General features: G+C 44.8%; 2 protein-coding genes across 3 annotated transcripts; one reads left to right on the top strand and one right to left on the bottom strand.

Annotated features, from left to right (window-relative positions):
• Positions 1 to 50,470: 50,470 nt before the first annotated feature.
• OLFML2A (olfactomedin like 2A) lies at positions 50,471 to 80,131 on the bottom strand. Of its 2 annotated transcripts, none has more exons than XM_074973881.1 (8): positions 80,049 to 80,131; positions 61,042 to 61,305; positions 59,304 to 59,411; positions 58,248 to 58,433; positions 57,425 to 57,689; positions 55,839 to 56,078; positions 55,132 to 55,317; positions 50,471 to 52,863 (listed from the first exon to the last, which is right to left on the bottom strand). In XM_074973881.1, the coding sequence occupies exons 1-8, from the start codon at positions 80,115 to 80,117 to the stop codon at positions 52,262 to 52,264; spliced, it is 1,920 nt and encodes a 639-aa protein (XP_074829982.1). In that variant the 5' UTR covers positions 80,118 to 80,131; the 3' UTR covers positions 50,471 to 52,261. The 2 variants fall into 2 exon arrangements, with proteins under 2 accessions (XP_074829982.1, XP_074829983.1); XM_074973882.1 differs by having other exon boundaries at positions 58,248 to 58,431; positions 59,344 to 59,411.
• Positions 80,132 to 128,164: 48,033 nt separating this feature from the next.
• On the top strand, positions 128,165 to 273,118 carry NR6A1 (nuclear receptor subfamily 6 group A member 1). The gene is made up of 11 exons (XM_074973687.1): positions 128,165 to 128,240; positions 131,048 to 131,089; positions 139,187 to 139,246; positions 244,438 to 244,668; positions 253,261 to 253,316; positions 259,290 to 259,447; positions 260,428 to 260,655; positions 261,378 to 261,632; positions 268,748 to 268,869; positions 271,717 to 271,869; positions 272,958 to 273,118. Exons 1-11 carry the CDS (start codon positions 128,165 to 128,167, stop codon positions 273,044 to 273,046), a joined length of 1,470 nt encoding a protein of 489 aa, XP_074829788.1. The 3' UTR covers positions 273,047 to 273,118.
• The last annotated feature ends 3,836 nt before the right edge of the window (positions 273,119 to 276,954 follow it).

Genomic DNA, 276,954 nt, shown 5'->3' with positions numbered 1-276,954 from the left:
GAATTGGTTAACAGGGAGACTACAGCGAGTCCTACTGAAAGGTGACCTGTCGGGCTGGAGGGAGGTTACCAGTGGAGTTCCTCAGGGATCAGTCTTGGGACCAATCTTATTTAAACTTTTTATTTCTGACCTTGGTACAAAAAGTGGGAGTGTGCTAATAAACTTTGAGGATGACACAAAGCTGGGAGGTATTGCCAATTCAGAGAAGGACCGGGATATCATATAGGAGGATCTGGATGACCTTGTAAACTGGAGTAATAGTAATAGGATGAAATTTAATAGAAGTGTAAGGTCATGCATTTAGGGATTAATAACAGGAATTTTATTTATAAGCTGGGGACGCATCAATTAGAAGTAACGGAGGAGGAGAAAGACCTTGGAGTATTGGTTGACCACAGGATGACTATGAGCCACCAGTGTGATATGGCCGTGAAAAAAGCTAATGCGGCCTTGGGATGCATCAGGTGAGGTATTTCCAGTAGAGATAAGGAGGAGTTAGTACCGTTCTACAAGGCACTGGTGAGCTCTCATCTGGAATACTGTGTGCAGTTCTCGTCTCTCATGTTTAAGAAGGATGAATTCAAACTGGAACAGGTACAGAGAAGGGCTACTAGGATGATCCGAGGAATGGAAAACATGTCTTATGAAGGGGGACTCAAGGAGCTTGGCTTGTTTAGCCTAACCAAAAGAAGGTTAAGGGGAGATATGATTGCTCTCTATAAATATATCAGAGGGATAAATACCAGAGAGGGAGAGGAATTATGTAAGCTCAGTACCAATGTGGACACAAGAACAAATGGATATAAACTGACCATCAGGAAGTTTAGACTTGAAATTAGACGAAGGTTTCTAACCATCAGAGGAGTGAAGTTCTGGAACAGCCTTCCAAGGGAAGCAGTGGGGGCAAAAGACCTATCTGGCTTCAGGATTAAACTCGATAAGTTTATGGAGGAGATGGTATGATGGGATAACATGATTTTGGCAATTAATTGATCTTTTAACTATTCATGGTAAATAGGACCAATGTTAGATGGGGTGGGATCTGAGTTACTACAGAGAATTCTTTCCTGGGTATCTGGCTGGTGAGTCTTGCCCATGTGCTCAGGGTTCAGCTGATCTCCATATTTGAGGTCGGGAAGGAATTTTCCTCCAGGGCAGATTGGAAGAGGCCCTGGGGGGTTTTTTGCCTTCCTCTGCAGCATGGGGCACAGGTCACTTGCTGGAGGAGTCTCTGCACCTTGAAGTCTTTAAACCATGATTTGAGGACTTCAGTAGCTCAGACATAAGTGAGAGGTTTATTGCAGGAGTGGTGGGTGAGATTCTGTGGCCTGCATTGTGCAGGAGGTCAGACTCAGTGATCATAATGGTCCCTTCTGACCTTAATGTCTATGAGATCTCACCTCTGAGATCTTGGGCTTCTTTAGCCATCCTTTTCCTCTCCCTTTCCGTATGCTGCTTAACCCTCTCCAGATGATAAGCTGAATTCCCTTGTTAACTGGCTAAGCACCCAGTCCTTAATCAACTAAGTCCCAGTTTAGCCCATGGGGGAAGTTTACAGAGTGGTGGGTCAGCCTTATGCTACTCCCACTCTGTCATAAGGGCTGATCCACCTCCTACTGAATTCAGGGAGAAGATTCTCCTCAATGCATGCTGCTCTCACTAGTTCTGAAGGATTCATAGGCTGGAATAAATTTTAACGAAAGTAAAGGCTTGTCTAGGATGTGCTAAAATCCATGCTAAAGTTACTACACTGTCCCCCAGCACTGCATTATGGTATCACCCTGTTAGGTGGATCCAGCTGCTCTATTCTTTAATATGGGAAGGAGACCTGCCATAATAGCTGCTAATCTCATATCTGAGCAGGGAGATGGGGGGTTTCATTTTGCCTTATTGTACTGTGCCTGGGCCAGGGTACTTGTTTTATAAAGCATCCTGCATGTGCACAATAAAATGTTAATGATAAACCATAACAGTAAAGTAATCTAGAGAGGAGTCTAGTAGCTCTTACCAGCATTCCTAATACAGCAAAGCAAACACAGGTAATGTTGCCCTGATGTCCTGCTAGGGGTTTGTCTTGATGTGTGTAGGCAAATTCCAGACTAATTGTATAATCCCTGGAACCAATTGCCTATCAATAAAAGAAAATATCACAAGTTCATGCTGGTATTGCAAATGAAAATCTAAACATTTCCGAACGCAGTGCAAGCCTCAGAATGGTGCACTTTTGGCAAAATGGCTTGGACATGAAGGTTGTCAGATCCTCTAGCAATGAGCACAGCATAAATGCCTGCCTGGATAGAATCTTCTATTGGAAGAGTCTCATCATGTTATAAATCACTAGCATCTCATTCACATATCAGTAGCTAGAAGATGATGACAGGAAATTGAGATCTAGTTACCAGATACTGAGCATTCAGCGAAAAGTCACAACTTTGGATATCATGCCCCCCGAAGAGCCTCGGGCCTAACTGGAGGGGAAAAAAAGTGAACAGCAGTAGGCTAGCTTCCCCTCCCCTGGGGGTTTTCTGGTCCTCGCAAATTCCTGCAGCTTTACAAGGAGTTAAATAGCACCTCATGCTACACTTTCAAAGATGTTCCTTATGCCTCTGGGAAACTGACATCAGAACAGGTCAGAGGATGCTCAGCAGGGCCTCTAGTGGGTCTTCTAGTCCAACCCTATACTTTGAGGGGATTTTGTTGCTGTGCAGAGGACTTACATTAGCTTTCAGTGCATTAAGCAGCCACTTAAATTAGCAGAAGAAACAATATTAATGCTCTGAATTGAAGGGGCAGGAAGATGCTGTTTTCCTTCCTTCCTTCACAGGAAAAAGTACTCACCACTACTTTAACACCATCTGCAAAGAATGAAGCATCTTACCTGGCTTTTGGGTGTTAAACATGCAAGAGTAAGCAGGAGCACTTGCTTCACCTGAGTGTCCCACAGAATAGCCATGTGGTCCCAGGCCCTGACAGAAGCTGCTTGGAATCAAGGCTGAAGCATACAGTCTCCTCCCTTGCAGTGACCTGGAAAATACCATGGGTAACAGAGTGTGAAATGTAACAAACCAGACAGTGTCACATTAATGAAGAGAAGGGGCTGTGAATGGCCCTAGCACAGAGATACAGTTGAGGCTGCTGACAGCTTTGTATTAGCTCAACAGTGTTGCGTTAATTAACCATGCTAGTACCATGTGAAATCTAAAGCCCTACAGTGTATGAGGCAGCTGTGTTCCCCCTTGCTGTCTAGTGATGGAGTGCATCTGAGCAGAGCCACTCCAGCTGCCCTAGGGCTTTGCTTTCCAGATCTCTGTCCTGACAAACGTGTGTGTTCACATGGATGGAAGGATTCCCCTGCCTGTCTGCTGCAACACTCCTCCCTTTCTTGGCTCTGCTAAGCCATCCCTAGCAGGGCTGGCATTCATTCCTGGCTCAGAGGGAATGCTAAAAATCCTCACGTTTTGTCTTTGGCTTTGAAAGTGTTTTCAAAACAGGTTTGCAGGGAGAAGCCCTCTTCCCATCTCCCTAGAAGAACTTTCCCCCTTCTTTGAATGCTTTGCTTCCCACACTCCCCGACCTACATCCATCACTGCAAAACATTCTGAGAGATTCCCCCACATCTTAGCCTGGGCTGGCAGGGCTGGCTGGTTTGGTGGGAGAGCCAGTTTTGCTCAGCTGTCAGTCTTTGCTGTCCCCCCAGCCTGCTCCCTGTGTTGGGGTGGGGCTCGCTGCTGTTTCTCAGCATACGCAGTAGCCTCTTTCAGGAGGCCCAGAGCTGATCTGGGGCAGCTCATGTTTGGAAATGGTTCTTGTTGCTGTGTACAGAGGCAGCCTGGCTGTCTCCGTAGTTACAGGGGAGCGAGTTTGCATTCCTCTACAAACTGGCTGGTAGATTAGCAACTCCAGGTTGCCTTCCCCTTTCATTTTAGAAAAACACCTTCAGGGTTTTGATTCCCAGGGAAAGCTACCAGTTAGAAAATGTCATACAGACAATTCCTGGTTGCACATTAGTCTGCACAAAACATAAATAGGTCTTCATTCTTGGAGCAGTTCTAACGGTTGTTTCCAGGATCGGGTGAATGTACATATTCAGAACGTCCATACTTCTGAGAGTGAATCAGTTCAATCACATTAATCCTTTGCAGTAGCGAATGGATGAAAGTCTGGCCCTGCTAAAGTTGATGGCAGAATTCCCATTACACCTACTGCTTGTAAAGCACTCAGATCCCTGGTTTGAAGGTGCATGGTTTGGTGGATTAAGTACAGCACCAGGAGACTGGCTTCACCAGGGACTTAGTGTGTAGCTGTGGGCAGGTAATTTTGCCTCATTGCTCCTCAACTTCCCTATGTGTAGGATGAGGCTAATGCTGGCTGCAGCAGGGAGCCATCTCTGGGCACCCCCTCATCGCCCTGCAGGCACCCTGCCCCCAGTTTTCTCAGGGCCTGGGAAAAAACTCACCTCCGGCCTAGAGCACTTTAAACCAAGCTTCCCCCTTCCCTGTACTTTTATGGGGTATAATTTATTCATGTTACAGCAAATCAATTTTCTCCTTTGCCCCTCAAGTCCAGCTCCCTGTTCACAGGGGTTCAGGGATCCTATAGCCCTCTTTCTAGAGTCTATGGAAAAGAATTCCCAGGGGCTTCTACCCCTTAGGCCAGGAGCCCCACAGCCCTCCTTGTGGGGTCTCTGCTTAAAATTCAGGTCAGCCACAACCCTCACTCAGCTTCTCCAGGTTGTCCCCTTTCAACCCAAAGAACTGCTCAGTGTAAGCTCAAAAGTGCCTCTCACCCCCCAAAGCTAGTCAAATAAAAGATGTGACCGTGACCGTGACCGTGACCGTGACCGTGACCACCACCACCACCACCTCCTCCTCCTCCTCCTCCTCCTCCTGACTCTCTATACAGCTAAGACCAACCCTTTCCACTCTGTTCTTCCCTTCCCCCCCTTTTGAGAGGCCTCCTTCTCTTTTATCTCCATGTTTGGATTGGTTTAACAACATGACTCCTCTGTCATGTGGCCATGCCAATTTTCCTCACCTGGGAGGAGGCCTGAACGAGTCACAGGTGGGGCTGGAGCCATTATCTCTTAAAAGGCCAGTCAGTAGGCAGCTGGGTTTGTTAGCGTGTAGTGCTTTGGTAAGATCATACTGCATGGGAATGCAGGGCTGTTATTCTGTTGCTTTCTAGACAAATAAGTATGCAGCAAAGCTGTCAGCTAGGGAGGGCCATAAGAAGATAGTGTCTGGTTAGGTAGTGATCTTGGAAGTTAAAGGGATTTGAGATGATACAGCTGACAGAGACACAGGCAGCTCATTCTAGGTATTTTGGGTTTTCTTCCTCTGATATTCTCCTGGGATCTCCATCCATCCTCAGATCCTTCCTTCTGCAGGTTCTATTCTCCCCACACCTCCTGTCTCCCTCTCCCCAGGGAAGCTCCTAGATTCCCTAGATACTAGGCATCCCAATAGTGCAGTCATGTGAAGAAGCACCAGTATCTCACTGCAAACCCAACTCACTTGCTTCACAGGTGTGATGGGCTGTGAGTGACCATGTAGTAAATCCCCTGGTCCTCCAAATAGCTCTGTAGAGAATTGCATCAGGAGCCTAATTAACTGCAGTTGAAGGAGAAGGCACTAGAGAGCATTACAGCCTCAAATATTCTGTAAGCTGCAACTGAAGCTAACTTGAGTTTTCCCCTTCTGGCTAGATCTAGCTCAGAATCTGGAGGTGTTAAGGGATGGGTCTCTACCTGGCTTCAGGTGAGATGTACAACACATCATTCCAAAAGCCTGTTTTTTCTGCTAAAAGCACTGCCTGGGAAAGGAATTTAGATCCTAGAAGTGGATTTTCTTTTCTCAGAATTTCAGTTACTAACCACAGGAACTTTGCTGAGAACCAAGGTCAAAACTCACGCACACAGTGTTTGAGCTGGTATTTTAGCAATATACTAACCATGTCAAGCTGTGCCGAGCATGTTACCTCTTCAACAGGAGGATCTCAAAATGCTTTACAAGCAGCATTGAATTCCCAATCCCCCAGTACTAGTCCTACTACACTGATAGGGAGTGTGACTTGTCAGGCAAAGCAGCAGGTCTCCAGGAAAGCAGGGGATAGAACCTAGGAGTCCTGACTCCGAGTTACAGGACCGGCTCTAGGCACCAGCAAAGCAAGCATGTGCTTGGGATGGCGCAATTCCAGGGGAGGCATTCTGGCCTTTTTTTTTTTTTTTTTTTTTGGCTTGGGCAGTTGCGCTCTCAGAGGTTGGGGCGGCAAAAAGCCTAGAGCTGGCCCTGCCTAGTTAGGTGCTGAGAGCATCTTTCTCTCTCCTAACAATGTTCACACTAGCCTGTAAGCTCTGAAGCCATGGAGTGATTGAGGACACACTGAGTATCTTTGTAGCCTGGGGCATTCTCACAAAAGTGATCAAGGATTGAGCCCTTGACCTGGGCAACCTTTACAAGCACCGCTCTAAGCATGAAACAGAGTTGTGCCATATCCTGGCTCCCACTTCCCCAGGGAGTCACCTAGCAGATTTCACTGCTGGGAAACTGCCAGAAACTCATCCTATGTTTGTCCCTTCCTCATTTTCATCCCATTGCTCCTAGTGACCTTTTACTAGAGCTCCCTGAATGTCCCCCCTTCCCCTTGGTGCCTACATGCTTCAGACACTTACAGATGACTGACATACCCAAATAACCATCTTACTAAAGGTAAATAAATGGGGATCTAACAGAAGCCTTTTCCCGCACGGGGTGAGTCTTTCTGTTCCAGGTGGGCAGATATTCAGAGATCTTCCTGATGTTGTTCACATGAGCAAATTGCTGATGGGACCCAGGATTTGCATGAAGGTTTTCCAAGCATGAAGCTGGTTATTTTATCGCTGTAACTGAAGACGTTCCATAGCATTAAAGCAGATTTCCTGGGGAATCACAACTTCAATAAATAAGCTATTTCCAGGGTGATCCGATTAGGAATCCAAAGAGAGGCGGGCTGACTGCCCCAGCTAGAGGCTGTCTGTGACTGTCACCACAATAGGGCTGTGATCGTAGGCCTTGCAATTGACTCTCTGCAAATGCAGGTTCTCCTCTGCACCCGCACACACCCAGGCTGTGCAGGAATGAACCTGTCTTCATTACAGCTTCTGCTTTACTTCTGCTCCACGCAGGGGAGTTTGCACTTGTTAAAGCAATGAACGGCAGCTCTTTGAACGTTTCCCACACTGTTATCCTTCGGGAATCCCTTGTTCTGGGCATTTGCCTCAGAGCAGGCTGGGTGTCTTCTCAGAATTTGATTTCTTCAGATCAAGAATAGCTCAGCTGAAGTCCCACCATATGAAATTGCCCTTCCTGACCCTGTGCAGGACCCAGTGAGTCCACACTTTCTAGAAGTGGGTGTGGTGTAGATTTGTCCCCATAAGCTTCACCCAGGGCCCCTCGGTGTCTCAGCATTAGCACTGAAGCTGGGGCAGGAAGTTAGAGAACAATGGGCCTCCACTCTCTCCTAGGAGAGAGGCCCTTTAATCTGGTATGGACTCTCCTGCCCTGTCCCCATCCTCAGTTCCTCAGTTGAGCTCTTTTCCAGACAGTCCCAGGGGCTAGGCCTGCTCTGGCCCACACCCTGCAGCTAGTCTGGGTGTAGAAGGGTATCAGGCCCAGTGCACTGGCCATCGCGAGGGAGAAGTGCAATGCGTGTGGGGAAGCTGGGTGCCACCCAGCACTGGGGGTGTGAGGATTAACTCCTTCCTGTGTGCACAGGACTGTTAGCAGGTGCAGTAGAAATAGCAAAAGCATTATTCCTAGTAACAAGTGGACATAAGCTGGAGCAGCAAACAGTAGCTGTGTTCTCTATGGTGAGCTCCGACCACACTGTGTCTGCAGACAGTCGTGTTCAGAACATTGCAACATCATGTGTGCTAATATTATCCCATTTTCTGTCAAAAAACAAAAAGTCTAAGGGTAATTCCCTGCATGGGAGAGGCTGGAGACACCCAGCCTGGCCGCCTGACCCCCAGCTGCATCTCTAAAGAGTAGCCAAATCCTCTGTGAGAGGCCAGATGGAAGCTCTTTCCTCCCACACATTTACAGGTCACCCTGAGAGGCTCCCACTGCTCTGCTGACAGCCTCGCTCTCCCCTCCACCCTTTGGGTTTCCCCATGGCCAGGCTGCCTGAGCCTGCCTTGCAGTGCTGATTGCTGACATATCTAGCAGCTTGGTGAAGGAAGAGCTTGAGTCCCACTGTTGCCTCCCTGTGCTCTCTGATGTCTGCTGGCACTTGGGCTGAATGCCCCAACAAGTAACAATGGAGTCTGGGGAAACACAACCTAAAACCACCTAAAACCACCCCATTTTCACCCCACATGGGGGCAGGAAGTTCTGGAGCAACGGTCCTCCAGCGTCTCCCAGGAGAGAGGCCCTTTAATCTGGTCTGTTACCCTCCTACCCATCCTGCACATAATGTAGGATTCACTGTACTCAGTTCCCCACCTCAGTGGTCTTCTAGCCGGCCTGATAATGCAGGAACCCAAGTGAGAAATCAGATCACTGCTACGTGTGAGTTACTCTCAGCCCTTATTGCTGACTGCACAAAATGTGGGCAAGGGAGAAAGCATCAGCACCTGAACGCATATAACTAGCATCTAATTTGCCTCCCAGATCAGCGTAGCTGACAACCAATCACTGTGTTGTTAATGTACACAGCGCTGCGAAGGGTAAATGTCACGTCTTGCTTGCCATGCAGCCATTGAGTCACAGATCTGCCAAGGGCAGCAGTCTGGTCACTTTCCTGAATGGCTCATTTTGTTCGAAGGGCTTGTAAAGCAGATTGTTGGGGGAGGATTTGTCCCGTGCAGCATTTGAGTCCTGCCGGTGCCATGAATACAATCCGTGTTCTGCCACGTACTTACTGCTCAGCCTGTGCTGTGGCTCCCGCCATCTATGCAGAGCATAGGCCTTCGGCTCCCGTTACACAAAGGCTGCTGAGTGATTTAGTTAATTCCCTGTCAGACTAGGAAGTGCTTAATGAAAAGCTGCACATCCAAGACGCTATGAAAAATCCTCTTTTTTAGGGCCAGGGGGTGAGTGTGGGGTCTAATGGTTAGAATGGGGGTAGGGAGGGAAGGGGCTGGAAGCATTCCCTCCCTGCCTTTGGCCTGTTATGAAACCCTAGGCAAGTCACTTAACTTTCCTCTGGCTCAGCTGCAGTAGGGATAACGCTATAGGTGTTCCATGGGGCTGGATGAATGTCTGCAAGATACTTTGAGATCCTTGGGTAAAGACAAGGGTGAAGTTATCTGAGGCCCTGATTTTTGCCTTTACTCTTCCATTCTACAGAGCCCTCTGTTGGAACCACCCCACTGAAGCTGGAAAGCAGTGCGGTTACCACTCCTGGCATGCCTTCGTGCACGCGTGCGCACACACACTCTCTCGCTACCTATCCAATTATATGAACAGCTGCCCCAGAGCTTCATACAGACCCACCCTCTCCTGCTGCTAGCAAGTGAATCTCACTAGTGAAACCAGCTTCTCCAGTCTGCGGCTCCCCTGCGCGGCTGCATGTGTGCTCTGTGTGGACTCAGGCTCTGACCCAGAGAGGCAAACCAGACACTAAACGCACTGGAGATAGAAGATGGAGTTAGCCGAGGGCCGTGCAGGCTTATTTCTTTCTAAATCCGGGTACAGAGTCACAGCTTAGGCTGGTGGCTTGATGTTACTGGCTCCATGGAGGCAGCAGAGTCTGGTACGGAAGGATTCAGGGCTCCAGCAGGGCGCAGGGCAGGAGTGAGAGGGCCAAGGAGTGACAGGACAGGACCTTGTGTGTGGGCTGCATCGCTCTGCCCAGCCTTTGAAAAAGTACCAGTGCTGTAGGCAGTGACCTGGCTCAAGGAAGGACTAGCCAGGGCCTGTAGTGTCCCGAAATGGTGGCAAGTCCTGCTGTGTCCATCCCGTGCCAGGCAATGCAACAGGCACTCTGTAGGAAGGAAGTTTGTGAGCAGCCCCCAGCAGCTTACCTAGTGCAGCTGCCCCTGGTTGGCTTGTGCCTGCTCCCTGCCACATTGATTTGAATGAGCAGTTTCTAGTCAGCTCAGGGCTTGGTGCTCAGCCCTCAGGATGCTTCTTGGCTGCAGACGCTGTCAGTGCTCCAGCTGCCAGGGAGTCATGGGGAAGCCAGCCCAAGGAATCACATGGATAATAGTAAAATCACAGCCTTCCTGCATGGATCCAGGGTCTCAATAGCACAGGGTGCCTGTTTGATGAATTAGGAGGAAAACAAGCCTGGAGTTCCTGGAGGCCAGTGTAGCAGCTCCTGGCAGCAGTGATGATCTTGGGCTGTGGAACCCTTCCTCCAGGCCCATGGAATGGATTCAGTGACGTGAGGGCAGCATCCGTCAACACCATGTGTTGCTAGCTGGGGCCGAGCCCAGGGGTCACTTAGAGTGGGAAGGTTCCAAATTTGGGTGGGTTTATTATTTACCAACTAACCTCAAAACCCCAGGCCCCTCTCAGCCCTTCTCTTCCAAGGAGTTTCCTTGCTAATGGATTTCTGGAAAACACCAGGCTTGGAAAAGGCAACCAGTTCCCAGGGGGAGAGAACCAAACTGCAGAGTGACTGCAGCCCTGCAAGCTGCAGGTAGCCTAGGCAGATCCTGTACCAGCAAAACATACCACATCCAGGGAGAGGAAACTGGAAGCACAGAGACAACCTGGGGAACCTACCTGAGTAGCCACGCCCATCCCCTCCTTAGTACTTTTCATAATGCAAAACTTTCGTGCCACCAAACTGTGGTGTTGCTCCAGGGAATGGATTGACCTTGACAAGCATGAACGAGAGCTGCAAGCTACTCACCTTAGAAGGAAAGACTTGCTGAAGCAGGGCATTTGTCTGCACCAAGAGCACTGCACAATGGCTCTGCTTAGGAGGGGAATGGACAGCTGCGTTCTCCAGCGGCAATGACATGCGTACTTTGGCTGGCCAGGAAGAGGTGGGTTAGACTAGAATTTGGCCTGGACACCACGGACAGTACCCCATTAAATGGCCACAGTCTCTGTTTTATGAGTCATCTGAAAGACAGCTCCTCCATCAGCATTCCACCGGGGCATCCCCCATCCCACTGCTAACCAGGCCTAAGTTTGTTCAGCTGAGAAGAGCTAATGAGCTCACAGCCAGAAGGGGCTTTAGACCCAAGGGGCCCGAGTGAATAAGCTTGCAGCTCCTCCACTTACTAAGGAACCCACGTGTACTACCAAACCCTGCCCAGTCTTTTCCGGGCCAGAGGATGACGCTTTCCCCTGTTGCCCCCTCCTCGCTGTGCCGTGACCCAGTCTGCTCCAGCGTAGCCAGGCTCTGAGTCATGTCCTTTCACAATGTAGAAACCAAACATTTTCAGTTTCTGTTTGGTGTCATGAATTGAAAAGTCCCCATGGCTTCTTTGCTGGCCCCTGCCCCTGCATGTGGCAATCCCAGCCCATCACAATTAATACGGTCACGTTTCAATGAGCAGAGCAGACAAAGCTCCCCCAGCCCTGCAGATACACCCGACATTCCAAGTGACATGAGTTTGCTGGTCTACATTTGTGGTGTAGTCATTTGTGGTGACTGGTTTCGCTTTGGCTTTGACGCTCCCGGCCTGGATTCCATCAGTGGGTCACTTTCCCAAGTATTCCGTTCACAGAACAGGAAACCATGTGGCCTGCTGAGTGCGGCGCTCTGTCCCCATGCTAGCGACGAGTAGGGCACATATAGAGGTTGCTGAGTCGTCTGAAGCCCTGGCTAACAGCTCAAGCCGGAGGAAGTTGTTTCTGAAATCAGCTGTCCCAGGTCCAATCCCTGCTGCCACCAACCTGTGCAGTGTAGCACGAACAAGCCTCGGGTACTTGTCTCCACCTCGTTATCCTCCCTGGCAGTGGGTGAGGCTGGATTCAGTGTGTCTGGTGCACCATGCTCCCTCAGGAGCAAGTCCCAACAGCTGGAAAAGTTTTGCGTCCCGTGGTGTTTTTTTAACTCTGGCCGATTTGTGTTTGAATTTCCTTGGCTGCGTAATGCAGGACAGACGCTGCCCTGTTGGGGGAAAGAGACACTTGTTGAGTTGTCACCATCGCTGCGAGGATCATGCTGCCTGGGCAGCACCCTGGCAAAGGAGTGAATGAGTGCCTCTCTCGGGCCAGGGTTTGAAAGAGGAGAGGGTCACCCGGCCTTTGAAAGTGCAGAGCATGGCCACCGTGTGGCATTCGCAGCCCCAGCTGCCTAACGCACTGACCAGGAACCCACCGCACAGCTCTTCTTGCTGAGGCTGCTAATCAAATCTCAGCTTCTGTTTCAAGACGAGCCCCTGCCAGGACCAGGAGGGCTCCTCCCAATGCTCATTGCCATGCGCAGTGGCAGGCAGTTGGCCAGGAGGATTCACCTTCCTCTGAAACCTCAGGTAATGGCTTCTACCCTCTCTGTGCCTCTGAGCCAGGGACAGGCTTGGCCTAGACCAGGGAGCATTACCTGGTCTGTTAATGTGTGAAGGGGTCTGGGCAGCACAGACCAGGACAAACAGTCCTCAGCATCGTCTCAGCGAAGGCAATCGCTAACGGTTGTGCTCAGGCACCGCAGAACTGCAGAGTAAAGCAGGCCTAGCCGAAAGGATCCTGCGAAGGAGCAGCACCAGGCTGGGGACAGAGAGATCCTGGGCGAGCAGCATCCTTCAGGAGTCCCTCTGTTTACATCGCTCCAGGAAAATAACACATCCTCATTCGCTCTCCGGAGACGCTCCTCAGACACCGTTAACCAGCGATGCGCTTTGTCATAGGTGTGGAGGAGGCAGAAGCTGAGCCAGTCCCCTGAGAAAGATCCTTCCTTTCCACGGGGCGTGGATGGGCTTAGGACACACTCCAGATCCCTTGGCATGGCCTCTTCCTCAGCTGGGCACTGTCTGGCTGGGCCCAGCCCTTCCCAGTGAGCCCGGAGAGAGAGGGCGCCTCTGTGTTCAGAGCAGAAAAGGGATGTTTCCCACAGGTGGGGTCACGGCAGCCCTGCACGGAGTGGGGGCTTGGCTGGCTGTTGCCCGGCACGTACCTGGCTGTTCCCACCAGCATGTGGGAGTTGAAAGCTGGGGAAATGGTGGTAGCAGCTGTTAACAGTTGGAGGCAGGAGAGATGCTGAGCACTTCATGTTTCTGATTGGCCTGGGTTAATGCCATTCGTTAGCTCAGCTGCAACCTCCATGGTTAATCCGAGGGCAACTTTCTTCCCTTCCTGGAGCCCTGCTATTCCCACCCCTTTGCCCACCCCATGCCAGGCCAGCTGCAGCTCCCTCCAGCCTGGAACCCACCAGGGCTGCCCTGAAGCTGGGCAGCGTGGTCATTGCAGGCCACCACCAGGTACCTCTCTCTTTAATGTTTTGCAATGCTCCTGTCAATCTCAGACAGGGGCTCCTTGGGGCAGTGGCCACATCTAGCTTTGTGTGCAAAGCACCCGGCCCCCTGTGTAGTGCAGGCTGCATCAGGGGCTACTGTGGGGAATGCCTGAGTGCTAGCAGCCGCTCCGCCAGGTCAGCGGCATGCTCTGTGACCATGGGCAAGCCCCTCTGTGCCTCCCTTCCGCCACCTGTATATGGATGATAAAACCCTCAGCTAGCTCCCAGGAGCTGAGAGGCTTGGGGAGACAGGGCTCCTTCAAGTGCTTTAAGCAGGAGCCCCATGACTGCTGTGCTGTGCATGGGAACATTGGGAGATCAAGAGCTGGAAAGGAGCCTCCCACTCCAAGGCAGCTGCTATATTCACAGCTCAGAGTGCCCGGGCTGCTTTGCTGATGGCAAAGGGGGGCAGAGCTGGCTGGGAAGATGCTCCTGCCAACAAGGAAAATGGAGGGCTCAGCTGTTTTATCCATAACATGGTCCTACGAGGTGCACGGCTCCCACTGCCCTTCCCAATGGAGGCAGGTGCCAAGGGACAGGCTGGACAGTACCTGGTACCGTGATTCCCAGAGAGACAAGCCTGAGGGCAGCAGGGGAGTCAGCACTGGCAAAGCTACATCCCCTTTGCTTCTCTGCTGCACTATGTAGATCTGGACTCTCCCCTGTTCGCGGTGGGAGGGGTGTCGGAGGGGAGGTTACGGCTTACACACTCTTCCTGGCAATAGTCCACTGTACAAGAGAGCTGGCCATGCTGAGGAGCTGGTGCTGGGGCCCAGGAACAGGATAGAGCTGATCACTGGCTCAGCTGTGTGAGCTGGGTTGGCAGAGACCATTTGTTGCCATCTGGTGCTACTCCTAGCCGGCGTGAAATGGCTTTGCTGGGGCTCCATCCAGGAATCACTGGCTGCCCCTTCACTGGCAGGCTCAGCTGCAGCCAAGGCTTGCATGGCCCTTGGTGCCCCCCTGGGGTGGGGTCCCTGGCCAGGCAGTGTGGGAGGTGGGTGCTGTTTGAGCACAGAGGGTTTGCGACTCCATGGCCGGCAAGCTGGCCGCTTTCCCCAGCACTACACTGGATGCTGGGGCACATGTCTGACAAGGAGCAGAGATGTCCTTGGGGGAGGCTTTTAATAACAATTGCAGCTGTACCCTGGGGAGCACTTTGCTGCTCTCTCAGACAGCCTACTCCCCTCCGTTTTGCATGACACGTCTCACACAGGCTGAGGTTTGCAGAAACCTTCATTAGCTCTCTCCCCCCCCCCCCCCCCCGTTAAACTGGTAACAAGAACAGAATATGGAGGGTCCGATATTTTCCAGATCCACTTTCAGCCACACTCAGAAGCAAAAAGTCAGGCAAGAGTTTGCGTTCCTTGCTGTGCTCTGAGCACTAAGTTAATCTTCCTGGGAAGATGGTTGCATGCGGGAGTGTCAGCAGCAGCCTCTTCATTTGCAGCCTGGTCTCTTCCTGCACAGTCAGAGAATGCAGGATCCCTGCCGTACGCTTCCTAGCACTCAAGTCTTATGGCTGGAGCCAGAGCAGATCTACCTTTGCTCTGAGTCTTGTCATAAGCAGCTCAGGGCAGAGACCAACATGGGGGGGAGCACCTTTTGTCGCTATCCCATCCCTTCCTGTATGTTGTTGGGATGGCCAATATGATCTAAAATATTGTCTGGGGAAGTGGGGAACAGCCGGCTGTCTTCAGCAGATGTGGGGACTCAGCCCACAGCACCCCCCACTCCCAGCACTGACTGGCTTTGCTTTTCCAAGGGAGGATCTGTTTCAAAGTGTGGGAAAGCGGCCGTGAAGCCCGGCTCTCCAGTCGGCAGTGCGGATGGCCTCTCAGCATGGCAGGCCCCTCCGAAAGGAAAACATTTAAGCAGGTGCTTTCCTGGGCTCCCTGCCCAACCTGGCACAGCAGGCTTCAGAGTCAGAGCCAAGCTGTCACTCACACAGGGAGCAAATGCTAATAACAGCTTCAGCTTGATCCTGGTTGTCATCTGAGTTGGGCTTCCAGAAACGAGATCTGGGGACTGGCCCACTGGTGGTTTTCTGGGCCATGGGCCTGGATTGCAACAGCTATAAAACAGGGTACAACAAGCCCTGAGGGACTCACCCAGTCGAACCCCTCCTGCTTTTCTCAGGGACCTCAGCTCACATGACATGACAGCACCAAGGCGTTTGGATTAACCCTTGGGGCACAGGCTGCAGTCACTGGGGGCTTGTGTGCATGGTTTGGCTGCAGCTTCCCAAAGGGTGAGGCCAGCACCGTCCTTGACTCACCGGATGGTGGGAGCCCTGGCCCTGCAGCTACGTCCCTCAGACTGAGAGCAGTGCATGGGGATAGAGCTCACCGAAGTGGGTTCCTCTTGCTGTCTGGAAACAAGAGGGGCCTCTCTGCCGGCTAGTGGAGTGGGGTTGGAGCAGCCAGTGCAGGGCTCTTGCAGGGCTGAATTCTCCACAGGCAGGGCATTGGCCCGGCAGTACTGCCGCTTCATGGCTATCAGTGGCAGTGACAGGCTCTGCCCTGGCATACACCTCAGCTAATCAGGAAACAGGTTAATGGGGCTGCTGGAAGCCACTGAGCTCCATTTGTCTTTCAAAACGGGCTTAAAACTGAGCTCCTGACCCCTGTGCTCCTTGCAGATCCTGAGGCATTTTCACAGGAAAGAGGCCACAAGCCCTACTGCAGGTAGCTCCGATCTGCCACCTGAGAGGTCCCTGCCTTGGGGCGTGGCTCAGAGTGGAATTCCTGGAACAGAACCAGATTAATACACCACTCAGGAGTTAACTATGGGCCCAATCCTGCCTTTTACTGGGCCCCTGCTGGGTCCTGTCAAGCATCTCAGGTCCTGTTGATGCCGGTGGAAGATGTGGGCACTTGGCGCTGTGCAGGTTGGGACCTGATAGCACCAAGCCAGGAAGAGATTTCTGACCCTGCTTCTGAATGGAATCATCTGAGGCACAGCCAGGGCCTGGCTGCTTCCAGACATTTGCCTTCAGCCACTCACAATCCCACGTCCGGCTCCCCACACACCCATTCCCTTTGCATAGTCCGCCTCTCTGGGACTGACTGTCTCTGGGAAGTTAGGGCCCAGCCTTCACCTCGGTGGAGAGCAGGAATGACCGATAGTAACAAATCCCAGTGCAATATTCCCGGAGTGACATGTGCGTGGATCGGGATGAGTTCTGAGTCCTCTGTAACACAGCATCCTGCCAGCCACGTCCAGTAAGGGTGTTGGCTCCACACTCCAGGGAGAGAGGATGGCGATTCTCTGTGGAAATCTGCAGTTGTGCGTCTTATGTCTGCCTCCCTTAGTTCTCTGGGGATGGCGACAGGCACCATCCCCTCCCGGCTCCCCCCAGAAAAATCCCAGCGAACAGGCTGACAAAGTCACCAGGACCTGAGACAGATTCGGAGGAAGGCCAAGTGCCCTGTTCTCTGGGACTCGGGACCCGGAGGCTTTGTCTGAGGGCTGGGGATGCCTCAGCTTCAGGCCACCGCTGGCAGCTCACTTTTGCTCGGCTGCCTTGAAGCGCGTCACCTGGGCAGGGCCAGGTGCAGACACGTGAGTAGTTGCAGCAATTAGCAAGCTGGGCAATGACTTGGTGCCCTCCCAGTCTCTCAGCTGGAACCCCCCCCAAATCCTCCTCCGCAGCCTAGCCGGCAGAGACCCAGGTGCGTTGCACAGAAGCTACTGACGAGCAGTGAGCAGGCTTTCAAAGGGTGTCCCTGCGCCAACCCCAGAGAGGCCCCCAGAGGAACGGTACGTCCAGCTCACGGGTCTTGGTCCCTGCTGACCCCTCTGTGCTGGACCCAGAGTGGCGTATGTAACACGAGCACAGTGATGGCTGCACTGATCAAACGTTTGCAACGTTCCCAAGGTCCTCAGGAGAAACTCAGACCAGCTGGCAGCAGCCCACCGACCCCAGTGCTACCAGTCAGCCGTCCTGAGACCGGGCCTGGGCCCGCCAGGCAGAGGCGCATGTGGTTTGCCAAGTTGTATTTTTCTGGAGTCAGCCAGCATTCATTTCCCGAAAGATGCCTCAGCCACTGATCCCAAGCGAAGGTCGCCCAGTTCCTGCCGGACCCCACGGGGGCGGGGATTAACTCTCGTTTAAGTATAATGTTTGGGCAGAGAACAATGGTGCCCTGTGTGTGACAGAGACAACAAGAAACCCCATCAGAGGGAGGTGTGGTGGCTGTGGCAGGCAAGAGAAACCCCAGGGAGGGAGCAGGGCTTCCAGCACATGGCAGAGTACAGCAATGTCCTGGGGCTCCCAGGCGAGGCTCGGCAGGGAGGGGAGGAGGAACAGCCTTTGTCCTGTAATACCGGGATCAGGCACGTCCTTCGGCCCTTCGTTGCCCTGTGTGTGCTGCATGCCGCGTGGAGGTGGTGCCGGCTCTCTGGCTAACACAGAGGGCAATGAAAGCCTTCACACAGCAGCTTCCTTCACTTGGATTTGCAGGAGCCCGTTTCCTTGCCTGCCTTGCTTCTGCCGGGCTGCGGGGAGATGGCACTGGCCGGGAGGAGGGGCTTGGGCCCCTCCCGCATGGGGAAAAGGCAGATGGTGCCGGAGAACTGGCCACAGGCTGGGCTTAGAGGAGACGGGACTGGAAGCCTGGATGGCAGCCCCAGGGCAGCAGCAGCAAGAGGCGTACCATGAGCCTGGTGAGGGATGCAGGCCTGGGGGGACTTTCGAAAACTCCAGCCTAAAACAATTGTCTGAGGTATTTTGGGTGTGAAGAACAGAGAGCCATGAGAGGCGTTGGCTTCATTCGGTGCCACGGCAGCCACATGTCAGGCTCTTGGGTAGGCTGTGGCAGAGATACGGTGAGGCCTGACGGTGTGACTGGCTGGGATGGCAGGCCGGGGAGGGGGCAGGGCTGTCACAGACTGGGCAGAGGCACTGTGGGGACGGCCAGCTGTGCTGGTGCACAGAAGGAGCGTGGGGAGAGATATTCTGGCCAGGACTCCTGCTGGAGAGAGCCGGGAGAGTGCTGCTCTGGGGCAGGAGGACGCTTGCCCTTGTTTATTCACAGCCATGGACGAGCCCAGCATGTTATAGCCACACACGCCATGGTCCTTGCCCTGAGGGACTTGCAAGCTGAGGGACGGTTTCTGTAGGACATTGAGCTGAGCCCATGAATAGTGCAGACATTGGGCAACATCTGTTCCTTCCCTGCCTCTCCCTGCAGCTTGCCAGGCTCCCCCGGCCTGTGACCCCATGGTCTGGGATACGGGAGAACGATTACCCTGTGCTCTGCTTGGCTGAGGTTGCTTTAGCTCCACTCAGGCATTTGTGGTTCGCCTCTAATCATGGGAGTAAATATAATTCTTCCTCCCTTACTTTTAACGGTGGGTCCCGGAATAAGAGGCTCCTAAGAAGGGTTATGCTGGTGCAGCAGATGGGGAGGAACAGCAGCAATAAGCAGGAAGGGCTGCTACTGGAACTATCCATGACACCAGCCAGCCTGGGAGGCACCCTAGGGTTTGAGGTGCCACCATCCGAGATGACTTGGAGAGTGCCCGGCTCGTAAACGACCTTGTGAACAGCCAAACCTCTCAAGGCAGATGGCCCAGTGATGGCAGCGGACGACACTGAGCCTGGCTGTAAGGCAAGTTCTTCCCTTGAAAGCGCAAGGCACCGTCCACGCCGCAGCCCGATGCCCGCCAACCTCCCCGCGCCTTGTCACTAGCTGGTTGTTTTGCAGCAGGCCCCTGACCCGAAGGAAACTCTGCGAATGGAGGGCTGGGAATGAGCGAGTCGCTCTCGTTGCCCTGCTGGCTGCACAACCGTAAGCCATTCCAGACGCTGGGACCCTCTGTGCGCCGCAGTTGGATTCCATTGCAATGATCCTTTCCGTCCCTTTATCACTGGGACTTGCCAAGCCGCCCTGAGTGGGGGGCGGGGGGAGCGCCCAACCCTGGGGTTATCACCTCTTCCCTGTACCTGTGCTCTGGGGAAGCCACCCCTGCCTGCTGGGTGTGTGGTGCTAGCAAATGCTGAGGTTCAGGGCTGCAGGGGGAGGTGTCCTAGCAGCCCCAGTCACCACCTGCACTCAGTCAGCCAGTGACCCAAGAACAGCACCAGCGGTTTCCTCCCCCTGGGCCCTGTGGCAAGGGGACCTGTGCGGAGACAGCATCAGAGCTGGGGGCAGGGCACAGGGGAACAAAAGAGCAAGGAGTCTGGTGGCTTCGCCCACACCTCAGAGCAGGTCACTCCCACACTGCGGAAGATGCACATAGAAGATAACAGCCTACTACGGAGGCAGCTGCGGTTACTGGCCACACCTTTCTATTAAGGGTACATTCATAAATAGTTTAACAGGGTTAATAAATGATTATTCGATGTTCAGTCAATTGTTATAGAATCCAACAGATGAAAAAATTGCTCCTAACCCATCAATAGCCCCGTCCACTGAGGGACTTACAGCCATCTAGCATGCACACCCTTTGTGTCTGTAATGGTATGTGCATGCTAGATTGTGCATGGTAATCATCTAGTAACCTTTATCAACTATGAATACATGTCCCCTTAATACAAAGCGTGGCCGTGTTACCCCTTCAGCTCTGTGCCTTCGTGCTGACGGTCCCAGATCCACCCTTGCTGATAGCCCCACAGTGACACATCCTCAGTGCAATAGAGCCACCCACCTGCAGAGGTGTTCACTCTAGGACTGTGCCTAAGGCCCCCAAACCTCAGAGGGGCCTTGGAAAGCAGACTCTCCCATGGCCATCTGACGGGCGATTGACCGACGGTTTGGCACCCCGGGGAAGTGGGTGCTGACGTCTTCAGAGTCCCAAAGCTGAGGGGCTAAAGAAATGCCTTTGTAGGAAGGAGGAAGAGCCTGGCCTTAGGCCGTAGCCAGTGCTTCCCCCTGCCCAGAACTCACCAGTCTCTTGTGTTCAGCACCCTGAATCCTAACTCAGAACCTCTGGGAAGAGGAGCGGAGCTTAGCAATGCAGAGAGGCTGAACGCGCTTGAAGTTCATGTCCCAGACTCTAATGAAGCCACTGCCTTCTTGGCAGGAGATTTCTAATTAGTGAGGATTTGGTATGCGGTGCAGGGAAAGAGAGTGCCCGGCCCCTGGGGCTGGGGCTTTCCTCCTTGAACTTGCTCTTTGGGCTCTATCTGCCTTGAATATTTGATACCATTCCAGAGGCAGAGTGTGCTTGTTTTGGAATTTACCCCTTGCAGGCTGATACCACAAGTCAAGGCTAATCTCAACCTCCTGCTGACACCCTCGCCTCTCTGTAAGCCATTAAAACACAGAGCAGCGCCACTCCCACTGAGTCCGACAGATGGTGAGCAGCAAACCCTGGCCAGGATAGGATTGTCCCGTTCGCTCTTTTCGTCACTCTCCCCCCAACCTTCTCCAAATCTTTTTCATATTTGTCCAAATTCAGAACACCCAGCCTGTCCAGTTCAGAGAGGGTTCTCCCAACAGAGGAGAGGGCAAAGATATGTGTCTGTCAACCCCTTTGCATAGCCGGAGTTAGTGCTAAGCTGCTTGGGACCTCAGTAAATACTTCTCCTCATTGGGACACTGCCCCCCAGCCCCATGATATGCTGCTATCAAATGCGCCAATATTAATTATTATTATTATTTATTTATTCTTTGTATTGTGATAGCATCTCAGAACTCCAGTTATGGGCCAGGACCCCACTGTGCTAGGGGCTGTGTGCTGCTTGCCATAGATCTCCTGCGGGCTGTGGATAATCTGCGTGTCAGATCACTCAGTGATGCCACCAAGAAAGAAAACACTGCCAGTGTTTGTTACGGTGGAGAGGGCTGGACTTATGGTTTGTGCAGCATCTTCAGAAGTTTCCTCACCCTCCAGGAACGATACTTACTCTAGGTGCATGTTGTATCCTTTGAGATGAACACAGAGCTGGTGAAAGACATCACAATACCAACCCTGGAGACTAAAACCTTCTGCTTAGCCCCAGAATGGGTGCAGCACGGGAAGCAGCAAGGCCAGCACCCTCCACACCACGGGTCTCACCCTTTTTCTTTCTGAGCCTCCCTCGCAACGTGCTATAAAAACTCCACAGACCAGCTGGGCCACAGCAACTGGTTTTCTGCATATAAAAGCCAGGGCTGGCATTAGGGGGAAGCAAGCCGGGCAATTGCTCGGGGCCCCACACCACCAAGGGCACCGCAAAGCTATGCTGCTCGAGCTTTGGCTTCAGCCCCAGGCGGCGGGGCTCAAGGCAGCGTGGGCTTTCTGCCCTGAGCCCAATGAGTCTAATTCCAGCCCTGCTTGGTGGACCCCCTGAAACCTGCTTACGGCCCCCCAGGGGGCCTCGGACCCCTAGTTGAAAACTATTGCTCCACACCACACCCTTCCTGTGTGCCCCTGTCCTGTCCCGGAAGGAAGACCTCTGGCAGGGGAGGCGGGGGATGGACAGTCCAGTCTCCATGGCCCATCCATTTGGCCTCTCTGCGTAGACTTCCAACAGGGTAGGACTTGGTCCTTATCTCCAAGGCACTCGCCGGCCTGGGCCTAGGTTACCTACAAGATCAGCTAAAGCTCCCAGATGAAGATGGTTCAGCTCAGCTCCTCAGGCCCAGTGGAGCTCTCTACACTAAGGGTAAAGCTTGTCTGTGCAGGAGGCAGGGCTATCTCTGGGGCCGGGCCCAGGCTGTGGGGTGGACTCCCCTGGGACTAAGTGATAAGGTCAGAGGAAGGCTGGGTCAGAGCAGGGGGGCTGAACCCAGGTTTCCAGTTCTCAGGGTCCAGACCACTGGTCCTCTCTCGTCTCGCATATATGCCTTTGCTATTTTCACAGATAGCTTTGGGGATGAGGCTCGTGACACTGGCAGGCCAGGTGCCAGCTCATACCAAGGTCCCCAAGTGCCAACTGGACCCTGATAGATACATAGCTGGAATCTCTCTGCCTTTGGCCCCCGCACTGGCTGCCTTGGGCCCTCCAGCCACCTGTGCTGAGGGGACCCCTCCCCACTCTCGGGAGGCCAGTGGCTGTTGGCATCTGGAGCTGTGGTGGGCACAGAGGAGGGAGCAGCCAGGCACTTCCTGCACATTCCCCTCGCTGCCGCGTTTCATGGGCTGCCAGCGCTGAGCCCGTTAGTCAGTTTCAATCCACTCGGGGGGAGTTGGCTGCCTCATGCAAATCTGGGGCCTGACCACAGGAACCTGTTCAAGGTCAGCAGATGAAAGAGGCCCCCGAGACGGCCTGCAGCACTGGGCCCCCTTGGAAACAGGCTCACGCACACAAGCAGATGACGAGGGGCTGCCGCTTCCCCGACGCCTTTCCTCCCCAGGTAGAGGGACACCTCCCGCCATCGCCTGGTGGGAAAACCTCCCCCGATCCCGGGAGAGCTTGGCCTGGGCGAGGGCTGCACAGCAGCACCCAGTCCCCCTCTGTGTGGGCAATGGTGGCTCTCCTAGGCCAGCATTTCGATCACTCCAGACAGGGAGCTCTGAGCAGCTGCAGGGCCCTGGGGACCATGGAACTACGTCCCACATTTGGTCTCCCCCGCCTCTGGCCATTAGCAGCGGCCTTGCGTGATCCTGCCTGCAGAGACAATGCACCGGCTGCTCGTCTCTGTCGCCATGGCTCCGGGAGGGTGAAGGGTCCCTTGGCAGTCTCTCTGGCTGCCCGGACAGCAGGACACACACTGAGCAGGAAGTGCCTGCTGCTCTCCTCTACCAGCAAGTGTTTTTGTTGGTCAGTTTTCGCATCCTGAGCCTCGCCCTGGGTTTTCAGTTGCTGCTTAATCAGCATTACAAAGAAATGTCTGTACTGCCGAAGAAAAACCTTGGCCCAGGTTTGCTGTCTCAGCACCTGAGAGCACCAGCGGGTGGGCGCAGGGAGCTGGGGGCAGGAATCGGCAGGCAGGCCTTTGTCATCTCTTTGAACCCAGTTCAGAGAGGCAGTGTCTGGGAGTCATTCCCTGTCCCCCCACCCATGCGAGAGCGCCCAGGGCCCCTGGCTGTGCAGTGAGTCCAGTGGGGCGCAGGCCAGGTCTTAGTGAGCACGAGCTCACATTGAAAAAGCCATTGGCAGTTGCTGCAGAGAGGCCAGGGGTGGAATGAGTCCTGGACAGGGGCCTCTCCCTGGGGAAGATACATCCAGGTCAGAGCGCAGGGATTCTGCCCGGGGCTGCGTGTATGTAGCTGGCATTCACACGGCCTGGGATGTACTGAACCCACCCTGTGAACAGAAGGGTCAGCCCCAGAGAGCCCGTCTCCGGTCAGTGCTGCTGCGATTGGCGGCTAGTGGGAGGGGCACAGCCAGGTGGCAGCCGTACCAGGAACAAGCAAAAGCAACACAATAACCAGAACAGTCCTGTCAAGGGACCCAGTTGCTTCTCAGGGTTATAATTCCAAGGGTAACTCACAACTGCAGTAAACGTTTCCTGAGCAGCGCTGCTCAAAGGCCGTGCTGCCGAGGACGCTTCGTTTGCTGATACTTACTTGCTTTTCAAAGAGCTTCGCCATGTTTGTCAAACCCACCAGCTGGCAGGAGCTTAATTAGAGTTAGTAGAGATTGGGAGAGTGCAAAGTAATGGAGCACAAAACTCGGAGATCCGTGGAGCTTATGGAAAGCTGCCCAGGTGTAAATCCAGCCCTGGGGCATAGGTGGGCTCTGCTAGGGGGAAGGCTGTGCCACACGGCAATTGCAGTGTAGGCACAAGACCAGCAGTGTCTGCATCAGGCCTGAGCTGAGATGCTCCCTTGGCATGTTAGAGTTGGGCAGGCTTGTGGGGGCTGGAGCATTTTCTCTTACCAACAATAGAAAGAGAGAAGCTGTCACAAAATCTCCTGGCTGGAGAAGTTTCCCCGGCCAGCTGTGTGAACATCCCTAAGAGCTGCAGGTAAGTCTCACCTTGCCCCAGCCAGTATCTTGCACTGTTGACTTTAGACAGTCCAGACTCCAGCTACTGGCAATTGCACAAAGACAAGGGAGTGGCTGGTTACACTCCCTGGAGCTGCCCCCAAGGGACAGGATGAGGCTGACCCAGCATTTCCCTGCTTAGAAGAAGGGACCAATTGTCTTGCTGGGAACAGGGAACATCGGATGGACTTTGCTTCTAGCAGCTTGTGCGCTGCATAGGGATTTACCAAACCTACTCCCAGTGGCAGCTGTTACATATTGGGACAGGGAGGAAGGAGTCCCAGCAAGGCTACTGCTGACCTCCAGACTTGGCACAGAGGGCGTGGGGCATAGATTCAAGTGGTGCCAACAAATAAAGGTCCAGGCAACCCATGTACTGAATAGCTTGTGAACCACATGGATCAGGGCAGACCTGCACATGCTCCATGATGACTAGCCTATACCCCTTCTAAGAGCCCTCTGTTAGGGCTTTGCATGGCTCTGATAGGCTATTGTCCTCAGGATACCAACTGACACGCTAGCTTTTCTCAAAATGTTGGCCTCAATTCTGGGAAGCGAGATAGGCGAGCCAGGAGCTTGAGTAGTAACAACTGCTGTCAGCGTGAGTGGCTGGCAGGCCGAGTTTAACCAGAAGGGAGCTGGCAGAGTAGATGGTGTGAGTCCTGCATATTTCAGGAGGCATCAGTACAGGCCCCCAAGAGAGGAGTAAATAAGGGACAAGAGAGAGAGAAAAATAGATCAACGTGATGGCTGATGCTGCAGGCTCTCACTTGGAAACATGTTCCCAGCACGGGTGAAATACCTGGTGCCCTGCCTGTTCCAGCAGGACACACAGACTGAGGGAACTTTTCCCATTCCCCACTTTTCCAGGTGGCGAGACCAAATCCACGCTTTGGCTACAAGCTAAGGGAGTGTCTGAGGCCCCAGTTAGTGACACAGTAACAAAGCAGAGCTTCTCCCTGGCTCCCAAATGACCCACTGTCTCACCCCGTTTCTTGTAGGCATGTTTGTTCTCCAAACTTAGTTCCAAACAGTGAAAACACAGGTCCACAACTCACCCAGGGACAGCTCCCAGGGTTTCCCCCCTTTAGTTCTCAGTTGCCTTTTGCCTCCTATCCCAGCAGGGGACCCAGGTAGTCCTAGCTCTCCAGGGGGGCTCCCTTTTCCCAGGGAGCAGGCCCTGAACGCCCCATAGCCACGTTCTCGGCCCTTTCCCATACCGGCTGTCAGCCTGACTCCCCCAAACACCTCCTCGCTGGGTCTCTCTTTGTCCCATTAATGCCCCAGGTGCAACCCCACCCCTTTCGTTAGCCCCTCTGGGAGTGTCTGTTATGTCACAGGGGTGCTGGACCTACCCCAGTCACAGGGGCAGGCAGAGGGGCTCCCCCACCACCCTGGGGGAGCTGTTCCATCCCTGGCGGCCAGAGGTTCTCCCCTGATATTCAGTCCCCATTTCCCTTTTCTCTTTCCAGCCCAGGATCCCTCGTTAGACCCCCTTGTATAAGCCAAAGCAATTGCTGGCTCTCTCCTTGCTGCTGAACCCGTCAGGACTCTGTCAGCTGGGAGCCTGCCCATCACGGCAAGGCTACCGGTGCCCAGATGGTTGTGTGCTCGTTTCAGAGGACTGACTCGCTCTCCCCACACTCACACTTCCCATGAAAAGCTGGGACTTAGGCTCCAGCTGTGCACAGAGACATGCTGGCAGTGAGCAGACCCAGTGCTGGATGCCTTGTTCCCTGCCATGTCAAAGGGGCTTCATCTGGCCCCCTCCCACCTCTCCCTGAAATCCGGCTGGGGATCTTGCCTTTGATCTGAGCCCCGGCTGCGCTGCCAGACTTGTGCAAATGAGCCCTGGCTGCACAGTCAGCGCAGCCGGTGTCCTGCTGACGCGAGACCCTCCCTGCCGCTCTCCTGGGAGATTTCTCTATCTGGAGGAGGGAGGGCAGGAAAAGCCTGTCGCTGTCACGGCCTAGTCTGGCTTCATCCCGTAACCTGGGAGGTGCTCACTAGCACTGCACACCCTGCCCTCAACACAGATCCTGCCTCTCACCAGCTCTCCTCAGGCCAGGCCCACTCGGATCAGAACTAAGCCTGGCATGCTGGGACGGTAGCCTGGGTCTGCCATGCTGAAGGTGAGGGCAGACGCAGGCATTCAGCCCAAACTCTGGCCTCACTCCGATCTGGATCCAAACACCCCCTTTACGAGAGATTCGACCCCTCACTGCAGGGCCAGGCTTGGCAAGTGCCTCTCGGCTGCACCCTCGCTACCAAGAGGATGTGAGAGTTTGTCTTGGCAGCTGCACCCCCTCTGTTGAGGAAAGCCAGGGCTGTGTTCATCAGGCAGGATGCGGCTAATCTCCTGTACAGCCTTTGCAGCTCTAGATACTTCTCAGTGTCCCAGGGCTGACAAGCCCTTCCCCCGAGAGCCAGCACTCCCAGACCTGGCCACGCTGGCTGAGCTGTGTTGGGCCTGGAGAGAGGCTTTTGCAAAACATTCACAAGCAGCCTCTCATCTTGGGTGCTTCCATTTTCAGGGGGGCCATATTTAAACCCTGGGGATGAGATCCTCAGCCCTTCACTGGCCCTTTCATGCTGGGTAAAAGAGCTGCAGTGGCATAAAGGGGCCATAAAACATCAGCTCTGTTGAGGGAGCATTTCCCTGGATCAGGGGCTGCAGAAGAAGGCAGCTGTAGGATGGCATTACAAGGACGCCTTTGCAAGCCCTGGTGTAGGGGCTGTGCTAGGAGTAGGAGGGCTGTGCTGGGGTGGGGGCACAGCCCAGCCCTATGGAGATTCCTGGCAATGATGAAGTCCACAGGTATCTGTGTTACTCCAGGGGCCTAAGCTGGAGCAACTCAGGGTCAGCTGGGTACAATGATGGCTTAAAGCCATGGTAGCCTCCTGCAGCACCTCTAATGCAGTCGCATCAGCAAAGATATCCTGTTGCTCTGGGACCAGTACTAAGATTCTTAGCACTAGGAGAGTAGCCAGTAGCTTTCACGCCCTCTGCTTACCAGGTGGTCTGTTTCTGTTTCCATGTCTCTAAGTGCTTTGTGAGGTATGTGAGGCTCAGGAACTCTTTGCATGATCTTTTCCCTTTGGAGCCCAAGAGTGGGAGTAGCAAAAAGAGAAGGGAGGTGTTATAACAAAACCATTGCACCAGCTCCTGCTGCTGCAGAGCAGAAACCAGGAATTCTCAGCAGGCACAGCTCTTCCCTTGCAAACTCAGTAACAAACCGTAGAACTCAGACTCCGCACCCTTAATCCGCAGAAGGGCTCTGGCTCCAATTTCACCCTGCTCCTGGCACAGGATCAGATGGCTTTGCTCTGTAGCTCATGACATGGAGGTCCTTCTTCCAGAGTCTGTACTGGTGATAAGCACAGAGCAGGCTGTAGCAATGGGATTCTGTGTCAGGAGAGACAATAGAGTCATTATAGCACTGAGCCCATGTAAAGAGCTTTTTCATCTTCAAAGCCCACAGTGTTCACTAATTAATCCTCATAAGATAGGCAGAAGTTATTACTAACTCCATGTTATAGATGGGGAAACTGAGGCAAAAGTCACCTGCTCAAGTTTATACTGCAAGTCAGTGCTGGGGCTAAAACCCAGGGGTTCCTGACTCCCAGCCCTCTGCTCAGACCACACCTCTCTGAACTGCAGCTCCCTGCAAACATAGGGGGAGATCAAAGGCCTCCGATGAGCAACTCTGCACTAGCCAAGCCTCATCCTGATACCCCTTCAGCTAGTAACAGAGCTGATGCTGGGAATTGGGATAGCATCCCTGGCAGAGCAGTGTTTGACACTTATGGCCCATCAATGGTTAAAGCAACCAGACTTTAGATCCAAATAAGTTGTGGAGCAAGAAACCAGAGCGTGATGATTGGGAGAATGGGCTGACAGCAATGGAGTGTGCCTTGCACCCGGTAAAGAATGTGAACCAGTCACTCCTTGATCTGCACAAGCTGGCAACTGACAAGAACGACCCTCATTTGTGTGACTTCATTGAGCCCCACTCCCTGCAGGGTCCCCACAGAGCTGCTGTTTCAATCCGTCAGCTCAGCGACCTGCAAACATTCTGCCCTCGTTAGCACGGAGCTGCACACGGGCTGGGGGCAGCACAGAGGATTTCAGAGTCACAGCGCTCCGTCGCAGCAGCCAAACCACAGCAGGCCTCTGCCGTCCCTGGAGCATCCTGCCGAGCTGGGCAGAGGGGCTGGGAGCTGCGTGCGTTCCACCAGTACCCAGTGGCTGCTCTGCTGCTCAGCACGGCAGGCCCAGGAGCCCGGCTTTTGTTCACATAATGGGATTGGACAAGACGCTTGAGCCCACCCCAGATCTCAGTGTAGCCCTCCGTTTTGGCAGGTTTAAGCAGTAACTCAGCAGCTGCAGAGTCTCACCCCGGACGCTGCCAGTGAGTGCACGAGGGGGCCCCATCCCAGTCCCAGCCCATGTAACGTGCCCATCCCCTGCACACGCCCTGGCACCCAGCACACTGACTAGATCCACATTCTCTGCCTGATGGGTTCAAAGAGCCCGTACGTCCCGCTCGCTGTGTTCGGGCTGCCCGGCACTTACCCATCCAGCTCTGCCACGCAATGCCTGCTGTCTCTCCCCAGGTACCTCCACACACTGCACTGAGCGCTGGGGCGGGGCTACACCTGACCCCGCTGCCTCAGTGGGGCCCTGTGAAAAACTCCCTTAGGATTTAATAGAGAACAAGATCTCCACTATCACACCCACTATCACACCCTTACGTTTCTACAGGGCACAGCTCAATTCCTGTCTGTCAGAGTGAAAGCAGCCCCCTGTGACTGGTTGTGCAGTGGGGAGACTCGGGGAGCCACTAACCCATGGATTAGCTGCCCTGGGATGCTGGGAAGCATGGCTTGCTGGGACCCTTGGACGAGTTATTTGGGAGTGGGAAGAGGCTGTGTAATTAGAGACCACAGAATTGCACAGGGCTGGGAGCTGGTGGCTGGGCATCCTGCTCCTTGTTTGTTTGCTGTCAGGCTTGGCCCAAGTCCTGGGGTCTCCTCTTGCTGCTAATTAGAATTAAGAGTCAAATATGATTCCTCAGTAATGAGAAAAAGAAAAGGAAACAATTAACGTTCTGCTTCTCCCAAGTGGGAGGGAGGCCGGTCTCCCCAAGGAGCCTTTTCCAGAGCATGGACTAAAACCTCTGCAAACAGACGTAAGGCCAAGGCCTGGCTTCCTGGGAGCTGTGTGTCTGGCAATCCCACCACACGGATCACTGTCAGAAAGGACCTCAGCTAAGGATTGACGTTTCACCTCCAGCTTGAATTGCCCAGGCTCTCGGCAGCAGCTGTTGGGTTTCACCACCATGTTCTGACACTATCTATAGCTCTCGCTGCATCCCAGTATCACTCGAATTGGGAGGCCATTCTTGTCTGTGTGCAGTGAGTTCTCTGGGTCACCGTCCAGTTCCCAGCGGCAGGCAGTCCACATCAGAAAACCCACCACACAGCTGCTCCTCATCTAGGAGGCAACAGATTGAATGGGCCATGGAGCTCAACGCAGGGGTGGGGCTTGGCTTAGGTTGCAGCTTGCCCTGCGGCTGCCAGAGCTGTCCCCACGTATGGATGAACAGAGGATACGCACACTCCAGGCCTCTCACTCCGGCACCTTTCACAGATGCTGAACTTCCAGTGACAAAAGCCTATTCCCCGGCTCTGGACTTGGGGGTTCCTGGTGGAGTTGCCAGGGTGCTGGGGGCACATCGCGTCTCTGCTGACATCACAGCAAGCACGGGCAGGTGGAGTACTCCACTTCTGTCTCCATGTCCGTGACTTGCTCTTTATGTCTGAGACATTTGATGGGGAGAAGCAGACTCGCTGATTGGGCCTGCCAGCTGAGAGCGGGGCAGGGGTCTGCTAGGCTAATTGCTGGGCTGGGATTCCATGGCAGGGCTCCTGGCTCCTGCAGAAAGCCTGTGTTATCGCCCCATTACTCTCCCCAGGGGCGGACGTCTCTCGTCTGGCCACGGAGGGCTGCATTGTTTGTACCAGGCAATGGGGGTCACGAGACAGGTGCCCCTCCTCCTTAGGGGCTGCTGCAGAGCAGTGGGAGGTGCTTCCCCCCGGCGGAGAACCCATCTCTCTAAGGCCCCCAAATGCTCCAGCAGACTTCGCTGCCCAGAGCTGGAGAGGCTGCAGCTGGGGAATGCCTGGCTTTTGTGAAGGAGCCGCTGCTCCTAAAATTACCTTTTAATTCTAACGCTTGATCCAGACCAGAGCATTGTCTGTGGTACAGGGACAGGGCCCAGGCAGGGATCATGCTGCCAACGATGGCACCTCCCACAGCATCCAGCCACCACCACACAGCCAGGGGAGACAAGGGCACACTGTCCGAACCTGCCGGACCAGCCTCGCAGCTCCTGGCCCAGCGAGATAACCACAGACAAATGCCACGGCCACAGGCAGTTGAGAGAAGCATATGGGGGAGGAGGAGACTGAAGTCTGGCAGCCCTGCCAGCTTTACTGCCTCACTGACAGACTAGCCTGGCCTGAAGCCAACGGGCCTGGGATCGGTCTCATTTCTCCCCTTTGTCAAAATGAGCGGAGGTTCCTTGCTGTGTGTGCTCTTCTCCCATGGCTCTCGGGGAACAGCCCGCCAGGGAGGCCCAGCCCCGCGGGCCGGCGGAACCGGCCTGGGCAGAAGGGAGGGTAGGACAATCCCCGAAGGGAGCCGGCAGGGGCAGGGACCCTGTCAGGGAGGCCTGGCCCACAGGGGAGAGCCTGCCGCAGCGGGACTCCTGGAGTGGGACAGCCGGGAGTGAGAGGAGCCTGCAGGGCTGGGGTGGCCCTTCTGGGCCCCTGTGAAGGCCTGGTTCCAGTCTGGCTTTTCCTGTGAGTGTAGGGAGTGCTCGGCTCCCACGTGGAAGTGGCCCTTTGCGTCAGGCGGGAGGTGCTGGGCTGACAGCCCAGGAAAGGGCAACTTTCCTCTGACTGGCCACAGGAGAGGCTCTGCAGCCCTGCTGCAACCCTCAGCTGGAGGGAGTGGGCTCGATCCCCAGCCTCTCTGCTGGGGGGCAGCGGTGCTAGCTGGGGGGTGCTTTTGTGACAGGGACCTTTCTCCCATTGGACTGAGACCAAACACTCCCCACTGGCCACTGGATGCTCGCCAGGCAGCCTGTGTGAAGCAGCTGTCTCAGTGGGGTGTTGCGTTCCCCTCCCCGCCCCACCTGCCTCCTCACAGCTGGGGAACTAGAGAGGTTTCCATTGTGACCAGAAGCCAGCAAACCTGGCCCGCAGGGGGAGCGAATTTGAGCCGTGGGCCCCTTGCTGAGATGCCCTGCCCCACTCCCCATCTGCTCCCATCTAGAGACAGCTCAAGTGTCCCAGCTGCCGGCAGCTGGCAGCTCAGAGCAGGAGGGGAGAGGCGTCTGTCCGAGCCAGGAGGGGTCTCTCCTCCTCCCCAGTGAGGGCGAGGGATACCTGGCTTCTCTCCCCTCTGGGGCAAGAGGCAGGGCATGCTCCGGCGGGGGTAGCGGGGGCTGCAGAGTGAGCAGAGCTTGGTGAACACCCAGCAGCCTGGGCTCGGGGCTGGCTCCGTTTGTTGCAGATTCACAGACCTTAGTGCTCTTTGCCTGTCGAGCCAGCGTGGGGGGAGGTGGAGTCATACTAGCCCTCAGAGGGCCCGGGGCACTGGAGGGTGGTGGTGGGAGCTGGGAAAGCTTCACAGCCCTGGAGCTGTCCCCCAAACCCACCCGCCATGGCCGAGGGCAGCTCCCTGAAAGCCTCCCACATCCCCGCCGTGGCCCCTTGTGCATCTGGCCACAGGAACAGCTCATGCACCCCGCTTCTCTGCTCCCATGGAGCTCCACTCAGCCAGCAAGAGCCCGGGTGTCCCAGCCCCAGCCAGCCACGGCATCATCCCTGCCCCAGGCATCATGCAGCCTCCTGGTGATGGGGGACCTGGGTTGAGGGGAGCAAAGCAACCATGGGAAACACAAAGAGGAAGGGAAAAATAAAAGGAAAAGAAGAACAGGAGGGAAGGGAGGTAACAGAGGGAGAAAGGGGAGATGGTAGCAACTGACGAGGCCAGGAATGAGTGTGGGGGGCAGGCAGTCACCCTTCTCAAGGCACTGCAGGGTGTCTGTGGGACACACGAGCAGGGCAGGGGCGGGGCTGCTCTGACACAGCCTGTGGCCCCTGGCCGGCTGTGCTAAGACATGCCTGAGAACATGCCACAGAAGGAGGCATGAGAAGAGCATTTGGGCGCCACAGCCCCCGGTGGGAAGAGAGGACGCAGACCCCAAAGGAGCCTCGCGTAATTGTCAGAGCTGCTACCTCAGTCCTCATGCAGCGTCCCGTCCTACATAGCTGTTTAACGCCTGGCGAGTCAGGCCAGGCCGCCCAGCACGGCCTATCACAGGAGCAGGGTCCACAAGGCAAGCTCAGAGTTAACTGCAGGGGAGCTCACACCCTGTCCAGCTGCTGTTCTGTTTCCCTCCAGGTTTTATGTTCCCGCTGCCCAGATTCGTCAGGACTGTGGCATCTGGTGTCTGTCAGTCCTGCAGACAACAGACCCGTGTCTCTGAATGCGGCGAATGACCACACGGAGAGTAACACTGCGGCAGGAGTTCCCACCCCACAGCTCTGGAGAAACCGAAACAAAAGGGAATGAGGGGGCAGAGGCAGCTCAGAGCCGGACCCCAGGGACTGCAAGTCGGATCCAGGTCCGTGGGTGGGGCGCATCAGAGCAGCCTTTTAAAGGCATTTCCCTGGATCCAATCGGTGGGGTGTAATTCCCTGACATATAATAGTGAAGAAAGGGGATCAGGATGACTTTAGGTTGGGAAAAAGCCCTGAAGTGGTGGGGGGTCTTGGAAGCTCAGAGGGCCCTACACAATAACCCAACTGGGAAACAAAAGCCCCTTTGTTTTTGGTTGCTGGTGGTGTTTTGTCAATCAGGAGCCAAAATTGCTGCTGCTGGGCATTCAGTGGTGTCTTAGTAGGCAAAAGAGAGGCAGCTAGTGAATAGGGCTGGTTTTACAATTCCCCACACCCTAAAGAAACCCTCTGCTGCCGCTGCTTTTTATTGTGGTCTCAGCAGCACGGCCCTGGCCCTGCAGAGACACCTCAGATAAAATGCAAGCTGCAGACAGCCTTGCACCCTAACCCCTGTGCAAAGTCAGCTCCATCCCACCCCCGTGCACACAGCACCCAGTTACTGTGACAACCTCCTACACACAACACGGAGAGGAGGCAACAAGATCCCCACGTGGGCAGGCTCCCAAAAGGACAGTGCTGTGCCTCTCTGAGCTGAGTTAAGGGGGCAGCTCAGGTACGGGAGGGAAAAATCCGACATTAGCAGGCCCATCCCCATCACTGGCCCATGGCCACAGACAGGGCAGGTCCTCTCAAGGGGCAGTGACTTTCCTCGGTACACCAGTGGGCCACTGGTCCCTAGTGTATGAGATCACTGGAGTAGTAGCAGGGGTGAATTTATCCCAGTTTGTGTGTCCTCCCTGTGTTACATTCTTAAGGGTAGGACCTCCCTTCTTGTTCAAACACGAGGCTCCTGCCTCCCGTGATCGGAGCTATGCACTGTTTGTAGCATGCAATGTCCATCAGGGCAGGCACAGGGCCTTGTTTAGTGTGTTGCTGTCAAATGACATCTTGGAGGATCACTGTGTTTAAGTGAAAAGCATTTTGATGTGTGCAAGAGCATCTGAATGTGGGACTCAGGACGGGAGAGCGTAATGCTGAGTGTCAGAGCTTCAGGTTTCATAGGCTCAGTAACATTTACACCTGGAAGGGATGCTGTCTCCTCTTCACCTCGCCAGCGCAGGAATGTTCCCTATGGGACATTCTCCCGGGTCTGTCGCCAGACTCCAGGATGAGTTTCTACCACTTAGAAATGTTCAAACATAAACAAGCTCTTGAATTTATCCTTGTAGACCAGCTTTGCTTGCCCAGGTTCCCAGGACGCAGTTCACTGGTACTCTGATTCCTTACGGAGCAAACCATCCCTGAACTCCTGGTGGGGGTACTGATGAAAATGCTATAGAAGAGCTGGTATTGTTACTGTCACTACTATTGTGTAATTGATTGCACTGTCAGGAAGTGTCTCCTGCTTCCCTTTCTTGATCTCAGCTCGCTGCTCCCCTGTGAGAATGTCTGGGGTGGATCTGAGTTCAGGGAAGTGCGGTAGGGAGTGGAGGAGCTGGTGATGGGAGAGAGGAAATGTAAAGTCAGAGAGGAAAGGTGTCTCTGTTTGAAAGCCAGGCAGAATGAGGAATGAGATGAGATGGCTAGCAAATGCATTCCCTGTAGCACAAGAGAGCCATCAGCAGCTGTCACTGGTTGTGGTTTCCCAGCAGTGCCGTGAGGAATGCTGAGTTTGATCTGAAAGAACCCCAAGAGGCAGGCACACAAAGCAGTTGTTTAGGCTATTTGCGGTTTTAATTGCATGTAGATTAACATGGAAAAAGCAGAAGATGGAAATAGATGTGGGAAGGGTCAGAGTTTGTTTGTTGTGAGATGTCTGGGACTGGAGTTTGGATCCAGCAGGTCTGCAGCTACTGTGCAGTGTTTTGCCTGCGGCTTGTGTTACACACAGTTTACGTATGAGGCTTGGTGGACATGATGCTGGATTAGCTCCCTCTAAATGGACCCGCAGCGCTGGGGAATCCCAAACCGTTCTCAGCCCAAATCTGCTAAAATAGTTCATGTGACTAATTTCAGAGTAGCAGCCGTGTTAGTCTGTATTCGCAGAAAGAAAAGGTTTCAGAGTAACAGCCGTGTTAGTCTGTATTTGCAGAAAGAAAAGGAGGACTTGTGGCACCTTAGAGACTCACTGAGCTGTAGCTCACGAAAGCTTATGCTCAAATAAATTAGTTAGTCTGTAAGGTGCCACAAGTCCTCCTTTTCTTCATGTGACTAAGTAGCTCCTAATGAAGGGTTCGCGTCCCCTCTGGCTCTGTCCACGGAGCCCTGGCTGTGTTAATGGTAGCCATGCTGTCCCACAGGAAGCTGTTCCACAGTCATAGTTAGGAGTTGCGTTATAGCCCTGTGCAACTTTTCTTTAATTCGTGTAATCCCATGACTCCCAGCTATGCTCCTTTCCTCCCCCGAAGTGGTTCCTTTCCCTCATTGGACTTAATGCTCTTCCAGAGGCTAGATATTTAGAGATGAAGAAACATCTTTTGTGAAAGTTTTAAAAAGAAAAACATGTCAGGCGCTTGGATCCATCCTCCAAAGCCCTGATGAGACTTGAGAGCGGAGAGAATCTTCTCCCTTTCCTTCTCAGTCCGTTGTGTACTTGGGGAGGATGTGATTGTTCAGTTCCCAGTACATGCCCAAGTTCCCAGCTGCCCGGCTATGTCCCCAGGGATGCTGAATTGGAAGTTTGCTCTTAGCTTTGCTAATAACAGTCTGTCTCAGAGATGGAAAATGATTTCATTTCAATTACACTCGCCTTTTATTTATTTTCTTTTCCTTTTCTCTCCCTCCTGGCCTGGAGCACTGGTTTTCATTTCCTCCATTTATTCTGAAATGGGATGTAATACCCAGACTTGCTGCGGGGCTGGGAACAAGGCTTGAGCTTTCCAGCGGGTGCTAACATTTCCCATGGAGAATGTTGTGTGAGCGACTCCTCCCGTGGCCTCCCTCCCGCACCAGCGTGAAGGAGATGTGCACACTGACATCTTACACTGTAGTAAGCCCCATCAGACAAGTAAAGTGGCACTTAACTGCGGAGCTGCATAAAGAAGGTTGAGATCCACAGGTGATGTTGGCACTCAGTTCCCAAACGCAGGACACAAAGACTCTCCTGGTATCACGGATCTGGCTATATCATGAGGCCACTAGCAAAGAGGAGGAGAATTGCTGGTTGTGCGATTCACAGGCACTTCAAGAAGATTTTATGTCTGATAACTACAGATGGGTCAGTTGTCCCAGTTCCCTACTCTGAACACCCCTGGACCTCTGGCTCTCTGTGCCCTTTCTAGGAGCAATGATAAGGGTCAGGCTGGTGGAGACAGTGCGAAGCTCCAGCCAAGGAATTTTCTCATGGCCTTTTGTGAATTCCCTACACAGTTTGCCCAGACCCTACCCACACAAGCACAAACAAAGATTTTCCTTTTCATTTATACCCAGAGTTTACAGTTTTCAACTTTTTTTCCCACTCTGCTCCCCAGATCCCGTGACTGAGTCATGAATCAACAGATCTGAGAGTAGAAGAATGGAATAATTATAAGCATGTCATGACTCTAACCTGCTGAAGGGAAATAAAATTCAACTGAAAACAAACTAGATGCTTCATTGGTTCTGCCTTCATCTCTAATTCCCCCAGTGCTTGATGGTGATGTGGTACCGTGCATTCAGGGCCTGCCGAAGTGGTTATGGCATTAATCCTGGCTGAGCGGTTCCCTGAGTTAAGGCTCAGGAAGGCTTTGAGTCCCTGGGTGGCTGGAATTCGTCACAGATCCTGCGTTGCTTAGAACGGAAGCATTCTCTGTGGGTAATGACTGGAGCCATCTCCCTTTTTCCAGCATGTTCCACAATTTACATGTGATTGTTTGAAGGGAAAGGAAGTGACTTTCCAGTTGTTTAGTCATTAAAAATGTTCTCAGATTATCAAGCAAGAGAAACAAAATCATCAGAGAAAAATGCTAGCTCCTGAGAAGTGCTGTGTGTGAAGCTTCTGTAGCAGAACCAGATGCCTGGCATAATTCACCAGGTTCTGGTGCAAATCACAAGCTTGGGACCAGGTCATAGAGCTAGCAGAGTTCCCGGAGAAAGGCCAAGGACCAAGCCACCCTGGGAGACTGAACTCCTCTCTTCCCCAGTTGCAAGACTGAGACACCTAGGTGGGGCAGCTGGTGGGAGAGTGGGATGAGACCCGCCACCAGTGTCCTGTCCGGTCAGCCTGACACCACCCAGCAGCACTGAATTTACACAGCAACCACAAGACAGGAAAGGACCAAACAACTGTGACAGTCATTTCCTGTGCTGCTGCCGAGGGCCATGTGTACAGGGAGCTAGTATAATTCCAAATCACCGGAGACCTGATGTGATGAGCAGCTCTCAGGTTATGTCTTACCTCCCCTCTAGGGCTCCTGGCTTTCACACGTTGTTCATCTTTGGACTTTCTGGCAATTAGCTTCAAAGCTTTCCTGGTTCTATGAGGTAAAGACAAATCAGAGAAATGGCCCAAGTGGAGGCCTGGCCAATCTGCGCTCGTGGGCAAGCTGCACAGACTCAGCCCAGATGACCGCTGCCTGGGCACATTTATTTGTTCACGGCTCAATGGTCCAAGTGTGTATGGGGTTTAAATCCTGGTTCTTGGCCTCACTCAGAAGTGCGAGTCTCCCTGGAGGTGACAAATATCCTATCTAAAGCGTGGAAAAGCCAAACAACGCCAGACCCGAAAGCCCACATGGGTACCTCTTTCCCAGGCATACGATCGTTTGCAACGGGAAAGCTGAAAAGCATTTCCAGGGAGGCTGTTGCCCTTAACATCATGGTAGTGGAGCTGCTCTATGGATGGGGAAGTCATGAAAAGAAAGCACATCAGCACTGCTGTGGAATCAGCCTGCCACCCTATCCAAGAGCTTCTGGGGAAGGGACAACACTTGACCCAGCTGTTGCTCTGTGCCGTGCCCTGGAGACAGCCACACTTGCTTGTGAAAAACCTGGAATCACCACAGCAAACTCCAGCCGTGTCTGATATTAAGGGGAAGGCACATGCCTGTTACTGGCTCCTTGGGGCAGGGACTGTCTTTGATCTGTGTCTGTACAGCACCTCTGGCCATGGGTCCTGGGCCCTGACTGGGACTCCTGGGCGTTACTGAAATACAGATAATAAATAATAATGTTCCTGCTTTGTCCCTTGCTCCACCCCAGCCTTGTTTCCCTCTTTCCATCCCTCCCTCTGTTGTCACTGGGAGCTGAGAGTCATTCTGGGCTCCCCTGAGTCCTTGAAACAGGTCGTGCAGCTGGAAGCCCCAGCACCACTGGCACAGAAGAGTGACAGGGAAGCCAGGAGAGAGCAGCAGGGCACAGCTGGGCTCCTGGAGACAGCTTTAATGTGGTCATGGTGCAGCGGCAGCAGCAGAATGCAGGTGGTTTTTCTCTCTCTGTGTGAAATGACCAAGTGCAGGGGCCCGGGAGCTGAGCAGGGCTGGGGCATGCTGGAGATTTCAGTCTGAGACAGACACCGAACATGTCTCTGGCTCAGGCTAGAGAAGGCTGAAGGTGAGCAGTGCCCATGACACTGGGGACAGGGGGCCCTAGAGAGGGCAGGTCCTGAGTCGGGGAGTGTCTGAAATGTTGCTGGAGTTGTGCGTTTTGTAGGGATCACCTGAGAACACATCATAGCCAGGAAAGCTGGAGAGGGCCTGACAGGTCCTCGCAGTCCAGACCCAGTTCAGATTGTTCCCTGGAGTATGTTTTACCCAGTGTAATTGTAAATGTCTTCTCTTCATGAGGCCTCTCTTATGGGGTGTGGGGCTTTTAAACACTGTATATACTGAAGTGCCCATGTGGTTCTGTGTTCAGACAGCGCCGAGCGCAATTGGGTCCTGGCCCTGACTGGGGATCCCAAATGCTATTGCAATGCAAACACATAAATAAGAATCAATAAGTGGCCCAGCATCAGTGTGCATGTTGGGGTAACCCCAGGCTGAGCTGGGGCCATGTTTCACTAAGAGAGTCCTTTTCTCCCATCCTTTCGGGATGTCACCCTTCTCTGTTAATCAGCAGGCAGCGTTTGATAGTCCGCGACCGGATTACCCACGAACACCTGTCTGAAGCAATCAGCACAGAGCAGAAGGAAGGGTGGGAGTTGTATGAGATCAGTGCTGATTCTGAGCACATTAAATGGAAGCTCAGCTGAACCAGTGATGGGCCTGTTTGGGAGGCCAGCTAATTTACACGGCTACAGAACATTTACAGAAACTTGTACCAAGCCAGCCCCTGCACGGTTCCTCACCGATCGCTGAGAGAGTGCATTTCTGGGGGAGTAGGTCTCCTGCCTTGGGAAAGCAAAGGGAATGGCCCATGAATACACACCATTCACTAGGGAAGGCCCAGTCCCCTGTCACATCTTTTCCATTGCATGGCCCGTACTCCCAGACAGTAACTGCTTTTATACAGATTGCTCTGTAGCTCTGGGGCTTTCTACAGACAAGTGACTTGTTGCTTTTGACGCACTCCCAGTGAAATCAGGGACCCATTAGCCCCTGGCACTAGAAACCCCCTGTTTTCAGGGGCATATAATTGAGCCATTGAATAATAATCTGCAGGAACCCATCCTCTGAGCTGTCAACATGTCATTGTGGAGCTCAACTCCTCATGCTATCTGAAGTCCACTCATTGCTTCCGGGGTGTGAAGTCATTTGTTGAAGGGATCCTGTCACACAGCTCAGCGTCCAAAATGATTTTTCAGCAGCTAACACTGAAACTGTGTCTTGATCATTTTAAAAGCATTTCCATAAAAATGTTTCATTTAATCTTTCACCCTGCAGTGTGGGAAGCCCAGGCCAAGGAGCCTGTGCTGGGGCGTGAGAACCAGAGCAGGAAAGGGACTGCAAACTGACCAGTCCCCTTTCACTGCTCTAGTGAGCAAATGGTGCAAAGCGCAGCCCTCCCGGTGAGACCTTCTGTCATGTCCGGGGATTACTAGGCACTCTAGGAAGGAAGGTGCTTTATAAATATCTGCATTTGGAACGGTGGCAGCACCTCTTGAAGCATTAATTGTTCTATTAACAGATTTTGGAATGAACCCCAGCCCCCTGTGGGTTTATGGGAAAGTTGCTGCACCCCTCCTTTCCTCTCTGATTTGATTCCCCCTCCTCCCAGTGGTCAGGGAAGGGCATGGAGCTGATGGAGCCAAGAGCCTGGGAACTGCTGACATAGCAGCAGCTCAGGGCCGGTAGGCGAAGAAATGGATTCGGTGGGATTACCTGGACAGGTGCTATTCACAGAGGTTATATGTGTACCGGTGGCTGCGCTGGAAAGCAGGCTAATTACTGATGCTGAAGGAGACTGCCTCAGCTACAGCCCAGTCTGTCGGAAGTTTACAATGTGAGAGCTGAGGAGGTTGGCATGATAGACCAGTCGGAACCGCGCGGGGGCTGTAACTTTGGAAATCACGTCCATTTAGAAATCACAATTTCTGGAGTCACCTAGAGAGCACACCAAAAATACTGCCCTTCTCCGTCCCCTTCCCGCTCTGTACCAAAGTGCTGGCACCTTTCATTCATTAATCTTACCACCACCCCTGGGATGTAAATCAGGGTTTTATCCCTAGATGAGGAAACTGAGGCACAGACAGGGCAAGCAATTTAACCAACATCATCTTGAATGAGCAACAGAGCAGTGCATAGAAGCCTGAGCCTGTCTTCTAGACCACGGTCTGGAGGTTTGTTGGAGATAAGCCCTTGCTTGTCCCAGTCCCCTTTGTTCTGCAAATGTCAGCAGAGCGGAGGCTCTTGCAAAATGTGTCATATTCCCCAGTTGTGACCTCAGGAACTCGGCACACATGGGCTTTTTGGATGTTTCTGGCTTTGAACGTTGACTCTGCTGTTCCGACTCCGAAGGGTGTCATCCCTTCGGGGCTTGCCCTGTGCTCAGGCTGCATGCGCTGGGAATGCATTAGTAATTTAATATGTCCGTGAGATTTATTTGGCAGGGCTGCTTCCAAACGAATATACTGTGAGCAAACAAATGCTGGCTAGAGAGCTGGAGCCTGCAGAGTGGTGCGTGGGGGAAGTTTGGAGAGCATTAGGCACCACGCTCCCGGAGAGCCAGTGAGTTGGAAAAGCGCTCTGAGCGACGGTTCTTTGGTGTGGGCGAGGTGAAGCTGTCTGCCTTCAGCCCGGGGGTCTCCAGTTGCTGGGGGATTTGCAGATCCCACAGATGGTACCAGGATTCAGACTTTACAAGCCATGAGTCTGCCTGCCTCCCGAGCAATGTTCTGCTGCACACTTCCCTCAGCCCCAGGCAATCGAACCTCTGACTGAGGGCCTCTGTGCCCTGTGCGTGCAATGCTGCATTGCGCACCTGCAGACTCTGCAGCGGGCACCTGGCGAGACACGCGGAGGTGGCAGGAGAATAGTGCCTCCAAGAAGCGAGAACATTGGGGCTGCTTGTTTCACCTTTCACTGCGGGTGCGAGTGGAGGGGCCGGGGCAGAGGCCTCTCAGGATCTGGGCACACTGGCTCAGCCAGCTGGAGCAAAGGCCCTGCCGGCATGGTGCTGCAGCTGCCTGTCCTCCCCCTGTCTGAGCGGCGCCGCACCCCGCAGTGGGAAGGCAGCGCTGTCCCAGCTGTGCTGCTCGCTCCTGGAGCTCAGGCATGGGCTGTGTGCTCAGCAGGGCACAGGGCAATGAGGAGAGATGGGGCCTGGCCTCACAGATCTCCCAGTCCGAGGTGAGAAACCCAGCCATGCACACGGGGCCCAATTCCCAGTTGACAGTGGAGTCCGGTCCACTGGGACATCTCCACTGAGCCTAACCTACCCAAGTGTGAAGGGGAAGTGAGTCAGGCCCCTGGTGAGCGCTGACACGTCTCTCCCAAGAGGCCAGGTGTACAGGCATCAGGGACAGAGAGCGTGTCAAGGGGTGATCTTCATTCACAGCTGTTTCTGTGGGATCACAGGAGAGAGATGCCCCATCCTCTCCAGGAGCCGGCGGCAGCCTCTGGGCTGGTGAGAAGGGATTCCTGGACAGGGCTCTCTAAGGGATTATTGTGTGCATGAGGCGCGGCAGGATATGTTGCTGCAAATGGTTTTCTTTTGAATGGTGCCATTCCCCCCGAGAGTGCTGTGTGCCATGCCACTGCACGACACTCAGGCAATGGGCTGGACCAGCTCATCTGCACCGCTCAGCATTTCCTCCCCTCGCCAGGCTGGTCCGGCTAGTCCCTCTGGAGGCTAATGGTGGCTCCTTCAGCCAGAGCTGCCCGTCTGGCTGTGTGTTTTGCTGGGCGGGCTGCACAGGACCCCACCATGGCAGGGCCTGGGGAATGCAAATAGAGACAGCAGGAGCTCAGCCGGGGCCTTACTTCATTTCCGATGTTTTTCTTTCCGAGAGAGGACTGCAGAATGTTCCTAACCCTAATTCTATGCCTGGATTCATCCCAGCAAGGCAGCGCAAAGCAAAACGCCAGCCCCTGCTGAAGAACAACAAAGCCCTGGAATTAGAGATGTGCTGGGAGTTTGTTTTAGTGCAAAAAAAAAAAAGTCAGAAATATGTATTGTTTAAACAGGGATTTGTTGGGGATATTTAGATAAAATCCTGGCACAGTCCCAGCCTGGGGAGAAACAAAGCAGTCCCCTTTCTTCTCCTGAAGGACCTGTGATAGGAGTCAAAGCTACAATTTTGCCTTAAAAAACAGGGAGAGGAAAGCGGATGGAGACAGTGGCAACGGTCTGTTTCTTGTGCCCATCACAAGTGTCGAAGCATCAGTGAATATTCTTCCCTGCATGGGGCCTCGTTGGGCAAATCCCTGCAGTGCTTTGTCCCTCACTGTCCTCATCCGACCTGCCTCCCAGGGCTGCCCTGAGGGGTACCTAGCGAATGCTTGTGAAGGGTCTGAACTGCTGAGACGGAAGGTGCCATAGGGCACTGTGATGGTACAACGCATGGCGCTTTAGCACCTGTCCTACCGAGCCTCACACGCACTTCCAGGGTCAAGGGAAGAGAGGCTTTCATGCAAGGTTTAGAAAGGGAAAATGTCTCCGCATTTTTCAGTCGTGTCAGCAGCTGCCATCTCCCCAGTGAGCTGACAGCGTTTCTGCGCTAAGTCTGGTGCAGATATGGAACAGCTCCAACAGGAAGTGATATTTCAAACCACACGTAAAGTCGGCTCTGCCTAGCTGGCTTTGGCGAGGCGATTCTCCGTCGTGGGGATATAGGCTTAATTAAGCCTTCAGCCGTCGGTGCTGATGAGCACGGACTAATAGAATGAATGTGGATATCAAACATATTTGCAAAACCGTATCGTTGGCGGTGCAGGGCTGATCGGCCGAGCAGTCTGCAGAGCAGCAGCCGCCAGCCTGAGCGGTATTGTTTAGCCTGGGTGTGCAGCTCTGGCCAGGGACCTCGGCGGCTTACCCACAAAGCAGCACAACGCACACGAAATGGCAATTTCTATTTTACGCTGGCTGCCAGTCCTCCAGCACGCCGGGTCTGGTATGTACATGGACACCAGCCTAGCGGTCAAGGCCTTTATCTGCAGAGACCCAGGCCTCTCGCGCTGGAGCTACAAGAGAACGTGCCTTGAAGCTGTCATTTGTACCCGGGCTGAGCGTCGCCTCCCACCCACCCAATGGTGAAGATGCCTGCCATGCTGTCCGGCAGGAACGGGGCGAGCACAGGGCCACCCAGGCACCAGGCTGACACATGGATCCAGAGCGGGGGGGATAAGGGCATTTGTCTTTCTGTGAGCGCTGCTTATTGTGCTGAAAACCAAATTGCTGGAGAAAGACTTTAAGCGCCCTCTGGACGTCCTGTCATGCTGGAGAATACAGGCCACTTCCTCCCCCAAGGACCAGTGCTTGGCGCCTGCCCACATGGCAGTGTTGGTGCCATTTTAGTCACGTTTCTAGCACTCAGGGTCACCTGCTGTGAGGAGAGCTTGGTAACAGGCTGGAACTAGGGGTGCAGGGGGAGGTGCCGCACCCCCTGGCTTGACGTGGTTTCCATCATACACAGGGTTTACAGTTTGGTTCAATGGCTCTCAGCCCCCCCACTGTACAAATTGTTCCAGCCCCCCTGCTTGGTCATAACCCAGCTCTCCTGACCTGGCCATTCCTGCCCAGAAGTTTGTGCTGATCGGGCAGCTCCTTCCCTTTGCTTATTATTGTTCCCCTTGTTTCACACGCTTGTAATTCTGCTTCCACTGCCTCCTGAGCTGAAGCAGGCGCGCACACGCACATACGTGCATGTGTGCACACACACACACACAGACATACGTGCATGCACGCACATACATACATGTAGGAGGGGGTCAGCCAGGACTCCGGTTTCTTTTCTTTTTCCAGATTAAAGGGAGATTAGATTTCCCCAGAAACGACGTTTTGGATCCCAGCTGTTACTCGTCATGTTGCAAATCAGATCTGGAAATGGCAAAACTCTTTTTTTTCAGGAACTCTGACAGAGGCGGCATGAATCCTGACTCCACAGAACCTCTGGCACCAGAGAAGTCATCTGCCTTATGGATTTTCCTGTACTATGGCGCATTTAGGAGATGTCAGGCCAGGACTGCAAACCGCTTTTCAGCCTTTCCAAGTCGCCAGCTGCTGGCTGAGCCTTGCGTGAGTGTATCAGGCAGGCTGAGGAGAAGGAGGCTGCTTACAATCTGAGTGGGCATTCCAGTTGAAACTGTTGAATTCAGTTGAATTCCAGTTGGCAACTGGCGACTAGAGACCCAAGGAACAGGTTTGTTTGGCTTGGTGGGTTCCCCAAATGAGGCCAGCAGAGTCCAGTTGATGGATTTAACGGAATCTGCTGTAGACAGGGACAAAGCTGCTGCCTACACACCAGTCCCTGGCAATCAGCAGCAAGGCCACACACGTTCGGTGTTCACCTATCTAGGTCCCACCTTTGTGCATGCTGAGCATTGTCCGGCTCGCCGTGTTGGCTCAGTGTTTACTGTGCGAAGGCTAGGCCAGTCCCTCATTCGCACACCTACACTAACCCCCCCCGGAGGAACAGGGCTCTTTACAAACGCTACCAGAGCTGGCACCGCTCCCATGCTGCAGCGAGCTGCTGCCTCGTCTCCCAGCAGGCACATGGGAGTTGCATTCCCCAGAGTACAGACCCTCTCCGATGGGGCGACAGCCACATCTGATGGGTCTCGTCTCATTTAGAAGGTTTGATTGTGCAGTGCACAAAGGAGACTCCCCCAGGCACCACGTGCTCTCCAGCAAAACCTTGCCTGTCTTCAGGCAAAACAACAACGGCTTTGCTGTGCACAACCACCCCAGAGTGTTACCACCATGGAACGGTTACACAACCCCTCTCCGTCTCTGAGTCTCGCCCTCTCTTTTCACTTCTCCCGCTAGTCGCACTGAGGCGCTGAGGTTTCTTTCATAAGATGATCTGGTGAAGCAATGAGGTCATGCGTGTCAGTGTTTCCTCTCAGTTTATGAGACCACGGCTTGAAAAGAAGTCCTCTGCACTGAGCTGCAGGCGGGCCCTGCTCTCAGTGGGTTGTAACTAGAACGGGGCTAGGGCACCAGGTTTGGATCTGGAGCCAAAGCTCCCCAGAGTTCAGGGTTGGGGCCAGGCAATGGACAAACGCTGCACATCCCACTAGGAGTGTGCTGGCCACAGTGTCCAAATGCTCCAAGGGCAAACTAGCTCCGGGGCCCCAGAGAGAATCTGTTGGTGTAACTTTCCCTTTCCCTGGGCAGGACAGAGTTTGACCCTGCATGAGCAGGGAATGGCTTGTCCTGCCTCAAGGAGAGGTCAGCCGTGTCATTTCCGCATGCACAGCCTGACCAAAGCATTTGAGCGTCTGAGCTGTCCGAACCTGGCCTGAATGGAAAGTGGATGTGACGGGACCTTTGCACTCACCAGGCCAAATACATGTGGCTACAAAGACCCGATCCTGCAAGGTGCTGAGTGCCTCCTCAGCCACACTGATGCCAGGGAGAGAGGAGGGTGTTCCACACCTCAGCACCTGACAGGATGAGGTCCGAAGGGAGGAAATGAGGGTGTTGCTGTCTCCTGGCCCAGTAGCCTCCTGGCCTTAGCCTTGGTGCTGAAATGGCTCCCGGCTGGCCCTGTGGTGGGGTCACTAGCCTGGAATCCCTGCTACAGGCTGGGCACAGGAAGGAAATGCCAGGGGGAGAGGAGCCGGACTAGCTGAGCTGTCTCACAGAGGCGTCAGCGAAGGGAGGCCTCTGCTCCTCGCAGGGCCAGCGGAGAGGGCCGGGAGCATGGGGGTGATTGTAAAGAGCCAGGGACTGTGAGGGTGCTGGTGGCGGGAACTCAAACAAATGGCACAGTGGACACATGACCAGCAGAGTCTGAGCCATTCTGGGGGGAAAAGAGGCAGGCGCGGCGCACGCACAGTTAACTTCCACTTCCAGCCATTGTTTGACCTTTTGCTGCTAAACTGAGGGGCCCAGTGTTAAATATCTGTAGCCTGTGTAGGTCCTTCTAAACTGTGATCATGTCACCCCTTCACCTTCTCTTTGTTACGCTAAATAGACTGAGCTCCTCGACTCTACCCCTGTAAGGCAGGTTTTCTAATCCGTCAGTCGCTCTCCTGGCTCTTCTCAGAACCCACCGTCCTGCTTGACGTGCGGGTGCCAGCACTGGACACAGGATTCCAGCAGAGGTTGCACCAGTGCCAAATACAGAGTAAAAGAATCTCTTGACGCCTCCTCGAGATTCCCCTGTTGAGGCATCTGCGGATCACATTAGCCCTTCTGGCCATGGTGCTGCCCTGGGAAGGCATGGTCAGCTGTTCACCCACCATGGCCTCCAGGTCTTTCTCCGAGTCACTGCGTCCAGGACAGTGGGACCCGTCCTGTAAGTATGGCCGGCATTCTTTTCTCCTGGACATGTACATTTACATTTAACCGTATTAAAAAGCATGTAGTTTGCTTGCCCCAAGCTTATCAAGGGGTCCAGATCGCTCTGCACCAGTGACCTCTCTTCCTCGGTATTTACCACTCCCCCATTGTGTCATTTGCAAACTTTGTCAGCAATGATGTTATGTTTCCTTCCAGGTCATTGATAAGCATGTTAAATAGTGTAGGACAAGGCTGGATCCCCACTGGAAACAGACTCACTCAGTGAAAATTCCCCATTTACTGTTACCTTTTGAGCCCTATCAGTCAGCCAGCTTTTAACCCACTGAATGTGTGCCAGGTTCACTTTATATCATTCTCGTTTTTTAATCAAAATGTCGTGCGGTACCAAGTCAGGTCCCTTACAGCAATCCAAGCGTATTATGTCATGACTATTACCGTTATCACCCAAACGCGCAGCCGCAGCAAAAACAGGTGTCAAGGGCTCTAGCTTCCTGTAGGACTCTGGGGAGGGCGTCTTAGAAACACGCTCCCCCCTCGTGAAGTGCAGGGGTGGCCGGCCCCTCCCATTGCAGGGTGAGAACGGGCACGTGCTGGGGAAGCCGGGGCTGGGGCCAGTGCGGAGGTTTGTGTTCCATGCTCGCGGCCGAGGGAATATATTTGTTTAGAATGATTTTACAATTCAATCAGCAGAGGGAGGCAGCCCAGGCTGGTGCAGGGATGCCCTGGGCATGGAGGGATTGTTTAAGCTCCGTGTGTTCTTTGGGAGGAGGTCCCAGTGGCAGGTGGGAATATGTCCGTGGGATCCAGTTCTCATGCGTTCACACCACAAGACTTTACTGTGTGTCTCCACGAGATGCTCAACCAAACCATTACGCTCGCCCTGGGCTCAAGCATTGTGCTGCTCATAATAGACAGCCTGCAGCACATGGATGGCTTTGTAGTCCCTCTCTTCTTCCATTGAGAGAACAGCCTGCATTCGCGGCCACCTACTACGGACAGGCCCCCGGGAGCAGGCAGCGCGAGCCCCTCTCCGTCGGAAAACAATATGGCAAGGCGCTTGCTGCTCGCCTGCAGCTGGAGCGTTCCCTGATTTATTAGGATCAAGTTTCCCGGTAACCACAGTGACTGGGCTGTGGCTGCACAGTGACCCCCTCCCCACCAAATGGGGAATGAATCAGGAAGATTGGGTGGGTCATACAGGAACGCCCTGTAAAGACCTTGTGTCCTAGTGGCAGCAGGATCTGGAGATTCACCCCAAGGGCTGATGGCCCAGTCTAGGAATGAGCACAAGGCGTATGAGCTAATTAGAAGCCCAAAGACAGGTGAATGTGTCTCTTTGGCTGCTGTGTTAAGCGGTGGGCGCTGCCTGGCGGGGAGGGCCATGTCTGTAGACATAGGCCTGCACAACTCTCCGGGGCAGAATGTAGCTGGGCCCCAGGGCTCCCCAGTGGATCAGAGTCTGGGCTCCAAGAACCCATGCCACTGCAGGGAGCTCTTAGCAACAGAATCTGACTCCTGTTGTTCAGCTGCAGAGCTTGTCTTTGGCAAGGCCAGGCCAGGCCAGCACTGACCAGGACATGCCAGTAGTGTGGTGGGTCCCCAGACCAGTGCTCCTGGTGAAATGACAGACAGAAATTGGGTTTTTCATCCTGTTATTTTTTATTATGGTTCACTTCTAAGAATGACTGGAAATCAAGCCAAGCACTCCCTGCTTCTAGCCACAGACCCCTCCCTCAACGGCTGGGAGCCTGTGAACGCAGCAAACGCCATCTGAACAACATACACGGCTTGCCATTTGCAGCCTTATTCCTTTTCCAGGCATCATTAATCTAAGCGGAGTTCACACCCAGCACTGCCAGCAATGGAGAGCCTTCATTTGCCAGGTGAGAGGGTTCTGGGTTGCTGCCCTGAGTGCACGTCAGTGGTAAGCTAAGGAGCTGCAGAAAGCAGAGATGGCTTCATCACATCTTCTAAACTAGCAGTTGATGGTTGCTACTTATGCTGGGGCTAAGTAATCCAAATAAACCCCTCTTGCCAGAGCGCTCTCAAACTCCTGCCCTTGGGGCATTAGCGTAAGGCCGATTTGCGGTACAGCAGCACCTGTAAGTGACATACTAAGGCATTTGTGTGCCTGGGCAGCTATGATATTCAAGGAAATGCATTTTGATGGTGGTCCCAATGGGGTTGCTGTGGGACTCCAGGAGCAGCCTGGCTGGAAGAGCTGCTGGAAAAACTCTTCCCATTGAGAGGTGCAAGGGGGTATTGGAAGGGGTGCTGCACACCCCGGAATGGTGGAGGTCACCTGCCTCTAGTGCTCAGCACAGGAGAGCTTAGGTGTGATTGCAGCCCTGAGCAGCCTCCCCATGCAACCAGCACCCCTGACATCTCTCTTCCTCCTCACGGCCTTCCCCAGCACTGCGGTGTGTGAGGCAAGAGCTGCTCTCCCCAGCCTCCACCTTCCCGCCTTCCTGGGGACAGAGCTGCTCAGGGACATCGGGGGGAAGCTTGTGGCTGACAAGAGCTGCCTGAGGCTCTTCTGCTGACTGACTCCAGCAGTGGGACCAGGAGACCTGGCAGCATCTCCGCCACTCAGATGTCCTGGGGACGCCCATAATGGGGGAGAGTTTAGCAGGGCTCGGGCAAAACCCTCAGAGATTGTCCGAGTGCCTGGTGACACTCCCACTCTGCTCAGCTGGAGTATCAGGCACAGGCTGTGAACTCAGGCTGTGCCAGGGAGAGCAGAGAGATTACAAACCACACTCCACTCTTTGCAATGGTGAGCAAAGGAAAACAGCCCATGCTCCATGCTGGGAAGCGCAGTGAACCTTCCCCTCGGGAAAGGTGTTGCTGTGCAAACCTCTGTGTTAGTAACGGGCCAGCCCCAGGCAAGATCAAAGCCATCTGTGTCATAGGCTAATAGTGCTTTAGGAGCTGGGAGTCAGTGCCAATGTCTGCCCTTCTTGCCTCAGCCAGCTTTGGCTTGATAACCTTCCCCTGAGCTAGAAAAAAAAATGTAGCACCCGACTCAGAATTTGAACATCTGTCTGGACCCTGCTGGTGAGCCTGGGCCTGGGTGTGGGAAATACCTGATGGTCCTGGGGCCCGGGCTGTGCTGGCCCCCTGGGCTTATGGCACAGAGTGGACCAGCCTCTCGTGCCTGCAAACTGCTGTCAAACACAGTAGCAATGTCTGCTTACTGCACTTTGTTGTGGGGAAGGCCACATCGGCACCAAGCTTATCCCATGGACACCCAGCCATGGGGGATCACAGAGACGGCCCAAAGCACACAGCACTTGCCGGGGCCGTGGGGGACTGGCTGGGCATGTGGTGCTGCTCCCTCCTTCTCGCTGAGTTATGTTACAAGGCAGATACACAGACCTAAAAATATTCTCTCAACCACTGTCCCTGGGGCGTGCATGGTGGTGCTGGGCAGGGGCACTCGGCGTGGGCTCCGGCAGAGGGGCAGGGAGCAGTGCTGTATGCAATACCCACGAAAGGCCAGTTTGGCAAAGCCAGCTCTTACACACTGTTAGCAAAGTGTTCTACCCTGGGCCGGTGACAGTGAGTTCTGAGGAGGGAATGCTGCCAGGAAGCTAAATTGGTTGTGGGCGCTGCCAGTCTGCTCGCTGGGTGAAGTGCTGGGACAGCTGATTTGAGCTAGTCTCTAGCTTTGAGAGATTCTTCCGCTCCTGTAGCTGAATTCATCTAGTTGTCTGCTGTGTCTTTCATTCCCCTTTGGGTCTCTACTGCAGGCAGCCATGTCACCAGGGGCTGACCACCAGCTATTGGTGGGCTCTGGAGTAGACCATGTATCTAGCCATTCTCAGACAGGATTGAGGGAAGGTAACCAAGACTTAGAACCTGTAAGGGGAAGGGAAACAGTGGGACCGCAGGGGATGTCCTGCTACAAAGAATGCTGATGTTGCAAATTTTGTGCACATGAAATATCTTGAACGTAGCAGACAGGCTCTGGGCAAAGTGGGCACTGTGTGGGCTCCATGGCAAGTTCTCTGGGCCTGGGGCATGATGCCCGCGTCACCAAGTCACTCTGAGACCCGGTGCCTGCATTTCTGCTTGGTGGGCTGTAGCAGGTGCTGGTCACCCTGTGAACGTAACAAAGTGACTGGCAGCAGAAAGGGGAATAAAGGAAAAGGATCCTAATTCCTGCTAGCAACCCAAGATGGTCAAACCCCTGGGGTGACGGCTGCAGTGCAGAGCCAGAGGAAACCCCTCCCTCCCGCTGGGCGCTCAGAAATAGCTCAGTCCCTTCCACATTTACATGCAGTGAGAGCTCTGCTCACCCCACACTGGCTTGGGCAGTGGACAGATGTGGAGAAGGGAGCAACAACACTCAAAAACCTGGCACTTGGCACCACAAGCTACAGCTTTGTACAGGAATACATGGGGGGTCACTATTTACAGGAGACAATGCAGAGTACAGATCAGCAGCTGGATGGCTGATACTTTAAATAAGACCTTGCCTTATGTGGACCAGCCTGGAAATTCATGGGCACCCAGTTCCCAGCAAAGTTCCTAGTCCCTGGTGTCAGCACCAGGACTTACAGAAAGAGATCTCCTGGCCATTTAGGTTTGGTTACATGAGACAAGCCATTTCAGCAAATGCCAAGATGGCTTTCAGGAATGAATCTAGGAGGCTCAAACACGCTGACCATTGAATGAAAAGGGCTTAAAGCCATCGGTTGGTGACGGAGGAGAATGGGTCCAATGCTTTGTGGGGACTGAGTGAATTAATACCACCAATGGCCGTGCTTCTGGTGGATGGCGTACGGGAAATTCTTCCCCCGCCTCCAAGCTAGGGCTGGAACGTGGAGAAATGACGTCCCTGTTACCTCCACCCACCATGTAAAATCTGCATGCACAATACTTTAGCACTGGACTTAGACAAGAAGGGTGGAAAGCTGAGCCCGAGATGCTGAGCAAATGGCTGGTGTTAGAAACCTAGGGAGAGATCCCATTTGCTCCTTCCCCCAGCTACCACCTGGCTCTGGAGGATCCAGGGAGAATGGCTAAGGCTGATCTTAGGAGGGGAATGGGATTTGGCTGGTTGGAGATAGGGTGACCAGACAGCAAGTATGAAAAATCAGGACAGAGTGTTGGGGGTAATAGGTACCCATATAAGAAAAGGCCCGAAAATCGGGACTGTCCCTATAAAATGAGGACATCTGGTCACCCTAGTTAGAGAGCTCTTTGGATTGGGTGCTGGGGCAGCACAGAGGTCTCCTCCTGCAAGGCACTGATCCTGGCCAAGGCCTGGCTGCACCAGGCCAGTTTGCCTGTTTTCCGGCAACGACTGACTCACAAAGGCAGTTAGAGGTCCGTGGCAGTGGGTGTGCAAGTGTGTGGATTTGTTTGCAGCCCAAGTGCAGAAGTGGTGTAAGGCACATGGAGGCGCCTTGCCCCTGGACACACAGCTAAAAGTGCTTGATGTTGTAGGACCAACCTACGCCGAGACACAGGGCCTGCTGCTCAGACCACAAAGTGCAGTCTGTAGGTCACCTGGTGGCCGTTGTCCCAGGCATAGAGGACCTTCTCCTTGGGGTTGTAGTCAATCTGCGTGGTGAAGGAGTACTCATTGAGGAAGGGCAGCTTGAGGTTGGCCTCAGTGCCCGTGTGGGTGTCGTAGGCATAGGCGATCTGCCCATCCTTCTGGCTGTACACATCCACAGCATACAGGATGCCACAGACGATGAAGCAGTTCCCATAGGAGTTGCGCTTGAGGCCTGTCTTCCAGGTGGTCTCCCTCTTCACGGAGAGGTCACTGGGGTCCAGCTTGCTCAGGACGATCACCTCCAGCTGGGAGTAGTCATAGTCCACTGCAGGGTAAATGACCCACAGCCCGCTCTCGTCGACTGCAAAGTCGATGTCCGAGTGGCCCCTCCACTTCCAGGGCGTGGTGTCCTCGTACATCACGTTGGGCAGCAGGGCCCAGGCAGCCACGAAGCGCTGCTTCAGGTCGTACTTGATGATGTTCTTGGTGAAGGCGCGGTTGTAGTAAAACGCTCCCTGGTAGACCACGTGGCCGGTCCCGATCCAGTTGTAAGGGAGCTTGTACAGGTTGCTCCAACGACCTGTGGTGAAAGTGAAAGTTCTTTAAGGAACAAAGACTAGGCACCTGAGCCAGGAATGGATCCTTACCTCCCACTGGCCACGTTCCCTCCCCCACATCCTCCTTCTGCACACTCATCTTCTGCACTGCCAGCTGACTGCTCCTACCAGAGGGGCCTGAGGTGCCCAGCTGCACTCACGTGTCTACATGCTTCTGTGAGCACCAGTCCTGCCTGGGTAGAGCCGGGAGGCAGAAATGGAAGCTGGGGCTGAGGACATGACTAGCTATTGTTGCTGAGCAGAGGGTGACTAGAAGAGGATTCTAGGAAGAGCAAACTACTTTCACCGAGGCAGTTCCAGACCCAGAGTATTCTCTAAACCAAAGCCCATAAACCCGCCGGCAAAGTTCCAGCACAAGTTCCAGCATGCCTAATGGGCACTAACCCTGGGGGGAATAAACCAGCTTCTGTTCAAGCCGGAAGAACCTCGTGTTCAGGGTTGTGAGCCGTGCAGCATTGATACGGGCGGTAAGTCCTGCTACAGGCAGACTCATCACTCGCTGCCTGGCGCGAAGGAGATACCTCCTGGGCAGATGGCCCAGGTGGCCCCTGCTCTGACCCAGGATGGCGATTCCCATGGTCCTAATGGGAGAGATTCCCTCTGGCTACTGACTCCGGCCCTGGGCAGGGTCGGAAAAGAGTCTGGGTCTGCTGGTGTTTCTCATCCTGGGCCACATCTGTGCTGGATGAACATGGACAGGCCTGGAGGCTGGGCTCAGAGAAGCCCCAGGACAGGTGGGGGATGGATAACAGGGACGGAAGGCTGGGGTTTCCTGAGGGTCACAAGGTGAGCTAAAGAGCCACAACCGTGAGTCTCTCCCTGAGTTGACCTGGGCTGATGAAAGCTCCAGATTCAGTTTGGGGCAGATGTGGGGCTCAGACTGAGTCCCATTTGTAGGGCTCCTACTGCAGCCCTGCAATGGGATGGGAGCTGCTTCTCACGTTCCAGCCCTGGGAAATCAGCCCCGTTTCTCTGCATGCCTGCAGCATCCAGGCCTCATTCCTGGGACGTTCTCCCCAGCCAAGTGAACTCGTGTAACCCGATGTGCAGGTGCCAGGACCTGCTTGATCACCCAGGCGCTGCTCCAGGCCCACAGGCGCTGTCCAAGCCCCGAACTTTTGAAAGCACCAGTCTCTCTTTTATCTTGTTTCAACATGTCGACCGTGTGTACGGCTCCCAGCAGCTCTGACCTTCCTGTGCCGCTAAGGGCGGTTGTGCTAGTCACCCTGCTCAGCTTCTCTAAGCTGGTTTCATCTGCTGCATGGGAAAAACATTTCGGTGTCTGCCTTGACATGCAAATGCAGCTCTGGGGACGCTGGGTCTGTCGAGTGGCAGCAATCCAGACGCCATCAGTGGGAAGAGGAATCCGATACACTGGGCACAATTAATGTTTCCAGATGCGCTCTCTGCTGCGTGAGTCTTATTGCTGAGCCCGACCACAGACCATTTGCAGTTTGGGAACAGCCAGGGTAAGTGAGGATAGCTCCCCTCTGCCCAGCAATGCCTGGCTCCCAGCGCACCCCCGACTTTCCCAGCCAACTCCTGCCCCTCCCGAGCAGGGGGTGAGGGAAGAGTGTCAGCCATTCTCCGATGGTCATTAGAGGTGCTCCATGAATTCACTGCAACCCAGCCCTGCCCCATTGTGTGTGCTCCCTGCAGCTGCCCTCACATGGGGGCTTTCAGGGGACTCCACATGCAAAGTCACCAGCCACCAGTCTCATGCCATTAGTAGTTATACTCATCCAATCAGGAGACAGAAACAGCACCATGTGACCTGTTGAGCAGCTGTGTCGAGTGGCTGGGGCATGGGTCTGGGAGCCAGGAGCTCTAGCCCCAGCCCGTCCCTGGCCTGCTGGATGACCTCGTGCAAGTCCCTTCCCCTCTCTGTAGCTCTGCCCGCCCTCACTCCCTTGTCTGTGAGGCTGTGAGCTCTTTGGGGTCAGCCTCTCACTCTGGTTTGTGCAGCACCTAACGCAGTGGGGCCCTGAACTCAGCTGGGGCCTCTGGGCGCTACCAGAATAAAACTGGAGTGACCGCCAGGCTCTAAGAACCAAGTGGGAATCCCGTAATCACAGCCTACCTCCAGAGGATATCCCCCACCCCCACAAAACAAACCAACCCCCAACTTGCTGAATAACTGGGGTGGCCAGGCTACCTGGGCACGTCATTCCCTGTGACTCTGGGGCGGAGTGTGGGGGAGCCCATGGCCGGCGCCCCCCAGAGCATCTCACCTTGCTTAAAGTTGTCGAGGCTCCTGAACTCCACCAGGTTGTTGCCATAATAGTAATTGGTGACGTAGATCCTGTCGTCTCTGGCCGCGGGGTCCTTCATCCACGCCCCCTCGTTACGCCCGTAGCTGTGGTGTTCCACGGGGGGCTCCACAGACTTGATGGTGCCCTCGCACTGCACTTCTTTCACTGCCGAGCCAACAAGAGGCGCTAACTGCCAGTCTCCGCGGGAGCAGGCCGTGCCCTGCTCCCCCAGCCTGCGCCCAGAGCAGCCAGTCAGGCCCACCCCGCAAGAAGGCCTTTCCCCACCCTGGGAGGGGCTCCCCCACCTTTATCCTGCCTGCCGGCTTGTTTCAAAGGCCCAGACAGAGTTTCAAAACATCTGCTTCTAGGAGCCCCCCCACCCCCGCAAGTCCAGAGATGCTGCCTTCTCCTCACCTTGTGCCTGGATTTCGTGCCGTCCGGCCACCCCAGGAACCGAGCCCCTCTAGCCACAGGACAGGTACAGCACAGGTGGCTTCCCTGCCCACCCCCTGCCTTCCCAGGGCCCCTCAGCCCCACCTCAGAGGGACCACAGCTCCAGCAGCGTCACCAGGGCCCACTCAGCTCCTTGCCAGTTGTGGCATGTCCACAGAGCAAGTCCCCCAGCTGCAGTTTGGGCCTGGCCCTACGTACCCACCTGAGGGACTTGTGAGGTGCCCCCAACCCACCTTGGTTAGGCGCTTCCAGCCCCTCGGTGCCTTCAGCATTGTCCCCCATGGAGAGGACGGTGACCGGTGGGCTCCGGGTAGTGGTGCTGGGGGCCCGGGTGGTGCTGGGGGCCCGGGTGGTGCGGGCAGAGGTGGTCTCCACCTGCTCGCCGACTCTCCCTTGGGCCTCCGCAGCAGCGTAGGACTCGGGGTTTCTCTCCTCCGGCCGGTCCATCCAAGGGCTCCCCTTCCCGGGGCTTTCTGAGGAAAGAAGCAGAGCCCTTACTGCCGTTCCCTTCCCTTGGCTTGGCGCTGTCTGGCAAGGAGTGCCAGGAGGGTGGGCCGGGAGCTGTGCTGAGGAACAGGCCAGGACTGCGGGGAGTCTGTCTCCCCCCTCCTCCACCCCACCCCCAGTCCCTACTCTTCTTCCTGTGCTGAGCATCTGACTCCCTCCCTTGCCCACCCCATCCCGCCCCCTCCAAGGGACCCCATGTCCCACCCCGCTGCGGAGCTGAGCGGAGGGAGTCCCGCCTCTCCCCTACATCTGCAGGGTGGCTGTTCCCGCCTGCGGCCCCCGCTGCCTTGCTTCCACAGCACACTGGGGGGCGGGGGTGCCGAGGCAAGGCAGGAGGGCAGGGGAACCCGGATGCAGGGCCTGGGCTCCCCAGGTTGGATTTCTGCAGCATTTAACCAAATGCTCCCTCTTTTCTACCTTCTTCGTTAAACTAAACCAGCTGCCCCAGCTCCAGGAAAACACTGTGCGGCTCAGAGAAGAGCTGGGCCCGCCCCGGGAGCTGTGTAAAAATGGGGACAGCTTCCCTCTGAAATCCCTCACTCGCACCACTGAGCGTGCAAACACGGTGTTTGAGAGAGGAGCAGGGAATGTAGCGCGGTCGGGGACAGGATCAGTGCCCAGGGAACGGATTTACCCAGAGCCTGGAGGCCAGGAAACTTCCCAGCAGCTGAATGTGGGATTCGCTTTTCAACCTTTTATGCCACTAAATGTAGGGTCGCTCCCACAGCTTTTCTGATGCATTTTGGTCTTGTTCTGCTGCCCCTGTTACCCCAACCCTGGGCTCCTCACACACGCACACACTGAGCTCCGCTGGTGCCCCTCAGTACAGACCCGCAGCCCCTGTTATCCCATCCCTGGGCCCCCCTTGAGAAGAGCCTATGCCAGTCTCGGTCGCTGAGGTGGTTTTGTGATGTGCCCAAATGCTGGAACTCACGTTCTCCTGTGCCCTAAGACCAGGCCTTGAAGCCAAGTCCCAAGAGATAAACGCTGAGCGCCTGGCCCCCTGCACTTCCCTGCCCCACAGGAGAGAGCTGGGAGCAGTATGCAGCTCAGGCCCAGCAGGGATGAGTGGGTGGGGGGCAGATGGGCCGGGTGCTCACAGGGGTGGGGGACCATGCAGGTGGCTCTGAAGGGGGGGTAACCTGGCGGAATGGTGGGGAAGGGTCTGAGGCTCCACAAGGATGGGCTGGCAGGGTGTCCCAGGCACACCCTCTGGCTTCCCCGGCCAGCGGACAGTCCTGTCCTCTCAACCACATGCCATGCTGGGCCTGTCGTGGTGCTTGTGCCCACTCCAAGGGGCCTGGGCACTTACCTCGGTTGCTGACCAGGCCCTCGGCCTCCTCCTGCTTGGCAGCCTTGTAGTAGGTGATGCCCCGGATCACTGTTTGCTGGTGGCCGGAGGGCCTGGGTTTGGTGGTGGGCTGCGATGCGCCCGGTCTGACCCTCAGGCTCTCCTTCTTGGGCTTCTCCGTTTTTGGTAGCTTTGCCTTGGGGACTCTCACAGCTGCCTTGTCCCCCAGGCTCTTGCGGGCACTGGGGTACTTGCTCGCCTCCTTGCCTTTGCCCCCGGCCGTGTCCTAGGAGACAGAGCCAGGTTCAGAGGCACCTCTGTGGGCAGCAGTGATGCCGTGTCTGGCCAGCCTCTTGCACCAAGCGGGGCCAATGGCTTGGGATCACAAAGTTCCTGCTGCAAAGAGAGGGGCTCCAGGCAGCGCAGCCAGCAGGAGCCCCACTCTGGACACTCTGTGCACCAAGCCAGGGGCTCAGAAACCATGGTGATGGGCACGGGATGAACTCTGAACAGAACAGAGGCCACCTGCAAGATGGCAGCACCAGGGCAGCTAAGACAGGATGGAAAGGAGACCAGAGTATGTAACAGGCCCACTGCACGCTGGGCTTGGCCCATATCCAGGCTTGGCGGGCCCTGACTGACTCTATCAATGGGCCAAAGGGAGTTAATCATTTAGCACAGGTTCCCGCTGTGGGCAGCCAGGCTGTCACTGCACGGCAACGCAGCACCTCCTCTCGGCCCGCACTCCGCCCAGCCTGCAGCCCCCTCAGCTCTGCGGGCCAGCGCCGAGGGGACCAGGCTGGTGCCTGCGAATGTGCGTGTGGTGAGGGGGGCAGGAAGGTACCTGGGCCCTGCTCTCAGGGACAGCGGCAGCGTCCTTCTGCAGCAGCTGGTAGCCCAGGTTGGAGATCTCTTTCTTGATGCTGATCATGATGTCAGAGTAGTTCTCATAGCGCTTCATCTGGTTGGTCAGGTGAACGACGCTCTCCTTCATGAAGTCATTCTCCCTGCTCAGGTTGGTCTTGATGGTCTGAGCAAGAGGCAGGAAGGAAACAGGGCATGAGTAGCTGAGACCTGATGGGGCGTCCATCGGTTCAGGCAAAAGGCTTCATGTTTCTCTACAAAGCAAGGGCATGAAGGAAGGAGGAAACCTATCCCGCTTCCAGGGGATGACAACATTGTCTACTGGCTGGGGCAGGTGGGGCTGGGAGCTACAACTCCTGGGTTGTATTCCCAGCTCTGGAAGGGGGCTGGGAACAGGCTGGACAGGGAAGTACTGTCCTGCTCAAGTCCCAGCGCCCAGAGCCCAACGCAAACAGCCTCTCAGCTGGGAGAGGGATCCAGCGCAGCTAACCCTCTCAGCGATGCATGGCGGTGACTTGGGAAGCATCACTTCTGCAGGCAGCTGAAGGATCTCTAGGTAGGAGATTCCTTTCTCCTACTCCCTGCTCATAGTCACTCCCACCCGACACCCATAATAGCCCCCAGCCTGTGCAATTGACCAGGCAGAGCACAACCTCCACCTGGATCCTTACCCTAGTGCCTCTCCCTTCCCCCGCCCTTGGCTGTGTTTGTGTCAGTTTCACTGTGAGCTCTGGGGCAGGACCCACATTTCCCCCTGTGTTTGTGCAGTGCCCCCCATGGGCCATAGTAGTGGGGGGGAGGTAAGGAACTGGCCCGAGGAGTGGTTCTCATGGCCTCAGTGGATGTTTCCATCCCCAGCCAGAAGACAGGAGGAAGGCAGTTATCAGAGCTCATTTCCTGCTAGCTTGCGGTCTCTGTATTCCATGGTAGAGTGGCGGCGGGGCAGCAGAAGCAGGTGCTGGCTTTTGTGTTTGCTCATCTGGCTGCATTCCTCTGGGATGGCTCAGAAACTGCAGTGCAAGGGGGCCACTCTTACCTCCTCCAGAGTATTCATCTGGGAGACCACCTTGTTGATGTATGAATGGACCTTCATCAAATCCATGCTGTACAGCGTTCCCTCCAGCAGGTCAACCATGGACTGCAGCTGTGAAGGAAAAACCTTGAAGCTGAATTCCAAGAGCAGCAGGTGACAATGGGGGCTGCAGTAAACAGGGACCCCAGAATGAAGGAAAATTCAGTGTGGCTTCCTGCAGACCAAAATCACACGAGTGGGCAGAGCAACCCGAACGACATAATGCAACAGGACTCAGTGTTGGGAGCACCATGGGACTGCTACGGTCCCAGCACACGATGCCACAGATGCAAAATAGATAGGCAGCAGCTCTGTGGGGCTGAGATGCAGTGTAGAATGTGAACCTGGTGCAGGAACCCATGCAGAGAGAATGATGCCCAGCTACGATATCCTCTGGGATTTCTCACTACCAATAATCCCAACCCTGATTTTAATTTCATGCCACTTTTCTGTCTCTCCCTGTGCCCCCACCCTGCCCACATACACACACTTCCAGGAAAGGGCCCCAGACTGTTACAGAACCGAGGCTTAAGGACTTAAGGAAGGGGAAACGTGATAGAGGGAGGGGACACCACAGGCGCTGCTCCTAAGAGGTCTTTGCTGTCTCTAACTCCGAAGAGTCTATAGTACCTCGGCCTGCTGGGAGCTGAGATCAGTCGTGTGCCCTGCAGTGCAGCTGCGTTGGAGCTGGAAGCATTGAAGGTGAAATGTATCCTTGGGTGGGGGTGAGCCCAGGCCTGGATACTGCGCAGGGTGACTCATACCCTCATTGAGTGATCCTCTTGTCACTGCTGGCAACAGATGCCTATAGCCTGGACCCACTTTGGCCTTGGTCTGTCAGACCTTGCCCATGGGGTGCAGGGCAGCCCATGCTCCTCCCTGGCCGTCCCTTCCCCAGCTCTGAGGGCCGACCCCTTCAACGTGGAGCCCGGCGCGCCGAGCCGGCAGCCTGCACAGCTGCGTGGAGGGAGTGAGCAGGGCACACACTGCCTATTGTTAGCTGGTGACATTTAGCCACCAGAAGCTCTCGACCCTGCTCCGTCTCTCACGCACAAGGGTCACTAGAGCCACGGCCTCCCGGGGAAGCCTGCAGGCCCCAGCACAGATCTGCTCTTGTCAGGGAGTCAGCGCTGCTGGGAGAACCTGCTGACTTGTCTCTGGGGAGCAGGGATTCCTGTGCCGTGGAGTCACTGCCAGCTGCCGGCGCTCCCTCCCTCACCCCAGACCTCACGGATGCCACAATGCCCAGCCCTTCCTGTCTGACATTTGCCTCAGTGGGTCTGGGCTGTGAAGGGCCCTTTGTGCCATGCTGCGGATGCGAACAGCCCATGATGGGTCTGGCTGGGACCGGGACTCGGTCTCTTTTCTTTCCAGCCCCCAGGATTCGGCCCTCTTAAGAAATGTCCGTTTCCCACCAGGGCACTGCATGAGCCTCAAGAGCAGGAGCCCTGGAACCAGACTCTGGTGCTGGGGTACTGAGGGTGAAACACGCCTGGTGCAAGGGAGGGGGCTGCAGCTCATGTGTCGCTGGGGGTTCCATGCACCCAGGGCCGACCGTAGCGTTCAGGGACCCAGGTCAGCGCGTGGGAGCGACCCGTGCTGCTCCTGCTGCCAGGGAGGTGGCGGGGGCGGAGGCCAGCCTGTCAGCTGGCAGCGGCTCCAGGCAGAGGCTGATGTGCAAGACCTGCCTAAGCCCAGGTACCTTGAAGAGCTCCGGTGCCTGCTTCTTCAGCTTCTCCATCTTCCACTCGTTCTCGCATGGGTTGAGCGAGGAGGGTGGGGCCGTGCAGGAGCACTTGCAGTCTGCCCCCGAGCTCACCGTCTCCACCGTGTAGAAATCCTCCACCCGCATGCTGCCATCCTTGATGCGGCTGCAGGCATCCTTGCTGAGAGGCCGCAGGATGCACTTGCAGCGGCAGTCAGAGCCCTCGGACGTCATCCGCACTTGGTCCATGTCACCAAACACCTGGGGAAAGGCAAGAAGCAGGCGTGTAAGGACAGGTGGGACTTGGCCTGTCCTGAGTCACATCTTAGGCTCTGGGGTGCATGTGGGGCACTGGGGGAGGGGTCAGGAAGGAATTCCTGCCGGCATCCCAAGCTCTTTGGGGTTCACCTTCCACCAAAGAGCCACTGGCCAGCCAGGTGCCCTGCATATCCCTTGTGACCCCAGCTGGGACTCCCCCAGGAAAGTCTCTGCTCACTGGTGCACCAACGTGGAGTCCTAAAGACCCCAACCACAAGCACAAACAAAGGGCCAAAGCCCCTGCTGGAATAGTTGCCATAACCACCCTCTCGGCCACTGCCGGGGACGGACCCTGGCTCATCTAGAGCCCAGGTACGATATCTACAGCCTGAGCTAACGGACTGGCCACCCCATGGATCCATTCCAGGGCCCAGGTTAGCCCTGGGGTAGAGAGCCTCCTTCCCCAGGTGGCTTCTCTGGGAGGCGGGTTTCATGGGAATGCTCACTCTGTTGCAGCGTGTTCCCGGGGTCAGGGAGCCTGTTCGTTACTCTCGCCGGCTCAGCTCAGCCCCTTTCCTTGTATTTGTTAAACGCCGATAGGTTGGGGGGCAGGGGAGCACAAAGGAGCTTGCACCTCTCCTTCCCCTGCTGACACCCTCCTGGGCCTTCCTCCTCTGACTGATACCAGGGCGCCTGGCTGGGCGTGAGGAACAGGGATTTTCAAAGTGGCCTAACTCCCAGTCTGGGCACAGCAGTCCCTTAGGCTCCAACAGAACCCCAGCCTTAGCCCTGAATGTTCACGAGCAGGGCCTAGGGAGGTGGCTGATGCCCGGTCAGTCAGCGACAGCCGCCTTGGGCAGGGCGGAGAGGACTCGTTCCTAGGCAGCTGCTCAGAGCTAAGGAGCGAGCTGGCATTATTCACTATTGCTGCTGAGCTCTGTGCAAGACACAAAGACCGAGTCCCTGCCTGGAGGCTCCAGCCTAGGAGACTGGCAAATAAGCCGCTGAGAGACTCTGAGCAACGAGTCAATGGTTACTTCCCCTCCCCCATCTCCTCTGCTGGGGGTGTTTCGAATGCCCCAAGCAGTGCCGGGACAACTGCTGGGCGAGCTCAGAAAGCTAGAAGAGGAGAGGAAGGCGCATAAGGCCAGAAGGGTCCCCAGCGGATCGTCTAATCTGCCCTCCTGCCCAGCACAGGTCACGGGTCTCCCTCCGCTCACGGCCGCCATTGGCAGCTGCTTGGTTTAATTTACGAGGGACTAATAGCAGGAGCAATTAATGTGTTTACAAAGCATCCCCTGCAAAAGCACTCGAGCCGCTGCCCAGCACCCCTAACCCAAGCCCCAGGAAGGAACCCACACGCAGCGGAAGCAGCTCATTTATACTGCTCAGAAAAGCCACCGAGAGGCTCATCGGGCCAGGACACTTGAGAAGCACTGCTCTAGGGCATGAAGGTCTTGTCATCTCCCAGGAAGGAGCCCCTTGTGCACCAGGCCAGCAGGAATGGGGGGCTCAGACTGGCACCCCGAGGGCTTCCCAGCAGTTCAAGTGCTCTACCTATTGGCATATAAATGTACGTCCCCTTCTGAATCAGAGGCCAATGCTCTCTCCCCAGAGCCTGCCTGTGTCTCTCAGCCATGGCTGAGCTGCGCTGCACAGCGGTGAACTCCTGCCTTTGGCAGCTTGTCCTTACCCTACAACCACAGCCCGTGGGTGGCCCTTGGCTGCATGTAGGGCTCTGAAGGCCTTGCTTTGGCCAACTCTGCTTCGCTAGCTGGGGGATGGGGCAAGGCTGCGGCCATGTTCCCCTCTCGTTCGTATGCCAGCGGACGTCATGTCTCGCAGCGTAATCCCAGGCACGTGTGCGGCTGTGGTAGAGACGATTCCCACACACCGTGATCTAAGGCAAGGACCTTTAATCTCCTTTGATGCCCTGGATCTCACAAGATGTGGCCCTCTGTCTGCCTAGCCTGGCTGACAACATGGCACATCATCTCTGACCCGGAGAGGGAAATCCACCTGCCCCCGTGTCCCAGTTCCACGGGTCACAGGCGTTAAAACCACACAGCACCACCCCTTGTGGCTATGTGTGCAGTTTATGGTTAGCATTTATTTGACCTACTTCTGTGAAGCTTTTGCTAGCCTACTCTAGGATTTAGCTAACTGGGCAGCATGTGCAGAAAGAGTCTGAATTCCCATACATAAGGATACTGATTTTCTGCTTCTATCGCACCTTTCATATCGAATGATTCCAAAGCCCTTGACAAACTTAAACCAATATAAACTATACACAGGAAACGGTTTATTTGCCACTAAAATGCAACCACCACTGGGATGGAAATCAGCTCCTGTTTGAGAGCAAACAGCTTCATGCTACCGTTTAAGGCAGGAAGTCGAAGATCATACTGCTTCCAGCCAAGGTCCTGACTGATTCTGTTCAGTGAAGATCTCAGGGTACTTTTTGGCCAGATTTCCAATTTGAATAACACACTGTCTCTCTGATTTCCCCCTGCTATTTCAATTGGAAACAATATTCCTCATCACTTCCTCTCCTAAACTATAGTGTCGTACTGTGCGCTGCTGAACAGCTGCTATGCTTCACCCCAGAAGTGGCTGCATTTCAGTGGTGGGCAAAGTGATTCCAGTTTGCAGTCTGCCATTCTATATGATTTGTAAAGCACTTGGGAGGTTTGGAGGTTAGCAGGTGCTTTAGAGATATTAGGGGATATTACTGCCCTTGGAGAGATCCAGTCAGACTCTCATTACTCCCAGGTCCCTGTCTGTAATTTGCTTTAGGAAATGGACGTTCAGTATTTGTCACCTGTTAATTATTAGCACTAAGCTGTGTGTCCTCCACATTCCTCACCCCCTTGCCACTTACATGAGAATGCAGATTCCAAAGGTTTCCAGTGTGGCACCTCTCTGAGGAGCATGCGGGGCCAACAGACCCTGTCAGATCCCTCTGCCCTTCCTCGGTCCCAGCCTTGCCTCCTTGGCTGAAAACCTGAGCTGGCTGCCAGTAATTGAGAGCAATGTGTGCACACACACGAATCACACAGGGCTTGGGGTTTGCGGCCTAATCAGCCACATTCAAGCTTCTTCCAATTACTGGCCTGGAAAAGCTCCTCACATGATCTGTAGGAGGTGGAAGAAACGGCTGCCCTCGCTGGCTAGCTGTGACACTGGCAGAGGATGTAGAGCGGGCGGTTTAGCTTGAAAGCATTCAGTGCAACAGGACCATGTTTAAAGTCTGGTTCTGCTCAAGCCAGTGATCCAGAAAACATGGCATGTCAGTGCCCCATGTTCATCCCCCATCAGCGGCCCCTCAGCTTCTGACAGGTGTTCCCAGCTGCCGGCTCAGCTCGAGTGGTGGAGCCTCGACTGACCTAACCCCTCTGCTGCACACCATGGGCCCAGCCGTACGGGTTCAGGAGGCAGCAGGGAGCTGGTACACCCGAGGCAGACAGAATCCAAGTGCCTTTTCCATTGCTAGGCCTGCAGGGCCGGCAGGAACAAAAACTATTGGCCATATTTTCAAAAGAGCTCAGCACCCAGCAGATCCCACTGGGGACCCTGGAGAACGCCTCCACCTCCAAACTGAGAACAATGGGAGTTTCTGGGGGCTGAGCGCTTGTGCACTGGAGAAAAGTCAGACCTGGCGCATTGAAATCAATGGAACTGCACTTGCCCCTACCCATTCATGCAGGGGCTCATTTTTCAGTGGTAACCCCATTGCAGGCCAGTGGCATTTCCGGCTCCAGCACTGTAGGGAGTAGGTATGATTGATAAAGGCCCATTTTCAGACTGCTGTGTAAGTCTCAAAGCCAGCTAAGCAGCCAGCCATGCCCAGCAAAGGGCACTGCACCTTTGAAAGGATTTGCTAGTCTCAGGAGATGCCAGGGTCCCAGGAGCAGAAGAGGGTGTGGAGGCTGCTGCTGCACATTGCATTCATTCCCGCGGCACAAGGCTGCCCTGCAGACGGCTGTTTATAGAGAATACTGTTCAGCGGCAAGAGATACTAGAGCGAAGGCTGCTAGAGAAACCTCACGGACCAGCGCAGGGGCAGGAGGGAGTCGGAATCTTTCTGCATTCCTCAACATCATCTCAATTCACACACAGCTCTGGGTTGGCACCCAGGTAATTTTCACAACGGTGAATGAGTAAATCCCAGCCGAGGACAGAGACCAGCCTCTTCACGTTGTGTTCTCGTGGCCTGGAGGGTCTCCCCAGCCATAAGCAGGTTCTCAGCTGGGGTGGGTGCAGCTCCAAGGAAGTCAATGGAGCTGGGCCCACTATGCAGCAGAGAATCTGGCCATATGTTTGAGGGGAGAGGAGTTCATGGGGTGTAAAAGTTTCCTTGCCCTCAACCTTCATTACTTTTCTTATCGCAATTATGGCCTAGTTACAAAAGGGTGCGTGACAGACTATTTCCCCGAGGGGAGCAGGGGTGTGTGCGTAGGTGTACATGCGTGTGTGTGCGTGCGTGTGTGCACGTGTGTGTTTTGTGGGGGTGAGGATTGGAATTCCTTTCCCTGTCAGTTTTGAAACTGCTGTGGGAATGCGGCACGAGAGCCGCTCCTCTGAATAAGGGATCTGGATCCATTACAGCTGCTCTTCCTGCAAACAGTCCACGCACAGTCAGAGAGTGTTTTCCCCAAATCCTTGTTAGGTTTCCCCAAGCCACTAACCACACTTCGTGCTACATAAAACTTGACATTTTTCATGAGTTATGTATGTAACAAGCCGCTTGGCTTGTGCTGTAATCAACAGCAAAATCATGCAGCAGCCAGAGTGAGATCCATCCCTTTAAAATAATAAAGAAGCGAGGCTCAGTAATTGGTAGGGTTGCTTACTGACCTTTGAAGAGCTCACTGGAACTTCCACCTCTTAATCCCCAAGTGACCTGCATTTCCCAAGACCCAGGCCTCACATGGCCTTTAAACAATGCTGCGTTTCCTGACACTTCCCCACCCCACTGAAGCTAACTGGCCAGACCTAAAAGGTACAAGTCTCCAGGAGTGCTGAGCTACAATGCTGAAATTATTCCAAGCTGCGGGCTTCACTGCTGATGTGCTTCAGCAGAGTAGCACTGCCAGGGGGTTGGAAACAGATGTGCACATCTTCTCTCCAGAGTCATGGGAAACCCAGGCCTGTCCAGAGACTGGAATTGCCTGGTGGACAGCAGGAACAGCAGTGACTGAGCTGCCCGAAGGGAATATCCCGAGAAGTGCCAAGAGACCACAAAAGAAAACAGGAATAGCCGTGTGGGACAGGCGAGTCTCCAAAGAGCGTCACTCAGAGTGACCCAGTGTAAGCCACTCCAGAGGAGAAAACGCAGACTTAGTAACTTGTAGCTCTATCCAGCACTTCCGGTGAAGGATCATGTGGAATGGGGGAACAGTGGGAAAAAGCCTCAGGCAAATAATTCTTAAGCATTCAACGCCCAGCTCGACTGGATGGCATTCGTGACCCTTTTGTATCTGCTTCCCACAAAGGAAGACTCAAGGAGCTTGGCTTGTTTAGCCTAACTAAAAGAAGGTAGAGGGGAGATATGATTGCTCTCTATAAATATATCAGAGGGATAAATACCTGGAGAGGGAGAGGAATTATTTAAGCTCAGTACCAATGTGGACACAAGAACAAATGGATATAAACTGGTCATTGGGAAGTTAAGACTTGAAATTAGATGAAAGTTTCTAACCATCAGAGGAGTGAAGTTTTGGAATAGCCTTCCAAGGGAAGCAGTGGGGGCAAAAGATCTATCTGGCTTTAAGATTAAACTTGATAAGTTTATGGAGGAGATGGTATGATGGGATAACATGATTTTGGTAATTAATTGATCTTTAAATATTCATGGTAAATAGGCCTAATGGCCTGTGATGGGATGTTAGATGGGGTGGGATCTGAGTTACCCAGGAAAGAATTTTCTGTAGTATCTGGCTGGTGAATCTTGCCCACATGTTCAGGGTTCAGCTGATCGCCATATCTGGGGTCGGGAAGGAATTTTCCTCCAGAGCAGATTGGAAGAGGCCCTGGAGGTTTTTCGCCTTCCTCTGTAGCATGGGTCACGGGTCACTTGCTGGAGGATTCTCTGCTCCTTGAAGTCTTTAAACCACGATTTGAGGACTTCAATAGCTCAGACATAGGTGAGGTTTTTCGCAGGAGTGGGTGGGTGAGATTCTGTGGCCTGCGTCATGCAGGAGGTCAGACTAGATGATCATAATGGTCCCTTCTGACCTTAGTATCTATGAATCTATGAAACAGAGGGGCTGTCAGGCACTGCAGCACAAAGGCTAAGGCTAAGATCAACTGCTCGGATATTCATGAAGGCTGCCTAGAGCCAGCACAAGATCTAGGGACTACCTATGTCCCACTACATCCCAAAGTGCCTAGGCCTGGTGGGATTTTAGCAGCGTCCCGGCTGTGATCTGTCCCCCGACCCAGCGGTGAATTCCACTCAAATTCTGAACTGCAGATTTGACTGTGACATTAGACCACTGACATTCGAGCTGCCCGGGTTAGCTGCACCACATCCAACATCCAAGTTCAAACTCCAAACACTGCCTCCAGCCCACTGGGGAGGGGGAGCGAGTCCCCAAATCATGAAGAGAATTTTCCTATCAGTTCATGGACGAAGGAAAAAGGAGGCGAATATTTTGCTCATCTCTGTCCTCCCAACTCCTGAGCAAGGCTAGTGCCAGAGCTGGGCTTGGGCTCAGCATTCCCTGGCTCCCTCAACAAACACAGGACAGAGTTTAAAGGCTGCTGCCAGCTGCAGCTTCCTCTGCGACAGATGTCTTTATACCAGAGGCTCATAGCATGTCCTTTGCCTGAGAGGTCACTCTCACTGGGCCAGGTTCAGCCACTGATCTCATATCATACATCAAGCAGCCTGTGAAGTGCAAGATGAAATTTAATGAAGAAAAGTATAAAGCACTTCGCTTTGGAAGGAAAATCAAATGTAAAAGTACAAGATGGGGACTAACTGGCTAGGTGACAGTACTGTGGAAAGAGTCTGGGGGTTAGAGTGGATCCCAAATGGAATAGGAGTCAGCAATGTCATGTGGTTGTGAAAAAGGCTAACATCATTCTAGGATGCAGTAACAGGAATGTCGTATGCACGACTCGGGCGGTAACTGTTCCGTTCTGCTCAGTGCTGGTGAGGTCTCAGCTGGAGCACTGTGTCCAAGCCTGGGCGCTGCACTTTAAGAAAGATGTGGACAAACTGGAGAGAGTCTAGAGGAGAGCAACAAAAATGATCAAAGGTTGAGAAAACCTGACCCATGAGGAAAGGTTAAAAAACTGGACATGCTTAGTCTTGAGGAAAAAAAACCTGAAAGGGGACCTGAAAACAGTCTTCAACTATGTAAAGGGTTGCAATAAAGAGGACCGTGGTCAGTTGTTCTCCATGTCCACTGAAGTTAGGACAAGAAGCAATGGGCTTAACCTGCAGCAAGGGAGAGAGAGGTTCGATATTAGGAAAAACTCTCTAACTCTAGGGGGAGTTCAGCTCTGGAACCGGCTTCCAAAGGCGGTTGTAGAATCCCCGTCATTGGAGGTTTTTAAGACCAGGCTGGACAAACTCCTGTCAGGGATCGTCTAGGTTTCCTTGGTCCTGCCACAGCACAGGGGGCTGGACTAGATGACTTCTCAAGGCCCCTTCCAGTCGGACATTTCTATGACTGTGAGGACTCTGTCCTGCTCACTCTGGCTCATCCCAGAGCAACATCTCTGGTTTGGTTAACCTTAGGGGAGAATCTCTCTCAGCTGACAGCAGGAACAGAGCTTAGAGCCTCCCACCAGGGCTGAGCAAGACTTGTACAAATGTCCCCTCCTTGGCCAAAGCATCCGAGTGCCCAGGCCTGGAGAGCTAGCTGTCCCCAGCACAGCCCACACGAGAGCCCAGGTGGCAGCAGCAGGCGCGTGCTGAGCTGTGGTAGACAGGAGAGGGAGGTCCCAGCTTCTAACTGGGCGCCAGGGTGAGGCCTGGCTCTGGATCTGAGGAGTTGTGGCTGCCCCGAGCAGCAGATCTACAATGAGCATCAGCATTATCAGTGCTGAGTAGAGATGGACCCGAACTTCCGGGGAATTTTGGTTCAGATTCAAATGTCACAGCTGGCCCAAGTCCACGGCCCTTTCTAGCAGAGAGATTAAGCACAGCAGAGTATTAAATGAGGAGCCACTTCCTGCCAAGTCTCGCAAACTAACTTTAAGTCTTGTCCTCAGAAGAGAGAGAAAACCCTCAGTAAACAGCTGGAATCTGCATGTAGCCCACTTGTCATCCAGTCTGATCATCATCTGCTGGACAAAGCTTGCTGAAGTGGTGCCATAGCAACAGCCCTTATGAACTGCGCTGCTCAGCATAAAGGAAATGCACTGACCTTTTATCTCAGTCTGCGGCATGCCGATCCCAAACCCGCCTTGGCCAGGAACAGACCAGTCTCCTAGCAGCTGTTGGGATTTTCATGCCCTTGCCATTCCACTGAATGTTATGGTGGAGGATCTTTAAGAACGATGTCAGAGTGTTTCAGGGAGGAGGGTAAACATTCCTCAGCTTTAAAAATGTATTTAATTTTTACAAAAGATAATGTGGAGAATTGATGGCATGTGTGGTGTGTGTGCACATGTGTGTGTGTTTCAGCGTGGGGAGGTTAATGTTGGTGTTTGAGTGAGGCCCTGTGTCTGTGGAGGCCTCAATCAGCAAGTACTGGTGTGTGTAGCTGAGAGTGTGTGCAGAACTGTGTATGTAGCTGGGAGTGTCTGTAGGGCAGTGTGTTGGAGGGGGGAATGTGTGTGCTCTGGAGGGAGGTTGATGCAGATATGCATGTGCAAACATGTTTTAAAAGCAGGATTCACGGAAAGGGGCTGAGCTGAGCTTGGCTGCGCAGACCCAACAGCCGGGGCCTTTCAAATCGACAGCGTCTGTGCACCGGGCTGCACTGCAGGGCACTCACCAGTGAGATGGGACCCAAGTGTGGAAAGGCAGAAATGCATCTGCTTGAAAATCTTACAAAGAGACTGGAGCCAAAGCAGTGCTCAGAAGAGTAAACAAGGGGCGGATCATGCAGAAGAGTCTGAGACCTGGGAAGGCAGGGATGGTGCCCAGGCTGGGGAAGTAATACTCTTTAAAACGTGGACATGAGAAGTGGACTGGCCTCCCAAATGCTGTAAACGGGTAACATCACCTGGGATGAGGAGGGGAGGGGACTTTGGGCTGGGAGACTGAGATAAGGAGCTATGGGTGGCAGCTAGGGAGACTGGGACTGGGATGAGGATCTGAGGCTGCTTGACTTTGAAACCTTTTAACGTAGTTTTTTGTACGCAATATATAATAACTTTACAAACAAGCAGATGGTAACCAATAAAGCTATCCCTATTGGGGCCAATCCATCCCCAGAGTAACTGCACAGAAGCCAGTGGAGTTAATCCAATGGCAAATCTAGCCGTACTCCACCTTCTTTGGTACCTGGCCATGGCTTTTTGGCCCCCTCTCCTCTGCTACACGCCATTGACAGCCATCCAGTTACCTGTTCTACTGAATTAAAAGAGCCAACCCACCCTTGTTTGGCTAGTGCACGGAGCGCCCAGTCCTGCATCCACACCTGGCCGAGCACCCCACGGCAGTGCTCTGGCAGTGGGATGATGGCTGGTGCAGGCCCCTGAGGGCAGCAGAGCAAAGCCGCAGCGTTCCACGGCTGCCCTTGAAATGAATGTACATTGCGCCCAGTGTCCGGCTCGTTCTGCTCCTCTTGCCGCTGGGCACCGGGTGTCAGAAGGTGACTGAAGTGATGTCTCCCTCGCTGGGCAGCACCCAAGGGCAAACAACGGCTGGATCATGGAGTGCCTGGGTGCTGAGCAAAGACACCTACCTGCACCTTCTCACTACGTGCGTGTGGCAGGAGCCAACCGCCAGCGGGATCGGTGCTGGAACAGATTGCCTGCCTCTGCCGTTGTTCCATTACCAGGGGACAGCCCAGCGAGGCTTTGCCACTGTTTCACACACCAGACCCGGAGGCATCACATCCGCCAGACAGCGCCAACGGGCTGCTTCCCTGTAATCTCACGTTATGTGAAACTGCTCTAGGGTGTGACTCCAAGCACTCTGTTTGCTTAAATGCTTTAAACTGCTAAGGCAGTAAAGCCAGGACATAGTGCTGGAGACAACACTGCGACAACAGGGTCACCATCTAATGCAGCTCCATTGTCCCTCATTACATGTGACTAAAACCTACAGACATTGTGTATCCAGCTTCCACCAGTGCCACGAGCCCTGACTATGGGAGAGAACATTTACAGGAACACTCGCATTAGGTCAGTGAGTGCATCGGGGACCAAACGACCCCAAACGGCGTGAGCTTTGTTAGGGGCTTTGCTCAGAAAGCCGCCTGACCTGAATCCTATGTAGCACAGACGGCAGTGCTGGCTGTTTGACCAGGGCATGGCTCCTTAGGGGAGCAAAATCACAACGCACCTATCTGGAGTTCTCCTCTAATGCCTGGCTGAGAAAACAGTGAAAGCCTGTACATCCGGCTGCTCTCACAGGTGCCGAGCAAAGGGAGGGTAGCTCACACTGGTAATAAGAACTGAACTCACCTGGGGGACAGGAGTTCTAAGGGGTGTGTGACTATAAGGTAATAAGAGCCCTTTCCAAGACACTGATTATCACTGGGGGAGTAGCCCCTAGAGGCCTCAGCCAAGCTCAGGGCCCCATTGTGTAAGGTATTGTACAGACACACAGGCCCTGCTCTGAAGAGCTGACAGTCTGCAGAGACTAGTGAGACAAAGGGTGGGGGGAAAGGTGCATTATTATCCCCATGCTACTGATGGGAAACTGAGGCACAGAGCAATTAAATGACTTGCCCAGGGTCTCACAGGGAGTCTGCAGCAAAGCTGGGAACAGACCTGGGGTCTTAAGTCCCAGTACAAGCCCTTCACCCCAAAATCCCCCTTCCATCAGACCCCTCCCTCCCTTGTGAACATCTGCAGACCAGGCGGGCAGGAGGTAGGTGTTTGGAAGTTCTCCAGATTTCTGGGCCCACCCGTAGCAGGTGATGTGACGTTGACAGAGGCAGATCCATGAACATACAAACCTCAGACTCACTGGAACTCTTTCAGCCTATCTCCAAGCAGGACTCATTAAAACAGCCAGAGTAGGGCTCAGATCCTAAGTAGCAGTGGCCTTATTGCTATGACTCATATGTAAAGCCCTTCCCTATTTCCATGCCAATCTCACCATGTTTACGCTATCACTGAGATCATCATGGCCAAGAAATTGTAACCCAGGGATTACTTTACTCTGCGTGGTTGGGTCTTCCAGTCCAGCACAGAAAACGTCTGCAAGATTCCCACAATCTCTAGTAAACAAACTGCAGTGCCAGGATCTTTCATTCATTAAACAGAGACAAAATGTTTCCTGTATTTTGCATTTCAAACAAGCCTCCCCCTTTTCATCTGGAAACCCCAGAAAAGAGAAGGACAGTGGGGGACATGTCACTGGATAGAATGAAACCATCGTGTTGACGGGACAACTGTAAATTTTAACAAGATCTAATAAGCCCCTTGCCAGGAGTGTAGCAGGAGGAGGACAATGGCAGGGGGGCAGAGATGGGATAACACAGCTGGTCAATGGGATTCTTTTACACAAACACAACTTCTCAAGGTTCCAATATTTTCCTTGTGCGTGGACCTCTGCCCTCCCCATGGCAATGGGGACTGTTTATACAAACAGCCATGACGATTCATAATCCCGCAGAGGGCTGTTTCATCCTTCCTGGCACAAACGGCCAGTGCTCCTTCCACTCTCTCAGAGGTTATTTATTTTTGCTTTAATGCATCATCAGCGTTGTCCATCATCTCACATGGGGGCTTGACTGATGTGGATCAGTTTGCATGTGCGATCCCACCGGAGGCCAGCTTCCCTTCCAGCGCTGCACACTCAGTGCCAATGGGATACGCTGGGAGCTCCCGTTTTTCCTGCTTAGAGCCCATTTCCAACACCAAACAGAGCTGAAACTAACGAATACCCCTGGAACATCTGGATCGGATCCCGCCCCTTGTCAGGATGGATGTGGTGCCTCAATTAACACCTCCAGAGAGGAACGACTCCAGCTTCCTGTACTAAACCCACCCACTCTCAGTGGAGGAATGGAGCAGCAGCTCTTGGCTCTCACTGCTGGGTTGGGCTGCCCTTGTTTGCTACTAGATCTCCTTGGCAGCTTTGTCTTTCTAGGGTGAAATTCATCCCCGAACGGAGAGCCAAACCAGCCATCACACTTCAGTGGGCCCTAAGTGGGGCACAGGCCTCCCACTGGCCCCCCGGCCCAGGAGCAAGTTTAATGAGTTATTACTTGCATTACAAGAGCACCAGAGGACCCAGCTGAGATCAGGGCCCCACCGCGCTAGAGACACTATGTAAGGGACAGCCCTGCCCAACAGAGCATTGCCAGCAGATGTCTGTAGTGTACAGCTGGCCACAGCCATCACCCCTAGTGCTTTTTAACCTGTATTTTAGCAAATTGCTCCCTGGATTGGGGACCCCAAGCTCTCTCCAGCTGAGAGACACAAGGGCCACTTGCCAGGTGCCCAAGGGCTGCACCAAATTTGCAGCAGCCCTTCCTACCATACCTCAGCACAGACAATGGACATTGTTCAGCTCACGTCAAGATGGAGTTCGGCAGACTGGGCCCTGTAGCTTCCGCTGGCCGCACCTCTGGCAAAGAGAAGGGGGACTGCAAGCGATGCCAAGGACCCTCATAGGCTGCCTCTGGCTGTGCTTTGGCCCCCTTTACTTTTGCTGTGTAAACTGCTTCTGGGTAGGGAACTGGGCATTCTGCTTTCCTTTACATAGAAACCAAGGCTTTGCCTTTTAAACAGCTTCCTTCAACAGGAACCATGTGTTCTATTTATACAACAAGGCCTCCCTATAAACAAGGAAGCCTTAAAAAAACCCAGCTCTCTGAAGTTTATTCCGCAAAGGTCACTCAGCTACAGTGCATTGCACCCACCCGGGAATCCATCTCTGAGCACAGCCCCCTCCTGGTCACATCGCCCGCTCAGAGGTGTCTGGAAGGCTGCAGTGGGCACTTGCAGAGGGGCTGAGCTCAGCTGATATCACTATAAACCCGAACCCTGTGTTCAGATGGTTGTATTAAAGGCCCCCCCTCTCCCCGATAACATACAGATAGGTCGTTAAACCATAAAGGCCCTGACATAAGCAGATGCCATTTCTGCTGAAGCTAGTGGGAGCCAAACCCAATTGCACAAATGAAAAATTTGGCCCAACTTTTTTCAACAACGAATGTTTGGGGAGTAAGCAGTGCCGCTGTTGGGCCCAAACCATTCCTTCTGAGAGCCAGCTGCGGACCCCTTATTTCCTATACAACCGGCACATATGACTGAAAAGAACTGAGCCAGGCAGCAAGTCTGAGAAGCCACAGATATGTGGAGTAGGATACTCTCCCATGCCACTTACTCCAAACGACTTGGGTGGTTAATGGGAAAAACTAAGGTGTCCTGCACGGGTGCAGGTGTTTTTAGCCAGCTGTCATCCCTGGTGGCAAGGGAATCCCAGGCTGGATTTATGTGCCCAGGAACAGAAAAAAACCGATACTCAGATTCACATTGAAACAGAAGGAGGGAGAGTGTGCGCCCTGGGCAGGGTTCCCTCGATGGGAAGGTGGAGCACTTGCAAAGTCAAGCTGTTCAAACTGACAGTGAAGAAAGAGAAGCAACTCAGGCTCTGTCCCTTACATGTTGCTCGTGTGGCTACTTGTATTATTTGCTGAGGAAAAGCCAGCAGACAATGTAGCTGTGTTGAAAGAAACCCTTCTGCAACGCCTCTCACTGCAAAGCCACAGAGAATGGGCAGTCGGAAAGGCCTCCTGGGTGTACAAGGGGTCTATAGACAGGACAGCGTCCAACTAATTTTAGTGAGAAGAAGTTCTCATCCTTTTTGATCCCTGCAATTCACTATCACACCATTCCCCTCCCCGCCCCATCTTTGTGGCTTGCTTATTCCTGAATAGAGATGCTCCAACAGTAACAGTGGTATCACATGAGACATGGGTAAGAGCTTGGGTAAGAACAATGCTTTGTCCTGTGTCCTCTAGACATGAGAATTTGGGGGCTTTCTGGTGGGTTTTTGTTACGTGAGATGTAAATTCTCCATCCTGTGTAAATGTCAGAGCAATACAGCTGGAAGTGGATCCAACTAATCGGTGCCCCCTCTTTACTGTGTGCCACTCATTGCTGCAGATACCTACAATGTTGCCTTCTTCAGCAGAAGACCAGGTGCCCCTCACTCTGGAGAAGTTACAGGTCGGGAGCTCCACTGGATTTAGGGTTCTCCCCTTTCTACTGCAGGGTTGGCTGGAGGACTCTAGTGAATCAGCCAAGTGGTGTTTAGGTTCTGCAGCCTTTTAGCATCAGTCCTCAGCATGGACATTTAAGAGACGCCATTACTTTGAGAGGCACCCTTAGCAATGAAATCTCCCCCAGCTTCTTTTATTCCACAGGCAGGGGACTGCCTGAAAGGAACAAACACTGTGTTGACACTTCTGTAGCATAAAGACAAGCAGTTATACTCCCATCCTGTGTATCTGTGGGCTGCTGGAAGGATGTACTCATGTGGCGGGAACCATGTCATTCTCCTCTTTCACTTCCACCTCCTACCCAGCATTCATACACAGGCTTGGCACAAACCGTTCAACGCCATGTCGCCATGGCCACCAGGGACTCGGAGAGAGACTAAGTGCACCAGAGGCATGCTCAATGACACCAGAAGAGGCAGCAGCACCGCCCTAGTTTGCATGGCATCCTCTGGCCGTTCCCCAGGGCTGCAGAGCGCAGGGAAAGCTCAGGCCTTTTCTCACCAGTCCACGTGGGGCAAGACCCTCCAGACTCACTCCATCTGCCTACCTTGGAGAAGAATCCTTCTTTTGTGCTGGGCATAAGGAAGCCGAATGTTACAGAGAAAGAGAATCTGCTAAGTGCAGCCAACTTTGAGTGCCTGGATTCCTTAAAGAGGAATCTGGAAAACTTCCCTGTTTATACACCTGCCATCTTTTGACTTATGCCTCAGAGGATGAGGTACCCAGGAAGGCAGCTTGGACAACTACATTTATTCCTGAAGCCTGGACTAAATCCTGGCTATCTGTGAAACATCTGTAAGTGACACATCTGGTTACCAGCTGGCTAGCCAGAAAAATACGGCACAAGCTGAAACACCTGAGTGCAAGACAGGCAAGGTAGTATGTGCACTGCTACACATCCGTGTGCAAAGCCTGCCACAGGCTAACACGCTCCTTGCATGAGGGGGGCATGCTGTTTCTTCTGAGATGCTGCGGGCACTTGAGGAAGGACAATATTTAAATCCGAACCCATCTCCCATGTGGATGGCCAATGACTGACTCCTATTAAAATCACATGAGAAGAATATTCTTATGGCTGCAGTTTTCAGCTTAATTAACTTCATATGAAAAGCAACTGAAGTCCTTAATAAACAGCAGGATGGGATCTTCAAAGGCACCTCTGGCAGCTAGGTGCACACTTCACCAGCATGTGGGTGGACTCTTTTGAAAAACTCATCCGAAGTCCCTATTCCCTCTGAAACAACCCCCGCAAGCCCATGCTAGCAATGTTCCAGTCACTTCAACAAGAACAGACACCAGCACGAGCTGCGCTTTAGCTTGATGACGATAATTGTTCTGGGAAGGTCTTTGGCTATTGTGATTCTCCTCAGCAGTGCCGGGATTTCTGTGAAGACTCTGCCGTGTCGCACAGCTTCTTGTGGCGTAGTTGTTATGTCCTGGGCAGTGGATTGGAGCAGTGTCCGTGTACAACAGCAGCTCCTTAAGAGTGACAGGCAGTGGGAAAGCCAGAGAACAGCGTGCCTGGTATTCACATCTGGCTCCTCTCCACACAGACCTTTCCCATCTCCAGTGCTCTCCCCGTCCCCCAAGAGGAAGTGTCTCAGGGTGCAGGCCATTCTATTTTGACATTAAAAGGGTCTAATAACAGAGCTTACAACTGCAGACCCCAACTATAAGGCAGTGGTTCTCATTGCACCGTGACCCCCTTCTGACAACAAAAATTACTACACGACCCCAGGGACCAAAGCCTGAGCCCACCCAAGGTGGGTGGCCTGGGTGGAGGGGCCAAAGCCTTACCCCACCACCGGGGGGGCTCAAAGCTGAAGCCCAAGGGCTTCAGCCCCAGGCAGGGGGCCTGTAACCTGAACCCCGCCACCCAGGGCTGAAGCCCTAAGCTTGGGCTTCAGCCCAGGGGGTGGAGCTCAGTCTTTGGCCCCAGCAAGTCTAAGCCAGGCCTGGCGACCCCATTAAAACAGGGTCGGGACCCACTCTGGGGTCCCGACCCACAGTTTGAGAACCGCTGTACTAAGGGATCCGGGTACTTTCCAACCCAACCAATGTCCCCATCTTAACATCTAAAGACTAGCTTCTCACTCTTTTTTTACATCTCTGCACATGCAAACTGGGTAGCCGCCATCTCCAGATAGACAAATACACACTTGGCAGACAAGCAGCCACTATGCTGATTCTAACTCTGTTTGGAATTTGGTCTCACACCAAACATTCAACTCCACACTCTGTCCTCTGTGGATGTCGGGATGTGCACACACTTGCACACACTCCTTTCATTCAAGCTTGTGCTGGTGGCAGTAAGATTAAATGTTTGCTAGGGCCAAATCACTGCAACAAAGAGTTCACCTCACAATTCTGCACAACCAGCAGCAGGCATGTTTTGATAGTGGGATTATTTTCTTGGAGTTCAATTCCAGGCACAGTTTGTTTAAGCAGCTTCCAACATTTCTGTTCCCCCCCACCACCCACACAAGAAAACCTTGTGTGAGCAGGGGGTGTTGTTTCACAATCAAAGAAAGCTCATTCCACCCTGCCTGGGCTTGCTGTGTAGGGGACTCGTGAGCTCTTCACACAGCCCCGGGATTTCACTTAAACTGAAGAAGAAGGTCTAGCCTCCACAATGTTATTTTTTCAGAGGAAGATGGGGGTTCTAGAGGCCAAGGTCAGGGGTCAGGGATACACTGTATTTCTCCGTGAATGACCTTGTGTGGGGCTTACGCTTCCAAGGACAGCTGGACAGCTTCAGAACTTCTATTGGTCACTCATGAGCCACAAAGAGGTCCCAAGATGTAATACAAGGTTTTCCTTCCCCACAAGGGGCTGAGCCTACCAGTTTTCCTTCAGAGCACAATTAAGGTCATCAAGCTAAAGCACAGCCAAGATTTGCTTTTGTTCTTTTTGAAGTGACTGGAACATCCTCACTCAGGGTTTCCCACATGCATTTAGGAGCCAACAGACCATGTGTGTGCAAATAGCTGCCTGTCCTGGGCTTACTCTGGACTCTCTTGCACTGGGCAGCCAGAAACCTGTACCCTGCACTCCCTGAGTGACTCCATACCACCCCTTAAGCGTCTGAACATCATCCCTCCAGCACCACAGCTGCTCTCTGAGCCGGGGCAGCAGGAGCTGCTGTGCAGATATAAAGGAAGAAGGTCTGCTGGGCTGGTGTGGGTCTCAGCACAAACCCAGGACAGAACGAATACAGAATGGCTCAAAGCGCAGCTTTGGCCAGTCATGCGAGCCCGATGCAATGCCATTCAGACAAGACAGCATCGAATGAATTCAGCCAAAGGCAGAATCTGATTCCCAGTGATAGGGCACGGGGCAAGTCATGCTTCACGTGAACATGCTCATGTTGGTGCCCAAGGTGGGATGAAAAGCAGTGGAATTGCCCTGATTCGGCTGCTTGGGAGAAGGCCGCATAGGGGCATTTTATGCCAGGGCTCAGGCTTTCCTGCAGCTCTTTCTGGGGCAGCGCAGGGAGTGGTGAGAGTGGGAACGCTGGGGCTACAAACTATGTGGTGCCATTAACCCAAACCACAGCCTCTTTCTCAAGCTTTGTGGGTGGGTGAGAAGCGTTTGGCTCACAGCTGTCTTTGGCAAGGCACCTACTAAATCCCGCTGGAATTCGCTGGTCCCAAATCTGCACTTCGATGATTCAGTCTGAACAGACTGAGAACTGAAAAGTGAAAATGGCCTGGCATGAACAGCGGGGCAGGCGGGGGCTCTCACGCAACCAGTGAAGGGGCTCTGGGGCTGAAGCTGGCCCTGGGTATATAAGGGACGTGATAACGTCACAGATTGTTCATTAGGGTCTCAGCTCATCTGGTTTAACCTGGAAAGCACAAAATACCCAGCCCAGAGGGATGAGAGAAGTAACGTCAGAGCTGTGATGGGACAGCAAGAAGAGCCTTTCTGGCACCTTCATGTGAGTTATAAACACATTTGTCTGTAAAGCACAGACACCCCGTGTTGACTGAGGGACCTGGGTGGTTCCCCCTCTTTGTCGGGGTGTTTGCACTGGTCTGTCCCTTGACCCGGAGCGAAGGCCTGGCCTCCATCCACCCAAACACAGCCAGGCTCGTCCGGCCCTGCGTCCGTCCCCCAACGCCCCTCGCTCCGAAGAGCAGCGCCAGCTTCCCGGGACCCAGGTCTCAGCCACCCCAGCTGCCCGCGGCCCGTGCCTGGCCCTGGGAGAACCCGGCCCCGCGCCCGCGGCTGGAAGCTGCAGCCGGGACACGCCCGGGTCCCTCCCTCGCCAGGGGCCGAGCCCCGTGCGGACCCCGCCGGCAGCGAGCGAGGCCCGCGGGCCGGCCCCGCCCGCCGCCCGCCCCGCGCGGAGGGAAGCAGCCGCGGCCCCGGTACCTGGCTGGCGGCCCGCGCCGCGGCGGCGAGCAGCGAGAGGCGCAGCACGGCCAGCCCCAGCGCCCCCATGGCCCGGCGGGGCCCCAGCGCGGCGGCCGCGGGAGCTGCGGGGCCGGCCCGGCGGCGCAGCCCGTCGCTCTCGGCCGCCTCGTGGGCTCTGCGCGGCCGCTCCCCGGCGGCTCCGTCGGGGCAGCGGGAGGAGGAGCCGCGAGTGACAGCCCAGGGCGCCGCCCCGCCCGCCGCCCGCCGCGCTCGGAGCCCGGCCTCTGCCCGGCCCCCTGGCCGGCGCCCCCGCGCCTTGTCCCCCTGCGTCCTCCGCGCCCCCCGTGTCCCCTCCGTGCCCCCCTGCCCCCTCCGTACCCCCTGTGCCCCCGCGTCCTCTGCGCCCCCCCGTCCCCTGTGCCCCCCTGTCCTCCGGCCCCCTGTCCCCCGTCCCCTCCGTACCCCCTGTGCCCCCCTGTCCTCCGGCCCCCTGTCCCCCGTCCCCTCCGTACCCCCTGTGCCCCCCTGTCCTCCGGCCCCCTGTGCCCTCCCTACCCCCTGTGCTCCCCTGTCCTCCGGCCCCCTGTGCCCTCCCTACCCACCCCCTATCCCCCCCGTCCCCTGTGCCCCCGCGTCCTCCACGCCCCCCCGTGTCCCCCGTGCCCCCCTGTCCTCCGGCCCCCTGTCCCCCCCTGTCCCCCGTGTCCTCCGTGCCCCCCCGTGTCCCCCGTGCCCCCCGTCCCCTGTGCCCCCCGTACCCCCTGTCCCCTCCATACCCCCTGTCCCCCGTGTTCCCTGTGCCCCCCGTGTCCTCCGTCCCCCCATGTCCCCTGTCCCCTCCGTACCCCCGTCTCCCCTGTCCCTTGTGCCCCCTGTCCCCTCCGTACTCCCTGTGCCCCCCGTGTCTCCTGTCCCCTCCATACCCCCGTCTCCCCCTGTCCCTTGTGCCCCCTCCCCTCCATACCCCCGTGTCCCCTGTGCCCCCCGTGTCCTCCATACCCCCGTCCCCTCCGTACCCCCTGTCCCCATGTGTCCTCCGTGTCCCCTGTGCCCCCAGCGCCTTGTGCCCCCGTGTCCTCCGTCCCCCCGTCCCCTCCTTACCCCCTGTGTCCCCTGTGCCCTCCATACCCCCTGTTCCCTGTACCCCCTGCACCTTGTGCCCCTGTGTCCTCTGTACCCCCTGTCCCCCCATGTCCTCCGTACCCCGTCTCCTGTCCCCCAGTGTCCTCCATACCCCATGTCCCTTGTGCCCCCAGTACCCCCTGCACCCTGTGTCCTCTGTACCCTTGTCCCCAGTACTCCCTGCACCTTGTGCCCCCTGCACCCTCTGTCCTCTGTACCCATGTCCCCAGTGCCCCCTGCACCTTGTGCCCCTGGTGCCCTGTGTCCTCTGTGCCCCCTGCACCTTGTGCCCCCTGCACTCTGTGTACCCCATGTTCCCAGTGCTCTCTGCAACTAGTGCCTCCTGTGTCCCCTGCACCCAGTGTGCCCTAAACCCAGGCCCCCTATGCCCCATGTCCCCTGCGCCCAGTGTCCAGCCAAGCACTCTGGGAACGGGCAGCTCTGGGCTTTGGACCAGAGATGCAGACACAGGGAGGCAGGCCCTACAGCTGATTGAGTGGGGGTGTCACCTCACCAACAGGACAGGACAGGATCGCCCCCAGGTCCAGCAGCTGTACCCCTTCCTGCTGCTTCTCTCAACCAGAGAAGCCCCCACCTCCGTGGGGCCAATGCTGGTATCACTTTTGGTTCCAGGAATAAGAGCTGAGACTCTCACTCCAGTCCCCACGGCAGTGGGTGGTTCTATACCTGCTACATTGGCTGCCTGTGTGTCTGTCGGACTAAGGGACCAGGCTTTTGACCACCCAAGCCAGAGGGATAATTTGTGAGGGGGCAGGCTCATAATAGGATGGCTTCCCAACACTGGCTGCAATTTGCCTGCCCCAAACTCTGATGTTGTTAAAATGCCCTTTGCTCTCTATGGAGCATACTAGCTCTGCGGGGAGGAGCCTTTCTCCTGGGGAGCTTGTAAACTCTGCAGGAGGAAGAACCTCTGGGTGGAAAAGTTCTTGCTAGGAAAGTTTTCTGCATTGAACCTTTCCTGTATAGCTCCAATAGAAATGTAGTGCCCCAGGGACAGTCCTAGTGGGAAGGGCTTTGGGTTTGGTACCCCAGGTAAACCCAATACATGAGCTTCACCCCATTATTGGCTTGATTGTTAGTGTATATATTAGGGTTAGAGGCTAACCAAGTCTTCTGCCAACAGGGGATGTGGCTGGAGATGCAGAGGATAAGTCTCAATTTTTCATCAGTTGGGGAAAGCTGTTCTGTGGACTCTCCCTTGGTCCCCCACGTGTCCCTGTCCCCATCCCTGGTGCCAAGCAGGGAGAGGGATGCATTGCTGCGGTGTTCCCATCGTCCCCTAATAGACGCTGCATTTCAAGCCAGATGTTATTACTAACATGCAGTGGAGAAAATGACGTTTGTAGCAACTGTATCTGGAAAGCCACAGAACATCAGCTAGGAGGTGGGAGACCAACCCGAGCATGGGGGAGAGGCAGCAGGGCACCAGTCTTATAAAAAGAATCTCTGGCAACGGTCACTGACGTAAATATAACTTCACTTCTATGGAGCAAGGGTTAAGAGGAGCCATCTGTAACTAGCTAGATGCTGATGGAGCCAGAGGCGGTTGGGACAAACTCATCAGGCCAGAGCAACTTGATTACAGAATTATGAAATCAGCAGTTCATGGGAATGTGGTGGATAGTGTCTCTCAGGTGTAAAAAGGCAGTGACACAATCTTGTCTGAGAACTGCATGCAGTGGTTCGGCAGTGACCCAGCTGAGCACTGTCACACGAAAGGAAAACTGACTCAAGGACCAGAAACAAAGGGTGACTGAAGCCCAACCTTGAATCTGGACCCATGGTTTCAGTGCAGCTTTCGCGGATTCTTGCACGACCAGAGCCATAGGTTGTATGTCACAGCCATGTAGCAATAGGCTTTTTCACACCAGCTGGGCTATTTCTGAACAAGGCTCTGCCAGGAATGGTCACAAATGTGGCTTTTTGCAAGTCCAGGTATTTTAAAAAATAGTTTATGTCCCTGATTCAGTCGGGTACTTAACGCAGGTGCCTAACTTCAAACCTGACTACACGTACGCTCTAAGTTAGACACCTGTTTAAGTACCATGCTGAACTGGGGCCTGAAACTATCAATTGACTGGTACTGGATGATTTTAGGCAATTTTGTTTCATGACAAACAACTTACTGTTTATTGCACTATATTGTGCCATGCTTCTTTGTTTAGCTAACTTTGGGACTTTTGCATTTTTGCCATGATGCCTCAAACATTTCCCTTTTTTCTCCCTGCAGACAACCAGCCTTGATAGTGCTAAACAGCAATGTACAGAAGAAGAATAGACTAATAATACTTTGCATGTATCTACCGCTTCATCCACAGGGTGCTGTAATGATTGGCAGTAGGTCTAGTTTTATTAACATGCTCATTAATGACATGGTAGAGGGGGCAAATGGCACTTTAATTAATTTATAGTCAACGTTGCTCATGACAAGTAACTTGTGGTTTTAGGTGCAATCAGGAAATGAATATTCTAAAAGATTTAGACTGCCATCTAGTGACTCCTTCACTTATTTGTACTTTGTCATTGTAATTTTTTGCTCTGGCCAACAATTTTTGATATTTTTTGGAGTGTAGGGGTCAGAAAACTGACCATTTTTCAAAACTGGAATTTTTGGGGGAGAGGAATTAAAAATGTTTTGGTTTTCAATGAAACCCCAAAATGAAAAATATTTTAATTTTTTAATTTTTTCCCCTATCCTCCCATTATCCTATCTCCCTTCTTCAGGGGCAAAATAGAAAATGAAAAGAAGGGAAGAAGGGGAAAATGGAAAAACAAAAAGCCATTTTTGAAACTGCAAATTTTCAATACACATTTTGAATGAATGACAAAGCGCTCCTTTTTGAAACCTGCAAGATTTAAAAAAAAACCTATTTATTTTGCAAAAACTCCTGTTTTTTGACCAGCTCCAGTAATGTTGCACATACATTTTTCCTGTTCCAGAATGGTTTGTGGGTCTCACTAAGAACCCACTGGTTCTGCCTTTTAAAATGTGCGGAGTTCAGGAATTGGGGAGTTAGAGATATGATGGTGAAACTCAGGCTTAAATTAAAATGAGGCTTCCGTATGCATTTTGCTGCACCTTCCTCTAGTCTGACCTCCAGAGACGACATTGATGTTGCATTATGAACCAAACATTTTAACTGAGTGCAGCCAATCCATCTGCTTCCCAGAATGGGAAGGGGCGCATTTGCCACACATGCTTCACTTGGCAATTAGAAGTATTCATCTAACTATTAAAAATGTGTGCGGCTAAAATGTAAAAGAGAGAAGTCATTGATTTTTTAACTCTAAAAATGCCATTTGAGACCTTCACATGCAATGCTAATGCAAAGTCATTTGATTTTATTGTATGTTAAGTGGCTTGCTTTGGGAAGTAGCTATATTGGAAGTATCTCACTAAAATCACCAGTTGGCCCTGTTCTAATTTAACTATTTATTGTCTGGGTTCTTGGAGGCTGGCTGCAGCTGGCCCTGTTCATTTCAGCCTGCTTTACATGTTAGCCAAGAAAATACCATCAGAGAATGAGTTCTCCCTGTATTTGTTGTAAAAGCAAAAGCGGAATTTCCACCAGATTTTATAGCACAATAGAATATGAAGTGCTGAGTGCAAGAAACAACCCCCTCCTGCTTTTTACAATCAAATGCATTTGGGGAGGATTTTTTTTCTTACATTATTCTGCAGAAAAATAAAAGTCATGTCAGACTTCAGGGCTTCCCAGGGATCCTTCCCCTTCTTCCCTGCAGAGGGGTTTATCTCCTCGTAACGTTGCTTTGCGACTTTTAAAAACAGATGTAGTGTTCCACACCAGTGATTCCTGCCTTATGTAGCATGTGAAATCCTTTGGGATGAAAAGTGCTTTACAAATGTAAGATTTGTTTATGTATTTATTTAGGAGACCTCCTTAAGGAATGGGATGAGCAATCCCCTTCTCAGAGAAGTAAAGGACACCTGATCAGCAATGGGGGCACCTGGTAATCTAATACCCAGAGGAGGTAACATCCAAGCGACATTGTGAACGCCACAAGTATAACTGGGCTCAAAAAGGAATTAGATAAATTCCTGGAAAATAGGTCCATCAATGGCTATTAGCCAAGCTGGTCAGGGACGTAAGACCATGCTCTGGGTGTCCCTAAACCTTTGACTGGCAGGAGCTGGGACTGGCTGACAGGGAATGGATCACTAGAAATTACCCTGCTCTGCTCATTCCCTCTGAAATGTCTGGCGCTGGCCACTTTCAGAAGACAAGAGCTGTCATACTGGATCAGTATCCTGTGTTCTTTACTGGAAGAACTGGAAGTGACAGTGGACTATGGAGGATCTTGTGCCTAAGGAAGGGAGTGCTTCATCCAGTTACAGCTCTTTATTTGCTTCTCTAGTCCTACCAGAGTTTACAGTGTTTTGGGACCTGACAATACCAGATCGGTTCTGTTCCAATTGGGAGTGTGCCATCTAGTGGCTTTTGTGCAGAACAGTCAAAGAACAGAAAAATCAAATGACAGAACCACAGAAATAAGGAATAAAAGGACACTAAGGTCATCTAGCTAATCCCCTTCAACCACTGCAGGATTGTTCCCTACTGTATGTTATTCAGTCCAGAATTTAATCACTGAGCAGTGGGGCACTACTGTGGTGTAGTACTGAGTAGTGGGCCACTACTCCCTTTGGAAAACCACTCCACAGCCTAATAAATTTTGCTGTTAAGAAATGGGTCCTGGTATTTAGTGGACGGTGTTCTGTAGTTATTTGCCACTCCAGCCCACCTTATTCACTGTTTGCAAAGTTATACATATTTGTTCCTTTTAATTTTTCCTTATCAGTCACTCCCTCGCTCCTTGAATCATTTGTTCTCCTTTTTCTGAATTCTGTCCAATTTCTGGTATTAAAGTGCCCAGCAGTGAATGACTCATTTACCTTCAGCCTCACTCAGGGCCGGCCCTAGATCACATGGCGCCCCATGTGAGGAGTGTCTTTGGCGCCCTCCCATTTGTTAAATGTCTGACTACCTTACTTTTTATTACATTTGTAGCCCATTCCACAACTTTGATGCACAGTTTGCATGTATGATTTATCCCTGCCATCAGGGATTCCCCCTCCCCAGTTTTGTGAACTAGTTACATGCAGTGTTGCCTGTTCAGTGACTGTTTGGAAATTTGAATTGAAATTGAAACATTAATACACACTTTAAAAGCATATACAGAGTATGATAAAATGTGTATCTGAAAAAGTATCATAGATTTGAAAAGTATAAACATAGACTAGCTTTCTTATACAGCTGTTGTTTTTTATGACCATGTCAGTGCATTCATTTTGGTGATGTTGGCCAACTTAATAATTTCAAATGATGATTTGTAAGCAAAGTCTAAATGAGCTCTCCCGGACAGCTAGTGATGAGCTGGGGGTAAAGGCTTCAGGACCAGATTGTATTTACATTCACACCTAATCTACCTAGGTATCCAGCAGACAGAACTGCCTTGCCCAAGTGATAGATTTTGGCTGGGGTTGGGTTACAAATCACTTGAATGCACACGGGGAGGGTGGTGGTGGGGGTGGTGGTTAATGAAATGTTGTTGTTCTTATTATAAGACTAAAGGGCAGTAGAACTGTACTTAGCCTCTGCTGATTGAGGGATTCAAGAGAGAGGGTGGGGACAGGTGTTTTGCTTGTTGGTCTGCCTGACTCACAAGTACTATTTGACCTGCCCCTCTCCACTGTTTAAAGACAGAGCTGATTAGGCTCCATAGAGAGTCTTTTGTTTTGTTATTTGACCACTACTGCTGAAATCAGGTCTAAGTGCTTAGACCTGCTGTGGGACAGTATTTCTGTGGAAGAGACGGCCCAGTCTGCACCAGCAGTGAGGTTCCCCCACTGAGAGCTCAGCTGAAATCACTGAGAGCTGGTGGAACCTCAAGAGACCAACTCGCAGAGGTCACAGTGGCAGGTGGCAGCAGAAGGTGACAGTGCAGGGCCATTGGCAACAGAGCAATGGAGTGAACAGTGGCACAACGAACAACAGTGGCCAGAGCGAACAGTGAGCAGCTGGAGGAACGAGCAAGGTGCCTTCTTGCTCCCCACCTGGGAGGTGAACTCATGTGAAAGCAGCTCTGAACTCTGAGTCTCCACTGACCAAGGACAACACCGGTGAGTGTTAATGAGGCTGTTAAGAATGCTGGAGACACAACACAGTTCATGCGAATAAACATGGCTGTGGCATCCTACTTTCTATTTAAGCAAGAGATACCACACACTGCAAACTGTTGGACAATGTTAAGTGCATTGACACTTTTTCATCCTGAAGTTGAACACTGGTTCTGAACAAGACCAGCAAATGCTCACTGTCTTTCTGCAAGAAACTCAACTGACTGGCTAGAAGCATGTGGTACAACAGTGAAAGACTCAACAGTTGAAAAAGTGAAGAACTCTCTCACCACAAACAAAATTTGCATACATGGCTGATGAATGCACCAATACAAATAGGCATCAAGTATTAAGTCATTGTGTACGTTATCTTGATGTCAGGGGTAGGCCAGTAGATGCATTTCTAGATGTTCAAGTTATAGAAGACACATCAGTTGCATCTGTGACAACCCACATCTTAGAAGAGTTAAATGCTTGTCAATTGGACCCCAAACAGATGCCTGCTTGTGCATTTGATGGAGCTGCAAACTTCTCAAGAAGACATGGTGGAGCACAAGCTTTGCTCAGAGAAAAGTGTAACCCTAATCTCTCCTGTACACACTGCAGAGGCCATCTATTCCAACTAGTGCTAGGACGAACTGCAGGCTCTTCAAAAGACATTTTAAAAGCTATACATTTAATGTCTTAATTATATTCTTTTATCAGCAAAGTCCAAAAAGACTGAATATCTTGGAAAATATAGAAGATACACTGCGACTGAAGTTCAAATTAGTCCAGCCTGGGAAAACCCTCTGGCTTTCTCATGAGCGATCCTTGGCTGTTGTCTTAAAATTACTCCAGCCATTATTACTGGCTTTGGAAAGTATCTACCAAGATGGGATGGATCTAGGTAGTGAGGCTGGTGGATTACTTTTGCTACTACATTCAGAGAAGACTATTGCTATTCTCTCCCTTGTAAGTCTACTGTTGAAACCCATTAAACAATGCCATCCAGGCATCTGCTACAACAGTAGTAGATCTTTGTCCAGCAATAGAAGCTACATTTGGATCAATCAGAGCGCTATCCATTGAAAAAGTACTGAAAGAAGCAAAGACTTCAGCCCAGAAGTTGAGTAATGAAGGCATTTATATTGAATCCTTAAGTGAAGAGGACAAGAAGTGTTTGTTAAGACAACTGAAAAAGTACACAGACTTGATTCTTAAAAATCTACAACAGCAACTTATAGATTCTACTCAACTTCTACGTAGCTTTTACAGATCCCTGTCCTATAAAACACTGACAGCTGAGTGGAGTGAGGCACGACCAGCTACGGGGCTGCCATGTGCTCAGGACAGAAATAGACAATTTGAACACAGAGTGGAATATCATACAATGAATGAATGAAGATTTGACTTCAACTTCTTTTTTATCATCACTAGTGGCTTGACCGAATCTTTGTGCTCTGTTTCCTGGGATGAAAGAAGTCGGAATTCATCTCTTGCTACTCCCAGTCACAACAGCTGCAGTTGAGCGTTCTTTTGCCTCATTGAATAGAATTTTGTGTTCTGAAAGAAGTCGCCTTCTGCCTGATCATGTGAATGATCTAATGACCATGTCAATTGAAGGAATGGAAGTACTGGACACACGAGAAGCCACCGAAGATGAACGCATTGCATTCAAGAAGTTCATTAACAGAGTTGTGCAAAATTATAAGAAGAAACCAAGAAGGATGAAGATGTAGTGCTTCATAGAAGGCTTGAGTTGCCAACTTTAATTTTTGTGATGATTTTAAAACATGAGTTAAATCTAATTAAATGGTCATGAAACATTTTTCAGTTTTTACTATGATGCCATAGAGCCACCTTCACCCTCATCGGACTTGCCCTCCCCCCCGCCCCCCCCGTAAATTCGAACACCCCCCCAATTTCAATTCCTGGGGGAAACACTGCCTGTCATATAAGACTATAAATTTGCCTGCTAGGAATTGTAAATCTGTATTTATTCATGTCATATATAAGCAAATAAAAATTGTTTCCTCTAAGCTTATAGAAGCTTTTTAATTTTGAGAGTAACTGAAACGTATTAACATTGTGAAATTGGCCAGTATTAATAGTGCTTCCTATACTGAGCCCCTGAAGGCTTCTTTGGGGGCATCTTTTATTTTCTATGGGGGAAAACAGACAGTATTAGGGAGAGCAAAATCTATGTTCCGTAGTCTTAGAAAGTCATCAAACATTGTGTTAATCATGGCAAAAGAAGTAACAGTATTTATTTTATATTGTTTGGGGTTTGATAGATATCTATGGCATCTCATTAAATATGTCCTTTATTAGTCGCTAGTTACACTCTTCATGTCTTAAAACACAAGTACACTTTCACAATTACACAATAAAACAAGGTACACAATATCGCAGCTGGGCTCTCACTTCACTTCAGTTTGTTTTTATATCTCACTGACTGGCTGGTGACGCCCTGACCCTTGTATACCCATAAGACATGGTATATAACATGGCATGGCTGACAACATTCTAGAAGCTTTGAGGAAAAGGTTGTTCTCAGAAAGTCTGGAAGGTTCCACGAGATTCTACAAAGATCCAGAACAAAACCTAATACCATGGTGATAGGTGTTATGTAAAAATCTAAAATAGATTGTGAGATGTACTCGGTTTCAGCTAATTTTGAGTCCATGTGACGGTCTTCTGTCTCCTTTACCACCCCCCCGCAAAAAAGACTGCCATGAATTCTTTCGTCTGACTGTGATTTCTCATGTTTAGACATGTAGCAAGACAGCAATCTATACCCATCAGCACACACGCCCTAATGGATCGCTTTACACATCCAGTTAGTTACCAGCGGAAGTTGCCAATAGGAATAGTAGAGGGGTTCTGCTTCCTCAATGAAAGCTTCAGCAAAGAGGTAACAGAGCAGGTTAATCTGAGTTTATCCTTGAGCTGCCGTGCTGAGAATATGTGAACTTCAATGTAAAAGGCTCTGCCTCTTTCTATTTCCAGATCCCATTGCAGAATGCTGTAGTTTGGTATAGTGGCTTTAATACAAGAATATCCTAGACATCTCGCAGCCTATTACAGTCTAACTAACGTGAAAAGGCAACTAAGGTATAATGGAGAATGACTCTATTTGCAGAGTATCAGAGGGGTAGCCGTGTTAGTCTGGATCTGTAAAAGTGGCAAAGAGTCCTGTGGCACCTTATAGACTAACAGACATATTGGAGCATAAGCTTTTGTGGGTGAACACCCACTTCACTGGATGCATGTAGTGGAAATTTCCAGAGGCAGGTATAAATATGTCCATTTGGTATGATGTCCATCTGTTTGCATTTGGAAAGGAAGATGATATCTGTCTGGCAATCTGTGTAGATTAGGGTGAAGGTGAAATGGGTTATGATGGCCAAGTTTCAAGATGAATGATTAATCACAGGAACAAGGCTTGATCATTTTATTAGAGAAGGTGGAACCAAGCACAAGGAGAAATAAGATCTGTCAAGAGTCAGTGAGATAAGGATGCTAGACCAGGTAATGGGTGCAGGATGGAAGAAGGATCATGGACTGTATGGGTGGCACAAAATGAAAGAAAGAGGTCCCACGGTTGGACTGCAGCATGCATCATTCTGCCCTATAACTGCACTAGCTTCATAGTCCCATAATCCATGGAATCCAGCCCTTTGACTAGGCCAATGTGCTGGGACAGGGAGGCAACTGGGAGCAGCTAGAACTGCGGGATAGATAGATTATACTGATGTGTATGTTTGGTTGTATTGGCATTACTACTAAATTCCAAATCCCCAAATCCCAGGGATGGGTAAATGTAGATTGTACAAAGAGGCCCTGATTCTGGCCTGTCCTGTGGAGCCTGTACACTGGTTCTGTGGGTGCAAAGGTATAATTTCTTGTGACAGGGTCTGTTTTTTTTTATTATGGGTACAATGACTAGCACAGTGGGGCCATTAGATATGACTGCTATGACAATAATAAAAAACAATATTTAATAAATAATAATACGTGTGCTAAAAGATTAAGGCCTGGTCTACACTAGAAAATTAAATTGGATTAACTACATCACTCAGGGGTAAGAAAAATCCCCTGGTGCAGACAGTGCTAGAAAGAATTCTTCCATTGACCTAACTACCATCTCTCAAGGAGATGGATTACCTATACTGATGGGAGAACCCCTCCCGCCGGCATAGGTAGCATCTGCACTGAAGCACTCTAGTAGTGCAGATGCAGTGGTGAGGCTGTAGCATTTCAAGTGTAGACAAGCTCTTATTCTCTTAACTGGCAGAGGCAAGGACTTTGATTCTCCGATGTGGATCAGCCACTAGAGGGAGGACAACGATCCGTATTCTAGCGTGGGTTAAAGAAAATGTCTTGCACACATATTATCTCTATGGGAGTGAGATCTGTTATTTTCAAAGCTAGCTCCCAATGATCCTTTTGACCCGAATCAGGCCCTTCTCATGTAAAAACATGAATGACACGGGGACTGAGTCTGCAACAATCATGCACCAGAACTCCAGGGCCATCTTGCTATGTGCCATTTCTGTGAGATGGGCCTGTGTTCAGACCTCCTGGCTGAGGGCCTCCTGTGGCCTAGACCCCACCGGAAGGGGGCAGTGTCCTGGGTTGTGGGTTGGGAAGGCTGACCAAATTGTGCTATAGTATTGTTCAAGGTTAGTTATTGACGTTAAGACCATCAATCCCCACACTCTTTGCTTGTGCAAAGTTCCACTGAAATCAATGGAAGCCTTGCCTGGGTAAAGTATGCAGGATTGGGCCCATTAATTGAAAGGTCAGTTTTAAAATCCTATAGTGTGAATAATGAAACTTCTTTCACTCATGTTACTTAGTAATAACACCTTTGATCTTCAGAGGTAACAAAACAGCCACTTCCCTTGTAGTTGTTATGCTGTTTGTTTACCTTTGTCACTACTCAAGTTACGAAAATGTAACATCAACTAAGTATGTTTCAATTTTGTTTTATAATCCATTTCACTTTCCAGGTCTCTGCTGTACTATCTGTGTTTAAACAATGCAGAAGCATGTTCATTTTTTTACAAGCAACTGTTTTCAGAATCTTAAACAAGTATGGAAACACTTCTATTGCCCTTCATCTTATAAAAACAAAAAATTTCTATCACACATTAACCTATGGGCCAAGCTGTAGTTAATTTAACTATTCAACTTTGCCGTGTTTGTGGGGAAGGTCCCTTCTCTTTGGGATGTGCCATGATGATGATGCAGTTAATTGTCTAATATACATGTTTATATTATTACTTAAAACTGACTACAAGGCAAGCATGCAAAGAAAAAGTGCAATAAGGGTCAGCAATACTGCCTTTGTGGTAAATAAACACATTCATCCATATTAGATTAATGAATTAATTTAGCTAATTAATATGGCTTCACGCCAGGAAGGTTGATAATAGATGCACTGAGGCAGCTAGTGGACAAATTTAGAGAAAAAAGGAAAAAATATTCACATGGTGTTCATTGATCTGTAAAAGGCCCTGACTGAGTTCCAACAGAAGTCACCTGGTGGTGTATGGGGGAGAAAATGGTACCAGAGGTTTGTGTGTGGCTTGTTCAACCCATGTACATAGGTGCAATGTCAATAGTCAGAACTTCTAGTGGTGAAACGGAAACTGTCAGTAGAGGTAGGAGTGTATCAGAGATCAGTACTGAGCCCTTTCTTGTATATCTTCATCCTGGATACCCTCACAAGGAAGATATAGAAGGAGGCACCTTGGGCATGCTGTTTGCAGACGATACCATTCCATGCACTGGAGAGAAAGATAGTCTAGAAGAAGATCTTGATAAGGGGAGAGATGTGCTGCAGGGACATGGGTTCAAAATGAGCAGAGGAAAAACAATGTTTATGGTATGCAACTTCAATAATGCAAAATTCAATAATGAATCTAGATGGGCTGACAATACTGACAATACAAAGTTTAAAGGTTCTGAGTTCCAGAATCCAGGAAAATGGGGAAATGGAGAACAAAATTAGAGCTAGGATAAATACTTGGCTCAAATGGCGAGAGATAAGTGGTGTAGTATGTGACAGGAAGATTACCAGGAAAAGGCTATAAAATAGTGGTCTATCCAGTTTTAATGTGTGGCACTGTATGTTAGTGGCAACAAAGAAGAAACATGAACAAATGATCTATTTCACAGAAATGAGAATGTTGAGATGGATTAGTGGTATAAACAAGAAAGAACACAGAAGGGATAAGCACATGAGAGATATGCTCAAAGTAACACCCATAACAAGAAAATGAGGGAGTGCAGGCTCAGATGATTTGGTCACATAAAATGCAGTCCTGACAACTGCGTGGGTCAGAGAGTTCAACAAATTAAGAGTGAAGGAAAAAGACAGAGAGCGAGCCAAGAAGAAGTGGTGGGATGTTGTAAACGAAGACATTAGCATGTGGTGTAAAGAATGATATGGCATTGAACAGAGGAGTCCGTTGGAGGGAGAGGTCTCATAGAGGGGATCCCATTCCATGGGATTAACACAAGGACAAAGAATTTATTTAGTTAATTCACAAAATTCCGTCTGGCAACTCTCAGGAGGATGATGGGAGATAGTCCTTGGCCTCTCACTTCTCGCGCCCACCTCCCACCAAAACTGACACAGTGTCATAGAATCATAGAACTGTAGGACTGGAAGGTATCTCAGTAGGTTTTCTAGTCTAGTCTCCTGCACTCTTGGCAAGACTAAGTATTATGGAGACCACCCCTGACAGGTATTTGTCTAACCTGCTCTTAAAAATTTTCAATGATGGAATTCCACAACCTCCCAAGGCAATTTATTCCAGTTCTTAACCAGCCTGAGTTAGGAAGTTTTTCCTAATGTCCAACCTAAACCGCCCTTGCTGTAATTTAAGCCCTCCTGTCCCATTCTCAGAGGTTAGAGAGAACAACTTTTCTCCTTCCTCCTTGTAACTTCCTCTTATGTATGGTCCGATACTGGATCAATGCAGCAATAAAATATGCTGTAGACATGCTAAATGCCCAGTGAAGATGACTCTGGGCATCAGCCCCATTGCACAGTCACCAGCTGGTTGTGCATATTCATAAACTCTGTTGCATATTTATAAGCCACTAGCTGTGTCTATGGGCACTTGGGTCCCCAGGTTCTGCCCTTGAAGCAGGGCATCCTGAACAGTCCATTGCGCTCCAAGCATGGGGGGTGTCCCTGAGGCTCAGAATCACAAAAGAGGCTTTTTGGTGTCTCTCATGGGGTGGCCCTGCGGCCCTTTGGGATAAAGGCTGCCTCTTGAGTCCCATCATGGCCCATGCTTGGCTGGCGCATAAGCAGGGTTTGGGGGCAGGGGGGGCTGGTCTTTCTCTTCCCCCTATCCCCAGATCCCAGGTGGTGCCTCCCCGCCAGGCCTGGGGACTACACGTCCCGGCATGCCGCGGGGCAGAGGGGCTGTGCGTGCTGGGGGCGGGGCTCCGCCGCCGGGCTCCCCAGTCAGCGCTGCCTGCTGCTGCCGGGCTGGCTGACAGGAGCGCCCCGGAGGGAGCGATGGGGGAGCGCGGCCGCCGGGGCCCCTGAGACCCCGCCGCGCCCCAGCCCCGGCCTCCACCATGGAGCTGGAGCAGCCCGGGGAGCACCCGGAGCCGCGCGCCGCCGCCGGGGGCAAGCGGTCGCCCCGCAACGGTGGGTGTCGCCGAGCCCCCCTGCCGGGGTCCCGGGGCTGCCGCTCCGCGGGCCCGGCCAGGGGCGGGTGGGCCGGGCAGGCTGCGAGCGGGGCCCCCAGCCCGGGGGGCGGGCAAGGGCGGGGCCCGCGGGGCGAGCTCGGGCCGGGGCGCCCGCGCGCGGGGGGGGGGGGGTTCTGGCTCCGCGGCCTTTGTGGGGGGGGGGCGGGGGTTGAACTTTTGAACTTGACGGGGGGGGCGCTGGGGCGGGACAGAGCCCCCCCGCCCCCCCAGCTTCTGCCTGGGAGCAGTAGTGGGGGCGAGGCGCGGGGGGGGGTTGCCTGGCCGGGGGGGGTCCCCGGCTCCCGGTGACTTTCCCAGGTGTTCAGGGGAGCGGGGGTCCGGCGCCGCCCCGCAGAGCCGGGCTTGTTATGTCAGTTACACTCGCCTTGCTCTGCCTTTGTAGCCGTCATTCAGCGCTGGGTTTTAAAGAGCACTAATCATGGTGATTTTGACTCCGGACCACATTCCCAGTTCTCTTTTGAATGCTTCCTTCTGCTACTTCCTCCCCTGGCCAGAACCAGCTTGAGATGTCAGTGATCAATCTCATGTGTAAATAGTATTTGAATATTTTATAACTGTAGAGTTCAGTGGTGTTCCCTCTTGCTCAACCGTGAATCAATAAACTCTATACAAATGCAACCTGATATTGTTATGTGAAACCTGACAAAGGAACCTGTAGTAACAAATGCGAAAATCATGGGCTCTTTCTGCACGTGTGCTCAATTCTTGCATGGCAAAATTCCTTGTGGCTTATTTTGCAACAAGTTTCCTTTTATACAGAGGTCTGTTATCGCTGTCAGGTTGTAATACAACTCAAACTGCAGTTTAACAAGAGATACTAATCTTGGTGACCTTTTTAAAGATAATTGGGTGAGGTAACTCAAATCAGTAAAGTTCATGGAACATAGTAAGTGCTTGAGGTAAAGAGAGTGTGACTTGTACAAATGTGGGTGAAGTTTACTGACTTTCTTCTCTGATGAAGAAGAATGTCTAAATATTAATTCCCTCCAAAAATAAATCAGTTGGTTTTATGTAACTGTTTCTAAACCATACTGAAGGGGTAGGAGTGTAATGTATATTAACTAAAAATGCAAAAGAGGAAATAATTTTATAAACGCTGGAATGTTTCACAATTTCACTTTGGGCAAAGCTCTCTGATTGATTGTTTGTTTTTATCCCTCTTGAAGTATTTTTTTTGTTTTTGTTAACCTTATCTTCCACTGTACCTCTGTATATCCTATAGCTGGCCTGGTACAAAATTTTCTCTGACATTTCTGAATTTTTAGGCTGCACCGAATTGTTCTTTTTATCATGTTGGATGCCTTTTCTTCCTGGCTGTGCTGTTCATCTTTTGACTTTCAAAGGCACAGTTTTGGACATTGTTCAATTTCCAACATTCATTTTTTGAGGAAAGACTTGTTAGAAATATTCTTTCTACATCAACTTTAAATCTGTTCAGTTTAAAAAACAGTTAAAAGTAGCAGTTACCAAACCTGCATCTGAATTCCCCTACCAATTTTTGTGGTTTGCAATCAAATACTTTTTTTTTTTCTTTTTTTTAAAGTATATCTTCCCTGTGTCTGTGAAGGATCCACACAAATAAGAGAAGCTGACTATACAGAGGAAACAGTTGATACTAACCAGACACAGAATGCAGTAAAATGCATAAAGAAAATAATTTAAAAAAGAGAGTTTTCTCTTATTTTTATAATAGTAATGTAGGTGTTATTTATAACAGTTTTTAAAACAGTGCAGTGGGATTTTAAATAGAGTACCCCTTCTTAAAGCTGCTAAAAACAAATCTTCCTCTTAAGGAAATACTGGATTGTGTCAAATATACATTACACCTTTAATACTTTCCCTTTTCTCTAAAAGAAAAGGAGTACTTGTGGCACCTTAGAGACTAACCAATTTATTTGAAGTGAGCTGTAGCTCACGAAAGCTCATGCTCAAATAAATTGGTTAGTCTCTAAGGTGCCACAAGTACTCCTTTTCTTTTTGCGAATACAGACTAACACGGCTGTTACTCTGAAACCTTTTCTCTAAATTAGAGTTAACTTTTTGATTCTGTTTTGGGAAATGTCTATTGCTGTATGTGTGCATCCTCAGTAGCACAACAATGTTCAAAATGTTTTTCCCATGAACAAATTTTTGCCATTAAGCAATGCACATTTTGAATAACTTGGTTTATTACAGACCACTAAAATAGTTTAATTGTTTTATCTAAGGATCAGAATTGCTTATTTAAGTGTAGTAGTCTTCTTAACTGCAGCTACAGCTAGTGAGCTTACCATATTAGAAGTGTTTTGAATGGATGATATAACAATCTATTACATTTTTTCTTGCAATAAAATGTGAAATGCTGGCATAGTATTGAGACATTGCTTGACCTTCAGTCTTTCTAAATCCCACAGCAGGAGTGGGAGGAGGAGGAGATTGACTTGTCACTTTGTAAACTGAAAAATATCAGTAAACAATATTGAAAATATTGAGAATCTGAGTATTTTATTTCCTAATAAAGATTGATATCACTTAGCTTGATTAATTCCTTGAGGTATAATATTTTTATTGTTTTCATTGCATTTTCTACAAAAACAGAATAAAGAAAGTGACAATTGTTTTTGAATATTTCATACTGGGTGAAATACTAAGAATATTTAAATAGGATTGCATTACTGGTGGCTTTGGCATGTTTAGAGGAAATAACAAACTACATAAAGAGCTTACTGTGGTAACCTATTAAAAACTTGCATCATTTAATTAACATTTTTAATGAGTAAAGCCTTGTTAGCATATGGATGTGCAGTTGTATAACTTGAGTTAAGCAATTAAAGTTACAACTCTTGAAAGAGTATTTTGCATATTTCAAAACTTAAGACAGATGGTGGGTTTTTTTTTCTTACCATTTAGAGAACATGTTCTTGGCATTGTAAAACTGAGTGGAGAAACATAGGTAAAATTCGCTTATCTTCGCAATTTGTTTAAGTGCCAGAACATGAACTGTATAAGAGAACTTAACAGCCATACAGGGCTTTGACCAGTACCTTTATGATTACAATTGATTATTTTAGAAAATTGGTTTAAGAGGTTATATTGTGGCATGCATTCCTTCTGAACTAATTAAAAAAAGGCTGTTGAAAAACCACTTCTAAATAACATTTTTAAAAGATTACTTCAGCTTAGCATTGTTTGCCACTCAGTGAAGACCGTGTATAATATAGTTAAACCAGTTTGTGACAACCATTATGTCCTGCCTGTACTAATGACAAAATGTGCTAGCTGAAATTGATTTTAAAACTGTTAGTGTTCAGAAACCATTTAAAAAACAATCAGTTGTACTGTGGATAAGATCTCGAAAGACCTTTACTTCTTGTTTATAGTTCTAAAACAGATGTATTTATATATTAGAAAACTGTCAAATTTTGAATAAAACAAAAATTCAAGGAATTTGTTGACAAACAGATAAATAAACTTCTTACTTGAATGAAGCTTAGAGCGGGGAGAAAGGAGACGAATGAAAATTTATTTTTTAGTTCCATAGCTTTCCTGGAAACTTCGTTACATATACACCAAGACATTCTTTCTGCAAATTCTCAGCTATTGACTATTCTGCATCTGAGAGAAAGCACTCTATAAACAAAGACAAATTTGTTGAGATGTAAAGATCTTAATTTACTTGCTCTACAACTTTTCTTTGAAGTTTAAAAAAAATGAAGCTGGTGAGTTGTACAGTGGCAATGCTATCTTCAATGTCGGAATAAACAAAAGTTACTATGTTTTAAACAGATGAGATTTTCTTTTTGAATGTGGGTGGCTCTCTTTTGAGAAAGCAGACCCAATAACAGAACACTAGAGTGAAAGCTGGGAATGGTATGAGAAACACATAAGTTATTACTAGTCATTAGAAAATATTTAACGCTCATATAATTTGATTTGAGGTTATAAAAATGGACAGTATTTCCCTGAGCAATTAAGTTGAACTTCCTGATTATTTTTTTTTGTTTAATACAGTATTCAAGAAAATGATTATTAGGTGTCTTCTATGAATGAATATACCAATAAATGAAGGCAGCAGTGTACATTCAGCCGAGGTACAATGTCAGCAATAGCTGAAATTGAAACTGTATAGTTTGAAAAACCTTGTATTGCTGATATCCTATGAAGTGCTCCAGAGTTGCAAGGTGATGAGAAAATGAGGGAAAACTTTCAGTTATAATGCTTCCTTAATGATAGGGAAGTAACTTAATCTTCAAAATGCATTTATGGATTGTCTTAAAATGATATTTTGTGTGGATGCACAATGTAAATTTCTGAATTGTTAAATGCCTTAACCACATGAGTGTGTTTGTCGTCATGATGTAAACCAGAAACTCCTTTATAACAGCATTCCCCAAGAATGTGAACAGAGTTTATTCTGTTGATAAACTGATTATTTAAATAAAGCCTTTAGCAGTGTAATCTGGTAATTCTAATTAAGGGGCATTTACATAAAAGCCTGGCTCAGGGTTTCATCAGATGGTTGCTGGTGAGCCAAAATGCATTCTTTTCCTCCAGCTGTATTAAACTAGCCTTTTGATCCTTCTTTTGAGCCCTTAAGCTATAGTGGTTATCACTTTGGAAAGTTAATTGAGGAGAGAAATTAGTTGGGCGGGGGGGGGAACCCTGTCAGGTTGGTCTTCAGTCTTAATATTTTCAGTTATCCAAATGGAAGAGTTTCAGAGGGTTGTAATGAAGAAATGACTGCCAGCGTTGCCTTTACAAGAAATGTGTGCTGCTGACTGGTTAGGTAGAATCAAGAGCTTTGATTCCCCCACTCTATAAATAACTACTGTGCCTTGCTTGATATGAGAACAATATTTGGTTGACATTAGAGCTGTCTTGGAAATAAGCTTAAATTTCAGAATCTCCAAAAAGTTAGTCTGGGATTCGAAGAAGTGGAATGCCCGAGTTCTGTTGCAATTCAATGGAAGCTAAACACCTAAGTCCCTTAGACACCTTTGAAAATCAACTATTTATTTCTATAGAAATGGTGAACTGATAGTTGCTTAAGTGATACGTTTCTAGTTAATGCTTTGTATCAATATTCATTTTGTAGAGCGATGGGCACCTTAGGTTGACTATTTAGACCCTTTTCCTCATTAAGCATGCTGAAAAACAAGTCAATTTTCTTATGTCAGACTGAGGATGAGTTGCTGTGGTGCCCTTTTCTTGGTAAGCTTATCTTGTAGAGTGTACATGGAGTATTTTAAAATATCTTGTAACTATATCCTGGAATTGCCCAGCCCTTGGGACCTAATCACAACCAACTCTCCTGTTATGTTGAATCACTGAAGCTGTTCAAGCAGAAACCGCAGATGGCAGTAGTAGTATATATTTCTGTCTTAGAGACTGAGATTGTATTCAGTTTAATGTGAGGCATTCCTTATGCACTGTTGATTGATCAGCTGGCAGGTGCAATATCTCCAAAATTGAAAAAATGCTCAGCATCGTGGTTTTTTTTTAATTGTGGACGTTCTTGCTAAGTCGCATTGAGTTTACATTTAGTGTTTCAAGTGACAGTGGTTCCTGAGTTCACAACTTTATTGTAATTCTTCTGATAATTGTGTTTGTGGGGTTTTTTTTTTTTTTTTTTAAAGCTGCCACTCCTGGAGCTAAGTGATTACATGAGGCTCTAAACTTTAAAAACATGATTTTTTAAAATATTTTGGGTTGGCAGTGCTGAGTAACAATCTTACTAATTTTGTTGTCCAAAATTGCATCTTCACATTTGAATTAGTTGGTTGACTTGAATAATATTGCAGAAAGTTAAAAGTAGTTAAAAGCATTAAATGCAGAGCCTAATTCTCTGAAATGCATGAGTTAGAGCTTCCAAGTAGGGACTCGTTTTGTCCATGGGTAGCTTCACTTGATGTAATATCAAATGACTTCTACAAAAAGTAATGCAGTATCCTTGATTTAATTTATCTGTAAGAAGTGTAGTGATTTAACTCCAGTTTTTGTGTATTACTGATTGGTAACAGAACATTTTGTTGAAAATTATAAGGATATTTTTTTCATTTACAGGGCTAAGGAATTAGGTGCAAACGTAGACTGAGAATAACCCTCCTTTGGTTCCTGAATCCTTAATTTCCTGCTAGGGTTTGATCTTGCAAACTCACTTCTTATTATACCTTATTCAGCTGGTATTGCTGCAGACTGAATTGGGGCTACTTGTATAGCTAAGTTTGCAGGCTCTGTACATTGATTACATAAATTAAAGCTAGGGCTGTCGATTAATCGCAGTTAACTCTCACAATTAACTCAAAAAAATTGTGATTAATCGCACTGTTAAACAATAGAATACCAGTTTGTTTATTAAAGATTTTGGATGGTTTTTTACATTTTCATATACATTGTAGTTGAAATCAAAGTATATATATTTTTATTACAAATATTTGCAGTGTAAAAATGATAAATAGTACTTTTCAGTTCACCTCACACAAGTACTATAGTTCAATCTCTGTTGTGAAAGTGCAATTTACAAATGTGGATTTATTTTTGTTATATAACTGTACTCAAAAACAAAACAATGTAAAACTTCAGAGCCTACAAGTCCACTCAGTCCTACTTCTTGTTCACCCAATCGCTCAGACAAATAAGGTTGCTTACATTTACAGGAGATAATGCTGCCCCCTTCTTATTTACAGTGTCATCAGAAAGTGAGAACAGGCATTTGCATGGCACTTTTGTAGCCAGCATTGCAAGGTATTTACATGCCAGTTATGCGAAGCATTCCTGTGCCCCTTCATGCTTCGGCCACCATTCCAGAGGACATGCTTCCATGCGGATGACGCTTGTTCAAAAAATAATGCGTTGATTAAATTTGTGGCTGAACTCCTTGGGGGAGAGTTGTATGTCTCCTGCTCTGTGTTACCCACATTCTGCCATATATTTCATGTTATAGCATTCTTGGATGATGACCCAACACATGTTGTTCATTTTAAGAATACTTTCACTGCATATTTCACAAACACAAAGAAGGCACCAATGTGAGATTTCTAAAGATAGCTACTGCATTTGACCGAAGGTTTAAGAATCTGAAATGCCTTCCAAAATCTGAGTGGGATGAGGTATGGAGGAGCATTCTTTCAGAAGTCTTAAAAGGGCAACACTCTGATGCAGAAACTACCGAGCCACCAAAAAAGAAAATCAACCTTCAGCTGGTGGCATCTGATTCAGATAATGAAAATGAACATGGGTCAGTCCGCACTGCTTTGGATTGTTATCGAGCAGAACCCGTAATCAGCATGGGTGCCTGTCCCTTGGAATGGTGGTTGAAGCTTGGAGGGACATATGAATCTTTAGCGCATCTGGCATGTAAATATCTTGCAACTCTGGCTACAACAGTGCCACGAGAATGCCTCTTCTCACTTCCAGGTGATCTTGTGAACAAGAAGTGGGCAGCATTATCTCCTGTAAATGTAAACAAACTCATTTATCTGAGCGATTGGCTGGACAAGAAGTAGGACTGACTAGACTTGCATTTATAAGTTCAACTTTCATGATAAAGAGATTGCACTACAGTACTTGTATTAGGTGAACTGAAAAATACTGTTTTTTTTACAGTGCAAATACTTGTTATCAAAAATAAATATAAAGCGAGCATTGTGCACTTTGTATTCTGTTGTAATTGAAATCAATAAATTTGGAAATGTAGAAAACATCCTGTTTAACAGTGTGATTAATCTCTCAATTGAGACTAATTTTTTATCACTTGAGAGCCCTAATTGAAACACATGAATTTTTATTTTAAAACAAGCCTTCTATTATCAAAATATATACTTTATCTAATTCAGTCATTATATGAACCCTTATTTCCCCCTTGAAATATTAAACCAAGCCCCCAATCATTTGCAGCTCTTAGAAATACAGTGGTGACTTCCAGAAATGTGGAAGTGCTAACTCCAGGGTCCAGGTTGATTTCAATTTGAGTAATAGGATTCTGTCTCCCTGAATTGTTGAATCGGTTGGATAATATACTCTTCAGTAGTTACCTTAGGAAATTATGTAGTATTGCTTTCAGATGTTCCAAGGGCTTTTGTGTTGCACTCCAGAAGCCATTGTTTTGAGATTTTGTAAATCTGTAAAAATGCTAAAAAATTAATAGTTTTAGAATGGTTTCAGAGTAACAGCTGTGTTAGTCTGTATTCGCAAAAAGAAAAGGAGTACTTGTGATCACTCTCCTTACTTTTACTCTAGAGTGATCACTTTAGATAAGCTATTAGCAGCAGGAGAGTGGGGTGGGAGGAGGTATTTTTTCATGCTTTGTGTGTATATAAAAAGATCTTCTACACTTTCCACAGTATGCATCCGATGAAGTGAGCTGTAGCTCACGAAAGCTTATGCTCAAATTGGTTAGTCTCTAAGGTGCCACAAGTACTCCTTTAGTTTTAGAATGTTTCCCCTCTTACAATTTACCCATATTTATCAATAGTTTTAGCTTTTAATTATATTTGCTAAATAATCCGGCAGGTTGTACTAAAGGTAATTATTTCCTTTACTAGATTAATCTTGATTTACTGGCTGACCCCTTGGCCATCCTGCTTCCCTTTCACAAGTTAAAATTGGAAGCGACTCTCAAGTGGTGTGAATGGCAATTCTCAGGCCTAAGATTGTTAGCAAAGATAAAAAGAGATGCATCAGCTAGCAGAAGCTATACTCTAAGTTACCTTCTGTACTCTTTTTGTCATGTCATTTAAATACCAGAAGCAGTTTAGTCTTTGTAGTAGAAAGGGTGGTTGCACAGGTTTGGGCTGGAGAAATCTGACTTTTGAGTAACGAAATAACTGCAAGAAAGATACTTATGACCTGTTCCTCATTTTTAACTGCATATTTGGGTGAGAACAGTTGAATCTGTGTTTTTGTTGTTGCAGAGGTTTACTGAGAACAAATTTAAATGTGCAACACTTCTTAATTACATATTCCTCTGCCCCAGTGTTGAACAGTGTTAAACATCATAGATGCCCTTTAACCCAGAATTAACCCAGGGCATCTATGATGGTTAACACTGTTCAATTCCCTGTCACAGAAAACTTCATTATGTACTTCAAATGTGATAATTCTCAGTTGTAACAACACCTGTTCACATGAAGGATAAAGTTACAATGGGGGAAGAATGAGCCTTTGAAAATCAAGCAAACTTTCTGTATTAAATATAAATTTTTTCATTCTAACTTTAGGAGAAACTGTTAGCTTTTGTTTTACGTTAGGTAGTGAATATATTTCCATCCTGTCTTTCTCTCATAGTGGATGTACCTTAATTTTCACATATATAACATAGAAGATTAGTATTTTTAATAACTCAGTTATTTTAAAATAAGTAACTTCTCATTATGACTTCAGTTATAAAATATTCATATTTTCCAGTGGAAGTAATATAAAGCATGCAGACTGCACTGAAAATACATTAGTTTACCATTTCTGAGAATAAATTTTTTTTGTAGTGAGAATAAGGTGTTAAGTACAAGTCAATTACTCTGCTGTTAAGGAGTTAGTTTGTTCTATACAATAGTTGCTAGGTAGAAGTCCATTCCACAGTAAAGTAGCTAACTGATCTAATGTCACCTAATCTAAATAACAATGAACAGTTACAAGATCAGTCTAAAACTCTGGTATGTGGTGAAAAGGGAACAGTTTCTTAACAAAGTTTGCTTATAGAGTCCCTGGCATCAGTGTTAACATTTGAGTTCCTTTTATAGATCATCAAAATAGTACCTTTTTGTGTATATACTTTCTGAGAATAGGCTAATTACCAAAAACCACCTGGATCTTTGGTGTTCAGATTCTCTTTCAGGTATAAAAAGAGAAGAACCAAGTTTATTTTTGCTTGTTACCATTTTTTCTTTTCCTTTTTTCTGAGGTAAGAGGAGGGCCCTTTTTTTCTTCTGTACGTCATCACTAGGCCATAAAGCTTGAATTTTCCCTTAACACACCTGTCTCTGACAGGACAGGTAGCACTGATGGAAAACCTTAGTACCCTAATGCCGGGGTTCTTAACCTTTTTCTTTCTGAAGCATGTCTTTCTCCCCCCCCCCCCCCAACATGCTACAAAAACTCGATGGTCCACCTGTGCCACAATAACTGATTTTTTGCATATAAAAAATAGGGCCAGTCTTAGGGGGTAGGACACAGGACAATTACCTGACCCCGCATATCATAGGGGCCCACACAAGGCTACATTGCTCAGGCTTTGGCTTCAGCCCCCAGTGGCAGGGCTCAGGGCCATGGGCTTCAGTCCCATGCAGTGGGGCCTCATCTTTCTACACTGGGCCCCAGTGAGTCTAATGCTGGTCCTGCTTGATGGACCCACCAGAAACATGCTCGCAGCCCCCCAAGGGGTCCTGGACTCTTAGTTGAGAAGCACTGACCTAAGGTGTAAATATAATATATTTAATAAATAATAAGGTGTAAATATAATAATGCTTTAGGCTTCTCTACACAGACAGCAACTAAGACCTAGAAACAGTGATGAACAATTCTTCCCTGTCTTGAGGATGAACTAGTTAACCTAGGTATCAGATGGTAGAGACCTATGATTGTTTCTATAAGTAATGCACCCATTTATTGAAAGACCTAATTTTGCCTATTTTCCTAAAGTCAGTTTTTCTGCCTTTGGACAAGAAGTGGTTGAAACTTTTCTGGGATCCCTTGAAAGTTAATATTATGTGATAAAAAGGAAAAGGAGTACTTGTGGCACCTTAGAGACTAGCAAATTTATTTGAGCGTAAGCTTTTGTGAGAAGCTTATGCTCAAATAAATTTGTTAGTCTCTAAGGTGCCACAAGTACTCCTTTTTCTTTTTGCGGATACAGACTAACACAGCTGCTACTCTGAAACCTGTTATGTGATAGCAGCATAATACTTAGAGGCTCTGAGATTCATTTAAACAGGGACCTTTCCATGAAAGAGTTTGGGGAGTGAGTGAGCTGATGTCTGTAGCAAATTCACAAAACTCTTTGACAGGCCTATGCTGATGACACTGATTCTGTATATAAACAAGGAAGTCATCTTACAGAGGCACAGTATAGTAACTCCTTTGCCCTTAGGAACGCAGAACTAATTCAGTGCTTATCAAATGGAAAATAACCTCAGCAACAAAGGGAATGTTACTCGGGAGTCTACTTCACAATAAATGTTTAATGTGTGTGTAATTTAGATAGTCCTATAAAACGCCAGTGGCCAACATCATGACAGTGTTTCATAGAGCTGGGGAAAAAAATCCAGGGCGGTAAATTAGGAGACTTCTATTTGGCAAAACTGGAATATTGTAAAATTTAAGTGAACTATTGGGAAGCTAGTAAACAGAATCAGCATAAAGTCTCTTGTGTTGTCTTTTATAAAGAACATTTTACATAAAATGAGATGTTTTGAAATTAAGTACAAATGTTAAATTGCAATCTGGGGTTGAAATTATTGGACTTTGCCTTGCAGTTATAGTTTGAGCACTGAATGTAATCTCAGCCCTGTATCTGTACACATGGAGATGTGACTGCTGCCTTAAGGATCTTTGTAATCACACTTTGTACCTCACTGTTGCTCGATGACTTATGAAGTTTTAAGTCCATTTTCATTTTCTTAAAAAGAAAAGGAGTACTTGTGGCACCTTAGAGACTAACCAATTTATTTGAGCATAAGCTTTCGTGAGCTACAGCTCACTTCATCGGATGGATGAATCCGATGAAGTGAACTGTAGCTCATGAAAGCTTATGCTCAAATAAATTGGTTAGTCGCTAAGGTGCCACAAGTACTCCTTTTCTTTTTGCGAATACAGACTAACACGGCTGTTACTCTGAAACCTTTCATTTTCTTGCTTATCTGGTATCTACCGTATTAGTTTGTCACCATCTTTGGCTTGGTTTTAGGATTCTCTGCTCATTTTGATTTGTGCGGAGGCTTTATATGTTTAGCTTTCCATATCCTAAGGAGATGATAACCTTTAAGATTTCAAATGCACAGCTTGTAAAGTCAAAACTCTGCATGTATTAAAGAAAACTGCTTAACAGAAAAAACTTTCAGGTCTGTTTGCTGGCAAGTAAAAGGGAAAACCCAGCAGGAAGAGGGGGCCCACATCTTGAAATATTCATCAATCATTTTCCTGGCACCAGGAAACGAATCAGCCTTTTAGTGGGTAGAACATGATCAATCACGTAATGTGGGAAATTACAGTAATTTGCCCTACCCAAGATGATGTCGTCATGCTGATAGTGAGTCAGAAAGGTAGCTGTCTTGGTGCTTATTGAGAACTAAAGACTTGCATAAAGCTCTTGGTGTAAAGGATTTTTAATGAATAAAATTATTTAGCATTCCATATATAAAACTTGCGTTAAGTTAAGAACTTTGACATCTTTAGAACAGGTTTTAGTCTGATCCAGAGTTTATTCTCCCTGTAGCTTTCTGTTGCGGATATGTGTTGTATTTGCATTTTCCTGCAATATAAAATGTTTGGATTTTTTTGGTTTTGTTTTTCTCCCTTGTTGTGTGTGTGGTTCCCCCCCCCCCCCAACTTTCAATATACATGTGCCTTTTTGGCATAAGAAAATGGAGGATTCTACTCCTGTTTCAACATCATGCAGTGGGGGTTCTTATGATTTATGAATAATTTATTTATAGCTCAATATATATTGGTAACAATAGGGCAGAATTGCACCCACTGACACTTGTTTAGAGCTAGAATATAGTCTATAAAATCTTGATTTTTTTTTAAAAAAAGTTTTGTATCTAGAATGCACAATTAGAACTAGTCAGTCACTGTCCATATGTGCAGTATGTTATATTGTTCAAGATATTGCTACAAGCAAGTAAGAGGTTATTGGAAAAGAGTTCAGATAAGATGCTGCAAGTTTTAATGAGCGGGTGGCTTATAATTTTGTCCTCCTACACAAATGTCTACAATAAAAACTGACTGACAGGAATGTGACACTAGTATTTACTACTAGAAATAACTGCCTAGTCAATTACTGGAATTCATTGGTTGGAAAAATGAGTTCCTGGGGTCTCTGCATGGAGTGGTGTTCAGTGAGGTTTGTTTGCAAGGAAACTTTGAGGCTACTGGGCCTTATTCAGACATGTTTATGGAGTTACAGCTGTTCATGCTGGGTCTGAATTTGGCCTAGTGAGTTTAAACGGTGGCAGAGAGAAGGGCTTCAGTTGATCGTTTGCTTGTAGAGATGAGGGTTTTCTTGGTGTTTAGCCTATAGTAAGGATTCGGTGGTGGTCTCTGCTTGCAGGTGTATTTAGTTTGAATATTGGTACTACACTAAGTGAACAGTTTGGCTACTCAGAATGATGGTACCCTTTATTAAAACTCGTTTTCCTCCCACTACATCACTCTCGAGTACTTTCTTTAAAATAAAAATAAAAATAGTAGCTACTTTGAGAGAACCTCTGCCCAGGACTGGGCACTAAATGGTCAGGAAAATGACAGATTTTTCATCTGCTGGTGGGCAGCCTGGTGAGGAGAAAAAAATAGTCTAAGACTACATATGTAGGTGCCTTTTGTTCCTCTTCCTCCCCCCCCCACCCCCCCGTCCACCACCACCACTCCCACCCTTGCGATAGTGGCCAGCAGAGCCTTACCTCCAGCTGGGAAAGCAGAACACATGGGCTGCTCAGAGGTTGCTCTTTCTCTCTCTGTGTAGTGTCAAATGGATGGTAAGGACAAGAGTGTGTTTTTGTTTTGTTTTTTTTTGTCTGGCAGCCTGGAGAACAGAAGACCTCAAGCTTATTTATTGGCAGATAGCTGCTGCTGCTGAGCTTGCAAAAAACCACTGTGCAGCTTTCGTGTAAAAGATGAGCATAGTTTTCCTTTTTTGGCAACTGAAGTCTGACATTAAATGGATTAAATACAATATGCTGGGTTCACTTCTGTTCACTACCTTAAAACACCCAAGGGCATAATCATAGTAGAAAATACTCCATATTAGTTGGGGAGGAATGTATTTTTGTAATAAAGACATATTAGAAGCTCTCACAGGGTATTTTCTAAACAGAACTTTATTAAAAAGTTAGCAATGCACAATTGTAAGAGGAAAGCTTAATTAAAAAATACAGGATGTTAATAGACTACATTCCAGAACTCTGGCAGATCTTCAGACCGCAGTCTAAGACAAAGTTTTACACCTGTAGATGTGTCTAATCAATAATCCTAAACTACAGTGTGTCTCACATGTAATTGACAATATTTTAGTCAAATATGTAAAAAGGAACAAGTTAAAAGCTGTAACTTTTGTTTCCTATTAAAAATGACTGTCCTTGGATGTTGCCAGTGCAGATGTTAAACATATTTAAGTGAGCAAGCCAGCTGTTTTTTCTTTCAAAATACTGAGAGCAAAATCCCAAATCCTGGTTAGTAATTAGAAGCCTTGAAATGACCTTGAATCCAACCAAACTATAAAAGCTGTCCTGAAGTAAATTTATGGTTTTTGTTCATTGCAGAAGCGGTTAGGTAGAATGATGTACAACACTGTTTGCTAAAATATTAAGTGATAGCCTTGGGTCAACACTGAAGATGAGAAATAATTAATAAGAAATGCCATTAAAGCACAAAAGAGCAGCACAGAATGATTGCAAGCCATTTGTTCTAAAATGACTGGAAAAGTGGAATAGTTTGTGTGGAATTCAGAACCAAAGGTTGTAAAATTGCTTGTTCCAGTCTTACCTGACGGGAAGTAAATTCTCTCTTAAAAACTTACATTTAAAAATGAGAAATAGTAAGTTTGCATTCATGGAGGGACCAATCAGTTTTAATAGCTCTCTATTTTAAAAAGTCTAACTCCTTTTTTTTCTAGGCAACAAAATTACTGTGATAGTTATGAATATTTCAATAGCATTTGTATGTATAAAAACTGCCAGGGCTTGTCTAAGCTTGAAATGCTATAGCGTCACAGTTGCATTGCTTCAGTGTAAATACTACCTGTGCTGAAGGGAGGGGTTCTCCTGTCATGTAAGTAATTCACCTCCCTGAGAGGCAGTAGCTAGGTCTTCCGTCAACCTAGTGCTGTCTTTGCTGCGGGTTAGGTCGGCTTAACTACACCACTCAAGGGTCTGAATTTTTCACACCCTTGAGTGACGTAGATAAGACGACTTAATTTTCTAGCATAGACAGTGTTCCTAGACCTGATATGTTACTCTGAAAATAAACTCTCCCAGTTCTGTGGCTTTCTTCTATACTTTGGAATGTTCATTTGCCGAAACTGTTCTCTGCCCCCCCACCCCCGGTTTAAAATCACTTCTGTTTTTTACTAAAGGAAGCAAATAGGTAAAGAGCATTACTCCTGTTAATGTTCATATTGGATCGCACACTTCATTGTTCAGGTTGAGCCTTGAACTATTATCTTATTGATGATTAGGAGTCTTGAAATTGTCTCTGTAAGAACTAGGCTCGTCTGTCAATAGAGGAGATAACCCTTGTCCCACAGCATCATAAAGATGATAAATTGCTGAAGGATGAGCTAGAAAGCACATAGTGTAATACATGTATATGTTAAATACATATATGGCTAGATCAGCTGTTAAAATGGATTCTAAGTATACAGAATTCGAATATTCTTGGCATATGTGCACATACAGGAACACTAGTTCTAACTGCATTCTCGTGACACATTACTCAATTATGAAAGGATGGACAGGACCTAGACGATTGCCCTTGTATTTCAAGATTAATTAACTGTGGAAATGAATCTTTTTGAAAACAAAAATAATTGGCAGGGCATTACCTAGTGTCCTGGTTAGCATTTCCCTTCAATAAAACTCTAGGGAAGATTTTCAAAACTGCCTAAGGGATTTTGGAGCACAAGTCCCTTAATTAAGTGGGATTTGTGCTTGGAAATCCCTTAGGTATGTATTGCAAATCTTTCCTCTAATATGTGTGTTAGTGGTTGAGCATGCATTTTTTTTCTTGCTTTTACCTGCATTCCATATGTAGTTAGCAAACTCTTGCTTTATTAAGTATTGGGGACAATTTGAGACAGTAGGGAGCAATATGTCAAACTCCTTTCTCTTCCATCAACCTAATGCCATGTTAACACTCAGTCTAAAAAAAAAAAAACAACAACTATTTTTTTTCTCCTGATCTTTATTTTTGCAATTTGAGCATATAATTGGTCATAGCAAAGGCCACCAAGTAAGCAGCAGTCTGGCTAACTTTTTTGCTGTTTCCTATATTGCAGAATGATATATTTAGGTTAAGTAACTTGAGTGTTTTATGTTTCAAAGGTCCCAATTTTTAGAGTTACTAGCTTTAAAATAGGGGAGACTCCATTTTTGATGGTGCTGTGAAGAGTCAAGTGTCTTAGGCCTTGTCTTTGCTACGAATTTACTTTGGTATAGCTACACCACTGGCAATCATAGCTATACTGACCTACCCCCACTGTAAATTCTTCTGTCCACCTAGCTGCCACCTCTTGAGGAGGTGCGTTGCTGACATCGATGGGAGAAGCCCGCCAATGGGCAGAGATGGTGTCTACGCTGAAGCGCTACAGTGGCACGGCTGCAGTGGTGCAGCTGTGCCACTGCGGCGTTTTAAGTGCAGACCTATCCTAACTCCTGTAATCATGAGCGGTCCATTTTGTCCAAAGACTGAATTATTTTCTCTGCTTGGTAAGCTATGCTTCGTGTCCTATGTGACTTTTGCCACAAGATGTGGTTTCCGGTCAGGGCTGTCCCTGCCCATACGCAAAGTATACAGCTGTGTAGGGCACCAGGAAATTAAGGGGAACCGACTTTCCTGGTGCCTAACGCATCTGTGTGCTGCCCCAGCCCTGCCTCTTCCAGCCCCTGCCCCATCCCCGTCCCCACAACCGTGAGGACTGCAGCAGGGGTCGGGCTTGCACTCTCTGATGGCGGGAAGTGCAGTGACCTGGCCCCAGCCGCACCACTGGTGAGTGCTGGGGTGTGGTTCCCCCCTGCTCCCCCCGCGGGGGCCTGGGGCCAGCTCCCCCCGCGGGGGCCTGGGGCCAGCTCCCCCCGCGGGGGCCCAGAATGGCTAGGGACGACACTGTTTCCAGTGAAGAGAAACTCAGTTCATTTCCAACTGTTGTGTTTCAGCTAGTAGACCTGATGCCTACAACTGAGTTCTAGTTGCAGAGAACAGCCTAACTGGTTAAGTCCATGCTAGCAAATGACTACAGGTTGTTAAATACAACACAACATGCCATGCAAAGGTGAGTTTGAAGGGATTGTTTCTTTTGATGCTGGCTTTCTTGGTTTTGTTACGGAGTGTATTGGACTTAATTCCTTGTGGTCAGTTTGCGAAGTAGCAGCAGGTCTGAAGGATGCTACTTGCCTGGTTCTTCTGTCCACAAAGCAAGTAATCAAGTTGGCTGAATAAATTGGCTCAGAAGAGAAATCAGGAAGGTAGAGGAACTGTCCTTACTGTTGAGGCATTCTGTGTGTGAAACGTAGAACTGGCCCTGGATGATTAGAGGGTGGAAAAATTCATGAAATCTAAAATATATGAATAAAGAGCTGAGGAAAATAATGGGGTTTTAACGGCATGAAATTGATGGGCTTACTTTGCTACATGGTACTTCGCATTGGTGAAGTGCTTCATAAACATGAAGGTTAAATTTTTCAATCTTGGCCGCTAGGTTTGGGAGCCCAACTTGGGACACCATTGGCCTGATGAGTAGAAGTAGAGAGCACCCACAATTCTAGTTGAATAGGCACTGAGTGGGTGACACTGCTGAAACTCAAGCCCAAAATGTCTCAGATGGCGCCCTTTATAAATGGAGGCATCCATGATAAAACAGTCACTTCTGAAAACTTGACTGAAATATACAGATGGAGGTCTTGGTTTTAAAAAAAGGAAAGTGAAGTTCTGAGACTAATTTATCTAGGGTATAAATCTGTGGGTTGGCTGGGAATAAAAATTGGGAGTCTTGACTCCCAGTTTGTAGCTCTACCACTATGCAAATATTTTAAAGCAATATGTTACAGAGATGGTCTCAGCCAGGTAAAACATGCAGCAGAAAGATTAGTCTTGCCATTGAACACTAGGAAGTCATTGGGCCTGTAAATACTTTGCAGAAGTTATTACTTCAGCAGATTATTAAATCTTGGCTCTTACTGCTTCGTTAATTAATAAAACACACCTAGTATGAGGGTTAGAGCAAGGGAAGCTGATATCTGATTTTTGTTTCTGGCTTTATTGTACTCTGTGATCTTGACTAAACCACTTAATCTCTGTGGCTCAATTTACCCAACTGTAGAATGGTGGTGATCTTCCCCACGGAAAGTGTTGAAACTCAATTCCTTTTTTATAAACTGACTTCCCTCTGTTAAGGATAAAGTTCAAGCCCTGCACCCCTATTTTCAGTGCACTGAAGAGCTCTGCTGTCACTTCACCTTCTTGTTTCGCTTCTTCCTATGTATCTTCTCTAACTGCTACTTTGGTTTTCTCCCACTTTACACCACCTTTCATGCACTACCTATACTGAGAACAGTTTCCCATTTCCATGAATCAAGTTCCTTCCTTTGTTTCCTGCAAATTACTTCCCCACTTCCTTTATGAAGTTCTAAATGCATCTGAATATTTTCTGTATTGTGTTGGTCTGTTAGTGTAAACTCCTCTGGACCAAAGACCCAATCTTTTCTACATGTTTAGTAAGGTGCTGTGTACACTAAAAAAATCTATATCAAGTGATTTCAGTAATTGGATGGAAGGTTCTTTTTATGCAATCCAGTGCGTGGTGGACTTGTTACATGTACATCCTGTTTGTAAATTTTTGTTGTTAAACAGTGTAAAAGGCAGTTTTAAATTTAAGTGAGTTGGAATAGTATAGTATGCTTCTAAATCCCTCATCTCCTTATTACCTGGAGATAATATTTGTGCAGTTGAATCTTGATGAGGATTAGCAGATGTTAGCAGTGTGGTGGCTACATGGGGCAGCCCATCATTAATGAATACTAGTGACTTGCTCCTTGTGCCTAACATTCTCTGGTGTTATCCTTTTACTCTTTAATAGTAATTGCCTCTAACTCCCTATGATATTGTGGCATTTGTTTTGTATTCTCCCATCCCACCCCCAAGAGGGGTGTGTGTGTGTATTGATTTTAATGCATCAGTTGTCTTGTCTATGGCTTTTTCAGTGTTTTGACTTCTGTAGCCAGTTTGTAGAATTTCAGGACAACTAATTTAGTTTTTTTTTCCTAGTCTTGCAGAAGTTCCTCAATCTAAGCTTTGAATTAATGTGTATTAGAGCTGAATATTAACTTGCCAATTAACATAGCTTCTGTTTGCAACACATAATAGCTGTGTATATGTAGGAAGAATATGTTGTCATATGACTGAGATCGACTTTAAGGTGCAGAGCTACACTTTGCTGGGAGTCTTGAGTTAGGCTCATTGACTGATAGATTATAAATTTTGATCTAATCCCTGGAATCATTTTCTAGCAATAGTTTCACTTGCTGATCATCTCCTGTAATTTGAAACTATCTCATCCCAATCTGCTCAACTTTTTTTCTTTTAAGATGCTGTTTAAGATGGGTGGGCTTCAATGTATCTAATTTTTCTTCATTTTTGTGAGAAAAGGAGATTCAAGGAAAAAACAGGAATAAAAATTCTTCAGAGATCAGGATTGTCTAAAATAGATAAACCCCATTCTTAATGCAAAGCTAGTTAGTTCTAAATATCTTGTCTACTCTGCCACTGAGTCAGAATGTAGCCTGGGGTATCAAAACAGCAAGATAGTACCCTTTGTCTATTATTGACATGTGTCCATCAAGGTTATCTCATAGTAATACTGCTCCTTACTGTATAGAAAGGAAAGGTATGAGGTAGTATTTGATTCATGCTGCCTTAATCTTTCTAGTGCAACGTCTCCCTTTCTGTCCAAAAACTGAACCATGCCATCCTGCTTCCTTTCTCTTTAACTGGGACAATTTTTAACCTAATGTAATAGCCACTTTGAGTCCTTATGAGTCTTTTCACACGGAAGACCAGCATAATGTTGAAATTATACAGTTAATTTTGCTTGCAATGGGCCAATTTCAAAAATAATATATTATATTGTCAGGTTTCAGAGTAACAGCCGTGTTAGTCTGTATTCGCAAAAAGAAAAGGAGTACTTGTGGCACCTTAGAGACTAACCAATTTATTTGAGCATAAGCTTTCATGAACTACAGCTCACTTCATCGGATGCATACTGTGGAAAGTGTAGACCTTTTTATACACACAAAGCATGAAAAAATGGGTGTTTACCACTACAAAAGGTTTTCTCTCCCCCCACCCCACTCTCCTGCTGGTAATAGCTTATCTAAAGTGATCACTCTCCTTACAATGTGTATGATAATCAAGGTGGGCCATTTCCAGCACAAATCCAGGATTTAACAAGAACGTTTGGGGGGGGGGGGTGTAGGAAAAAACAAGGGGAAATAGGTTACCTTGCATAATGACTTAGCCACTCCCAGTCTCTATTCAAGCCTAAGTTAATTGTATCCAATTTGCAAATGAATTCCAATTCAACAGTCTCTCACTGGAGTCTGGTTTTGAAGTTTTTTTGTTGTAATATCGCAACTTTCATGTCTGTAATCGCGTGACCAGAGAGATTGAAGTGTTCTCTGACTGGTTTATGAATGTTACAATTCTTGACATCTGATTTGTGTCCATTTATTCTTTTACGTAGAGACTGTCCAGTTTGACCAATGTACATGGCAGAGGGGCATTGCTGGCACATGATGGCATATATCACATTGGTGGATGTGCAGGTGAACGAGCCTCTGATAGTGTGGCTGATGTGATTAGGCCCTGTGATGGTGTCCCCTGAATAGATATGTGGACACAGTTGGCAACGGGCTTTGTTGCAAGGATAGGTTCCTGGGTTAGTGGTTCTGTTGTGTGGTATGTGGTTGCTGGTGAGTATTCGCTTCAGGTTGGGGGGCTGTCTGTAGGCAAGGACTGGCCTGTCTCCAAGATTTGTGAGAGTGTTGGGTCATCCTTCAGGATAGGTTGTAGATCCTTAATAATGCGTTGGAGGGGTTTTAGTTGGGGGCTGAAAGTGACGGCTAGTGGCGTTCTGTTATTTTCTTTGTTAGGCCTGTCCTGTAGTAGGTGACTTCTGGGAACTCTCCTGGCTCTATCAATCTGTTTCTTCACTTCCGCAGGTGAGTATTGTAGTTGTAAGAATGCTTGATAGAGATCTTGTAGGTGTTTGTCTCTGTCTGAGGGGTTGGAGCAAATGCGGTTGTATCGCAGAGCTTGGCTGTAGACAAAGGATCGTGTGGTGTGGTCAGGGTGAAAGCTGGAGGTGTGTAGGTAGGAATAGCGGTCAGTAGGTTTCCGGTATAGGGTGGTGGTTATGTGACCATCGTTTATTAGCACTATAGTGTCCAGGAAGTGGATCTCTTGTGTGGACTGGACCAGGCTGAGGTTGATGGTGGGATGGAAATTGTTGAAATCATGGTGGAATTCCTCAAGGGCTGCTTTTCCATGGGTCCAGATGATGAAGATGTCATCAATATAGCGCAAGTAGAGTAGGGGCGTTAGGGGACGAGAGCTGAGGAAGCGTTGTTCTAAGTCAGCCATAAAAATGTTGGCATACTGTGGGGCCATGCGGGTACCCATAGCAGTGCTGCTGATCTGAAGGTATACGTTGTCCCCAAATGTAAAATAGTTATGGGTAAGGACAAAGTCACAAAGTTCAGCCACCAGGTTAGCCGTGACATTATCGGGGATAGTGTTCTTGACGGCTTGTAGTCCATCTTTGTGTGGAATGTTGGTGTAGAGGGCTTCTACATCCATAGTGGCCAGGATGGTGTTATCAGGAAGATCACCGATGGACTGTAGTTTCCTCAGGAAGTCAGTAGTGTCTCGAAGGTAGCTGGGAGTGCTGGTAGCGTAGGGCCTGAGGAGGGAGTCTACATAGCCAGACAATCCGGGTGCCAATGCCTGAGATGATGGGGCTTCCAGGAGAGACTGTTGAATTGGAATTCATTTGCAAATTGGATACAATTAACTTAGGCTTGAATAGAGACTGGGAGTGGCTAAGTCATTATGCAAGGTAACCTGTTCTCTTCCCCCCCCCCCCCCCCCCGACGTTCTTGTTAAACCCTGAATTTGTGCTGGAAATGGCCCACCTTGATTATCATACACATTGTAAGGAGAGTGATCACTTTAGATAAGCTATTACCAGCAGGAGAGTGGGGTGGGGGGAGAGAGAACCTTTTGTAATGGTAAACACCCATTTTTTTCATGCTTTGTGTGTATAAAAAGATCTTCTACACTTTCCACAGTATGCATCCGATGAAGTGAGCTGTAGTTCACGAAAGCTTATGCTCAAATAAATTGGTTAGTCTCTAAGGTGCCACAAGTACTCCTTTTCTTTTTATATTATATTGTAACTGTCTTAATTGTTCCTGTTTTTATCAGTAAATTTACTAGAAAAAGGCTACCAGGTAGGCTAACGCGCAAATGGCAGATTAACTTTTGTACGTACTTTACAAGAACCACAATGCTTCAAAGTTAAATGATACAAATCAGTGGTCAGTACAGAGTGTAAATTAAACAGTGATGTAAAGACACAGTGAAGAAACATACGTTGTGCCTGAATCTTCTAATATGGAAGATGAGAAATGAAGATACTTATAAAAGAGATCCCCTTAAGATTTAAAATTATTTCATGGACTGCAAGGAAAGCCCCTTTTAAAGAGTTGAATTGAGACTGCCTTCTGTGCTAATGTCCTTTGCGAGAAGCCTTTTTGTTTTAGAAATGTAGGTGAGAAGAAAGAAGCCTTGAAAAATACCTTTTGGCAAAAGTCTGTTTTTTCTTTCCTTCTCTGGCTTAGAACCTGTGCAAGCCACATGGAGTTGTAAATTGCAAGGAAATAACTTGTTAGCCCTGCATTGGTGAGCCTTGGCAATAGAAAAGTCAGTCTCTTTTAACGAAGAGCGCTGTGAAGCTCGCAAGTTTGTACCTTCCACCTGCAGAAGCTGGCCCAATCCAATATATTACTTGTATTCCCCTCCCCATAGTCTCTTTTAATGACTTTCTCTGAAGCGTTCTTGTATACCAGTTTACGTTTTATGTTGATTGCTAAAAAGGGATTTTGGCCTATCTCATTGATTTGAGATTAGTTGAATGGTGAATTTTGAATGAACTAACATTGGGTCAAAAAACTGCATCAGAGATTCTTCTGCAAAGACAGTTCATGGTAATATGATAACATATCAAACCTACAAGTAAAGCAAAACTGTTACAGATATCCTGAAGCTTGCTTTGTAACAAATTCATTGCGGCTACGTAGTAGTAATGCCATCATGCAGGAGCTCATTCTTAAAATACTTACCTTGATGCAGCAAACTTCACATGTTGGTCTCTACTGTATTACACTGTAGAGGGGAAACTTGTATGCAGTCCTCAGTCTGAGTAGGTAAATGATCAGCTTTCTGACTGCTCTGCTCTAGCCTAAGGAAAGAGCAGTCAATCTATCGCAGTGGGGTGTTCCTTCTAGAGTGCAAGAGCTATGTAACCATGCTAAGGTGAGCAACATATGAGTCTGTATGGTGGGACAAGATGCATACTGTAGCACTGTGAAAAGGGTAAAGTAGTGAATTGGAGTTGTGGGGTCTTCAGAGTGGGTCAGACTTTGTCTAACTTGCACATATTTTTATTAAAGATTGGTTTTATAAAATTCTTATGTCTGTGTGCTGATTCTGTAGTGTTATCTACAAAAGTTTGGCAAACAAAATTCATCTGCCAAAATTAGCACTCATTGAGAGAGAGGCAGAAGATGTGTGTGGTGGTGGGGTTAAGTCTCACACACAAATTGATTAAAACTCTGTGCCAGCTACACTTCACCTACTGTTTTGTTTGCTCTTGTGTGATGATTTGTGAAAGTGCTGACTCCCACAGGATACATGATTGACAACTAACTTGGTTTCCAAAATAAACATAACTTAAATGCTACAGCTGCTGAAAGATGAGTGGTATGTGAAAACAGGAGATGTTGTTTGGGGGGACACTGGAAGAGGTATTAGTGAAAAAACAAAGTGAAAAGAAAATTACATTAATGCTGATAGTAGATCAGTGAAAGCATAAACTCCTGGTTTCTTCTTTTAGGCAATTCTGATCTGAGTTGGAAAACTAAGGGCAAAGCCTCCATCATCTTGGCAGAGGGATAAGTTTTCGATTGATATTTGAATCAGTTTTTGAAGACATTGAGTTGTAAAATGAGTGGCTTTTTAAAAAAAGGCATGATTACTTGACTAAAGAACATTGTGTTTTGGGAGAACATTACAGGAAGCTTTGTCACAACTGAAGGCTAAGTCAATCTAATGATGACACTTAATGTCAATATCAACCATTTCACTGCTGATCATTTTAGCAGAAGCCTCAGGCTAATATGCTTATCCACTATTGGATATAGATGTAAATAGATACCAACCAACATTGCTTCCATCTTGCTCAAATTGAGCCAACTGCTTTCCATCCCTATCCAACTTGTACATGCTTCTGCATTAGATCAGAAGTCACAGTGCTGGGTGTCAGTGGTATGCTGATAGGTGCTCATCTTCCTTAATGGACTCATGTTTAACAAAAGGTGACCAGAAATTGGAATGAAACCATCGATTCACTTCATGTAGACTGCTGAACAGCCATCAGTTGCTGCTGACCTGAGGCTGGGATGGAGGCAACCTATTCTGAGAGAGAGGACTCCCATTTCTAATTCCTTAAAGCATTCAGTCCCTTGGCTAAAAGCATGTTAAACTTGAATCAACTCTTGTTGAGAAGGAACTTCTTGCTGTTCCTGGTTTTACCAAAAGGGGTAGATGCAGTGTGTGTTTAATGTTACCAGGGGGATTTGAGTGCAGAATAACAGATGGAGGACCAGCAGTAATGGAAAGGGCAAGACCACACCCAGTAAAAGGGTTCTAGGCCATGGAATAGAAAAACCCTTTCATTCTGTTTATGTAGGTTACTTAGGCCTAGCCACACAAACAATTGTACCAGTCTGACTAATGTTGTAAAATGGAACAACTGTGTGTGGACTGTGATACTGGATTAGCTTGCACTGGTAAACTTACAGACACAAGGCAAATCCAATAAGACTCATGTTAATGAGAGTTCATGCATGCGCGTGCACACACATTATACCTGTTTAGTTATTCACTTTTGTTAACTGGTGCAATGTCTGTGTGTAAACAAGCTCTTGGATCAGAACCATCTTTTTGTCATATGTATGTACAGTGCCTAGCACAATGAGGCCCTGGTCCATGCTTGAAGTCCCTATGTGCAATTACAGTGCACATAATGAAGTATTTTGAATGAACCTATCACTATAATTAGTATCTAATGGAAGAATAGTAGTGGAGGGAATATAAATTCCATAAAATATTGTAACGGAGCCAGCCTCCTACCAAAAGCACTGAGCCAAGTGACAGCAGGAGGCTTGAACAGACAGTGGGGCAGAATGTGCCCTTTGTGTTGCATTCAGCACTACTTGTGGAGACGAGTATGAGGAGGGCACAACAGGATAATTGCTATTGTCATTATGTGAGTTCACATTTTGAAGGTTCTTTGCTGCCAGAAGCACTCTGTTTAAATTTTGTATTCTGCAAAATCTGAATATGTCATGGGGTGCCAGGTTTAGCCGATGGGCTGGATAGCACCTTTACTTTAAATTTTAAAAGACATAAATATCACTTCCTGTCAACAATAAGGAGATTTGTTTGTCTCAAAAGCAGTCATATTTTTCAGGATTCTGTGTTGAGGATCCAGATCAAAACAGTATCTTGGATATGAAGGCAAACAAATGTTCTTTTTTAAAGTTTTTTTTCTCAACTAGCAGGCAGTTAAGTTTAAAACACTGTCTAGACTTAATGGTACTGTAACATACTAGATGGGGACATACGTTAAATGTACATCTCTAATGTTAGTATTGAGCACCTTACTACACTGTAGATATCCTATAATTGACTCAAACTAAGAACAGCCTGTCATATCCATATAATAGGTACAGAAACATTAAATATCCAGCAAGCACATCCTCACTTTACAGCTGTCCTTCAAAGTAGATGGTCCTAATGTATATTTTTTTCCATGTTGCTTTCTAAAAATTGTCAAATTACCCCTCATAAATCTATAACTATTCCCAGATAAAAACATTAAATAGTAGTTTAAAGTTGAGTATGGATCAGTAACTTAAGGATAAAAACATTGCATGGATGTTATGTCTTAACAAGCCTTACAAACACAGGAAATTCAGATTTAAGATTAAAGACAAACCTAGTCAAAGTATGGAAATACAGTTAAGAGACCTCAACATTAAACTTAACTCTGTAGTGATGTCATGCAATAACTTGTACAACTCTGATTCGTGCATAAGTGTTTAACCCCATTTTAGATTAAAATAACTTTTGAGGAGTCTGGTGGCACCTTAAAAACTAACAGATTTATTTGGGCATAAGCTTTCGTGGGTAAAAAAACCCACTTCAGATGCATGGAGTGAAAATTACAGATGTGGGTTTTTTACCCAGGTATCTGTAATTTTCACTCCATATATCTGAAGAAGTGGGTTTTTACCAACAAAAGCTTATGCCCAAATCTGTTAGTCTTTAAGGTGCCACCGGACTCCTCATTGTTTTTGTTGATACAGACTAACATTGCTACCCCTCTGATATTAAAATAATTTTGAGACACATTAGATTTTTCATTTCTCCACTCCCACCCCCCAGTGGTATCACATGACTGCATCTTCCCTAAGTGGGTTTTGGCTTCACCCTTATTGCGAGTAATGAAAAGTGGTGGCTTGTTTGAAAGAGGGAATCCTGCATTTGTAGCATCAATTCTATTGAGAATGAGAGAAAATGGCAGCCATTTTGAAAGAAGGCAGTTGCTTATGAAGAAAATTTAATTTATGAAGACTAGCAACCAAAAGATGACCATTGATTCTTAAACAAGTCTCAACTTCAGATATAGCCAATGCATGATATTTCGGTGAGTTTTATCTATAATGAGTTTTACTTGTAAATTCCCAGAAAAGTCATTTTGTATTCTAAGAGCTGTAATTTTGGGGAGGGTACTCTGTAGTCTTCATACATAAAGTGGTTGAATCCCATCTTAGGTGCAAATCTCATCTTACCTCTAACTATTGAACTGTAACCGGTGCTCCCATGAAAACGTGCTGTTTCACTTGTAAGCTTTAAACTAGACTGTTTCCTTACTAAACACTTTCTTCCATGCATAGTTGCTATAGGATAGCTCCTAGGTTGCCCTGCTGAAACAAGGATTGAACGAGTTCAGGTTTTGTACTTAAACTTTAACATCCTCCTGCCTTAATGTAGCAGTTTTCAGATGAGCTTTGTTTTAAGAAATCCCAGCAAGGTTTCTTCTTCTTTGGTTCCCAGCACTTATTAAAATGCTTTAAATCATGTGTCTAATGTGCTGAATAGGGTTGCTGCACATACCTACCCGTACAGCATTTCTGTTGGAATAATTGTAAGTGCATCATAAACCTTCCTGTGGCTCTTGATTAGATTATATTGTAAATGTTAGATTGTCTTCCTGCTTGAGTAATTTCTGAAATCGATGTTACCTTGAGTGTAAAGTCAGTTTGATTTTTTTTATGATCTTTGATTCATTTTTTTAGTCACTAACAGATTAAATTAGTATTCTATGCTATTGTATTGTATTCACTACTGTTAAGGGACAATGGAAATATATATTGATACAACACAAAATGTGGATGGTTATTTAAAGAGGAATATTTCCACCAACATTTTCCATGTGAAAGGCTTACCAGCCTAATTTTAGATTTCAGTTTATATTGCATTTACTGTTTTTGATGGTTCTTAAAAGTGAAGTACCTCCAACAATTCATTAGAATAAACAGCAAGGAAAAAATCTGGCAAGCTTTTGAATAACACAAATGGTTAGATTTAAAACTGATTGTGTAGTCAGTTATGAGATGTTACCATCCAGCATCAATAAATTTCTAACTGAAAATGTTTTTTTCTTCTGGGATAGAGCCCAAGTGTGTGCATACATTCCAAAAGATGGCAAATTTTAAAACTCTCACTTGGGAGTTGGAGCTTTTTTTCCTATAGCTTCTTTATGGGATATACTGAATAGTAAAGAGCAACAGTTGCTCCTTGGAGTTTAGCTCTTCATAATAAATATTTAAAGTGAATAAGAATGTGAGTGTTTTGCTACAAAGTTACTATTCTGACTTTTACTAGCTAGAACGTCTGACTAGCAATGTTTTTACGTAGGACATAACTTTCTACATAAAGGCATATAGATGGTATTTTGGACTATAAATGTTAAGAACTTTTCCATACTCAGTACTATGAAATAAGGCTTGAAAGGAATATATTAAACCTGTTGGTTTTGCAAAATAACTGATTTATCTGTTCTTACAGGGCCACCCTTCTCTTCAAAAGGGTTGTAGTTGTCCTCTCCTTTATATAGAATGGTGGCCTTTGCAACATTACATATTAACCTGTTTTCCCTCTCCCCACCATGGGATTGGTCAGAGGACAGTCTAGAACTTGATGGGCTGTTTCTTCACACACTGTACTTTGTTCTCTGTCTTGAGTAACTCCAATTCTAGATCCTGCCCTTAGATGATTCGAGGAATAAAATTACAGTGAATGAAACAAGTTGTGCAATGTGAGTCTAGGGCTTGAATTGATGGACTTGAGGGCCAGATATGGCTGACTTGCTCTGTTAAAGAGGAGAATTATGTTGGATACATATTTTGACTAGGTGGGGGAATAGACTGACCGAATGGAAGGCGTGTTCCTTTGTGAAATGTTTACAAAGTAAAGTTCATAAAAACTATAAGCTAAACAAGTAAAATATAACCCAGGCTAATACACCTGCATTTCATTTTGAATCAGTTATGAAGTTGTCTCATAGCCAAGAGTCATTTAAATAATGGCATGTATGTTTCAAAAGACTGTCTTTGTTCTTTTGTCTCAATACTTTCTCATTTTTCTGTTAAGGCTCATTCTTTGACATTGCCCACCTCTTTCATAGCACAAAGTTAGTTTTTCCTTACTCAGGCCAATAAATGAGAAATCACAGCAGGATTAACAGTATGTGGTGGGTTTTTGTTTTTTTTTTGGTAAGTGAAGAAAGATGTCTTAGGTTTGGACACGATTTGTGGTCAGAGCAGTCCCTCAGAGGAGGGGCAGTTGGGCCTATGGTCAGATGACAAGCCTTGGAACTACATTGTTGGCCAAGCGGAACGCAGGCCATCTGTGAAATGTGACAGTGATGAAGAGTGAAGGAGTGAGTGGTTCAGTGGGAAGAAAGTCTTCTCATTTTGTTCTTATAGAGTGATTAATCTGACTCCTCTTAAGGAACAAATTAGGACAGGAAATTGCATGTGAGCGTGTGATTCCATCCTTGAATTGTAAGGTAGAAGGCTCCGAAGCATTTGAGTTGATTATCAGGGGAAAAAATCAGAACAAATGTGGACTGTGGAATAACCCTCTCCCTCTCCTCCTACAATGCTGAGTGCAGAGAATAAACACAAAGACAAGATTACCCATTGTTGTTCCATAGCATTTTACAAGATAAAGTAAACAAAACGATTGAAAAAACCACTGCTTGAAACTGACTAAGATCTCTTGAAATTATCCATCACTTTTGGGTTATGAAGCCAATTTTGGCCTTTCAGATATGACAAATGTATGGACTTGATCCAGAGTCATTGACTTCAGTGGGAGTGTTTCCACTGACTGTAATTGGCTAAGCTAAGAGTGCTTCATTCCTAACCAGAAGTATAATATTTGAATGTGTATTCTGGGTATAAGTAGCAGTTAATGAACATGCCTATGTCCATTTACTTCGATTGCTGTCTGGTTTCAAGACTGAAAGATTGACCTTTAGGTCAGTTTTCAAATGAATGCTACAGCTTCATAAAGAGGAAATACCTTAATGGTAGTACTGAGTGATGACTAGATAAGGGTTTCTGCACCGTGTGTGTGCAGGAAGTGTAAAGGGAACAATCAAAGCAGCAGCGATAGCAGCTCAAGATATTTCCATTAGTAAGAATTAAAATATATATAAAACTTACGAGGAAGGATTTATTGTGTTAGAAATGACAGCATTAGTAGTTACTTTAAATTCTTGCCACATGCACGTGTGTGTGTGTGTGTGTGTGTGTGTTTAAAAATAGAACCTTAAGTATTTGAGATTCAGTACACACTGGGATCCCAATATTTGAAAGAGTCCTTAAAATTAAAATCATGTCTGTGTTCCATGATGGAGTATAAAATTATATGAAGTTTGAGTGAGATTTCTTTTCCAGTTGTCAAGACCATCATTGCTCTGGGCTTAGTTATTAATGTGAGGGTTTGTTCTATGTACTTAGGGAAAGGATTTTGCATTTGATTTTGGAGTCTAGTTCCTCTTTTTTTTTTTTTTTTTCCTTCCCAAATGGGAAGGAAGATTGTCTTGTGAGTATAGCACATGAGTGGTAATCAGAAGATGTGAGCTCTGTTTCAAGTTCTGTTAGACTGGCTGTGTGACCATAGATGAATCTCCATGCCTCAGTTTCTCTTTAAAATGGGGATAATTTACCCGACTGCGGTGTTTGAGCCTTAATTCATTAATGTGATAAAGTGCTTTGAGATCACGTAGTGGAAGTTTCTATATTCAGTAAATACAAAATATTTCATAGATGACTCTATATTTCGCATTTAGATCCTCACTCCTTTTTCAGGTGAAGAGTAATGCTGTCTGATAAGTCTATAATATACGCTCAGGATGTTGACCTACAAACAGACTGGCTTCTGTTTACCAGCAGAGGCAAATTTGCTGCTGCTGTTTACTTCTGATATGAACATATATAGTTTGTGATTTTCAGGATAAATAAAAGCTGAAATATAACAGATCATTTTTTTTTTAAAGTAAGTTTAAGTGTGTTTGGTTGCTGCCCTAGTACTACTTGCCAGATTTTTATAATCTTTAAAACAAAACAATAGAAATCTCCCCTGGGATTATTTCATATGTATGATTAAGTTATTCAGTTTCTGACTTGAAAGCCTGTGGGGTGAAAGGTTAAACATGTGGTATGTCTTTGTTGCCATACAATGCACTTCCTTAGCCTGAAACAAGGAGATGGGTACAGTGCTGTAGGCATTAATGACTAATCAGGAAATTGGAAGGATTAGTGTGCATACATTTATTTCTAATAACCCAATTAATCCAGCGAGCATCTTGCATTCAAAATGGATGCAGCTGAAGTATAAACTTATTTGATTTAAAAAAACAAAATTACAGGGTTTTCAGTTCATACTTCAACATCTGTTGTTTTTTACATGCAGTGCCTAAACATAGAACAAAGTAAGTAGCCGTTCAGGGTGGCTACGTGAGGGTTAACCCATTGATACTTAGAGGGGAGCCCATTGATAAGGTACGAGAACAGCAGGAGGAGAGAAACTGATCCCATTGTCTTGTTTCTCTGCTAATGAGTTTCCAAAGCGCTGGGGCTCCCCTTCTACAGCAATCTGTCTGTTTGAGGTAATAGTGAGTAGTGGCTCTTTATCAATTATGGGTGAAGTTCTTTCTTTGTCTTTGAAAATTTGTCACTAGATCTGTAAGAATCTCTGGCTTCTCCTTGCTACAGAGTAGCTTGTGATATTACACAGGGTGATAGTACTGTACCTGGTGCTGAGGGGTGTAACAGGCAATTGTCGAAGATAGTCTGATGCTCAGTGCCCTCCATCAAAAGGGGCTTTTACTTTTATAATTTTTTTAAAAAAAAAATCTGGGTAGGTCAAGGGAATCTGTAATGCCCATCAAGTGCAAGCTGTGCCACTTGCAGTGGGTCAGGAGTATGATTCAGGGGTGGTTAAGTCCTATAACTGAATCCCTTTATAACTTATTAGGCCTGGTTACTTGAGAGTTCCTCCAGTTTTGCTTAGTAGTTAGGTGCTTGGCTCAGTCAGGATATTTCTGCATTGCAGGTGGGAGCAAGCCTCGCAGCACAGGTAGACAGATTAGCTCAAGCCCTGCTAGTGCAAGTGTGCTAAAAATAGTGTAGCTGTGGCTCAGGTGGCAGCTTGGGCTCTCAAGCTTGCTGACCAACTCTATGTGCCTGAGCTTCGATGGCTAAACCTGACTTGCAGCCAGAGTCTCAACATCCACACTACTATTTTTAGCGCCCTAGCTTGAGCCCTGCTAGAGTCTAAATGGGCCGGGGGTTGCTCCCATCTGAAGTGTAGACAATACCCTCAGTTCTCTCTGGTATCTCCAGGTCCAGTAAGGGCTGACCTGGGGTCAAGACTCCTTCCATACAGAGACCTGGAGGTGCACCAGAGTTCTTTGTTTAGTGCATGCTGGAGGTCATTTTTATTTTAGCTAGATTACTTCTGACCACTTTATCTAGGGGGAGGAGGGAGGATTTTTTTGTTTAGTTTACATCTCTTATTCCTTTTTTTGATTCTTGGTACCAGTGAGAGTGTGACCACTTGTTGATGGGTGGCTCTGCTGGATTAGTTTGAAACTGTCTGTGTATTTAGACTGGTTGGCTCTTCTCTATATTTTTAATCAGATGTCGTATAGTTTTGTGCAGCATTTAGATGCTTTGCAAACAAGCATCTTACAGACTTAATTGCTGGAAGCTTTGAATGTATCCCTGAATGATAAGATACTTTTTTTTTTTTTTCCTCTTATCGTATGCCCAGGTATTATGCCAGTCTCAATTGCCCACCATGAATAATACAAATAAATATTCCCTGCTTCTTGTTAAACTGCCTCCTTTTCTTTGAGTACACTGCCATTCTGTAATACCTCTTGTTTCAAGCTATCAGTAGGACTTAGCTTCTCAGGATACTTGGGCCATCTCCCATCACAAACAGTAAATAAAAAAAACTTCTAGGCTTAATGACCATCCATTTTTATGTGGGCCTTTGTCCAAGAGTGTCCTCGGATTCTGGCTATTCACAGACTTCCCTTTATAAGCATATGTTCTTGTTCGCTGGTGTGTAATGGTTGAATGGTAGCTGTTGTTTGGCGTGTGCTGGGTCAGAATTGCTCCAGATGTCAGGGTGGAGTTCGGGGAGATGGTTGGGGCATCAGTGCTCAACTCAATGAATAACAGTTAAATTGAATTTGCCAGAATATAAAGGTGTAGGAGCTCCCAAGGCAGACTTAGAGAATTATAGTATGGTCAGTGCAGAACTAATAGGGCCCCTTTTAACCTTTGGAGTTCACTGGATTCTATGGATGTCTTTCACAAGAAATAAGTGACAGAATTTTATGTAAGCATCTTTTCTGTCAGTGTTGATGGGAAAAATATATTGTAAACGTGGGGTTTATATTATGATTTTTCTTTAGTCATATGTTTCAGTTCATTACTCAAAGTAGATGTCTCTTGAAATGGACTGTACCCATGTCATACTATACCAGGGTACAAAAGGGGGTCTATTTTCATTGGTGCACTTAATCCTCTTTTACACTTGTGGGAGCTAGGCAAGTATACAGACCTATAAGCCTCTTGGACTGCCTTTCATCTGTTGTGATGCATCCGTCAAGCTACAATATGCAAGAATTGAATTTTTAGTCTTGCTCTAAAAACATGTTTAAAAGTCAGCTTTTCTATATGTATTCAAACATCTCCATGTCTTCCTTATAGGTAATTCAGCTACAGTGAGATGAATTATGGAAAGATTTATTTTAGCAACACTTGATGTAACAATCACTTCAGTATTATAAAATTTTAATTTTTTTTTTTTTAGAAAAACAAACCCAAGCTTGAAAACTAAGTTTAAAAAAAACATCTTTTTAAACTTGCTGTCTGAATTTGATAAAGAAATCACTGAGGAAAAACATAGATCACTATGCTATTTTTTAAATAAAGTCATGGTTCTGAATAGAACTGCAGTTACAATAACAGATTTTTCTCTATTTGGAGCAGCAGTGTGTACTAAATTTACTATGAAGTTCTTTTCCCAAGTTTTTTAAAGTGGAGGTTTTTAAAAAAAAAAGTATTTGGAAATTTAGATTCAATTAGTGTGGGGGGGAAAATGATTAACAAGTACAACTAGAAAAGTTACTTTAAAACATGCTTTTACTTCTGCTTTGAGTGATTTCAAGTGTTTTGTCATCAAAAGACGGTTTTTAGAATGGTGTCACCATATCTAAAATGAAAGCTAATGACAGAGATGGCATCCTACAAACATGAGATAATAGCAGAAGGCAGATGTGGATGGAATGAGCCACAAAGATAAAGTGCTTTTGGAATTGCACACGGCAGGAGCTAATACCATTTGTAAACATGGTGGAAAGTAGGCAGGGAGGTAGGTGATGACAACAATTGGATTTCCCTTGACACTTCTCCTTGTCTATCACACAATCCCCATACCAGGGTAGCTGAACTCGTTAATGTAAGCTTCTCCCTTTAACAATAGAAGCCTGAAAGACTTGTGTTGGGAAGACCAACAATAAAGTAGGAAGGGTTCCAGTGATACTGGAAAGCTGTAGAAGACTCTGTATATAAGGCTTGCCTCAGGGAGTCCATTTAACAGATAATTGTGTCACTGATTTGCAATAAACTATTTAGGTAGCTGTGAGGATGCTGGGAATGTTTTAGCACCATTGAGATATTTTGGTTGCAGAATATTGAATTTTTATCCCAGTTTGTTTAGTGTTTTTCAGTGGAGCATGGCTTTTTAGCACTTTCTGACTGGCTTGTTTGAAACTTTGTAAAGTACTAGAATTTTTGAAAAAGCAAACTATTAACATCTAAATGCCACTATGAAAGAACTAGGTCTAGCTACATGTTAGAGTGGAGACTAAATTGTGTTCTATCTTATTGTAAGCTTTTCATTGTGGAGTATGTGCCTTGTTATATTTAAATATAGTGGTTTTGGATAGGAGATTAAAAAATGGATTATGGAAATTGCATGAGATCCTTACGACTTCCCACATGATTTAAACAAGACTTAGCAGCACTGGTCTTTTTCTTTTTGACATGTTGTTGCTTGACGACACTAGTGTTTAAGTTTTAGGGCATGAGTTAGGAGGTGGTTAAGATGAGATCTACAAAAAATAGCCGCATTACATTATTTAATCATCTGTAGAGAAAATTCACAGAAGAAAAAACATGTTTGTAACCATGTAGAGTTGTACTCTTCAAAACTTCCTCCCCCCCCTTCCCCCCCCCAATATTATATTTATTGACTGACTGGGAGTGGAGATAAATAGTAACTTTGAATTTGTAAATTATTCCCCATCTGCGTTTCAAGATGTGGCAATTTAATCAAAGAAGAAATTTCATGGGGAGACTTACCTTAAGTAGGTGGAAATGTTTTGGATTCCATATTTGGCAATATATATATGGTGTGAAATACAATATCTCAATGCAGTAGCATCCATCTCACTCCTTATCTTTCTGAAAAATAATTGAGAAGGGTTGCGTAATCCCTGATCTGTACTCTTGTGGGACTACAGACATGCAGGCTTTAACAGGCCTGTGTTTAGATATATAACAGCAGTTCTTACAAGATGTGTAGTTCTCTATGTGCCAGACACACAATCTGAGCTTCCCAGTGCCCGTCACTGGACTATGACTATGGGAAACAGATTAAATTGTCACGTACTCACTTGAATCAGCAGAGGAAACCTTGTGGCCCCCTCAGTTATGATGCATCAGTGCAAGTTTACAAGATATATATTCCCAATAAATAGTATTTCACTGTGTTTAATATGAAGAATGGCTGTGTCTAAATGGATAACTGATATGTAGCCTAAATATGGTGTAATAAGTTCTCTAAGCATCACTATTTGATACTTGATGTTATTTCAGCAGCTGGATCTTAATGTATAAAGTTGAGTTACAGCAACATTGTCTATCTGGTTTCTAGAAGGTGTAATGCTTTTGCAACTATTACTTAAATCCGGTTTAATGTTGTATATGCAAAATTGTTCAAACTGTTAAAAGCTGAGGTGAATTGCTCAGCCTTTTCATGGTGGCAGTAAGTAAGATATATCAATTTAAAAAGACAAAACAAAACATTCGGTGCTGATACTTATTTTTTCCCTTTGTAGGATTTTGTCGAGAGTCTTCCACAGAACATGATCCACCTCCTAGTAAGTACGAGATGTAAATGTTCTTCTTTCTAGAAAAGGATTAGTGCAGGAGCAGTACTCTAGTAGGTGTCAATGGGATATAGATTATATTAGAAGCCTTAAACTTTGTGAAATGTCTGCTCTCTCTCCTTTGACAGTAGATGCCTTTTGCTTGATTATTTTGGGATCAGGAGAGGAAGGTCTTCCAGAGCTCCTTGCATGGCTAATGGCTTCCTTCCCCCTGCTTGATGATGTCTCCTACCATAGCTTGTCACTGCCATTTCATACAGTGGCTTTAGGGTGCTGTTGAATCAGAGGGGCACTTGATCCCCACAGAGGTGGAGTGTGCTAGCTCCATTAATGCTCCTAAGGGCTGGATATGCTCTTTATTATGCTTGCTTGATTATGCTTAGTCTTGCTGTCCTGTCATAGAATCATAGAATTGTAGGACTGGAAGGGACCTCGAGGTTTTCTAGTCCAGTCCCCTGCCTTCAAGGCAGGTGGGAATGCTGGGCTTACTTGTGATCTGAACTACTTGTATGTTCTGCATGGCATCATGTTGTACTATTGCTAGATTACCAAAGAGGCCTTAGCTTGGATTTGCACACGTTTCTTGAATAGCTAACTGTGACTTTTCACAAAGAGCATAAGCCTGTTTAGTGTGGTGATAGAAGTAGGTGTTCTACAAACGAGTATTTTTGTAATGGTTGCAAAGCTAATTGCTTTCCAAGATTTTATGGTATTTTCCCAAATCTTTTAAAGCCAGTGTTCCCAATGTGGGGTGTTTGAAACTACCCTCCCTTTCAATATAGTTAGAAGGGAGTGGCTGGAAGTTAAAGCCACACAAAATCAGATTAGAAACAAGGCACAATTTAACAGTGAGGTTGATGAACCATTGGAACAAACTACAAAGAGAAGCAGTGGTTTCTCCATTTCTTGATGTCTTCAGATCAAGACTGGGTGCCTTACAGGAAGATACGCTGTAGCCAAACACAAATTATTGAGCTCAATAGAAGGGTAACTGGGTGAAATTGAATAGCCTGTGACGTATAGGAGGTAAGACAAGATCTAATGGTCCTTTTTTTGCCTTAAATTCTATGAATGTATGAAGAGACTGAAGCCTACATCTATATTTCTTGGCATGTGACACTTCACTATATTTAAGTCCACATGTGCATGATCAATGGATACAAAAATCAAACTGTTGAAGCATTTCCTTGCCATGACATATTTAAGTAACTGACTGACTTCTACAGGAAGTCATCTGGTAAGACTTGCTATTAAGATAACATAATAGTAGTAATCACTTAGTGGGCCATGAATACAAATATTTCTGAGAAATCTGGGGAAGTGCTTTACATTTCTGAATATTACCTGCCATAAGCAACGTCATTTAGTTGCATTCATCTCTGAGGAAGATGCGTGGTATTGCCTCCCATTTATAGAGGAAGAAAATTAGTGGGTGTTTATGCTAAAATGATCAGCAGTGAAATATTTAACTATTTAGATTTGAATTATCCTCATTGGGTTTCAGAGATCTCATTCCATATAGCTGAATGCCCAGGGCACATCTCAGAGTGACTATTTCACATTGTCTGTGGTGATAAATGACTGAATTTGCATTGATATACACTGAGGATACAGTTGAAAGTTCTTGTGGCAACCAGGGGCTGGTGGCTTAATTTTTTAAATGAAATCTTTTGATTCTAGAAAACAAATGTAGCACGTTCTGTAGAATTGTGGACTACAAAAGTCCCTAAATAGAGGGCACTTGGATATAGTATTACTACTTTAACTCAAACCCAAAGCAGCTCTGTTTTTGCTTTGCTATATCAAGTGATGACTGACTCATAACACAGGGCATTTGCACGTGTGGGCCAGACTTTCAAAAGAACTCACTTCCCAGCTACTCCCACTTAAGTAGCAAAGTGGTCACAACATCAAAAGTGCTAAGGACCCAAAATGTTCTCAGTGACGTACTGCACACTTCAGAAAGTCTGATCCATAGCTTCTGTACTAAGCTCCAGTAAAGCCAGTAGCACTGTGGCTTTTATCTCCTTTGCATTCCAGTGCAACACATAATTTCAAGAACAAAGTGTAGATATGTACTTCTACACCCATTGTGGGTGTGTCAAACTGTTATGGATCTTTTTTTCAAAGTAGCAGCCGTGTTAGTCTGTATCCGCCAAAAGAACAGGCGGAATTGTGGCACCTTAGAGACTAACCAATTTATTTGAGCATAAGCTTTCGTGAGCTACAGCTCACTTCATCGGAATCCATTGTGTTCATAAATGGAAAGTAAGCCTGGCACTGAGGTATCCTGTACTGGTGAATGGTAATGCAAAAAGCTTATGTAGTGAAAAATAACCCGAATTATCACTTGTCTTTATATTCATCAGGCGAGACTAGATGTCCCACCATGGTGTAGGGTGTGTGTGTGTGCGCGTGTGCCCCTCAACTTCAGCTCCTTGAGATATCCTTGGGCTGCTACACTGTTGCATATTTCCACTTCAGCAGTGTGTAAGGTTGGAATGTTTCTATTTAAACGTTTGTTTACGTTCTATATTCCAGAAGGGTTGGCATCTTAACTGCCTTCCTGCTGCTATCAATACTTAGGATTCCTGTGTTGCTTCCTGGTGTGTGGGAGTCTTTGCCAAGCCACAGATGCTTAATACAGATGTAGATATGAGATCCTTGTAAATTTTCAATGTTCTTGGCAACTGTTTGTGAGAGGGGGACAGTGTAACTTGCATGCTGTTCTGCCTGCTGATGTAGAAATACCCAACATCTGCTCAGAGTGCTATGTCCTAACTACCATAGCCTCTCTACACTTAGAAAGATTACGACCTTATGTAGCATTACTCAGACACTCAGAGCTGAGATCTTCAAAGTCCAATGCTATGTCACAGGTTCAGGCTAAGTTCATTTCTATGAGTAGCCTCTATATATCCCTTCGATTAGCATAAGTGGGGACAAGGGCAATCAAAGGTCAAGAGAAGTTCAAAACAGCATAACTTTTTCTTGTTGGCCCAAATCCTGCAATGCTCACCAAGCTTTTCTTCATCATCGTGTTTACTATACAGCTGTAAAACTTGAAGAACAAGGCCTGGCCTAATACAAGGGAAGCTGGAAATCTAACAGTTTAAGAATAGATGGTATTGCTGCTTAAAACAGGAGAAATAATTGATTTATGTTATGGTACCCAATTAGGCTGTAAAATGAGAAATGCTTAAAGCAACCCTGTGGCTTAAAGGCAGCTCTTCGCTCTGATTTCTGTTCAGCAAATAGGAGGCACCGTAATAAAGGTCATCAGCTCCATGAGCTAAATTATTAATTCCTTTCATGCCACTTGGGCTTGTAAACAGTATATAATACAACAAAACAATCGGCACTGTTCGCTTATTGGCTAGAGAAAAGGTCATGGGGTAAGTAGTTGGACTGGGAACAGCTGTTCTTCTTAATCAAGCACATATTTTGTCCTTTTCATCATCTTTTAGAACAAACCGGTTTCCAAAATTTTAACTGTCTATAAATCCATATCTTCTCCACTTCACCCCCTCTTAGCTAAGCCGTTCTTAAAAGTTAAACATGTTGCATGTAACGAATTACAGGAGTACAAAGGTGGGGAGGAAGAACCAGCAATCTTGTATATTTAGGAGCTTTCTGTTGAAAATGGAGTTTTGTGAGTTTTTTGTTAGCTTAGTATAAATGATACGTGCTTAAAATCCAACACTCCTTGAGAAAGTGGAGTAAAATTTGTGCTTGTAAACAGCAGAGGAGAGTAAAACATTATTGAAATTAAAACTTTAAAGTGCATAGTTTATTATGATTTAAAAGCAATATCAGGAATTTGTTTTGCTCTGAACATCACTATGCTAATGGTACAAGAATAGAAATTTTGCTCTAAATGTTAAACATTTTAGTTTTTGATATGTTGTACAGAAAACCTGCAGATTTTCTGTATATATAAGTTCGGCATGTAGTCCACTGGCTGAGCAGGACTAATTTTTTCACTGTTTGTTGTACTACTATTTGTAAAATATCTGCAGCAATAATGTAATTGCTGCACATCTTTAAACTTGTTAGATGGAACAAAAGTGCACAACAGTACCTTAGCCTTAGTGTTCAAGGAAATCTACCACAAACCATAATTATCATTGTAACAAACTATTTAATGTTATATTTGAAGGTTATGAGAGCAATGTCATTGTGGCATTAAACTGAATAACCGGTAAAACTTGTTGACTTGAAAATCTAAAACCAAGATCCTTAAAGAAATGCATACCTCACTGCATTTGTCTTGTAAGAGGGGTAGTTTTAATCAAGTAAGCTTTCATATTGTAGAATGAAACTCTGTAAATTATTACAGATGTTTGCAGGTGTAGCTTACTGCTTTAAGTGAGGCAGTTATTCAGATGTCATTTCCCTTGTGTTGCTGACCACTTCTAACTGAGCCTGTTCTCTGCCATCTGACTGACTCAGAAGGCAGCTGACCCCTCCTCCTGCAAACAGCAGCAGGTAACTTACAGATGGCCATCTGTTGACCTATTACTTTAGCCTTTTTGAAAGCTAAAGGAGTTGTCCCCATGCCAATTTAAATATTAGTGTGCACTTACCCCTCCAACATCTTCAGCAAATTGTGCTTAGGTTTTCATGTTACAATTCAGCAGTATATGAAGATACACCACCAACTGTAACAGGAGATGGTCTTAGATGAAACTCTTCCCAGTCATCTAACATAAATCTATGTATTAAATTAGTTTATAGGTAACAAGAAGGTAAGGTATGGTTAGTGCACTTTCAAAGGGCCAACACTTCAGTCACTGAGAGGAGATGGGGACACACAAGGTAGAAAAAAACATAAGTTGAATATAAACTATCTAGAAAACTTGGAAAACTGTTGCATAACATGAGCATGTGATCATTGAAACTGAAAGTGTAGTATCACCAAGCAGTGTTCCAAAAGATTGGTGTCAGAAATGCCAGGAAGAATAAACTCAGATATAAATGAATACTCAGCAGATCTGGGCAGTAAAATGTCTCTCCTGTCCCCCACTGGAGTGTAGCAGGACGCCTTTGAGAACCCTAAGCTCCCACTAATAGTCTTCATCTTAACATTCTTTTGTCCATGACTGCTGCTTCATATAGTATGTTATCACTATTCTCATTCCATGTACTAAGACAAAGTAGGGGTATAAGCCAAACATTCTTGAGAAGTGAAGCTAGAGTTAAGTAGGGAATGAGGGACAGTGTAACTACAGTGCTCTGCCCACAGTGCACATCTGCTGTTTCCTACAAGAATGGTCTGTTCTAAACGCTTAAACATTTGTAGCTGTAGTGTACCTCATTACTGTAGCATTTGGACACATTTCACATTACAAACAGATGTATAAACACCCACCAGGAGCAGCAATACTGTCTGTCTTCAATCGTTTTAGTTCACCAGCGAATAAATTGGAAACATAGGAAGATAAAATGCAGGAAAGACTTCGCCAAATACAGACCCTTGTATTGTGTTATGAAGGTATGCTGCCAGGAGTGAGTTCTAATGGTTTAGGAATGTAGTGTTGTATATTGCTGCATTGCGTTTGGTTTTACGGATAGATATGGGACATAATCTACCAGCAAGAAAACGGATAATCTTGAGATTCTCCTGCTTGCTGGTCTTAGGAGATCATGGGGATGTGAAGAAGAGACAAATTCAAATGATAACTCTATAAAAGCAGAGTCACAAACCTGTATATCCAGACCGTAAAATATAGGAAGTATTACTGGGGGGCGGGAAGAAATATGATACAATGCCTGGGAATCCTGGACTTGCTTTTCAAAAACAAATCCCTGTTGACAGTGATTTCTAAAGTGAGGCTAGAAGGCTTTAGCTGATCTATGATCACAACTGAACCTATTTCTGGTAGATGGGTCCTTCCCAGATGTGAACTTCTCCAAAGTTAGGGCTCCTGTCTGGAGTTAGACCCATCTCTAACCTTGGAGCCTCTTTCCTATCATAGGGTAAGAAATGAGTCTAGCTTCCTCTCCCAGCTGTGTAATATTCTTCTATATCTGATACAAGCTCAGGGCTTCCTTGTACTGGAGGGAAACTACTTCTCGTTAAGCTGCTGATCAAATGTTGGGAGAGGGCCCCTGCATTATGCAGTGTTTTGAAGGGCATCTCTTTTCTGATAAGAATCCTTTTGAAGGGGCTCCAGATCTTGTTTGGATCTCATCTTCTTGACCCTTTCTGCCATTTCTAGTACTGACCCATTTCAGAGGTTAATATGTAGAATTTAAAGCTGATGGAGCCTAGAATTTAGGAATTCTTTGCAAACTGATGAAAACATAGTTGTTTTCAGAGACAGTTACAAATGCCTGTTATCTGATTAGAGAAATGAATGCTTTAACAAGCAGGTCTGGAAACAATAGCACATGTGAGTATGGAAGATAGAAATCTCTTAAAGGGGATGGAAGGTAAAATAATATTGCTTAAATAAAAATCCTAACTGGAGTGCTAGTGTCTCTTGGTACATTGGTGAGATATTAATAAAATGACATGAAGAAATACAGTAAAGGTAACTTTCTGCTGTAGGATAAACATTTAAAAATACATGACATTGACAAACTAAATATAAGGTGTATTTGTGCTTGTATGTTTGTTATCGGGAGAGTGGCATTGGCTGCTACAGCACTTACAGTTGTGTAACTGTTTTCACCCAACCTGTTTCCAGAGGCTTATGACTTGCTGAAATTTTCCAGTCTTGGTCTCGGCCCAAAGGCAGGGTTGGTGGTGTGGTGTGTAGTTTTTGTTTTTTTGTTTTTGGTCTTTTTGTGTGTGCAAACTTGGAGTAAAACTGGTTCAGTTGTTTAAGTTATTAGTAAAGAGTGAAATACTTTCTCCATGTGAAAGAATTGTTGAGCTTCCTTTGACTACTTTTAGCCCAGCACTTCCTACTGCAGAAAGTTAAACTTGCATTGAAATAGCCACAATTGATTTTTCTGGAAACATTTGGTTTGCATAAGATAAAGCTATGACCCTCTCACAGGATGTGTAGTAAGTCCATTTTGATACTTTTAGTAAGGTCAAAGAGTACAGTTAAGTTAAGACACTGCATGCATGTGTGGCATACTGATGGGGTGAAATGGTTAGGGTGGGCTGCTACATTTTGTAAGGTTTAAGATGGCTTTGTACAACTCAGGTTTTCAGAAGGGCAAACTTAACTCCTAAGGCGTTCCACAGTTTCGACATTTCTCAGATTTTTGTGCAAGTCTTGTAATACTTACTGTTTTTTATTCAAACCCCAGCGCCTGAAGTCATGTGATGCTCCCTTTTCAAATGAAAGTGACTAAATTTCTAGGTATTTAAATAGAGAAGCTTGAAAACATGAATCAGGCACAACTGAGCATTGCAGTGATGTCTGCTTGAGTCTGCATTCTGGGGTTAGTAGGGTAAGTGCAGTCTTCCTTCCAGCTACTTTAGTGGCTTCCCTCCAAAGTCTCTCAAAACCAGGCATATAAAAATCCCACAAATACATTATTTTTAATATAATTTTTAAGCCAATGTCATGACTTTTGGGGTGTGACTGATAAAAATTTAAGATTGCAATGCGCTTTCACTGGTGGTAAACTATATATAGTTGAGATTATGGAATTTAGCTGCTTGTTGTAAATTGGCAACATTGCAGAGTAAAGGTACTTTTCGTATCTTTTTTTTTTTAAAAAACTGAGAATCTAGAAAATTCCATCCAAAAAGCTACATTTACAAGAATGTTCAGGTTGCATAAATAAGCATTCAAGTGTCGAAATACCAAAGTTAATGTTACAATATTTTAAATATTCTATGCCCATGCATACATATACAACATGGCAGCATACATGTGTGTAATGTCTCAATTTGGAGATCTGTCAATTTTAGGGGGATTTAGGGAGGAAAAAATTAATACTCAAATTTGTTTTCTCAGATATAACAATTTAAATTAGCCTTTATATGCAACTGTCTAATACGATGAAAAGGGGGGATGGACAGATGGACATATGAGTGTAAACATACATTTAACTTTCAAAATTAAATACGGCAATTTCTATTTTAAAGAAATGCAAGTGCCTAAACAATTTTTTTCTTATTAGCTACAGATGTCGAACAGATGAGTTTCTCATCACCTGTGCTTCCCATGAACTCTGTGGGCAGTAAGTACCTTTCTTTCTCACATGACCAGGTTGCATTTCTTTTTCATTGACAGCTTTGTTTGTTTTGAGGTTGCCAGTGAATTGAAATAGTACTTCAGTGTAGAAGTTTTGAAGAGCAATGCAGTAAAAAAAAATGTTCACTTAAGGAGCATGGCATTCCACTTTCAGGAAGAATTCTCCCCCTTCCCCGACAAAAGTGCCCTCGACCTGGTCTGTACTGAGTGTTGCCATCATAGCTATGTCAGTTATGTGCATGGATTTTTTTTTTTACACCTGATATAGCTATGCTGGAAAAAACCTTAGTGTAGATTCACTTGATCTGGTACAACACTTCTATACCAATATAACTGCATCCACCCTATAGAGTTTGCTGGCTTAACTAGCAGTACTCTTCCCATGTAGATGTGGTCTTATCTGCAGACGTTCTCCTAGTCATGCAGACCAGGATTTTCAAAGGAGATGAAGGGAGCTGGTGCCCAGGCTTAAGTGATAGTGGATTTGGGGCATTTTTGAGAATCTTAGCTTCAGGACTTTCAGAATCCAGTTACTTCACTAGTAATGGCTTATTTTTCGTCTCCATCTAGTGGTAATTAGTATATCTGAAGACTAAATGTAAGTAATCCACTAGGTGGCAATAAGTCCTTATCAGAGACCAGAGTTTATTGGTGTAAATTCTAAATATCTAATTCTAAACAGAGGCAGCAATTCAGTGCAGAGTTCTCCTGCTTAAAGACAATGTATTTAATTGTTGGAAACTCCCTGGGGCATTCTCAAAATAGGTAAACAATTAACTGGCAGTTCATTTAGAAGATAATGTTCAAATAAGTTTCAGGGGCAACCACGTAAACCCAGAGGTTCAAAGTCCAGAGATGCTTTGTCTCCTTGACCTCATTGTGCTGGGGGATTGCACCTGCTTGCACCCTAGAAACCATTTAAATCTTTGAAGAAGCTTTCACATAGTGATGTAGTTTTTGGAGAGTATTTTAGCTATAATTATTTTTGGTGGCTTGAGCATTTAACATATGCTCCTACGGCCTGAGTTTCAAAAGCATATGTGCAATTTCTTGCTTACTTGGTCTATATAATTAGTGATTGCCTGGACAAATCAGATTTTTGTGTGCAAGTGGTAAGGTCTGCATCTTGATGATGGTTTGCAAATACAAATTGACCGTTCTACACATGTAGTTGTAGTAACTGCATGTGCAAATTAGGTGCACAAACTGAATGTGCATATTTTTGAAAATCGGCTATGATGATTTTAACAAAATAGTTTAACATTAAATCTTTGTTGCCCAGCATTACTTAGATTTATAGGTGTCACATCTCCTTAAGGCACAAAGTGTATTAAGGTAAATGTTACTTTGTATAATGTCCTAGCATCTGGATATATTTGCTGAATGCTCAAGGTAAGGCTGCCTAATAGCAAGAATTGAACTATGGCTTTCACATTTTTTGCATCGTGGTATTATGGCGATGTGCTTGTCAACACTTGATAGTCATCTGTTTTTCTTAGTTGATGAAATGGAGAAGGCTTCCTTCTTTGCTGCTTCTTTATGAAATCCTTTCAGGACTTTCAGAATTACATGAATGCAGAAGAAAACTCCAAGTTCCCAGATACTTGTTTATGTATCCAATACTTTTATTTAAGGTCTGCAGAGCACGCACTTTATCCTTGGCTTTTTGCAGCTTATTGTGCCAGTCGGCCATCATTTTGCTGTGACTCTCCTGGCTTATTAGGCATTTGCTTCAGATTTTTGTTTTACTCAGTGTCACTGACTAAATTATTTTTACTAATGCATCTTTGCAGCTGAGATGAACATGCTTTGTGTTGGGATTGCATCTCTTCTGCTCTACCTCAACGGGCATACAGAACTGTCACTGTACACTGACCATAATTTCCTTATGGAAAGCATTAGTGTGTGTGCTGTCTTCATTTCATTGTAGGTCAACATTGTTTACAACATCACTGACAATGTCTGAAGGGAACAGCTGTATTTTGAATGAAGATCCTCCAAATTTTCTACAGAAAGCTGTTCAAAATTGCACAAGTGCAAAAACTGTATCGAAAACCAGGAATCTTCTGGTTTTTTTGACCTTCTTGAATTTTTAAATATGTGAAAACATGCCTACTCTCCAGCTGAGACCTTGCAGGCTGCTTTTTGTAAAATCATGCTGAAGTATTTATACCACTATAAATCCTTGAAAATAGGGTATTTCACGGGAGCTGTACTGAGGTGGTGGTGTCAAAATGGAGGTGGTTACATTAAGTGAGCAGGGCCTTTCAGTGTCTGAGGCTTGGGGAAAGAAGATCCTTTAAAACTCCAATTCTGCAGAATTCCATCTATGCTTATCTTTACACCTGAGCAGTCCCATTGGGTTCAATGAGGATATTCATGTGTGTAAAATTAATCACATGCATTAGCTCTGACCCTTCAAAGAATTAAGATTCCAAATACTGTTAGAAGCATTTGAAAAGAATTTGTGAAAACAATCCAGCAGTACTTTCTAGTTTCCTGTACCCTTGGGACGTATTCTGCTTCAGAGAAATTCCAGCCAAAGGGAAATACAGTCTGTGCCTTTAAAAAGAGCAGTGCCTTCCATTCTGCTGCCGGAGAAACAGGCCCTTTCAAGGATCTTAAACCTTTAAAAGAAAACAGTGTGTGGTTTTTTGTGGGTGTGGTAGAGGAGTGTGTTTTGACTCATGTTTGAGATATGAAAGGACAAAATGGTCAGAATTCTTTTGTGGGGTGCGGAGGGGATTGTGAAAGTCTGCTCATCTGTGTTTAGACAAATGATTCTATAAGATTGCAGGACCTTCAGGTTCAGGCAATTTAACAGATTACAGATAAGACAAGTGCTGCGTCCTTTACTAATGTGTTACCAGGTGACTAGATTTCACCTAGTTCTAAGTAAACTAGCTATCCTTGATATAAAATTCTAGAAAAGTAAGCACAACAGGAACTCCAGTCTAATATGAACAACTACAGTGTATTATGCTCTGTTTTCACTGGCTAGTTGGTAAAGCCTTTGACCATGTGTCACTTCCCCAGAAAAGCCAGGCTGGGAGTGGCCACACCTGTGAACACCTCGCCATATCAGTCTGTCACCAGCAGCTGCAAGAAGGTTTGAGACCTGCTGCTCAGATGAACAAGAAAACAATACAAATAATCCCCTTTTGGTTTTAATATTTGGCTGATTGGATTCTAAGAGTTACTGGGCTGTTACTTAGCTTTAGGAGCTCTGCGGCAAGCTTCTTGTAGACATCCCTTCTAATAAGGTAGCTGGCTCCAGCTTTGTGGGAAGGTTTCTCTGCTTGGAGCACCTCAGAAACAACCAGAGGAGTAGAGAAGCAGGCAGAAGGGTGCAAAAATGCCTAGGCTACCTGGGGGTGAGCTGTGTCCCTCCGTTTTATTGCTTTCTTCTGAACAGCCAGCTCTGGAGGGACAAAAGGGAGAGCCTTTCAGACAGTTAGTAGGTGGTAAGGGCCTTTTGGTCTATTATTTCTGAACGCTTTCCCACTCTCCCTTAAGGTGTGAGTCAGCCCTTATGTGACTGTCTTGTTGACTGTGGTCATGTGGTTGCATATGTAACATTGCCTTGCTCATTATGGTATTCAGTGGAACAACAGGTATGCTCCACGTGAAGGCTTCCCTTATCTTTTCCTTGAGCAGGGGCTTAGGAAACCTCTATAAAGTTCAAGGCGCTCACTTAGAGATCATCTCAAGAGTGAACCTTTCAAATATTACTTATTTCTATAGCATAGCAGCTTGTGTTTCCCTTCAGATTTCTCTTCAGTGATATCTCAGGACACAAGCCATTCTCCTTCTGTCTTATGCAGAACGGGGAGGGAACCCTGTAAGGGCAGGGTACACACAGTGTTGAAGGCCTGAGATTTAACAACCTTTATTAGCACAGAACCACTACCCCTTGAAATTCCAGCCCATGCAGGGAACCATTTCATTCAAGTGTACTGGAAGAACAGACCTCCAACACAGTATCAACTGATCATGGTCAGAGTGCAATCAGTTATGTCCTAAGAGCTAACTTCATCTCTGATAAGCCAAGATGTACCTGTGAAAGTGTTGCAAGATATCAGTGGCCTTGATCAACAAGAAAAGGTACCAGATCCTCAACCATGCTATCATCAAGTACGCAGAGTCTACTGAGGACAGTTGCATCAGCCAGAATTACCATGCTTGGTGGTGTCACTCCAGGCATCGTGTACTGAAGTGCCCAGATCTGGTTCAATCCTGTGAATTCACAAATCTCTGGGGCAGCCCCATGGGTGGTGCCAGGTGGGGTCAGGGCATCCACCCCTTTGCTCCTTGATGGAGAGCTTGAGAGCACAGTGTGCTCAGATATTTTTGTCCATTCTGGAGACAGGGCTGAAGCACACAATGCTGTTTCTAAATGTCATGAGCAGTTGAAGGAAGACCAGATCTCTGTGACATTGACTTTTCTCATAGTCAAGCCACTTCATCCTCAGGATCTGGTGCTGACCGCACATATGGAATGCCTCTAGCCACTCCAAGTCTGACTGTAAGAGGTTTTAGGTTTCTGACCCATATAGCAATACAAGTACTATAGTATGCAGGGTTGATAGACCCTGAACTTTGTCTCAGCACAAACATGTTTTTGCATCCATTAGCAAGCCTTGGACTTCATGTAGAAGGTGGCAAGCCCTGTTTGTCGAATGTCCAGTTTGCTGCAACTGCTGAACTCTGCTTCATCAACACTTTCCATGGTACATGACCCCCTGTCGATTCTGGTGGCCCAGCTCCAAGGGTTCTGGAGCTTGGTCTTCTGCCCTGAGATGTTCAACCCCATGGTATAGGCAATGTCTTGGGGGTGGGCCTTAAATTCTGTGAAACCATACTCTGGGTGTCTAATATTCTCTTTTCCTGGATGAAGGATAGAAGGGAAGGGAGAACTTTCTGTATTCTCAAGCATTAAAAATAAGTAGGTAATAAGCTTTGTCGCAGGTGGTTAAGCAGGCAAAGGATAGTGTAGTGTATATCCCAAATTCTTCAAGTGGTGGTTCAGGCTGTGTCTTGTTCATCTGTCATCGCTCTCTCCCGGAGGAGGACCTGTTTTCAGCAAAAGTCTTTTCCCAAATGGAGATTAATAGGCGGTAGCTACAGCCTGTTCTCCCATGGCCAAAAGAATGACTGGTTTTTTTCTGTTCATAATGTTCTCCAGGATAATTAAATAAAAAGTAAACGGCAGAAATAAGCTGGAGTGTCCCTGCATTGTCCAGAGATCCTGGTTCTCTTGTATCCAATTCAGGAGGCAACCACCACTAAGTTCGACCTAGCCCACAAGAAGGCTCTGTTCTCAGGGGTTAAATTCCCCATGCAAACCCAGAGTAATTAATCTAGCTACAAGATATTTAAGAGGTATCAATTTAAATAGGATATTCAGCTGTTTTTATCTTCATTCCTGAGAAAGTATTCTATAAACAGAGCATCTTCAAGGGCCAGGTCTGTAAATGAGGAATAGTGCTAAGTCATTGGTATGGATGAATCTAATCAAGACAGGGAACATGTCTTGTTTGGAGTTCTTTTATAATAAAGTCTTAGTATGGGCCAAAACCTCAGATGCTCTAAAATCAAAGTGGTAGACATTTCTAGCTCGCTAGAGATGGCAGGAGTGTCTTCTTAACCAGACACGGTATTTCCTAGAGCTCTCTTGCTTTTCAATGCTACACCAATGAGATCTTCCTCTTGGGACCTAAATCTTGTATTAAATGCCCTGTCTAAAGCATCCTTTTGATTTCTTGTCAAAAATGCACTTAGATTTTTTTTATCTTTAAATGTTGTCATCCTAGTTTGAATATCTTTGGCAGAGTGTTTTCGGAGGGTAAGATCTTATTGTGGAACAGCAGTCCCACAACTCTCATGATAGCAAAGTTGTGCTAGGATTTGACAGTCCTGATTCCCCAAACAAACCTAATTAAAAGAAATTTTGTCTTCCATACTTTTCTGCCCACATGCAAAAGACCATTAAAATAAATTAAATCCTAATCAGTGGAACAAAAATAAAAAAACTGCCCCACCTATGGCGTACTCTTGCTGTCAAGAGAGCTCCAAAAATCAATATTTTAATGCTAAGTACCCACTTCAGAAAAATCTCTAGCTCTGTTGGCCTGCAATATCTATCATAAATAAATGGGGGGGGAGGGGAGAGAAGCTGCCAAGTGGCACACTTCAGAAGCATTCAAAGGTAGAAACTGCATTCCCCTTGAACATTTGGGCTCATTCATTCAGAGCCATGGAAGCCTCCTGGCCTGAATGATCATTTAAAACATAGAGATGTGTGGGGTGGCCAAATGGTCATGTTTACATACCTTCAGGAAGTTTTAAAAATTAAGGGTATAGTCCCTGCTGTGGGAGGGAGGGCTCTGCATCCTATGCTTACTCAGTACATTGATACATGTTTTTAAAAAGTCTAGCCCATTCATCCTTTGTTTCTCGCCCTGGTGACATGCTGCTGTTCGACATCCCATTGTGATGGATCTGTAAAATAGGGAAATTTAACTGAAAATTTCCTTTCTTCTGGTAGGAAGTCTGCTGATCCAACATACCTGGCACAAAGATTATAGTTCTGAGGAAGGCTTAAACTGTCAGTCTCCTCAATCTACTGTACAGGCTCTAATCTATGTATATAAATAAAATGTCTTTCACTGGGATGAAATTTGAACTTCCTCTGCAGTTGGAAGTGGATTGAGTTTTTGTTCGTTACCAGGCCGACAGCTCTGTTAGGTGACAATTGGGGGAGTATCTTGCTGTGAAGAGCCCTTAGCTGCTGGAGTTCACAGTACATTCACCAGCAATTCCATGGAGTCTCATTGGGATGGAGAAAGTGTTACTGCAACTCAATTTATGGGAGAGAAAATATATTTTTGGGGAGTGGTGCTACAAAACATTTGTGTGACTACAAGCAGCCACTTGTATTCTTGTCTGGAACCCTAATATCGTTTTTGTAGGGCTTTTATAAATGGTTTTAATTATTAAAAATTAAAACTGTTGGATTTTCTCATTACTGCATCTCCTAAAAAAAACCCAAAAACCTGTTGCTGTTCACTTGCCGTGAAGTGGAATCTTGTCTTGAGTCTGTCTGGCATTCTTTCTTGGTGTGGTAGATGAAAACCTCTCAACACTTCTTTAGATGCGAGATTCATAGGTAACATTTCAAAACTAGTTGTGATGTTTGGAAAAATATTCTAGTGTGGCATTTCACACTAAAAAGTTAATCAATTTATCATTCTTACACTTCACTTTTCTGTCAATATGCTTTACACAGGTCTCATTTCTCTTCAAAAACACCTTTCTTAATGCACAGCAGCATACATATAGTGCAAGATGTACAGTACTTTAATGCTGTGTGTCAGTGAGAAATCCAGACCTATACAGAACTGTATGAGCAACAGTTTATTTTGGTCATATCCCATACTTTGTGTTTCATATGTATGGTGTGGGGTATTCCCCTCGTACTTCTCTTGAAGCAGCATGTTGCTTGAAGATAGCTGATTGGGAGAACTGCTTCAGTTCAGTCTACTTGTGAAAAGGATCCTGAGAGAAGTGTCTGCCTTTGTGTGCAGGCTGAAGTCTGGAATCTGGCATGTTGAGGGCTGAAGGATTCCATTTACACTGCATCAAAAAGTATGAAAGGAGCCTCTTGCTTTCAGTGTTACATGAGAATTTGTCTGAAGGGTTTTAAACAAAATAGTTCATACTTTCAAATAAACATACCTATGTTCAGTTATGGGGTCTGCTCTCTGCAAGGGTTACAATGGCTCTTTTCATCGAAAAATTGCTGTTTATAAATATTAAACCTTACAACCTCCTTGGCAGCTAGTTGGTAAATTTCATGCAGAGAGACAGATGGAGCTTAAGTGACTTACCTTGATGTTCCTCAGTGAGCCAGTGGTAGAACCGGGAGTCCTGATCCATCCTGTGCTGTTACCACTAGACACAGCTTTAAAAATACAGTAATCCAAACTGTAGCCCTTATTGAACAGAAAATATGAGCCATCTTTTCTTGGCTTGAACACTTGCATGCATTTGCAGTCTCTTAGATATCTGGTCCGCAGTTTGCATTCATTGATCAGTGAGTTGATACAAACTAAAACCCACCGACAGCAATGAATGTTGATTGCAGCCATTAGATGCTTAAGCTGTGCAGTAGTATTTCTTCAGATACAGTCCAGTCCCCCCTCCATTTTTGCATGGAGTAATTCATAAAACATCAACACTGTCCCAACTTGTATTTAGCTCAGTCACTGGTTACCATCCCAAGACCTGAAGAGGAGCTCTGTGAAGCTTGAAAGCTTGTCCCTTCCACCAAAAGATATTGGTCCAATAAAAGATATAACTTCACTTGTCTCTTCAGTCTTCCAGGACACACACATATTATTCCAATAAAGGTCTTATTACCTTGGTACAGTGTGTAAAGTACACATAGATGGAGAAAATAGACGGACAATTAACTAGTTCTAAAGTCTATGCAAAATGGAGTAATTTACCCTTGTGTGGATAATAAAAAAAAATAATAAAATTTTGCACAACCGTTTTATTTTTGTGCCACAGATCGTTCAGGCATCTACTTACCTGCATTGTCTGAATTCTCCTAAGGCTTGAAAATTAGATAAATTCTCTTAATGTTTGCTCTGTTGCATTTAAGAACATAGGGTGGCACTTTCAAATACACCTGAAGAATTCAGGTGCCTAAATCCCGTTGACTTTAAATGAGATGTGTGCTCATAAGGAATTTAAAGCGTTTTTTGTTTAAATCCCACCCATTGTGTCTCCACTTTTTGGCTACTAAAAAATCTTGGATGATCACAGCTGCATTTATAAATGCCAACTACTCTCTAAGTTCAGTTTATCCTTTCAGACTAGCCATTTCAGAAGGCCAGTCTGGCCAGGTAAAGATTCTTATAGGACTGATCTGTACTAGAAATGCTTGCTAGTATAGCTATTCTGCAAACTGTCCTGATGCAGATACACCTTTATCCTGGCAAAAGTGCTTCTGTTGGTTATTCCAGTTCCCCAGAGTTATAATAGCAAAAGCACTTCTTTTGCTGATATAACTGTCTACACTAGGGCTTTTGCAAATGTAGAAATATAAAAAAAAATCACACCCCATCTGACACTAATACACTGGCAAAAGCTTTGTCTGTAGATCTGGCCTTAATTGACAGCTATAGGTCAGTTGACCCCTTTTTTAAAACAAAATAAAGGGGAATGGCTAATATGCTTTTGGAAAAGGGTCTGACAATGACGCTTAACTTAATCATGGAAGTATTGTGATGCATACTTGGGAAAGGCACACACTGCTTTTGATGAAAAATTTGCTCTTCTGTCGTCTTTACCAGAAGTTTGGAGTAAAACACATTTTTCTGAGACTTCATACCTTAAAGGTATAAAGAATATGGATGTCTTATCACCATGATAGCCTAAAACTCCTTTGGTGCCAAGAATAAGTGTTCGTTTTTTTTGTGAGGATGCTGCATAGCCGCAAAGACACACATCCTCCAGAATTTGCTCCATAATTCCTAGCCTGTTTCAGTTTTAAAACATAGTTTTGCTTTAAAAAGGGGGGAGGGGCAGTAAAAGATTGAGTTTAATTTTTGTTGGATCTTCAGTTGCAAAGTTCTGTAAGGCACAGCCTGCAATGCTAGACAGAGTGCATTAATGTTAAGATTGTTAGGTTAAAAACTAGATTTATACCAAAGTAATCTCTTTATTGGCTTCCATAATTCTTGCAAAAATAACCCTTTCCCTCCCACCCAGCCACCCACCCTCTGTCTCTTATTTTAAAGCATTTTGTGGGCACAGTGCTATATATGACATTCCAAGCCGGGTGGACAGGGTGCCCTGTGTCTGGTTATGTTTGCTGAGATGATTTTACGTTTAACTATCCCATGAAAGGAGCTGAACTTTCTTCCCTATACAGTTGTCCTGTCACAGGACAAGATGGAGGGACAGCTGGGTTTAGTAATATGGAATTCAGTATTCTTGGTTAATACTTCCGGTGAGCAGTTGGTGAGGATTAGGGGAAGCAGGTTCACAAGAGCAAATTAAATGACATTCCAAAGCTTTTCCAGCGAAGCTCAAATTGCCAGCCGAAATGGGAAGTAGGTTTCCATTCTGAACTAGCTTGCATCACATTTCTTTTAGAACAACATTCTCAAATTTCGTTTCCAAATTTTACTGTTCAGTTGTAGACATGTTATTGCTTCTGTATAGCTGTGTGCAAAGCTTCCCATTACTTTCACTCAGACTTTCTTTTGTTGAAATCCTGCTTAATGTGTTTAAAAAAAACAAAACAAAAATGTAACAGTTGAATGTTTAAAACCGAAGACATCCTTTTAAAAAAATACATAAATACTTGTAAGGGCGGCGGAGGGTTAAGGGATCTCAACTAGTCTTTGTTCACCATGTCACAATGTAAAATGTATAAATCATGGCCTGTTAATAGCAACCAAATGTGATATATGAATGTTCAAGTTTTCCATTTAGCAGTGTGTCTGTGATAAACCTCAAGGTACAGTCAACGGTCGATGGTTTTTTCTAATTCTCAAACTCACCGACAGCGTTGAATGTTCACTGAAGCTATCTGAAGGCTGCTACGTGCATACATACACTCTACATAGTTTCCATGCATCTGTTTTCCCTGGACCAGCAATGGAAACACTGCTGAGGGCTCTGCATTCTTTATTGCAAGGTCTTAAAATACTTATAGCAGTATTTTAATTATGAAAGGGAACTGTGTAGCTGAGGGCTAATGAATTGCAGGCATGTAAGACTGCAGTTCTTTATACAAAGATGACTTGGGCTACTGCTTAGAATGGCTCTGGATGTTCCAATTTGTCACTGTACAGTAAACAAATGTCCTTTCTTATGCAATTAAGAAGCCTAAATATTTAAATAGGGAAGTACTTAATGTATTTTGGGCTTCTTTTTAAAGTTCATTTATATTTTAAAAAAAATAATCTATAAACCAAACTCAGGATGGGGGGAAAAAACCCAGCTCTTTTCTTTATTTTCATTGAAGGATACATACACATCTGACTCAGTTCTTTGGCGAACTTTTTGTTCTGTTCCTTTTAAAACACATTCTATCTTTAGTGGCTGTGGAGGACTGAATTGAGAGCTCTTCAGCACACATCAATATCAATTTGTTTGTCTACGTGCTCTACTACAAATAACATGAAATGGGGGAGGGAAGGGAGAGACTGATCACTGCCTTAGCAGTTGCTTAATGGTGAGAAGCAGAATTTTACCCTGAAATAGTTCCTATTGGCTCCAGTTAAAGGAACACTGTCAACTAGAATTTCTTACATTCTTTAAAAATGTGTACTTCTGCTCCCCTGTTGATGTTTGGAAATGTCTTTTGGGCACATGTGAGATCAAAACATTGCTAGCCTATCCCTCCCTTCTTCTCTGTGTTTGCCTGGTACCTCTTGGGTTTGTTTTGTTGGTTCTGTTACTGATTAAATACCTTCTTGTAGGACCTGAGGAAGTGGGCAGGTGAACTTCTAGACTCCACATGAGTGTTGTAGCCATGCTAGCATGAGAGAGGAAAAGCAACTAGCCATTAATGAAACAGTGAGATTGACTTACACAGGGTGGGATTTCCAAAAATGCACCATATTGGACTTTGACTTCAATGAAAGCAAGAATTAATGGATGTCTTACCATTGACTCCAGTGGGAGCAGAGTTTTAGGCCAAAACTGAAAGCTTTTGGAAACCCCACCCAAAGTGAACAACCTGAAAAGAAGAAGAATTTAAGGTCTTGGGTATTGCTGGTTAAAAAAACAAAAAAAACCAACAAAACTTTCAGAGGGAAGTGTGATTTCCCCCCCCCCCCCCCCCCCCCGCTCCCTCCCCAACTTGTTGGTATCCCTTGAAGTTTTAGGTTGAACATGTGAAAACTTCTGCCTAGAAAGTTCCTGATTTAGATTAATTTAATTACATACTTTTTTTATTCAGCTTTTAGCTGCAAAAGGATTTGTTTAAATTCTCCCTAAATTGCCACATTCCTCCATCTGTCTAATTATCCTAACTCTTTCAAACTATGCAACCCAGCTGGAAGTGATCTCGGCCAGTTGCTTAAATTGTTGTATGCAGTGTTGTAGCTGTGCTGGTCCCAGGATTTTAGAGAGACGGGGGGTTGGGTTCAAAAGAAATCAGTTGCTTTACCTGCACGCACTGTGGTGCGACTAGAAAGTGGGTGCGTGCACTCACGCACGCACACACCTTAATAGTTAAATAAGGATATTATGAATTTAAAACTTTTTCTGCTTTTATTTTTAGTGGAGCACATTTACTGTAGCCCCGATGACTCTTTGTTTTTAAAAAATTTTTTACCTGGATAACCAGTGAACGTAGGCATAATCTGGAAAGTTAGATTTACTTAATGAGTATTTTGGCTAACAAGATATTTTAAGCCTTTTTCATTTTCCTGTGTACATGGTGATTGAATAAGGTCTGCCTTTCGAAACTGTAATGAGGGCCTTGTTTCCAGAGTACGGTTTGGAGTATTCTAGAATTACACATTGTAAGTTTCAGCATTTTGCAGGCAACATTTACACCAAATTTCAACTGAGATACAGAAACGGTCTGAAAATGTGACACTAAACAATTCTCACTGTTCAGGACACATTTGTAGCTGTTGTCTGGAATGGGGACTCTGGTGGAAAGAGAGCAAACAATTTGGGTTAATAGCAACCAACACAAGAAATTTGAAGTGTTAATGAAGCTGGTGCTACAGAACCAGTTATGTGGAGCCCTTAACCATTTGCTATATATGATAGGTGCTATGGGCAGCATGAACTAGGGGAGCAAAGCTCAAATAAGAAAAACTCAACATGCAATTTCAACCTTAATGTGCAATTTTTGATTGGTTAAACTATATTTTTAAGTTAACTCTTCTCCTTTGTCCTGTCTCCTGTATGGCAGCTCTTCTGGCTGATGCCATCTGCTTCTGGTCACTGTCACATCTCCCCACCTCTCTTCCTGTAAGTTTGATGGTCTGAATTCCAGTGGTACTTACTGTACACTCTAACAACCTACATTTCGTTCCTTTGCTCTGGACACTGCACTGGCTCCATGTTTCTCATATGATAAAATTCAGAGTCCTCTCTGAGCTGGACTTAAGTTTCGACAAATATAGTTGCAGATCAAAACCCATCACAAAAAGTTCACTCATTGGAAACAATGGGACTGTCAGTGACAAAGATAAGGTTCATAGTAATCTTCAACTATCCTATGGTTGTGGATCTTTATTCAGAACAAAATGTAAAATCTTTTTTTCCCAGACCCCCACATTTAGAAAAAGCCAGAAACAACCAAAATCCTGTTAAATTTTCGGGGGTGGAGTGGGACAGGGAGGAGAACATGAAGCTGCTGTGCTACTTTATCTAATCTCTAGGGGTACTTGGATGCTACTGAGATGAGCATGTTATAAACCTCTAGATAGAATTCCTTTATCTTGTGTTGTCTTTGACACCCTTTTCCTCTTCCTGTTCTGACAGTGGCTCCCAAACTCTTTAGTACTCTTAACTCCATATTGTTTCACACCACTGCCTTAGCAGAGAGATGTCCTCTTTTCCATTTGTTTTTTTATCTCTTGTCTGCCTTTTGTTCTGTTCCCCCTCCCACTTTCTGCTTTGTATTCCATTCATGGCTTGCCTTCCCTATATTCCTTGGACAGGACAACTGCTGCCTGAGCCTTCTATGTGAGCATCTTTGGCCATCTGCATTAGTAGCCAGCACAGGAGAATGGAGGAAAGTGAAAGTTAGATGGTAACAGTGGGTGGTGGTGGAGGACTGGATCCAGGGTTGTATAACTTCATAGATTAGGGACACCCTCTATGGTTGGGAGATATTGTCTGCATTGAACTCTGAGGGTGCATAGTGTGCTTGCTTCCCTTGTATCCTGTTACAGAATCTCTCCTATTTAATGCATTAAAACCAACCAATGCTGGCAATCTGCTGGCTCAGTTGATACGTAACTGGCTACATTTTTGTGTGGCCTTTACTGCTTGCATTTAGTAAACATTTATTTCCATTTTTTTCCCTAACTTTTTTGAAAGGTAATACAATATAATAGGAAGGAAGAATGAAAGGTAATTATTAAGGGAATACTGTTGAAGCAGAACCCTTATCTGACTTAAGGCACAGTGGGAATTTTGGCAGGGTGGTCTCTCAATGCAATAGCATCTATAGAGAGGTGGGGTTAATTAAAAATATACTCCCTTCCCAAAATACATACACATGCCTGGGAAACATTGGTTGGTCATTTAAGATAGAGAATGTGGAACTCTGGGTAAAAGGAGAGGAAAAGGGAAATGTAAGACCTTTTTATCCATTTTATGCGCATTTCTAACAGTATATCATTTATCTATGATGGAGCCATTCATGTTGGTTTTTGCTCTGATTCAGTTATCCTGGTACCTTTTCTCACAACAAGCAACCCCTTATTTATACTAGAGGAACAATCCTGATGAGGGTGCTGTGATGTGTCAATTCAGAATAATCAAGTGATAGTCGGGCAGTTCTGTTCCTACTTTAAGAAAGTCAGAAACTACTTGTGTGAATAAAATGTATTCTATATAGACTCTGAGAAAATATTGCTTGTCTAAAAGTGGAGTATTCTCTTATTGGTACCATTCTGGATAAATGGCTCTCGAGCTCAGAACAGATTTGTGTGGTTCAACCAATCAGCAAATTACTTTCCTTCTTTTACAGCTGCATCCATCAGCAAAATGACTTAAACATACTCTATATCAGACATTGTCTAATTAAAATAGCCATCACAATAAAACAGTGTTATTGCTAGCTTTGAAAATTGTTTTCCTCTGGCAGCAGGTTATCCTGTGACCTTACCTGCATACAGTGTAAGATGCTAAGCTATTCCTGATTGCAGAAGCTTAGATTGCAAGGTGTTACATCTATTTATAGACACTAGCTATCAGGCAGCAACTCTGTGCTATTAGTTATTGATTCCGAATGGTCATTGCAGGTGAAGATATTTTACAAAATTCTAATAAATTTACTGTATTTGGCAGTCAGATTTCTTGCATGTCTGCCAAGGCAACTTGCTTTTTTTGGCTATGTGCCTAGCACAAAGGCAACCAATGCCTGATGATTTTTATTTATATAAAATTCTGTTTTAGGGAGGCATTTAATTACCAAATAGAAATAAAAGTAAGCTTACCAAAAAGTAAGCTTACTGTAGGAAAAAGCATGTGTCAAGGAAATAGCTTAGTTTCATGTTGGATTTTAAATGCATCTTCCATGCATCTTGAGTGAATTTTTTTATATAAAGTTGAGAGCGCTAGAAGTTGCAGATCACATTTATATATAAAAATTTAGTTAGTGACAATCTTCAAACTTAACAATTTGCTATCTGGGAACTGTTTTTAAGAAATGAAACTTTTTTGGGGGGGAGGGGAGGAATACACTAATTTCAATGTGAAGAGCATCTTTAAAAATGTTTTGCAAGCTGTACTAAAGATAACGTATTTGAAATCATATTTGTAACTTCTAGGAACACTGAGCAGCTCACTTTCCTCATCACTTGCACAATGGTTTTCAGGAGTCTAAGGATTGTCTTTTTGGAGTTCATTTGTGAATCCAAGTGAAACACAGTATATATTACATTCTGTATCTCCTTGAAGCAAATGGACCTAAGCCACCCAGGCAGGTGGTGGTTTTTTATTAATCTGAGCTCTTCAACAGGAAAGGTTTTTGGACTAATCTGTTTATACTTTTAAATTACTATTTAATGTGTTCTCATCTATGTATATATGATCTTTACAGTAAGCAACTATAGAGGAACACAGCTTTTAAGATTCCATTGTATTAAGCTTCCGTTTTTAAATAAAAATTGATTCCTGGAAAATCATGTAATCTCTGGGACTGTAGATTTTTCTAAAGTGTGTAAGCTTAGATTGTGTTAAACTTAATTACATTGTTTTAAGATTAATAAATTTCATCTTTGCTTTTGTAGGATTAGAATTGGCCAGTGTGTATTGTAGCACTGTGACACAGTTATGGTTCAGAAGACATGTGCATTGTAAGTCATTCTTTTCAGGCAATGAGTAGAAAAAATGCCCCTTTAGACAAGTTTATTTGCTCATTCTCAACCTGAAGATGAATATTTTTGTGATGTTTGATTCAAAAATAGCCAAAGGGAATTGTCATAGCAGTAAAAAAACAAACATTTTTTGTTTGGTTTTCCAATCCGTTAAATTTTTTTTTTAAACTGTAAAATTCTTTGGAATTTTTTTTTAAAGGTTGAATAACAAATTTGCTTTTCATGCTTCTGACAAGTCTGAAGAAATTAACATTGCAAAAAAGTACATGCTATACTTTGTTTCCCACTAATTTTTTGTAATGCACGGAAGTTCCATATACAATTTGTATGGACATTAGTAAACTTTGGCATATACTTACTTACTTTGAAAGAAGTGTCTCAGCTATAAGGCAAATAGGTAAAAATATATATATACACTAGGTGCTACAAGTATGCTAAAAGTAACATAGACATGTTTTAAAGACATTTATTGGCACTAAATGAATTTGTCTTGTAAAGCTAGATCCAATTACAGGATCACACCTATTGTGTGAGGCACATTCACTTGCTACCTGGGATTGTTTTGCTCTAACTGTTAAAATGACTGAAATTTTTTATGCAGATTAAGCAGTACACATCAGATATACACTCTTTCTTAGAGATCAAGAGGAAGATACCAGTAGCTGTTGGATTTGTGAATGCTTCTTACAGTGCAATAAGAATTTAGGAGACTTATCTGCAGATGAGAGGCGTACAGCATAACAGAGAATTTTCAAAACCTGAAAGCCCAGCTTACACTTGAAACAATTATTGTCAAAACTATGCTTTCCTAGTGATTTTCTGCCGATGTGCCAAATCTTAGAGAAGTTGCCACTTTTTAAATATTCTGTTCCTTCACCATCTGAAGCTGGCCCAGTGATTGTAACAGACCTTACCCTCCACACATGCCTTGCCATTTCTGGCTGCTTCAAAAAGTAGTGTCTTGAATCATTTTTCCTCCCTCATTCTCGTCCTGCTCCTTCCCATTGAAGTTACTCTGATAAAAACTAGGGCATTTATGTACTAAGCATGAAGCTACCTATGCAAACTTGCTGGATAGCCAAAGCACATTGCTATTCAGCAGGATGCTTAGTAAAAGACTGACTGTGCCAGAGCCTACTGGTTACGCTTCTGCTTTAGTGATACTGGCATAATTCCATGAAAGTGTAAGATATGTTTGAGAAAATGCTCTGCTTACTTAGGTGCCAAAAAGTGTTTGTCAAAACACTTAACTTCTGAACAGCTTTCTTTAAAGTACCTTGGACTAAAACTTCATGCTAAGCAGATGGTTTGCTGGAAGAATGTTACAGGATGGCAGTTGACTTGGGACCTACTAATCTTCCTAGTTAAGATGTATGGTCAGGAGAAGTATGAGGATTTCTCTGGAAAGTGTGTGCGTGCGTGGGGGGGGGGGGGAGGGGCAGGTTGTGGTTGTTTTTTTGGTTTTTTGGACATGCATGAATAACCTGGCCTTAGCCTTTTTCTGTGGAGTAATATAACTAGGCCCATTTATCACCATCCCAGAATGTAGCCAAAGTATTAACAGACTCACTACTACCCTGCTATTCAGATGAGCATAAACTTTTTTTTGTTTGGTTTCCCAGTCTGTCTATATATTTAAAAAAAAAAAATTCCAAAAAACACAGTAGGCACAAAGTTTGTGATTTGTCACAATGTCACCCAGTGAATCAATGTTAAGAGAAAACATGGATTTCCTGATTCCCAGTTCTGAGCTTTAAACAGTCGTCATGTTTATCCTTTCGGTGAGGTGAAGAGTGTAAGGGGAGGCTATCCTTTTAGCCATACAAGAGAGACTAATTTGTCTGAAATTCCAGGTCTCTTCTCAACTGCTGATCTCGTATAACAAAGGAAATGGTGGGTCCACTTTCTGGGTACTTTCCTTCATTATGAAAATGAGACATTAATGCACAGGTCCTCAAACATATTTAAGCACCAATCTCCCAATAATTTCAGTATTAGGCACCTAAATACCATTGAGCATCTGGGCCTCTCTGATTGCTCTGTGGAGTCTCTTATGAAAAGTGGCTATTTTAAGACTATATGGTACAATGATGTGTTTTATGCATAGAAGATGGCCTGGCAGGAAGGCTGAAAAGTGTGGGTTAGACAAGTACTTGTGAAAATGGTCAGTCTATGTATTTTTGCCTGTGGTCTGTGGAGCAAAAACACAACTTGCACCTGTCTGCAGAAAAAGGCTCATGGAGTGTCTTTAATGGGTGTGAGCAAGCAGCAAGTAATGTGACAGGAGTGGAGATTACATGAAGGGATTTTGAAGTTATTCAGAAACTGACAGGTGGTAGAAATGAACATACTAACAAGGGCATAAGTAATCAGTTGTATTTTTCTTAAATGAGTATATGCGAGTTAGAAATATATTCAAATTGACAAGCTTCATGCCTAATTCAAGAAACAGTTGTGCATTTTCCCTTTTAATTTAAGACTAAAATGAATTCCCATTTCCTTTCCTCTTCCTTTTGTAAAGGCAGCCTGTATCTTCTGCTTCTTTGCATTTGAGAGATGTATAATCCAAACATGTGGAAATCAGCTCGGAGACTAGTGTGTGCATCTCGTAGGAGCCAAGTTTATCTGTTATGGAAATGCCATATGAAAGTGAATGTTTATCCTGTTTGAGACTTTGACCTACAAATAACTTTAATTGTGCTATCTCTAAAGATGTCTTTTCTGTGCCAACTATAATGAACAAAGTGTTTATCCTAGGCATTGCCCATGCATGTACATGGAGTGCATCAATAAATACTTCTGGTTTTGTTTTTGGCAAAACAAGATGTCATATTATATGATATTTTCCACTCCAAAAGTAACTCAGGAGGATATTAAACAGCGGCTACTAATGTTAAGATATGTCTGTATTGCAGTCTTGGTGTGCTTGCAGCTTGCGTAGATACACCTGAGCTAGCTTTAATCTAGCTCGGGTACTGGAGTAGTAGATCTATGGCAGTGTGCACTTTGGCATGGGCTGTACAAACCCATCCAGAACTCAGGGTAATTACTCATGGGGCTAGCCTACACTGAAGCACCCACTGCTGAGACCCAGGCTCGCTTGTACAGATAAATTGCATCCAAGAGTTTTAAAAGCTGGTTGAGGAGTTCTCTGGACTATTAATTCTGATCAATTCTGATCAGTCTTGAAACAATGGGAAAGTTTCAAAGGGATCTAAGAAAGCTAATGTGCCAATATTTTAAAAAGGTAAATTAGATGACCTAGGGTAATCATAAGCCTGTCGGTCTGACATCAATCCAAGGCAAAATAATGCAGTGACTAATATGGGACTTTATTAGTAAAGAATTAAAAGAGGGTAATTAATGCTAGTCAACATGGGTTCATGGAAAATAAATTACAAATTTGTTTGATAAAAATAATGTTGATGTAATGTGCTTAGCTTTCTGTAATGCATTTGACTTGGAAATTCAAAACGTCTTGATTAAGAAAATAGAACAATACAAAAACAATGGTACACATTCAATGGATTTAAAAACTGGCTAACTGATAATTCTCAATGTAACTGTAAATAGAGAATCATTGAGTGTGTGTTTCTACTGGGGTTGTTTCTTGACCCTTTTGCAATTTAACACTTTTATCAATTACCTGGAAGATAATTTAAAATTATTACTGATGAAGTTGGCTGACCCAAAGACTTGGAGAGCAGTAAATAATGAGGAGGACTGGGCACAGATTCAGAACAATCTGTATCACTTGGTAAACTGGATGCAAGTAGACAATGTTTCAAAGTGGCCAAACAGTTCTAAATCTAAGAACAAAGAATGAAGATGATACTTACAGGCTGGGAAACTCCATCCTGGGAAGCAGTGTCTCTGAAGACTTGGGGAGCAATGGTAGATAAATTAACTGAACATAAGCTCCCAGAGGAATTTTGGGACCAAAAGGGCTAATCAGATCCTTGTGTATATATAAATGGGAATACGGAGTGGGAGTAAAGATATTTGCACTCGTGCAACCACTATTAGAATATTGTATTCAGTTCTAATGTCTACAAGTCCAGAAGGATGTTGAAAAATTGGGGAGGGTTCAGAGAAGAGCCACCAGAATGATTATGGTTTGGAAAACATGCCTTATGTTGAAAGATTCAATGAGTCCAATGTATTTAGCTTAACAAAGAGAAGATTAAAGGGTGGCTTGATCCATCTGTAAGTACCCATAAGGGGAAAGATTATCAGGTAGATTAGTCCTCTAACAAAGAAGGCATAAGACAATCCAATGACTGGAAGATGAAGCTAAACAAATGGAAATTATTCAGTGAGTGTAATTAACCACTGGAACAAGTTACTAAGGATTGTAGTGGATTTTCCAACACTAGAAATTTTAGGATCAAGATAGGTTCTAATTCAAACAAATTAACTGGTAATTCAGGGATGTCCTATGGCCTGTTAAGCAGGAAGTCAGACTAGATGATCACACTGGTCCCTTCTGGCCTTATAACCTATGAATCTGGATTCCATGCATCTCCTAAGAGGAGAAATACATTCACAAGGATCTGGCAAAAAATACACACATTTGAAACTGATACTGTACTTTTGTTATTTGACAAGAGAGAGGTAAATAGTCCTTCAACTGCTTTGCAATTGACTTTTTTATATTTTTAAAAAAACCAAAACAAATTCCAAACCCTAAAATCACAAATGGATAACAGAGCGCATATGTGAAGTCTTCAGGATTACAAGCAAATATATTTTGAAATCAAATAGCTATTCTATTCACGTAGAACTTTTGACCCTTAGCAGCTTTTCTCCCTCTTAATTGGTGACCTTGCTAAAGTGCTGTAAAGAATACAGCACTTCTGTCTTGCTGTTAATGTCATTCACTCCTGCTGCAGAAACAAACCTTGAACTTGGGTCTTGGCAGGTAAAATGTTTTGATTCACCACCAACTAACTTTAATATGTAAAGGTTTGTTCCAGTAGCATGAGGAAAATGTGAAGTTGATCTGAATACAGGGAGATGACAACCTAATCAGACACTAAAACTATTCATATAGTTTCTATATAGCAGCATTGCTTAGTTTTGGTAGCAACTGTACACTTGAACTATACTGATGTATATCCTATCAAGTGTCAAATTATTAATGTTCCTTCGTGGGAATGAGGCTAAGTGGATTTTCAGCCTTCAGTTTTCAAAAGTTGTTATCCATTAAGCAAACTGTATACATCAAATGTGCCATAAAAATTGCTTTTTTTCCTCTATAGGACAATATTTTTCAAAAAAGCATACTTAATCTTTCAAGGAATTCTTAGACTTTGCAGAATAGGCCTTTTTAACTTTTCATAGTGTTAATTTAAGGTTAATAAATGGGAGTATGATATACTTTTTGCGCAAAATGGGAAGTGGAATGAGCAGCAGTCCTTATTTCCCCACTCCGTAGAGTGAGACTGCTTTTTAAGGTGACCAGAAAACAAGAAAATCCCTAACCACGCCATACAGGCCACATGCCAACTCTGTACAGGGTTCCCACCAGAGTAATGATGTGAGAACTTATAAGAGTGCATAGCGCAGCTGCCAAGGTTCCACAGTGTTTAATTTCAGCACCATCTGTCTGCCAGAGCCTACGGTTTAACATTTTCCCTCCTTTAAGTACCATATTACAATTGCATATTTTTATGCAGTTGGGTTGGGACCTGGGAGAAATAAAAAGATTATTGTAAGAATAATTTATTTTAATTAAATCTGAAACGGAATGACTTGCCTTGTGCACACTTATAAGCTCGGTAATGGTTTATTTTCCCTAGTGATGTGTATTAGACAACTGGGCATCAGCTGAAGGACACATCTGATAGTCATAAAGGACAGTACTGCTGAGGCTGAACACGGGCATGGGCAGCTCCGGTCACATACACAGGGCTTGTTCCTTGAGCTACCTCACATCTTTTGAGACAAGTCATTCACAGGAAAGATGCATTGAATCCTAGATTTATTTTATAGTTCTGAGAAGACCTGTAGACCCTTGACCTCTTGGTAACAATACAGTCGTATGATTGATCGTGCCGTAGCATGCTATGACATCCCAAGGAACTATTAATGGCAAAACACCATCTAGAGAAGTGGTTTCAGGAGACATAGGGAGCCTTATCAGCCTGCAAGATTTTCCCATCAATAGGTCTCCAGTTCTAATCCCTCAATCTCTACTTTCCAAAAACTGATTTTCTACAAGCTGGAGAAAACATAACTAGTATTCCTATTCTAAATCTCTGCATTGTGCCTGTTCTAAGTCTCTGCTGCAAGAGGAATCAATGTAATTAGTGGCATTGGTTGTACCTTTTCTTACAAAAAAACCCCCAAAACACACTTTGGCAACTGTATCATAACAATTGAGGGAAGAAGATATACGAAGTCTACTTCTCAATTCAGCGTCTTTCCAGTTGCCCACCAATAAGTTTTAAAGCCTTCTAAAAGATTTAATGGATGCTCTTTTCTACATCAATGTAAGTAAAACTAAACCTATGCTTTAGGAGGAGGAGCACACTGCAGTCTGGTATTTTTACTACTCATGAAATTTTAAATTTTTATGCTGGGAGCTGTGTATTCTTCTATAGTGTGTCAAGCATGCTGGTAGCACGTGGTCAATTAAAGCAATGATCCATCCTTTTTTATTTTTATTTATTTTTTTTTGAGTAAGTGAACACAATACAAATCAGAAATTAACAATGGTATACCTGAGATAAATGCTTCCTAGGAGTGCAGTTCTTATGCCTCTATGGCCACGCTGGAGTTCTTGTCTTGACTTCTTCAATACAGACATCACCTGTGGCCTTACGTGAATCACTTATCTTTTTTGCCTCAGTTTCTCTATTTATAGAAGTGGGGAGGTGATCATGTCTACCTGCCTCTGATTGTTGTGAAGACTAAATTATTTTCCTCCACCATAGTGTTTTGAAGTTTGATGTATGCCAAGCAACCTGGTTCATCTAGGAGGCCTCTACTTGGAAATGGTAGTTCCCACATTGTGCAAACCTGGCAGAAAAGAATGATCAGTTTTAGACTACAGTGTCCCCCTGAGAAGGAAGGAATCTTCCCTCTATTCTCATGTTCCAATCCAATAGCTGGATTGACTGGAATCACTTCCCATCAGTCCCAGGATTTGAACTCAGGACTTTTATAGGGGAGGAGGGGAAGAGATCAGAGCAGTCTGAGCAGGTAGCTCCCAGTCTCTGGAATTCACTTCTCTATTGTTGACCTCCAGGGTATGTTTCAAACCCTTTTTATTTAGGCTTTTCCTGAATAAGATGCCTGCCTTAGGCTGCACTTTTTATGGAGTGGAGTTTGATTTGTTTTTTTTAAGTTACTGTAAATATATACCTAGAAACTCCATAAATTTAGAAAAAAGAAAGGAGAACTTTTGGCACCTTTAGAGATTAACGAATTTGAGCATAAGTTTTCGTGAGCTACAGCTCATATCATCGGATGCATTCAGTGGTATTTTCCACTGAATGCATCCGATGAAGTGAACTGTAGCTCACAAAAGCTTATGCTCAAATAAATTTGTTAGTCTCTTAAGGTGCCAGAAGTCCTTTTCTTTTTGTGGATACAGACTAACACGGCTGCTACTCTGAAACCTGTCATAAATTTAGAGAAATTATTTGCAAAGCAATCACATGAGAAATGCTAAATATTTGTTTTGGTTCTGAAATACAATTCCAAACAAGTTATACCAGCTAGAGAAGGAAGCTTAGCTGTCTTATAAAAGAACTATTTTTCTTGTTACAGGGTATCTCAGCAGGGTTGGGCTTACAGGTGTGTATTTAGTTTACTCACTGTTGCAGTACATTTGTATCCTTGTCTGAATACTCTAGGGTAACACTATTGGACTGGCAGATTATCACACCCTAGCTGGGATTTTCAAAAGTGCCTGTCTCTTTTGAAAATCCCAATCACTAGCACCAGAGAAGTAAACCTAAGAGTGTTCATCATACATTCCCTGTGAAGCCTCATCTGACCAGCTCTCATTAACTTGAGATATCCGTGGTCCCAGCTGACTCAGATTAAATTTTGCTTCCTTGGTGACATAAGAATGTTCACTGAGGGACCACTTTAAGGATTTGCTCCTGATAGTCTTGATAGTGACTCCTGTGATTTTGTCATAAGGTTTATTCTCTGAAGATAATGCAACTTCAGTATTCTTGAACCACAGTCTTGTAACCCTAATTTCAGAGATTTCCAAATTTTAAAACCTCAGTTCTCCTGACTAGGAATACATCTAAACTTGGACTTGTAGATCACAGAGGGAGGATTCAAGTACACAAGGAGAATAACACATCAGGTGTATTACCATCTAATAGGATTCTATTTCAGGATGTAGTTAAATACAATAAAGACCTGCCCTCCAATAGATCATTCAGGCAAAAAATCAAACTACAGTTTAACCCCAACAAGCTGAAAGAAGAAAGGGAAAACCCCCTTTTCAGGCAGCTATCGAGATTTTTGCAATTTGGCAGTGTCCAGCTGGAATTCCCAGGCTCAGCTGAATTATCTTGCTAGGACAGACTTCTCCTTCATTGACCCTGACACTCCTGGCTGTATTCTGTGAAGTTTTCCCCTCTGGAAATGGGGAGGGGGGAAACTAATACTCCTTGAGTGGAGGAAGTGGGGTATCCACAATGGATACCTTTGTTAAAGTTTGTGATAAAGATAAATGGCTTCTCTGAATAGAAGAGGGGAAAGCACATTGGGAAACCACCCTGTCTTATATGACTGTTCTCTTTTTGGTAGCTTTAGGTTAGTGCCAACAGATCTGTAGTTGCAGTGTGCAGTTTTCCATATGCTTTCAAATATAATCACCTGCCGCATGACTGGGTCTCCCAGTGTGACAACCCTCCCCTCTGCATTTCACTTCCTTGTTTCCACATAAGATTTATCTAGGCCAGTTCTTGTATTCGCTGAAGTAACCTCATCTGGGGGACACTCACTTCTTAATTTCCCATATTAACTTTATTTCTAATAATTTGCATAACCTTTTTATCGTTAGGCATTTTTTTTGTACTAGATACACTTTAACACTAGAGGTGATTAAAAGCTTGTATTATGAGTGGTGTTTCACCTGAGTGACCAGCTCATCCTCTCTTCATGCTGTTGGTGTAGGATGTCTGATTCTGGAATATAGCTGTGCTTACACCAGTAAGTTAATGTTTCATAGGTCTGGTATATCTATTTTTAATAGTGCTGTAAAAAAAATCTTTCTAAACTATGGCTAAAATAAATGTATGCAGTCTATGCCCTCCCTTCTGTGGTAAGATTATTCTTAAAGAATAAGTACAAAATTCAACAATCAGAATGGTTTTCACGAATATGAGAGAAATATGGAGGGAACCTTCTAGTTTAATAGTCTCCTCTAGTCAGGGGTCATAGAGGAATACATTATTTTAAAAAAATTAGTTACACAAGGTCTTTGGGGAGAGTATTTCTGGATACACACTGATCTTCTCCCACACAGTTGATTTACTCTAATGCTTCACTTAGCACCTAGGTTGAAAATAAACTTGATGGTCAAGCTTAGTTAAGAGTTTTGTATAGTTCCCCTGATGCCATGTGCTAGAAGCCTTGCAACCAGAAGTGCTTGCATGGATAACATGAGCTTTAGAGAACTTTTTCTAGTACATACGATGGCCCATTCTCTACTGTTAAAATGGTGTTTGACTATTTTAAAAAAGCTCTGATATCAATGCATTTTTCATGTAAAAATGTTAGTAGAGCATGAAGTAGTCTTGGGAAGATGAGAAAAACCAAGATGACGCTCAGTATTCATGCACTGCTCCCAATTACCTAATGGGGCATTAATGTGTGTATTGTAGTAAAAGTCTGCATTCTCTGCACTGAAACTGCAATATCATGTTTAATTTTAGAGCACCTTTTCATTACAAGATCTATCTGCATAGAGCAGAACATGCATGGATCCTGAAATAAAAAGTAGGGGAAGGAAATTAAGTGCAAAATGCTCAAAAGAAAAAAATTAATTTGTCCTATTACCAATGGATAGAAAAACAAGAGTAAAGGATCAAGATACAAAAATTTTAAAGCTTATCTTTAAATTTGATAAGAACATGCAAGTGATTTTGTAACACTTCTCTGAGGCAGAGAACATTATTTCCTGGGAGGTGTGTATGTGTAAAATAATGGTTACTTATTATAGCAGGTGGGTGCTGCTAAATTCTTCTATCCTATTTATGAAACCAAAGTGTTTAAACAAAGTGGGTGTGGGAGGCTGGGGGAGAAATTCTAGCTAAGTTAGAAGCAACCTTTGTAATATTTAAAATGCTAGGGAAAACTTTAATTCTCTAGGAGCAGCTATTGGATGTGCTATATGATTGGATGGATTATTTGTAGATTCATGTCTTCATTTAGGGAAAACAGTTTGCTTGAGCCATATTTTAATTGAATGTGTTGTATTTACATAAAAATGGGACAAAGGAAGAAAAGCAAAATCTCTATTGTATCTTCATATGAAGCCACCGAATTTTGTTTCAATGAACAATGCTAGATGTTGCAGATTCTGGTATCCTGACTCTTGGTCACTAACAAATCATTGGTCATATAAACTACAGTATTTCTTCTCAATTAATATAGTACAGTCTCTCATGAAGTTACTAAGAGGTAAATGCATAACTGGTTGAAAGACTGTTCTCAGAGTAGTTATCAATGGCTTGCTGTTAAACTGGGCAGGCATATCAAGTGGGGTTTCACAGGGGTCAGTCCTGTGTCTGGTACTAGTCAATATTTTCATTAATGACTTGGATAATGGAGTGGAGAGTGCTTATAAAATTTGGAGCTAAAATCAAGCTGGGAAGTATTGCAAGTATTTTGGGAGACAAGATTAGAATTCAAAATGACCTTGACAAGTTGAAGAATTGGTCTGAATTCAACAAGATGAAATTCAATGAAGATAAGCGCAAAGTACTGCACTTAGAATGGAAAAGTCAAATGTACAACTATAAAATGAGGAATAACTGGGCAGGAGGTAGTAATGCTGAAAAGGATCTGGGGTCACAGTAGCAACAATATGATGCAGCTGCAAAAAAAGGCTAATATAATTCTGGGGCATAGTAACAGGAATGTCGTATGTAAGACACAGGAGGTAACTGTCCTGCTGTACTCAGCACTGGTGAGGTCTCAGCTGGAGTACTGTGGCCAGTTTTAGGCACCACATTTTAGGAAAGATGGGGACAAACAGGAGAAATTCCAGAGGAGAGCAACAAAAATGATCGGTTTAGACCAGGGGTTCTCAAACTGTGGGTCGGACCCCTCGGGGGTTGCGAGGTTATTACGTGGGGGGTCGCAAGCTGTCAGCCTCCACCCCAAATCCTGCTTTTCCTCCAGCATTTATAATGGTGTTAAATATATAAAAAAATGTTTAATTTATAAGGGGGCTCACACTCAGAGGCTTGCTATGTGAAAGCGGCAGAGTCCTGCCGCTTTTACAGATCCAGACTAACATGGCTACCCCTCTGATATGTGAAAGGGGTCACCAGTACAAAAGTTTGAGAACCAGTGGTTTAGACAGCCTGACCTATTAGGAAAGGTTAAAACCTGGATGTCTTTAGTTTTGTGAAAAGAAAACTAAGGAAGGACGAGACAAGAGTCTTCAAATATGTTAAGGGCTGTCACAAAGAGGATGTGGATCCCTTGTTCTCCATGTCCACTGAAGATATTACGGGAAGTAATGGGGCTTAATCTGCAGCAAGGGAGGTTTAGGTTAGATATTAGGAAAAACTTTTTAATTGTTAGGATAGTTAAGCTCTGGAATAGGATTCCAAGGGAGGTTGTGGCATCTTCATCATTGGAGGTTTTTAAGAACAGGTTGGACTTGTCAGGGAATGGTCTAGGTTGCTTGGTCCCACCTTAGCTCAGGGGGCTGGACTTGATGTCTTCTTGAGATCCCGTACGTTTCCGTGATTTTCAGCTATCAAGCTGTGGTAATATCCCTTTTGGGGAAAAGAGTTTAGTAGAAGGCCTTTGTGAGAGATGTATTCCTTATTATAAACTTCTTGTATGCAAAGAGTTTAGACCAGATAAAATCTGCTGAACAAAAGAATGGGAAAGAAGCTGGGGAAAGAATTAACTTTTTAAATCACTTTTGCACTTTAATGTTCTCAGCCCTGCTGAGGCTTGTCCAGCCCCAACACAATTTAATCATCAGAACTAGTCTTAAGCACCGTTAACTGCAACAGCCTCCAAGAGGCAGTTTTTACAGTCAAGAATATCCAGAATGCAGTAGCACTTTGACCACGTCCCCAGGGATGTCCACTACAATGAGAGTTGTAAAGGGGGCTGATGTAGAGGCTTTGTCAGCTCTTTGCTGTCTGCCACCTTGTGCTGGATGCATTCCCTGGTGACTGATTCTGTCTCTGGAGTAGCATAAAGGGGTGGCAGTGTTACGAAACTGGGGTCTCTTTCTTTAAAGAGTCTGTAAATACAAGGCTGTAACAGGTGTTACATAGTTTTCAATCATTGCTAATACTTATGGTACCAAGTGTACAGCATTTCAGAGTATTCAAAATTATTTGGATTCCCAGATATCTGGCTTCCCTATTAACAATAAAGATATATTATGCAAAATTATAGAAGAAAAATTAAGATGAAAAAAAAAGTGTAATTGTGAAGTGAATCATTTGTGCTGTCTAAATATTTAGATTGCCAGAAAATCCTTTGGTGAATTTCGTGTAGCGGATAGTCTTGCAGTCTAAAATATGTTTGGTTTTTTTTGTCTTCCGGTTTTTCATGATTCTTGCATAATTTATGCAGAATATATATTCTGAGTCAGGAGATCCTTTTTTATCATGCATAAGTGAACACGTTTTTTATTTATGCACTCCAAGGTATCTGCAGTTCCAAACATACAGGGGGAAAAGAGGAGGAAAGAAAGTGTATATATGACAGCATTACCAGAGCTGCAGTAGCAAATACATCACTTAAGCCTTACATATGCTGTTATGTGGTGTGTTGGATGTAGACATCGGCAGGCAGATATTACTGTGGCATTTCTGACTAAATACATTGAAAATGTGGTATTTCTATGGTAATTTTTTTCCACATGACTCAAACACCACTTAGCTACTAAACATCTGTACTTCTGTGAATATTTCTGTGCTGTTAAAATTTTTGTGAAGGAAAAACATCTTCAAAACATCTTGTTGCCATTAAACAAGATTTTGAGAAAATAAAGCAGTACAAATTACATCTGGTGGCAATGATTATCAGCAGTTATTCTGTGAGAAGCAAGAGGTGTTCGCTTGTAAATATTTGATTTCCACTTCTAAATGTGTGCTTATGTAAATATTGGCTGCATATTAGTATGAAGCCCATGTAAGCAGAATGCTTTTCTCTGCTGAATTATACATTAAATCGGTGTAGGTTAGCATGGCAAGAAAAGATATACACACTGGGTGGGTGGGTGGGTGTGTGTATGTATAAAGGTCTTGAGTCCAGCTATTTTATCCAAATACTTCTGGTTTTCTGTTTTTGCTTTCCTTGCAATTATGAAATAATGTTGATGGACTAACTGCACAGAAAGGTTTGCAAATGAAAGTAGCATAAAATTCACATAATTTGAATGAATGAATTTTAGAATTTTATAAGAATTGGGAATGGTTCATTAAACTTCAGATTATTGATCAGTCTTTGTTTTTTTTTTTAAACAGTAACATAGAGGGGATATTAACATGGGAATCCTCTTTTGGCATTATTTTATTTCACAGCTCAGTGGTTTGTTCTGCAATAGCATGACTCTCTTGCTTTTACGCACTTTCATGTTCTGCTGTATGGTCAGCATGTCAAAGCAGAACTATTTTAGATGCATTTTGAGCCCTGGTTATTCCACCACAATGTACTTTCTCTACAGCAATTGCAGATAGTAATTTTTATACTGGGTTTTAAAATGTTTTAAATAGTAAGTGAGCATGTTGCTGCTGCTAATTCTGAATTGATTCAACACCTTTTCCTTCTCCATGCAGAGTTACTCAGTTGATTTAGTCTTTTATTGAAAAAGATTGGCTTTGTTAGAAAACCTTTCTACATATTTAGTCACTTTTTTTTCTGAAATACTTGTGGCACGGACTTTTGAGTATATAGGGTCTATATGGAATTGCCTGCTGTGAACTGCCAGCAAATTCAGTAATTTTCCAGTTAAAAAAGGGGAATCTTACTTCTCATTAAACTCCTCTTCCAAATTCTTGTGGCTCCAAAATGGCAGCCCACTAATCACAGGTGAATATGCTTCTTTATCTGCATCAAGATGCATTGAGCAAAAAATTCGCAAGTCAGACAAGGCCATCTGTCTTAATTTGTAATAAAATTGAAACATAATGGAACAGGACTGATGGCCAGTGTTCTTTTCAGCAGACCTGTACTGTTCTCTGGTCAAGCTCTCCCTTCAGCATGTCTGCTGGGATGTTTGACGGTTCCCACAAAATGATGCACATGTAAGACTGGAAGCTAGACTTTTTTTCTTAAATTTCTTCCAACCATTTTGTTTGCTAAGTACAGTTGCAAATATAATGTGTCCATTAATTGGATTTACCAGAAGACATGTATTAAACAGGGAAAATAAAGCAGCTGTTAAGCTATTATGTATTTCAGGGCGTATTGCTCTTGGCATATGGAGCAAATTTTTTACATTATAATGCATAAATCTTTGGAACCTAAAGTTATTTTAAAATTAAATGGATGACAAGCACAAGACTGTCTACCTGAACCTGCTTTATATGTTTTTAAGAAGTAAGTGTGGTCTTTAAATAACCAAACAAAGCCATGTTTTCTTAATAGAATGGGAGAAGTTTGCTAAGGGAAACCTGAACTGAGTACAGTATTTTCAATAACACAAATTGAACAGATTCTACAGAAATCTAGGTCACAGTAACAGATGACCTATACATGGTCCTAATTTTTGATGCAACTGTCTAATCTGCTCTGAGTGTACTAGCCAGACATCATTCCTAATTGACCTTGATATCCAGTGAACAGAAAAAGCTAAAGCCACATGGTAGTTAACTTTTTACCAGAAAAAAGAATCTGTGGAAAACTCTTTATCAGATTCTATAACTAGAATCTAGATTTCTCTGGGATGAATCTTGCCTACAAATCTATTAACAGGCTGCCATATTAAAGATCTGTATTTCAGACTCCTTTCAAAGAGCCATAAATCTGAAACTTTGGGTTAAATAGAAAATAGCTTGTCAAAAACTCAGCTGCTGTAACTACCCATTATTATACATACATACATACATACACGTGCACACTGTAATTGCGTCATGAGGTATTGATATGTCAGACTCTAAACAGAAGTGCCTTGCATGGAAAAAGTAGAATTTGTCTGTAAAGTTAGGCAAGATTTCAGTTCAGCCTGGCTGACCAGAGACTGAATACTTCTGCAGAGCCAGAGGTGTAGGGTAGGTCTACCCTGTACACAAGCCCGGGCACTGACTCATGTTTGAGCACAAGCTCCTCCTTCCATCCAGACACACACATCAGTCTGACTTGGGTCAGCAAGCTATTCAGGACCCTGGTGGGGCCTGGGTCAGAGCCTGAACCCTGCTGTGACTCAGGTCAAGACACAGATGTGAGTTGGAAGGTCTACACAGTGCAGTATGGACATGTTAGCATGGATGTTTGACCCAGGTCCAGCAATTGTAAACACAGGTTTACAATGTAGTGTGAATGCTCAAGCATGGGCTTGGAAACACCGGGTATGTCTATGCTGCATTTTAAAACCCACAGCAGCAAGTAAATGTGTGGCTTGTCTTCACTGAAGCTAGAAGAAATTAAATAATGTGGGAAAATGTGGCAAGATACCTGTTCTGAGGAATCTTAGATTTGTGGTTCCAACTTTACAGTATCAAGAATTGGTGGGTGGCGAAAAGGAAAACTTCAGATTGTAATCCATTGGGGTTTTTAGCTGACATACAATACCTCACTCACTCTGCCTTAATGTCTTTACAAAATGAACAAGCTAGTCATTTTTGATGTTCATCATGGTTAAGGGTTGTAATCAAAGGACATAGCTGATGTCCTGCAGTTTATAACAACTAGTCATTGAGCCATGATGTGGAGGAGCCTGTCATATGTAGGCTCTCTAATAGCAAATAAGGGGGCATGTTAGTGCAGTGTGTGCAGCTCCATGCCCATTCTTCTAATCACAACACCTACTGAACACTGTTATCCTTAATCCATGTTTTGGCATCTTATCTCAAAGATGGTGTGGAGTTTGTGTGTAAAATTGTGGTTAACCATAGATCTGAACAATGTGGTGTTGCAAAACCAAATTGTACACAATTTTAACACACGCAGTTTTCTTAATGGCAGGTCACCTTAACTGCCAACTCATTAAGATTTTGTAACTAATTATATTTCTATTCTCAGAACAAGTTTAGCATAATACTAAGCATGTAATTTATATTTTTGGGTGTGAAGATGGTACAGTTAACTGTTTCCCAGAGGAAAGGTATAGGGCATCTTCCTCTTAACACTAAGACACAACAGTTCCAGTTCACTCGAAACTTGCACTTTTTACAGTCATTCATGATTATTGAACAGAAACATATTACATTTATCTGTTGTATTTGTTTAAGGTCCAGGACAGCTGCTGATAGTAAGCCAGCACATTAGACAGGAAGACCAGCCAAAATTTGCTTCAAAACTTTCTATCAAATCCATACCTCAGTACTGCATCATAGGGCAGAACATGCCATTATGTTCTTTTTAGTAGACCAATAGCTGATTGCTATTTTGGAAAGTGTTCTTAATGTTTGAAACACTTGAATTATATAATAGCCAATATTCTTAATGTGTGTTTGGAAGGTTTACACATCAATTGATTGCTGCTGAGATAAATAAGTCTTAAGTAAAAGTCACACTTACATTTTGATCATTTAAAAAAAAGACTGTATCAAATACAAAACCATCAAACAGCATTCTGTATTTCAAAGAAACAGATCTTGCCCTTTTGATATTATGCAGCTGCTTCATTTTCAAAGTCTAATAACTGCTGATAGTTTTCTTGTTATGTTCGTTTGTGGCTCTGGATGCCTTTATATACTTTTATCCTACAACAGACATTATTTTGACTTAGTGTTTTTTTGCTCAGCTGACTTTTTTTTAAATTATCTAGAAGAAATTTCTATATGTATTATTTTTTTTAAAAAGCTGCCTTACGCATGCTTTCCCCATGTGCATAGTACATAGGGTTGTTTTCAGCTCCAGGATGAGTACACCAGTATCTTCACAGAAGGGAGAATCTTGCCTGGACAGTCCTTTTATGGCTTTTTAGTCTATAAGGAAGGAGAACTCCCTTTTGCTAGCCTGCAGGAGTCTGTCTTCTAGTCAGTCGTTTGCTTAACTTGTATTCCAGTTTATTGAAATATGAATTAGTGGCACAGGCAAAGAAAGTAAAGATGTACTTCCCAGAATACACTTTTTTTTTAAAAAAAAAAAAGTAGTGATTGACATTAAAGCCAGTCTCTTAGGAGTACTAAAAATTGGTACCAACCACAGATGATGATAGAGGCTGTTGCTGTTTAAGAATCTCGTTGCATCTAGTATTCTGACTGATGATCTTCAGGGATAGGGTAGCGGGGAGAAAACCATCAAATTATTTTTTGTTTTGTTTAAAAATTAAGTCTCTAATCGTGCCACATATGGCTGAGTTTTTTATATCCTTTTGGTTTTGTGCTTAAAAAAACTTCCTATATGAACCTCAGCAAAATATAAATAAAAAATCAGTCGGCTGTAATCTAACCTAATTTATATAGCCTTAAATTTACTGATAAGTAATGCACACAATCCATTGTGCCATATTATTAATACAACTTCTTTTTAAAATCTCTCCTTTTTGTAGGATTCAACATACGCGTGTGTGTGTGTGTGTGTGTGTGTGTGTGTGTGTGTAAAAAGTATTCATATATCTGCATTAAAATAGCAGCTGTAATGGACATGATCTATACCTCACCTTTAGGAATGTTTTGCTCTAAAACCTAGCAATACCACTTTAAAAATTAGTGATTTACTTTCTGTATTAAAGATAATTTTGTGTGGCGCTTTTTTTGCCATCCATTTGCAGTGGAGCTCTGGAAATAAGTACAGTGTTCACTTGGCATGTAGGTGCCATGCATGCCCACACAAATATCCAGGAGATGATTTTGATCAGGAGGAGGAGGAGGAGGATGAGGATGATGATTCTTATTTTTTTGGAAGAGCAGTCAAATGGGCCTAGTGTGCCCAATTTTAAATTTGCTCCCTGATCATATTGGTGGTCGCTACAGTATGTAGATTGATAAATGTGGGAGACTCTCTAGTGTTGTATGTTAAAAATAGTAATACACCATGTCTTTAGTACAGTTCATGACTACAGTGTAAGTTTCACTTCCACAGCATGCTATAGTTCATGAGTGTTTTAAATAGTTGTTCTCTTGACCTGGGTATGTTAACTGCTTTCCATGCTGTATTTGAAGGGATAGGCTTTTCTACACATGTTCATGTGTGTGAACAACCTTATCTGTGCTGTACCAGCATGCCAGTTAATGTACTCTTTTTGACTTTTTTATATTCAAGTTGAGGATTAATTCCATCTAATGTCAAGTGGCTGAAACAGTTATAGTGACTTTTTCAGAGGGGCTGGATTAGAAAGTCATAAACATTTTCTATTCCACTTCAGAGCCTCCAACCTTCCTTTGTCATAGAGGTAAAGATTGGAATTGCTTCTGGTGCTCAGCTGATGTGACAGCTGGGGGCAGGCTTTTAATATAATAAGGCCTGCTGGTCTTTATACTCCGTTCATTGGTTCAGACTTGTTCACCCTTCCTTTGAGGAGCTGCTTTGAAAGGGTTTGGGGGTAGGGGACAGTAGGACCTGATGATCCCTTTCCCAAGTCTAAGGTTTGGCTTTTGGCTTGTTTATTTTGGTAATCACCAAGCTGAAATAACTCATAGTTTCCTTTAAAAAATTGACACAGAAGAATTTATTACATTTATTGTCTCTAACTTTGTGAAAGCTTAACTGCCTAGCCAATTCAGATACTGATGAAATCAGATCTGTTGTAACAAGAGCCTTCTAAGAAAACTGTTCCTAATAGACACCAGCCAGACCAGTGGAGAATTCATGATGGTATAAATGCTTTTTTAGTTTGTGTGTCTTTTAAAATCTCTCTAACCTCTTTTGGGGTTAATTAAAATCCCCAACTATATCTTGCTTTTCCAGTTGCTCTCCACTTGTCCACTGGGAAGTTTTCATAGTTGGAAAGTGACCATATGGACTTCATGATTTTACGTACTGTGACTATAAAGCTTTTATGATATTCTAGTGGTTAAAAATGGCAGCAGTAGCTCTTAAACATGGCATAGTTATGTTGCTTTTTTGTAACAGCAGACCTGCCTATAATGCATCAAAAGCAGTAATTTCCTGTTCACTGAAGCCCCCTATCTCTCTGCTGCTTTAAGCTTTGTGTCCTATAGCTTGTGCCTGTGTGCTAACAAATCTCTATTGTCCAGTGGGTCGAATAGTGGCTGGAACTAAAGAATTGCTGTCTGGTTTCTATTCAAATCCAGGTAGTCAGATATATGAATGGACTTTCTCGAACAGCCATGTGAATAACCTCTACTCGGCATGAAGGCTACAAACCAGGCTATCAAAGCTTAACTAACTCGCAGGTTCACAGCTGCAGTCTTTAGATGCAGAAGGTGGAAATGTTTTAAGTACGCTTTTAGTACTCCTCTTGACCTTTTAAACATGTTGATCATTTTTAATATGTAGTTTTAGATTTCTGGCCAGAAGAAGGGGATGAAATCCTATTTCTTAAATTGGTTAAAATAATACTAGTTAAATAAACAAAAACAAACCCTGATTTCAGTCTTTAAGAGACTGATATGAAAATGTTGAGAAAACAGTGAGTTCACAGTACAAATTAAATCTACAGATACCTTAATTGAGAATTTTCTAATACAAGTAATCAATTAAAAAGTCATAATTAAAAACTGCAGTTACTTGCACAAGTATACTAAAAATAAGCTAAAGACCATTTCAGCAAACATTTCATGATCTAGTGAAAACTGCAAGCAGAGCTTCACTTGATGTGTTCATCTTACAGTAAGTCATGTATATCGTGGTTTCTACGAGTATTACAAAAAACAATAAAAGTAACTCAATTAATCTGAGCAGTTCAACCAAAACAAACCCCCCCTACAAATAAATGAATGGTTATATGAGCATAGTCAAACAGTGACCGAAATCTTGTAGGTTCCTCTTGCATTTTTGCCGCTTGTTCAGAAAAATATTTCCGAAATAAAATTCATAACAACTGTTGCTAAGAGATTATTGAACACTTTATCTTTTCGGCAAGCAAAAGGGAAAGCCTGGAGGTTAGTACCCATTAGAGTGACGGCGCTGTGTACGCCCCTGCTGTATCACAGGTAGTATGAAAGAGGGCTCTTTTTTATATTTCTTTTTGTCTTAAACTCAGACAGCTTTGTAAGCAGTAGTGTGGGGATTACGAGAGTTAGACAAAAGCAGGCGCGACTGGAAAGGGGGGGAAGGCTTGGGGCATTTCCTGTCACTCAACACATTCCATCTCACTAAAATTCTCCACACCCTTTCCCCCCTGTTTTTCTAATTGCTGTTGTTTAAAATTCATTTTGCTCTGGCAGAGGGTTGGTTTTTAGTGTTGCATTCCTTCAGATTGCACAAAGCACAGCTGGGGAAAATGGCTGGCATTTTGAGAAGCAAGTCACGATTGCACGCATGAGCACCTCACACATCCATTTTTTTCTGCACAGCAGCTGGCTGACCTGTCTCGTCCACTGCTGGCCTATTGAGCGACCTGGACTGTCTGGTTTTGGCTCATGCCTTTGTCCATGTCTGGCTCAGTTCCTCTCTGTCTATATTTGCCTCCACTAACCCTCCAGGCTACAGAAGTGTTTGGTTACATAAAACTAAAGATTTAAGCAGAATAAAAACTTTCAACTTTACAGAATTCTTTAAGTTTCTTCTTTTTTGAATTTCCCCATTGCAGTTTTTTTTAAAGCAGACCGTGTCAGGAAAACCTTTGTGTGTTCATCGTGCACTCACTGGTTTCATAACTATCTCCAGCTGTGTTATATTATGAGATGAATATAAAAAGCTTCTGTTCCGAGAACAAAGGAACACGTGCAGAAACGAGACTGGAAAAAATTCACTTGACTATTTCAATACACAAGCTATTCACGAGTTCTCCGCAATATCTCTAACAGGTATAGTCTAAAAGAATATTTAAACAATTTAAAAATCTTACCTAGTGAAAGAAACTGAGTAGTCCCAAATTGTTAGGTTAAAGACTTTTGTAGTTGGATCTTTGTCCAAAAAAAAGTTGTATCTGGTGCAGGCAGGAGAGCAAGTTCTCTTTAGCTCAAATACATTTTTAGTGTAGAAATAGCGCTCCCAGCTAGCATCGCATTCTGTTCTGAGAAAGAAATGTAGCCATGAGTTTGTCACTAAATATGAGAGGCACAAAAGCAGGCTAGACGAGGTATTGAACTGCTCCAGATTTCCTTGCAGCCCTGTCTGTTCTACTTGAATTGAACTATATATGACCCAGATGATGGACAGAAGCAAATTTAGTCATGTGCAGGGCTGGGACACAGCCTATTTGCTGATCCCTGGCAGTGCAGGGGTTTGTCTCCTGATTGGGCCGTACCCTGATCATTGAAATGTGAAGCCCCTACCATTCAAAGGCTGCAATTCAGGAATGGCTGTTTGGGTGTCTAGTTGCCTTCACTTATAGTGAAGTGCTTTAAAGTTGTCTGTTCTATTTGGTATTGCCTCTCGTATCTGAGACCAAACACCTGTCTTCCTCCCACACTGTATGTAGAGTTCTGTTGCAATGACATTAACTAGTAGCCTTATAAGAATACTGAACTGTTTGTCGTCTATGCGTTTGTCCAAGATGCTCCTTTGAAACCAAATGAATTAAAGTAACAGTTACCACAGGGATATATTCTTGTATTTTCATCATGGTGTAAAAGTGTGAGTAAAATATCCTGAATTTCCTCTTGGCATGAGAAAACACATTGTAGCATTTTAACATGTTGGTTCAGTGAGAATGAATTTGATGATCTGGCAGCATCTTCATTTATGCTCAGCATTTTTTTAAAGTCTTGAAACCCCTGTTTTGTCTTTTTTTTCCTTTTGTGGGGTTGTCACCCTTATTTTGGTATCAAGTCACGTAGAGCAATGCCACAAGGGTGCCTTGGAAAGCTCAGTCCCCAGTGAGCTGTGACAGCCTTTAATCATGCAAGACAGTCAGGGTTTGCTCTCATCATCTTGTCTAAACTAGTGGACCCAGGATTTATTTCAAGTGTTTCTGGGCCACTGGGAAACTAGGTCATGATACGGCAGTGTCGGTTGTGACATTTTTGTTTAGCGCATTAAAGTAGCCTCATTTATTTAATGAGTTGATTTCATATTTATATTTAATGTCATAAGAGTTCCAACACATAAATAAATCTTTCTCCAGACTGCTGAAAAATCAGGGATTGTGTCCATTTTTTGTTGGAGTAATCCCACTCTATTGTTTCAATAAAATGTTTCTTGGAAGGATATTTAGTATCCAGGCAACTTTTCCATTTCCTCCCTTAAGAGTCCCTGTTAGAAATGCCACCTGTATCAGAATACAAGAAGGGGAGGTGAATGCCTTCTTTCTCACAAATCAGAGATAAAGTGCTTCTAAGCATGGTTTCAAATGAGCCCACCCAATGGATGGGTAAATTCCAGTAATAAATTATTCCCAATCCATGTCCCTTCAAATTAATAAAACTGAAAGCTGCTGCCACCTCAATTTTCTCCAAACTCTATCTTGTCTGTCTTCTGAATGTTTGTTTGTTTCTTGGGACAGGAGAACTGAAGATCCTATTCTATGCTGTGTGCAGTGTATCACTGCAGAATGAGCACTTCCCAAACCAGATCTGAATTTTTCCAATGTGAATGCAAGACTCGAGGGCTAGCAGGGAGGGAAGACTGTGACTCAGTGAATTGTTCCCCTTTTTCCATTCTTTACTCTGGTAAAGAGGTGAGGAACGTGAACATAAGTCGGACATGAGACATGCAAATATTGCAGCCTGACCACTTATTCCCTTCTCTCTCTCGCGCCCCCCCCCCCAAAAAAAAGACGACAAAACAACCCCACACAATTAGGTCAGTCTCCCTTGGGCACAATGCTATGCCTTCAAGACCTTTAAGTCAGAAAAGTCATTCCTTCTCTGAAAAGCAATTGAGTGGTACTCAATCTGTTGATTTTGAAGGAAACAAGCAGATGTTTACATGGCTCCAGGTGGAGGATCGTGGGGAAACCAGTCATGTTTAACCTCTTTCTGGTCTACTAGCCATTTTCATTTTGATAGTATTTTACTGAAGTGGTTTTAAAACGTCACCTACAATAGCAACAATGACACTAACAGGAGCACTGATTTTCAAGATGGCTGTAAAAGGTTTTATCCTGGTTCCTCCAGGTCTCGTCTTCAATCTCACCTTCCCATGAATTTTCTGGTAAAAGAGGTGACCCTCTGAGCAACTCATGTCACTTATATTCCATATTTCAAGCCAGAGAGTGAATCACGTTTCAAAATGGTTGGTTGGATGATACTGGCTCCCCATTTTCCAGTTTGGGTATTGAATAGAAATTTAGGCACTGCACTCGCATACCAGCTCCCGACATATAAAGCCAATAGAGCCTCATGAAAAATGTGCACCAGCTTTTTATGAACCTATACTATGTTTAAAATTCAACCCCTTAAAGTTCCTGTTCTTGCTGCTTAGAACTAGTGCTTTCTTTACTATCCTGTGCAGTGATATTTTTGGCAAGCTGTATGAATTGACATTAGTGCCAAGTATATACAATAATAATTTGTTTACATACCTGTTCATCTCTGGATCTCAAAGCACATTATGAATATTACTTTGCCTCCAGGTGACTCAGTTTACTTATCTATAAAATAGGATAAATCTGGTCTCTCTGATGGAGGCTGAGAGTTTTAAGTGACTTTCATCTGTGCCATTAACTTTGTGTGAACTTAGAAATCCTTGGTCCCAGTCTTGTGCTTTAACCAATAAATGAAGAACAAGTCTGTGCTCTTCCTGTTTTAATATCTAGGTCAGCTGCCTTCAGCGATGATGACATGTCGGGATCTAGCAGTGAAAAATTGAGTGTTGGGAGGCTGTATTGTCTTCAAACTGTGGTTGAAACCCATTTCTCCCTCTGAGCCATTTGCACAGTTCTCGGTATAGATGGCAACTGGATGAGGACAAGCTTGTTGCGACTTGATCTAAGAGAGACTGAAAGGTTACTTATCTGGAGGAAGCAGCTGAAATAGCAGTGTTTTTTTTCTGCTCTCTTGACGAAGTGGGAATGCCCATTATTTGCTACTGTGGGTCACAACTTGGGATCTCTTGGATTCCCTGTTGCATCTGTTAATCCTTTTATATTACAATGTCTGTAATGTCTCTTAGTGGTGTACCTGCTGGGGTATTGAAGTCTTTCCCGTTTCAAGCTTGGGTTATTTCAGTGCACTGTACCTGGTGCTACACCTAACGAAAATTTGGAAATTGGAGGGGTTGCAGTGTTGCTGTTTGCTTTAAGCAGTTTCATTTCTGCTCTGGAATCTGCATTACCTGCTGCTTGATGTCAACATGGAGGCTCGTGGGTTTTGCTAACCTATAAAGCCATATGTGATTTGGGTCCATCTCTCCTGTCACGTGGTTCTGCTGTCATCAGCTGAGACAACGGACTTAGAGCCCTCTGGTTTAAATTATGGGGATGGTGGCAGTGAGGAGGCCTTTGATTCTGGACCCCATTCTTTCTTTTTTGCAGACCACTCTTTATTTTTAGTCTAGGAGAACTTGGATTTGTTGGTCTTCAGGACATATGGCAAAGCTTGTTTTCCTAGGCTTTTCTGGGGAATGGAGTTCATTTTAGTGACTGGGGAAGTCCTTTATCATTTTGATGACACTGATGAATGTAAGTAGAATTATTCTGCCCTTACTGCACTGGATATTCATTTTTATATATACAAATGAATAACCACTAAACTTTCACCAGAAGCAGGGAGATCTGAACTACTCATTTAACCTTTGTTCATATAGTGATCCATACCCATATCAAATAGTCACACAGCTGTTGTTGATGTGGATGAAAGATGGTCCCCTTCATTTTCACAGGAGTAAAGGTGGCACTCACTTTTGCATAGCCCCTAATCACCCAGTGTCCTAAGATGTTCAGGTTTTGCTCACAATAAGCACACTGCTTATACTTTCTCCCCACTCTAAGTCCTGCTCCATCTCCTGTTTTGCATATAATCTCAGGTATTCAGTTGCCTGAAAATCACGTTCTAAACACAGCTAGCCAATATGTAGATCTAGAAAGTGACTCTGCTGCATCTTGCGATGGATTCATTCTGGTCCTGGAACTTGCTGATACGCGGTACACGCGAGACATGCTGACTAGGTAATGTGTTTGGCTGCTGTCCGTCACGCTCCTTGGTCAGAGTCATCATATCTGTATTCAAAGAGCTATTCTGGCTTTGTAACGGAAAAATTAGTTGTGTGCGGGCTGTCTAGCTCGGTCGGAACAATTCCTCAATTGCTTGTGGGTCTTAATTTCTGCAAAATCCTATAGTTGGCCTTATAGATCCACTGTACTTTTCCACACGCCGTATATACTTTCCAAGCAATGAAGTCTCTTAATGAAAAGTACCCCGTGCCAATTTCATTCATGCTTTGTTCTTGTGACTTGTATTGAAAATAGGGAAATAGGGTCAATTTAATTGAAAACCCTAGTGTTGAGGAAAAGTTCCTGCTACTTGCTTCATAAATTCTATAGACTTTATAATACCAAACATTGGACCAGAATTCAGCTGCTACAGTTCGGCATCTCTGAAATTTTGTACATCAGAAAGCCCACGTTAGCTTCCTGCCTCAAACAATTTTTGTTCTGCTAAACAATCTGACATTTTAATCTTTTGGAACACAAAGTCCTCTGGGGACTTCACAACTGAACCAACTTTCAGATTTGGAGAAAGGAAAAAAACCAGCCCTTGGACAACTAGAATCAGGATCCAGAAAAGACATTCCCCCCCCCCCCACCCCCAGTTGGTGATTTCCCTCGTACTTATACTGCCCCCATGCCCATACCATCAGAGCATCTTCAGTTTTAAAAGACACATTTAAAGGTATTAAGTAAATTTATTGCTCTAGACTAGTAATAAAAGCCAGACTAAATTGGGGAACACTTCACTGTTCTCTGATGTGAGCTAAACTTCAGCTATGACGGAATGGTCAGACAGTGAGTTCCATAGGCAAAGTCCCTTCAGTTGAAAATCTTCTGCTTCTGGAAAGTTCAGCTGTGGGAATCAATATCTTGGGCCATAGAGGATCTTAACACTAGTGACGGGGTATTGGGGGTGGGGGGAGGTTTTTCTCAGATAGCCAGATCCAGGTCCTCAACCTTTCAGCCACTGTTAAAGATCCTACACTTTGTACTGAAATCCCATCCCTGTCACCTTCCTGCACAGACTATGGAAAAAGATTACCCCGGATCAAAAAGACAGCTAAATGATTGGTGTGGCCTTGGTGGGTTACCCAGAGGGAAGGCCTTCCATCTTCTCAAGACTGAAGACACTATCACTGCTTCCAGTCCTGATGAGCTGTAGAAGACATAAAGGGGTGGAGAGTATTTCAGTAAGTTTTTGGTGTAGGTCATGTGTAAGTAGCAGAGATGGACCCACGTGACTGACTGACGTCTGAATCACCAAAGCTCAGCAGGTAGAGTGGGATTTAGATAAAACTCTTATTTGTCTACTTATTGTGAAGGCTTTGCTTAGTGTAACATTTAGCTACAGAGATGCAGAGAGATCTTACTGACAGTGTTAATCAGAACAGGACATACTCATGTCAACACAGGAAGCGCCTTCATTCTTGTACATACCTTAGTTTACCGGCTGCTTGGCTGACAAACTTCTGCTGCCCCCTGGTGATGCTTGAATGTCAGCAGAAAAGGGGCAAGACAAGCTCTGGTATTCAAGCAGCTTGGCATTAGCATTACTGATGGGTGAAATGTGCATGAGGAACTCTATGGTATCTAGGATTTGAGTGAATATAAAAAGAGCCTCATACTTAGGACACAGCATCATACCTAATATTGACAATAGTGACTTAAAAGGGTGATGCACTGATATAGGTGCTCTCAGAGAAGGCCCCACATGACATCCCAATGTACAGCCTGTCCAGGTATCATTCAGACCACATGAAACTCTTTCTTTAAAAAGAATAAACTGCAGTGTTCAGGCCAACATTTCCTCATCTAAAATGTTTTCTGATATGAGGCTATCCCTTGCATGAATACAGAATGGAAGCTTCTCTGTCCAGACTTTGATGCTGGTATTTGGCCATTCTGATCCTTGACCTGTGTTTCTGAAGAGCGAGGATTAGGACCTGTAAAGGAGACAATACGGTGAAATGGCTAGGGCACTGAACTGGAAGTCTGGAGATGTAGGTTGTATTCCCAGCTCTGCCACTGACTTGCTGTGTGACCTTTGACTAGTCATGGTGTCTGTTTCCATTCCCACTCTGTCTACATACTCTGGAGCTGTCTCCTATTTGTGTGTACAGTGCCAAGCATAATGGGGTTTTGCTGGGGACCTCTAGGCACTGTCTCAGTACCAATAACCATGAAAAGAAAGTTCGTCATGGAAGGAATTATTCTGGAGCAAACAGGAGTAACAGCTATTTAATAACTTTTGGGGAAACTGTTTGCCCTGACACTTGTGCCTGCTAGAAAGTGTGTCAAAGAAAACATGAAGGTAAATCTATACAAGAACTCTCCTTTACTAGGTGACATCCACAATCTTAAGTGACCTTCCCAAATGTATTTAGTACAATTCTTCAGAAAACGCACCTTGGTTAAGCAATTGATTTATCAGTCCTTTATATTTATTTACATAGTGGCTTACAATTTTTAAATGCTGTGAACGTTAATCTGTATCATACTGTGAGGAAGGTAAGAGTTCCATTTGACAGAGGTGTGATGAAATAGAAGTTCATTGACTTGGCCAGTGGCATGCTAAAGGCCATGCTGTAAGTAAGTGACTGAATGAGATTAAATTCTGGAGTTCTTGGTGCTCAGTCCAGTGAACTATGTTGTCTGCCTTCCCCACTCTTGTGACCTAATTTAAAGAGCTAACTTTGTATTGCTTTGGGATACATTAGAAAGGAGCTAATTCATTTCTCTTCACATAGGCCACCAGAAACTGAGTGAGTTCTAAATTGGGTGATATACCCCAACCCCAAAATCCCAGCACCTTTAAAATAAAGAACAATAAATGGCATACTCCCCAGCAACCTGCATGCATAGCTCCCCTCTTGGCTGATGGCAGTAGCACATATGTATTTGGGAGGAAATGGAACCATGAGTGTTTTAAGTTAAACTTTCATTGGAAAGTAGTTGACTCCAGGATTTTTGAGTTAACTGTGGAGTTTGCATGTAGTGATGAGTAACACACATTGGTGGATCATTTTTGCTTTGCTTTCTGAACGTGTTTTACAGTCTTCTGTGAACCCTCAGTCTTTGCAAGTGGAATTACATTGACTCCTTCCTGAGTCTTCCAAGTTATTTCTTAAATACAGAACTAGTGATAATACTTAACATTTATATAGTGTTTTATATGTTCAAAACACTGCATGGACGTTAATGGTGGGTTAGCTTTTTTTAACCTGTTACAGATAGGAAAACCTAAGACACAGTGAAGTAACTTGCCCAAGGCCACATAGCATGTCAGTGGAAAAGCAAGAATTGGAAGTCAGAACTTCCTGATCCAAGCCCTGTACTCATTCCTCTAGACTATCCTGCCTTTATTAGTAGCAATGAATTGGCTCCCTTTCCACAGTTCAGCTGTGGAAGACTCTTGTCCATGTTTCTGTAATCAGGAAAAAATTTCTGCCCCAAAGGGAGGAAAACTGCAGTTTAGCACTCTGCTGACTTCACACGGATTGTCTTTGTTTCAGTGGCTGTCATCTTCTGTAGTCATCAGGTGGATAAAGAATCCTAATGTTTCAAGAGTGAAGCACAGTCTTAAAGGACATAAAATCTGGGCTCTCAAGTACACATTTACACATTGCTTATAGTGTTTAACATTACCAAAATTAAAATTTAATTTGGTTAACTGTTTTCCATTTCTGCTATTGGTCTCCTTATTACAGAACCAAAAGAGGGAAGACGCACTTAGTTCGTACATATTTTTGCTCTGTCCTGATTATTTCTAAGTGATTGGAATTGCAGAGACTAAAATGAACATATTATAAAGAGCTGCTGACTCTTTGCTTGCAGACAGCATTCTAAAACCTTCCATTTAGAGATCATTCTCATATCTTGGTGCTTTTTTCCTTTATTTTTTTTTACTACTAAGGAAATTTGCATGAAAATAGAATAATTGTTTCTGAAGAGTTCCATCTGCTCCTGCTGATTATTCTTCAGCTGTGATTATAATCCTCTGTTTGTGAAATTTCCCACTGAAGAGATTTTCACCCTTTTTAACAGTTTCAGCACAATTTCAGAAAGTGGAAAAGTAGATGTTTCACCAAAACTATTACTTTAGGCAGGTAGTCAGAACTACCCTACAAATCCACAGTTGTCATTGTCCCTCTACAGGAATAGAATGAATAGCAAATAGACAGTAAATGTGCACTAGATTTTAAGTGGGAAGGCACAGGTTCGTCCTCATGAAATGCCTGTAGCTACAGAACTGATTGATAAAGGAATAATCATTTATGGACAAATTGAATGAAACTCTGTACATAGGTACCAGATAGATTAAATATTTATTGGGTGCATTAGAAATGCCCAAGATAGATGGGGAAAGAGAGAATCAAAATTCCTTAAAGGAGCCTTAACCAAAAATAAACTCCCAGATTTTTCTCAGTAGTTACTAAGGATTCATAGCATGCATCATTTAATAGCTTTCAAAGCACTCTAACTAAATCATGAGTGTACCCTACAAATGACAGTAAGAAAATAAATCCTGCAATTCCTTATGTTCTTGGGATTTGAGAATCTCTCACACTCAATCTGCATATATTGTGTGGGGGGCTAAACATGTTACTTCCAGTTGAGCCAGAAGGAAATGGAAAACCCTGTGTGCTGCGAAGTTATATTTGTATTTCTGCATAGTGACAGAGGTCCTAGTAGGACAATGCAAAAGTGGGTCACAGAACTAAGCACTGCTTCCTGAGCAACCAAGCCAGTGCAAATTTAACTTAAAGGGAAACATCCCTGACAACGTGATTAGAATGGAAGGTCACAAGGCCCTACACATGGATAAGCCTTCTTTTTCAAATATAATTCTAGGGGAATTAAAGACCCCAATTTACATCCTACTTTAAGAGATTGCTCTCTGCATCATGTGAGGAATTTATTAAACTACATGTACAGATCAGGTTGAGTCTCTAAGTAACACGTAGTTCTTATTAAAAACAAACAAAATTTCCCCCGTGACCGCAGAGTGTCTTTTTCTTGATTCGTTTTAATTGCAGTAAAAATATATTAAAAAGTGCATGTGCTCAGGAATCTCTGTCTTCAGCGCTTCCATGTCTTTTCTTGCCCAAAGGATTTATGCTTTTGATCCTCTCCATCATGGGCTGCATTCTCACCATATTTCCATCTCTTTTTCTGAGCTGTACCTGGCACCCTCACCATTCCATCTCCCTAATGAACCATATTTAATTGTTTTTGAAAATTACGTGATGCCTCAAATGAAAGTAACATTAGCCCCTTTAACTGGATTGTAAGTAAGAAAATGACTTAGGCCTTTTAAATACTCTTTTAAGGTTTGCTTTGTTTGGGCTCCCTCTGCATAGTGCTTGAAGAAAGGTGCATATCTGAGGTCTCCCTGATGGCAGGTATGCTGATGCTTCTATGCATAAAGAAATGAGCTAAGCATTGCTTTACAGGTAGCCGAACCACTTCTCCAGTTGTCCTCAGAATTGGATTTGAGAACTGGCATAAATTTGTTTCATCTGTTAGAATCGCACATTGTATGTGATTTGAAAGGAAGGTGTCATGGTGACTGTCTGCATGTAATGTCCCCAGATTTTTTTCTTAAAAATAAATAAATTAGAATTCAATCTCCGTATCTGGGGCATGCTTTTTGTATGAGCAAAGCCACGATAAGGCATCAGAGGTACAAATTCAGCACTCTGCGGTTTAGTTACAAAGGAGACCAAAAATTACATGCAGCTTTCTGATTTAATTTTCTGTGACATATTGAGTCTATGTTTTAGCCTACAGAACTCCACAGCTGTGCCCTAATTCTTTTTCTTGTGATCTCAACATCACTGCCTTTTAAGGCATCGCTATTCTTGGATCTCAGCAGGACACCATGTTAGACTGTCACTGTATACTCCATGGCATTGCCATTGTGAAAAGCAGCAGCTCATTGGTCTTTGAAATAATATATGCAAGAAAAAGTTCCTGGCAATTTAGTAAGTAGATAACAATGCTATATATGCAAAGTACTCTGAGCTATATTTTATCTGGTGGTACATATTAAAGTGTAGGAAAAGGGAAAACTGCTCTTTCCTGTTAGAGCAGAAGGAAAGCTTTACTTCTATGATACAGTGATGTGTAATATGTATAGGCAAGATTTATACCTGAGGTGACAGTTCAAGCACAAGGATGTCCTTCTTTTAGTCAGATAATTAAGGTCACTGCCCCAAGGATCTTTATAATTTGTTTCATAAAGTGACATGTACACTCACAATACTATATAAATAATCTGACTTTTGCTGTAACACAATTCTGTATATGTAGATGCGTTTTAATGCTGGTGCTACCTTTTATCTAGTGGCTCCATTGCAATGCAGAATTGTTTGAGGTTCGATTTATTCATCTGAGTGTAGGGCAAGCATAATTTAGTGAAGCTGGAGTAGAACTGGAAGCGTTGCTAATGGCTAACATTCTATCGTGGCATTTTCCCCTTCTCACACCCCTACTTAGCAGAGCTGAGTGGATCTAAAGATTTAGAAAATCTGTGCATAATACAATATTCATTGGGGGGAAATGTTGCTGTTGATTTACTGTAATCTGCATGCTGTAAAATCACCAGAGCACTGCATAAATGGAATCCAAATGAAGTTACAGAGAAATCTATTTTCTGCTGACGAGACATACTTTCTCATATATGGATCTCTTATTTGTTTTGTTTTCAAGATGTGTAATAGTAAACTATTAGTGCAAGACTGCAAGATTTTGACTGATGACATAATACAAGTTTATTAATTAAAAAATTACCAACATTGAAACATCTGGGCACGTATGTAGTTGGCATTTCACAATTTAACTCTGAAATCCCAAGGAGTTGGGACTTGATCACTTTTGTTTCAAATCTAATTCTTACCTTTCTTTTTTTAAGATCTTACATTTTCTTTAGCATCTCTCATTCTGAAGGATCCTTTCAGGGTAAGCCATAGCACATTGCACTGAAGGATTGCCCATGGAAGGGTACTTCGGTACATTTGCTGTGCTGAAGCTGAGACAGTACAAACCATCATGTTTCACCCTGTGAGGTTCATCAGTGTTGTGCAGCTGTGCCTCAGATACCAAGACCCCCTCGGCCTCCAGAGAAAAACTGGCAGAGCTGTTTATTCCAGACAACAAGCTGCCATTTTCACATACCCAACAAAACTAGAACTAATCAAACAAGAATTGTAGCAGTGTGTCTGCTTTAATGGATTTGATGAATTTTTAATGTAGCTATTGATTTGGCAGTGTGGACAAAAGGAAGTGCAGTAATTCTTCTAGGATGCAATTTAGGACAAGTTTAATGGTTAGGATAGGGGATCAAAAGTCAGAATTCCTGGGTTCTCCGTATAGTTCTACCACTGATTCTTCTTGGGTCTGCCTACCTTTCTGCCCTAGGGGATGATGATACTTGCCTGTCTCTCAGTGGTTATATGAATATTTTGGCTGGGTATTGCAGTACTTGGACATCTGTGTTTAAACAGTTTCCCATCTTGGAACTTGAAAATCCACTCTCATCTTCTCTTGAGCTGCTTCAGACCAACATGCATGTCTTTGCTTTAACCAAAATATTTTGTTAGGGCACTTGCGAAGATGCAGTCCCACAGCTTGGAGGGAACACCAAAATAATGGTTCTTTTGCCCCTTACCTGTTTTCCTCCCGTTGCCATAGGGCATGGCTACACTGCATCTGGCAGTGTGCTTCTCAGCCTGGGTAGACAGCCTCACGTTCGTTCTGCTCAAGCTCGCCTGCGAAGAGGAGTAGTGTGGCCATAAGCAGTAGGGCAGCAGCTCCAGCTGGCTGCCCAGATCCAAGCCTGGAAAACTCCCAGGTTTGAGTTTGGCTGGCTAGTCCAAGCTGCTGCCTCTGCCACGACTTCCACGCTGTTGTTTTTAGTGCGCTAGCCGGAGCGAAGCTAGCGCAAGGCTGTGTACCTTGGTTGGGTGGTACGATCCTAATTCCAGCACAGATCTACCCATGCTGTCTGAACACCATCCATTTCAATTACAATGGCAAAGCAAGGCCTCTAGTAACTGAAGTTTCTTACTATTTGCCACTTCTGCCACCCCTCCCCCTCACTTTCCTTAACTAATGAAAATAAGACAAGTAAAAAACAATATTGCAGATCTGCCAGCCCTTTTTTGTAAAGGAAACCCTGTTGTACCATATAGGCAGCTTCCTGGTGAGACTGCCTCATTAGAGCCTTGTCAGAGATTTGCATTGCAGTTCTAACCATCAGTGATGTACAGAAGCAGAAAAGGGAAGCCATTGGGAAATGTATTAAATATTGTAAATAGGCTGGCTTTGTATTAGTGTAAGAGACAAAATGGATCCTACCTTGTCTATCTTTAGGCTGAATATTTGGAATCTCTGCCAAGTTAGTTGTGCATTCCTCCAGTTGCCTTATAGTTTTTCACCCTAAAAGTGTGCCTGGTATCTTTCCCATCCATTTTATTTGGGATATCTGAGATAATGTGCTGTATATTTATTTTTCTTTTGTTTATCTAGGATTAGACAAAGTGTAATAAAAATGCACCCAGTTCAGTGCTTGGGGCACCTTGACATAGCCACAACAGAAATAACTGGAGTTAATTGAACCCACACACAATTCCTGGAGTCCTACAAACAGCTTTAAACAACATTCCTGCTGATAAAGTGTGGCTTTTGAATCTCTGGCTGGCTGGGTAGGAAGGGAAAGTCGCTTGGAAAGGTTTCGCTTCCTGCAGACTGTGCTGCTGCTGCTTGGGAGCATGCTGGGGCCATGGAGTTCAGATGGTTCCTTGTCTCGGGCGTCAGCATGTGCCATCTTACAGGTGTTCAAAAAATGTAGATAAGTGTTACTTACCTCTCGGGAGCTTTTGTAACCCCCAGTGGATGGGCCCCCTACCTCCATTTTTAAGTGCTAATTCTGTGGATCTTTTTACCCAAACTGTTTTGCCCTGACTTTGAGTTTGTTTCTGGCTATAACCTCAGTTAGAGGATATGGGAGAGATTAGGGTTAATTTGGTCCATGTATCCATGAAATAGCTCTCTGAAATGCTGATTTCCATAGGTCTGTTGTCTTACACAAATATTGGTAAATTTTCCTGAGTTGTTGAGGCCAGAGAGATTTAAAATTAGAATACGAAAAGATGCATAACAAAAAATTGGTCTAAATAGCGCATAGTGTATCATACAACCAGCATGATCTTGTGGCTAGGACACTATATAGTGTTTCCAGCTCTGTCACTGACCTGCTGTGTGACCCCGGGCAGGTCACTTCACATCTCTGGGCCTTTGATTCTTCCCACCCTTTCTCTGTCTTGTCTCTTAGAATGTAAGCTCTTTGGGCCAGGGGTTCGCTTACTGTGCAGTGTAAGAAGTTCTGGAAATACCTTGAAGTCCCCTTACTGTATGAAATTTGCAGAGGAAAGTTAGAACAAGTAATTTTTTCTTGTGTAAAGCACCTCACCCTGACTGGGGCAGTTGGAGTATTTCATACAGTTCAATTTGAAGGTACTTACTGGGTGCCTATCAAACCTTTACGGTTTCCTCACTGTTAGCTATGGACAGAGAGTTCTTTTGAGAAAGCAGCTTAATTTCTCTCATCAGTGCTGTTCTACAGGATAATAGTTGCAATTTATGCTAATCACTGCTATTCTTTGAAACACACCTGCCTTAATGTCCATGTGTTGCCCCCTTGTCCACTATTTATACTGTAGCTATTTATGCATTTTCAGGCAGGGATTTAGTTTTGTTTTTTGACTTGCATGCTTTAACTACTCGAAAGTTTGTGTAGTGTTATGGTACTACATAAATCACAACAGAAAGTCCATAAGTAGCTTGCAATGTCATAAAACTCATCTTTATCTTTTTTTAAACTTAGTTGCTTTATTACAAAGCAGACCTTAGGCTTATAAAAATGGTTAGCTTTCTATTGTCATAAGTCAAATTACTTCAGTCTTAGAGTACGTAATCACCTACACTACAGTTGTGTTCTGGGAACGTTGTCCAAAACGCTTGATAACTTAAGTTGCTGACTAACTTTTTAGTTTCTTTCATCTAGCATGTGTTTAATGCATATCTCCATCATTATAATTGTGTAATCTCTAAAATGAGGTCGTCACAGATTGAGAAACAAGTTATTGTCCGTAGGCCTGCATTTGGGTTTTTAAAGAGTAAATTAAAAGGTTGTGGAATGGCTATTTGATTCTAAAGGGGTTATAATGCAGTAAGTTTATAAGGTATTAATGAGTAACATGGTGGGCAACCTTGTTGGGTGGACAGCTGGTTTCATTAATGGTGCTTACTTTTATTATGAAGCTTCAAGAGTGATAAATTCCCGGAATATAAATTGAAAAAATACAAATAAACTGAAGTTAACTAGTAATTGGAGCCAATGAAAAGCAAGTGTCCAGACTTCATGACTTGAGGCATATGTCTTGTTTGCTAGCATTTTTATCTCTAAGGTTCAGCACACAAGATCAAGAATTTGGATCATCTTGTAAAATCTTGAATCCACTGGCTATGAAGAAATTACTGTCACAGAAGCACCTCATTCAAAATCTCTGAATATATGTGCATTGTGAAGACTTTCATAGCTTCCAGGAATTTTATCATTGGAATATGTTTATTGGAGAGTTGACCTTTTTTCTAGGGGAGTTACTATTTTGAGGGGCCAAGGATTTTGGCACCATATTACTGTGTTTGCTAACTGGTGACTTGGAAAGTCCTGCTTGTTATCAGATGTAAAAGAAAGCAGCTGTGATTAGCTGTAATAATAAATGACATACCATGTTGACACTATTTTTTCTGGACCATAGGGACTCTACTTACTAGCACCACTTCCAATGCCCACTTCAGAATGTATTGACGAACACTCCCCTTTTCCTTCCTAGCCATTGGTGAAAGTGACTGCTATCCTTCCCCCCCCTCCCTCCTTCCCCTTCACTTTGATAAACCAGTCCAGGATTAGGATTCTCTTGTGATCCTTTGAAGTCCTGAATTGCTGATTTATGATGACATGCAGCTGTTAAACCTTGGGCTGTATTCCACTCAGATTTCACCATAAACTAGGCAGTGTCAGGATGGCTCAGGAGGAGCGACTTCGAAGGAACCTTCTGGTGCAGCAAAAAGTGGTGTTGGTCATTCAGTAGGTGGCACTCTTCGCTCTGGTTCAGCTCTGAATAGGTGCCTCAGCCTGGTTTCATGGCCCACTATGCTGCTGCTTGGTGCCATCTTTTAGGTTGAAAACGACAACCAATGTCCTGATTCTTTGTGGTGGTTAACATTTCTTAGCACTTTCTGTAAGAATAAGAGTGGCAAGCCTGATGTCCTGGCTAAAATTCCAGATTGTAACAAATTACCTCTGCCTTAATCATAGCTCACTGAAAATGCAGACATGGGATTCTTTTTCAATTCCTATGCTAAATTGTTGAGCAGTATTGCTGTGCCCTATGGAACAGTCTTGTTCCATCCCCAGAAGGAGGCTGCTTTTTCAGTGGCGGATGGTGTGACCCCCGTGTATCTCTTTACCTAACACGGGTGTTATGAGGCTTAATAAGTGTGTTTAAACTATTTAAAATGAAAGACAGATGAAAGACACTATTGATAAGTGTATAGAAATAAGGAAGAATTTATTACTTTCTGACTTCTTGCTAAAGGATTGGTGCACGTACACATTTGCAACTCAATAATTACACTATAAAATCAGAATGTGAATGACTTCAGATGAGCTGTCCATGTCTTGGCTCATATTTTCAGTGTGACATTACTGAGTTCTGCATCTGTGTTGCCGAGGCCCATGGTAGGGAAAGCGGTGCTAAAATATGCAAATACTCATTATATTGCATTGTTTGGTCTCATTAATTGAAAATTATTAAATCAAAATGTCTGTAGGAATATTTAAATAGAGCTGCCTTGAGAGAGACATGAACATCTAAAGTCCTTTGTTCTGTGAATTTTTTGAGTTTCACGTTAGGTATGTTGACTTGATCCCTGTATGGTTTCCAATATTCAGGCTGATGTTGGGCTGATGGAATTATCATCTGTTGCCAGAGTTGGAGATTGACTTCACGTAAGCGTACGTTAGCAACTGAGGTAGCAATGGTATAAGTGGAATAATGTGGAGAATCAGAGCAGAACTGAAGTTGGCACTAGCCATAGCTTAAACAGGTGTGGAAGGATCATAATAGTCAGAGATGAGGACCTATTGGATTAGAGACCCTCCCACTTCAAAGGCATGGGTTGACTCCCTTGCTAAAGGATGCATTTTGTGTTGTATGGATGTTCATATGTTCCTATCTAAGAAGAAAGAAAGTCTATTAAGACAAGGCAGCGATAGGAAAAGTGATAATTCGTGTGGAGACAAACTTAATGGTGAATCTTACATTATTGACTCTCCATTATCAGTCCTGGATGTGTTATCTTTTTCATTCTAATCACGTGCTAATTTGATAAATGCAATATGTATGGAAAAATGTATATCTACAATGTAGACATTCTTTGCAGCACTTACTAAAAACAAAGTTGCATGACATTTTACATGCACATGGATTTTTGGTATGAGCTAAAATGCATTTTGAATTTATCCTTTATATCTGATTAACTTTTTAAACCCACTGTGTAAACTTCTTGGGGCAGAGACTGTCTCTCAGATTTTTTTCTGTGAAGTGTAAATGGGGTCCTAAAAAACCAACACTTGCCATTTGTCATTGCCACTAAATTCACATTAGATACAATTTTACATCATATACTTTGCTAGTGCATCTGTGCCCTGTGCCAAACTTTCATTTTGAACCATGATTTACTAGAACTGAATTTGCTTTTCTGTGGATTGTAAACTCTGATAAGCACCATATAAGGAGAGAATGGGGTTTATCAACAATTTGCATATAGTGTAAATTGCTATCAGTCCAGGAATGCAAATCCACATTATTGCTCACTAAGTACTGCAAAGCAGGGATCTGGGCTGAGATAGAGCAGAGGGAGAACATGAACAGTTGACTGTGCCTCAGACTGGATAAGGCACAAGTGCTGCTTGTTGACAGGAGAAAGCACTTGGAGGAATGGGTGGAGGTAATTTCTGCACCTTCAATTGATAGTGCATACCTGCCTTTTGTCAAAATTATTCAGGGCCTTGGAGTCCTATTGGATCTGGTGCTGCTCCTGAATTCTCAGCAGTGCTAGCCTAAAGCAGTGGTTCTCAATCTTTTGTACTGACCCCTTTCACAGAGCAAGCTTCTGAGTGCAACCCACCCCTTATAAATTAAAAACACTTCTTAATATAGTTAATGCCATTATAAATGCTGGGGGCAAAGCGGGGTTTGGGGTGGAGGCTGACTACTCACGTGCCCTACCCCCACGTAATAACCTCGTGATCCCCTGAGGAGTCACAACCCCCAGTTTGAGAACCCCTGGCTTAAAGTGTCTTTCTATCACCAGGAAGAATCTGCACACCCCTTTGGAATATGGACATAGTAAACCTCACCCCCACCTTCTTCCTGTAGATTAGACCACCTGAATTTTGCCCCAAAAGGCAGCTAGTACAGAGCACAGCTACCTGTCTGATCATATCACACATCTGAATCTTTGCCTTGTCTTCCTGTTCACTTCCATATGCAATTCAAGGTGCTGATTAGTTTTAAAACATTTAATGGTATGGAACCTAGTTACTTGAGGGCCTGCCTCACTCTGTGATCTGTTCCTTTTTTAAGTTAATAGGAAAACTCCCATTAGCTTCAGCAGAATAAAATCTGCAACCCACTGCCTTTTTGTGGAGATTTCAGCTGGAGGTTCTTGTTTTGGTTAATGGAGTTTAGCACTCCAAGACTGGTTGCAAGAGTTTCACAGATGAGGACTACTGACTCTAGAATTTTACACTTGGTGATCTGTCAGATCTGGCTCCACTGAGATTCAGGTACCAATGGAAGTCATTTATCTGGTTCAACTTGAAATGCTCTGATCTGATCTGGAATGCCACAGCTCTCCTGCATGACATGCTCAAGACCCACCTCTGCTATGATGCCCATAAGAAATCAGCTTATTAATGATGGCTAGGTTAAGTAGCATTTGCAAGATAATGGTCTGTAATTAAACAAATATTTGTGTATAAAAATTGTATATTCTCCCCCATATTTGAAATCTCAAATTGTAAGCTCCTTGGGAGAGCGGATTATCTCAACCATGGGTTTGTGCAACATCTAACATGAAAGCATCCTGATGAAGGCCTGTGGGCATGACTGAAATACAAATGTTAAATAAAAATGGTTATCACCACTTCTGGGGATGAACCTTAAAGCTTTTTAATGTGAAACAGGAAGTGCAGAACACTACAGTAGTGGGGAGTTCAGGAAAGCAGGATGCAATATATAAAATATGCTTAGGAGGAGTTTCTGAATTGCTTTATGCTGACCCTGCATTCACGGTGCTCCTAAAACAGCTGTGGTGGTTTTGCAAGGAAATTTACAGGCCAAGATGATCCCAACTCATGGTGACAAGCCCTGTAAGCACCAAACCATTTGGTTTTATTTACTGCCAGCACTGAACTTCAGAACAGGACCAATGATGGATCTTATGGAGATTGCAGAAGATTAGTGTATAGATGTACTTTTAGCCATGAGGATTATTTTATGCTTAAATTACTTTTTACCCCAACTGTAATTAACACAATAAACTGTTTTCCCTATAAAAATTATTAAATGGGTCAATTCTATTAATTGCAGATGACTTCTGTCTAAAGAATCAGCATTGGAACAATGCTTTGACAATGGAAGTGTTGTCATTTCAATGAGGTATAAAATTGAAGTCTGACTACCTTATGGATATCAAAGAGCAGTACTCTTTTTGAAAGAGTGGGTGCTAATCCTGGTTTCCTCAGCAAATTCAGGTGTGGATAATTGTCATCCCAGAGCCTCTAAAAATTCAGGTTTATAATGAAAAGTCACTAAAAATATTTGCCCTCCTTCTGTGATTTTTATATATAGAACAAGCAATAAATAATTTTACAGTCCAAATAGTGATTTCAGCAAAGGATAAATTTTGGAACCTAGCAAAGGTAGTGCATTTATCGTTACTGATCTCCTGGAGTAAATCCACCCTCTTCCTCTCCCCCACCATCACATCATCATCTGGTACATAAAACCCCAGCTGTCCATTCTGCTCCACTCAGCATCTTACTGTCAACTCAGCTGTATTTTAAACTGCGCTACAAACAGGGATTCAAGAGCTTTTGGGAAGTGCGCTTTAAAAGTAAACCAGTTGCAGATGGGTTTGTTCTTCTCCTGCTGCCTGCCCAAAGGTGCATTCTGGCTTCAGATATCATTGCAAGTCTGAGTCTATCATGTCTGGTGGAGTGGAGCAGCAGGACTGCTGTGATCCCAAAAGATGGGGGAGGTTAAAAATCTGCTTTGGTGGTGAAATATGTAGAGGCTAGGAGGTTGGGAACAGGAGGTCACTTCTAGAATATTGATGGTTAGGGGCCTACCAAATTCACGGCAGTGAAAAACACTTCACTGAGCGTGAAATCTGGTCTTTTGTATATACCCTATGCTATACAGATTTCATGGGGGAGACAAATGTTTTTCAAATGGGGGGGGGAAGGGGGGTCCTGACCCTAAAGGTGGCTGTGGGGGGTGTTGCAGGGTCACTGTAGGGGGATCACGGTATTGCCACCCTTACTTCTGCATTGCCTTCAGAGCTGGGTGATCAGAGAGCGGTAGCTGCTAGCCAAGGGCCCAGCTCTGAAGGCAGCAGAACAGAAGTAAGGGTGGCAATACTATGACCCCCCCCCTTACAATAACCTTGCGACCCCCACCCCCACGGCCCCCTTTTGGGTAAGGACCCCTATAGTTACAATACCATGACATTTACAGTTTTTAAAATCCTACGACTGTGAAATTGACCAAAATGGACCAAGAATTTCGTAGGGCCCTATTGATATAAGTTCATTAAGATTTTCCTGAGACAGAACAAATTAAAAACATCCAAAAGAAAAACTCTTGGAAAGCTGTGAACTAAAGTCATAGCTATGTTAAATTTAGGGTCGCTCTTCGTGTATTTTAATTTACTTTGTTTTTGTCCCCCTCAGTTTTACAGTGCTTTCATTGAAAAGTAAAGTAAAATATGGAACCATTCTTTTCAAAGACAGAAGCAAGGGGTGTACTCTTAGAATTGTGCATATACCTGTTGAAACTATAAAACCTATATTTCTGTGCACAGATGGGGTCATTGTCCCTGAAAATGGGGCGGTTTAAGAGTACAAATGTAGGATTTACAGATATTCCCATTGTGTCTTTTGATAATGTGAGGGCCTGTTTTGGTAATCTCAAGCACTTGTGTAATTCTGTACCAAAAAACAAAGCTACCTGGAGGAAATACAAAAGCTGCCCCAATGGGAAAAAAGGTCAGGAAATGCTCAAGTTAAGGCTGTTTTCACATCTTGAACTCAACTCTCCCCTTTCTGAGTATGCACTGAAATACAGTCTTCAGTTACATGATCATATGTCCCACAAGATCCCTTGCCTCATTCAGTGCACAAGTTAGGTAGTATTCAGTAAATAAGACAGCTACTTCGTATTTATTTTATATTTATTGTGGGGATGGATGGTACAATACTGAATGAAGCCTGGGGTCTGTGATATCCAACCCTTGTTCACTACATAATTATTATTACTCCTGGGGAAATTCTGCACTTGTGCATAATTGTGCTGTGCATATTTCTATTTTTTTGCACAGAAAGCTTCTGCTGAAAAGTTGCTGCAATTCTACCTTTTCCCCACCAGAGGGTGCTGTGGCAATAGAATACAGCAGCCACTCCCAGCCAGCTAGGGAAGACAGAGAGCCTGCCTTCTCCGCAGCACCTGTCAGGCCAGGTCAGGTGATGGGCTATGGAGAGATACAGCATGGGGTACTTGGGGGGTCAGACAAGTGCTCACAAGGGCTAGTGGGGGAGGACAGACTGGGGCAAGGGCTGAATGGGAGTGGAAGCACAGGGCCACCAGGGGGAGGGAGGTGGAGGGCCACATGGTGATGGGGAAAGGCGCGCAGAGCTACATAGGGACAGAGGGTGGCTGAGTGCAGGCACAGAGACATGGGGATGGTGGCTGAGGGGGAGCACAAACACATGGGGGTGGGGGAGTGTAGGGACATATAGGGATGGGGTGGCTGAGTGGGGGCACAGACACATGGGGTAATGGGTAGAGGGACACGTGGATGGGGGTGCAAGGACACATGGGGATGGGGTAGATGTGCCTGATTGAATAGGAGAGGCTAGGGGTCAGCCAGGGTCTGTATGGGGGAAGCGCCTCAAAAATCCCTCCCTGCCCCTCAAAAAACCTGTTCCATATTTTTCCCACCCAACCCAACAACCCTCCAAGTTAACACCCAGGCTCCTTCCCAGCAATTTACTTCCCTCTCCCTCACTGCTTCTGAGGGGTGCAGGATATACACTTCTGTATTGTAGTTTAAATGAATTATTACTCAGTTCTGTATTAATGTGCCTAGTAAGGAATCTCTTTGTCAAACATTTCCTGAATCTTTTTTGTCTGTATTGTTAGACATACTTGCTGACAGGTATTTTGAAATAAATGGCCAAAAATAATTGAAACTGTTGTGATTATATTGCATTATTTTCACAAATAAAATATGCAGAATTTTAAAATATGTGCAGAATTTTTTACTTTCTGATGCGGAATTCCCCCAGAGTAATAAGTCTTTTTTCCAATCACTATCCAATTTACTTGCTTAATGAGGCAAAGACCCTGTTGAAAAAATGGTAGGTTAACATGTAGATTGTATCATAATGCATACAAACAAGAAAGCAAAATTAAGATTGCTTGTGTGACCGGTCTTTTCCATATGCGTGAGTTCTCATAATGTTTTTGTGTAGTTTTTATATGTAATTTACTAACCTAGAAAAAAAAATGAAAAAACAAATGGTCATGTGTAACTATTTGCTAGACAGCAGTAATATTTTCTGTATAATACTATGTGTATCTGAGTAGAACCCCGCCTCTTTCCATATGCACCATCATGGATTATATTTTACATGCTCTTGCATATTAAATGAAACTGCACTGACTTTTCATGTGCACGTATGGACAAATCCAAGAGAACCCCTATTCAATGGAAACGTCCATTCTGTGTCTATATGCATGCAAGTGCAGTGCCCGTAGAACAAACTAATGATATGCCATTATCGTATAACACATAAGCCCCTTCGTTTTCAGTTAAAACTGGTTTTTACCGAAAAATTCCCGGGTTTTACAAAAAGTATTCAGTTTTTTCTGATTTTAGTCCTACTTTTGTATCATTCAAATGTATAAAAAATAACATTGCATGAGATGTATTACAATAATACGTTGTCTGTATATGCAAAGCTGAATGCTGAAGTAAGGCTAGGTATTAGTCTAGAAGATACACACAATAAATAAAGGCATGGACGCAAGCTCTGAACTGTGCACATCTGAATGTACTGATGAATCTCATGTCCACATATACATTTCAAGCTGCTAGCAATAAAGGTTTAAAGATTTGATGCGCTAAAATGGGAAGAAAATGAAAATCTGTATCAGAATACTTCACAGAATACAAGGAAGCATTTGAAAGTTTAAAAAAAAATATGCAAATGGTGTGGCCCAATATTAAATGTAAATATTATAGGCTAATAGTTCTAAGCCTACAACAGTAAACTGTTTTTTCAAATGAAAAGTTTTATTTTGGGATTTGAGATATACTGTTTTCTTAAACTCGGAGGTGGCAGTACGTGTTGAGTTTGTTTTAGTTCTGCAGCAAACCTCATTGAACGGAATTGAAAGCATTAATCTACAGCAGGGGTCGGCAACCTTTCAGAAGTGGTGTGCCGAGTCTTCATTTATTCACTCTAATTTAATGTTTCACATGCCAGTAATACATACTAACGTTTTCAGAAGGTCTCTTCTATAAGTCTATAACCTATAACTAAACTGTTGTACGTAAAGTAAGTAAGGTTTTTAAAATGTTTAAGAAGTTTCATTTAAAATTAAATTAAAATGCAGAGGCCCCCCCCCCGCCCCCCGGACCGGTGGCCAGGACCTGGGCAGTGTGAGTGCCACTGAAAATCCACACACGTGCCATAGGTTGCCTACCCCGATCTACAGAATACTTTCCCCGGTCTTTCAGTCCACCAAAAAAATCAGATATTTATCTAGAAAACAATTGATTTTCATCTGCTTTTTTTGTTGTGGTAATAAATACTGATGAAATTTCTGGGAAGAATTAAATAAAATAAAAACTGAAAATGAAGGGCCCTACACATAAGATACAATTAAAAGGTCATACATTGTGGAACAAAAAAAGTTGGTCACATTTATGAGTTTCCTGAACACGTTTATAAGTGTGTTAAGTATCACAATGCCCTCATTGATTTAGGATCCTAAATCTCATTTGGAAAATGGATCTAGGCATTTGAGTGTAAATGTGATCACTTGTTGATAGGATTAAAACTTAAGGGCCTAGGTCCCTTTTGAAAATGGGATTTAGGCTCCTAAATCAGTAAGGCAGTACGCACATTAATGCCTAAATAATTTATAAATCTGCGTCTTAGACTCCCTGTGCCTCAGTTTCCCATCTATAAAATTGGGATAATAGCACTTTCCTACCTCACAGTGGTGGTGTGAGGATAAATACATCAAAAGATGGAGATGTTGTATGTTATGTTAATGGGAGCTGTATAATATGTTAAATAAAAGCTTGACTCCTTCTTCCCATTAAGAGATCCTGTTTTCAGGTCTTTACGTGTTGCCAAACTTTAACCATTTGGGCTGACATCCTTTCTCCCCCTTCCCCCCACCCAGGTGCTAGGGTTGTCAGGTGACCAGTCAAAAAGGGACCCTGGCAGCTCTGGTAAAAGTCTGGTTGGCGGTGCTGCGGGGTTAAGGCAGGCTCCTTGCGGCTTTTGGAAGCAGCGGCATATACCCTCTCTGGCTCCTACGTGTAGGGGCAGTCGGGGCTACATACCCTGCCCCGGTGCGGCTCTGCAGTTCCCATTGGCCAGGAACTGCAGCCAATGGGAGCTGCAGGGGAGGTGCCTGTGGACAGGGCAGCATGCAGAGCTGCCTGGCTCCGCCTCCATGTAGGAGCTGGAGGGGAGACATGCTGCTGTTTCCAGGAGCTGCCTGAGATAAGGACTGCCTGGAGCCTGCATCCTTGGCTCCCACATGCACCCCAATCCCCTGCCCCAGCCCTGATCTCCCCCCCAAACTCCTTGTTCCCAGCCTGGAGTACCCTCTTACACCCTAAACTCTTCATCCCCAGCCCTACCCTAGAGCCCGCTCCCACACCCTGAACCCCTCAATCCCAGCCAGGGGCTCCCTCCTGCACCCATAGCCAGAGCCCACATCCCCTCTGCACACCAACCCCCTGCCCCAGCCCTGATCCACCTCCTGCCCTCTGAACCCCTTGATCCCAGCCCGGAGCCCCCTCCTGCACCCAACATCCTTCATCTCTGGCCCCACATCAGAGCCCACACCCCCACCCCATGTCCTCCAACCCCCTGCCCCAGCCTGGTGAAAATGAGCGAGTGAGGGAGGGTGGGGTGGGCGAGTGACATAAGGAGGGGAGAAGGGGTGGGGCGGGGATGGGGCCTTGGAGGAGGGGTGGGGCGAGGGTGTTCGGTTTTGTCCAAGTTGAAAGTTGGCAACCGTAACACACACTGGCTCCCTCTCTGGGCTCCTCATCCAAGTCTTCCCCAGATGCTCCTTGTCCAGCCAGTCACAGTTGTGGCTGCTTTGTCCCACCCCACCGTAGACTCCTTGTCCCAGTCTGTTACCACCATCCTCCCCTTCCTCTAGGTCCAGCTTTTGTTGCCTGTGTACTAGAATCGGGAAGCGTCCTCCATACTGCTTGAGTTACCCGCATAAGAAGCATTGGTAGCCCAGGAAAGATCTTCTCTCTTCTTTTGTTCTTGGTGCCCCGCAGCTGAAAGCAGCAACGATGGGGAAGGTCCTGTTCAGGCCCTGCAGCCCTGGGCTGGTGCATGCTCAGGACAGACTGAATCTTCAGAAAATCTAGCTGCCAAACTCTTAAAAGTCTCAACTGAGCATGTACAAACCTTGATTTTTCAGAAACTCATAACTTGGTCAAATTTGGGTGGATTTTCATGACCACCTGTCGGCAGCCAGGACTTGAATTTTGATGAAGCACAGATGTCTTCGAGCTTCTTCATGAAATGTCTGTAAGGCTTGTTAACAGGGGCAAAGCAGGGGGTTCCTGTAATCTCCTACTCAGAAACAACTCAACTGCTGAAATTTTCAAAAAAAGGTCTGGCTGGGGCACAAATCTGGCATGAAAACTTCAGACTGAATGGGTAAGGCTTGGTGCTGATAGAAGCACCTGAAAACACGACTTTAATCTGGGAAGTGTTGAGCAGCATGAAGTGCAGGTGACCCTGCCAGTTCCATCTAGACCAGGGGTGAGCGAACTCTTTTTGGCCCAAAGGCCACATCAGAATTGTGAAACTGTATGGAGGGTCGGGTTGGGAAGGTGTGCCTCCCTAAACAGCCTGGCCCCTGCCCCCTATCCACCTCCTGACTGCCCCACTCAGAACTCCCGACCCATCCAACCCCCCTGTTCCTTGTCCCCTGACCATCCCCTCCTGGGACCTTCTGCCCCTAACAGCCTGCCCGGGACTCCAGCCCCCCGTCCCCTGAGTGCCCCCCAACCCCTATCCACACCCCCACCCCCTGACAGCCCCCCTGGGACTCCCACGCCTGTCCAACCCCCCTTGCTCCCTGCCCCCTGACCACCCCCCTCCAAAACCTCTGCCACATCCAACTGTCCCCTGACTGCCCCTGCCCTTTATCCAACCCCCCTTCCCCCTTACCATGCTGCTCAAAGCAGCAGGCGCTCGCAGCCCTGCCAGAGCCAGCTATGCTGCCCGCGTTGCCCGGGAGGAGCGGTGGGGGAGGGGCTGGGGGCTAGCCTCCCCAGCCAGGAGCTCAGGGCCCGGGCAGGATGGTCCTGCGGGCTGTAGGTTGCCCACTTCTGATCTATACGAACCAACTAAGCCTTTCACAGTCGGGAACAGCTCTGGGAGATTTCACTTTCTCTTCATGTAAGAACCAAGTGTATGCTTGGTCTTAGTTCATTTCACCAATGGACAGATGTGTCCACAGCTGAAAAGTTTCATTTTAATTGGTGCCCTGGTTAACAGTCTCAAGGATTAAGGCACTGAGGTTGAACAGCTCCTGCATCCCCTTGGTGTCTGTGGGGTGGGTGAAGCCTGAGAGAGAGAAGAATTAGTCTCGCTAAGGAAGAGTTCCTAAGTCTTAACATTTTCTTGGGTAATGCAAAGAGCGTTAATATGACTAGTGACAAAAAACATTGCAACCCCAGTCCAGAGAGCTTGATCACTATTTAAACAGTCTCAAGTAATTGACTGCACAAATTCAGTAAGGGGTCTCTGCACTGCCTGCAGTTGTATGTGGAGAGTGTATTTGGCCATTTGAGATTGTACCAAGAGCATACAGTTTTGAAGTTGGGTTGCCTGAATTGGGAGTAGGATGGATGCATGGCAACACCCATCTTTATCAGTGCTGAAACTTGGTGATAGCTCTTTGGGTTTGGCCACATTGACTGTGGAATTGTTAAACATTGCCATTTTTAGACAAGGTTATATAAAACCATTTTATAGCCTGGTGTGGCCTGGCCCTCCTGACTATGTTAATCATATGCAGACCAAATGGGATGTGCACACCATTTTTGCTGCAACCATGCTTAAAGACAGCTGTAAATACAGTTCCTCAGTCAGTGGGGACCAGGCCTGTGACTGAGCATGCAGACTGGCATGGTGAGGAAAAGCAGTGGACCCATTTCTCTCAAATTGTTAGCTAAGCTGGCTATCTTTAATTACAAAGACATGGTGGCTAATTTAAACCCTCTTTTTGGATCTGTCTTGCTATTCTGCTAGAGGAATGTAGTATTTTTAAACCATTCACAACCGGTGCAATCCCACTATTTTTGCATTTAGGTGATTATACCAGTGATATTTTAAATAACGTGCTGTCACACTTTCTGTTCTGGGATAATTCTGTCATAATTCAGCCAATTCTGTTTGTTTGGCATGCTTTGATGTAGTTACAAATAGAATTTCAGTGACCTAATAAACAATTCTTGTTACAATTACTTGTTTCGTTCTGCTGTTTTCTTCCATTTTTGATCCATGGATACATGCAGTAATGGGAAGCCCTGAAGTGGGTTAATTTTGTTCTCCTCAGAAGTGTGTGTGTCTGAAGAATGTGAAAGACTAAATGGTATTTTAACATTTTTGTTTAGGTTCAACTTCAAAATAACCAAAGCAAGAGGATTCTGAGCTGAGGGAATCCACTTTTTAAATCTTCTCACTTAACCCCTGTGGCACCTGTGTGCTGCAACCCATAAGGGGTTTTATGCTGCTTTGCAAAATGGAATAACTAATCTACATTTTCTTTAACAAATACCCCAAGACGGAACAGAAGATACAATCCATATACCAATTCGGTGCCGGCAAAAATTTTTTTACTTTGTTTTCCTGTAAAAATGCATTTTTTTCCTTTCTTCCCCAAATTGATTGGTATTATCTCTAAGAGCCAGTAAGTATAACGCTGATATTAAGAGGCAATTCTCAAGCAATGCACACAAGAATCCAGTTTCCCTTTAGCTACCGAGCTTTGGATAATAAGTTTACAGTTTGGGAATGAAACCCTGAACCTCTATGTGGTCTTGAGAGAGCCTACATTGAAGGACAGTGAATTATAACCACTATGAATATGTGGTAGCTTTCCCTCATAGGTAATATCCCATTAACATAGAAATAAATATTTGATCTCCAAAATGCTAGTGACTTCTGCATCGATGGCATCATAAACAACATAGATATCAGGATTTAAAGATTGATTTAAATGTCTCTAATATATACAGAGGTCAGTAAAGGCAACATAACAGAAAGAGGCGATGTCAAAAAGTAATTAGAGCAGGACAAATGGATTGTGCAGGCATGTCAAAGGCTGTTATTTCTGTAGGCAATGAGTAGGAAAGGTGTTAATGTAATGTGACAGATCTGGAGCAAAAATGAGGGTGCAGAGAAAACAAATAGAAGCTGACCAATGGCATGATTTTAATTATGAGGTTTGATTTAATATAATTTGATTACTCCTGAAAGAAATGTTTGTGTAGTTTCTTTGAAAAAATGAATTGTCTTAAAGAATGTATATTTATGATTTCAGTTTTTTCATCAAAAGGAAAATGTCCCTATTTCAGTGGTGATCTTGCTGTGTATTAATATGAATTTGAACCATTTTCCCTATATAATTCCCCAAAAGAAACAAGGATAAATGTATTTCACTAAAATTGTTCTGGTAAAATTACCTCTATTTTATTTGCACTGAGGTATATCTCAATTTGGGGCTTCATGCTGTCTGAAAAGGGAGACAGCAGGATAGGGATAGATGCTGTTGCCACCATTTTCAGATGCAGACTTTGGGAAAACGGAGAAAATCCTTTATTTGGCTGAAGGGAGTGACTAGTGCCAAATTTGACGGAAGGGGAGAGAAGAGTTATTGTTTAAGTCCTAGATTCTTGTTGTATCCAAAGTGTGCACAGTTTATCTTGGAAGGGGGGAGGAGGGGAGAGGAAGGTGCAAAAGTGACTTAAGCCACCTTCCCACTCTCCCAATCCCATGACAAATGTGCTCAGTTCCAGTCCCGTGGCATAAGTTAAAATAACATGAAAAATACCAGGATTTATCAGCAATACTTGTTTCTAAATGCAAATTTTCATTGTTTCTATTTCTTTGTTCTTCAGTTCCAAAGATTTCTGTGGGAAAACAGGATCTCTATTACGCCTGCTCTCCAGCTGCATTCCTCTACCGTCTCTGGTATTGTCATCCTCTGACATCACACTGTTTACGACAAGTGGTGGTGGTATCACAAGCAAAGATTTATAACTTCACATGAAGGACAAGCTACAGTTTTTAGGCTAGTGAGTGCTGTAGGAGAGAGATGGGGTAGACGGGGGCATCTCTCAGAGGGAACGAGATCTAAAGCTATAAAACCAGATGGTCATACCTTTATATTCAAGATCTCGCTTCTCTTTTAAAAGTCATGTTCACAAACAGGGTTGGCAGCGACTTCTCAGATTTCTCTTGTCCAATATCCTCCCTCCCTCCTTGGTTCTTCCACTGCTGTAATCTCAGCAGACACCTGTCTAAACTATTTCAGAATGTCTCTAATGATGGAGATATTATCGCACTAGGCAGCTTATTGTCTGATAGCTCCCTTTCTTCCTGTCTAATCTCACTTTCTCCATTATTAATTATGCTCTTCATTTCTAAAGAAACCTTTTTTCCATGGACCCCAGAGCATGTTACCACTGCAATTAAGCTCCACAACAACCTGAGAAGTAGAATTATTCATAGTTCACAGAAAGATAAACTGAAGCATGATGAGGTGGTCACTTGCCAGTGTCAAACTGCAGGCATCTGGTAGATATATAGGGCAAGAGTATGCCCTCCTCTGGGGGGGAAAAAAGCCCCCAGGAAGGAAGTCTCCCTCCCACAGGAAATATTCTCTCAAGAAATCTTGCCCATATGTATCTCTGCATTTGCTGAGCTCATGTGTTGGTGGGGGAAAATTGCCTCAATGCTGAATGATCATCAGGTAGGTCTCCAGCTCCAAGAATTGCTGAAGATCCGTGAATAAATCCTATGTATCTTTAAGTTGCCATAAAGTGTCTTATGATTTATGATCTGGGCCATAAAGTAACCTCGTTAGAATACTTTACCATATAGATTAATAGATTCCAAGGCCAGAAGGGACCACTGTGATCATGTAGTCTGACCTCCTGTGTGACACAGGTCAGAGAATTTATCCAAAATTTGTGCAGCACATCTTTTGCAGAGAGAGAGAGATTCCACTGAGTGCATACACATCAACCAATTCTTTTGGTCAGCAGTGTTCATTGGGGCCACATGGGTGCATTCAGTCGCCTCCTGCCTCCAAAAAGGGTGGGACCACCCCTTTGCTTCAGTTCCTCCTCACCAGCCACAAATCAGAACTTGAAGGGTCTGCCTCTTCGCGTAGACATTTTGCACTTTGTGCAGCCTTTCTTTTCATGAATAAATAGTTCTTAAATAAGTACTTAAATAGGAATAGGTTGGCATCAGGTTTTGTTATCCCTTTTTGAGGGAAGTTTTTATTTACCTGGGAGGCACTCTCAATACCAGGTTTACCAATATGGCTGAACATAAATTTCCAGGTTTCAAGACCTGTCCTTCATGCAAAGCTGTAGTGCTTTTAAATAATGGGCATTCAAGGTGCTTATTGTGTCGGGAAGAAGGGCACATCACTGGCAGGTCTGCCATCTGGAAATCATTCTCTAAAAGAACCCAAGGAACACTGGAATCTACACTAAAAATGTTTCTATTGGCGAGACCAGTGTGTGTCTCTTCTTATTCTGGGTTGCCTGGGACAGAAATGTCTGAGCCCTCTTCATCAAGAAGTGCTTCTGCTGTTCGTAGACTTATACCTCTGTCTCACTGGTGAAAAACTCATCTGGTAAAACGGCAGGTGAAGGGGGCGGGGGAAAGAGCACAGAGCTCATAGGGAGAAAAGGAGGTCTCCTTTAGGCCCTTCAAATTCTAAGGCCCATAAATCCTCCTAAGCCTCAGACTAAGGATGGCTTGAGATCCAAAAAGGGTTTTTCTAGCACCTTTTCAGGTATTGGAGCCCATGCCTTAGATTATTCTCTGGTTCTCCAGAGATCACCTGGTACCCACACCTTGGTACCAAAGCTCCTGGGATCGATTTGTCTAGTACTGTCTACTCTGATACTGATGCCAGTGGCTCAAGTAAGACCAGGACTGTTGTACTCAGGATGGAAGACTTACCTGGCAGCCAAAGACCCCCCCAGTCTTCTCCGTACCAGACTCCCCCTGTTAGCGTTGGTGAAGTTACTTGCACTCATACTGATGGCGGTCCCAACTCTGGTACCTAATACATCCTCAATGACAGCTAAAACTCATTGGCTCAGTGCCCCAGGCATACCAACTGGTACTTCCTCTCCTCTGCAGGAGGACTTTTTATTCTTGGTCTCTTAGGGTAGTAGAGAGGCTTCACCAACTCAGTTGATGGGTTGAGGTGCCTGCTTACCTCACCATGGATTTTTGGGGCTGACTCCTACAATCAGGCACAGGAGCTTAGATAGGGATGCCAACCCCCTGACACGCTCCTGCTTTATACTTTTTCACTGCTTACTCATTATTACTTTTAAATAAAAGTCACTCTATTTCAGCTTTGTAGCACGCTGGCAGGAGGCAGAGAAAAGTTTTCCAACTGCTGCCAGGAATGAGACTGTTATAAGGATTATCAGCCTGGCATCTTTCACTGCAACAAAATGTACTTAAAAATAACAAGTCAGCTACATATATGGAAATTGTAAGCATCAGGGAACGTTTACTGGGCTAGTCATTGGAACAGAGGACTGGAAGTCAGGAGATCTTGTTTCTATTACTGGTTGTGCCACAGACTGAGTGAACTTGGACAAGTCATTCACCTTTTGAGTCTTTGTCCATCTGTTCAACATGGATAAGAATAGTTTCTTACCCTTGGCATTGCTAAGGTTTAATTCATTATTTGTATTTCGTATTCATCATCCTCTGACTGATGCAAATAAGTGCGAACTATTTCTGACTGGAGGTGTTAACACTATCCCTTGTTGTCTGATATTTCATTGTTTTGATCACTTTTTAAGTTAATTATTGTTAAGACCGCATTCTGCAAGATATAGACCTGCCTTCAGTGGTTTGCTTCATTACATTAGGCATCCCTGTGGGCCCATGGGGTACCAACCTTATTCACTCTCATCCATTCTTCCTGTGTGGTTTCAGTGGTGGTCCCTGTCTGTCTGTAGGATGCTGCCCTCTGCTGTTTAATCATCAGAATCTGAATGATGAAAGCTTAGTATGTTCAGGAATCCAGTGAAACCTAATAACTTAGCCAAGCTTAGCACCGAAATGACTCAAGATGTTCTGACAGGAAATATAAAATATTGCATGTACCAGATTCAGAATGAGTTCAAATCCCAATTACCCAAGAAATTCACTATCTTATAGTAATACATCTCTCATTTCAGTGAGCCCTGTAAGAGAAGTAGCTGTTCCTCCTCCCTCTCCCACATATGCATTTGTTCATCATATGCGATGTTTCCTGGCTAGCAGGTTGTTTTTATTTCAGATGTCTCTTCCTCCTGACTCTGGGAAGGCCCAGTGCCATAGATCAGGCCAGGTTAGGGTGCTCCTCACAGTAGGTGTCACCTTTTTAATTAAATGTAAATCTTGAAGACTACAAGCCTCAGTCATACTTTTTTTTTCAATACAATATGCACATTTATCTCATGAGCATGAGCTGTATGGTAGGGACTGCTGATCTGTTCCAATGAATTTTCCCCTTGAGGTCACATTCCTTCACCTCATCCCTTCTGTTCAATCCTTGCACACAGGTCATGCCCTTAGAGGGCTCAATTCCCAGTTAGCTCACAAGTGGGCAGTTGTGACATGTGCAGTGCCCTGCCCGTGCCCACATTCAGACACCCAGTGCTCTGGATCAGTTACTATACTGCTGCCCAGCAAAGAAGCTGGGATTTAATCACTGCTGCTGCCTGTACTTTGGGTGAGGAAAGGACTGATAGGCAGAACTTGCACTACAAATGTTCTGTTTGTGAACACCCCAGTATTTCAGCAGAAAAATAGAACAATCTAAATACACTTCTGTTCTCTAGGAAAACATGGTCTGCTCCATAGCCTAAGAACAAGTGCAGAGTGCACTAAATAACGTTGTCAACCACCCAAAAATACTTGGAAACTTTTTAATTGTAATTAATTCTCACAACATCCTGAGCGCAGGGAAGAGGTTATTTGACTAAATCCACACAGTGAATGGAAGATTTGGCAGTTTCTAGGTCTTGCTCCACTGGAGGCAACTGCCTCTGAAGGAACCCTGTGCCTTGGACTGAGCTGTGGCATCAGTCTTATGGCAAACTCTGCTTTTTTTGTTCCTAGGTACTGTATCCCTCTGTTGATGTGTTTTCCCCTTTTTCTCCTTGGTCCCACAAGAAGCTGATATCTCTGCCCTGCCCCCACTTCCCAAATAGCATGTTAAAGATTCAGAGTAGACACTTGTCCCTCTCCGTTCTGCTTCCTCCTTGTCTACTGGTAATGAAGCTGAGCTAGCTGGTCTGTTTTTTAGGTAGTTTGGATGTGTATTAATTACACAGTTGGTTTCTGCAGAAAGTGTTCAAATGTGTTGCTCCTTCATGGGCCCGAGGGGCCTGCTCCCCTCCTTCAGTCCAGCTCCTGGCTGGGTATTCTCACTCCACAGGCAGTCTTGATTCCCGCTGCCCTGGGGAGCTGAGAGACCACGACTAGTAAAATAATCCAGAGCAGAGAGCTTGTTGGTCTGTTACTCTGGTTGTCATTTAAGCTCTGAAATGAGTTTTTTTATTTTGCTCTCTGCTGCCGACTCCCTTCCTGTAATAAGGGTTGTAGTCTGTGAAAGCTCTGACTGTAACTAGCTGGATTAATGGTTATTCCATATAACTTTTTATATCTGTTTCAGATCTGTTGCTAGGAAGAGGTATAAAACCTCAATTTTCTTCTACAGGATTTCCCTCTGAGTGGTTTGTGCAAATATCTGGAGAACATAGTTGGGAGGGAAAACAAACAAGTAAATTTGTTTTGGTCATGAGCTTGCACCAGTGAAAGCAATGAACTTTTGCCAGGATTGGGTCCTATTTATTGGTGTTTCCAAGAGATTTATTCCTCGGATGAAACTACTGTCCCACTGCCTAAGTGGATTTCCTTGTTGTTCCAGATGGCTCTCATTGCTGTTTCCTTCCCCTCCCTCACAAGCTATGTGCTTTTTCATAAGGAGTGTCATTTCAGTGGGCATCTCTCCCATGCCCTTTTTTATCTCAAGCAGCTGAATGGTGACGGAACAGCCCTGGTTGGTGCCATTACAGGATTTGCCTTTTTACTTGTTGAAGGTCTCATCTCAGTGCAGCAGCCTTTGTCTCTCTTGGTTGGATTTTTGACTGAAGTTTGAAGGCAAGGGCAGCTCTTGAAGGTGCTGTAATTGCTGCTCTGCTATAGATGCTAATCAATGCTTGTTTTACTTACACAGCTCGCTATTTGGGAGAACTTCTCAAGGGCTACATTAATAAAATAATAATAGACAGACCAACAGTAAAAATACCAGCAACAGCAGCAAGCCAAGTATAATTAGCATGGTTGTGCTCAGGGAAGTTAGTTACACAATAGACCCCAAGTAACTCTGCCAGTTTTCTGTTTAGCAATTTTAAAAAATGGAAATTAACGAAGTTCCCCGAGCAGCATCAAATGCAAAAGATTTTTTTTTGCATCCTGGCTAATTCTTCTGCACTATTACATGATTCTCATGTTTCACCCAAGAATGGCTGCATTTCAGTTGTGGATGAAGTGATTTCTCTGTGTGTTTCTATATCCGTTTATACTTGTCATATGCTCCTTCAGGATAGAATATTCTGTAGCAAAGCATTATTCAAGCATTGTTAATTCCATAAGAGTTTGTTCATTTAGCTACTCCAGTTAGGCCATGTTATGAAAACTAAATGCTTAAATTCATATCTGAGGAATGTACAATTCAAATTCAATCTTGGCTGCTTAGTGTCTTAGCTTAGATGGAAAAATAGAGCACTCTGCATGCATGTGCAAGCACAGAATATATGCTTTTTTTTAAAATCAGAGTTGAGGATCTGGCTCAAAGACTTCAGAATGTCCTTTAGAATGACCTGAACCTACCCTACCAGTTTTCTATTACTTCCTCTAATTACCAAGCATAGAGAGACAGAATCCTATATTTCAGTAATAAGTCTCTAAAAACTTTGGTTTTGACGGAAGTAATGACATCAAATAAAGCCCTTTTTATTAAGACCCAGAAAGGAACTGGATCGCCTGTTGATAGCAATGTAATCCTTGCAGATCTCTTTTCTTGTACTTACTCCCTGAGGCAGTAAAACCATATACATCCCACTCCTAAAATTCCATTTTTCTTCTTCCTTTCCTGTAAGGGTAACCTCTTTAAACAGCGCTTAACCTCACCTCTGCGTTTTTCCTTTCTATGGAGATAGCTTCTGCTATGTGTCCCTGATCAGACCAATAACACTGAAATACTTATCGCACCCCGTTAAATTGATTAGGCTAAAGAATTCAATTCCCACACAAATATGAAAAGTGGATATGGCGTAAAAATATAACTTTTGCACAATTATCTATCGGACTAGTAAGAAGGAAGAGTCTTTACTTCATGTACACCAGATGAGTGTTTTTGCCATGTTAATTAATTCTCAATGCATTAAATAATGAAAAGAGGATTAGTTACCAAGCTCGTGTTTTAGTTAACATTCTTTATAGATCTTTCCAAGTTTTTGTAAACCAGTTTTTCAAATGTAAACAATAATCTCTTCTTTATCCATGATTAAAACAAAGGAATGTGTACACAAAGAATAGGGGACAAGGGAGTTGTATATGGAAAATGGACACGGTATATTTTATTGTAACTGAACTGTTTTCCATGGCATCAAATGAAAGCTGTAACTTCCCCAGTAATGTAGATGTGACCCTGTCAGGATCAGTGTAGCTGAAACATGTTATCTGTGGATTTACAAACTCTTGTCTGACAGAATTGCAAATACTTTAGTATAATAAAGCACTCGTGCAAGTTGTAGATTAGGTTATAACTCCTCACTCTAACTCTACTGGAAATACCAGATGGATGGATACTGGACAAGATCCTTTGAAAAGGAACTGGCATGTGATGTGCTCACCAGGTTAGCATACTTTTTATGTTTGAAAACAACTTGCTGTCCTTCAGGCCAACAAAAGCTGCTATAGTCTGATCCAAATGAGAGCAGTTTGTAATGCTCCACTGGCGTGTCGCTATGATCATATCCAGACAAGAATGGCTAGGGTTGTGGATCGGAGGCTGGAATGAATTATGGCCTTTGCCTTGAAGGGTACATGCCCCACACTTGCTTTTTTGTAATGTAAGCTAATGGCTTACTGCTCTTCTCCATATTTTTGTCATTCTACAATTTACCAAACTGTTGCATTAATTTTAGTTACAGAAGTTGCTATTTATATTGTTTTTAATTGATATTTGAGGTTTTTACTACACATTTTAGAGCAGTGGTTCTCAAACTTTTGTACTGGTGACCCCTTTCACATAGCAAGCCTCTGAGTGCAACCGCCCCTTTATAAATTAAAAACACTTTTTTATATATTTAACACCATTATAAATGCTGGAGGCAAAGCGGGGTTTGGGGTGGAGGCTGACAGCTCGCGACCCTGCATGTAATAACCTTGCGACCCCCTGAGGGGTCCTGACCCCCAGTTTGAGAACCCGTGTTTTAGAGGATTAATTGGCAGTCTGTAACCCTACATTTTTCAAACTCCGACCTTTCCATACAAATTCCCAGTACCTTGGCAGGTAAGATTCAGTTAAAATAACTCAACACCAGGAAGCAATGCCTAGATTCTCTATTGCCACTTACCAGGCCTAAAACACCAATGGTAGTCACACAGGTAAATCCCTGCATACCGCATCCCAGAGTGCCCCATTGTACATTCGTCTTTACATACTTATCAGATATTTAGGCCAAATTTTTTCTTTGCCTGTGTAGCATTCAGTACCTGTTGCATTCTGTTTGTGTTTGGAAGGTGCCATGGACATTTCTGAACCTCTGATTCTTGCCTTTATGTATCCATTGTTTGTGGACGTATCTGCATTGGTAAAGAGATATAAAAGCAAAATCAAGAACCTGACATTTCTTTATATATAGTTTCATACTGTAAACAAAAGCATTTCAGTGTTTGGTTTGGCCCTGGCCATACTTTCCCCCTGTTTTTTACAAAGCAAGTTGAAGTGTGTGGAACCAATTCACATTTTAAGTTGCTATAAACATTCAAATGTCCTCAATATTGTAATCCACAACCTCGACTCCATTCATTCCACAGAGGTGTTTGTGCCTCAGACAGTGGTTGCATGGCAGTGTGTCGCATTGTTATGAAAATGAGCAAAGCTTCATTAGCGCTGTGAAGGATTATGAAATGATTGGGGTGGGAGGAATTAGAGACCTGTTCAGTGGAGCTACCATGATCCTAAAATAGGGGAGCTGTTTTGTTTTTAAATGATGTTTTGACTATTGGGGTGTACTGGAGACTGATTAAAAAATCAATTGAGAGTTTAAAAACTGGATATTGCACATGGCCTTACCCATTTTAATGGGTATAACTATTTTGTAGTTGCTTGAGTGTGGATTATTTAACATCAGACACAAACAGCTAACCATTTTAACTACACTTTTACATAAGAGACAGGGACAGATCTCAAAGCTGTTGCACACACTTCTTGAGAACTGTCTAACTCTGAAATTGCACACATTGATAGGCTTTTGTGTTTGCACTATCTGTATAGAATCAATTTGCATTCAGTTCAATGTTTTCTTTTTAATCTTGATTGATTTTTTTTTATTTTTATTTTGTACAATCTAAGCCGCTAAAACTTCATCCAAACAGTATTGGATGTTGAAAACCTACCAACACCAGGAAATTAAACTCCACATAACTTTTCAAATCTTCTTTGTTGAATGTACCAGTGCATTTGTTGGTGCTAAACAATTAGTCATAATGTATCTTAATCTGACTTTTTAAATCTTATCTCTGAATTGAGAAGAGTGTGTTGGTGAAAGTCAAACTGCACTGCCATGTGAACAGTCCTTAAAATTAACACTCTTCTGGCCCCAAAGGACTGATAATGGGCAAAGACACTAACAGTAGTCAAATGAATTTTTTCAGTGTGTTAGCATATGTACTATGTCTCTGAAGCTTTGTTCAGAATACCTTGCTTTTTAGTATGGGAGCAGTGTTCAGAAGGATTTGGAAAGCTAAAAACCCTCCATATTTCGTAAGTAGCCCCCTGTGTGATGTTAACAGCATGCTCGCTGCACCGTACCCATTTTTTTGTACTAATTCGATGCAGAATGAAGTCCTCACATCAATTGAAAAAAGATAGTGATCTAAAATCAATGAAGTTCCAACTCTTGAATATAGCAAGGAAGCTTCCTGGCTCTTGCTGACCTATAGGCCAGGCTGAATTAGTAGGTTACACTTGTAGACATGAGAAGCCTCCGTAGCCAAAACATTAAAATTGCCTATTTTGATAGCTTTTGTTCACTTGAGCGGAGTCCGGTGAGGTAGTGAAATGCCCCATAACCCTTCCACTGTCTCTGAAAAGAATGGATGGGGCTGTTGGATATGCAGCATGCCTGTATGTGCCGCACACTCCAGGTTCCTTCACTGTGAGAGAGAGCGAGAGAAATACCTAGTCCTGTCTCAGCCCAGAGGACTGGACTAGATGACCTATGAGGTCCCTTCCCGTCCTACATTTCTTTAATTCTATGATATGAAAATCTACATGTTCTCCAGAGCTCTGCTTGCCTCTCTTCCATCAGACTGTCAGCCTTTTCCAGAGCAGGCAGGCAGATGGTTTGAGCTGGGATTACACTGATAGTCTATGTGGTCTAGTTTTCAGTGTTACTAACACGTTTGATATTAATGTGTGTCAGGATTTGGGGCCAGTTTTGAGCGAATTGGGACTCTCAGTAGAAAACACGAGCAGTTTAGGAATTTTGCCTGAGTTGTCTGCAGGCCACTAAACTGTTGGGCCACTGGTGCTGCAGATGCCTACGATAGCAGCTGCCAGGCCATGTGTGCGAAGAGCTAGAGACCCGGGACAGGTATGATGCGGCGGAGGCAGATGCCCGGAGCTCAACAATAACTCACTGCAGCACAGGAAATGGGAGTTAACGGAGGTATGAGTCCAGGGGAAGCTCTGTGTCCTGCAGGCTGGAGACTAGAAGTCTGCTTGGGCCCTATTTTAAAGCCCAACCCAAACGCCACGACACCACAGCAAGTCTGACCCTGACCTGAGCCTGAGAGTACACAGTGGTTTTCACACCTGCCCTGACCCCAGTATGTATTCAGGTTGGGTTGCAAAGGTCTAGCGGAGGTTGGGGGGCCAACGTGGCAACCAGGTTTATGCTGTGGCATGTCCCCCACGCCTGTAGAAGGTCACTGGGGAAGGCTGGGCCAGGACTCCTAGTCACTGCTTTGTCCATGCTGCCCCTTCTCTGCACCAGCTGGGCATAGCTGCGACAGCCTGGGCAGGCCAGCCCCAGATCCCTGCCCTGGGATAGGCTGGCCGGTGCCATTTGGTTCACCTTCCTAGCCATTACTGAGACACACCCTGGGCCTGCTGCCCACTACCCGCCCTGGGATAAGACTGGTCTGGTCTCCTGTCCCCTCATCCCCTACCCCTGCCATGGGACCATCTTGCTAATCCCCTGCGAACAGTTGTGGTTGAAGTGGAGGTGGCGGTGGGTCTCACTGATGACTTAGGATATGAACCACATGGCACTGGCCAGCCCAATCCAGGCCTGGAATGGGGGCCTAGCTTTCTCCGTGCTCAGGTCCAGACCAGGCAGCTGCTTCCTGGCCACTCAATGGGGAAAGGGGACGGTTATTATAATGTGGCTGTTAAGAGCCCTCGTCCGACACACAGTGGCATCTGAAGACCCAGGAAAGACGCCACAGCATAAAATCAGCTGCCAAGTTGTCCTTCCTCAGAACTAGACCCTTGCACTCCAACCTGTGCCCAAGAATGTAGAGTTCTTTTCATACTTGACTTGAATCCCCTACTTGTAGTCAGGTCCTGCCAGGCTCAGCTCACGTTTCAAGGCTCTGCTGGAGATGGGAGCAGCTGCTGGAGTGGGGTTGGGGCAGGAGAGTATCCAGAGCCTTGCTAGGGTACAGTGTGGGCCTGGGAAGACTCTTGGCATGAGATGGTGGAAAGGGGGAGTGGATGGTTTAGGGGAGTGGGTGCTGAGATCTGCATTGGTGCATGTGCGCATTTTGTATTTGTTTAAAGGTAAATTATAAACATTTGTAACTGTTGTACATGCAACTGAGAATAGGTGGAGGTGTTACAAAGCTAGAAGATAGATCCTTAAATATTCCTAAGATTGCCCCGAAAATCTTTTATTTATTTTTTTTTATGGTTATGGGGTAGGTACTTACTCATTATTTTGGAGTTCTTCTCAGCTCCAAATTAAAGAGGCAGGAGCCTTGAATCTTTACCAGTTTAAAAATATAAAGAGCTTTAAACAATCCGAATAAAGATAACTTCCCCTCGATCAATCAGTTTTATTTGAATGGTCATAAATTTGCTAGTTCTTGAGTCATCCTTAGAGATTTCTTCCAAGAAAAATGGGGCAGGTAAGAAACATCTATATTCTGTATTGTAAAAACCAAATAGGAAAAACCCTCAAAACACACCATCACCCCATCTTTCAGGCCTACTTCACGATGTGCAAAGAAATGAAAAAAGGAACAAATGCACTCATTTTTTGCAGACTATCTTTTAATGCTCTGCACAACTCCGTCTCCACTTGAGTTTCCTCCTCCAACTCTCATGACCTGTGATCTGCCCAATCATCTCTTCTAACTTGTCCAGATGGTGTCATCTTCCAGTAGACTTAGGCTGGAAGGAAAATGCTGGGCCATCAGTATGAGGACAGTCCTTGCAGACAGTATTGCCAGAAGCCTGACTTCACCAGCTCGGCTGGCTTTCCACATTATCATTTGGTGGTGGTGTAAAGTTTTAATGATATTCTAATATTGAGGAAGGGGGGTACATTTTCCCTTCCTGGTACACTCATACTACTCTATTGCTATGCTCATGCCAAAGTCAGCCTGTATTGGCAGTGTATCCTGCTGGTAAGGTGAGGGAGAAGCATGGTGAAAGTGGGGTGGGCTGCCTGAAGAAATCTTCTACCCACTGTCATCTTAGAGCCCTTGCCAACCTTACCTAAATACTCATATAACTCTGTTTTCTCCTGCCCTTCCCCTTGCCTGCAGGTTATAGCTGTGCTGTCAGGACAATGAATCAATTGCTTGCAGATAGGATTGTACCTGGGCCAGTTTTTAACTAGCACATCTGGCTTTTGCTGTTATGAGCTGGTGTTGCTTTAAAACGTACACCATCAGTTATAATAGTATTGGGATTTTTGGTTTGAATTGGATTTGAATGACAATTTAGAAACCAGCCAGAACTTTTGCCCGTTCGCTAGCCCTGTTCTAAAGTTGTTTGGTTCAGTCAATTGAACAAACTTCCCCTTCCTGTCTTATTCTCCTGCCCACTGTCTATCTACCTTCCGGCCTCATGTTTTACAGAACAATTAGAGTCCTTCAATTTTTACGTGTTCTGAGGTTCAGTGTTGCCCAATGTGAGAGACATGCTGTTAGCAAACTAGATCTCTGCATGCACAGACGAAGTGGGTTTTGAGTAATTTGGAAGGCTTTATTGGCTGCTTCTTGGGCTATTTACCCTTCTCTAGCCTTAGCTTGGCAGATAGGGAGGTAGTTAAACTTGCTAAACTACCTTGAGAGGGATAGGTAAGTAAGTGCAGTGTTCCACTTTTCCTGATCAAAGAAATATAGAAATTAGAGAGAAGGGAAAAAGACCTCTTGGTCCCCCATTTTTCTTTTGCAGGACTGTTCACTCCAGGGCTATGTCCAGTATAGTTCTAAATCCATTCCAGCTATGGTGTTTCCATGACTTCCTTTGGGAGACTCTATTCCATTAGTTAGGTTCATCACAGAGCTTTGTGGTGTGGCGTATGTGTTTAAGTCCTGGGATTGCTTTCCTGTCTGTCTTTGACCTCTTGTCTTGCATGTGTCTAGCACCACCTAACCATATTACCCTTCATGTATTATTTGTTGCTTGCTCATCATACAAACTGCTTGATTTTTGGCTGCTGCCTGATTTGGATAGCATGAATTCAGAGGTTTATAGTGGGGGCCTCACCTACATGGCTGTGAAGTTTGGTCAAACTCAGAAATATCTGTTTTTTGTAGGAATTTTTTACATTTCAAATTTTCTCATTCTGATTCAGAACAGAAACAAATTTTCTTCATTTCTCATAAAGCAGAATTTCCAAAATTTTGAGTCTTTACAAATTTGTTTCTGAAATTCCCAAGTTTTAGTTTTTAAAAATTTTAAAATACAGTATTTCAATTATATTATGTCAGTAGAAGTCATGCATAATATAATATATATGACTACTACTGCAATGTTAAGAAATTATGTAAACACAGAAAATAGTAAAAATAATCATGAAAAAAGATAATTTCTGAAACTACATTTCTGAATTTTGGAGAATTCTAAAACTTCATTTCACAACAAAATTTTGGAAATCATTTTCATGGTGGATTTTTATTGAAATACTTATTTTTAAAAAAGGTTTTGATTTGGAATTTTTGGTCTGTTTCAAGGAAAAACTTCTGTCCAGCATTACTCATTCGCAAAATAATTAAGGGCCAGTTTAATCCCACTTCCAGGTGTGACTGCAACAGCTTCCCTAATACTGGAGACACAGGTATAAACTTCTTACACCACCTGGTCTACTATTGCTGCTTTTTACATAGTTTTTTTTTTCTTTTCATAGTCCTACTGAAATGCTGCTGTGACATATTCAAAATTCCCACTCAGAATGCTTCTGAACAGAAGAAAGAAAAGCACACACCTTTATTCTTGGGTTCAGTTTCCATCTGCCATTTCCTGCTGTTCTTTTCCTTTCTGCAGAGTTCCAAAACCTATTTATTTTTTCATAGGTTTCAGAATAGCAGCCATGTTAGTCTGTATTCGCAAAAAGAAAAGGAGGACTTGTGGCACCTTAGAGACTAACCAATTTATTTGAGCACAAGCTTTCGTGAGCTACAGCTCAATTCATCGGATGCATTCAGTGGAAAAAAAAAAAAACCTGAATGCATCCGATGAAGCGAGCAGTAGCTCACGAAAGCTTATGCTCAAATAAATTGGTTAGTCTCTAAGGTGCCACAAGTACTCCTTTTCTTTTTTCATGTTACTCTAGGTGCAAAGCTTCAGATCAGCTCTTGTGTGGTCGCTGGTAAACAAACAGACTTATGTTAAAATGCTGAAGTCCTTATGTTAAATCCAAATCCCAATTTGTTAAATAGCCTGAAGACAGAAAATTGGTTAATTTAAATTTCAGTAATACATGATCTAACTCTGACAGTAGAGAAACCGTTTTATAACGTAGTCTATACTTATAGCAGTTAATCATTTTCAAGAGCATTCTTATTGGCGATGGTTTCAGTGTTTATGAAATGAAGGGAAGTGCAGGTTTTGTGCAGCTCAGACAGCAGCTCTTCTTCTAAGGCACTTCAGTTGAAAATATTTTAATTCAGTTACATACATCGATTAAAAAACTTTAACTTGATTGTGATTGATTTAATCAATATGGCTACATCAGAGAGATGTTATTTTGATTCAAAGACTGTGAGTTCTGAAATATTTATAAGGGAATGAGATCAGTGACCTTCAGGCTACTTTCCTTCACACAGTATCAGTGGTGAAGGTCCCTGTCAAGGCAGGAACTGGAAGTCTTGTGAGTGCTAGTTACTAACATCTTCCTATTAAATATGAAATTGGGGATTTCCTGCCTCTCTTGGCTGCTCTTCAATCTTAATGTTAGCAAGCAGAATGGAAGAGGGGCTGAATCCATGTGTTTTAGCACACGGTGCTGTGTAGAACTGATCATTTCTACAGAATGTAGGCAGAGCCTTTGTCCATATGACTGTCAGTTTCTTACAGGCTTGGGGCTGCAAGTAACAGCAGAGGGACATCACTGTGGAAAGATCAGTGTGCAACTATGGTCAAAAGAATCAAACAAAATATTAGTATGCATATGGAATGGGACAGTGAAAAATATAGAGAACTGTCATTATATAAATCATAGTTTGCACTCATCTGGAATACTGCGTTCAGTCCTGGCCACACCTCCTCAAAAAGGCTATGGCAGAATTAGAGAAGTTCAGAGACAGGCAACGAGAATGATTAGGCACCTGGAAAAACTTATGTGAAAAGAGATTGAAAAGACTGGGATTTTTTTACCTTGGAAAAGAGGCAAATAAGAGGGGACATGATAAAATGTATATAAAGTAATGAATGGTGAGGAGAAGGAAAGCAGAAAATTCAAAAGTGATAAAAGGAAATGGATTTCCACACAGTGCACAATTAGACTGTGGAACTCATAGCCTCAATAATATCCTGTGACAAAGGCCAACAGCTCAGCAAGATTTAAAGAGGAGCTGGACTTTTCTATGAATTAAAATACCTAGAGTCACAATAGTTCATGCTAAATAGTTTGGTAAGGATCTAAAACATGCTGTAGGGTTTAAACCTATTTCTATCTGAGGAATTAGGATGCAACTCTCATGAGGGGCAGGTGATCCCATATCTGCCTAGTGTATGGTTTCTTGCACCTTCCTTTGAAACATCTGATACCTCTACTGTTGGAGGCAGGAGGCTGGACTAGATGGATGCCACGTATCTGTTCCAGTCTGGGAACTCCTGTATTTTTTTTATGAGAATATAAATGCACTGTGCTCCTGAGTTTTGGAGGAGATGGTTTGGTGGGTTAAGCATTAAGTTTGGAATAGCCAGACTCTGGAATCACAGGCTTAAATCTTGGCATGATCTATTCATGCCTCTTCAACTTCTGTGGTGTGTAACGAGCGTTCCACAAAGTTTTCTGTGTTGTGGTTCATTCAGAAGAGACCTTAAACCACTAGAGGGGTGTGTTCCTTGGGCACATCAGTATTCAGCCTAGGGTCCTTAACCAAAACTTCCCCTCCGAATTTTGTACAGCATGCTGTTCTCTGGTTAACTACTTTGCTCCACTGCAGAGGTAGCTGTATTTCAGTATTGTAAACACAAAGGTGTCTTTTAAAGGTAGCCGGTACAGATTAAGAATAATGTTTGCTAATACTAGTATGGAAAGTATGTTAAAAATGATAAAATAAAAAAACAAGATCACAATTATATAATCTGTTTCAAGTTAAGGAAAGTTTTCACAAGAATTACCAGTCTGTTTCTCCTGCTGGTAATGAATACATAAAGACAGTTTCCTAGGCATACCAATAATTCTCAGTGCAGGAAAAGGTTGTTTAGAGCTGTCCTTAAGCTTTGAAATCCTGAAAGTTCTTTCATTACTGTCTCAAAGGTACATCCTGACAGCTCACAAAATCCATGTTTCATAGAGACTTCACAAAGAATAATACATGAGGAAAACAGCTTTTGTGAATGGATATTAAGTTTTGATAACTTGCCTGGGTCCCAGTGAAAGGAGCAGGTCGATAACTAACTTTTCAGGCTCTTTTGCTTTTACATTTTTTGCACCTCTGATATTTTTCCCCATTCAGCCTGTGATTATTGTAATAACATTTACAAAACCTTAATTCAGATTCCAGTTCATCGATGAATTCAGTGCACTAACTGGCTGTTTTTGGAAGAAGTTACTTGTGGCTATATTGCAGCCTTTCCTTCCATGCTGTTTGCTGTTTTCTATCTGAGCTGCGGAGCCCCATCCTGTAAAATGATCTGGAGCTGGAGCTCCTGGCCCCATTGGTCAGGGAAAGTCACCAGTGATGAGGCTTAGCAAATATTTGCCATCCAATCACATGGCCACCTTGTGATAAATCACTGTCCCACCCTTTAATGAGGGTCCTGCTCGTGTGGAATGTTTCAGGAGGTGCCATGTTTTGGCTTATCCAGAAAGAAGGCTAGGCTCTTGGGAGGGAGAAGGGGCTCTCTAACCTGAAGATGATCTGAATTGGATCCTCCAGCTCCTGACGTGTTGTTGGGCTTTCAGAAACTCTTTTGTCTTGAATGCATTTTTATTTCAAGTTCTTGTTAACTGAATGTTGAAAGGCTTTTATCTGTGACATCACAGCTCATTAGCATAAAGATCCTAGCTGCCTGGCTTTCTCCAGTGCAATGTCAGGGAGATGGGCTGCTCTCTGTTGCATTGTTGACATGGCTTCCTAATCTGGAAGGCAGTAGCATGATGCTTTTCTAAAAGCTGTGGGACTTTGGGGTGGGGTGGGGGAGCAAAGGAAGCAAGATTCATACTTTATGGAAGGTAATGTATGACGCTAAGATTGTGCTTTTCAGTGGATTGAGGTTTCTAACATATATTTTAATAACTGACTTTTGCACATCATCTTTTGTTTGGAGTAGTTTTGTGGAGGCCTGGTTATTTTATCCTGGTTCTGTGGAGCTTTTAAGGACTGAACAGTTCAGAGGGCCTTTTTAGGTCATAATTAAATAGCCTTCAGGCCAGTAACAACGTATTTTTTTCATTTTTCTCTTAGAAAGGCTTGCTATTGTCATCACAAATACAGATGTAACGATTTCAGGAGAGGTTTCAGAGTAGCAGCCGTGTTAGTCTGTATCCGCAAAAAGAAAAGGAGGACTTGTGGCACCTTAGAGACTAACCCATTTATTTGAGCATAAGCTTTCGTGAGCTACAGCTCACTTCATCGGATTTCAGGAGAGTTTCTTTTCGTGATAAGTGCAACTCCTGTGAGGCTTTTAGGCTTGGATCAGTCAGGTTTTATGTAATAAAATAGAATGCTTCTGTAAAGATGAGAAATGCTTCGGAATTATCACATCACTTAATGATGGCTTTTTAATCAGATATCATCAGTTCACGTATTACGTCTGTAAGATGTCAGGGCAAAGGGATGTTTTGAGCTAATGTTACCCTACTAGTTTTCAGAGATGTGTGTGAGGCAGCATTGTTAACTGAAGAAAATAAGGCTATCAGTTCCACTTAGATAACCTTTGGTAATAAACCGAGTCCATGCAAGTTGTGACCTTAGGGCTTGAACTTTCTAATCACATGACCAGCTTGTAAACTGACCTGTGAGGATGACTGTTGTATCCAAAGCTTAGAGAGAAATTGGCAATAAGGATTGTGAGGTTTCACCATCAGGCTGGTGGCTGTTTTGTAATACATTTCTTCATGGCTGCTACAGAACTCCCCAGCAAACTCGGAGAAGCATGAAATGGATACATGGGAAGGTAAAGGAGTTGGTTCATAACTTTGGGAGAACTATCTCAGTGTTAGGGAAATATTATGAAGGTTTGTAGCAAACAGTAGCCTCAAGGGGAGGAGAGTTAGCAAGAGCAGGCAACTGGTTTTTGTGTGCAGTTTGAAGACTGCCACTAAGGTTGTTGCAGAGAGTTGTTTTCGTTATCTAAAACTCCCCACACTTTTTAAAAGTGTAGATTGAATGCTTTTATGTTTTACATACAAATCTTAAATGCTTAATTGAATTTCAGATTATTTAAATTTTTTTAAAATGTATTCTATTTGTTCTGTGACTTAATTTGTTTATATTTTAAATTCCCTAATCCATTTGACCATCTGGAAAAGCTCTATTTAGTATTGTTAATTATTGATAGTATCAGGGTTATGTGGACTCTTGATAACTTTCATCTCTCCTGGGACTAATTCTAGTTCACAGATATTTATTTTACAGTTTTTTCTATGCTTAAAAACATTGGCAGTGTCTCCACTGATGAGTCTCTTTAAATAGATTTAGTCTTACTTTTTTTAAAAAAGTACTTTTGTATTAGAATAGTGTATTTGTTTTTTTAAATCATTGTGGCTGAAGTTCCTCTGGGTTTTTAATCTTTTCACCTTTTAATTCTTTCACTCTTGAAAATTACACCTTTAGGTAACAGACTACATCCATGAGAAATGTTTCCCATGGGCCTTTGCTAGTTTTTTGTTTCACTGTTTCAGAATTTCTACGCCTAAAGAAACATAATCTGACAAATTTTAGCCAAAATATAACCTTCTACTGAATTGCCGCTGAGTGCTCATGAAAAAAGTTTCATGACTTTATCAGGACAGAGAAATTGCTCAGTTAGTAAATCTGATGAAAGGAGTAAACAGTGTAAAACATCTACTCATGGAAAATGTTACTTTGAATCTTGTGGGTATTATAACATCTGCAAAATACAGCTCCACAGTCAAAAGGTGAAGCACATGGCTGTATCATTTTAGCAAATTACACAAAAATTCAAGGGGCTAGCATTTGTTCAAAACTCTTTGTAAAACATTTGGCTCTGATCAGTGTTATAATTTTATTTATATAAAATTAAATGTTAAATGTCTTTTAATTTAAGATAAATGTGTTATGAGTCACTGAAGATCCTGTAGAATTCTTATGGATTACGTTTTGGAGCAGTGTGCTCTTTCCTGCTCTGAATGTTCTTTTTGCTTTGCAGGTGAATTGTGTACAGTTGTTTTAGAACTTGTACTGTTTGCCAGTAATATTTGGTGCATATATTTACTTGATATATTTGAGAAGTCTGATCCAATGAAACTGCAGGATAAATGATTTCCTCACTTGTGTGTGCAACAGCTGTGTGAGAGGGTAAGGCAGCTAATGAGAGCCAGCACTCAACAAATTGCATTTTGTAGATTACTTTTTGATCATCTGATGGTGAAGAAACATTGGGTTTTGGAAGAGAAAGTTGTGTTTTTATATCAAATACGCTGTTTGCACTTTATTAAAAAAAAAAAAAAAAAGTCAGCAGAGATTCCTTTGTCTGTCCTCTTTATTTTTTGATGCCATATGATCGGACAATATAATTTTGCCTCTGAAGAAACAAAGGCAATGTGATATGGCATCATTTTTTGTTTGAGTGGTTTCTAATAACTGGAGAAAATGAACAAAACTATTATGTATTTGCAGTGGCAGAGAAATGGTATTTTCCTTTTGTTTTTCTTTAAATATTCTAACCGATGCCTCTGAAATTAAGGCTAAAGTCTGTATTTTTGTAAGACTGATGCTTTTTACAGTAAAGAGTACTAGATTGTAAATGGTCTTTTTTAAGACTTTAGGGGCCATGTCCATTTAAATTAACCTCTATCACAGCTGGGCATACAAATGTTTTTGTTTTAGTTCACAGAGGGTTAATTCTATTCAGGCTTTCACTATGGCAGGCCTGATCCATAGAGCAACACAATCTGGTCTTTCAGCCCTGTCAGTCGCTAGGCAGGAAGTCTTATTTCTTAAGCTATCCTTCAGAATGGGGGGTTGGGAATCTCCAGCATCTGTAAAGATCAATAACAGGGTATGAGAGACAGACCTTGGTCCATTGTGCGCCCTTTTAAGATAGATGCATTCTTCACATACTGAGCCTTTCTCGGGAAGAGCAAAAAAAAATTATTTAAGCAAAAAAAGCCATGTGTTTATAGATTTTCAATTTAAATAAAGCCCCCTTAAGCAAATTTATCTATTTTGGGGTGTAATTAAAGCTTTGTAATCTTATTTGACCAATGCAACAATCCAGTTATGCGAAGGGAATTATTCTAATCCTAGAAATTTTGAGTTTACTAAGAATTTCTTTTTCTTGATACTAATGTTTGACTATAAAATGTAATTGTTTTGAGCCCAAATAAGGCATTTGTGAAGACAAGCAAAAGAAGGGGGGGGGAAATCTTTCCTTGATGCCTTGTTGGTGTTTGAGACATCGCTGATGGTGTGAAGGGAGCAAGATTTTGTTAAGATTTAAGTAACACATGTGTGAGATCTCTCCCCCAAACAGCTGTTATTGGCTCTTGAAATTTAAACATGGCTAAACAAATACTTGAGGGTGCGCTATTTTGAGATGAGTTTAAACCAGAAGTAGAGAAAATAATGCATAATTAAAAATGTGCTAAATCTATTTATAAATTGTGATTTTAAGGTGCGTCACGTCTGTAATCTTTATAGATACAAGTCTCTATAATTAGAAAATTGCATTCCCAGTAAACAAGATGTCTTGAAACTGGTCACTTTGTATATCTTCCCTCTTTCATTCCAGTAAAGTGCTTCATTCTATCACTTTCTGGTTTAGGTACTTAGGGACGAGGGTCAATTCTTTCCCTTGCTCTCAGAGATCGGGTTTTTGTGCCTGCCATACTGTGAAGCACTAATTGTCACTGATAATATAAGGTAATTGTGTAGACTCTAGTTTTTATTTCCAAGCTAAATCCTTTGTAGTGAGTTGAGAGGTTTTTGTAACCAAACTACAAAAACAGAAGTAAATATTTAAAGAATACTCTTTAGATAAAAATAAAAAATTAGATGATACTTTTCAACAGCAAATAAGGAAACTATGCTTAGACAATAATAGCATCCAGATTTTTCTCCTGGAATGCTGTGGTACTGACATGTTGGAAAAACAAAAACAAGCCATCCATATTCTTTGTAGCCCGTATGCAACTTTTATTCATGTTGTGAATAATACAGGTCACAAGTAAAATAAAACAAGGTGCACTTGCTTATAGATCAACATGTGACTTACTAAAAAAATCACATTTTGTATCTTTATAATATTGTTCACATGTATGATTTCCTTACATACACATACATCTGAGTTACTCTTTATGCATTATATGTACATGCATCAGCATAAACCCGTAAGTATTTTCTTTTGGCCGTTCTTAGATCAACTTCATTTAAAAATCATCCACAGTGTTATCTGATCTTACTAGGAAAAACTGTTAAGAAATGTAATTACAATTATCTTAAAAGATACTGATTCTATTGGTTCTATAGTTTGCATTATAAAAAGCTAAGCAAGTTGAGGTTCCTTCTGCTTTCTCACACTGTCTTATATGACACCTATGTAAAACATTATAATATTCTTGTAGAATTTTTATTGTATTAAAATTTGGTATGAAACCTACCATGACCTTTGAAAACAATGAGTCCTTTAATGTGGTTTAGGGGGAGGATTTAGTGAGGGAGTAGCCATAAAAATCTTCAGGGTTCAAGATGAGGTTGAGATTTTTGTGAGTGCTTTTGTTGTAGCAGCAACTGTTTGACTTAGGGGCCGCGACAATAGCCTGGGAGAACAAAGCTAGAGCATCCCCTGTGAGTTCTTTAAGCATAAGACACTTTAAGAACAGAAAAATGCTTCCTAATTTCTCCCCTCCCCCCCAGATGAAAATGCACAGCGACGATTGACGTTTGTCTTTTAATCAATACTATATCGCACACGGCTCTATAAAACTGAAAGACTCTTAATGTGTGTAAGCAGTAACAGAATCAAGAGAAGAGCCTTGTATTTCCTCTAAAAGTTATGATAACCATTTACGTGTTCTGAAATTCTCTGTTCAAATTTCAAGGTTGAGGGACAGTATGAAGCAGTCCCAATGTTTTACGTAATTGAAAAGTATGGGTAAATTTAAAGGTCATTGCTAATTCTACCATGGTCATTCTGATGTTCACTTATACAAGAATCTTGCATTAATTAAGGTGAAAAATAGCTAAGGTCAGGAATCAGCAAACCTATGGGCCTCAGTGGATTGTGTAGAGGCCAGTCAGAATTCCTGCAAGATTTTTTAAAACCATCAAAATATTGCTGGGTTTTGGAGGTATTTAATTGGCTTTTAAACTATCAATTTGGTTTCAGAGTAATAGTTCAGTGTAAACAGTTGGTGTCACTTGGGCCTTCCTAGGTTCCTGCAGACTGGATTACTTGGGGAGCTATTGCATGCACTGTGTATATAGTGGATTTTACTCTGGAAATGTAACCAATTACTTAACATTTAATGCTATCAGGTGTGTGCATACTGAGGTTATTGTGGCAACGGGATCATTCATACTACCTCACTGCTATCCATTTCCACCCTAGAAGGAAAGGAGTACTTGTTATTCCTAGGGAAGGATCCTGATTCTTGGTTGCTTTAATCATCCATACTTCCTTCACTCACTAGGTGACAGCCCCATTCTTTCAGTGGCAGCAACAAAAAAGATGAGACTGGAAATGAGCCCTCATTTAAATCTTTAGTCATTTGTTTGCAGCCTGGGTGATGAGAGAGCCTAATGAGAGTCTACTGTAATCTTTTATGAAAATGCTACAAATTGTGGCACCATATATTGGTGTTCTAGTTTGCCAGAGTGGTGTTAATTTGTGGCTCCTGCTTCTCACAATGTGCACTAACCCACAGTTTTATAGATCCTTGATTGCGTCCTCAGCCTGCCTCCGTAGCAGCACTGCATGCCTAGTGGCATTCTCACTGTGGAAAGGTCTGCAGAATGTAGCTATTCATTGTAACCATGGGATCTCTCCATTAGCTAAGGATTTATGGTGGTGGTGATGGGGGTGGGGTGGAGTTAGGCAAAGGTTGAGCTAAACCCCACAGATAGAGGACCCTTTTCTATCCAATGTTAATCCCCTTCCCTGTTTATCAGATAACTAAAGTAGAGATTATGCAATTCATGACTACAAAGTCATGTTTAGTAGCTTCTCTTTAGCAAGATGCTCAACTAGATTAGGAGTGTTGTCTGTGATCTGCACCAGCATTCCTTCAGCCGTCATCTTTAAGAACATGTCTAAAGTTGTCTGTCTTGTAAAAATGGGAATGTCTTGTTGGGGTGATAAGACCCATGAGTGCTGCTGCAGTTAAAGGTGTCAGAGGTTCCATTAACCACCCCTTTGTTTTTAGAGATTGGTAACAATGGCAGTAAAATCACAGCAATGGAGACACGCATAGAGGGCAGCAGTGACTTTAAAAAAAAAAAAAGTGCGAAAGAAATCAAAGGCTACTTACATGAGATCTAGAACTGTGAACAGAGTATCCAGAAATAAGTTCAGTTCACTTAAGTTTTTCACTCTTCCGGTGTAACTGAAAACTGATTTTACTTCTGATCCTAATATTTTTCATGATGTGCTCTAGTTTCTCTTGGTATTGACAAAAGTTGCTGTGATTTCAATTTGTTAGCTAGTCCTGTTAAGCTCATGTCCCCTTTCCACTTCTGAATTTGTCTGTTCGCAGGCACAGCAAATACCTTTCACAAGGATTCTGTGGTGCATGTTATGGGATGGGATATGAGACACTGCTCTTGTTTTACATGGACTCACAGAATCTACTTCAGCAACTCTTGGGGAGATCTAGAGTTTGCTTTGTGTCAAATCAAAAAGTATGAGCCTACCTACTGAACTCCAGGATTGATCTCTTAGCCTTTTATAAGGTCCTCTGACAACTCCTGAGGCCTAAGTTGGTCACATTCTCCACAACCCCTGTCCTCCCTCCCCAAAATCAAAAAGTGTGTGCATATACATTTTGACTTCAGTGTGCACATAAACAGCATTAAGAGACTGACCAAACATAAGTACCTTAAATTGAGAAGGGCTGAAGCTCCATCCTGATCCCACGGCATTAGCTGCTGGGACTGCATCTCATGTGGGATGTTATGAAATTTGGTGAGAATCGCATGCCATGGTATCCCTAATGTTTTGCTGGATCATATTCATGTGGTTGCCACTGGAATTGTGTATATCGCGTCACCTCTTTCCCCCTGGGATACAATTATTTCCAATGATCCCATCTGTTCGGTGGTAGTAACAGGCGAAGTATTGTTTTACCTGTGTATTTCGGTAGTTATCAGGATTGAACCGGAGTCCATTGTGACACTTGCCTCCAGCTGCTCCAAAAATCTGCCACTTCAAACACCGTCATGCCACCAGAAGACCATGTACCAGCATCCAACTGAGAACAACAGGACTCCGGTTGTCTTGCTGCTGCTTGTTTGCTACACCTCATCTTCAGCAATTCATACCCCCTGAGGGCCGGATTCTGCAAGGTCTTGGTCATTCCTTGTGGCTGGAGGAAGGGGGACCAGGCAAGAATACCTCTGCACCACTCTGATTCGGGTGTGAGTGTTGAGCCATAAAAGTGGCTGAAAAGCAGCCTAGTGTAAACTAGAGTAGTCCTCAAAGTGTTTTGACATGGTGCAGGGGGAGTGGCCCTGCAGAGAGTAGCAGCAGGATCAGAGGACTGCAAAGGTGTTTTTTTTAAGCAGCTGTGCACACTGACCCTGACCTGTGCTCTGTGCAGTTAACCTGCACCCCAGCATCTGGCCCCAAGTGTTTCAGGAGACACTGGAATGTCCATATCCAGTAACCCATCATCATCATTGCTGCTCTTCTGTAGCTTACAGAATAAAATGAACCTTTTGATAGAATGGTAACAACCAAAAAGCCCTCTGCCTATACACTCCCTTGTTCCAAGCATAATATATCTGGAAATCAGGGTGACGTATTCTGGGTTGTTTAATTATGCTGTCAGCATTCAGTTTTTAAAAATGCAGTTACTGTCCAGGTAGCATTTTAAAAAAGCCAATCAAACAAGCAGCTTTTAAGTTGAACCTTAAGTTATGAGTGTGATACCATAGCCCTGTTTGTTCAGAATAAAAATAATCAAATTCCAAGGCTGAGGGCATGGTTTGCAAATCCTCTTGACAAGATGTAGTCTGCACATGTGGAACAGATAAAAGCCATTTGGATACCAAAAGACAAGAGTGAGCTGGCCTGGTCTGGTTTAATCTGTGAGTAAATTTTACTGACTGAGAGAAACCCTGAAAGTGGGGTTTTAATGGAAAAACTGGGTAAATTACAAAAAGCCACCAAAGCAGAACATGTTGTTGGTAGACACGTAATACAAGCAGTTCAGGTGGGCCTTATTCTAATATAGCCAAAGAGTCCCAAGTCCCTATGTTACAAATCACAGCCTAGTAGATGTGGTCAATTTTGCTGTTTACTGCAAATAAAAACCAAGAACTCCCTTTTAAATTTCTTATGGTAGCTGCCTGTTTCCTTGATGGAAAATATAGATTTATCTTAGTTTTCCAGGAGTGGGATTTGTTCCTTTTTTATTGTAGCTGTGCAATATATTTTTACTTACTTCATGATAAAGTAATGCAGTGATTCTCAAATGCGCCACCGTGGCCAAATGCAGCCACCAGGGGCTTTTCTTGCGGCTGCAGCCTCCTGGGCAGTGACTGGGGGAACAAGGGGGGAAAGCAGTGCCCCCCCCAAGCCACAAACATCAGAGAAGCAGGGAGCCAGTGAGTTCTCCACCTTCCTGGGTGCGGTGTGGCTCTGGCTTCGGACTTCAGCCCTGGAGTGGCAGGCAGCAGGTTCCAGTCATGGGGCTTCAGGCTCCAGCCCTGGTCCCTGGCTGTGGATGCCAGCCCTTGGCTCACCTCCCATCTCCCATATTATCCCTGGCCCCTGCTGCCTCCCTAGCTCCCCCCTGCCCCCCATTCCATCCACTCACTGTGGCCCCCTCTGTCTCCCTACCCGCCTCACCATTCAGGGCTTAATTGTCTCCTGGCTTGCCAGGGCTGAGTAGGTCTGCTGTGAAAATTTGTATTTGTATTTGTTCAATATAACTTTTCACAGCCTCCCAGCTAAGTCTGCTGTGAAAAGTGACATTAAGAAACATACAAATGTTGCTTTTTGCAGCAGCAGACTTACTACCTAGCAAGTTCTTCTTTTTTTTAAAAAAAAAAAAAAGCAACCAAAAAGCAAAAGCAACAACAACAATAACAAAAAGACAAGAATGTGCAAAGCACCTTTATTTGTTTTTCTATTCGGTTTAGGTCCAGTAAAGAATAGAAACAACTGTACATTATTTTTATCATTGAGGCTGCAAAAAAAACAACCCTGTACATAAATAAATTACAATGATTTGGACATGTATATGTGCATATTTATCTGTTTTTTCTAAAGTTAATTAAGTATTTTAGGAAAAATTGTCAGAGCAGCCACCAGCAAGAGTTGGTGGCCACACTCTGAGGCCAGCAAAAAAATGGTTTGAGAACCCCTGAATAATGGCTGTCCTAGCAACCAATGCCTGCCTCTGTCTTTTGGGCAGGTTTAGTTATGTGTTCTTTCTAAAAATTGAACTATTCCAAATAAAAAAAAAAAACTGCTAAAGAAACAGCCTATTTTTAAAGCAATGTCTTAGACGATTTCATTCTTATCTATACTTTCATAGCATTCCAAAGTTCTGTTTTGTGCCTCCCCCCTCTTATTATTGAGGTCTTAGAGCACGGCCATACACTTCCTGTCCTTAGCTTCCAGCCCTGTGAAGCACTTCTCACAATTCTGTTGTATCTTAAGAAAAGCTGTTGGTTTAGGAATGATCAAGCAACTGAATTAGCATATTGTGCTCATCCCTCAGTCTTCACCTCTTTCAATGTGAATTCAGTGTGTTCTCTGACTTGGACAGTTTTTCCTGTTTGTAATCTTGCTAAGATTGCGGCACTCTGTGCTAAAAACTTTCGAAATCCTCTATTCTAAGAGTCAAGAGTGTTGTAAAATAAAGTTAGGTAGGTGGTCTGAGGTACTGTCTTACAGTATTATACTGTGGTCTTGGTGACCAGGGTTCAGTACTGATCTATCGCCTTGTGCCTGGGGCCAGAAGAAGATGGGGATGTAGAGTCAGGACCCCATGGAGAAGGGTGGTTGGTGCACTTCCTATGTCTGCCTTAGGCAGGGCTTGAAAAACTTGTTCAATAACAACTCGTCCAAGGACCAAAACCACTAGCGCAGAAGAAAAATCCCTGTGATTAGCATGCCCTCAAAACCACATCTTTTTGCAATTTAAAGGAATGAAAGTTTCTGTGTGGCTCATTGCCAGTACAACAGATACATAAAGTACAGTTACGCATTTACAAAGTCATCTCCCATTTGTTGTGTCTTGTCTGCCTTTCCTGCCTTTGCTATGCTTTCTTTCTGAGCATGCATCGTGTTGGATTGTTTCTCTGCATTGTTTTGAGTGCATGCCATTCTCTCCTTTCCTTCTCCTGCTCTCTTCATCCCTTTACAGCCTTTCTTCACCACTCTTTTGTTCTCGGCCTCTTTCCCTATATTTTTACTGTCCTTTATTCTCACTTCTCTGCTCCGCCTCTCACCCTTCCCCCACTTTTAGTTTATCCCTCACTCACTTTCTGCCATTGATCCTCATCCACTGTCTTACCCAGCCATCTGCATGAGCCCACCAGCACATGCACTCCTATTCACCCACTTGCTGGGCCATGCTGGCTCCCCCTGCTTTACTGAAGAAGTACCAGTTTCAGCTGCTCTGCTCCCATCTTGAAAGCAGCAATGGCTCCTGGGCGCCTCTGGTCCTGCTGAAATAGAATCATGCTACCTAGGCCACATTGCATCTGCTTCCCCCTCCCTCTTGACATACCTTAAAGGAGCAACAGCCCTCAAGCTACTCCCTTTCCAGGCTTGCTGTCTTCTCTCAGAGGAAAGGGGCAGTAGCTTCAGCAGCTCTGCTCCCTGGCTTCACCTTCCAACTTGACCAGGGGAGGCGGGAAGGTGGCACCAAGGCCATTCTGTTTCCCCTTCCCCTCCTGAGAAAAACCATAACAAGACCTTGGCTGCCCTAGGATGTTGGTTCCCATTACTGTTAACTATCTCTACTTAAACTGTAAGCTCTTTGGGGCAGGCACTGCCTCTTTGTTCTGTGTTTGTCCAGCACCTAGCCCAGTGGGGTCCTAGTTCATGACTAGGGCTGTTAGGTGCTACCACAATATAAATAAATACTGCTCAATATCTTAACCTGATTTTAAATAAATATGTATATAGTACATTTAAAAAAAACTACATTAAAAGAATGTTAAAGTTGCAAAGTTATGCACTGAAATTAGGAAATGCCAGAAATAAGGTTGCTCCTGCAACTTTGATTAGCACCTTTGTGCGTATGTGGTATGATCTTCCCCACCGTTACCTAGGAAATATGGGGCAGAGCCAGGAATGGAATTCTGGACCTAGGTCCAAGTCCAGTGTTTTTGAAGAGAAGAGAATGTCCTTCTGCACCTGAGGTCCTCTGCCTCACTCACTGTCTGTCTCCTAGAACAAGTCATGTGATCACCTTAATAAAGACTGTATCATAAATAGGCTTGGCAGAATTGGGCTTTATTTTTTTTATAATTTCAATGGATAATATTGATTTTTATTTAAGTTTTCATACTTGTGAAGAACTAAGGGAGAGCATGAAACAATAACTGTTTAATGACCGTAGATGTTGGGATTCAAAAAGTTAAAGCAGAAATTGTCAACATTACGTGTCAAAATATCCAGAGTAAATATCCTTAAATCAAACTCTTCAGTTCTGAAGCAGTATTTTCCTTACATTGCCCACGCTTAAATTTCAGTTATTGTCAATGGAAATATTTTTCCCTCAGTTTGTGTGTGTAGTGAAATCAATGTTTACCAATATTTAGTGACAAAAATCGAATCCTTCCAAGCCAAACTATAGTGCGTACGCACCAGGGGGCTAAGGATGTAAATATTAAACGGTTAACCGGTAAGCATTAGTCTTACTGGTTAACCCACCTTAACCATTAACCCCCAGCTCTGGGGACGGCTGGAGTAGGCGGCCTCATCCCTGCACCGGTTGACGCGACCGCAGCTCCTCTCCCTTTAACCGGTTAACCAATTAAATTATATAATTTTAATAGTTTAAACGGTTAACTTTTTAAATGATGATTACATCCCTAAAGGGGGCTAAATTAAGGCTGCATGAATAACCTTTGTTGTGCTACTTCCTAACCTCAATGCTTGATGGGCACTCAGCCCAGCCACTGTCCCGTGTGCAAAGGGGCCTAACTGTAGCTGCTGCTAATGCTTTTGCTTGTCTTCTCCATCCAGAGCAGAGATTCTCAATCTTTTTCTTTGAGGCCCCCACAACATGCTGTGAGAACTCCACAGCCCCCCTGTGCTACAATAACTGGTTTTCTGCATATAAAAGCCAGGGCTGGTGTTAGGGGTAGCAAACAGGGCAGTTGCCTGGGGCCCCATGCCACAGGGCCCCACATGATGCTACATGGTTCAGGCTTTGGCATCAGTCCCGGGTGGTAGGGATCAGGACCCCAAGCTTCAGACCCATATGGCAGGGCTTCGGCTTTCTGCCCTGGGCTCCAGTGAGTCTAATGCTGGCCCTTCTTGATGGACTCCCTGAAACCTCAAGGCCCCCTAGGGGGCCCCGGGCCCCTGGTTGAGAACCACTGATCTAAAGTTCTAGTTCCATGCCTCAGAGTGGGCTCAGTACCTTTGTCATGTCAGAGAACTCCACGGAGTGAGACAGGAGCCTGCTTAGTTAGGGCATAAGTTAAAACCCATGAAAGCTTATGCCCCTATACATTTGTTAGTCTCTAAGGTGCCACAAGGACTCCTTGTTGTTTTTGCTGATACAGACTAACATGGCTACCACTCCAAAACCTGCTTAGTTAGGGTGACCGTAGGTCCCGTTTTGGCCAGGTCAGTCCCTTTTTTAGGCCCTGTCCTGGTCATTCCGACTTTTTTGGCAAAACTGTGCATTTGTGCTGTTTGGTCTTGACAGCTGATCATCAGAAGAGTGGGGTGTGATCCCTAGTGGGGTGGGAAACTGCTACACCAGGGCTGAGCTGGAGGGAAGGCTAGGGAGAGCAGCTCGGGCCAGCCAGCCCCAGGTGTGAGCGGGTGGCAGGGGGCCTAGATCCAGCCCCACATGTGGGTGGAGGGGAGGCCAGTGCGGGGAGGGTGACTGGGAGGATGGCAGGGGGCCTCGAGCTTGCCCTGTGCGCTGGAGGGGGACAGGGGACCTTGGGCCAGCCCTAGGCAGGAGGGCTAGGGCTGGCCCTATGTGCAGGTGAGACAAGAGGGGCTCGGGCTGGCCCCGCGCTGGCGGGGGTGGGAAGACCTCAGGCTGGCACAAGTGGGAGGCCGTGAGGACTCAGTCTGGTCCCACACAGGAGTGCAGGGGGTCTTGGGCTGACCCACGTCATGTCCCATATTCCCTCTGGGAGAATATGGTCATCCTAGTTAATGGAATGTTCACAGGCGTTGGCAGAGAGTCTCTAACCAAATCTACTGATCATCTGCAAATAGCAGTTTTCAGAGGCTTATATCTTGGTCAAAATTGGGTGGATTTTCCTGGGGAGAACAAAAGGCATTTCTCTGACTCAAGGACCATCCTCCCAACAAATGTAAAGTTCTTCTTTCAAACCTTGGGGGAGAGAGAGCTCTTCAAAGAAACTGTCGGAAAAAACTATAGCTCTGCAAAACAACCTATTGTTTTACTAGCATTGTACTCGGAAACAGCTGAGCCATTTTGGTCAAAATAAAGAACAATCAGCTTAAGGCAGAGATCAAGCATGGAAAATCTCAGCCCGAACAGTTAGTTTGGTTAAATGAATAAGCAACTGAGAACTGGCTGATAGAGTTTTAGGCATCATAACTATCTCTGCTAATAGTTTGTAGCTATTTGTCTAACCTTTTCATTGTGGCGGACTCCTGTTTGTCCACCAATGCCCAAGTCACCAGCCCCCTCTCAGCTGTCTCACCAGTTGGAGTTGAGGTCCCCAGTCCCTCCCGAAATACTCCCAATTTTCAGCTATTCTCCAGGTGGAAATTATTCTGAATACCATGTTCTGGATCTCAATCCCACTGTACACATTAACTATTAATTATTCTACTAGTAACACTTCAAAAGGTGTCAAGGGGTGACTTGATTAGTCTGTAAGTGTCTACAGGGGGAACAAATATATAATAATGGGCTCTTCAACCTAGCAGAGAAAGGTATAACACAATCCAATGTCTGGAATCCGAAGCTAGACAAATTCAGACAGAAAATAAGGCATAAATATTGAACCGTGAAAGTAATTAACCATTGTAACAATTTACCCAGGGCAATGGTGGATTCTCCGTCACTGAGAATTTTTAAAGCAAGATTGAATGTTTTTCTTAGAGATACCATGGGAATTATTTTGGGGATGTTCTCTGGCCTGTTATACAGGAGGTCAGACTAGATGATCACAGTGGTCCCTTCTGGTCTTGGAATCTGTGGTGGGATAGAAGTCAAATCAAACCAGCAGCTTTTAACTTGATCCTTCAGATATGACCGTGATATTGTAGCGCTGTATATTTTGAATAAAAAGAATCAAATTCCACAGCTGAGGAGCATGGGATATAGTCAGTACATGTGGAACACACAAAGGCCATTTGAAGATGGAAGGAGAGGAGTGAGCTAATGCCAATGAAATGAGAAGGGATGGAATCTTGCAAAGATCAAACTCATGAACTAACATGAGCCAGTTGCACTCACAAGTGTGTGCTGAAAAGCCCAGCTGTTGAATTCTGTGCCTACTGGAGATGCTGAATTACAACAGCTAGAAGCCGCACTGATGAAGGATTTACAGGAGCAAAATTGGGATAGATCGCAAATGATTTTCCCCCTCTTCTCCCCACATAGCATACTCAGGACTGGCTGTGACAAATACAGCTTCAGCAGTTGGCTTGAAAATCATTCGTTTCTATGGGTTTAGACCAGTAGTTCTCAAACTTTTTGTACTGGTAACCCCTTTCACGTGCAAGCCTCTGAGTGCAACCCCCCCTTATAAATTAAAAACACTTTTTAATATATTTAACACCATTATAAATGCTGGATGCAAAGCCAGGTTTGGGGTGGAGACCCCCCATGTAATAACCTCGCAGCCCCCTGAGGGGTCCCGACCCCCAGTTTGAGAACCCCTGGGTTAGACTGTGGGAGCAGTGGTTAGAGTCCAGCGATGTTTAATGCTCATTTACCACGCTTTTTTCTCCCACGATTTCAGCAGAGGGGCCATCAAACAGTCTCAGTTGGACACGCAGAAATGTAAGTAGTTCAAAAAACAGGACAAAAATCCATCTTACTTTTCCATTCACTTATTAAAATTAAGTGAGGGGGTTTACAGGGCAAAGATCCTCTTGTCATATGTAAACACCTAAAGCAAAGCAGAAAGACTTTGGGACTGAAAGAATTTATTTGAACAAAGTAGCAGCAAGAGAACGAGTAGACACTGCTGGGACTTCTTGTTAAAAAAAAAAAAAAAATAAATAAATTAAATGCATGTATGGCCTCTGTTCCTTAGTGATCAACATTTGGCTCAGGAAGTACTGGCAGAATCCACCTTATGAGGATCCAGAATATAATGGGCAATTGGTTTGGATGCTGATAGAATCTGTGTATAAGTGAATTTAGATGCTTGGCCTCCTATGCAGAGTGTTAAGCTGGTTATCAAGAAGAAATTGAAGGAACTAAACCCAGGCTGAGTTACAGTATGTTCCTGGTGGGAAATATTTTTAAATGCACCTAGTCATGACAGGACATTCCTGATTCAGAAAGTGTGTGTGTGTGTGACCTGTTGCCTTTCATTTTTGGAGCTGCTCTTCCTGAACTGGAAGTGTGGTCACAAAACATGCTTGTTTGCTTTTATGTACAATGAAATGGCAAATCATATTTCTTTATTCACTCTAAACACTATTTAGAAAACAAATGTCACTTGCACCTGTTTCCAATTCCAAGTGAGCCACCCCCATTTCAGTCTTTAATTTCAGGGCCTTAGCAACACAATAGAAGAGATGGGGACTTTTTATGTGAAAAGGCTCCTACTTACAGGAGACTATTATTTCTCTAATTCAGTTAAAAAAGGTGGTTTCTCTGAATATTTTACACTTGCTCAAACTCAAGGTTGATGTGATTAAATTATAATTTGAAGACAGTAACCGTTTAAACATACTCCATTTCAGCTCTGTACTTCCTCTCTGAACGCACTTGAATAACATCTATTTTTTACATTCAGTTTTGTGTATAACAAGGAAAAATTGTAATGGTTAAAAATATGTTGTGTACGTGATTTGCATGGGATGACAAGAGTTAAAGCATGTTTGGCCCTGGTAGGGACCTTCTGCAGAAAAAGTCTTTACATACAAGTTGATAGAATTATTTTAAGTACAGCCGACTTCTAATGTGAAGCAAGATTTAGGTCTAACCGTGTAGATACGAGATAATGAGAATACATCTAGGTTAAAGTCAGTTGCTTTAGCCATCATTTACTTTATTTTCCTTTCAGTTTGACATCTCTGTCTATGAAAATTACTACGTGCCCACTGCAATCCTTCCTGAGCCATGCATCAGCCCTATTCTGTCTCAGTGGGAATATTACCGTCTTAAGATACCAAATTTAATATGACAGCTCCTATTGCTGGGAGTAGTACAATTTACATTTTTTCATCCAAAAGCCTCTCATTAAGATTTGTAAAGGGAATAGGAAAATATCCAGTCATTGTGTCTTAACCTTATCATTTGTATAATAATGTTCATTTGGATTCTTGTGTGTCAGTTGCACAGCAAAGCTTTTGCTGATACTCCTGGGGTAAAACAGAGAGACAGCCACATCTTTCTGGTGTCTCATTCCGGCTTGAACAAAACACAAGCTATACCCATTTGTGTTTATATAGCAGAGAGATCAGTGTGTATCTGTTGGCCAAATTTTCTCTGCTTTCGCTCTCTGATCATGTCAGTTGACTTAAAGCAAAGCTTTCCATGTGAAAGTCCAATTTGGATTCTGCCAGCCACCTCCAACTCACTCACGCTGATTTATTTCTGCCATATGGAAACCTGAGCACCGAAACAAGCCTGTAATGCTTGCCAAGCTACCCGCTCCACCCGAGGCACGCTGGATACCCTGTGCACAGGAGTACTGCTGTTTGCACTCTCTCTGTGCTGTATCGCTTTTCCTCTCTGCCCCAAGTGCTATTCTCTCCTGTTACACTAATGTTGAACTAAGGAGGTAGTGCTACTTGTTCCCCCTCTCTGAGGTACTGTGCTATCTCTAGGATAAGTAAAAAAAGCAGCATAGTATTTAAATTGATGTGCTCATGCTCCCCAGTGTCGTGCCTTGAGTCTGCATGAGAATCTGAAATCCATCATTGCCAGAATTAATCTCTTACAAACTTGTGTTTTCCTCCGAGCTTTGGACAGGTATTTGCATTTTCCTAATATGTGGCACATATTTACTGTTAATATCTGATATTGAACAGAATGTTTAAATGAAAACTAAGATTAAATTGGAAATAAAATATGGATCTTGGAGGTAATACAAATCCATGGACCACATTAGTAAGGAAATGTGTCACTCAAGCCTTTGATCTCAGCTCTATTCTTTATTAACTACAGTTAAAAGAAACACATGAAATGGGATCATGGGAAGCCATGAAGTCTCTCATTTTGACACTGAAGTATGGTGGTTTAAATTCTGCTGTAATGTTGCATGTGGAATAAAGAAAAATTGCATTTTTGTGACATGATTAGGGTATTATAATGGACAGTTATTGCAACATAAAATCATCACTTTCCAGAACCCAAACCACAATTTATTTGACAAGCCCTTGTGTAAGCGAGGGAACTGTCCCGCTATTTTGGGGAACTTTCCTGGCTTATACGTTACCCTGGTGGAACTGGCTAGCAAAAGGATCTGAGTCCTCACTCCCACTCCCTTTACCCAGAGGCCTGCCTGACCTTGGAGTCTCCCCTTCCACTCTCCTGTGTGGCAGTGTCCTTTTAATCCTGACAAGGCTGGGCCCAGGATTCCTGGGGGGCTCAACACCGAATCTTGTGTTGGTCACTTAGGACAGGGGCCAGGATGGCTCTTCCCCACTCTAGACGCTTCCCTGACCCACTGATCATTGCATATAGTTCAAAGGCAATACAATTTATTAAACAGCAATCGATGAAAAAAGTAAGGAAAAAAGGGTAAGGTTAAAGGAAATCAGTAATCCCACTCTGTGGGCATGGGGAAACCAAAACCAGACATGTCTGGAGCATAGGGGAAGTTCAGTCTGTTCCTCACTTGTGCTGCAGGCAGGGCCGTCCCTAGGGGGGTGCGGGGCCTGGGACATTAGAAATTTGGCACCTATCTGCCGGGGGGGACGGGAGGGGATGGGGGTGCTAGCTCTGCCTCACTCCACCCCTTCCCCCAAAGCCCCATCTCACCCTGTCTCTTCCCTGCCCAGCTCCACCCCTGAGCGAGCTGCGCCCTGGTTCCTTGCCCCCAGCACCTCCTGACTCCGCGTAACAGCTGATCCGCGGTAGGTGCTGGGAGGGAGGGGGAGGTGCTCATTGGTGGGACCTGCTGCGGGAGTGAGAGGTTCTGGTAGGGGGGCTCCTCCTTGCCTCCCCGCCCACCCGCCCGCATGCCATTAGCCTCCCTACCCCACTTGCCCTCCTGCCTTGTCTCCCCGCCTGTGGGGTCTGGGGCGGTCGCCCTGATTCGCTGTACCCAAGGGACAGCTCTGGCTGCAGGCATGCCGCAGGTCAGACACTTGCTCTGGCAGTGGCCACACACTCTCAGCCTCTAGGTGGCAGGGCCCTTCCCCCCAGCGTCAGCTCCTCTGTCGGGGTTATGAATAAGGCCCTACCAAATTCACAGCCATGAAAACCACATCACAGACTGTGAAATCTGGCTTCCCCCCGTGAAATCTGGTCTTTTGTGTGCTTTTCCCTATACAAAACAGATTTTGTGGGGGGAGACCAGTATTTCTCCATTTGGGGATCCTGACCCAAAAGGGAGTTGCAGGGGGTCAAAAGGTTATTTTAGGGGGCTCGTGGTATTGCCACCCTTACTTCTGCGCTGCCCTCAGAGCTGGGTGGCCGGAGAGCGGCGGCTGTTGGCTGGGTGCCCAGCTCTGAAGGCAGCTCCCCGCCAGCAGCAGCGCAGAAGTCAGGGTGGCAGTACCACAACCCCCCACCCCTGCCCGGCAACCTTGCAGTCTCTCCACAGCTCCTTTTTGGGTCAGGACCTCTACAATTACAACACTGAAATTTCAGGTTTAAATAGCTGAAATCATGGAATTTACCATTTTAAAAATCCTATGACCGTGAAATTGACCAAAATGGACTGTGAATTTGGTAGGGCCCTAGTTATGATCCCTCTCCAAGTCCAGCCTGCAAGACCCCTTGGCTGGCAGCTTCTCCCTGCACTGGGCCCTCTGCTAGCGTCCCTCTTGTGCTTCCCAGCTGCTCACTGCGTCTGGCTCTGGACTGCTCCAGCTCCACTGTGCTTCAGTGCGGCTGTTGCTCCGCTCCCCGGACTGTTGCTGGGGCTCTGGCTCTGCGCTCTCCTTAGCTCAGCCCTTCTGGCCAGGCAGCTCCAGCTCATGTGGAGTACAGGACCCTGTGCTCCAGACTCCCTCATTGGCCTGCCTGTCTTGTCAGTCAGGCTGCTGGCCTGAGTGTTGGCCTCTCCCCATTGGCCCTGGGGACTGTCAGACTCAGGGTCTTGATATCTCATTGGCCCTTCCCCTTTCTTTTGGTACTGGGAGAGGGCCAACCAAAAAAACACAAGTTTCCATGAGGGGCCAACAATCCCCTTACATTTGTATAATTTTTTTGTTAAATTAACTTATTGGGTGAATGGGGCACTTTTGTGGGGTTTTTGTTTTGTTTTGTTTGTTTTTAAGGCATCTTAGACTTTCGTCTGTATGATTTCTTCCTTCTCACCACCAGATCATATTAGAATTCTTGGTCTTGATCTCCTCTGAAGTAATCTAAATCAGTGGTTCTCAAACTTTTGTATTGGCGACCCCTTTCACACAGCAAGCGTCTGAGTGCGATTTCCCCCCCCCCCTTATGAATTAAAAACACTTTTTAATATATTTAGCACCATTATAAATGCTGGAGGCAATGTGGGGTTTGGGGTGGAGGCTGACAGCTCCCCCCCCCCCCCCGTATAATAACCTCGTGACCCCCTGACAGGTCCCGACCCCTAGTTTGAGAACCCCTGATGTAAATTGAAATGAAATGCTTTGTTTGTTTATTATGGTTGCAAATGGGACTCCTGGAAAGTCTAGATTTAACATGTTACTGAAGATTTCAGGCCTGGGAGTGGAAGGAGAAACCTCAGTATTAGCTGATAATGAATCACTGCTCATAATCTGTTGTTCTGTTGCCCCTTGGAGACTGAAACTGATGAGAAGTCTAGCACCTGAATTATTGTAGTCTGGGTGGGGACAATATTAGTGCAGTTAAGAAACCTTCACTACTGATCTCAACTCCTCTCTTTGCGTTTCTTGGAAAGGAGACAAGCATCTTTCTGCTATGGTGTTATCATGGTATTGGATTCTGATGTTGTAAATGTGATGCAATCTCTCTTGGCCACTTCTTAGGTCATTTATTTATTAGTGGGTAGCAGATGGCAGGGTTAGGGGAAATATCCAAGTGTCTGTAAGTGGTACATGGAAGGGGGAGTGTGAAAGAGCAGGTAGTGTGCCTCTTTGCCCTATTTCTCTCTTGTAGTGTGGTTTGTTTTGTTTTGTTTGTTTGATTTGATTTTTTTCAAGAAGCAGGTTTGGCACTCCCCTCTCAGATCCTTGTGTGATGCTTAAGTGGAACACTGTCAGTTCCTTACAGGAGACACCATGTTTTTATATGTCTAATCTAGCCACACCTTCCTTAAGGGCTATAATGTTACAGAACAATGCTGTGGCTACCCAAGGACATTCTGCTGCTTGGATTTGCACCATTAGATGCTCATCCTTTCTTGTTAAAGGTCTTCAGTGTCAACACACTTCCGCTAAAATCTTCTTGAGTATTTAATTTGAAATTAGGCCATTTCTGAGATTGAGCTGGGATGTCTTTCCCGTGCACACAGACACATTCTGTAGGATCTCACTGGTGCTAAGGGTTCCCTTCGGGCTGTCAGGAGTATGCTGTGAGTGTATGCCAGGAGCTTCACAAGGCTCTACTTTGTGGGTGTACGGTGATCTAATTTTCATTGTTGTAGGCATGGGGTGCGAGGGTGGAGGCATGTGTATATCACTGAATAAGGAAGGTTTCAGATCATTTATTTTTTCAGGCATGCCATTTTCTAACTACAAAGTGTTGTTTTTCTTCCAGATGACCGGGTTGATCAGCGAACCTGCCTTATCTGTGGAGACAGAGCTACAGGTCTGCACTATGGTATCATCTCCTGTGAAGGCTGCAAAGGGTTTTTCAAAAGGAGCATTTGCAACAAGCGGGTTTACAGATGCAGTCGAGACAAGAACTGTGTCATGTCACGCAAACAGCGAAACAGATGCCAGTATTGCAGGCTGCTCAAGTGCCTCCAGATGGGGATGAATCGGAAAGGTAAAGAGAATTAAGCTTCTTTAATTGTTTAGTGTGCACACACAGGGCAGGACATTGCAGCAAGTTCCTCTGTGACAGAAGCCACCTCTTTCTGTGAGAGGGTAGAAAGATTTCTTTGGTTTGAGTTTTCAATACCTTCAAAACATAACATTTTGGTTTTCTTTAAGCAGTCAGTTAAAAACTAACAAGAATAACTCTCTCTGCTCCCATAGGGGACTGGGTGTCCCCTTTACTTATAATTTTGGTTTGGTGCAAAAGACAGTGTTGATTCAGTTTAGTAACAGTGTTTGCTGTGCTCTGGGAATCTGTGCTGGATGTGGACAGTACCTGTCAAACTATTCTACTGACCTGCTTTGACACTACTGTATCATATTGTCCTTTCTAGTGACACTACACACTGGTGTCTGATTGAGGAGGCATTTTCATTTTTACTCCCAGTTTTCAGGGGTTTATCATGTTCCCCAAACTACTTTTTTGGGGTGAAAGTTTTCAAACCTTCTCATTTTTAGAGGTAAGCTTTTTGAGAGACTATTATCTTATTTGACCACTCAAAGGATGAGAAACTTGTGATTTGCCTATTAACAGAAAAGGCAAATATAGGCATGCTTTTGTGTTATGCAGGTAGGGAAGGTTAATCCAACTCAAGCAATGAATTTCCTCCCTACTTAAATGTAGAGCTCTGCTCAGGATCCACACCTGATTCACATCCTCCAAGATCAACTGCGATCCGGTACTCAATCTGCTAGCTGTCTTTTACCTGTGTCTGCATCTGCAGCAGCAAGCCATCTCATAGGGGCTGGGGGTGGGGACAAGTCAGTGCAACGGTAAGGACTGGGGGTAAGGGGCAGAATCTCGAGACAGCGCAGTGGGGGCAGAGGGAAGGGGCGTCGCATCGCATGCTGCTCCCGGAGACTCACAAGCGATGGCACACGGCAGCAGCACTGTGTGTTCCATCACAGAGGGGCAGAGGGATGGAGATGGGGCCCCGCCCTCTCCAATCCCCATGGCTGGGGGCGGGCCCTGCTGCCCAGGAGCCGGCAGGCCGGACCCGGGACTGGGAGTGCAGCCAGTGCTGCCGGGCCGGGTTATGGTGGGGATGCTGGCACTGCCCGAAGGGCCTGAGCTGCTGGACAAGAAGCCGCACAGCAAGCGGGTGCCGCCCAGCCCTGGCTGCTGGCCCTGAGTGCGATATGCCCCCTGGCTGCCCGAGCCGGACACCACAGGCCAGGGGCCGCCAGTGAGTAGAGCCCTTTGCTGTTGTTTCTGCATCCCATCTACTATCTGCAAGAATGGTCTGCGGATATCCACAGATTTGCAGGGCTCTACTTAAATGTCTTTTGTGCTTTCTGTGGGAATACAGTTCTCATCTCCTGCCTTAAATTTTAGGGAAGAGAGGCTAGTGTAGACCAGGCCTGTGTGTGCTTGCTCCAAACCAGTTCTGTCAAAAAACCTATGGAGTTGCAATGGCGGGGGAGGGGGGAGAATTGAGAGCTGACACCATTTTAAAAATGGGAATTAAAATTGTTTACCATGATCAGCTACTCAATGAGGGTAACAGTGCAGCACCCTCCTTGCATGTTGTCTTTCACTTTTGAATCTGTGCCAGCTCGTTTATGCCGTGCAAAGGAAACCTGAGTTTGTGCCTCCATTACTAGAATTAGAAAACTGACTTGTGCCAAGATTGATTTTTTAAAACGTAACCAAACATGACGTCCTAGCAAGGACAAATGTTTTTGGAAAGGGTAGGGGAAGGGACTTTTACTACAGCTACCATTTGCTGGAGTACTCCTCCTTGAAACAGCTTTAAATAGCCCTTTAAAAAATCCCTGGAGACCACAGAAAGGCCTTGAAAGTTAGGGACAGGAAAAGATTTCACGGACATCAGGAATGCCTGACTTTTAATCACAGGCCATAGTTGGACCCTTCCTCAATCATCCCCCAAAGAATGTGTCCTCTTACACTTGGAACTTTCTTCATGAGGTGGCTCTTATATCATAATAGTTCATTAATAGTCTACCACTTTTCTGCCAGGTACAGTTTCACCAAGCAGGGTGATGCAAAGTAGGAGCTCTGCACTTTTAATTTGGGGAGCTCTGTCATATAATCTCCTTAGGTAGATCAAGTGTGGAACACACTGATCAGTTTGAAAACCTGTTGCATTAGCTTCTTCTTTAGTCGGATGTGATTGCCCCTCTACTACTGAGGAGAAAATCCATTTGTTTTAGTTCGTGTGGTAGCTTACTGCCTTTGTATCATATAGCTATTAAAATGGTGGTGGAATGGCCACAGAAATGACGGTCCAAAAACTGACCTAGTCAGTGAAGGGAGAGGAGTTACGGGCGACGGTTTTATAATGGAATATTCAGTTTAGACATTGTCTGTGAAAAGACCTAAAGTAAATCTTTGTTATATTTCCTTTCATCTGAACACTGACAGAAGCAATGGTTCTAAAATGCCATGCAGCATCAGATAATATGGTTGTCATTTTGATCAGGGGATGACTGGTGTGTGGTTAAATGGGCCATGCAGGGTTTTTGTAATCTAGGGCGCGCACATGATGCGGGCTTTTAATTTAAATAGAAAAGTGCTCTTGTAAAGAAGTTTTAATGTGGTTAATTAGCCCATCAACTCCCTGTTTTAACTTGACAAGGATTGTTTTTACTCTTCCCTGGAATGAAGAACTGATTTTTAAAAACTAACCTTCCTAGTTTGATTTTGGTATGCATTTGTGTTCACTGGCGCACCAACATTTTGACCATTTAAATCCTTGGCAATGTGGCCTCCTAAACTTTTTAAAAGCAGATTTTTTTTAGCTTAGCAACAACAAACAGGAAATTTGACTAGAACAAGGTGAAGCTGTAATATAGTGATTGTTCAGGCTCGCTCCTTTGATATGCATAGAGGGTATTAGGCCTCAGAAGGCAAATGAGTAGTCCTTGTGGGAAAAGCTGTTTCCTGGATTCAGAAGCAGAAATGTCATTTCTTTTAAACCCAGCTATTAATTCTCCTAAGACTTTGTTATCACGAATGTGAAAGCCATCACCAAATTCATTCTTAGGTGTTCTTACAGAATATGTTATACAGTCACTAAACCCAGAGCTCCACAAATACTGTTTTATAGTGAAACTTCATTACAGTAAATGGTGTTAGAGATGAGATGAAAAAAATGATGCCCTGACCATTTGTGCTCATAAAAGATCCAAGGGCATTTTGCTCAGTGGGAACAATGGTTAGGCCTGGCTAAATTTAAACTTGGAGAATTGTGTTCTGAATGATCAAAACTCCCCAGGGTTGGAGAAATGGTCGCTTTACTTTTCCTGGTTGGTGACCACTGGTTGGTGTGCTTTGCCTCCTACCTTCTTGCAGATGTTATGATAATGCTGAGTCTATCGGTGAGAGGCCCTTGCCACACCAGAAATGCACCACCTTCCCCTAGCAGTTGTCAGAGACATTATCAAAACCATACAGTAATCTATTCTTTAAATATCGACCCACAAAAGTTTAAATCTCCATTGCTCCTTGAGTGGCCGATGGGGGATTACTGTGAAGTGATGCAGGCCTCATTCCTGCTAGCTCCCCTTTCCCTAGACTGACTCCATTCCAAGTCTCTGCCCTGCAATGGAAGATGGAGTCCCAGTTTTCAGTGGGCTCCGGTAAATTCCGGGAATTCTTTAATCTGCCTTTGTACATAGGGAGTACATAGGGGAGGCTTTAGCTGCTGCTCGTTCAGAAGGAAACAGCGACATCTCCTGGCCGCTGCTCAGGCATACCACAGTGAAAAAGACTACTTTTCCTTTCTTTCCTTCCTTCTCCTGGGAAACTCCATTAATTAATCTCACTGAAGAGCAAAGTCAAATAGCTAGGGCTTTTTCTGTAGATGAAAACCCAGATGTTCTTTTAGAATGGTAAAAAAAGAGTGACTGGTAACAACATTATTTATAGCTGTTCACAATGCTCCAGGCTGGATGGCTTTTCAGTTGTGTGTATAAAAAAAATAAATAAATTTAAACTGGCAGGGTGTCCAAACAAGACCTGTGTAACTTATCAACTCACCATCTTCAAAGATGTTTGTGGCTCAGATGTGTTATTATATGGCTATTGGGTGGACAGGAAAGTTGCTCATTTTTTTTACCCCAAGGTTCAAGCATAATTTCACAGCGGTTTATTTTCTGTCCTCATTGGTCAGAAAAAAAGTTATAGCATGATTGGACCACAAATATATTTCACAACCATGTCTAAACATATATTTTTGTAGGGTCGACAGGCCCCTTAGCATTCAGCTTACAAGGAGTCCAACTTGCCATTTCTCTCCTGAAGAGCCTTTGACAGGGGCTGGTAACCAAGACAGGTAGTGCAGGAATGCTTGGAGAGCAGCCTGTTTTAGCATCAAGCATTTTCTAGCATGTAAGTCATGAAAGAAATGTTACACAGGTTAACAGAACTGTCCCCAACCTGTGACCCATCAGCAAACATCACGTCTACAGGCATTACAGAACTGGGAGCACTTCACAAGGGGTAACAAAAATCTCTCTCAAAAATCCCAATTGAAAACATATTAAATAAATGACGTTTCCAAGCATGATTAAAAAAAAAAACACCACCTTGAGGCAGGCAAAGCACCTTGTAATTACTATTGCGTAAAGAAAGGGGGAGTCCAAAATAGGGGTGCTGAACAGCAAAAAGGACTGCTGCTGCCAGATGTGCAGCATCTCTGCAGATCTCTGAATAAAGTAGTATCGGTGAGTACAAAGTATGGGGCTTGCATCAGCTAGAGCCCTGATCTGGATTACACCTTTGCTATGAAAATCAGATAAGCAAACAAAATGAAGAGGAAGATCCCGTTCAGTGACTGAGTGTTCAGGGTAAGCATTACAATTCAGTGCTGCGGGTGGACAGAATAGGCCCAAGAGTACAGGAGGTTGTAGGAGGTGTTCGCTCATTTGGAGACTGTAGTTGCTCTTCTGGTTGCACATGCCTATTTTGAAGGATGGCTGGCAGCTTGTCAAACCAGTTCAGCAGGGAGGTGGGCAGTGCTGGAGTGACAGGGTATGCTGTAAAACACAGACCCCATGTGTGTGATGCTAGCTCCTAGGCATCCTTCAGGCATTCTGTATTTCATTAACGCAGCCTGGTTTTACGGGGCTGTGGATGGAATCTTCTCCCTCCTGAGGCTAATGAAGAATGCTGCTGCTGCCTCCTCGCCTGAGTGCTAGTCCGCAGGCTGCCCAACCAGAGGTGATGCCCTTTTATCTGTACAGCTTTGGCTGTGGTAGCTTCTCCCTTGCCTTGTGGTTCAGGCTGCAGATGGGCCTCTCAAGCCTTGGGAGTCAGGTAGGCTTGACAGCTCGAGCTGGATCCCGAGCCTCAACGTCCACACTATTGTTCTTAGCTCTCTAGCTCAAGCCCCACAAGTGTGAGTCTTTCTGCCCTGGTTGCGAGGCCTGCTCCGAGCTGCAGGGTGAACATACCTTGAAGTCATCTCACCTATGAAGTGCACTGAAGAATGAAAACGTTGGAGAACCCCTGTTGAAACAGTGACTTCCACTGGGAGTCATTAGGCTTCCCTGGGATTATTCGTACCGGGGCTGAAGTTTGTCCTTGGATTTTTTTATATATTTTATTTTATTTTTTTACTCCTGCCCCCTTACCGTGCACTGCTGCATGAGTCATTCATCAGCTCCTGCAGAGGGAGGGTGAGGGTACCCCACAGCAGCCAGAGGCTGCTTTGCGCCTGGGATGAGTCGTCTTCCACATCGAGCTGTGTCTACGGTGGGTGGCCAGGAAAGGGATTGTGACCTATGTGTCGATTCTCAGGATACTCAGGACTAAGAGTCATCTTGTTTCACCCCCTCCCTCCAGCCTGAGGGAGTCTTGCTTATGCCTAACGGGCTGTCAGTTCCGTGACAGCGCCACCTGTTAGTCACTCAAGCACGCTCCTCTGGGCTATGCCAGCTCTTACCTTGCCTTACAATATGTGCACTCCAGTCCTTGAGTCCCTTTGAAGCATTTCCCTGTAATGGTCAGCGACTCATCCGCTGGACACTCACAGAAATACCAGATCTGCAGCCCCAAAGAACAGTGTACACCATAGGTGTAGTTTGACTTTTATATTTGGAGGGGGGGAAGCACCAGTCAGGCCAACAGGGCTGCTCATGTGGGAGCAAATTTCACACCTGCCTGAGGCTTGCAGTTTGGGGGACAACGCCCCACCCCCACCTCCCCAAACTACACCCATGGTGTATGCACCATTTTGTATGATTTGACTCCGGATAAGCACCTTGATCACAGCACTGAAATATGTTTATGGTGAAAACAAGAATGTTTGTTGTCAAAAAGTCAAGATTCAAGCGATAGTAAGTATGAATAGTGGAAACAAATGGTGGTTACATATAAAACAAAATTGTAGCATGCTTTCTAGGGACTAAAGTTAACTAACAGTCTAACCTCCTGGCTAAAAAGATTTATCTCACCCCCAAAGTGCCTTGCAGTGTTTCAATCAAGACTGGATGAGATTTCATTTTCAATTATGTAAACACGCTGTCCATTTGCTTCCTACATGCAGGATATGGGGATGCCCTTTTTTGCCTTCTGCTTGAATTCCCTAATGTTCATTGTCTGTCCTCAGAGACAGGATAACCACCTGTGGTTTTTTCCTCTGCGCTGCTTCCCTGTTGATTTCACATCTCTCCATTGACTTTGTATATAAATGAGTGTTAGCTCGCAGAGCTTAATTTGCATCGTAACAGAGACAGGTGAATAAACACCTCTTGTCTAGTTTTCACCTCTGCTGGAGACTCAGACCTTTGTATGGGCTCTAGGAACCTGTTTTCTGTCTATATATGTAACTTCATACAATGTCAGTACGTACATTTCAGTGTGATACTAACGACCAGCATTACTGATCTTTCACTAAAGACCTCACGTGACATTCTGTGGTAAACCAGAATGTACCTACCAGAATCAGGGCATTCCTGGAACCTCCTTGCCAGCATTAAGGGGTTATTGGGTCACAATTTCACAAAGTTAAGAGGGGCTTCAGCTGGAAGAATAAGCAGCAGGAGCAGTTGAAATCCTTTGGCACAATGGTCCTTTTCCCATGCAGGATTTCCCTGGTAATAGAAGAAAGTGGGGTTGTGGGAGAATAGAGAAAACGCCAAATAGAGGTGAAACTAGCTCTAAATTGAATACAATTGAGACTTTCTATAAATGGTTTGTGAGCCTTTAAGAAATACAGCCTTACTATTTAGAAGCCTTTCAAAGGGCTTCCTCCTTTTGGAACAAAACTGCTTACCTAGTCGAACAGCTAGGATTTCAAGTCACTGGTTCACATACAGGCAACTTGTAAAGGTGTGTCCTTTCCATGCTCTGTGGTGTCTTGAGGAGACCTTACCCTGTGCAATAGCAGGGATGGAAGCCTCTTGTCTTTTGTGCTGTCTGCAGCCTCAACACTAGAGGGAATCAGTTAACACTCTGACAGGACCCTGGTTTAATCCAGAGAGGTGTTTGCTATTGGTTTTGTGCACCGCGCATAGGCCAGAGGTGGGCAAACTACGGCCTGTGGGACCGTTCTGCCTGGCCCCGAGCTCCTGGCCCGGGAGGCTCGCGCCCAGCCCCTCCCCTGTTGTCCGCCCTCCCACACAGCTACGCCGGCAGCGCTCTGGATGGCAGGGCTGCACGCTCATGCAGGACAGCATGGCAGCGTGTCTGGCTCCGGCCTGGTGGTGTGGCGGCCAGACATGCTGCTCTGAGTGGCATGGAAAGGGGGCTGGGGGGGTCGTTAAGGGGCACGGGGTCCTGGGGGACAGTCAGGGGGAGGTTGGATGGGGTGGAGGTTTTGGGGGGGGTGGTTGGGGAGCGGGGGGGGTTAGATAGGGGGTGGGGTCCTGGGGGGCAGTTGGGGCAGGGGTTCTGGGAGGGGGTGTTCAGGGGACAAGGAGCAGGGGGGTTGGATGGGTTGGGGTTTTCAGGGGGACAGGCAGGGGGCGGGAAGTGGGAGGGGGCGGATAGGGGGCCGTGGCCAGCCTGTTTGGGGAGGCACAGCCTTCCCTACCCCGCCCTCCATACTGTTTCGCACCTGGATGTGGCCCTCGGGCCAAAAAGTTTGCCCACCACTGGCATAGGCGTATACATCCCAGTACTAGTGAAGGGGGGGACACACCCTGTTGTGGAGAACATTGCTACTTCAACCAGTTCTCATTAGTGGTACAGTGGGGTGCTTTCCCTTTATCATCTCTTGAATTTTCAGGCAGTTGGTGGTGATATGGTACTTTTTCATTTCTACATCACCTTTCACTTGAGGATCTGCAGTGGCTATATAAATATTACTTAAATCTCTGATTGCCCTTGTCAGCCAAGTAAATATTTTTGTGGTTCCCATTGCAAGTGGGAATCTCAGTGCATACTACACAACCTCTCCTTTCCCCTGGGGGGAAATACATGTGAGCTGCCTTAATTAACAAAATAAAACTCCGATTCAATGTCTCTCTAGACAACAGGCAATTTCCTGCAGGCCAGGTGTTCTCTGTGTAATAGCATTCCAGAATGCGAAAGAATAGTGGTGTTCCTAACCAGCGTTTGGCTCTTTCCTTTCAGCAATCAGAGAAGATGGCATGCCAGGAGGCAGGAACAAAAGTATTGGACCTGTCCAGGTAAGCGTATTTTCACTTTCCCTAGTGCAGTGCTCTTCAGCTTCTGTACTGTTAGCCTTTAATCACATGACACCAGAGCACATTTGTACAAAGACACCATCGTGCTACTTCAGGAAATGGGGAAGGTGACCCAGTCATTAAGGCTTTGAAGGGGAGAAAACATTGCTATCCTGCCGGGAGGCTGCATGTGATCAGAGCGTCCCTTGACATCATTTCTGCTGCCTCTAACTGCCGCATGAGGCACAGTCGTGGACAACGCACCCCAGGAGAAGGGGTTGAGTTGGAGTTGGGGGGTATGTAGGTGTTTCAGGACTGCCTTGAATGTGCTGGATATTTCTCTTTAGGATCTGTGTTGGCTGCTGCACTGCAGAACCCAGGACGGTTACTTAGCATCTCAAGGCTCTATGCCATGGAAGCAACCAGGCCCAAGATTTAGGCCTGAATTAATTTGGTGACAATCTTCCAGCCAGCCCCGTGTCATTAAGGATGCATTCCATTTAGGCAGCAGATTTGTAAATAAAGCCCTGATCTTGCCTGGCCCTAGAGACATGACATGGCCCCAGTGGGTTACAGGTTATCAGCTGGCTACATGAATAAAATGACAATCTCTAAACTACTTGATCAGACTGTAGGAAACCTTCTGTCCTTCGTAAGTCAGGACAAGCACTTCAATCCCTGCAAAGCTCCCAGTAAATCTTGCAGTGTCCATACCACAATTTCTTAAGTTGTTGCAAGTGGGGTACCCAATAAATGTCTTCCTGATTGATGGGGCAGCATGTCTGGAGATGTCTTATAAAATGCTAGGTAATTTGGCACAATAGCTTCTCCTGAACAAGTGAGAAATGATTTGCCATTTTCCAGCCTGCAGCAAGAAACGCTATTTTAAAAATACTATTTATTTTAATAATATAGAAAGAGCTTTACATGACACTATCAATGGCTGTGCATCTATGAAAATCTCTACTCAGTACAGCACAGAACTGGAGTGGACGGGAAGGAAAGGAAATATGGTCTGTATACAAAAAAAGAGGAGAGAAATATCTGAATAATACTGATCCCAGCCCAGCTGCTGCTTCTGGAATATTAATTCCAAATTTCGCTGCCTGAGACAAGTTCACCTCTCCAGACACATGCGGTTAAATCATAGGGAAATGCTATGGGCTGTAAGGAAGCAAAATGGTCCAGATCTAGTAATTGCTCTTCCAGTGCTAGTCTGTGCATCTCACTGTGTGTATGCTGTGGGTATGCCTGAAGCTGGAGAATCTTGAAAGCAGTGTCCATTGGTCCACACATGTACCTTGGCTCACCTTGTGCCTGCGACTGAGGAGATAAATGGTAGGGCAGATTGACTGCCTCTCCGGTTCCTTCTCACCACTTCCTGATCCGGGTTGGACACTCCTGTTTCGAATGCTTCAGCTTTTTTCTTTAGCTGTGAAAGTATATTTAGATATCTCTAAATAGTTTTAGTATTCAAGAGTTTTGAAGTTTTTATCTGCCAGTTTGTGTTTTATAGTTAGCCAGTCTCTCTGACCTGGGGAGCACCACCTCTTCCCCAGACTTCCTTTGGGTACTGGACTGTGCCCAGGGCTATGGGCTTCAAAATTTGTGCTTCCTGCCTGTGATCCTCCTCCATCAGTGAAAACCACCAGTGCTGCTTGTACTGTCTCGGGGAAGCCCACATTGCAGCAAGGTGCGGTATCTGTTTGTTCTCCAGCCATACCCTGAAAGGGTGGAATTTCCCCCTAGGAAGCACCTAATGGAAAGGGCCATGAGGCCACTATCAGACTGTGGCTGAGGGACCCTTCCCCTTCCCCCCCCATTTTGGCCTGACTCAGCAAGCAGCATGCCTACTTCCATGAGGTCTGAAACAGGAACGAAGGAGTCTACCCTCACAGATCCCTCAGTAGGGTCTTGTTGGGAGAGCAGGGAGCATTCTCATAAGCAAGAGGATAAGTCTTCCTCCAAATCCACGTAAAAGTCATATGTAGCCCTGCGTAAACTGAGCACTAACTCAGCCCAAGGGAACTTAGTACATACTAAGTCTGGGGCATGATAAGGGAGCCCACAAGTATAGGGCTTCATTGGCACCATGTCATGATTGGGTGGACCAGTACCTCCTGAGCACAAGCCCTGACTTCCCCCGGCACCAGTGAAGACCGGTAGCTGAGAGCATTGGTCACATGCAGTTCCATCGGACTTAACAGCTTTGGCACACTGTCTCTAGTGTGGCTCTGGTAAGAGACGAGACCTATGCTGCTTCTAACGACACCTCAGGAGGTCTAGTCTAACCCCCTGCTCAAAGCAGGACCAATCCCCAATTTTTTCCCCAGGTCCCTCAATGGCCCCCTCGAGGATTAAACTCACAGCCTTGGGTTTAGCAGGCCAATGCTCAAAGCACTGAGCTATCCCTCCCCCATCTCCCACCAGGGGAGCTGGCCTTTTGAAGGAGTTTGTCTCCCTATTCATCTTTGGGCTGTGATTTCCCTACAGTGGCAACCGTGTTGGAACTAAAATAGTTTTTTCCTCACCAGGAGATGAATCATTATGTCCTCCTCCAAAACACCTTCCTGGAACAGCTTGGGACCAACCTCTGCCTCATCATGCCTTAGGGACAACAGCAACCCCCATTTGACCCATTCTTTTGGCCACGCTGGGGGCCATGGGACCAGTACCATCTCAGTGGTTTGCTGGAGAGTCACCCCTTCCCTCCCCTTTGAGGGGACAACTGGAGCTGCCTCCAGATTTTATTGAGGAATAGAAGTACACACTGGATCAAGCAGTTCTACAAGATCAGACGAGATTGCTGTCTTCATCGCCAAATGAGGTAGTGATTTCAGTGTCTCCAGCCTCCTCCAATGACTATAAGCACTTCAAGGAACTCCTTTGTAAAATTGGAGGGGAGCTGCAGATTCCTCTTGAGGAGGTTCAGGAGCCTCAACACAAGCTCCTGGACAACCTTCAGCCCTCCGCCTCCAGTAGAATAGTGCTTTTGGTTAATAAAACTATCCTGGAGCCAGCTGAGGTGGTCTGGCAGTCCCCAGCTACCTGCATCTCCATGCCCAAGAGGGCCGAGAAATGGTACTCTGTCCCAGCCAAGGTGATGGAATTTCTGTTCTTTCACTCTACTCCTAATTTTTGGTGGTCCAAATGGCTGTAGAGAGTTCTGGGCAGTAACACCCGCAATCTACCTTGACTGATAAAGAGGGCAAGCATCTCAACTTATTGGGAAGGAGAAACTATTTTCTTCTTCTAGCCTCCAGTTCAGAATAGCCAGCTACCAAGCACTATTGGCTAAGTATGACTTCCTAAACTATTCAAAATTCACAGACTCCGTTGACGGTCTCCCCCAGCAGGACGGAGCTCATTTCCAGGCTGTCATAGATGAAGGGAAAATGGTTGCCAAGACTGGTCTTCAATAAGCAGTAGCCTGTGCACCAGACAGGACAGTAATTATCAACGCATCACTGTTGGGTTGGAGAGTCCACGTGGACAACCATACAGAGCAAGTCATCTGGACGTCTTGAGAGTCCAGATGCACATCAATGTTCTAGAGTTACAAACAGTTCGAAGAGCTTGCAAAACCTTTCTCCCATTTGTTCAAGGTCACCATGCGCTCTGTGTCAGACAACATCACAGCCGTGTTTTACAACAACAAACAAGGAGTGAGCCCCGCCTGCCCCCTCCCCTTTGCCATGTGCAGAAGTGGTCAGCCTGCGGAACTGGTGCATTGGCAATCAGATTACCCTGTCAGTGTCTACCCCTGAGGAAACCAGAATGTGCTAGTGGACTCTCTCAGCAGACACTTTGCATTTGATCACAAGTGGGAGCTTCATGACTCTGTGGTAAACAATATTTTTGCTCCACAGGGGACCCCACCAGGGACTTGTTCCTCTCCAACAAACTAGAAAGTGCAACATATACTGTTCTAGAGGAGCCCTGAGTTGCCACTCACAGGGCAACGCTACTTCCATAGTCAGATCATCTGAACTATGCCTTCCCTCTATCACCACTCCTCTGCCTCGAGTTTTGCACAAGATTTGGCAGGAAAGGGCATGAGTTAATCTCATTGCCCCCAACTGGCCCAGATGGTTTTGGTTCCTTCCCATGGCATTTTGGGCACCGATCACATTCCTATATTTTCCTAGTCTCCTGACTCAAGGGCATGGCACTATCAGGCATTTCAGCCAATGGCTGCTTCATCTCAGAGCCTAGTTTTCGGATGGGTGTCATCCTTAGAGCAGTCATGTTCTGAAGCTGTGCAGAATGTCTTTCCTCATAGGAAAGATTCCACTAGGAAATGTTACGTAGTCAAGGGGATGCATTTATCTGGGCCTATTTCTCCAGAAGCCACAGATATTCCATTCATTCTGGACTATATTTTTTCCTTGAAGACAGCAGGTTTGCCTGTCAATTCGTTATGGATCCGCTTGGCAGCAATCAGTGCATACCATCTGCCTTCACAGAGCTACTTGATCTTTGCACACCCTCTAGGCCTTTCCAGAATCTGCTAGTCAATCAGAACCTTTCTGCCTATTTAAAAAAAAAAAGCCACATGCTCAATGGGGCTTGAACCTTGTTCTCTAAATTAATCCTCCTTTTGAACCATTAGCTTCTTGCTCCATGTCTGTCCTGTTCCTGAAGGTTGCATTCCTCGTAGCCATCACCTCAGCCAGGAGGGTTGATGAGCTTGGGGTATTGATGGTAGGTCCTCCTTATTCTGTATTTCATAAGGACAGAGTTTCATTATGTCTACACCTTAAATTAATTCCCAGAGTAGTCTCTGCGTTTCACCTGAACCAGTGTATCCACTTACCTGTGTTCTTCTCAAAACCTCACACATCCTCAGAAGAAAGGCAGCATTCCCTTCACATTCAGCGAGTCTTAGCCTTTTACCTGCAAAGAAGGGAAACAATCAAGAAATCCCATAGCAGAAAGGGTCAGAGGTCAGGATATATCCTCTCAAAGAATCTCAGAATGGGTCTCTGGCTGTATTTTGCTCTGTCAGCTGTCTGATCTCCCCTCATGGGGAAGAGCGCAAGCAACATCTATGGTGTCACTTCAAGAGGTGCCTCCATTTAATATTTGTAAGGCAGCTACATGGAGCTCAGTCCATACATTTGCTTGACACTGTCTCTTGGTGCAGAACTCCTCTGCTGATTGCATCTTTTGGAACATCAGTCCTTCATTTGGCTCTGCCATCTATGACCTAACACACTCCTCCTATTCGAGTACTGCTTGTCAGTCACCCACAATGGAATGCACAAAGGGACCAGCTATCGAAGAAAAGAAAGTTACTTACCTTATAGTAACTGGAGCTTCTTCGAGATGTGTGGTCTCTATCTGTATTCCACTTCTATACCTGCCCTCCTTCCCCTCTGCTTCGGAACTTCTCTGATTTGCAGTGGAGAAGACAGAGGTGGTCGGTCTGCCCCGTGCTTTATCTCCTCTGTCGGAGGCATGAAGTGAGCCGGGGCACATGTGTGGACCAATGGATGCCCTTTCTAAATTCTCCAGTTCCTGGTACGTGGAGCACATGCGTACTCAGTGGAATACAGATAGGGACCACGCATCTCAAAGAACCTCCAGTTTCTATAAGGTCAGTAACTTTCTCTTTCTGCCTTACACTCTCATTCTGGCCTCATTTATACTAACTTCCTCCCCTAAGTAGAACCACATTGACTTCACTTGGCTTGTACTGTTATGACTGGGCAGTCATATAATTCTGTAATCCTTATTTAAAAACAAGTCTCTTATTAGTAAAAAATAGGAAAACAATAAGAAAAGCATGGAAGATTTTAAGTGTGTTTGAATGTTCCTCCCATATAAAAGACCCCTCTCAAAAATTCTAGGTTTTAGTAATTTTTCCATGCTAAAGTAGCAGTACAGCTCCAGCAGTATGTGCAGCTCAGTCTTGCTTAATTCTGTACTTGGCTGGAATAAGTTTCACTAAATGTAGTAATTTTTACCCAAAAGATATCAGAGGAGGAGATTGAAAGAATTATGTCTGGACAAGAATTTGAGGGGGAGGCAAACATCTCTTGGAGTAACAATGGAGACAGTGACCATAGTTCTCCCGGGAATGGAGTTTCTGAGAGCAACCAGCCATCACCTGTTTCTACTCCGTCTTCAAGGTGGGAGTTTCCATTGAAAGAATTTCAGATGAATGTAACTCTGCTTATATTTCTCCGGGGGCTGCATTTTGGGCCAAAAGTGAAAATGAGCATTTTGATGTGTAACTCAAACACATCTTGCGAATGCTGACCTCTTTGTAAACATATTTTAGCTAGAGACTTATACACTGTGTTAGATCAATCCAGTGTGATCTGAGAGTAAAAGTCTCATGAAAGATTGACAAAGAAACGTTGGGTTAAAGGTCTTACATTTAAAGCAAATATTTTAATCTGTTTTAATACCACTTCAGATTATGAAAATCTGAAAATTTTATACACATAATTTACCTTTCAGTATTAATGCTGTCTGTTTACTTTCTTCCATTTCATTTTGTTTGTATGTTGAAAATGAGCTAGTCAGCTTATTTGATTTTCTAATTACTTTATAGTTTGTGTTACTCTCAGGTTCGCGTCCCCTAGCACATTGTTTCAGTACTTGGGTTGCAAACACGGGAAAGAATGTTTAAATGCCAAACCAACCCCCCCCCCCCGCCCCAGCCCTCTTTCCATCCCCCCCCCCCCCATACTCTTCCATTATCAGTTGTTTTAAAAATGTAAATGAAAATGTTTTTATTCATAGGTTTTGTAAACCTTTTTATTCACAAACCTAAATTCTGGGCCTTTCAGTAAGTAGAGATGGAAATGCTTAGCACAAACCTTGGCTATGTGATTTAATCTAAGAATGCTTTCTAAGCGGCAGAGTTTCTAGAAAATCACAGTAAATGGAACTAGCATGGAGGTCAGGCTGGACATGATGCAAGTATGAAGCAGCTTGTCTGCATGCTCTTGATTGCTTTCACCACAGAATTTAACCAGAAGGGATTTTTCATCCCTTTTCTTTTCTATGAAGCATTATTTCCATCTGTCCCTGAGCTGGATGAAAGATTGTAATGAATTAGATGGAGTTTGTTCAGTCTATTAAATAGATCTTCCCTTTTCAGTAGGTCTGTGGAGCTGAATGGATTCACTGCACTCAGGGATCAATATATTGGGACTCCAGTGTCCACGCACTATCAGTACCTACCGCACCTTTTTAACTATTCTGCTCACTCAGCTCTGATGCCCCCACAGACCCGAAGCCTAGATCCCCAGTCACATAGTCTTATCAATCAGTTAGTGTCAGCTGAGGACCTGGAACCACTTGGCACTCCAATGCTTATTGAAGATGGGTAAGTGCAGGTGATTTGGTGGAGTGAGGCTGCCCTGAGCCACTCCATTGTAATGCCGGTACTGTCTCTATATGCACAGCACATGGAACGTGCATAAATTAGTGTTATTGGGGGAACACCTTTTGAGTATTTAAATTCATAATAACATTGTATTTACAGATCTCTTAATTTTGCGTGTGTATAGGTAATTAAATAAACTATGCCTGATTCTGAAGCCAGTAGCCAAAGAATATCATCCAAGGGCTAGAGCTGAGACTGTGATGCTAATGTCTGTAGGCTGAGAGGATCTATTTCACAAGTGAAATCACTTTTCTGTTCTTTGCATAATATTTTGCACATCTCTGGAGAACAGCGTCCGCTTCCCTTGTAAATGGGAAGCAGCAGCAGCTTGTTAATCTGTCTGGTATCCAGGACTGCAGGAGGCTTCCTGAGAGCAGAGCTGCTGGTAGAATGAGAAGATTGCTAGTTAGGTTCAGTCAGCATCTGCAGGGATGGCATTCTTCTCTGGGGAAAAACACAGGTGCAGGGATGGTACCTTTCATCACCTGCTATCTGTGGGCTCAGGAGCAGAAAAGCCAGCAGTCAGTCTCTGTTCTCACCACTGGGTGACACTGTGGTCACCAGGAATTAAGACACACGCAGATGTTATCTTGTTGTCCTGGTGCCTTGTGTTCCAATGTTTTTAATCCGTTTTTATGTTTTCCTATTAACTGTTACTGCAGGTATAAAGTGACTCAGGCAGAGCTGTTTGCATTGCTGTGTCGTCTGGCAGATGAGTTGCTTTTCAGGCAGATTGCTTGGATTAAGAAGCTGCCATTCTTCTGTGAACTCTCAATCAAGGACTATACTTGCCTGCTAAGTTCCACATGGCAGGAGCTGATTCTGCTGTCCTCACTAACCGTTTACAGTAAACAGATCTTTGGTGACCTTGCTGATGTAACCTCCAAGTACTCTCCCTCTGATGATGAGCTGCACAGGTGAGGTGGTGGGTTAAATCTTCTTGGGCTGTAGCAGTATCTAGTCATTTGGGTTGGGGGGGTCGGGGGGGGGGAAGAGGGTCTGTTCCTGGCTCTGTCACTGACTCACTGTTTATCCTTGGACAAGTCTCTCAGCTGGCATCTCACTTTCCATCTTGGTATGAAGGGATTATAGTCCCCACCCTTGTAAATAACTCTGAAATCTTTTATATGTATGTGTAGGGATCATTGCTTAAGAGAAGAAATTTTTGGTGGGGAGCATGTGAGCAAAGGAGGGGTACCTTCCCTTTCTACCCATCTCAAAATCCCTGCGTGGGGTTGGTTGTGTGGAACGCCCTCTGGATCTTGTCAATCAGCTGCCGAAGGGTTGCCTAGGGAGTGATGCCTGCCACTCCCCAGGAGTAGGGTGCATTCCCTTTGTTCTGCCTGCTGCCCTAACCCCAATGCTGTCCTTAGGCCTCTCCGTCTCCTGAAAGCTATTTAGATATTTGAAACTTAAAGTCTATTTGCGGAGCTGGGCAATTACTCAAAACTGTAATAGAAAGTATCGACTCTCTCCGGAAAACCTTGTCATAGAATCATAGAATATCAGGGTTGGAAGGGACCTCAGGAGGTCATCTAGTCCAACCCCCTGCTCAAAGCAGGACCGATCCCCAATTAAATCATCCCAGCCAGGGCTTTGTCAAGCCTGACCTTAAAAACTTCTAAGGAAGGAGATTCCACCACCTCCCTAGGTAATGCATTCCAGTGTTTTACCACCCTCCTAGTGAAAAAGTTTTTCCTAATATCCAACCTAAATCTCCCCCACTGCAACTTGAGACCATTACTCCTTGTTCTGTCATCTGCTACCACTGAGAACAGTCTAGAGCCGTCCTCTCTGGAACCCCCTTTCAGGTAGTTGAAAGCAGCTATCAAATCCCCCCTCATTCTTCTCTTCCGTAGACTAAACATCCCCAGTTCCCTCAGCCTCTCCTCATAACTCATGTGTTCCAGTCCCCTAATCATTTTTGTTGCCCTCCGCTGGACTCTTTCTGTGCACAGGTTGGCCTCCTTTCAGTGTGCTCCATTCAAGTTAGCTTGCTGAGGAATGTCATTTCAGCTCTGCTCTCAAGGGTGACAGGCATAAATGGGAGAAAGTCAAAAGTCTGTTACATTGCAACATTTAAATCCTACAAAGCCTTAGCTGGTGTGAAGAATTATGAATGGGGATATAGCTCTTGTATTAAATGACCCTTTTGAGATTCATAGCATTGGCTTGGTTTTCAGAGGTGCTGAGCCCCCACAGTTCATTGATTTCAACTGGAGATATGGAGACTCAGCACTTCTGAAAATCAGACCCTAGATATGTGAAATATGCCTTATCTGCATTCCTAGCACACGTGATGTTCTTACAACCTACCAGCGCCACTTCTGCTGTTTGTTTACACTTCATTTCACTTGGGACTGTGAAATTAAACGAGTCCATTTCGCTTTCAGTTTTGAGTGCCCAAATTTTGAGTTTTAAGGAAAAACGTCTAGTCTAGTGACTTGTGATTTCAGAATCACAACTCAAAATTTCAATCAGCTTTGCCATCACTTTTGAAAATCATGGCCCTTGCTCTTGCCACCTGGTTGTGATGTTTGGATTTCCCTGTACTCAGGGAAATGTTCAAAAATCTCTTAGTTTAAAAAAATACCGTTCTTTTTAAATGAGGATTTCTCTCTCGCAAGCTTCCAATTTTTATTTGTATAAAACATAATGTCGGGTTTAAACTTATGTCTCCTTTAAGATGACTCATCTAGAGCTAGTCTACACAGAGTTTCTGTGCTAATTTAACATCAGGGCTCAAACTGTAGACGAGGCCTTAAATAATTCTCAATTTGAAATATCCTTTTGAAACCCGAGATAGGAAAAAGGGCAGGTCCTGTGAGATCAGAGGGAGCGATCCCATGACTTCAGTTTACTTTTGTCATTGAAATGGCTGGTTTCGTTTTCTTCACATCCATCTGAGTGTATATAGTTCACAGAAGTTTGCCCCAACTATTCTGATGGAATATGGCAGATTTCTTAAGCATTCTTCTGAAACTCTCTAAGATGCTTCAGTGCATTATTTCAGATTGCTTTTTATTAATTGTTTCCTCAGGGTTGATATTAAGACCTGATGAAATTAAAGTGCAGTGAACTTTAAACAAAAATTTGGGGTAAAATGATCCATTTCTAGATGTTTTAACGCAATCAACCAGCAAAAGCTTGCTCCTGTGGCCTTGCCTGACACACTGTAGCACACTCAGTACTTATGCTGTGAGGGTAAGAAAGAGGGGCACAAACTGGGAGTACTCCCTGCACGTAGCACAAAAAAGAATATGGCACAAGAATGAGCAGCTGTACCCTATAGTTCTAGTTTCATCCGTGTAGTTCCTTTTAACTACTGAAGATCCCCCTCGGACAATACAGATTTTTCCCAGCATTCTGAAGAAAAGCAGAGAGTGATAACCTAGTGTCAAGGCCAGTTTTCCCATAGAAATTCTTCCTTTCTTCACCCTAGGATTGAGAGGAGAGCCCCTTTATGTGAGGAATTACTCAGGCTCAAAGAAATACTATATAAATATTGTAAATAACCCCGAGATACAAAATGACAAAAACTTGTTCGCAAAGCTTCCCAGTTAGAAGGAGAATGAAGAACTGATCACACAGCTAGTGACCTTGTTTCCACAATATTATGTTATTAATTGCTATTTCATTGTTTTTGATTACATAAATTTAATGATGTTGCAACTTAGCTGACACTGCAGAGGAAACAGTGCTATCTGATGCTCCAAGTGATGACCTGCCTTTAATTCATCATCTTGGTCAGTTTTCTTTCTTCTGTAGTCCGAGTCCCAGACGATTCTTGTTTGGATAGCAGAGAGACTGACAGCATTGTGACAGAACATTTGCAGGATTTACTTAACTGGCTGCCCAGCCTCCCTGTTAATATTTGACCTTCTGTGGCTCTGCCCTTGCTGGAGCTGGTCGTTGTGCCATGGTAATTATAGGATGGTAAATCTTGAGTGTCATTTTATAAATAATCCGTGATCTAATAAAGACATTCAAAGTGCAACGAGTGCAGCTTCAATGAGGAATCTCACAGCGAGAGCCAAGCACTTACTCCTGTGTGCAGGTTTGCTTATGCTCAAGCTCTCCCTCTCAAGGCCCCAAAAGTTGACGTGTATAAAATATGAGGCAGACCCAAAATGAAAGAGAGATAATAAAGGAGTCGTCTTAACCCTTCCGACTCTGCCAATTTCTAACCTGCCAGCCTCAGGGATGCTTTAGAGAAGATCTGTGTATTTATCCAAGGGGTTAAAATAATAGATATGTTTTGACAGTGGAATGGTTCCTTTAACCTCAGTTACTGATTCAGCATTTAAACTATCACTAATTGATGTTAGCAAAAAAGTGGAAATGTAGCTTTACCAGGCCATTTGGGAGGAAGGAGGAGTGTTGTGTGTGGTGCACAGCTGAGGGATCTACATGTGCAAGTGCCCACTCAGTCATGCAATCATCTTATTTCAGAGTGAGCATTTTATTTATAGCTTAAATATCCATGTGCAACAGGGCAGTAGTAACAATACTAAGCTGTTGTATTAGAGTGAAAGTCTTAGCAGCGCTCTCCCATGTGCTCATGCAAGTGCACTCCTGTCCTCCTATCTTCTGTGGGAGCCAAGTGTCCCTGGCTGGCTCCTCCCTGACTCTTTAACACCTAGCCAGCAAAGAAGCAGCTCTAGGCTTATTCAAGATGTTTTCTCTCCCCCAAAACTACGCCTTGCCTTTTCTTTTTTATCTTTAATTACTAAATCAGTGTGTGGTGTTTCTTCCTCCTGGTCAGCCTCTTACTGGACTCTGGGATTTCACAAGTCTGACAGAGAGCTACTTGCTGCACCAGCCACTGGCCAGCTCAGCACTGCCCTAATGAGCATGTGCTGCTTAAAGTGCCTTTTACACTCCGAGTTACTCTTGGCTTTGTAATGGTCATTTCTATCAACCAGCTGTCCGTCTGGGGTACAAAAGCAGTGTTTTTTACTTGCATCTCCAGCAAGTAACACCAGAGGCCATCTCTTCTGAAGCAGTCACTGACTCTTCATTGAAACATAGGTCTGTATGATCCTCTCATATAAGCCAGTGTAACCCCAGTGAGTTCACTGGGGTTACCTGGGTGTAACAGAGGGTTTTATTTGGCTCTCTTTTCATGGTAGAGCGGCTCACCCGTAATGATTCTCCAATATTCATGAATGACTGCTGTTGTCTGAGATTCATGTTGTCTGTTAGCCAATTTAAAACAATATGCTGATCTAAGATGCCCTGGCACTTAGAAGGTTGTAGTTTATTTCTGTACCTGGCTATAACCGTGACTGCCAGTATATAAGTAGATGAAAAATGAATGAATATCATCAACTTTTTCATGTTTTAATTTTGATCTAAACTGCTGGCAAAATGGTGTTTGTTTTCTAGATCTAATGTTTAAATCTCTGGAGTCTAGTAAAAATGCAAATAAAATGCATGGCAGCTTAAACTTTTTACTGTCACTCCTGCTCATACACAGCTAGGAGTTAGACTGGTGTAAAAGCTGTGAGGCAGACAGCGTGTGGAGGAGTCAGTGCTCCAGAAGGAACAGGGCTGTGCAAAACAGAGCAGCTTTGTTTGGAAAGGGGAGGAAGGTATGCACAGAAAACCAAGACTGTTCTTCTGCAAGCATGAGAGAAGAGCTCTCCTGGATTTATGGAAGTGACGAGTGGTTGGTAAAAATGTGCATGCTCAAAAAACAATTAGACCCAGCAGAGGATTGTGAATGGTCTTTGTGCTCATTAACTTCTTGAGCTTTGCAATCTTGCACCTGTAGGATTTTTAATGTCAAGTTGAGAGCAAGAAAATTGTACAACTTTAGATTAGCCGACAAGGCTTTCATCACTTACAATATTACTTCCCCGAAGAACTGACCTAAAGTTCAGACAGCTTGTTTTCTCTTCTCTGAGGCCAAACTCCACCATGCATTTTACAAATAACTTTGAAGTAAACAAATACACGTGCCAAAATAAGATGATATTCAGTGAAGGGGGGTTTTATTTTTCTTCTGTTTTTGTTCAGAGATGGCTTTCTGGCTATGCTCTGGTTGTGTACTGTATAATGCCAGAACACACAGCTGAAGCTTTCCTGAACACTTCTGTCTCACTGCTAAAGATTTATGCAACGTGCTATTTCTTCCAAACTAGCCTTCATTGCTTTAAACCCCATGTAGCAGGAATGGCTATTGGCCATTTGCACAAATAGAACGCTGAAATATGCGATCTGTACCTTCAGCTCCTCATGAATGTCACTTATGCCATCTTTTTGTCTACTGTCCTGTGATCCAGTCACCTGCAAGCAGGGGTCCTCTCAGACTCCTCCTGCAGAAATCTAGGACTCCCTATGGGACTAGGACTCTTCACTACAGAGTTTCCATTGAGCTCATTCCCATAGCTCTTAAGAAACTGGACTGTTGTGAGCCCTTCCCAACCTACTATATTACACGTCCCTCCCCGTTAGCGAGTTCTTTGGGCAAGTGTCCTAGCTCAGAGAGAGAGTTGCAGCTTGTTGTAAGCAAGCTACACGTACCTTGTGTCTTTTCTTTTCTTGGAAAGAGTTCAGCACCTCCTCCTAACTCTAAAATTGCTTGGACGTTTTCTCTCTCATGCATCAGACTCCCACGTTTGCATGTAATCTGCTGCTCACCTGCTAGTTTAGAGCTCACATCTGAAGCTTTGCACATCAGCACATATCCATGTGCCCTCCATGTGCAGTTTCATTCTGACATGGCGGGGTACAGCCATGCTGTTGGAAATGGGGGAGGAAACCTGTGTCCAAATGGGACAAACAGATCACATTTATATCACCTGTAGTCATGACATGACCACATTGTGTGACCGGTGAACATCTCACCTGAGATGTTCTAACACCCTATTCCTACAGCCTGCATGGCTAGGAGAAAAGTTCAAGCTGGGGAGGGCTCATGGCAGCTAAAAGAGGGCTGGAGCTGAGAGAGAGAACTGGGGAAGTGCTGGGAAGGTGAGTGGAGGAGGAGGATGGCGTGATTTTTTTTTTTTCTGTATAAAGCCTTAAGAACAAGTGGCTGTGTTGAAGCAGGCAGAGTGCTGTGTAATGTGATAAATGAGTGCCCTGGATCCAACGTGAAGGCCTAGGGTGTCCAGGACCAACCATCAGATACTTAGCACATAGTGAACCTGGCAAGGCAAGCCTGATTTTGCTGTGTTTGTTCTAAGATGAGCAGCAGGAACAGGAGGGACAGTCTCTTCTTTCCAAATTTCTAGACTAATTTCTAAATAAGAGCTTCTGAAAAATATCATCTGAAGAAAACCACTAAAGCTTTTGAGGTTTTCCTGTCCCTGTTTTCAACCCTTCCTTTGTCCTGCAGCCCGCATTTTATGATGGACACCTTGTAATAGTGAATAACTATAATTTAGCTGGAAGTCGTATAGATTTAACCAAACTTCCTAGATGGACCTGCACAGTTGATGGGTCATAAAATACAGTATAACTATTACTGAGTGTATAATAATAATAATACTTTGCACAACCCCAGAGCTTTCTGTCTAAGGATCATCCCATTTCACAAACTAGTGAATTAAGCCTCACAACGAGCCTGTGAGGTGGGGAAATATCTTCATTTAAATATGGGGAAATTGAAACAGCAGGATTAGTAACTTGTCCAGGGCCATGCAATAAATCATTGGCAGAGCCAGGAACTTCCAATACTTGTTTCTCCCAGTCATAGCAACCTAATACCATGACCAGGCATAACATGTCCACAAGCAGCTATGCCAATATACACCAATGTGCACCCACAAAATCCCCATTTTCCTTAAAGGTCTGATGTAACTGGCAAATATGTTGTTCTGAATCACCTTGTAACCAGTTTTGCTTCTCATGAAGAGTGTCAACAGACCTGAAGCTTCTGGGTCTCTGATTTATAATGCAAGGTATTAAAGTATTTTAAGCGCCATAGAGTTTTAGTAAGTCACTAAGCTCCCTACTGTTTAATTGCAAAGGGCCTCTCCTCTTTGAGTACCCTGTTGTGTACATCAGTCTCCCTTTCCTTCAGATTCAGTGAAGAGGGAATGGAGGTGATGGAACGGCTGATCTACCTCTACCGCAAATTTAACCAGTTGAAGGTCAGCAATGAGGAGTATGCATGTATGAAAGCCATTAACTTCCTAAATCAAGGTGAGTGGTGGAAGAAAGGGATTAGTCCCACTGGAGTATATGACTAGTCAATAAGCTAGTCAATCTTTGCTTCCTTTGGATGATGGGGAGAGAAAGGGGGGGGTCCTAAATCCAAACCGAAATGGACTCCTGAGCATTAAAAGGTTTTTGTTTTTGCGATTGCGCAGTTAAACCCATATTAAGTGTGTGCTATTTCAGACACCTAAATGAAGCAATTGTAGAGGAAGTGAAAAGGATTCACTTTGCTTGATCAATTTTTAATGCCTTTAATCATAGACACCAAGGACAGTATGTGCGTCACTTTAAATACGTACCTACTTTACCAGCAGCAGAATAAGAACAGAGCAGAGTGACTGATGAAACCTTTCTAGATAAGGCCTGAATGACTGATTACCTCCCAGCTGTTGTGGCAAACTTCTCATCATGAGCAAGGTGCATGTCATCTGAAAATATTGCTGCTCATGGCGGAAGGGTCTGGGCCAGTGACACTCAGACCTCAGTGGCTCAGGAGCCAAATTAACGATCAGCATTACCCAAAAGAGCCACAGTTGTGTGAATTCACTCTGTTTGTTAAAAGAAAAGGAGTGACTTGTGGCACCTTAGAGACTAACCAATTTATTTGAGCATAAGCTTTAGTGAGGTACAGATCACTTCATCGGATGCATCCAGTGGAGTAATTTAATTTTATTCTTCCAGCAAAATGACTGACCAAGTATCATTTTATCAATTACAATTGGCTAATAACATAGTAAAAGCATCCTGATTGGTTAATAACTTAGATGGGTTAATAATTAAATCACACAGTGTTTTAATAGCATGTGCTGCAAAGAGCCGCAGGAGATGCATTGAAGAGCCACTTGTGGCTTGCGAGCCTCAGTCAGAGTATCACTGGTCTAGGCATTTTCTGACAGGCAGCAATCAAGACAACCAATTTGCATCACTTTTTTCCAATTTAAGCTGTTAGCTTTGTAAACCTTTGTGCGCTAAATGTTGGATAACCTCACTGGCATGGTTTTCTGGATTCTTCATCACTGTGTTTCCCTTCACCTAATACTTTTGTCTGACATTTTTTAAGAAAGTGAAAATATGCATTTTGTCCTCTAATATGGTGCCTAATGCAGTAATATTTGCAGGTAATGAATGCTGCCTAATACAGGACTGACTCCATTTGTGGTCAAACACAGCATTTCGGAGCTGTCCATCAATTCTGTTATGAGACTCCTAACACTCAAAATTCATGAAGTCAGCATAGAAATAACATGCAAATGGATTTTGCAGTGGCAGGGCTGGCTTGGGGTGGCAGTCAGAAAGGGGCAGCAGAGTTTCCGCCACGGTGACAATTCGGCGGCAGCTTCTCTCTCTCCTGCTGTCCGTGGCGGCAATTGCTTGGGGCGGCAAAACCGGTTGAGCTGGCCCTGTGCAATGGTAGTCCAGGGTGGGAAGTTACTGGTCTTTTCTCTGAAACTCTGCCATGCTGAAATTATTTGGAAGGTTCAATTTCTTCAGTAACACTTGGTATGGGTCACTCCAGTCTGACACCGTGGTGTGGTTCCCATGTCAGTACTCGTGTGTGTATGATGTTACTGCACATGTATGAAGCATGTTACCACAGGTTTGTGTGTTACTTGTGCATAAATGAAAAGCTATTCAATGGCACTAGCCTCATAGGTGAGTTTCAAAAGCAGTTCAAGAAATAAGAACCACTGGGAATTTTCCGTACCACAAGGAAGTGTTCTACTTTGCAAAGATATGCTGAAATCCCCCTCCTCCCCCTGGTTATACCAAGTGTTTTGTGCTGACACTTCAGTGTGTGCCCCGGCACAGATTCCGGTTTGCTTCCCTGGACGGTTTCCTGACACTGGATGATAGACTTCTTTAGCTGTCTCCATTGTTTTCCAAAATGTATTTTCATTAACTTCCTGTCTTCTTTTATTTTTAGTTGGAGTTTGCAAATTTTTTATGTGGAATACCTGAAAATTATTTTTAAAGGTCAGCTTTTGGACAGCAAATAAATGCTCCTTCCCTTGTACAGTATTTCTGAAGAACAATACTGAGCCTCAGAAGAGTTGCATATTTTGCCTGTTCTTAATTTATTGGATCCCTTCCCATGACATCAAGTAGTATATAAATGTAATTGATCGTGCTGAAATACATTCAGAGGGACTTTCTCAAATCATTTTGCTAGCATTGAAATGTCTACTTTTTCTTTGCATACATTGCTTGACATTTGGAAATGTTAAATTTTAAAATAAAAGCTTGGCAAGTTTATAAAGCTCATGTGGTGAAATTCCTAAACAGACGACACCCTCAATTACTGATCTGAACACTTCCCATAGAGGTGAGACCATGTAACTAGAATCAACATGCTGCTTTCTGTGGAAAATCTTATGTTGCACCCTGTGCTAGGACTGAAAGCCTTGACATATAGCTACTTTATAAAAAGGAAGTAGAGATTTAAGGTTGCTAGAGCTGTTATCTTCTGAAAGGTTCATGATCTCTGAGCCTGAGCAACTTAGGACATTATATGTTCTCATCCGTGTCCCTTATGAAAGGAAGATCTTGTACCCTCACATCTAATCTGAAGTGTGTATATGTAGGAGATATTCATTACAGTATGTCCTGGAGGAGGAGGGTGAAATTTTAATCCTGTGGTGACTATAAACGTGAAGTCTCTGCTCAATAGCATTGTATAATTTAGGTAGATTTTGTTAGTCTGAGTTTTATAAATGGATTTGTCCTTCCATTTTACAGTTGCTGACTCGAATAGTGATGAGGAAGAATATGAATCTGGTTTTGTTCTAGTGTTCCAGCTGTTCCCAGTCACTTAATTTTTATGTTTTCACTCAGACATTAGGGGCCTGACTAATACATCCCAACTGGAGCAGTTGAATAAACGGTATTGGTACGTGTGCCAGGATTTTACGGAATACAAGTACCCACATCAGCCAAACCGTTTTCCAGATCTAATGATGTGTTTGCCAGAGATACGATACATTGCAGGTAACTTTTTGATCTCTTCTCCCAGCTGGCCCCTGTGTGAATCATTAAATCTCTTTTAAAGGAGACTTTCTTCTTTTTATAATTAAACTCCTATCTACTTGGCTGGACAGCAGTGCCAGTGTGGGACCTTTTCTATTTGAGCCTTTCTCTACCAGGCTAAACCCCCCTCATCTTGCCCAGTGTAATAACTGGGTGTGGTTATAAATAGCTCCAGTGGCATCTGTGTTTACAAATAGTGATAAACTCCAGTTCCTAGGTTAGGGAGTAAGAAGGCATATTCTTTTCTCACAAATAACGAGCTCTCCTTAGTATCTTGATCGAAACCTCCTTAGGGTCTTAATTTCAGACCCAACTCTGAAGTGTCTTCTCTGCTGCAGAAATAACCCTGATCTGTAGATGGCATAGGCCTCACGGGGAGGAGCTCGCACTGAGTCTAGAGATGGCACTTGCATACCATAGTGAATATCACAATATAAAAGCCTAGATAGGCTTGAATGAAGTCCCCAAATCTGAACTTCCCTGGAATTTGGGTTACTGAAATCTGCATGTGAATTTTCCATCTCAATGCATCATTAATTGGCTCTAGAGGAATTATTCCAGGATCTTTGAGAACATCAGACATTTGCACCTAAATGTTAAGATAATGAACACAGATTATTTGCGATTGGGAAGAAATGTTCTCCCCTGGGGCACGTTGATCAGGATCTGCGTGTTTCACCTTCCTCTGTCATACCAAGCAGGATTGTCCACTGGCACCAGGTGGACACGTCACACACAATCTATTCATTGTGATTGACAGGGGAGGTTGACAGGTGGGATGTGTTCTTTCCCATCTTCTATAAATATGCTCCCATTATTGGGAAATCATTTTTATCTGACTTCGCCAACGCACTTAGCTTCTGTTCCACTCTTTAACACATCCTGTTGTTTCCAAAAGAATATCAAATGTCTAATGTAGGAATTGGGTGATTTACTGTTTCTCTAAAGGTTCAAGGTGAAACTGTCTCCAATGTCACCAGCTTGTTGGAGATGAGCGTTTTTTAAATCTGGCTCAGGAATGGCAGCTAATTCTGATTCTTTCTTAACAGGAAAAATGGTGAATGTCCCTCTGGAGCAGCTGCCCCTCCTTTTTAAAGCCGTTCTGCATTCCTGCAAGACAAGCGTGAGCAAAGAGTGAGCCTTCATTGCCCCGAACCCATGCCTTGCTCTGGTGCTTCAGGTGGGGAACTGGCTCACATGTGAAGAGAGAGGGGGGAAAAAAACCATGATCAAGGCAGTAGAGAGCTGCTGAGACAAGGTGGCAGGTAGCCCTGTCATTGTAGCAAGAATCTTTTGTTTTTGTTTTTTAAACTCTTTTCCTATATATTTATTTCACGACAGAGTTGAATGTATGATCTTCAACACAGTGCACATGGTTCTGTATGAATGCAGCAGCTGCATTCTCTTGCAGTTTACAGAATGTAAAGATGTTTAATGTTACAGTGTTTGTTAGGGTTAGTTCTTTTGTATTTGGGGGGCTGGGGGCCGATATGACTAAGACTACCTCAATGAGAAGATGCTGTTCATGTACTGATCATTTCATGATTCATATCCAAAGTGTTTGCCTAGAGAGCAAACTGCCTCACTCCACTGGGAGAACTATTAGCATCCCAAATGCTGGAGAATACTGGAGGAGTGTGGGCATCAGAGAAGTGCCAAGCTTCAAAAAAGATAAGTGGGGGCAAAGGTGTTACCCCAAAACCAGAATTTGGGTACCCCCAGAATAGCCAACCTGTTTGTAATAACCAATCTGTTCTCATTAAGTGTGGGTCTCCAGGGTGGCTAAGGGAATACTTGGAGGACACAGATACAGCCGTGGATAAATGATTGACACAAGCAGTGTTCCAAAACAAGGCACCTTTTGTTGAACAATTTCTTGACACAGTAACAATCTAAAGACAAATCCCTCATAACAAGTTAAAGAGCACCTCAAACCACATTGCCTTATAGCTTGAAATGATACTGAGCGGATGCTCCCTGCTTCAGATGGTCAGTCTGTCGCAGGTAGCTGACAGCCGTTTTTAGATTTCCATTAGCTTTTACACGTATAAACCCCTTTCACAGTCCACACACACATGCATACATCTGTATTAACCCCCTCACACACGCAAACACTAGGCTATGCTATAACTGTACCGGTTCTCTGTCTGCCCGTACTCAGCTGACGGCACAGTATATTTCCCTGTTTTCTTTCTCTCTCCACTCCTCTGCTGCGTCCTTCTCTTCTCCCACTGCTTACTGCTGCTTCTCCTTCGTCTCGCCCTCACCTCTTTCGCACCTCCCTCTGCCTTCTCAGCTCTCTGCTCAGCTGCCTTCTCAACTGTCAGCTGCTGCTGACTTTTATACCCTACTTTGCTAACGGTCACACATCCGTCATTCCAGTTGTCCGTTACTTACCTCAGTGTTGTGATCTGTCATTTGTTGTTTACCACTTGCTAGTGCTACGTGACCTGCAGCTGTCAGCCAGTGGTGGAGTGACTCTTGCTTATTCAAAATGGAAGCCAGGAATCTAGGGATTTCAAAATGGAGTTTCTCTGGAATCAGAGGGAGAAATTAAGACTTTTTTTGGTCAACTAGCTAAACTTCATCGGTTTTCAAATGCAGCTCTCATGATGTAAATTGGGTCCCCCTGAAATTCTGTCATGAGAATTGCTGCATTCCAAGGCTGAGAGAGACCCCTAACCCACATTCCCCTTCCCAAGGCAATGCAGAATTGTTCTCTCTCTCCCTCCAACTGATGCATGATTATTCCCTCACGACTCTCCTACCAAACTGGAATTGTTTTGTAATTAATAACAGGCTTTGAACAGGGAGGCAGAAATAAACCAGGCAGACTGCAAATAATTTAATTATTGGCTAAATGCTATCTCTTAGAATCACAAACTGGAAAAGCATTCTAAGAAGCCTCGGCAATATACGTTCTCCATGGCTAGATCTGGCCTAGTTTTTAAATTACTCCAGTGAAGAGGATTTCCTACTACAGTAGTTACAAGCAGTTGACATCAGCGAACACTTCAAACCTCGCAGCTTCTATCCCTCCTATGGATAAAATAAATGACTTCTGATAAGAGATTTCAGTATCCTCTGCTATTGGGTGTCTGTTGACCCTTGGAGAACATATGGGTATTAACCAAGTGCTGCATGTACCATTTTATTGCTTGGAGGGGAGAGTAGTAGGAAAACCTGGCTCTTAGTACAATTCATGTATATTACTTGGTTCTAATTCTCCCAGAATTTAGATGTTCCACCCAGTAACTTCAGTCACTTGCATTACATCAAAAATGCTTTACTTGCTGCTGTTCAGCTGTTTGATTAACAACACGTATTACTGTCCATTAAGCCTCAGTGTCCTCCATGGCTTCCTGTAGCCACACGATTGCTAGCTGGGGAAGATTTCTTTCCCTGTTTCCATCATTCATATATTTATGAAATCCTACTCTTTCTAATAGGCAGCCATGTTGCCTTTGCTGAATTTTCTGCTGGGACCCTGAGTTGTAAATCTGTTGTTTTGAATGGTTACATTAGGCTGATTGAGACATTTTTGAATGTTAAAGAACCTGCTATTTTTAAACTACCTTGACTTCTTCAGGAAACAACTTCTGCTCTTCTGGGGTGGGAGAAACCATTCTTACATTCTTGCCATCCTCTGTCCAGTCATGACACATCAGAGTGTATGGCACAAATTAAATATGTGGTCAGGAGAAGCAGTCTTTTCTTCTGAACAAGCACCTGCTCTCCACTGAAGTACTGTACCTGCTAGTGGGTAGAAAAGAACTGGGTGAACAGCAGAAGCATATCATTAAGTCAACCCCAAATGCTTCCTACAGACTGGTGTAATAGCAACCCAACAGTCATTGGAACTTGCTAGCTTGGCACATCTCTAGGTCAGTCAACAGTTATTCTGTACAATAAGTGCAAATGGGTCCTGCCTCCAAGAGATGAAGACTACTCCATCCAAAACCATCTCAGCAGAGACAAGCTGTTGACTAACCATGTAGACCAAAGGCAGTGTTGCTCTCTTTAGTTCTGCTTTGTGAATCTTCCCACTTGATTGTTTCCCTTGCTTTAGGTAGTCCACTAGCTGCTGGTATACACTTTCGTAAAATAAGATGTTACGGGTAACAGCTGCTGGGATCAGCAGAAGTCCACTTTTATATCACTTGACGAATCCAAAGTTAGTTTCAAGAATCTCATTTGCTTTCTGTTTATAAAATGAGACAAGCACATATTTCTCAGGAAAGCCTTCTGCATTCAGTATATACCTCAAGTATACATGGGAAGATTTTAGTGTATCTCTTTATTTCTAAGTTAGGAAGTATTGACAGCTTTAACTTTCATTTTCAAATAATTCCACATGATACTTGTATTACGGGTTATTTTCTGGCTTGCTTACACATTTCAGGAATAGTTTAACTGCACAGAAGTAATCTTATTCCACAGTTATTAGATTATTAATTATTGATGAATAAGGGTTTGTTTTAATTAGAAGATCTCTATGCTAACATTAGAAAACTTGTTTTTGCCAAATACCTGACAAAAACATCTAGTTTGTACTCTGTCCAAAATTAATTGACTCCCCAAGAAAATGCTGCACAAGCAAAGATTTAATAAACTTGATGGGGATGGAGGGGGGGATGTGCTACTACTTGCAACTGTGTAAACCATTTTGATACATGTTGGTTGGCAACAGTATCTGTTAACAAACCCCCGTGTAGCGCAGTGAGCATAAAAGCTGTGCTAAATTCACAAGCTAGAACGAGACTAACATACCGAACCAGAACCTAACTCGCTGGACAGTCATTAATGTCTTCTGCACCAAGTCCTCTAATGACTTGTGTTTTTTAAACAGGGTAAAGTGAATGTGTTGCATTGCGAACTCAGGTATTATGATGAGAAGATAGGAATGTAGCTAGAAATGTAGTGACATTAGGTCAGTCACTAGATGTATTTGTGAATTTGGTTTGAAGGACATCCTACAAAAGTTGGAATTGTTTGTCCCAATCTTCACATAACATTCGGTTTACAGGGAACCATATTTTATTTGTG

Source organism: Natator depressus, chromosome 16 (genome assembly GCF_965152275.1).
Source record: "Natator depressus isolate rNatDep1 chromosome 16, rNatDep2.hap1, whole genome shotgun sequence".
In the NCBI taxonomy this organism is placed as follows: domain Eukaryota; kingdom Metazoa; phylum Chordata; order Testudines; family Cheloniidae; genus Natator; species Natator depressus.
The sequence above is the reverse complement of the archived record's forward strand: the minus strand, read 5'-3'. Positions and strand labels throughout refer to the sequence as shown.

Excerpts from the sequence above, each read along its gene's own strand:
- NR6A1 (XM_074973687.1), top strand. The coding sequence starts at position 128,165 with ATGGTCAGTGCAGAACTAATAGGGCCCCTTTTAACCTTTGGAGTTCAC. Across the intron at positions 128,241-131,047 it reads ATGGATGTCTTTCACAAGAA|GATTTTGTCGAGAGTCTTCC; the intron begins ATAAGTGACAGA and ends TTCCCTTTGTAG. Across the intron at positions 260,656-261,377 it reads CCAATGCTTATTGAAGATGG|GTATAAAGTGACTCAGGCAG; the intron begins GTAAGTGCAGGT and ends CTGTTACTGCAG.
- OLFML2A (XM_074973881.1), bottom strand. The coding sequence starts at position 80,117 with ATGGGGGCGCTGGGGCTGGCCGTGCTGCGCCTCTCGCTGCTCGCCGCC. Across the intron at positions 61,306-80,048 it reads CGGCGCGGGCCGCCAGCCAG|GTGTTTGGTGACATGGACCA; the intron begins GTACCGGGGCCG and ends GCCTTTCCCCAG. Across the intron at positions 58,434-59,303 it reads AGATGAATACTCTGGAGGAG|ACCATCAAGACCAACCTGAG; the intron begins GTAAGAGTGGCC and ends CCTCTTGCTCAG.